The sequence below is a fragment of the Macaca mulatta genome, chromosome 2 (genome assembly GCF_049350105.2).
Source record: "Macaca mulatta isolate MMU2019108-1 chromosome 2, T2T-MMU8v2.0, whole genome shotgun sequence".
Taxonomy (NCBI): domain Eukaryota; kingdom Metazoa; phylum Chordata; class Mammalia; order Primates; family Cercopithecidae; genus Macaca; species Macaca mulatta.
Window position 1 is genome coordinate 42,239,404 of NC_133407.1, and position 282,110 is coordinate 42,521,513.

Consider the following 282,110-nt stretch of genomic DNA (forward strand, 5'->3'; position numbering starts at 1 on the left):
GCAAACATATTGTTGAAGGAAAATAAAAGGTACTTCTCAGGCTTTCGTCTGCAATAACTTAAAGAAAAGGACCCAGAAAAGAAAAAAAAAGAAAAAAAAAAAAACCCAAGGACCCAGCACTGTCTTGATTCTGTACAAATGTTCACCTCCTTCAAAGAGGCAAGAAGGCAAGTCCTGCCAGATCTGATTGTGCAGACCCGAAGGATCTGATCACCCGTCACTAAGGCTACTAATCAAATTTCCATCCAATATGCTCACGCAGGATTTCCTGATCAAACACTGAAGCCTGCCCCTCTGCACCCCCATTAGCTAACATGTTTTATATGCAGAGGGGTCATCAAAAGTGTAATTGCCTTAAAGAAACTTAATCCGCATTCTTGTCAACTCGAAGATAGCTAATAATGCTTGCTAGCTGATATTTTTCCAACATCAAGAGTGTACCAGAAATTAGGATCTTGTTCTTAATCTTCCTCACAGCAGATGTTGAAACCTAGGTGTACTGATATTGCTCACGGGCCAGGTAAAAGGATGAATTTTCTCTAAAATTTGCTGGCTTTTCTGGAAAATATGCTGCTGCCACGCAATGCTAGAAGACTGGAATAGGCCGTGGAGATCCAAGCCCAATGGTTTTTCCTAGTCAATGTAACATTATTTTGTCTTCCAAGTTCAAACTTTACCTGTGAATGCTTCTGAGGATATGGCATCCATTTTACATTTGAATACTTTTAATCAGCTAACATTATGGAGTGTCTGCGAAATAAGTTTGCTAGGTGCCTGGAAAGAAAGCACCTCACAAAATGAAAGTACAGCACGAGAAAGGGATTATGTGAGGCTTGATTTTAATGTTAGTCATTGTATTTAATAAAGGTAATTAAAAACATTGCATGCTTGATATTGGTATTATTATGTGGATATATTCTAAATACTGCGTGTGCCTAACATTTTATTATTTTGTCATGCTTCACAGCTTTTAATATGTCCATTTGGTCAGTTTATCAGGGATTTTTTTTTTTTCAAAAATTGAGATTTTTTTAAGCTCTTATTTCGAAAGGTGTTTCTCATATTTGAAGTATGTTTTCTGTTTCTATTTTCAAATAATCACTATGTGAGTATTTTATAATCATGCAGTGTTCCCTTTAAGGGGGAAAACTTCCTATATCCATGTACATACATGTACATGTGCCTGCCTGCACATGCGTGCCCACATATACACATACCCGCACAGACACATCAACAGTGCCTCGCTGGGACTTGTAGTTTGAATGAGAAATAACCCCAGTCAGGCTGGGACAAGTAGGTCAGGAAATTTAACCTGACTCTCCCAACCCCAGTCATCATTGGCAGGGTCTGAAAAGGCCAGCTGTGTCAGGACTCAAGGATCCTTGGTGTCTGAGTGGCAAAACTGATTTGAGGTCCTGTCTGTCCTGTCCTAACATTTGCCCTAGACTCCTCCAAGCGGCACTAACTATCCCAGGCTTTTGTGCACAGTGCCTCCACGTGTGTGATTACCCCTGACTCCACTCCTGAGTAAGGTCAGGGGTCATCTGCATGGACTTGTTCCACTACTTCGGCAGGACAAAGAAAATGTGTTCCTTGTGTTTACAGGGGAAGAACAGAGCCTGCCACGAGGGCCTGGAGAGGCCCGCATAAAACAGGCCCATATGACAAAAAGGTGAATGAATGGTATAAGTTGCAGCCATTTATGGCAGTCTAGGTATATGCCTGTGAGGGAAGTAGGATTCTCCCTTCTTTACAGATGAGACATTAGGTGGCCTGTCAACGCCATAAGGTTCTTCAGTGCCACCAAGGATTAAAAACCCAGCCCCATCCATCTCCAAAGCCTGTGTTCTGTCCACTGTTCCCTCCACCCTGCCCCCCTAGGAAAACACCATGCACTAGAATCCTTATGCAGGAAGCCCGTGCACACACAGTCATACATGGTACATGCTGCTTCCTACGGCTGCAATGACTGCATGGTCTGAAGTTGTGCAAACAGGAAAGGGAAACACCTATGAGAAAGAAGCACATTCCTCCTCTGTCCTGTATACCTCTGCATGGGACACTCTGTGAGGAAGTCCTCAGACATCATGGCATCAATTGCCCTGGGTGGCATGGTGGGGGTGGCTCAGGAAGAAGCTGTCCAAATTTGCATCACCATCTGCCTCCCAAACTACCCTAGGTACTAATTAGGTACCCTAGGTACAAACTAGGTACCCTAGTTACTAATTAAGTAAACATTAAATAATCAGTAAGCAGTTACAGTCTCAGTCAATTCAGTGTCCTTGCCGAGCAACTGTAACTCCAAGACAAATCTCGTATCTACCTCCCTGTCTTTGTAATAGATTTCTGCCCCCATCCTCCTCTATATAAATGTTGAAGCGGTGTCTAGATAGGCCATTTCAACGATCTGGTTTATTAATACGGTTACTCTGTATTTTGTCAGGCCCGAATGTAGGAGCTGGATACACAGAGGTGAACAAGACATGGTCCTAGACCCTAAAGGCATTTGAGGGAGGTTAAACCGATTAGGCCTACCTGCAGGTTGAAAGGTGGTCAAGATGCTCCCTGCATTTGAATTTTCAGCAAAGACGTGAGCCTGCACTGACCTACCATGAGAAAGCAACTCTTAGCTTGTTTTCATTAGAGAAGCGTATCTCTGTATTTATTCTTCAACATAATCAGGCCTTTGAATTGACTCATCTCAGGCTGGGTGGGGCAGAGGCAGAGAAGCAGTTCACTTCAGGTCAGTTTGGGCTGCTTGTAGAAAATGGGCTGGTACTTGATTGCACTGGATGAGCCATGTCTGATTTGAGAAATTACTCAGCAATCTGATATTTTGCTAGTTTGAAAAAAAATGTTCCCTACCAGCTGAATGCAAAACACATTTTATATGTTAATGAGTCATAAACTCAGAGAATATCCATGCTTGAAGAGTCCCTAAAGGTTATGGAGGCCAGCCTTCCCATTTGACAGATAGGGATACCGAGGCTCAGAGGGTAAAGGACTTGTCCAGAATTGAGGTGAAAATCACCAGGCAGCAAATTATGAGTATTTCTATTACTGGGGCATTTTCCAACATTTCCAAGTTTATTGCCACAAATAGAATGGTCTCAGTTACCCTGGGCAGCCACAGAACTTGACACAACTCAGGAAGTAGTTTTTATGTCAAGAGTTTCACATATTTTCCAACTTTGTTTTACCAAAACGCATCTGCTGTTCAGAAACATCCCCCGACTTCTAGGAGAAACATCTCAAAAGGACAATGAGAATATTTTCTATTTTTATAATGATGTCGAATCTTTTACCTTTGGGAGATTTGTATTTAAACCAACCCAGCTTGCCAACTTCCCTTAAAGAAAAAGTCATTAAATTTCCAATCGGAAATTTGAGCATAAATGAGATATTTCAAATGAAAACAGCAAGGAATTTGCAAAGGCATCTGATCCGGCATCATACTCCCAAATCTTCTTTAAATTAGCTCTATGTCAAAAGGCTACATGGAAAGACTTTTTCTTTTGTCTGATAAAGGAAAAATTGGAACAATATCACTTCACTTTAGGATCCAGGCTATCATTTGGTTTCATTCCAAGGAGACTTTTATTTTTTTATTTTTTTTAAACTTTGGTCTGTAACTGCACATGTGTATGACTTTAATCAGTTTCTCCCATAACTTTACTGCCATTTGAGCTATTCTCTACTCACTGACCTTCTTTCAAATTAGATGGGTGGATCTTGTCTATGATACGACATTTAGCTCCATTGGAAGAGAAATATCTTAGCTGAATGTATGTAACATTGCTTTGCTAGAAGAAAATAAAATTCTTCTGAAAAGGCAGCTGGAGAGCAAGATGAGTTCACTGCTCTGGTGCCTCCTGGGGCTGTTCCTTATCAAAGCATGTGATTCCATATCAAAAAAACGTGACCATGGAGAAACACTTAAAGACCCACGACTCCACTAGAATCTACTCCAGTTTCACCCATTGCTTCCTTCTGAGCTTTCAGGGACCAAGATAGTTCTTTACCAAGCCTTACGGCCTGAATGTGTTCTCAAAGGAAGTCCCCCCGAGTCACTGTGGCCCTACTAGCCTAATGCCATCTCTTATCCAAGATCAGCTTGACCCCTGGTCCATCCAGTGATCTGTATCTCTCCCTCAAGTCAGAGGGGGCAAAGGTCTTAGTGTCACAGGCTTCCTGGGAACCAAGACAGTCCAGGTTGCAGCCAAGTTCTTGGGCCGTGTCAGAAACTTGCTTCCTGAGTCTGGGCTTCATTACTTTCTCTACTTGTTCCATCGACAAACATTTACAAGCACCTACTCAGTGCCAGATCCACGTGAGGCACCCAGCCATGGGCTCTCATGGTTTGTTGGCAAACTCAAATATGGAGGAGATGCTCACAGAAATGAGGGCATTTCTACGTTCTTTAATTCTAGGAATTGCCCAGTGTCCTTTCTGGGGTCAGAAAGCCTTGCTTTTCCCATCACATCTGCCTCAGAAGCTCAGAACACCGTGTTTGGGATTTCTGAACTAGTTGAAAAGTAATGAGAGACTATTTCAAACACTAAGGACCCAAAGTTGTTGGTTAATTATAGGTACATTTTCTCAGAAAATCCTCCCTAACAAAAAGAGACTTAGTGGAAAGTGGGATCGGGGTGGGACCCAATCCAGACCTTTATGCTTCTTTCCTGTCAGGGTATCCATAATTCTGCTTCTTTTTCCCTCCCTCCCTTCTTTCCTTCCTTCCTACCTCCCTTCCCTCTGTCCTTTTCTCTCCCTTCCCCTTTTTCTTCCTCTTTCTTTCTTTTTCTTTTCTTTCCTTTTTCTTTCTTTTCTCTGTTGTGCTTCAGGAACAGAACAATCACCTCTGGAAGAGACAGACATAAACTGTTTTTCCAGAATAACTTTAAGTTTTCTTTCCAAACAGTATCAACCCGGGAAAACCGTGACACCTTGGATCTGGCTCCCAGCATCCTACCTAGTTCTTTCGGGACTTTCCCCTCTGCCCACATTGCCCTTCTTCCTGCTCTTCCTCCAGCCTGCGCTGTAGCAGCTCCCTCTTCTCTCCTCCCCCTCTGCCAGCTCCCTTGTGTCTCTAACCCACTCCCTTGGAAAACCTTACTTTCGTCAAGAGTTTGGGAACTTTTCTGCCTTCCTCCCAGAGGCATTTGGATTTTAAATAAAAACCAGGGAGGCAGTGTTCAGGCAAGCTCCTGGTATTTATTTTGGAGCTCTATGTGGGGATGAAACAGAATCTCTAGATTGCCTCTCCGCCTTCAGTCTCAGGAACGAGGGGACTATTTTCTTGGTACCTTACATTTTGTGGGGCATTGCCTTCCCTCCTAAACTCTAGACAGTGGACTCCCTGAGGGCAGTGACTGTGGTGTTCCTAGTTGTGTCCCAGCACCCAGCGCTGAGCATGTGCTCTGACAGGGCTCACTGGGAGGAAGAACGGATTTGTTCGCAGCGACAGCCTCCTCTCCAGGACTCACAGGCACCCACAGGAGGTTATGCCACAGCTGTTTCCTACTCCTCTCCTCTCCTGTCCTCTCCCACTTTCTGTTTTTCTTCACTTTGCTTTTCCAGTGACTAGTAAGCCAGTGAATGAGATCCTTAAGATTTTTAATTTTGGGAATTCTGAACAATTTTTCCGTGGCATAATTCATTTTCCAATATGGTTCATGTGTATTTGGGGAAAATAGGTATCGTTAAGTTTGTTAAGCATTAAGTTCTATTTATAGCTATTAGAGCATGATTGTTAATCAAGTATACCCCTACTTATTTTTTTCTACTTGATTTGTTGATTTCTGAGTGAGAAATGTTAACGTCTCCCATTTTGATCATAGCTTTGTCAATTTCTCCTTTTGGTTTCTGTTTTTGCTTTATGTATTTTTAAGCTGTGTTTTAGGTATGTAAAGATTAATGATTTTTATATGTTATAGATGTTCATTTATCAGTAGTAAACAAATGGGTTTGTCTCTTGAATTTTTTTCCTTCTTGGTCAAGCCTTCTCTGTGTTCCGACATTAATACTTTTGTACCTTTTTTCTTTATCATTTGCCTTATTTGTATTTTTTTCCTCGAGAAGTTTTTTTTTTTTTTTTAATAGAAGAGTACACAGATGTAATGAGCACAGATTCACACAACTGAGGACTGATTACTGTTGATCTTTTTCTCCCTCTTTCTCTTTTTATAAGAAATAAACAATCACAGATAGAGCTGCAGTTCTCTTAACCGACACTCTTTGTCTCCCCGAGACTTTCTTGAAGCATCCACTCTCATGAGTTTGGTGGGTGCCCTTCCTATCTATTAATCATGCTTTTACATACATGCATGCTGTTTCTAAATAGTACACATTAGGATTTTTGTGGTTTTAAATTTACATAGATGATGTCATACACTATATAGCATTCTGCACATTTCATTTTAAACTTACTCTGTTTAAAAAAAAAAAATTCAACCCTGTTGGTGTATGTAGATCTTGTTCTTTTTAACTGCTATGTAGAATTCTATCATAAAATTACACATTACATTTTATGTGTGTATTTAGTTACTGATATACGTTTATGTAGTTTCTTATTTGCCGTCTCACAAACAATGCTGCAGAGTACCTCCCTGAACAAGTCTAAGTATTTCTAGATGTTTCTCCAGACTGGCTGTACTGTTCCACATCCCTGATAGCATGTGGGAGCATTTCTCGGGCGTATATTAGTAAGTGGAGTCTCTGAATTATGGAATATGGATATATGTAGTTTTAGTGGATTCTGCCTAGTGTGGGGTACCCTTATACCCCACTCCTTAGCAACACAACAGTACCCCTCTCTCTACTTCCTTGTTTTGAGATCATCAATACTTTAAAATATTTGCCCACCTGACTGGCAAAAAACAAAATTTATTGTGTGTTGTTTTGATTTGCATTTCCATGGAACTGAGAGTGTTTATTGGCCTTGAAACTTTTCTCCTTTGGAGCAGGGTATGTTTGTGTGGGGAGAGTATCATTTTTCCATTACTTGGATGGCCTTCTATTTTTTTTAAACTAATCTGAGACTCCCTTGGCTTTTATAAGATTTTAATTTATTAAACAATTTTAGTTTCTGAAATATTTAAACTAATTCCTGCCACCTTATTTTAAGCTTTTGTTTATATTATTTTCTTATTGTTATTTTTGTGTTTCCCTTTCCTACTCTTTGTTATGTTGATCAAATTTACTTATTTCCATTTATATTCTGTGGTGCCTATAAATCTTTACTGTCAATATTTAAAGATATTATTCCATTCATGTTTATAATTAGCAACATATTTCTTTTGGATTTATTTGTCCATTGTCAGTCCATTATTTAGAGGTTTGTAGATGGAAAGAATTCTAAATTTTCAAATGTCTGAAAATGGCATTAATCCGTTTTCACATCTAAATGAGTGTTTGGCTGGGTATAGAACTTTATATTCAAAACCTATTTGAATTATTTTTAACCCTCAATAAATAACATTAACCTTGACAAACAATTGTTAATAAATAACATTAGCATTATTTCCCCATTGTTTTCTTGCATTTAATGTTGCTTGTAAGAAGTCTCCTGTTAACATCATTCTTATTCCTCTGTATTTTATCTATTTTTTTCCTCCTCTCTGGGAGTATCTAGGATTAAAGAGAATTCTTATTAAGACTATGAAATGTAAATACTTTACAATTTATTTTTTATTATTGTGTTCATTGATATTCATTTTCAGTTAACTTTGTGCTTGGTTTGGGAAACTTTAGGGTATTCAACTTTGAACAATTGTCTTCTTCTATTTCTTTGAACTTGTGGTACAGAGTTGAGTTTATCATTCACCTCAATTCAACACCTACTCACCATTGGTCTGTGTGTAACTTTTCTCATTTGATATTACCAGTTTTTGCCTCTCATATCATTAATCTGCACTTCCATCCCTCCTTCCCCCTCCCCACCCTGCAGTAGTACCCTTGCTAGTGCCTTTGGTATATATCCTTGCTTTACATGATATTTTTGTTTATGTACCTATTTTTCTTTTTCCCTTTTAGACCTCAGGTGCAGGGCATTGAGTTTACCAAGTTCACCAGTTCATGATCATTGCCCTTATTTGTCTATTCAGAGCCCTTCTCTTGTTTTATTTATTCTGTTTTGTTTCCTCACCTCCTCCAATGCCTTTACTTCCCATCCCTGAACATTTCTATATGTTCTTATAAAATGTACAGAGTTGTTTATATGTGAAGGTATTTTCCATTTACACACATGGCATTTTGCTGCAGAGCTTTGTTTCTTAGGCTTTTCACCGAGCACAGGTTTTCGAAGACCCACCCATGTTGCTCTGAACACACAGTCCGTGGGTATGGTACCAGCAGCCCATGCTTTATTTGCTGCATAGCACTCCATCCACTGGTGAAGGGACCTCGGTTGCCACTGTTCCTCGCTACCTCAAACGACACGATGATGAACATCTCACACATGTCCCCTGTGGACCTATGTGGGATTTTTCTGGAAATACATATCCAGGAGGGCAACTTCTGAATCGTGGGTATAGATTTTCTTCATTTAATTAAATACTGCCAGATTTATCCCCCAAATGTGTGTATCACTGTACATTCCTGTCACCAGGGAATGGAAGACTCTATATTCAAACTTTCTGTCAACATTACCAGTGTCTGATTTTCTACATTTTTTCCAGTCTACTAAGAACATAGAAATTTATTTTATTTTAATTTGCATTTCTCTAATCACTAAACACTGTAGCTGTTTCAGTTTTCTCTTTGTGATTACCTGTTCTTATCATTTTCCCATTCTTTTTTTTTTCTGTTTTGACTGTGTCTTTTTTGTGGTTATTGTTGATTTTTTTAGGAGATCCTTATAGAAATTAGACTCTTGTCAATTTAATACATTGCAAATATTTTCTTCCAACTGTCTGCCTATAATTTTGTCTATGACTTCTGTCAGTAAAGAAAAATATTTAAATTTTATTTAATCAAATCATCTTTTAAAATTAATTAACTTACTGCTTGTGATGTATAATTTGGGAATTTTATTTAAGGAGTCTTCCATCTGTAGGATACAGAGATTTATTATCTACAATCAGTTTTATTGTTTTACATTTTGCTGTGTAGCCTTTAATCTATCCAAATTCTGTCTTTATGCATTATATTAGATAAGGATCCAGTTTAAAGTTTTTTTCTGAAGTAAGCCATTTTTTCCAAGGCAGTTTTCTAAAGAGGTAATCTTTTCCACATTAATTTGTGATGCCACTTTATCTGTGTCAAGTTCTCATATATACAGGAGCAGGTCTCTGAGCTCTATCTTCTGTACCATTGTCCATTTGTGTGTCCTTGTGCCAGCAATAGACTGTTTTTATTGTTATGGCTTTGTAGTATGTCTTAATAGCTATTTGGGCAATTTCAAAATAGTTTAACTATTTATGGTTCTTTATTTTTCCACATATATGTCCATATAAATTTAAAAACTTAAAAAACCCCTCTTGGACTTTTCATTGTGATTACAAGGCATTTTAGGTTATTTGGGGGAGCATCAACATCCTTATACTATTAGATGTTCCCACTCAAAAGTATGGGACATCTGCTTATTCAAATCTTCTGTGCCCTTCAGTGGAGGTATTAGGTATTTTTTGTCAAGATAATTCTTAGATGACAGTTTTTTTTTTTTTTTTTTGAATCCTGAATGGCACCTTTTTTGTGTTACATTTTCTAATTATTTCTGGTTTAGAGAATACTGTTGAGTTTTGTAACTTGATATTGTGTGTCTTAGACAGGACAACAACATACCCTGGACTAGGTGGCTTCTAAACAACATTTATTTCTCACAGTTCTGGAGGTGGGAAGTCTCAGATCAGGGTGTCCATAGATTCAGTGGCTGGTGAGTGCCCGTGTCCTGGTTCATAGGTGATACCTTCTTGCTGTGTCTTCACATGGTAGAAGGTATGAGGGACCTCTTTTATAAGAGTGTTATTCCCATTCATAAGGTCTATGCCCTGATGACCTAATTACCTCCCAAAGGTCCTCCACCTTGCGTGCTGAAATTTCAATGTAAGAATTTTAGGGGAACATAAACACTTAGACCATAACATTATTTCTGATAACTTGCTAAACTCTCTTCTCATTTTAATATTTACTGATTCAGTTGAAAGGATAAGTCTTTGAAATATTTAGCAGTTGTGTGTTTGTGTGTATGGGTTTTAGATTTACATAAATGATGTGGTATAAACCTCCTTCTGTTCTATTCTTTTCTGTTTTAAACATAGTGTTTCTAAACAATATCTATGTTACCGCATGGATCTCAATATATGATTCCTTTTGTTATCTGCAGCATATGCCACTATGTTTTGTTTATCCATTTTCTTAGTGATTAAACCCTAGGTTGCCCCCACTCCCTGCTATGAGAATCATTGCCATGATAGGCATCCCTATATATGTTCCTTTATGGAGCCACACACCAATTTTTCCAGAGCAGTATCAGGAATGGAGTTGATGGGTCGCAGGATATATGCATGCTGAATTATATTATACTAATTGCTTCCAGATTGTTTTTCAGAATTACTGTGCCAGTCTACACACCCGTTGATGTTGAAACAGGGTTTCTTTCCCTGCATACGCTATCACCATCATTTGTTATTGTTCAACTTTATAATTTTTACTGCTCTAATGGCTGCAAAATTGTATCTTGCTAGATTTATTTTTTCTAATTACTAACTAGAAAAATCAGTATTCTAATTACTAATTATTATTCTTTTTTTAAAAATTTATTTATTATTATTGTACTTTAAGTTGTAGGGTACATGTGCATAACGTGCAGGTTTGTTACATATGTATACTTGTGCCATGTTGGTGTGCTGCACCCATCAACTCATCATTTACATCAGGTATAACTCCCAATGCAATCCCTCCCCACTCCCCACTCCCCATGACAGGCCCCTGTGTGTGATGTTCCCCTTCCTGAGTCCAAGTGATCTCATTGTTCAGTTCCCACCTATGAGTGAGAACATGCGGTGTTTGGTTTTCTGTTCTTGTGATAGATTGCTAAGAATGATGGTTTCCAGCTGCATCCATGTCCCTACAAAGGACACAAACTCATCCTTTTTGATGGCTGCATAGTATTCCATGGTGTATATGTGCCACATTTTCTTAATCCAATCTGTCACTGATGGACATTTGGGTTGATTCCAAGTCTTTGCTATTGTGAATAGTGCTGCAATAAACATACGAGTGCATGTGTCTTTATAGCAGCATAATTTATAATCCTTTGGGTATATACCCAGTAATGGGATGGCTGGGTCATATGGTACATCTAGTTCTAGATCCTTGAGGAATCGCCATACTGTTTTCCATAATGGTTGAACTAGTTTACAATCCCACCAACAGTGTAAAAGTGTTCCTATTTCTTCACATCCTCTCCAGCACCTGTTGTTTCCTGACTTTTTAATGATCGCCATTCTAACTGGTGTGAGATGGTATCTCATTGTGGTTTTGATTTGCATTTCTCTGATGGCCAGTGATGATGAGCATTTTTTCATGTGTCTGTTGGCTGTATGAATGTCTTCTTTTGAGAAATGTCTGTTCATATCCTTTGCCCACTTTTTGATGGGGTTGTTTGTTTTTTTCTTGTAAATTTGTTTGAGTTCTTTGTAGGTTCTGGATATTAGCCCTTTGTCAGATGAGTAGATTGCAAAAATTTTCTCCCATTCTGTAGGTTGCCTGTTCACTCTGATGGTAGTTTCTTTTGCTGTGCAGAAGCTCTTTAATTTAATGAGATCCCATTTGTCAATTTTGGCTTTTGCTACTAATTATTATTCTAATTAGAAAAACAATCTAGTTACCAATATGAAGAGTCTCTCCATAAACTTGTTACTCATTCAGGTTTCCCCCACTTGAACTGTCCTCCTTGATTTGCAAGAGCTCCTTTAGAATTCTGACATTAATTATTACACTATCTCCTCCCAATGTGCCACTGGCCTATTCACTTTGTCCCAGGTATTCTTTATTGTGCATGGCCAGTATAACTCCTAGGCATTTTGTTTTTCTGCTGCTACCATGAGTGGCATCTTGTTTTCTGTTATAGTTTGGGTGGTAGTGTTACAGAGAATAGTACTGACTTTTGGAAGTGAATCTTGTTTCTGACAGCTTTGCTAAATGTTCTTATCATTTCTATTGTTTATACAGTTTTGTTGTATTTTTCTATGTAGATAATCAAATTATCTGCAAACATGAGAGTTTTGATTATTCTCTTTCTATCTTTTACCTCCTATTTCATTTTCTTGTTCTATAGGGTAGGGCTGCTAGTATTAGGGTGAAAGTAGTTAAAACAGTGACAGTGGACATCTTTGATTGGTTGTTGATATTAAAGAGAAATGTCTGAAGATTTTCCATGGAGTGTGATGTTTACTCCATGTTTTAATCTATAGCCATGTTAACATAAGGAATTTCTGTCTCTTAGTTTTCTGAGAACTTTTATCACAAATAATTAGATTTTTAACATAAATAATTAGGCTATTTTTTTTTGCACCTAATGACACAATAATGTAATTTTCTCCATTGGTCCATGAATGTGTGGAATACATTAACTTTAAAATTGTATTGCAGTATAATGTATTCTTTTTAATACTCTTTTGGATTCAGATAACTATTTTTAAGGGTCTTATTTTCTTTCCTTATAAGATCCTTATCTGCCTTTGGAATCTCAAATACATAAGCTTCATAAAATGAGTTTGGACAGACTTTACTCTATTTTCTAGAACATCTTATATAACAAAGAGTTTAACAGTTTCTTAAGATTGTGTTGGCCTGTCTATAAAGCCATCTAAGCTTGAGGTTTTTCATGGTGTTTGAAGTGGGCAGTAGGAACAAAGTAGTCTTTAATTCCATAATTTCTATTTTTTAATGATTATTTTATTTCTAGTTAATCTTTTACCACATTTGGCACTATATACTCTTTCCAAAACTTTATCCATTGTTATCACATTGATTGTTCATAATTCTTTTTCATTCTGCATTTTGCTTAAAGTTTTCTCTTTTTTTCCTTTGTCAGTCTTGATGGATTTGTCCATTTTATTAGTGTTTTTAAAGAGCCAGTGTAATATTTTCTTTGTTTTATTTGAGTGTTCTCTATTTTGTTGTTTTCTGCTTTTATATTTTTTTAAAATCTTTCTTATTTTTCTTTTGGGGGATTTTTTTGCTGTTCTTCCAGTTTCTTAATTTGAATGCTTACTTTATGGTCTGATAAATGTATTTAAAAGCTATAAACTTTCTCTGAGTACTGCTTTAGCTATATACTATGGATTTTGACATATGGTACAATTCAGATATAAATATCTCATAATTTTTTTAAGCATAATGTTATTTTTTATTTCATTTTTTTGAGACAGGGACATGCTCTGTCGCCCAGGCTGGAGTGCAATGGTGCAATCACAGCTCACTGCAGCCTCGACCTCCCGGGCTCAAGCCATTCTCCCACCTCAGCCTCCCGAGTAGCTGGGACTGCAGGCACATGCCACAACACCTGACTAATTTTGTATTTTTGGAGAGACAGGGTTTCTCTCTGTTGCCCAGGCTGGTCTCGAACTCCAGGGCTCAAGCAATCCATCCACCTCAGCCTCCCAAAGTGCTGGTATGACAGGCATGAGCCACTGTGTCTGGCCTACCATAAATTTTAAACTTCAGTTTTGTTAGTATTTTTCTGATTGATATATTAATTTATGAAAAGGATGTGTCAAAATCTTCAACCAAAATTATTGACGTATATTTTTCTATAGTATATAATAATAAATTAATAATTTATATATTTTGAAGCTATATCTTTAGCTTTATGTGGGTTATGTAATCTTTGTGTCTTAAAGATGTGTTATTCATTTTACATAATTTTTTTCTCTGTATGAGGTTTTTTGCCTTAAAATTTTAATATAAGATAAAATGTATAATTTTAATATAAAATAATTTTAATATAGATTTTTAATATAAGATATATATTAAAATTACCACTCTCATTTTCTATTTACCTATAATATCTTCTTTAATTCCTTTATTTTCCAACATTCTATATCCTTCTGTTTGAGGTATTTTCTTCTGGGCAATACGTGATTTGATTTTTTAAAAATCCATTCTGAGAGGCTGGGTGCAGTGGTTCGTGCCTGTAATCCCAGCATTTTGGGATCCCCAGCCTCTGCGCCATGGACCGATACCAGTCTGTGACCTGTTAGGCACTGGGCTGCACAGCAGGAGGTGAGCGGCAGGTGAACAAGTGAAGCTTCATCTGTATTTACAGCCACTCCCCGTTGCTCATATCACTGCCTGAGCTCTGCCTCCTGTCAGATCAGCAGTGGCATTAGATTCTCATAGGAGCACAAATTCTATTGTGCTTTGCATGCGAGGGATCTAGGTTGTGCACTCCTCATGACAATCTAATGCCTGATGATCTGTCACTGCCTCCCATCACCCCCAGATGGGACTGTCTAGTTGAAAGAAAACAAGCGCAGGGCTCCCACTGATTCCACATTATGGTGAGTTGTATAATTATTTCATTATATGTTACAATGTAATAATAATAAAGTGTACAATAAATATAATGCACTTGAGTAATACTGAAACCCTCCCTGCCACTCTGGTCCATGAAAAAATTGTCTTCCATAAAACTGGTCCCTGGTGCCAAAAAGGTTGGGGACTGCTGTTTTAGCACATGAATTTACTTCTCAGCCTTTCTCTTTCTGGAATTCAGTACATTTAATTGAGTTTTTACATTTTGGCAATCGTTTGTTATTTTCAAGAACTTTGTCTTTTTTTAATGTCAGCTGTTTCTTGTTTCATAGATGTGGTATCCTTTATTATTTCCCTGAGGACATTACTATACCTTAAAAGTTGCTTTCAGAATGTCTCGTAACTCTGTTTTCTTACTTGTTGTTACTATTGATTGAGTTTGGTGCCTTTCTTTCATATATTGGTGATTCTTTGGTGTGTACCTTTCTGTGTTTTTGAGATTCCCTGTGTACCAATCTGGAGATGCTATTTTTCGCATGCTGATCAGCCTGCTTCTAGTAATTTATTTTATGGAGGGAGAGACTGGGATGAGGCTGGGAGAACAAAGGTATGTGAAATTGACATATACTATAAGCAGGAATATCGGGTCTCATCTTAGACTTCTCTGGTCTAAGCCTCTGGTGTATAGGCTGAGGTTTCTGCTGCCAGATGCTTGGGATCAGGAATGGGGCTAAGAGACCCACTTGCCTAAATGTTCCAGATGCCATGCCCCAAACAACCATGCCAATGGTCACTTATTTGTACTCCCTATTCCAGCCACCTTTTAGCTTGGAGCATCCCCAGAGTTGTGCCACATTTCACAGTGGTCCCCAGTTGAGGGTCTTTGACTGGTGTCTTTGACTGAATTCTATCAGCCAAAAATCTTGTTTTTGTTTTTTGTTTTGTTTTGTTTTTGACTTGGTCATTTGTGACAAGGCAGGCAGACACATATGTTCAGTGTGCCATCTTGATATAATCTCTATGGACTATTATTTTTAAAACAAATTTATTTTTAAAAATTATTTTTACTAAATATCAAGCAGAGAAAAATTGCACAGAAGAGCAACCTGATAACTAGTATCAAACAGCTGCAAATTGATCTACAAAACTTGAGGATCACAAAAGGTCACTTTTTGTGGAGTGAGGCTCCTTCTCCCTCCCCTGAGAAGAGCAGGAGCCTGGAACTCTGGAGGCCTCAGAAGCTCATGGGGGCAAAGCCTCTTGTCTGCAGCTGCCCAGACATATCTGGGCAGACCCACCAGATCTGTTCCAAGACAGCAGCTCTGCCAACTGTATCAACTCTGTCCCACCACAAGCTTGGCCTCGGGGACCTTCTCTGTGGCTGGTAAGGATATAACACAAAGCGTTCGAACTTTAGACAGCTCTGTGTGGTCACCCCATTTAGAGCCTTGTCATTTTTAGGGCTTTGTGCACCAGCGGGCATGGATCCTCCACCCATGGAACTCTGACCTCCCAGGCCCAGGATCTCTCTGCCCCCTCCTGCTCCCTGACCTCTTCTCTGCTTCTCTTTTTCCTCCTCTTGCTCTTCCCCTTTTTCCTTCTCTCTCCTCCTCCCTCCTTCTTCCTCCTCTTTCTCCTCCTTACCTCTTTCTCTTTCCCCCCTCCATTTCCTTCTCCTCCTCCAGCCCTGGCCTCCTCCTTACTCCTTGACTATCTCCATGGATGTAGATCTTTAAAAAGGAAACTCATTTGCAGTTGACTCCAGGCAACTTCTCTTTCTTCATTTTTCCTACTGTGAAACTCTAAAATCTCTAGGGAGTAGGAAGTCTAGAACTCAAAACCCTAAGGCCTGGCTACCTTGCCTATGAGAAACAAAGGCAGAACTCCCTTGGTCCCTTTGCTGCTACTCTCACTGCAGCCGAGGTAGAGATATGAACCCTTAGTTTCTCTTTCAGTTCTTTGCCATGCTACTGCTGTAATTGTTGCCTTGAGTGTGTACTTCTGACTGCCCAGTCCAACCTTCCCATTGGCACAAGGCTGTTCCCAGCTGGGCCCAGGCCTGCCCCTTTGTCCATTGCAGTCTGACCCTTGTCCAATCACTCAAGATAACGTCATTTTTAAAGGTAAACTGCATCTGCCCCTTCATTGAGCCTCTTTTGGGGCTCTGAGGGTCTGTCCTGGTCCTGGTGAATATGCAGGGCATGCTGGTTAGGGGGAAAGCAGGGGAAGAAGAGAAAAGAGGGAGCAGTCTGAGTGAAAGGGGCCCGCTTGGGGGCACCCCTCAGCCATGGGGCCTCTGTCCTTTCCTTGCAGGACTGACAGACCGCCCTGACAGCTTTCGAGATGCTTGAGGAAGGCCTCTCATGTGGGTAGAGGAGGCATGCCCTTGTTTAGTGAAGTTCAGGGCCTGAGGCTGTTGACCCACCTGATGCCTGAAAATCTAACCCGAGATACTCAGTCCTTTGGAGTAGGGCCTACCCTCTTAGATATGACTATCCTGAGAGGGGGACAGAGGAAGCTGTAAGTCCCCTTGAGGGGTAGAATATTATACTTCTGAGATTTCTACCAAGCTAGGGCACTGATGGGGTCTGCAGAGGTGAAATGAGCCAGGGCTATGGCTCTGCACTTCAGAGAGCTGAGGTGGTCAGACCTCTGGATCAGCAGTGAAGCCCTGACTATTCATCTCTATGAATAACTGCTGATGATCTTGGCTCTAGGGGTCTGTTCTGTGGCCACCCCTGCTGGGAAGCAAGCTCAGGATTCCATCTGACTCCAAGTCCTTGAACCTGTCTCAGCATAGACCATACTGTTGGTCCTTCCAGCTCACTCCACAGGGCACACAAGGACTCCTCAGGGGATTCAGGGGTGGTGGCTCTATTTACCATTTTGTGCCCCCCAAGCCTGATACAGGCCCTAGTCGCCAGTAGGTCAACAGCTGTTGGGGGCTAAAGGAACTCAGCTGTGCCCTGAGCCCTGGGCCATGGGAAATACAGAATAGAAGCCCAAAGTGTGGTCTTTGGAACCAGACAAGTGCCAGAGGGGGTGCCTTTTCACAGGTGTGGCCCTTTCAGAACGCCTGGCCTTCTTCCACTGGAGGCCAGCCCCGCCCCTCTTCTGGGGACAGCCCCGGCAGGGTCCATGGGAACGTGAGGCTCCTGGCTGTTGTTTGCCTCAGCTAATCTCAGGAATGCACTTGTTTTCCCTTTTGGTTTGGGAAGTCCTCAGCAGCTCCCCTTCATGTCGATAGTGCTGAGGGTAGAGGCCGTGGGAGCCAGAGGGCAATGATCCTGGCTTGCTCTGTTGCTGGCTTGCTTTTTTTCCAACTGTTTCTGTTACCTCCGGCCTCCATTTTAGCTTCTCCTTGAAGTTTCCAGCAACCCTGGAAAGAAACGTTCTGAATTTGAACACTTCAGCCAGTCTCCTCACAGTAGGGAGTACTTGGGCAAGTGTGATGATCTCTATTTTACAGATGAACCTAGAGCTCAGAGAGGCTAAGTTAGTGCTCATGGACACACAGCAAGTGAGAGCAGAGCTGGAGTAGAACCCAGCACCTCCCGCCGCCCACCCTGGCCCTCCACTCCGAGCTCCAACTCCAGGGCACTGATCTCACTTGGCAGCTATGGTCTGTTACTTGCCATCTCCTTCACTTGATTTCCTTGAGAGGAGTCCTGCAATACTCGTCTTTGTACTCCTAGGTGTGGCCCAGTGTCCAGAAACATGGAAGACACTCAGTGGATGTTTGTTCAAAGAATGAATGGCCTCTACTATGTGTCAGGAATTCTACTGGGTGATTTTTACACATGTAATCCTTGATCTTCACAACAACTCTGAGAGGTAGTTGTTGTCCCCATTTCATGAATGGAACCTCTAGGGTTCAGAGAAGTAAGTTGGCAAAGATCATGAACCTTTAAAAGGTCGAGATGAGATTCGGATCCAAGTGGTCAGACTCCAGGACTCATGCTGGCTCCCAATACAGATGAGATGATAAAAGATCTGAAAAGAAAGGACAGTGGGCAGAACTGCAGGGCCTTCCTTCTTGCTGATTTTGCAGTGATCTCTGACTGAGGGAGGTTACAAAGGTGACCTGAGCTCCCTAAACATGGAGACAATTCTCAGCGCCTCTCTGCACTCCCTCCAATCTCAAGCTCACAAACATATGTTTATTGAATGACTGAATGACCACCTCTGAAGTTGGCCATTCAGGCTATTCACTCTCAGAGCTGGTCTTTCTGGCTGCTCTTTCTTCACCGGCTTTGGAGCCTGTCATTCTCTGCCCAACCTTGAATGCTAGGATTCCTAAGGCATGTTTCCTAAACCTTGTCCTCATTACTACACCTCCTCTGAGTGATCTCATTTCTAGTGGTGGTCTCAGTTATCCCCTGTGTGTAGGTGGCTTCCAAACCCATATTTCTAGCTCAGACCTCCCCTGTGAGCTCCAGAACTTCATAGGTTTCCACCCAAATGTCCAACAGACATCTCACTTCAACACTTCAGAAAGCACTTGTGCCATTTTTCCCCCACCCCAGACATTGACTGGGACAGTCATTACTCAGCTGCCCAAGCTCCCAAGTCACGCGCATCCTCGACATTCCCTCATCCTCACTTTCCCACATTTAACTTATCCTTGGCTAATCACCAAGTTCTGGTGCTCTACAAATTTGGGCCATCCTGGTTTATCCTTTGAATTACTCAACAACTTCCCAACAGATTTCATACACTCCAGTCTCTTCCCCTAATTCCACTCCATCCATTCTACACAAAGCAGCCAGAAAAACCTTTTAAATCACATATCTGACCATATCACACCCTTGCTTAGAGATCTATGTTCAAGGAGAATATCCAAATGCTCACCATGACATCCAAGTCCCTCAGGATCTAGTCCCACTAGTTTCTTCAATCTCAACGTTCTTCCTGCTCACATGATAAACTCCCTGTCACTGAGCATTTGCTGCTCCTGAAGTTGTCATGGGCCTCTGGACATGCCATCCCCCGGGCTGGAGTTTTATTCCTTCACGTCTGCACCTGCCTAATTGTCATTAAACCATTGGGACCCCGCCTGGATGTTGTCCCTTCTTAGAAGTGATCCCTGATCCTGCAGGCTGAGCCAGGGTCCCGTTCTCTGGGCTCCTCTAGCCCCCTTGGATCCCTGTTTTAGAATAGCCTCCAGATGTGTTCTGTGAGGATAGGGAAGGCATCCAATACATCTTTGTCCCCAGTGCTTAGCCCAGGGTCGGGTGCAGGGAACCCCATGAATGTCCAAAAATTAGACATGAATCCTGAGTCATTGGAAGGAAAACATGGCTTCTTCCCTTTGTATCTTGGCTTTAGTTAGCTGGGTTTTCTGTCCTCCCAGCCCTAGTTCCCTGTCTCAGCTTGCTCTGGGACACGACCACCCTCCAGCCCCCATTCTCAGAAGCATCACCTCCAGTCTGCTAGCCCACTGTGGTAATCTCTTAAGGCCCTCCAGGACTATGTCAGGATGCAGAGGGGATTAGGACCCATGTGTCTCCCAGGGCCTCATTTCAAGGCCCTAGGAGAACGCTCCACACAGTTATTCCGCAGCCATTCCTGAAGCCTCAAATCCATTTCTCAGGGCATAAGAAATTTCACTAAAAAGTTAAAGATGAATATTAGATGTCAAATCCCTTGAAAAGAAAAAACATGTAGATTACTTCACATTACTAGGTATGAATGACCAGCGTAGTATACTTCCCTGGGAGCAAATGTGGACAGATGAGACAAGGCCCAGGAACAGGAATTCTCTGGTTGCATAAAAGAGGGTAAAAACCCATGAAAAAGGGAAGGGACACTGCCAGACTGCCTGGCCCACACCGTACAATGGAGCATTCAGTTCTTACCTGAAGGACCCAGTGGTGTGTGTGTGCATGCACGTGTGTTTCCTCGAGTACAACTCCTAGAAGCAGAAAAATTCTCTTAATGGTTCCATAACCTCAGCAAGGAGCTGGACACACAGTGGGTACCCAGTAAGTGCTTGCAGCTGGCTTGTTGCCCCAGAGCCTGGCCTGGCTGCTGTTCCTGCTGGGTGCACTCGTCAGCCACCTTCCCAGGGGATGTGGAAGTGATTGCAGTGGGAGTGAGGGATCCTTCCTGGATCGCCTTTCGGCTCTGATGAGCTCCTTTCCCATGAACTCACTGCCCTTCCGGCCACTGAACTAACATGATCTAATGGAGCAGCTCCCCAGGCGGCTGGGAGTAGCTGAGGGCGGGAGAGCCTGGAAGCGCCTCTAGGGTTCCAGCTCCTTTCTAGGATCAGAGCCCCTCTTGGGAACTGTGGATTCCCTAGAGATGGCCCAGAGCATCTTTTCTCAGTCCTACCCACCCCTTAGTGTCTTACATTCATTCAACGAATGTTTATATGTGTACCTGCCAAGCACTAGTCTGGGTGCTGGCAATGCAGTAGTAAACAGACGAAAATCTCTGTATTGAGCGTATATTCTAGTATCTCTTTTGGTGGTATGTGGTATTATAATACTGTGTGAGATAGTGATAAGTACTAAGAAAAAATGAAGGAAAGGAGATGTGAAATATTTAGTGGAGGAAATGTTGAAATTTTAGAGTATCCAGGGAAGGCCTCATTGAGAAGGTAATTTTTAAAATGTATTTATTTTTGTTGTGGTAAAATATACATAACATGAAATGTACATCTTAGCGATTTTTAAGTGTATAGTTCAATGGTAGGTACAATCACATTGTTGTGCATTCATCACCACCATCTCTCTCCTGCACTTTAAAGTCATCCTATACTGAACTTCTGTGTGCCTTAAGCAATAACTCCCCAGTTCCCTCTCACTTCAGCCCCTGGTAACCCCTGTTCTACCTTCTGTTTCTAAGAATTTGACTACTCTGTGCCTCTTTTTTTCTGAGACAGATTCTCGCTCTGTCACCCAGGCTGGAGTGCAGTGGCATGATCTTGGCTCACTGCAACCTCCGCCTCCCAGGTTCAAGCAATTCTCCTCCCTCAGCCTCCAGAGTAGCTGGGATTACAGGCACGTGCCACCATGCCCAGCTAATTTTTGTATTTTTAGTAGAGTCGGGGTTTCTCCATGTTGGCCAGGCTGGTCTTGACCTCCTGACCTCAGATGATCTACCTGCCTCGGCTCCCAAAATGCTGGGATTACAGGTGTGAGCCACTGCACCCGGCCACTCTGTGCCTCTTATTAGTGTAATGATACCCCACATATGTGCCTTATATAAAAACTGCTCATATGCTCCTCACACTACCTTATATAAGTAGAATCATACAAGATTTGTCCTGTTGTGTATGGCTTATTTTATATAACATAATGTTTTCCAGGTTCATCCTAATGTAGTGTGTGTCAGAATTTCATTCCTTTTGAAGGCTGAATAATATTCCAGTATATGTATATACTACTTTTGTTTTTCCGTTCATCTGACGAGGGATATCTGGGTTGTTTCCGCCCTTTGGTGACTATGGATAATGTTACTATGAGCACTGCTATATAAATAACTGTTTAGTCCCTGCCTTCAATTCTTTTGTGTATATACCCAGAAGTAGAATTGCTGGATCACATAGTAATTCACTGTTTAATTACTGGAAACTGCCATACTGTTTTCCACAGCAGCTGTACCACTTTACATTCCCAGCAAAAATGCACAATGGTTCCAACTTCTCCCACATCCTTGTCAGTACTTGTTTCCTGCTTTAAAAAAAAATAGTACTCATCCTAATGGGTGTGAAGTGGTATCTCATGGTGGTTTTGATTTACATTTTTCTAATGATTAGTGATGTTGCCTTTTCATATGCTTATTTCATATGCATATGCAATTTGTATATTATCTTTGGAGAAATGGCTAATTAAGTTCTTTGCCCATTTTTTATTTGGGTTATTTGCTTTTTGTTGTTGATTTTTAGGAGTTCTTTATATATTCTAGTATTGATCCCTTATCAGGTATATGATTTACAAATTTTTTTTCCTCATTCAATCAGTTGCCTTTTCACTGTGTTGATAGTGTGCTTTGATGCACAACAGTTTTTAATTTTGATGATGCCCAATCTATTTTGATGGTGTTGCCTATGCTTTTGGTATTATATCCAATAAATCATTGACAAGCTCAATGTCATGAAGTTTTTCTCCTATGTTTTAAGAGTTGTATAAGTTCAGATCTTACATTTAGGTCTTTGATCCATTTTGAGTTAATTTTCATATATGACATTAGTTAAGGTTCCAACTTCATTCTTTTGTATGTGTACATTTTTCTTTCCCCATATCATTTATTGGAAAGACTGTCCTTTCCCCAGTTAATAGTTTTGGCACCGTTGTTGAAAATCATATGAGGGAGAAGGTAATTTTTGAGTAGAGACCTGGAGGAAGTAAGGAAACTAGCTATGTGGATGTTGGGAGAAGAGCACCTGCCAGGGGAAATAGACAGTGCGGAGGCTCTTGAGGGCACATTAAGAGGGGTGGGTTTGGCTAGAGTGGATTGAATAAGGGGCAGAGGGGTAGGAGATGAGGTAAGAGAAGTGGGGGACATTGAGGAGGGCAAATCATGGAGGATGCTGTGGGTCACAGAGAGAACTTTGCTTTTACCCTGAGCAAAACTGGAAGCCATTGGGGGGCAGGGACATGTGGGCCCTCTGCCCACATGTCCATAAATAGGACATGATCCTATTTATGTTTCCACTCTGGCTCATATGTTGGGAATAGTCTTAGGGTCCCAGGACAAAAGCAGGAGACCAATGAGGGGGACACCCAGGTGGAATAAGATGGGAAACTGAGACACGGGGTGGAATGTAGTAAAAATCTGGACAATAGGATTAGATAACAGACCAAATGTCAGGTATGGGGAGGGAAGGGGAGGGAGGAAGAGAGAGAGGGGGGGAAGAGAGAAAGGGGAATAGGAGAAAGGGAGAAAGATAAAGGAAGACTGTGGCAGGCACAGGTTTTGGGGCAAATTTAGGACTTCAGTTTTGGATGGCTAAGTTTGAAGCACCCATCAGCCATCTAACTGGAGGTGTCATGTGAGAAATTGGAGCTGGGTCTGAAGTTCAGGAGAGAGGTCTTGGCTGGAGTCATGGAGGAGGCAAGAAGTTTCGTATGTTGCTATGTGACCTCAGGCCAATCTCTTTCCTTCTCTGGGCCTCAGTTTTTCTCTGGGCAAAATAAAGCAGCCGGATGACCTGCTCTCTGACTAGTGCCTTCCAGCTCTGCTGTTCCCTGGTTCTAACTGGAGAGGAAGAGAAGCAGCAGCTCTGGGATGCCCCATCTTCCACAGACCCTCTCCTCTTTCTAGATGATTTTTCTCTTAAGATCACCTCCCTCAACAGACTGCCCAGCTACCAAGACCCAGGGTTCGTATCTTGGAGAACACCTTAGGTAAGGAGCGTAGGCGGCCTCAACTCTAGCCATCCTCTCTCTGCCATCTGGGCTCCTTCAGAAAGATAATGTGGGAGCCACACAGTGAAGGCTTCTGGATGAGGAGAGGCTGGCTGTGTAGTGGAGTGATTTGGAGTGTGGGCTAAATCCCATCTTAAATTCTAACCACTCTTAGCTTCCAATCTTTGCCTGTGACCAAAGAGAATATAAAAGGGGAATTCTTTCCAAACCAGTATCTCTAAGTTTAATTTTATTTGTTCATCCCTGTAATAAAAGTAAATAACAGCTAACTGTTCTAGTGCCAAGTGTCTGGCCCACATTGGCTTAATTTACTCTCATAGAATATTGTGAGGTGTGTGTTCCTCCTCTTACTTTAGCATCCAGGACACCAAGGCTCAGAGAAGTTACTTAGCTTTCCTTAGGTCACACAGTAGGGAAGTGTTAAATTTGAGGTTGTTACAGAAATATATTCAGTCCAAAAGAATTTAATAAAAACACATGAGGAAGTTGAGGCTAAGTTGAAAATCAAGACAGGAACAAGAAATAAGGCTCTTGTAACATAAAGTCCTATACAGTTGCTCAGAGTAAGATGAATATTGACTCTGAGTTTCTTAGCAACGGAGGCAAAGAGGAATATATGATCAGGTATAGAAGTCATAATATCTACAATTTTAAAAACTAGCCAGGTTAGAAGAAACTTGAGTTACTGTTATTGGGACTGTGAGGACTGTTGGAAGGGACCAGTGTCATGAGGATGAGATGTGATGTGATATGATGGATGATGCCCCCAGGAGCAGGAGCAGGAGCATCCTCCCTCAACAGTGACAACAGGACCCTTTTTGAGGAGGCATCTCACCATGCTCTGTGGTATAGGCCAAAGCTCAGTTCAGCAAAAGCAACTACAGGAGGAATGAACAGGGTGGCCAGAGCCAGAGCCTGGGGAGCAGGCTGCTTGCACTGCAAAGGGGCTCCCTCATAAATTCAGGCACAGAGAGGAGCCCCTGCTGGGGATGCCAGAGATGCAAGCACTGCTGAAATGGGGGGCTGGGGGAGTCCTTTATTCTTATAACTCCCTGATGCCCCCCAACAGGCCAGCTCACCTCGCTTTAAGGGCAGAGCTGACATCATTCCCTGGGGACAGATATTGCCCTGGGAACCCTAAGCCGTGTCCCTCTGTTCAGTGCAGGGGCCGGGAACCCCAGATCAGCACTCCTTCAGCCCTGCCCCCTGGGGTATGGCCTCCAGGACATCTGTGCCTGTGACTGCCTGCCAGAAGCACCTTCTCTAGGAGAACCAGCAGGCCTAGGAGCACTTCACCAGAAAGCCCTGGGCTGGGAGACAGGCAGTGACTTTGTCCTTCTAAATCACAGAGGGACATACAGCCAGGTACCCTCTTGCAGAGTACTGCTGCATAAATACTTGTGGAAGGAAGGAAGGAAGGAAGGAAGGAAGGAAGGAAGGAAGGAAGGAAGGAAGGAAGGAAGGGAGGGAGGAAGGGAGGAAAGAAGGAAGGAAGGAAGAGAGGGAGGGAGGACGGGCGGAAGGAAGGAAGGAAAGAAGGAAGGAAGGTAGGAAGGAAGGAAGGAAGGGAGGGAGGGAGGGGAGAGGGAGGGAGGGAGTGGTAACTGTACAGAGTACTGTTGCATAAATACTTGTGGAAGGAAGGAAGAGGAGGGAAGGAAGGAAGCAAGCAAGCAAGCAAGCAAGCAAGCCATCAGAAGAGATTTCATATTTTGTCATGCTCTCTGGACCTTTCTCCCTGAAGTTGGGCTTCTAACCTTCCTCCTTCATGCTCACAGCTCAGAACGGGTGCACAGTCTTTGGGAAGGTGGTCCAGGGCCTTGAGAAGTGGAGTCTGTCCTCTAGCTTTGAGACAAGGCAGCCACACCTGTGGGGCTGTTTGGGAGTGGGGTGAGGGGTAGGAGGAGTAGATCTGTGGAGTCAGCAGGTCTAACATTGAATCTCACTCCATGTATTGGCTGAGAAGCAGTGGATATAAGATGCTACTTCTCTGGGCCTTTCTTTTACATAAAATGGAGGTAGCACTACCTACATCATGGGGGGATGTTGTGGGGATTAAATGAGGCACAGCCCCTGCCTGGCACAGCAGAGGCTCCATATAAGATTGTCCTTTTTAGGGGGAAAATAATCTCAAATTCTGGCTCAGCTATTGTAAGCTGTGTGACCTTGAGATGTCAGTTGACCTCTCTGAGCCTCAGTTTTCTCACCTGCAAAATGGGAATAATAATATTTGCCTTGCAGGACGGTTAGGAGGACTGAAAAAAAATAGCATATACAGCCTCTACCATAGTGCCTGGTACACACTAGATGCCCAGTAAGAGGTGGTTGTAGTCATTGTTATTACCAGGGACTAAAGAGTGTTCTGTGGAGTGGAGGTCCAGAGAAAAGACAGATAGTTGAGGGCCAGGGCAGTCACAAAGCACTTCCTGGAGGAGGTGGCTCTGGTGCTCAGTCAGATCAGGTTGGGGTTATGTGTGTCTCAAGGGAGACAGCTGTCCCTCCAGCGCAAGGCTAAGGTGAGCCAGAGTGGGAGGAAGAAGCACGTAAGGGAGCAGGGGGCTGACCTGAAAGGGAAGGGAGCATTTTGGGATCCTCAGAACAAAAGTCTCTCTGGCAGCTGTGGAAGATCATAGAGGATCCAGAGAGGCCAGTAGAGGGGAATAGGGGACCATTTGGGTGAGGCAAGCCTTGATCCCTTTCTATGTATGTCAAAACCCAGACTCAGGGAGGGTAAGTGGAATAACTTGCCCAAAGTGAATGAAGATCTTGATACTGGAATGCAGGTCTTCTGAGAGCTGGTGCACAGGGTGTTTACTTTCCTGAGTCTTTAGCACAAAGACAGAGGCAGGGACAATGCTTAGCTGACTGGTGAAGGCCTTTGGAACAGCGAGAAATATAAGGAAGGGGTGCAGAGCTCAGCCTGGGCTGTTTGGAAAATAACACAGACGAGGCTGAGTCTCTCTTGGGCTGTTACGGACATTAATAGCCACAGACAAGGGCCCTCACACATCACTAGGGAGAAGATTTCAAAGATCCTTAAAAAATCATTGGGAAACATTTAAAAAGGAAATTGCTCACAAAGCTGCCAGAGACACGCCAAATGTGCTGGCGTATAGCTCACCAGGCGATGCTTGTAATCTAATTGCCCATGAGCAAGAGTTTAAAACAATATTTATGATGTGGAAAAATAGCCCATGATTTGATTTGTACAGAAGAAACATGCCTAATGAGTAAATTAGATTTTGTTCTTGCTGGCTTGGGTCCTATGGGTGGAGCCTGGCCCTTTGGATGGGGCCGGGACTGCCCCTTAACTCCCTCTCCTCAGTACCCCCAGTGTGGTCTTGGTGACAGCCCTGTGCCCTGGTATGATGACCAAAGGCAAACCCCATCTCTCTCATGTCTGCACATGCCTGGAAACACGGCTGCCCTTTTTCTTGGGTCAACCAGTCCTTTAAGACCCACCTGCCCCTCCAGGAAGCCTTCCAAATTGCTCCAGCCCTCTCTTTTCATCTCCAGCAGCCCTGAGAGTCTGTGATACACAGTTCGGCTTCGATGAGACAAAGTTGTCTCTTAATTAGGCAATCACTCACTTGGATTGTTTTTGCTTGGTGCCATCTCCTGAAGGCACCTTGCGGTCTAGTCAATATTGATTGCTTTTGCCTGCCCATTCCCCTTCTTTTGGAAAGAGCACCCTGATTTTCCTTAGGGAAACCATGCTGGCCCCAGATCCATGTCATCTGGGCAGGGCTGACTATACACAGCCCTTGGCTCCCTGGGCTCGAACCCTAACCTAGCCAATCAGAGCACTGCTCCCCTCAGCCATAGTGATTGGTTCAGGGATTAGCATGTGCCCTGGCCGGGCGCAGTGGCTCACGTCTGTAATCCCAGCACTTTGGGAGGCTGAGGCGGGTGGATCATGAGGTCAAGAGATCGAGACCATCCTGGACAACATGGTGAAACCCCATCTCTACTAAAAATACAAAAATTAACTGGGTGTGGTGGTACACACGTGTAGTCCCAGCTACTCAGGAGGCTGAGGCAGGAGAATCGCTTGAACCCAGGAGGCGGAGGTTGCAGTGAGCCAAGATTGAGCCATTGCATTCACTGGCAAGAGAGTGAGACTCCATCTCAAAAAAAAAAAAAAAAAAAAAGAAAAGAAGAAAAGAAAAGAAGAGAAAAGCATGTGCCCCACACTGGGCCAATGAGAGGTCTCCTTGGGCAGTGGCAAGAAGAGGTATTCTTGTCTCTGGAGCTGCTGAACTGGGAGAATGAAAACCTGGAGCTTCAGGTGGCCATCTGGTCACTTGGTGCGAGGAGCTTGCCTGAAAAGTCAGTACCTGGGAAATAGAGCTGAGAAACAGAGAGAGAGTTGTAGGGCCACGGTCCAGCACTCAATCCAGCCGTGGAGGTCCGTGCACTCTTCATTCCAGTACCTTATCCCCTTTTGTTTGTTTCTTCCGGATTTTAGTCTTATACATTGGAACCTGTAGTTCTGACTTAGGCACAGGACTGGTGCCCAGGAGTGAGGAGCAGATGCTTCTAGAATTGAATGAAATTTACAGACTATCAAAAGTAAAAAAAAAAAAAAAAAAAAAAAAAAGCTGTGGACATAATTTGGGCATCTGGGACTGAAGCCAGTTTACCAGACTTTTCCTGAATGCCTACCCTGGGTTGACTCCTCCTCTAGGTGCTGGGGACGTAGAGAAGAACCAGAGCAGACCCAGCCCAAAGGAGCCCACAGTCTGGTAGGGTAGATAGAGGAGAAGCAGACTGACTGCAGCCGGGGACTGAGAGGAAGCAGCCATGCCGTGTGCTATGGAGCATCGCTGGGACCGGGGGGTTGAGAGCCCTTTTGGAGGGGCAGGCAGAGATCAGGAGGGTGGGCAGGGCTTCAGAGGGGAGATGACAAAGGCCCCCAGGGAAGAGTGACAGGGTGAATGGTGAAGTCTGCAGCAGTTCCAGGACTGTTGGGATAGTAGCATTGAGACCCCCAAATCCATTCCTTGGGGAAAGAGGCCCAGAGCTGCTGTTCAGCACCTGATAGAGGTCACTTGGCTGTTTATCGTTCTGCCCAACCCACAGCTGCCCCCTCACCTGGGAGATTAAACCAGAATAGTGCAGTGATTGTCTGAGGGTCTGCGTGGGTATTAGGGCCAGCTGGAAGGGATGGGGCTTTCTAGCCACACGGTGAGGCAGGGATTGTGGGTGTGGATTATGCAGACTCCTCTGCATAAGCCAGTTACAAAACACCATAATGTTTATTATCTAGGGCCTTCATGGCATCAACAATTTAATGACATTTGCTAGGTATTTCCTTGTCGCAGCCACTGTGCTGGGGTTTTATACCCAATCTTTTATGTACTCACTTCTTGACAGTGAATAACCTGCCTTGGATCTCACTTTTCAGATACTGCTTAGGAAAGCTTCAGGCCCTAAACCAAGCGACACCTGTGACACTTGGCATCTACTGAGGATTGGAAGGTCAGCCCAGCAGACCGTGCTGGAGGCTCCATTCTGCAGACTCACTAATGGGGTGACAAAAGCCACAGAGACCCAAGACACCTGCTTATCTCGTCCAGGTGAGGGTCTGCTGGGTAACTGTGGTGATGGCTTACTATGAAGTAAATTGAGCTGAACTCAGCTGACAGTCACCAACTGCCTACAATTTCCTGATCCTGCCTCCCTCTCCACTCACCTGTCAAAGAGAGAATAAGAAGCGGGCCCTAGGTGGAAATACAGACACATCCACCATCATTTCAATAGTATAGGATGCATGCAATGATGTACATATGCATCCATCCATGACAAGGTACAGAATAATGCATAGAAAAGATTAAGATTAATTCTGCCTCTGTAATCAGGAGATGCATACAGAGACCCACAGCCAAGCAGGGATTGGAGCTGGGAATAAGTAGCCTTCAAACAGCAAACTTGTTGCACAGTGAGATACAGTATCTGGGCTGACATTGAAGGTGACTCCCATATGTCATCCCCAGGGAGGTAGATACCATCACCCCATTTTATAGAGGAGGCAGTTGAGCTCAATATGCTTATAACTTACCGAGGCAAGAACAGCAGGATCAGGATTCAAACTGAGGCTAAGAAATGCCAAAGTTTGGACTATTTTCTCTATGGCTCGCTGCCTTTTGGGTGTCTGTGGCTTTTGTCACCTCAACAGTGAGTCTACAGAATGGAGCCTCTGGCATAGTCTGCTGGGCTGACCTTCCAATCCTCAGTAGATGCCGAGTGTCACGGGGCTGAGAGGGATGGCAGACACTCTCATACATCTCACCCCCAACTTTACAGGTAGGGAGGCTGAGTGGGGACAGAGCATAATTTCTGCCTCTCTGGCCTGACGCTCCACACTGTCCCACTTTTCTGATTGTGGGGATGGATGTCAGACTTCAAAGGCAGTAGTGCGCTGTCTCTCCAATCCCAAGCTCATGAGAAAGTGCCTAAATCCCAGAACAAAGGCTGTTCCAGACTCACATCACCTGCTCAGCACTTAGCTCGGGGCTTAATTAAAGGAAACAGAGCTTGGAGTGAGAGCGAGGAGTGAGTGAGAAAGTCGATAACACTAAAGACGCCGCCATTAATAAAGCCAGACTCACTCCTAATATCCCACTTGAATTCAAAACAGGACAAATAATTGGAAATCTGAGCAGGGTGAGTGGTGGGGCCAGTGGGATGGATGACAGAGGTCTGGCAGCTGTGGAAGACCTTCTGTGTGGGGTGACATGGCTGGCACAAAAGCTCCTGGAGTGAGTAACTCAGTCCTGGGGGCCAGAGTCCTCCTCTAGGCTGAGAGCCACAGGCTGAGGCCTGAATAGTTGCACTAGCTGATGCTTAATAGCTGGAAATGTGTCAGGCACTGTTCCTGGTGTTCTTGGTTGTTTACAGATATTATTTCATTTAGTCCTTAAAGATATATCTATATATAATCTCTACATAAATATCTATCCCTCTGACTGGGCGCGGGGGCTCACGCCTGTGATCCCAGCACTTTGGGAGGCCAAGGCAGGCAAATCACTTGAGGTCAGGAGTTCGAGACCAGCCTGGCCAACATGGTAAAACCCCATCTCTACTTAAAAATACTAACATTAGCCAGATGTGGTGGTGTGCATCTGTAGTCCCAGCTACTCAGGAGGCTGAGGCAGGAGAATTGCTTGAACCCAGGAGGTAGAGGTTGCAGTGTGCCAAGATCACACTACTGCACTCCAGCCTGGGCAACAGAGTGAGACTCCATCTCAAAAAAATCTATCTCTCACTCTCAGTTATATAGTATTACTGTCTCCATATTACAGGTGAGCAAACTGAAATACAGAGGGGTAATTTGTCCAGGATCCCTAGTTTGCAAATGGCTGCACTGGGATTATGAGTCTATGTCGTATGTCCTCAAAGTATATGTGCCTAACCATTAGACTATGCCTGCCTTGAGTGAGCTGGCCTCTCATCTCCATTTTACAGGGAGGAGGAAACAACCCCAGAAAGGCAAGATGACTTCCCTTTGGTCCTATGGCTAGTTAGCAGTGGAGCCAGGATTTGAACATACAACTTTTGGCTCAAAGTGCAATCCCTAAATCACTGTTGATTGTGCTTATTCTCAGAGGGGCCTCATAGAGTCTGGGCAGGTGTGCTCACAGGCAGTTATTATGACACTGGTTGATAGCTGATGAATGCTGCACACATCTCCACATAAGCATCCCCAGAGATGAGCGGGAACCCCACGTAGACCACTGAGTACCATTCAGTTATGTCCTCATGGCCATAACCCTGGCACAGTACCATATTCCTGCTCAACTCCTTCTTTTCCCCATCTTTATCCGGCCTCGTCTCCCACCTGTTCATCCCCACAGCTCTAAGGCTGGAGGTTGCTACACTGGGAGCTCTGTGCCATTCTGGACCCCGTAGGTTGGGTTGGGAATGCATTCTGCTTAGGGGCTTGGCTTCATGCTTGCAGGAGGCCGAATCCATACCTATTCAAGAGGCGGCATAGCAGAATGAAAAGGGCACAGATGTTGGGGTCAGACAGGCCTCAGTGTGACTCCTGATTTCTGAACCTCAGTTTCCCTATCAGTACAATGGGCCTACAGATCCAGAGAAAAGGTGGAAAGCCTGGCTCTATGGGGCCTACTAAAACCTGAGGCAGCCTGTCTCTGGAAAGGGAAGGAAGAGCAGAAGGAGGGCCTGCAGAGCACAGAGCACTGATTCTTCCCCCTAGTCCATTATGTGGAATGAGGAGTCCTTAGAACTGGAGGTGAGCATATTTAGGGTAAATGAGAGGTGGTGTGAGCACTGAGGAGGAGACGTAGGGCCTCACTGCTCTGAGCGTGCCGAAGCCTGGAGATGTCAGTTGATCCAGCAGACACAGGGCCAACAGGTCATGAGATGGTCAGGGCACAGCTTTATCTTTAGGGTCATTAACCTAGAGGACTCCAAAGCCAACCGTCTCCCGTAGAAGTAGCTTGGAGGGCCGCCCTCCCCTGTGATCCTGTCTCCTGGCTCCATTAGGCCTGGAAAAAGGCCCCATGCTCACATTCAGTCCTGGTCTGAAATGTTCTCGTCTCACCTGCTCGGAGATGCTGGCGCACTGCTTTGGCTTCTTTTGGTGGGTGAGGTGCAGAGAGGGTAAGAGAGTGAAGGGGCATAGTGAGGAGTGTGGACAGGGCACACTGGAAGGCTCTGAGATCACTGCCCTAGAGACATCTCCCCTGGTTTGACACTGACTCTAAGGACTTTGACCTCTGAATAGTCAGGTTATTCAGATATGTGTATAAATGGATCACTGGATAATTTGGTCCAGTTTAGCTTCCTAAAGCGTCACTTTAATTATGTCAAAGCTCTGCTCAACACTCTCATGGCTCCCTCTTGATCCCTTAGACTGGTATATTCAAGGTTCTCTACAGATTGATGCCCATCTCCTTTCTGAAAATATTTCTTTATTCCCTGTACATCCTCTAAATAAAACTCTTTTTCCCTTGTGCCTTTGTTTAGGTTGTTTCCCTGTCTGGAGTGCCTTTCCCTCTCCTCCCTTTCGGACTTTGCCAAATGCCTTTTCTGTGTCTATAGAGATATCACGTGGTTTGTGTTCCTTACTCTATTAATAGAGCGTATTACATGAATTGATTTTTCAGATGTTAAACCAATCTGGCCTTCCTGGGATAAATCCCACTTGATTATGGTATATAATCCTTTTTATATGTTGCTGGATTTAGTTTGCTAGTATTTTGTTGGGAATTTTTGCATTTATATTCATAAGAGATACTGATCTGTAGTTTTCTTTTCTGTGATGTTTTTGTCTGGTATTGGTATCAGGGTACTTTTGGCCTCAGAGAATGAGTTGGGAATTCCTCCCCCTTCTATTTTTAGAAGAGTTTGTGAAGTATTGGTATCATTATTTAAATGTTTGGTAGAATTCATAAGCATAGCCATCTGGACCTGGGCATTTCCTTGTGGGAAGTTTTAAAATTATGAATTCTCTTTTCTTGTTATAGGTCTATTTAAATTTTCCATTTCTTCTTGAGTTGGTTTTGGTAGTTTGTTTATGTTTTTCTAGGAATTTGTCCATTTCACCTAATTATCTAATTTGTAGCATATGGTTGTTCATAGTATTCCCTTATAATCCTTTTTGTTTCTGATTTTAGTTTTTGGGTCTTCTGTCTCCTTTATGTATTTGTTAGTTGGGCTAAAAGTTTGTCAGTTTTATTGATCTTTTCAAAGAATGGCATTTGGTTTTGTTGATTGTCTCTATCGTTTTTCTATTCTTTATTTCATTTATTGTTACTTAAGTCTTTATTTCCTTTCTTCTGCTTGCTTCATGTTTAGTTTTATCTTCTTTTTCTGGGGGAAAGTACTGGGAGAAACCCTAAAAGTTATGCAACACAGTATTAATATGTTTCTGGAGGTTGATTGAAGCCTCAAAGCTAAAAATACATTGCAAGTAAGATGCCAGCCACATCCCTACAGATTACTAAAAGGTAGCAGAAGTGGTCCAGTGACTACCAATCTCCATCCCCCACCTCCAGCCTCCATAAAAGTAAGTAGATAATTGGAAGGAATTAAAGAGTCTTTGTGCCCTTCCATCTCCTCTACCCCATGGAGGGTGGTGCTCCACCCAAACATGTTAAGAAGACTTCAAAAGTACTTTTTGAATTTGGGAGTGGGCCGTCCTAGGGAAGGATATTTGCTGAGCATCAGAAACCCATGGGCCGTCTTGCTACTCTAAGGGAAGTATGGTGAGAGTGATCATGGCGCACATCACCTGGAGTTTGGGTGTAGCTGTGAACATGGAGACCGCTGCCTGCTTCTTTCTGGGGACTCATGGGGCTTGCAGGAGTGGCCTGTGGCAGCAGGGAGAGGGACAAGGGCAGTGGCAGTGGAACAGCCTCGCGTGAGAGTTTCCTGTGGGTCATGTGGACACCATAGGAAGTGCTGCGGCTCAAGCTGTCATGACAGGACCTGCCTGCTGGGGAGAGGGAACCTGAGCAGCAAGAAGCCATGAGGAGGGCCACTTGTGGTAGTGCTGAGGAAAGGTTGCAGGAGTCAGCCAGAGAACTGTACAGTGTGGTGAGCAGGTCCCTGTAAGAGTCTACAGATACATACCCAGTGGGTGGGTGTGGTGGTCAGTGTTTGGATGCCTGAAGTTGTAGAGGGCAAACAGCAAGCCACGGATGTCCTAGAGAGTACTACAAATAGGGCTTTGCTTCTCCTTTCTCTAGTCTCCTTCCTACCCCCCAAATATACCCCCCAAGCCCCTACCCAGCTATGAAATGCCTGGAACTGGGGAGAGGAAAAATGAAAGTGACCATGCCTCCTACCCCACTTCCAGGTTCCTGAGTGAGGTGTCACGGGTGAACGTTGGGAGAGGGAAAGGGGTATTGAATTGGGAGAGAGATTGAAGTTTTAAATGGAATGTGATATGGTTTGGCTCTGTGTCGCCATCCAAATCTCATCTCGATTTGGATGTTGAGGGAGGTACCTGGTGGGAGGTGATTGGATTATGGGGGTGGTTTCCCCCATGCTGTTCTCGTGATAGTGAGTGAGTTCTCAGGAGATCTGATGGTTTAAAAGTGTGGCACTTCCCCTTTGCTCACTCTGTCTCTCTCCTGCTGCCTTGTGAAGAAGCTACCTGCTTCCTCTTCGCCTTCCATCAGGATTGTAAGTCTCCTGAGGCCTCCCCAGCCATGTGGAACTGTGAGTCAATTAAACCTCTTTCTTTTATAAATTACTCAGTCCCAGGTAGTATCTTTATAGCAGTGTGAAAATGGACTAATACAGGATGAGACTGGCTTTCTTAATACTTGAAAATGGGGTTTAATTCCTGGCTTTGGGGTCCACTGAAACCTTGTGAAGGTGAAGACAGGTTTGAGAGGATTTTTGAGGATGTCAGAGAGGGAAAAGCTGTGCCCTGTGGGTGCCCCTTTGAGCATACAGATAGGTTATATAACATAATCAGCAAGGATGCCTGTGAGCTCTGTGTGACAAAGAACAGCACACACGTGGAGGAGACTGGTTCCTGTCACACCCCATTTGCTGTGCTCTACTCCGCTGATTTGGAGATCCTTAGGACCAGCCTCCTTTTGCAGATGGGGCAGCCAAGGCCCAGAGAGGCCAAAGGGTTTGGCCAAGATTATATGATCAGCCTGTATGAAGGCTCCTGACCCCCTAAATGTCTGGAAATTAGGAAACAGTGACACTTTCTTGCTCATTCAACACAAAAAGCTGCAATCATAAAAGGACTCAACTTGGGGGGGAAATCAGGGAGAGGATGAAATGTGGACACTCATTTTCATCATCAGATGTTTCTCAGGGAAAATGACAGGTCTAGTCCAGACAGGGAAGTGGAAATGGCCTCTGCTAATGTCTGGAAGTTGCAGAAAATGCTTTAATTCTGTTCTCCCAGAAGTCAGACCCATCCATTTGAAACTGCCAGTCAACTTTCCAGCAAAGGAAAACACACACACACACACACATCTCTGCACAAATGGCTTTGATTAGGCTTAGCTGTAGGTTTAAGAAAATTTAATCATCTTAACCTGTTTAGTCTTTTTTCCTGATGAAAATCATCAGTCAGATTCCAGCATGAGCCAGTGAGAGCTGAGCTGCTGTCAGCACTGTTGTTTATGTTAATATGTTATAGGCATGAAATGGAGGAAAGTAGAATTATGAGTAAAAATCCTGAGTGAATTAGAAGAGTAGGGGTCTGTGGCAGGCCCCTGAGGCTGCCAGCAGGGGCCCTAAAAGGACTATTTATTTATGAGTCTCAAGATAGAAGCTCCTTCTACCTGTTAGAAGGCATGTTGAAAAACCCTATATTTCCTTCTGTGGTCAGAACTTGCCTTCTGCAGAACTGAAGGTCTAGAGCCCTATAGACACCATTTGCTAGCTGCATGATCTCAGACAAGTTAGTTCACCTCTCCAAATGTCAGTGTCCTCATCTGAGAAATGGGACTAACAGCTGTGTGGATCAGCTGGCATGCTGGGTGAAGGGACCAGCCCAGTGTCTGGTGCGTAGTGAATGCTCAGTCAAATGCCCATGGCATCAGTGTTACCCTTCCTACCTGATGTCATTCAGCTTCTTCATGGTGCTCTCTCCTAGTGCCCTAGACCCTGGGTGCTGACCCATGGATGACTGCCCCTGAATGTGAGGTAGTCTGCTGCTGACAGATTGAAAGGTTCTAAATCTGGAGTCTTGACCCACCTCTATTATGAGGACCTGGATGACTTTGGTGACATCAGTGCTTCCCTGGACCTTAGTTTCTGCCAAATGAGACCACTAGTTTTCCCCAGTATCCACCCTCGCCTTCCTCCTAGGAAAAAATCCCAACTGCTATTCAACTAGAGCTGCATTTCCCAGCTTCCTTGTAGCTAGGTGTGGCCATGTGACTATTTTTGGCCTTTAAGATTTGAAAAGAAATGTTATGTGGAACTTCTGAAAAGTCACCTCGAAAGGAAAAAGAGGAAACAAATGAATGTCTATCAACAAGTGAATGGATAAACATGGTCCATTCATACTATGGAATATTACTCAGCAAAGAAAAGGAAGAAACCACTGACACCATGCAACAATGTAGATATAACTCAGAAACATTATGCTGAGCAAAAGAATCCGGACACAGAAAAGTGCATTCTAAATAATTGCATTTACATCAAGTTCTAGAACAGGAAAATGAATCTGTAGTAATGGCAAAGGGGTCATTGATTGCAAAGGAGCATGGGAGAAACTTTCCAGGGAGCTGGAAATGTTCTGTATCTCCACTGAGGTGGTGATTACATGGATGTTTAAATTTGCCAAAACTCATCCAACTATGCATAACATATCTGCATTTTATTTTAGTTAAATTATACCTCAATAAATTTATTTTAATTAAAAAAATTTAATTGCTTTTTCTCTCTGGTGTGCAGCTGAGGAGCAAACAGCAGGCAAGGTGGGGCTGTGGGGCTGGGACAGCTTTTTCTCAGGGCCAGGATTATCTAACAGGCTGAGCCCGGGAAAGAACTGACTTTGTTCCTCACCTCCCCACTCCCTGTGCCTACTCCTTCTAGCTGTGGCATCCTCAAAACCCACTAATAGGGAGACATCAATGCCAAACTAGAGAGTGGGTCTCAGAGAGCTTTTATGCATGTTTTTGAGATGGAATTGCCTGACTCACATGAGGAGGGAATCTTTTCCTCACATCGTAGATCCCTTTCTCACAACGGAGAACTCAGGCCCATTGGTGCGTAGGGACTGGTCAAGTGGCAGGATCCCTTCCAGTGCCGTTGCTCCTATATCACCCTGAGCTTGGGTCATTGGCAGACCCCATAGGCCGAGGAGGAGGTAAGCAGGTTGCCTTAAGCCTGGAACTGGAGCTGCTGGCTCTTCTGAGTGCTCAGTGCTGTATGCCAATCACAGGCCACGTCAACATATTCCTGTGTGCAAGCTAAGGCGTGGAATGGGATGGGTCATGGGTGCACATAGGATGTGTGGCAGCAGTGATGGAGTGTACTGTTTCCCAGACCTCTAGATTGCAGAGTAGGGACACTCCATCAGGTAAAGCCAGGTGCAGAGAGGAAGCTCTTGGTATTGCTCTAACGACACACAAAAACACACATGCACAAGTACATATATGCACTCACATGCACATACACACACAGACCCACACATACTTCCAGCATGCATACACATGGATATCCACATCGAAGTACATAATACACTAATTGTCTATGAAGCCCTCAAATGCTTCTCACTCTTCTTTGCCTCTGAATCTTCACATGGGCTGCTGCCTCTACTGGTAGTGTACTTGCTTCCTTCCCTTCATCTGCACAAACATCGTCCGCAAGTTTATACTTAAACACCTCTTTTCCAGAGACTGTCACACCTGCCTGCTAGAGACCTCCCAGCCCCATGCAGTTCCTCCCTCAGCCCTCATTACACTCTTTTGTAATAACAGGTTTGGTATTTGTCTTCTCTGACAAACTCTGAGCTCCCTGAAGACAGGACCTGTCCAGTGTGGCCACCCTCTACCGCAGTACCCAGCATAGCACTCAGTAGGTGCTCAAACAATGCATATTAAATAGATGAATAAATATACACACTTACCCATCTGTGTCTGCTTCCCCCTACGTGATTGGGAGCTTCTTGAGAGTGGGACTTTGTCTCAGATGTCCTGGAGGAGATTCTCAAAAGTGCTTGTTGAATGAATGAATAAAAGACTGTCCACCCCAAATACACACACACGCACACACACACACACACACACACATTGAATGAAACAGGAACATTTCTATTCACCCAGACCTATGCGTAGTAAACTAAAGATGGCCACATCTTTCTAAGTGTTCCAATTGAGAGATATCTAGTCCTCTGTCCCTTGAATATGAACTGGCATTAGTGACTTAGAATGCAGCAGAAATGGTATCTTGGGCTTCCAAGCCTAAGTCATGAGAAATCTTCTTGCCTCTGCCTTGACATCTTGGAACGTTCACTCTTGGAACCCAACCATCATGCTGTGAAGAAGCCCCCAGCCAACAGCCTGAGATGAATTCCCAGCCGGCAGCTGACACCAGCTTTCCAGCCATGTAAATTATCTTGTAAGTGGATCTTCCAACTCCAAATGAGTTGCCTTAGCTGATGAGCAAAGATGAGCTACCCCCACCAAGCTCTATTTATTTTGCATATTCATAAATGAAATTAATGACAATTGTTGTTTTAAGCCACCACATTTTGGGTAGGTTGTTATTGCAGCACTATATAACTAGAACACCATCCATTCATGTTTGTGAGTGGGCCAGGGTTATTTGACAGGCCAAGCCCAGGAAAGGCCTGGGTTTGTTCCTCATCTTCCCACTGTCTCTGTCTATTGCTTCCAGCCCCTGGTATCCCCTAACCCCACTAACAGGGAGAAATGGACCCTAAACTAGAGAGTAGGTCTCAGAGAGCTTTTATGCACGTGTTACCTGAGGTCTCTCAAGCTGCGACTGAGAGTCTGCCCGGATTACATCCCTGAACCACCCCCCAAAGGGGAAGGAGCAGATAAGGCAGCTGTCCAGGCCCCTGAGTATGCCTGGTATAGGTAGGTGACCAGGATGAAAGAGAGGGCAATGCTCTATATGGGTGGGCAGGAGGTATCTGGGGGCACTGATTCCGTCTGGGTCAGAGCCTATGTGAGGGCCTTGTGTGCTCTCCTAGGATCTCACACAGAAATGTGCCTTAAGTATTTATCAGAGGCTGAGGTTAAGCTCTCTGTCCTGAGAACACTAGAATCCATTTTTCTTTCTGCATCCATCAATGACCCTATTTCCCCTGAAGCAGGAGGGAGGATGAGAAGTACTAGTAAGAGCCAGCGGAGAAGAATAAGCTGTGTAGGCTTCTAAAGAGCCATCTGGTGTGAGCTCAGTGTCTACCCTGCTGGCAGGTTTGGCCAGATCTAGTGTGTTAATGTGCACAGCTCCTGGTGGGTCTGCTAGGTGAGGGACTGAGATGCTTTTGGAACTCTGAGGGTGTGGCTGGGCAGCTAACAACCAGGCTAATGAACTCCTTGACCATTCTTACACATTGTGGGCTCTAGGGACCAAAGGAATGGCACTTAAGCAGTCTGGTCTGGGGACAGTTTGGAGAAAGCTCTTTCCTGGCTGAAAGGGCATCCTAGAATTTAAAATCAGAGAGTCACTCCATTCAATCAAACTATCAACCCCAGGATCCTTTCAGAATATAAATCTTGAAGGAAAAGAAAAAATTTTAAAGTTTCCTGATACACAGCATACTAAGGAATAGAGGTAAGTTGGTTTTGGTCATTAACACTTTAGCATTAATTAGTTTATATATATATTTTTTTTTCTAGTGAGGGAAAGGGAAGAGCAACAGTGAGAAACAAATACATTTAAGGATGGGGAAAATTACTGGAAGGGAGGATAGAAAAGGGAAAGTGGTATCTTAGAAAAATATTTACCATTAGTCTAAATTTGCTTGCATCTAGCTTTGAGGCAGGAAATACTTTATATTTTTGTCCAAAATCTCTGTGCAGGGACTTCCATTTCTGGAGCAATGGGGCCTTAAATACCCTGAACAGCTTTCCAAATGAAAACAATGATATATCAGCAAAATATTTTAAAAATTATAATACACGACTGAGTTGACAAGAAAGTATAGGGTCACAGAGACTGAAACTGCGTGGAGAGTGTAAACACAGGGTGATGGAGCACAGTGCCAGTTTTGTTCCAGGATCTGCCATTCCCTAGTGACTTTAAGCCTGCATATTGATGCTGAGCTGGAATGGGAGAAAACAGGTAAATACTGGGGCTCTGGGGCTGCCCAAGTGGGTTGTCTAATAAAAGACCTCTGCATAATGCTGGGGCCTCAATAGCTATACTTTCAATATAAAAATAACTAAGAAATAAGTCTGTTGCATAGAAGAGAGCAAGGACAGTTTGGCCCCATGTAGAAAAAAATTAATTCTCCTGAGAATACTTAACCAAAAGTTGATTCTCACATGGATATGTGATCCAAATTCATACGTTGTCAGAAATTCTTAAGCAGAAAATTTAATTCAACAGAATCCTAAGTTGGTGCTTCCCACAAGTGACTGGCAGAAACAAAAACAAATTATCTTTGCAAAATGGCACATTCAGCTCAGGCCTCAAAGATTTCCCACAGATGTAAAGTTCCAATGAGGATTTCAGTTCCAGTCAAGAATCATAAAATCACACCAGAAAATAAGGGACCGTGAGTGAGAACCAGCAGAAACAACAGACTGTAGAATCAGACCTACCAAAACTTCAGGTATTAAAATAATCAGACATGCAAGATAACTATGTGTTCTAAGAAATAAATGTTTAAAAATATGAACACAGTATAGGACACTTTTTAAAAATGCAGATTTGTTAAAAATACTAGAAGTACTAGGAAAATGTATATAACAATTAAAGAATTCAGCGAATGAATTTACAACAGATTAGACACAGCTGAAGAGAAAATTAATAAGCTGATAATTCTTAAGAAATTATCCAGTATGCAGGTCAGAGAGATAAAGATAAGAACAAGAAGAAAGTAAGGTTATGACATGAAGCATAGTGTGTGGAGGTCCTTGGAATTCCAGAAGGAGGTGTTTATAGAAGGAATGGTGAAGAGGCAGTATTCAAATAAATAATGGCTAACATTTTCCCAGAATTGTTAAAAGACACGAAAACTTGGATGTTAGAAGCATAACAAATCATAAAAAAGAAAAATGGGAATTAACAACCACATACATTTTGGTGAAACTGCATCAAAGACACATTACTTTTAAGTACATATAAATTTCATTACTCCTTGTATTATATACTTAAAGTATTCTTTTCTAAGTATGGTATATTTCACAATACATTTTTGTTAATGGCTATGAGTTCCTAAAGAAATGTGGCTAAAGTGAGGTGGCTGGAAGTTATCTCTGAATTCAGCTTTGGAGCTCTAGAAGCGGTGGGGTGGATGGGAAGAACTTAAATTTGAAATCAGGAAGGCCTAATTTTATGTGACATTTAGCAAGTTATTTTACCTCTCTTAATATATTTCCTTATTGATAAAATGAGAATCATATTCACTTTTTGGAGTGGCCGGGATATGGCATAAATTTTAAAGACTTCTTGGGCAGGGGAAACCCTAGTGATGCCTAGCCAAAGTCTATTTTCTCAAAGGGGACTGTGAGGCCTGCCACCCCTGCCCCATAGGAGGGCCTACATTCCCTGTTTTTCTTCTCTACCAGGCTAAATTGGACTTTCCCTGGAACTGATAAAGATTATGACCATGTACATAGCACCTTCTGGGGCCTGGGCACAGTGCTGAACATTGTATGTATATTTCCTCTCTTTTCCTTGCAAAAAAGAAGAGCTTTAACTGGAGACAGTGAAGGCCAGAGAGGTTAAGCCACTTCCCCCAAATCATACATCTACACATTGTACAAATCACTGATGTCTCTGAGCTTCAAACTTTTTATCTGATTACAGGGCTCAGAGGTCCCTGCACACCCCCAGAGTGAATGTAAGATCATGTGAGCTGGTGTGAAAATTCCAGCTCCTGACTAAATGAACCTTAGCTCTGTGTTGCCTACTTTTGAGTTTCTCATTCCCATGTTTCACAGCTCCAGCTGGCTTAGGTAAGAATCCAGCCCCTTCTTTCCTCCTATTCTAGGCCAGGCCATGACTTGGGAGATGCTGGGCTCCCAGAGGTGGCTCCGCTGTGTGCCCACCATAGGTAGCATCCTGGGTGGGGTATACTTCCCACTGCCCCCTTCCTGCCTGGCTCTGCCTTTTGCCACCCTGGAGGCCAATGACCACTCGTCCTGAGGCTCCAGGAAGCTGCCTCTGACCAATATGAAAATCTGCCCCTAGAAAGCTCCTGCTGTGGCAGCCTGGGAGCAGGCACTCCTGGACTCACACCTGTACCAGGGCTGGCACTGATGTCAGAAGCCCCAGGCTTCTGTTTCTGCATGGCACCTTGGTCTCTTGAGCCCTGTCCTTACATGGACACCCAAAATGCCCTTTTAGGGCTTCTCTTGTAGCCTTCTCCCTTGTTTACAGCTGTTTCCTAGGCTGGACTGGAAAGATGTACTTCTGGATGGACATGAAATGGGCTACTTTAAGACAATGGGTTTGTCTTTGCAAGCGATAGAAGGGATATGGTCGAGCACGGTGGTTCGTGCCTGTAATCCCAGCACTTTGGGAGGCTGAGATGGGCAGATCACGAGGTCCAGAGATCAAGACCATCCTGGCTAACACGGTGAAACCCTGTCTCTACTAAAAATACAAAAAATTTAGCCAGGCGTGGTGGTGGGCACCTGTAGTCCCAGCTACTCAGGAGACTGAGGCAGGAGAATGGTGTGAATGTGGGAGGCGGAGCTTGCAGTGAGCCGAGATTGCGCCACTGCACTCCAGTTGAGTGACAGAGCCAGACTCTGTCTCAAAAAAAAAAAAAAAAAAAAAAAAAAAAAAAAAAAAGAGATAGGAGAGATTTGGGGAGGTGAAAGGGAGTTGGCAGCTGATGAGGATTGGGCAGTTGGAAGAAAACATGGGAGATGGAAGGGAATGTGGGGGGTGGCAAGGAGCCACCTCTTCATAGCGGCTCCAATGGTGAACCATGGTGGTGGTGTGGGGGTATCTGACTTCTCCCAGGAGCCTGAGATCCTTCCATTTCCTGAAACTGGGGTCTACCTCTCATCACAATGATGCCTCCCCTGCCATGGGGCAGCCCTGCTGATGAAGAGTGCCCAGAGGCTTGACTGGGGTGAGCATGAGAAGCCACATGCTCCTGGGAATGAGTCCACCCAATTCATCTCTGTCAGTGGTACAAAGATAACAACAATAATAGTGACAGCAATGCTTGCCCTCCTCTGAGCAGTTACTCCAAGCAGGGTGCTATGCTGAGGGCCCCACAGTCCTGAGAGGGAAGTGTGGTTGGTATTCCCACCTAGAGTTGAGGACACTGAAGTTAAAAAGGGAAATAAAACCTATCCAAGGTCAACATAAGGAACTGAGTCAGAATTTGAGCTAAAAGCCCACACTTTTCATCATACCTCAATCCTACCTTCTTGGTAAGGGGGCTCGAGGACAGCTCTTCATCCAAGACTGCTTTAACTTTAAGAAAAATCAGACAGACATTCTTTAACGTTTAGGAGCAAAGAGTGATCTGTGTTGACTGTATAAAGCTTAGAGAATACCAGAGAGTAGGAAGGTCATAGAAACAACCCTGCCCCGCCACAGGGGAGCACAGCATGGCATAGCGCATGCTGGGCTGGGGGCTGAGCCCTGGCCAGGCTGGAGGAGAGGACTGTGGCTGCTCTCAGGACTTCTTAATGGGGACCCAGATCCACCAGCGTGAGCCATGAGAAAACGCACACATCAGACGGTCCAGGCACTCGGACCTAGTGTCGGAGCTTGGGCCTGTTGCTTTTGCTGCAGAGGAAGACCATTGGTTACAGTAAACTGGTGGTCAAGTAACACTTCCTGGAGAGAGGTGTGGTGGGGGTTGGTTGTCAGGCTAATGAGTAAGAAAGGGAAGAAATGTCTGGCAGAGACATCAAGAACCTCCTGGAACAGTGTAGGGGAGTGTCTGTGAATTTACTGGCCCCACTGGGTGAGGACGTAACTGAGAGAAGGGCAGGCAGATCTGGAGACATCCTCCAACAGGACAAGAGGGACGCCAAGTGACCATATGGACTTGGTGAGCAGAGAAGTGGAAATGTGCAGATGTGGCAACAGGGAGTCACAGTGTGGCCAGCGTCCAATGGTCAAAGGCCAGGTAAGGGACATCCGGGCTGACTACAGTACTGGGCAGAGGCAACTGGAGGGAGAGACAGGGGGTTCCTCCCTCTAATGCCTGGAACTTCCATCTCATAGGGGACAAAAAATGAAGAGCGAGGGAAGGAGTGCTAGACTGACCTAGGTTGACCAAGAATTGATTGAGAAAGAAAGAAAGAGGCTGGATCTCCTACAAAGTGGCCCAAGGGCTTCCAGCCATGAATGGACCCAGATTCAAGTGCAACGCTATGCTGGGAAATAAAGAAAGGCACAACTTTGTCTACTGAGGCCTTGTGTGAAAATACACACCATCCTCTGCAGCGTGTTTAGTTCCTCTTCTCCAAGGTAGGTCTCCTCCCCTTTTAAGCTGGAGAGCGAAAGCACAGCAGAGTGAAGTGGCTCACCCAAGACCACAACAAATGGCTGGCATCTGAGCTAACATCTCTCTGACTCCAAAATCCATATCCCCTTGGTCTTATTGTCTGAAGCCTACTGCCTGGGGATCCTGGGACAACATTTCAGCTGCATTCCCAGCAAACAGACCCGTGAGCCCAGAGAAGCACCCCAGCCATGCCTGAGATTTGATTCCCAGCCACTCAGCACCACCTCCTGTGGACAGAGCTGGAAAACTGGGCCACAGGAAGCAAGGCTGCATGGCTCTCCTTCCAATGTGGCATTGAGCACCGATTAAAAAGATAATCTGGAGGCTGCTCTAGGGCCAGGCACCATGCACAAAACACCAGAATGATTTGTCATCTGAAAAGCTGAAAACATCTTGATGGGTGGAGAAATCTTGATGAGTAGATCATGGAAGATTATGCAAATCCCTCTGCCTTTGGTGCAGACATTTCCAGCCAAAAGATACCACCTCCAGATGTGGTACCCTCTAAAAATAGCAGGTGGAGTCATCTCCCCTGGCTAATTGTTCTAAGTGATCCCTCAGTGCCATCTGGAAGTGGGTCTCCTCAGTGTACCCGGACATCGCCCGAATTATCTGTGCAACGGCGCCTCACTGCTGGCCCCACAACAGAGGCAGCAGCTGTCTCCGCTTATTACACCTCCCCGCCCCCTGCCATGGCCGGCCCTGACTCTGACTCTGCCTCTGACGCTGAGAATGCGCACTGCACACGCCCTGCCAGATGCCAAAGGAAGCCATTCTTCTGGAAGAAGATCCTGAAAGCCTCCTGGAGGCAAAGTTCTGGCAGAAAGAGGCAATTTCCCTCCCTGCAGGCAGAAGGAAGGCAGTTAGAGCGGGTAAGGATGGGGGATGCTTTCACTTTTCTTCACTGCTGGCAAAATATGGGCCAGGTCATGCCACTGGCAGATGCTGCTGCCTGTCAGTGTGCAGCATCCATTCCTAGATGGGTTTCTTGCCAGCACCTCTGGCAACCAGGACAGGAGAGGTGCAGGTGCCTGTTCTTCCCCTGGGCTGTGGGTGCCAGAGGGCAATGCCTACAGCAGGCAGGTCTAGAACAGCTCTCAGCTGTGTGCCTGGACCCAGCTAGTCTGAGATCTTCGCTAGAGCCTCTAACCACCTTGGCCTCTGAAGCAATGAACTGGTCTCCCTGCTCTGTTCACTGGTCAGTTCTGAGTAGCATGAGATGGCAGAATTCTCAGAGGTCACCTGGCTCATGAAGCAGTGCTAGGAGGGCATGTGAGTGCTTGGAAAGGTCCTCCCCAGAGGGAGAAGAACCAGGTTGAAGACTTTGTGCAGCATGGAGGAGAACAAGGAAGGGAAGAGAGGAGGTACTGCCTGATGTGTGGCCGGTTAGCCTTGTGCCAGCCCAGCCCTGCCTTGAGGAGATGATGTGGGGAGGGGCAGAATGTCTTCCAGGGAAGCAGGGGGTGCAGACTGCTAAGAAGATGCACAAGTCTCTCAGTGTACCAAGTTGTTGTCCCAATTGTGTCTGTAGGGATCTTTAATCAGAAATAACTTTATTGCAATTTCAGGAACTAGGGCTCAGAGAGGGAGAATGATGCAGACACTGCCACCCAGCAAGTGAAAGGAAGGACTGAACATGCACAGAAGGGCTTGAGACATTGAGCCCTGGCTGCTTTCACCCATCCCCTCAATTGCTGCCCCTCTTTTCTAATGGCCTGAGCCTCCAACTGGAGCCAAGCTGGGGCCACCCTGGCCAGGAGATGTGGCCTGCTGCGCCCCTGAGAAGGGCTGTCCCGGGCACACATTTGGAAGTGGAAAATGCCTCTGGAGCGGTCAGAGTGTTGGGAGGTCTCATCCCATTCTCCGTGTCAGGAACCTTCCCTCAGCAACAGCAGAGCAGCAGGGAACTCCTTAGTTCAGCATAACTCGGCAAGTATTCCTGAGCAGCATACTTGGGCCAGGCAGGGGAGACTGTCACAGCCAGAGCGGGCAGTGCTGTGGCAGGAGACTCCCTCTGCAGTTCTACTTTGTCTCTATGACTTCACACAGGTTGTTCCCTTGCCTAGAATGTCCTCCCCCAACTTTTTCTTCCTGGAAAACTTGTATTCAGCAAAACTCAGGTTAAATTTCACCTCTGCCAAGAAGGCTTTTTCAACTCTCCCTGCTGTGCTCTCAGAGTCCCCTCGTCAACACACACACACACACACACACACACACACACACACACACACACGATTTTCCTCTACCAGGACGTTATCTGCTTCTTGGCTAAACTGCAAACTCTTTGAAGTGAGTGATCATTTAACCAGCATGATGTTTGTCACATAGTAGATACTTCGTCAATGTTTGGGAGCCAAGGAGAGAATGCACAGTGAACAGCCACACTGTACTTCCCCACTGTGATCGGCACGGTCTTGAACTGTGGCATAAGGGCTTCCCTGTGATCCAAGGAGGTGCTTCCTGCTGGTGAAGGAGTTGGGCCCGGGGCTGCAGCCACCTGGGTGAGAAACCACTGGGAACCTGCTCTGTGCCAGGCCCTGCCTGGGCTTTGGGGGTGGGAGTAAGACATAGTCCCTGTCCTGAGGACCTGAAGTCTGGTGGAGTGGACAGGAGCTGGGTTGACACAGGACCTGCCAGGCAGAGGGTGCTGATTGTCATAGACAGCTCAGATGTCAGAGAAGCCTGAGGGGAGAGTGGTGGTGGCTATTGGGACCATTCTTCAGAGAGGATGGGGTGCAGGTAGAGTTTCAATAGGTTGGTGAAAGGGAAGGGGATTCCAAGTGGAGTGGGGAGCAAGGACAATGACAGAGAGGCAGGAGCCTGCAGAGCAGTTGAGGATCAGAGAAGTTGTATGGGGGCTCAGCTATGGCATCTCGGAGCTAGAGGAAGAGAAAGATGAGGGGTTAGCCTGGAACCTACAGCTGCCAGGGCTGGAGGGCCCCTTGCATCAAAGCCCTTCCCTGTGGAGGATAACTGGGTCCTCAAGACCAGGATGGCTGCCAGGAAACTAGGCCAGATTGGAGAGCTTTGAATGTACTGATCCAGAGTGCTTAAGCCTGACCCAGTGAGCAGCAGACGCCTTCACACAGGGTGGGGTGCAGGCTGGACCAGCATGAAGGCAGGATCTGTGGGGCCTCTGCCCTACCACGTGAGGTTTAGCAGGCCTCTGCCCCCTGCCTGTCTCCACACCTCTCCTGCCATTATGCCTTGATTCAGGCCTCGCTCCTTTGAGTAAAGACACTGCCTCCTCTTAGGATGCCCACACTCCCAGAAAGGGTAGCACATTAGGCCTCAGATACCCCAGCATGGGCCAGTGGAGCTGGACTGGAGAGACTCAAGCCAGCACGGGGGTACTTGGAGCCTGGGGAACTGGGGGATGGGGCCAGGCAGGAGGACACCAATGCCAGCATCACTCTAAGGGAAGCCTTGGGTGATCTCACAGCCTCGCCTGAGATGTGGGACAGTCTGACAGGCAGCTGGGCCAGCGGCTCCTCCCTCAGCCCACAGATGGATGGGACTTGGCCATAGCCCAGCACTGGCTTCTGTGAGTAATCAGACTGCATGACTTTTATTCCTGGATAGCCTCTGCCGCCGAAAAGGAATATGGTATGAACTTTATATACTGATGTGGAATATTCCCATGAAATATTAAATAAAAAAAGTGAGTTGGCCGGGCGCGATAGCTCACGTCTGTAATCCCAGCACTTTGGGAGGCTGAGGCGGGTGGGTCACGAGGTCAGGAGTTCGAGACCAGCCTGGCCAACATGGTGAAACCCCATCGCTAGTAAAAATACAAAAATTAGCTGGGTGTAGTGGCAGGCACCTGTAATCCCAGCTCCTTGGGAGGCTGAGGCAGGAGAATCGCTTAACCCAGGAGGCGGAGGTTGCAGTGAGCTGAGATTGTGCCACTGTACTCCAGCCCCGGCAACAGAGTGAGACTCTGTCTCAAAAAAAAAAAAAAAAAAAAAAAAAAAGTGAGTCACAACACAACATATATAGTATTGAACATTTCTTTAAAAATGAAAATCTGTCCAGTTGCTTTGACTCATGCCTGTAATCCCAGCACTTTGGGAGACCAAGGTGGAAGGACTGCTCGAAGCCAGGAGTTCAAGATCAGTCTGGGCAACAAAGTGAGACCACCGTCTCTACAAAAATTAATAATTAAAAAAAGTTAGATGGGTACAGTGGCATGTGCCTATAGTCTCAGCTACTCAGGAGGCTGAGGTAGGAGGATTGCTTGAGCCCAGGAGTCCAGAAGCTCAAGGCTGCAGTGAGCTATGATTGTGCCACTGCATTCCAGCCCTGTCAACAGAGTGAGACCTGCCTCTAAAACAAAACAAAACAAAAATCTAGTCTAGAAGTGCTTGTAGATGTGTGTGAGTGCATAGAAAAGCTCTGGATGGAGCCTTGGCCATTTTACAATAGTGGTTACCTCTGGGGAAGGGACTGGCATTGTCGAGGGGACATGCATGTTTTATTATGTATGCTTCTGCACTATGAAGTTTACATTAACTTAAAATAATGTTGATTAACACCCTGAGGACTAAAACATGCTCACCACACCCTCTTCAGGACCCCTGCTCTCACTCATATCTCAGCACATCTAGCTGGGGGTGCCTGTCCACATGAGCTGGGCCCCAAGTCCAGCTTCCTCACTCATCTGTTAGGACACACCTGGGCAGGGCCCCTCCCTGAACTCCACTTGCCTGACCGGAAAATGGGAGCAATGGTGATAACAACCTGTCCTCACCAGCTCATCTTGGACGTAGAGGTCAGGTACAGGCTTTGTGGATGACCAAAGATCCAAGTGCTTCTGTGTGGCTGCCAAAGACAGTGCAGGCACGACAGTCCTCCCCACAATGAGGACTCAGGCAGAGCAGGTGGCCCCTGAGGAGGAATCACAGCTGCTGCCCACAGGGACTGCTCTGTTGCTTCTCCACCGTGGCAGAGACTAATGGGGGCCCTGAGGCTTTGGGCTCAACCCAACTAATCCCTGCATGGCTGCTTTCTAACTGCGACACACTGGACCCCACACAGCCTCTCTCCTCTTTGTAAAAAGGAGAAATGAATGTCTACCTTGAAAGAGAACTCTAAGGGTTATACAAGGTACTACATGTGCACATGCGGAGCACACAGTAGCATGGATACACGGTATGCACACCTCCCTCCCCACTGATACCTGGGGGACAGCCCATTCCTCATAGTGTCTCCAGCAGCCCAGAGTCCACGGTGGCCTCCCCAGCATGCCCACCAGCCATCATCACCTATGCTGGGTTTTGGGGGTTCACCCTAGCATAGTGTTCTCCCACACTAGCCTCTGTCCCACTGCTCTGGTGTGGAATGGAACTCACAGACCTTCACCCCAGTCCTGTGCTCCCGAGGGGCACACCTATGGCATAAATGGGAGGAGTGCCCGCGGTACAGATGTGGCCATGGCAGTGCTGGGAACTGTGGATCTCACTCAGGAAGACATATGCAGACCTCACCCGAAGTTCCCAGCAGGGCAGGTAGTGGCACAGGCAGCTCTATGCAGTGTAGACAGCAGCACCTGTACTAGACAGCTGGGTCCCACCTGATTCCTGCTCTACTCCACCCAACAGTGTTGCCTTCAGAAGGTGCTTGTCAGTAAAGTCAAGTGTCTGTCCCAGCTCTGACCACATGTTGCTATTGAGACGAAATTCAAGGGATCAGGACAGAACAGATGCAATCCAAACTCGTGCAGTGGATGGAGGTGGGGTGGGGTGGGGCCAGACCCCTTTCTCAGGTTGCCTAACCGAAGGGTGCCTAGGTGGGCCCTGGTTGCAGGAGGGCTTCTGGTCTTCCTGTCTGTAGAGACAAGCTTCAGTTGCCTTTCCTTCTTGGCGCTCTGGACAGCTGAACCCCACTCCCCCTGCTGCCCTCCCCTTCCCCCTGCCCCCCCATTCCCCCTCACGGCCCATTTTCTGGCCGAATTGTTCCTTGGTTTATCTTTGACCTCCACTGCAGACCAGGCTCACTCTGACAAGGCTTTGAAGTCAAGTGCCTGTGTCTCCCACTCCAGGGTTGGGTCCAGCCCAGCTGGACTCAGGCTGGATGCAGGGCTGAGGTGGGGCCCCCCAGCATGCCGACTGTGGGGGTGGGGGAGGGATGGTGCAGGCAGAATACAGGCAGTCGTCGTGACCAAGAGGGAGTCAAATAGGGACAGGGTATGGACGCCGGGGTCTGGGATTCAGGGCCTTACCCCAGAGCTTGGTGGTGGAGATTTCTAGGGAACAACCATAAAAGGCTAACACAGGTAGATGTTGGGATCTACTGCCTAAGTGCCATGTCCTGACCTTTTCCAGTGGATCTCAAGCTTGAGCATGCATCAGAATTTTCTGCAGGGCCTGTTAAAACACACAATACTGGGGCTTGCCTAAGAGTTTCTGATACAGTAAGTAGGTCTGGGGTGGGCCTAGAATCTGCATTTGTAACGAGTTTCCAGGTGCTGCTGCTGCTGCTGAGCTGGGACCACACTCTGGAATCACTGCCTTAAGTACTTTGCCTTCCACTCCCTGTAGAACAGAAAGAGCAGACTGAATACACTAAAGGGAGTCAGGGTGTTTCGACATTCACTTCAGCAGGATTAACCAGAGGAGTTGTAACATTGCTTGAGCTTTTCTTGGGTCTCAATTAGATAACAGCACATTATCTTATTGAATCCTTACAAGGGCCTTGTAAAATAGGAATATCACACCCATTTTAGAGAAGGATAAACTGAGACTCACAGAGTCCAAGCACCCCGAGTCACCCACTGAGCAGTAGCAGAATTAGGATTTGAACCCAAGCAGCCTGGTCCCAGAGCCCATGTGCTAGAGCTACAATACCAGTCCCTCTGGACAGTCAGGTAAACACTGGTTGACCATGGGATCAGCTCAGAGCCTGGAGCAATCCCTGTGCGTGAAAGGCTCAGCGAGGGCCTGGGCATGATGTGGGCAGGGCTGCCTCTGTCCTGATGCTCCTAGCCCAGGCCAGGGCTCCTCTCTATCCCCCACTGCTGGGCCCTGCCAGGCAGAGGGCTGGATGTGCCCCAAGAGGAGAAGAAAACCCTGAGGAACAGGACTGAGCCCCCATGTTAGTTCAGTCCAATCTGATAGCATCAGAAGCACTAAGATGTTGGCTTGGCTCCATCTACTTTTTTTCTTTTAAAGCTGTTTCAGAATTTCCTTTGCCCATATTTTATTTTTCATTTGAAAGAACTCCTCCCTGCTCCTCCAATCCACCTGGCTATATAATTCCTGGACTGAACATATTCTTCCTGATGGGAGTATATGTGTGTGAACCTGTGGGTGCATTGGGGCCTGTGGATACATGGGGGTGCCTGTGTGTCTTTGCAGGCCTCTGTGGTGTGCAGAGTGCACACATGTGCCTGGGTGCATGCAGGCTCGGGTACACACACTTGGGGGTCTGAGTAGATGCTGCCTTGCTCCTGGATGGGCACTGACCCCTGACTTTGAATAGATGTGCTTCACAAGACCAGGCAGGGACTGCAGCTGCGTGGCTGCCAGAAGGCGGCCAGTTCTGGGGCTCAGAAAGGAGCCTGGAGCACCTTGACCCAGCAGAGGAGCACCTTACCCTCGGTGCTGCTGCCGGCCGGCCGGCCAGGACGGCTGCCTCTCCCAGTCTGTAATGCTGTGCTGTGGGTTGTGGGGGAGACAAGGTTGCCAAGCTGTTTATCAAACCCTTTGAAATGATCTGGGGCTGCTGGCCAGGCCAACAGAGGAAGCAGCACTTTATGGGCCTGACTCTGTGGTGACCTCACCACTCTGTCCTCTCTGCTCTTCTCCTGTGCCTCTCTGTCTTCCACTGTCCCATCCCCACGATGGAGTTGACTAAAAAAGGTGGTGCCCTACTCCTCATTCACTCACCTTATGGGGGAAGGAATAGCCCCCGGAGGGAGAGGGGGAGGAAGAGAGGGGTGGGAGGGCCTCTGCGTCCCTAGGCAGGTGTGGGCTGGAGTAGGAGGGAGGGAGGCAAGGACGGTCTGTCAAGGTCCTGGCTTTGCTCCACTCTGTGGTGACAGGGCAGCCCTGGTCTCCCTCCTAGCCCAAGAAAGATCCCCAGGGGAAGACAGAAGTGACAGAAAGCAAGAGGACATGGTTAGTACATCCCCTATGTCGGCCTATCCATTTATGCCCAGGGCCTAGCACTGCCTTTGGCATATGGCAGGCACTAAAAACTATTTGATAAATATTGTTGAATGAAGAAGGAAAGAGCTAGACGCTTAGGGGTAGAGGTTGTTGGAGAATAAGGAGATGAAGAAGATGAAGGCAGAGAAATGGCCAGAGGGGAAACTGGGAGCCCAGCATTTGCAGGCCCTGAGATGCTACCCAGGGAAGCTAGTGACGGGGAGGCGGAGAGGGAGAGAAGGGAGAAAAGAGAAAGCAACAGTGGGCAGTGAGCAAGAAAATGGAAGAGGGAGATTTGCCCTCAGGTCTGGAGGCCTGGATTCTTTGGTGGGGGTGAGCTGTGTGCTCAAAGGAGAAAACCAGGTTCCTCCCATGTAGCTTTAGAGAAGTGTATCAAGTCCAGTGGGGTTAGGGTGTGAGATTGGGACAGTGGCAGGCATCTGGACATGAAGGCCAGGCCTGCTCTGAGAAGAGAAGGGCTGTGCAGAGCAGGGTGCCTCATCATTACGTCACCTCATCATGTCACCACGTGTCTGCCATGGGGATCCTGCCTGTCCATTCGTACAGTGAGAGAAACAAGTTGAGGCTTTCAAGGAGGTTAGGGGAATAAGGGGAGGACACAGAGATGGTAAGGGACCCAGATGTGCCTGATGTCAGAGCCCAGGGGTTAGAAAGGGCAGGAAGCCTTCTTGGAAGAGGTGGAATTTGATCAGCTGAGATTTTAGTGACAGTAAATTGCATTACCTGGAAGCACCAGTTGGAGAGAATGAAGCCGCCTGTCTTTTCTTAGTCAAGAGAGACATCCTGTCTTGGGCTGCTACGGCTGCCAGCCTGCATTAAGCTGCCTTTGGGCCCCCTATGTGGAGCAGGAAAAATTAGAGCCAATCAATGCGATTTCAAGGCAGCAGCTCCTTCCCAGCAGCCCGTGGCCATGCCTGTTAACCAGCCCGCAGCCCCAACAGCCTGATACCACAAGCAAATGGCCCCTAATGGGGACCAGACCTCCTTTCGCCCTCCCACCTGCCTGCCTGTGTGTCTTTGTGCCTGCGTGCTGAGCTGAGATCATTGCTCCTGGGGCCCCTGTCCTGTCTAAGGGCCCAGGACCTACTGGGCTAGGCTAGGGGGTGGGGTGGGGGCAAAGTGGGGATAAGAGCCCTGCAAATGGCCCCCCTCCAGCAGGGAGCTGGACAGCTCCAGCCTGTAGGGTGGGCATGGCAGGGCTCAACTTGGCCCCAGGCAGCTGCAACCAGGTCATCTGACCGCTTTTACCCTATACCGCACTCTGCCCATTGGAAGATCTGGGTATTCTCTACCCACCCTTTGCCGAAGACAGCCTAGGGAGGCTGGATGCTGGGCCTGCTAGAGAGAATGTGCAGTGTGCGTTGCTCCTGACCAGGCCTTCCTCCTAAACTCCATTTTCCTGGCCTTGACTTGGGCCCTCATTGGCTCTCACCTGGGATTCTACTTTTAAGCCCTCTGCCTCCTGCCCCCCTCCACCCTGCTGCTGCCAGGAGGCTTTCTAAAATACATCTGATGGGGTTACTTCCCTGCTTCACCATCCCTGGTGGCTCCCGGCTGCCTTCAGGGTGAAGGGTAAAGTCCTGAGCTGAAAGGGTCACCCCTGGGCCCTGTCCTGCCCACTTCTTAGGCCTCTTCTCTTGAATGAGCCAGGATGAGAGTGAGGTGAATGAGGTGCCCACGCACCTTGGGTGCAGAATTTAAGGGGTCACCAAGAAACTCAGCAATCAAAATAAATAATGTTTTAGTGCAATCTTTTAAAAACCAAAATTAATGAAAAAAATCCATGATGAACAGAATATCAGAGTGCCGACGAAGATGTGGACTGACAAGACAAGATCAGAGAGAGAGAAGTAAGGTGAATCGTGTAAGTGTGGGGCAGATCCTGTCTTTATTTAGCCCTGCCAGCCTCACCCTTGTGCTGGCTCTGAGTCCAGATATGCCCAGTCATTCTCTGTCTTTCAGAGGGGCCCCAGGAGGTGCTTAGAATCCCCCCAGCACCCAGGCCTTTGTATGTGTCATCCCCTCTGCCTGGAATTCTCTCCTGTCTTCCTTCTTCTGTTCTTCGTTCCTCTAAAACTTGGGTCTGGAAGCCCCTCTCTCACTCCCTAAGTCGGGTTAGGAGCCCTTTTCTGTTTCTCCCCTGACTTCCCCCCTCCAACCCTAGCACTGAGTTCCAGGGCTGTGAGCACTAGCCTCTGAAGCCATGTGGTAAAATCCTGCAGAGCAGAATGGTGAGGCATTCATTTCTGCTTCCGTAAAGCCCATCATGGAGCCTGACACAGATTGTCTTCAATTACCTTTGATTGACCGAATGAATAAATGAATGGACAAATGAAAGAATAACATGACTGTGAGTCACATGCCATTTCAATGACTACTTCAAGGATCAAAATTAAATAAAACCCTTGAGGTTCCTCAGATCCAGATGGATCCACAGGCTACCAGCGTCATAGAATAAATGCTACAACATTTTGGTCCAACAAAAAAGATTCTAGCAGTCTCTGAAAATCTTGGCCATAGGATTTGATCTATACTTTTTTAAACCACTCTTTTTTCGTGATAAAGCCCTCAACTTGCTCTAAAAGACAATATAGGAAGGGAGAAACGATGCAGGCCAGTCCTCTCCAAATAAGGCAAAACCCAGCTTTATTTTTAGTAATGACTTTCCCAACTGCAAGAGGGCACAAGTCCATGATCCAGCATTACAGAAACCCACCAACTTCCAGAAAAGTTTCAACAACTCATAAAGATTCACATGTGCATGCAGACACAAAGTCCCAGTTTAGGGAAGAGGCCCCAAGACATAGTCTAAAGCCCCAGCTGAGGCCCCTTCTCCATGACAACTCTTCAGCCAGCCTGGACAATGCAACCCTTGAGCAACCCCAGCTTTGCTTAACTGGGACAACCCACCTGTCCTCATCCTCCTGGAGAAATTCAGTTTTGCATTTTCCTGATGTTTGATGGGCCTGACATCAGAGGATCCTCCAAAGTCATATTCCCTGGGAAATCTGACCAAACCATAAGAACAAAGAGACAATTGGCTAACTTTATGGAGACCACTGAGAGCTCAGTCCTCAGCAGACAAGCTGGAGGGAAAGAGACATTGGAATACTTCACTGTGATTGTCCATGCCGTCATTATCTTCATCTCTATAAACTGTGGCTGGTTCACTTTAACCCTGAGCAGGAGCTGCCTATGAAAGAGGATGGCTGGAGTCAGATGCCTGCACACTCTTCTGGTCAAGTCGGGAGCTCTCAGTGCCTGCTGACTCATCTGTAAAATGGGGATAATGTCAGGATGAGCTAATAACGCGGAAGCCAGAAAGGCTGATGCCACCTCTGTTTCCAATATGATTTTTATGGCCTCCAAGATGGTGTCCTTGTCATCTTTCTCTGCAACAGGCTCGTTTTTCTCCTCAAATTCCTCTGTGTTTGGCTAAGAACAATCTGTTTTTCCTACATTTGTCAAGTTGCTTGAAATTTCTAATGCCCATTCATGTTCTTTCCAAGGATTAGCAGAGCACCCCTCGCTTGTCTTTCATCACACTCCCTCTGCACATGGGGTAAAAATTACATTTGAGTGGAACCCTGGCTATCGATGCCTGTAAAATGGAGACTTTGGCGAGACTCACTTGCTGGGTCAGAGTGGGAAAGAGGCTGAAAAGCAGGCCTGAGCATCTTTAATGATGTGCAGAAAGAGAGGGGCCTCTGCCCCCACGGGCAGATGTACACAGCTGCTAACAGAGAAGCCCCTCATCCTGGACGACTAGTGCAGAGAAACGATCCCCTCGAATGCTTCCTAGTGGAGTTAAGAAATTTTCTGTTGATCGTGCCTTTGAACTAAGGTCATTTAAGTATACAACAGATGTTCCTCGGAGGGAAACAGACTTATAAAGTCAGGAACACAGAAGGGACCTAATGGTTTACTAGGGGTGGCGCATTAAGTTCATAGCAATTTAACTCCTTTCAATGTTAAACAAAACAATGACGCAATTTTATGCGCAATAAAAACCTGTCAAAACAATCATCCTGGGCAGTGGGGGTCCTTTCAGTCATTTTTCTTCTAAAGATAAACCAAGGGCACAAGTGACAGACGTTTCTGGCTTCTCTGTGTAGTTGGAGCAGTCAGTGTGGCAGCCTCAGCTGCTGCAGGCCGGGTCATCCAGGATGGTTGAAGCCTGAAGCCTGGGGGTAGAGGGAGTGGGCAGCTGTGAAATAAAAGGGCAGAAAATTCATGATCTGAGTGGCTTTCTGGCTGTGCTAGTTTTCCGTCGGTGGGATTAGTGGTCACCTGGGAAGGAGGATTGGGGGCGGCTGGGCAAGTCCACTGCTTAATAAGTCCCTCCACAGCCTGCTTCACATGTCAGACTCCACAACGAGGGCTTTGTGAGTCAAACCACAGGTATGTATTTAGTGTCTCCTATGTGTTGGGCACATCCATGGGGTTCAGCATTGCCTTCTCCAGGGTCCTTTGTGTAACTATGGCTTTCCATGAGAGGACTCCAGCAGCAAGTCAAAAGAATTTGAATTCAGGGGATCAGAGTCTAAATTTCAGCTCAGACATTTATTAGCTGTGTGACCTTGGACAAGTCACTTAACCTCTCTGAGCTTTGATTTTCTCCACGTATAAAATGGAGGTGGTAGTACTCACAACATGGGGTTGTTACCAGACTTGAGTAAAAGAATGGATGAACATCCCTAGCACAGTCCCTGGCACAGAGTAGATGTTTCCCTTCCCTTCCAAGGGAACGAACAAAGCAGCATCCCTGCCTTCGGGGAGCTTATAGTCTAGATGGGCAGACAAGCTCTGTGTGCATAAAAGGCAAGGGATTCTTCCGGGCCATGGAAAAGCACAAACACTTAGGTGCTGTAGAAGCTGAGTGGAAGGTGGCTGCTGGGACTGGGTGACCAGGGATGGATTCCTGGAGAAGAAGGCCTTGAGTTGGGTCTAATAGTCTTTGGGAAGGGAAAAGAGGGCATTCCAGTCAGGTGGAGCCCAGTGAGTAAAGGTACATTGGAATATTGAAGGCATGTTTGAGGCTGGCCGTGAGGCAGCCAGTCTTCTGAAGCACAGCTTTCGGTGGGTAACAGGTGGGAGTTAAGACTGGCTGGGCAAGTGGGATGCAGATTGTGAGGAGCCTCAGGTTCCAAGCTTAGCATTTTCTGGAGGCAGCAGGGGACCACTGCAGCTTTGAACTAAGAAGCACTAATAACATTTGCATTCCAAGAAGATTTGTCCAGTCCGTGAATGGGAAAAACCTGGCACACTCCGTGCTCCTGTGCTCATGGCAGACACGGTTAGTCAATCTCAGCCTGGAGGCCAGGAAACAGTTTGGAAGGTGTTGTAATATTCTGTTTGTAGGGTGAGGAAGGCGTACCCTGGATGAGTTTGTTCACTGTTAGTTGAGAGTATGTATGTCTCCCCTTTTTTGTTTTTGAGATGGAGTCTTGCTCTGTCGCCAGGCTGGAGTGCAGTCGCGTGATCTTGGCTCACTGCAAGCTCCGCCTCCCGGGTTCACGCCATTCTCCTGCCTCAGCCTCCCGAGTAGCTGGGACTACAGGCACCCAACACCATGCCTGGCTAATTTTTTGTATTTTTAGTAGAGACAGGGTTTCACTGTGTTAGCCAGGATGGTCTTGATCTCCTGACCTCGTGATCCGCCCGCCTCAGCCTCCCAAAGTGCTGGGATTACAGGTGTGAGCCACCACGCCCAGCCCGTATCTCTCCACTTTTGTGTTTAAGACGGATGAGGAGACAGGGCTTGCTGTGAATGTACAATGGTCTTCCATCTTTGGTGCCCCTAGGACCAGTGTTTTTGGGATTTGAGCCTCCTCAGCAGCTCCCCGGCTTCCCTATGTTTACTGTCCCAAGCAGTCTCTGATGTCCCCTATAGGATCCTGGATCAGAGTCTGACAGCTGCCGCTGTCCCTGGAGTCCAGCGCTGAGACCTGGCCCAGAGGGAGAGGGGCTGGGGCCTGGCAGGCCTGGCCACGTGGCCCCTAGGTCTGAGGTTCAGCAGCAAGCAGTGCATTGTGGCTTACCATCTGTGCCTGCTTTGGCAGTGATGCACATCTGAAATGTCTGACTGTTTGGGCAGGAGCTTGGCAAGCTGGGCCTCACTCTGGCAGAGGAGTGTAATTTTCCTGAAATGATAAACCATTTAAATTGGTCAGAACTTTCTGAAGTTACTGAGGTGCCAGAAATAGAAGGCAAGTATGCTTGCATTGTTGTAATTTCTTTCTTGATTTGCATTTAGAGCCAATTTTAATCCATGGAGATGGAGGCTTGATGTGACTACTAAAATTGGGCCAAGTCCTACCTCTGCAGGGCAGGGAGAAGTGGAGACCACTGCAGAGCACAGGCCACCCTTTCCATGACCAGGGCTCCTGGCCTCTGTGAGAGCCTGTCTCCATCCTCATCTGGCCCTGCCAGAAGGGTAGGACAGTTCCATTCCACCTGCTGGAGCAGCCTCTGGAGCAGCCTCTGGAGCAGCCTGGGGAGAAGGAGTGTTACTCTCACTCCTCCCTGCTAGGTGCTTGCACCGTGCTCCAGCAAGACTGACCACCTTATCCCACCTCATCCATGCCCCGAACCTTGCCAAGTCCTGCAGCCTTGTCTCCAAACAAGCCTTGAGTCCAGCCACTCCGTCCACCTCAGTGGTCACCATCATCTCTCATCTGGAGTCTCCTCCCTGGTCTCCCTCTCCTTCCACCTTTCCAGACAGCAGCCAAGGTGATCTGTTTAAAGAACAATCCTGGCTGAGCACGATAGCTCACGCCTGTGATCCCAGCACTTTGGGAGGCCGAGGTGGGTGGATCACTTGAGGTCACGAGTTCGAGACCAGGCAGGTCAACATGGCGAAACCCAGTCTCTACTAAAAATACAAAAGTTAGCCAGGCATGGTGGTGTGCACCTATAACCCCAGCTACTTGGGTGGCTGAGGCAGGAGAATCGCTTAAACCTGGGAGGCGGAGGTTGCAGTGAGCTGAGATCGTACCACTGCAGTCCAGCCTGGGCAACACGAGTGAGACTCCGTCTCAAAAAAACAAAACAAAACCAAACAAACAAAAAACAAAAAAGAGCAATCCTGTTAAAGCAGAAAGCAGAGACTGACTGATTTGGGGGTTGTTCTAGGTGCTTTGTGCACAACAGCCTTGTGAGGAGCATTATCACTTCCATCGTGCCCTTCAGATAGATAAGGAAACTGAGTTACAGAATGCCTCATAGCTCACTTGAGACTACACAGCTGTCAGCAGCAGCGCCTGGACCAGAACCCAGCTTGTCGAGGTCCAGAGTCTATGCAGCTTCAACTTAACCACTGTGTCGTACTGGCTGCATCAAAGTCATGTCCTTGTGTGCCAACTCTGTTCTCACTAATCTGTGGCTTCTCATTGCACTGATAACATCCAGCCCTGGCCAGGCCCTGCAGGATCTGCCCTGGTCCCACCTCTGATCTCTCTCAGGCCATTTCCCTCTACCCACTCTGCTCTGGTCAGAATGGACTGGGGTTGCAGAATGAAACACAGGATGCACAGTTAAATTTGAACTTCAGATAAGCAATGGGACTTTTTTGGTATAAATATATCCTGTGCAATATTTGGGACATAGTTATACTAAGGAAATATTCATTGTTTATCTGAAATCCACATTTAACTTTTGTTTGTGTGTATATGTGTGTGTGCATGCATGCATGTGTGCCACTGAATCTGGCAGCTCTGGCCTGGACTCATTCTGTTCCCCCAACTGCTGAATGCATGCCCACCTCACGGCCCTCACTGCACTTTTGCCTCTTCTGCAGTGCTCTTCTCCCACTATGCCTGGCTGGCTCCTTCTCCTTTGTGTTTTAGCTTAGGTGTCACCTCCTCAGGGAGGCCTTCCCTGAGCACTGATCTAAAGTCAGCTCCCTGCTATTCTGCCCCAGAGTATCCTCTTCTTTCCCCATGATTTGTGCTTACGTGTTTCACCTCCATCAAACTTGCTTCCCCCAGAAGGTTCAATGAGCTGTGCGTTCCCTCAGGGAAGGAGCCACATGTGCTTTGTTCATCACTGATGTGCAGTGCCAGCAAGGCCCCGGCCTATAGTACTTGTTATGTCAATACACATTTCTGCATTCACCTGTGCTGATCCATCTTTCTGGAAGCCCTCCATCTCCCCTCACCTCTTTTTCCACCTACTCTTTTAGTCCTTTCATTTTGTTTGATTCATTGTGGTTGATGAGCCAAGGTATGTCTAGGGTTAGGCTCAGAGAGTTCTCAGGAGCCCTCAAGAAGCTTGTGGTGAGGAAGACATGTTGGAGCAGTGAGCTCTGGTGCAGTGTGCCTAGAAAGTCTAGGAAGATGGCACAAGTGCCATGTCGTGGGGACACTGCCCTCCTAAAAGACTACTGAATGGACTGCCCTCAACTTCACCTCAGGAAAAATCTATTCCCCTGCCCCTGTCCTAGGAGAGCTTTGCACAGACCTTAGCCATAAGGAGTTCCTGTGGCTCCTCTGCCTCGTGACTCCCGAAGACAGAGGCTCTGCTGCTCCTTTGCACATCCCCAGCTCCTCCTCACGCAGCTTCAATCACAGTAGATTTGTTTATCCGTTAGAATGCTGTGGGATGCAAGTAACAGAATCCGTAACTCAAACTACCATGTCAATAAGGAAATGTCTTATCTCATACTACAGGAAGCCTAGAGGCAGGGTGGGCAGATCCAGCAGTTCAGCAATGGCGTCAGGGACCCGGGTCTCCTGTGTTGTCTTCAGCATGGATGCCACACTAAGGGCGGCTCCCCTGTGATCACCAGTGATCACACACGGTGATCACACACACTTGGGTCTGTGTTCCTGTCTGTTCTTGCCCAGCATAAATGAGAGAATAAATTTCCCCAATCCTGGCACAGGTATCCTTATCTTCAGTCTGATAGGGACAAGGATCCACTCTGGACCCTGGACATGTGCCAGGGAAACACCATGTTCCAATTAGCTTAGGGCAGAGTTTCTAAACTTTCTTAGTGACGGCACCCTTAGTGCCTTAGTATTTTTTCACAGCATCCTAGGCCAAAAGAAATACCCAATAGTTCGTTTGTTAAGTCATTAGGTACAAACAATTTAATAAGTATATCTTAACAATTTAGCAGCCATTTGAAAAATTAATGCACATGAAATGGAAAGAAAAGTAATATTTTTATATCACTCTTAATTGCCCACAATTATTTGTTAATGGGATGTGTGTGCCTGTCGGGCCTGCACAACTTCTCAAACCTGGGAATTAGACTGGCCCCACTATTCCTTTTTCTTATTTACGTAGATATTTGTGCAGTACTTATTTTTTATGACAGCAACCACTGAAAACCTGGTTTCACAAAGCTATGACATCATGAATGTTAATATTGTGAAGTACCTTGAACTAGTCTCATGATTCCAATGGATGTCACTGTGTTTCTTGAAAATTGAAAATATCACTTGGTGCTACTGTGAGCTCACTGCAGCACCTGGGGCGCCTTGGTGCACCATCTGGGAAGCATGGGTTTAGGATAATGATTGTGCCTCTAAGGAGCTAGGCGTGAGAGAGACCAATAGCTACATGAAACCAGGGTTCTGTTTGGAAAGAGAAAAAAAAGCAGTGGAGGCCAGGTAGGTCACAGGATCCACCAAAGTGGGTAAATGATTGTTGACTGGATGCTGAATTTCAAGGTCATCAAGAAAGGAAAAATACCTTTGAGCACTTGCTTTTTTGTGCTTCCCATTAAGAAACAGTGAGAGAGTTCACTGCAGAAATGTAATTCCTATTACATACAATCATTTCACCTCATTTCTACAGGATGGCCTTGTTCAACACATCAATAACTAGTTCAGATGTTCTTAACCTCTTTTGTCCCAGACCTCTGAGCCCCTCAGAGAGATGAGCTGTAGGAGACTTATGTTCACATGCTGACTTGACCCCTAGTTCACTTTATTATTTTAGACACATTTTCTGACTGCTCTCAACCTCAGTTTCTGGTTGAGATCCATAAAATGCCAGTCATCACTCCTACCCAGTCTCCTCCGGTGAGGATATCCTGTCCTGGAATTAGGGGTTTGCTGGTGAGCAAAACTGACTACAGCTCTAGGGGCAGAGCCACCAGCAGGCCTTGATGACCAGAGCCATGACCCTTTCCTCCTGAGGGCCTGTGCAGCCCCTGACTAACCCTGTACTAATCCTGGGAGATCCTGGCTTGGCTCAGTCACTGGCTGCCAGGCACGGAGCTGGCTCCTGACACGGAGGCACGTTTGTGATCATGGCTCTTTCTTTCCATCCTCATCCCAGAGAGAGGGTTCGGTCCTGATCTTCTCCAAACCCTCTACCACCTAGAGTATGCGTCTGGCTTCTGGCTCACCATCGCCCCCAGGAAATGTCTACAGGATGAGTCATCAAGGGCCTCCCGAGCCCCCAGGTCCAATTCCTCCTTGGCTACTGCTCGGGCTTATCAGAGTCAGTGTCCTTGTTCCCCAGCAAGCTGAGTTCAGACAATCTCTTTCCGGAGATTATGTTCCCAAGCCTCTGTGGCGGCCAGGCCTTTGATAACCACCTGGTGAAGCGGCCTTCAACTCTCCTCCCACGGAAGCATTGAGTTTCAGAGCCGCCCTGCCTGAGGGGTGCTGCACAGCCAGACCTCAGGTTAAATGAAAAGCAAGTGCCAGGAACTGCCTGGGTCACACAGAGATGGGGCAAGGCCACTGCCAGATAGCTTGGGCCACTGTGGGCTGCAAGCATTTTCTCTCTTCCCTGAGTCTGTTTACACCAACCTTAGAGACCCCCTTCAGCTGGGTTGGTGTTTATAATCGAAAGCAAGCACATGCTTTGGCATCAAGCCCTTTATGGAGTATTTACTCTGTGCCAGGCATTGTTTTTAAAAATTTTTAAATTTTTAATTACATTCAGTCCTCACCATCACTTGATAAATAATTTAATTTCCTTCATTCCCATTTTACATATTATAAGATTGAGGCTTAGGCCAGGTGAGTAACATGTTCATGATCATGCTGCTGGCAAGTGGCAAAGCTGGGGCTTGAACCAATGCGGCTTGACACCACAGCCTGGACCCTAACTCCTATACTACCAGACTGGGTCACAAGCTGGGGGGCATTAGTGGCACTCCAGTTCAAGCCTCCTGCTTGACCAATGAAGACTGTCATCAGCTCACTGGTGACGAATGTTCTGAAACCTGGTCTGCCTAGCTCCTGAGCCCAGAAATCTTTCCAAGGATGTTCAAAGTCTTTTATTATGTGGGGAAGGTGGCCTTTGGGGGTAGGCAGAAAGGAGACTGTTTGGTACTTGCAGATCCCTGAATTGATAGCAGTGGCAAGATAATTGGATTCAGAGCAACGAGGTTTGTGGTTGAGAGATCCTCTATCACAGGCACTAAGCACCATGTATTGAAATCTCTGTTTATCAAGTGTAAAATGGTCAGTCCTCCCAAAGGCGATTGGGCAACAGAGACCAAGAGCCCTAAAAAATGTTCCTATACTTTACTCAATAATGCCACTTCTAGGACTGTATCCCAAAGAAATATTTTGAAATGCAAGCAAAGTTTTTCATGTCATTACTTTTGCAATGCCACAAAACAAACAAACAAACAAAGCCTACACTAGAGGAATGCTTAGATTAACCCTGGCTCAGCCCAGTGAAGGAAGACTATGCAGCCTTTAAAAATGGCGTTTACAAACAGAATTTAATGAAATGAGAAAAAGCTTACTGAAAATGTCAAGCCATAGGTGGGATGGGAGGAGCTGAACATAGAACCACAGAACGATAAATACTTCAGGATCTCAGTTATGTAAAGAAAGTGAACCAGGTTGGGGAGGGGCAGGGGGAGACTGAAAGAAAAAATATCATCATTTTAATTGTCTCTCTCTGCAATTTTTGATGTTCGTAAAATTGTCTACAGATTTAGGTCTACTCGTGTAGTTGGAGAAGACAACCAACCAACCAGCCATAACAATACATAGAAGGGAAATGTTCCTGGTTGCTGTCTCTCCAGCCTGTGAGGGCAGGGGCAGCTCTCACAGGGCACCAGGGCGGGGAGGGCTCGGGGAATGTCAGGGGCACCCATGCACTGAACTGACCTAGAAAACTCCCTGCCTCAGAGTCATGGCATGGGGGCAGCTTTCCAGCTTGCCCTTACACCGGGGAGCTGTTTGCACGTGGAGTTGCTGTGGGCAACTTTTCTGGCTGGGGTGCTTCTCCACACAGCCAGCTGAGCTACTTTGCCTGTTGGTCTGGGAGAGCCTAGCCTCTCAAAGCCTCATTGTTGACCCTTGGAGGAAGAAGCAACTTCGCCGATAGAGGGACCCAGCTGGCCAAAACTTGATCCTTACCCCAGCTTCCCTTCGTTCCCTGTGTAAAGCAGAGCAAAGGCTTGTTGCCTGGGGAAGGCACTCACGTTTTGAGTACATAGGAAAAAACAGAGCCTCCAGACCAGAAGAGATCTGAGTTCAGGTCCAGGTTTGAGGTCCAGAGGGGTGACTGGAGGGTCAGGAGAAACCTTGACATCCAGGATGCTCTGCAGTGTCCAGACTGCTGGGCTTTAGTGGGCCCACCAAGTCCAGGCCACACCTCTCTTGGACACCCACCCATGTGGAGCTGAGCATCCAAATGGCTTGCATTCCAGGCAGGCCTCACCTGGCTTCTGGCATGCCTGGGATGCAAGTGGACGGAGCCTGCACTCAGGATGTTGTGGCCCCAGCTGCATCAGCACTAACAGTACCTCCTACTTATTAGTGCTTGTCCTGCGTGGTGGGCCCTGCCACGGAGCTACTCAGATCCACACAGAAGTCAGTAGCATGAACAGTTAGAACAGCTTGGGACCTGCCCCAGCCCTAGGCCTGCTGCCTTGGGGAATCGACAGTGAATGCACTGCGGGTCAGTGTCAGGGAAAGAGAAGTTGGTCTCCATGAATAGCCATAGAATGTTGAGGAAGATTCCTGCTTAAGCAAGCAAAGCAACTACTTCCACATGGCGTGGCTGACAATGAGGCTTCACCATGTGGAAGCCTGAGCTCACCATAGCCTCCCTCTGTTCCTTTGATTGCCTGTGCTCTGGTTCACTCCTGAAGCCCCTCAGACTCAGGGGCCGAGTTGTGTCTCCAGCCCCGGAGCTGTGCACATTGCATGCATACGGCCACCACCCCGGATGCCAATTCTTGACCGTAGTTGGTGACACACAGCACTTCCGCTCATTCTGGCAGTCCTTGTCTCTACTCTGGAGTCTGACTCACCCCACAGGAGCATTCTCGGGCTCACTTTGCTGGATATCATCAGGGCATCACACCCTCTCTCTCTGGTGGCTGGACTGGCTCAGCTAAACTATGCTTGGCATCTGTGTGTGGTCACGGGGAACAGTTATGAGGTTACTGTTGCTGGTTGTTTTGGTTTTGTGTTTTGTTTGTTACTGTTTCTTAATAATGCTTAGATCAGATAGAGATGTGGTTGTGTAAAAGAAAAAGAAGAAGAGGAAGAGGAGAAGAAGAAGGAGGAGGAGGAGGAGAAGGAGGAAGAGGAGGAGGAGGAGGAGAAGAAATAATAATAATAATTTTGGCTGTGAACGGCAAGAAATGTCACAGTGGTCTTTCAGTCTTTCCACTATTTTGAGCTACTGTTTGCTGAGTGCTTGCTGTGTATTCTGCTCCTTTCTCATTACATTTCCATGAATCCTCAAAATAACCCTATGAATTAGGTACCGTTTGATCATTCATGCATTTCAAAGCTCTTTACTGAGTTGTTCCTAAATGCCAGGCATTAGCATCACCCCCGTTCTAAGTTGCAGTGACTGAGGCTCAGGGAGCTTAGGTAACTTGCCAGGGATTCAAGGCAAGAGGTGGTGGGAGGTGAGGTTGGCCTGGTGGAGGTAGGTCCAGATCTGGGGAGGGGATCAGTGTATCAGGCCAAGGAGTTTGGGGATTTCGGCTGAGAATGAGACCCTCCAGAACATGACCTAGAACAAGTGGGGTGTGTGCATGTGTGTGTTGCGACTTGTTGGGAAAGGACCTGAGGCAGACAGAGGGCTCAGGTCTTCTGGAGATGAGCCTGGTTCTTTTTAAGGCTCCCCATACTTTCACTCAACAGAACAAACACAAAAGGAAGAGCTGAGAGCACTGGAGCCATTGAGGCTCTGAATTTGGAATCATCAGATTTGTTTTATTGGATTTGACTTTCTGAAGAAAACTACCTACAAAACTCAGTGTCTTAGTCATTTGGGCTGCTATAGCACAGTTCCAAGGACTGGGTGGCTTACAAAAAATAGGAGTTTATTTCTCACAGCTCTGGAGGCTGAAAGCCCAAGATCAGGGTGCGAGCATGGTCAGTTTCTGGCGAGGGCCCTCTTCCAGGTTGCAGAATGCTGCGCTCTCATTGTGTCCACACATGGGGGAAAGAGAGTGAGCCAGCTCTCTGGCCTCTTATTATAAAGGCACTAATCCCATTCATGAGGGCTCTACCCTCATGGCTTAATTATCTCCCAAGGCCCTACCTCCAAATACTATCACAGTGGGATTAGACTTCAGTATCGGAATTTGGGGGAGACAAATATTCAGTCTATAATACTCAGATTACTTTTTCTTCCCCCCAGAGCAGTCCAAAATGTCCTAAGTGGACACTTACTGTGTACTTGGGCCTCAGCTAGCTGCTCCAGGGAGGAGAGAAGGGGGCACAGGGGAGAGCAAGAGAAGAGAGAGAGAGAGAGAAAGTGAGTTAGAGAAGGAACAGGAACAGTTGTCTTCTCTGCATACAGGTAGTTGTAGTTCACGTGAGGTGATGAGAGCCACACCCATTTCCATGCTCTGTGGCTGGGGTGCTCACAGGTAACTCCATGGAGGAGGTGGCATCTTAAAAGAAGGGTAAGAACTGGACTGGTGGTGAGACGGAGGAAAGGACGTCACAGATAGAAGGCCCAACATGGCTAATGGAGGGGATAGCAGTTAAGTATGATTGTCAGGGGCAAGGCCTAGCTCCAGTGAAGCAGAGGAGGGAATGTGTCCTTGAAAGCTTTAACAAATCTGAGATGTTCCTGCTCAGGGGGAGAAGCAGAGCACCAGGCCTCATCTGGAGAGTGAAAACCACCTGTCTTGGATTTCTTTCCCTCCCCACTCCCACCTGGAGAATAATTCCTGAAATCCTTTCCTAGTAAAATGCCCATGCTCCTCTCTCCCAGTTATCTACGGAGTTTAAGACAAGAGGTGACATAGCGGGTAGGAGATTCGTCTCCAGATCAGAGACATCTGGGCTTTAGTCCTGGACTAGCCACTTGTCAGCACTGTGGTCTTGTGCATATTTTTAGACTCTCTAAATCTTATTTTTCTCAGCTGTTTAAAGGAAATAATGGTAGTTTCTCTTTCATCGCACTGTTGTAAGAATCAGGTGAGATGTAACCCTTATAGCTTCCAGTGTCTCAGTGGCTCAGACTTTGTATAAAGTCTCATTCAAAGAAGCTCAGTCCAAGCACCAAAAATAACTTAAAAAGTACTTCTTCAATCTTTGTTACTTCTCTTGCATAACCACCACAATGATTCTGAAAGATGCCTTCCTCCTCACCTCAGTTCTCCCATACCCTGTACCCACTCCAAAAAACCCTCACTCACTGAAGGGTTTTTCTGTTCTCTCCCCACTGATGAGCTGATTTGCATTTGAATATGGCAAGTGGAGGAAGCCTCTGAATGCTCATACATTAGTAGTTTTTGACCCGTTACAGAAATAGTGTCTCTAAAGCACTTAGCACAGAGTCTGGCTCTTTGTAAAGTCTCAATTCTGTTATTAATTAAAAAAACTGTGAAAGCAAATAATGGTTACTCAAAAACTAGAGCTCGGGGCCGGGCGCGGTGGCTCACGCCTGTGATCCTAGCACTTTGGGACTCCGAGGTGGGCGGATCACGAGGTCAGGAGATCGAGACCATCCTGGCTAACACGGTGAAACCCCGTCTCTACTAAAAATACGCAAAATTAGCCGGGCATGGTGGTGGGCGCCTGTGGTCCCAGCTACTCAGGAGGCTGAGGCAGGAGAATGGCGTGAACCTGGGAGGCAGAGCTTGAAGTGAACCGAGATGGCGCCACTGCACTCCAGCCTGGGCGACAGAGTGAGACTCTGTGTAAAAAAAAAAATATATATATATATATATGTATATATATATATACACACACACATATATATATATGATTAGAGCTTGAAAAATATTATCAGATAGTACAAGTAGTTCTTTTTCTCCTAAAAATATTAAATAGCTGAAGACAGTTATTTAAATCTTGAAAACCTTTAAAAGAAGCTTTCCCCTAATGTTTAATTTCTTAGATCTTCCTAGAACTGTGTCTGTGGATCAGCAAGGAAACTGCCTCTGGTTCTGCTCTGGTGGCCTCTCTAATTCTCGACATTATTGCCCTGTTTCTGAAAACCACAGTGAACACCCCGAAACTCTGGGGACAGTTCTGACAACTCTGGAACTAGGAGGGAGTTCATGGCCTCTTGGCTTCCAAAACAGAAAGAGGGGCTGTGACCTGGCGCTTGGGGTTATCAGAGTTAGTTGGATTCTGAACTGAGAAGAACTGGCTGAGGACAGAGGGGAGATGGATAGTGCAGAAAAAGGATCATTCATTCATTCATTCATTCACTCAACAGCCTTTGTTGAGCATCTATTGGTAACGGATTGTGACAGATTATGTTTTCCAAAGATAGCCATGCCCTATATTTATCTCACCCCGTCTGCCTTTCTTGCAGTGTGACAGACACTCCTTCCACCAAGGGAGACCTGCGTTTACTCCCCTTGAATCTGAATGGGTGTGTATGACTGCTTTGGTCAATAGAATATGGTAGAAGTGCTGTTATGTGACTTCTGAGTTTAGGTCATAAAAAGGATACAGATTCCAGTTGTTTCCCTCTCTCTCCCTTTCTCCCCACAACCCCACACTCTCTTTTGGGATGCTTGCTCTTGGAACCCAGATGCCATGTTGGGAGGAAGCTCAGGCCACATGGAGAGGCCCAGGCAGTCTTGCAGTCAATAGGCAGGATCAGCCACCACACACTGTGAATGATCCTTCAGATGGTTCCAGACCCTAGCTCAGGCCCAGACGCTGTGGACAAAGTGTCCCAGCTGTGCTAAATTCCTGAGCTCTGGAAACCTTGGAGGTAAAATATAACTATTGTTGATTTGAGTCACTAGGTTCTGGGATAATTTGCCAGGCAGCAATAAATAGCTGGCGCATAGGCTGTGTTGGGAGGCTGGGCCACAGGAAGAGCTGTCAGGATCTCTGGGGAGATCACTAAGTAAACAGACAGTGACTGTGTTGCTTGGTAAGGGCCATAGAGGGGAGCACAGAGAAAGTGTGTCTGATTCTCCCGGGGTAGTGGGGATGGGGGCTTAGAAGGTCTTCTTGGGAGAGGTGACATGGCAGCTTGGTCTGGAAGGGCCAGAGTTAGCCAGCTGAAAGGAAGGATGAAAAATGGGGAAGAGTGAAGGGAGGGGGCACTCCAGGGTGAAAACCTGGGCCAGGGGCCATGCTCCCGGGAAATGGCTGCTCAGAGAGTTACCTGGCTTCTCTAGGCGACAAATCTAAGAACTGACCATTGTATAGGGTCTCACAACTGGCCAAGCCCCTGCATCTACCCAGGACAAATGAAATCAAGATTGTGGCCTCAGAAATCCTGTTCCGGGCCAGGGCCTGGGTACTGGCAGGCTGTGAGGCGGTGGCCCACAGACAGCAGTGAGGAGTTAGCCCAGAGCACATCTGTCTCTCGGGCGGTAGCAGCCTCTGAAAGAAATGGAAACCAGCAGGGGAGGGGGCCAGGGGTGAGATGGGGGTCAGTAGCATGGCCAGTGCATTTGGCCAGCATGGGAAAATCCTGAAACAGCTTCCTACTCCAGGGGAAAGGTGTTTTTAATACAAATTATAGGAGTGTTGTTACCTGTAAGTTGGTGCTGACTTGCTAGGGAAGCAAGGCTGGCATTTGACTCCTTTAGATGTTCCCTGTGGCTGAGTCCCACTCTATGAACTGCCCTTCTCTGAACATAGCTTCTCCCTGGTGGCCTTGGGTTTTTGCCTGAGCCCCTTCTCACACCCGGAGTGCCCATCCTGCTATTTTTATCTAGTCCCTCACCTCCTCCAGGAAGCCCTCCAAGAACCCTCAGGCTCCTCAGGACTCCACAGCCTCCTCTGTAACAGCCCTGGCATAGGGTGGTCACATGACCTGTTTACCTGTGTGCCTCCCCAGCTGAATGGGGCCTTCCAGAAGGTGCAGGCAGTATCTTCCAGGGCCCAGCCCAAAGGAGGCCTTCTTTAAAACCTTGCTTTTGGGTGATGACCAGGATGGATGTTCCTTTGTCTCTGTCATGAGACCTGTGAGCACAGGAGGGACTCGTGTGCCCTCCACTCCCTCTTCAGGGCCTTCCGCACTGGAGCATTTGCTAAGCACTGGCTGAATGAATTAATGTGTCTCTGTGATCTTCAGTCCTGGGCCATGAATATTTCTGGGTCTGCTCACTGAGTACTTGCATGCAGATAGCACTCCAAAAGTGGTTGTTGGATTGAGTTGAATCAGATTCCAGGCTAAGGACAGTGGGATATTGGGGTGGGTGAGCTTGGTGTATCTGGGGGTATGTGTGTGTCTTTCAGTACTTCTGTGTGTGGGTTGTATCTAGATGTGTGTGTTTGTGTGCGTCTGTGACTGAGTGTCCATGTGCATCTCATCTTGGATGAGTCCATATGTGTCTTTTGTGATTGTGCATGACTGTGTGTGTTGCGTGTCTGTGTGGGGATGCTCCCTCTGAGCTAAGAGCAGGGGATGGAGACAGCCACCGCCCAGTCAGGAGCCAGCCAGCTGTGTCTCCAGGGAGTCTCTTGCCTGCCAGGTCCCAGGACAGCCAGCCTAGCCCAGCAAGACCCTGAGGCCTTTTTTGCAAGTTCCAAGCAGTGGCACAGACACAGCCCACAGTGCTGCCTGCCCACCAGCCCTCCTGCCTGGGTGGTGTGCATGTAGATGGGGCCAGCATCTCCCTGGCCTCCTTGCTGCTCAGTAAGGAATGGATTATAATTCCCAGGCAGGCTGCATCTGCAACCAACTTGAGGGAAATAATTGTTGAGTGAGTTGAAAGAAAAAAATTGTAGCAAGGAACTTCAATCCCGCCAGTCAACCGTGTCATTAAATTAGGTTAATCTAAATCCTCAGAGTCTAATTTAGCAGCCTCTGAAGCAAACCCTACATGGCTCTTTGGAGTTCCCATTGCAAAGTTCCCAATAGGGGTGCTATTCAAGGGACACAGTAGGCAGTAGCCTTGCCACCTGAGGACACACAGAGCTTGTGACAGATACCAGCTGCTCCTCAGGGACCTGGCTCTGCAGGAAAAGGCATGAGCTGAGAGGCAGGCCCCATCCTTGTGCTGCCCCTTCCTCTGTGTAAGTCCCCCAACCACTCCAGGCCTCATCTGCTCTTGTCCAGCTCACAGGGCCTATTACAAATGCCAGGTGGGCCAAAAGGAAAGGAAGAAAATTCCCTTGGATGGGAGAAGCTGGAATGGAGGTGAAGCCTGAATTCCTTCAAAGTTGCCTTAGTGTTGCTCCTCCAAGCTGGATCTTTTTAACGCCAACCAGTGGCTGAATTGAAGAAAGAATGAGAGATGAGTCTGTGCAAAAAGTCCCACTTTTGTAAGGACTGCTGTAAATCATGAATTTATGATTGTATTCCGACATTTACTGACTCATTAATTCAATCATTTCCCGCCTCCTTTATTCATTCTTTTATAGATCCCTCGGTCCCTCGTTCTCTCTTTGGTTTAGTCGTCCAATGGCCTCCCTCCCTCCTTCCCTCCTTCCCTCCCTCCCTCCCTCCCTCCCTCCTTCCTTCCTTCCTTCCTTCCTTCCTTCCTTCCTTCCTTCCTTCCTTCCTTCCTTCCTTCCTTCCTTCCTTCCTTCCTTCCCATGCTTCAGGGGAATTGCCTGGTACGTGTTCATCCCAGTGGCTGTGCAGAATGAAAAGCACTTCAAGTACCCTGCCCCTAGGACCAGTGCCCATGCTGTGGTCCCCCAGCTTGCTCCTCTCCCTCTCTCCTTGTGTCTTGCTCCCCACTGTTCCCTTACTGGAACACCATTTCCTCTCTGCTCCTCTCCCATAGGAGCACATGAGCTGATGGTCGGCTGGTGAGGAGGCCTTTGTCAGGGCACTTGGGAGGAAAGGTGCTGAACCGACCTGATAAATGAACCAGCAGGGATGTGTGGCCCGGCTCCCCCTCCCCCTTTGATCAAAAGCCTCTGAACCCCTGATGACATCCCATGGCATATTCCTCTATTAATCAGAAAAGCCTTGACAGATGTAAGCAATTTGTCTTCGGAGAGGACTGGAGCAGGGCTGCGGGGGGCAGAGAGGGGGTGAAGCAAGGAAGCCCAGCTCAGCCCATCAGGGTGGGGAAGATACTGAGGGTAAGTCTTGAAATGGGGCTGAATACATGCATACTAAGAAGGCAGGGAGCACGGTGGAGCCAGTCAGATCAGAAAGGGAAGTGCTTTCATTTCAAAGCATATTTCCTCCTTGATTGAGTAGCCCCTCCCAATACCACCACCAAACCACGATGCAGGAATGAGGCTGGGATCCAGGGGTTAATCCCACTCAGACTCCTTCAGGGCTCAGATGCTTAAAGCAACAGGGGCCTGGTGGATATGGTTCAGGTGTGGCTCTCATAATGCCACATGGCTGCTTCAGCTCTTGCCTGCCGATGACAGGGATGCTCAGCTTAAAAACACCACCAAACACCTAATGAACCTGCCATACAGCAGATCGGGAGCTGGGCATGGAAGATGCAGGAGAGAAGAAACGTCGGTTCTCCAAAACCCCTAGTCTAGACTATCTGGCAGATAAATTAACCAGGAAATGGGTTTTGATGTGAGGATAGTCATGGGAGGGAGCATACAATATACAGTGTGGAGTGGCCAGCCCAACAAGAGGGGTCCTTTCCCAGAGGAGGAGACACAAGCTGCATCTTGAAGAATGAGTAGATGTGCTCATATGAGAAAGGCCCCTCTTTACTTGTCCATTTGGAGAACTGCTACTCATCTGTCAAGATTCAGCTTGGGTCTCCTCCTGTTAGCCTGTCTTCCTCACTAATTCTGGAGGTCTGGGACTGTGACTCATCTCTCTGTCTCAGCCCAGGGCCCAACACAGAGTAGCCACGAATGTTTCCTAAAGCGAGTGAAATGGACTTGCAGGCAGTGGGAGTAGCATGGGCAAAGGCATGGAGGCATAATCGGCATGGGGCTTCGCAGAGAACTGCAGTCTGTGTGTGTCTGTGGGGCTGTGTCTAAATGATGTTTTGTATCAACAGGAAAACTGAAAACTGAATTAAATTTCTTCATTGTCATGGAAATATCTGGCCCCATACGAAGGCAGCCCACAGATCTGACTGCCACTGATTGCCCAGCTCCATGTGCATCTCATGGAGACTCAGGGAGGAGTATTATACAATCTTATTCTCATTATGCTTTTTTTTTTTTTTTTTAAAAAAAAGAGTGCTCCATGAATCTGATTAGATGCTTCAAACATAAATTTTAGAGACTAAAGCCACGGCCAATGTTTTGATCGTATGCCTCCTTCCCTTTCCAATAAACACCTAACACACTTTGCCAAGCTTTCTGTGGTCAGGATTTACAGATCTGTGACTCACCCAAGTGAGCCAGGGAACATGAAAAGATGTCACTGGGGAGAAATATGCAAGGAAGGATGGGAGAGGTCAGCGCCTCCACCACGCAGGACAGACTCCCACAGCTTTTCCTAATAAACAAGTTTCCAGGGCCCTTTGAATTCTTCTGGAGAGAAGAGGAACGTTAGCATTCACATTGAGGGGAGGAACATCACGGACAGTGACCACGTGGGCCCAGATCCTCAGAAAGGGGAGTTAAAAGCTCAGGCAGGAAACAGAACTGGGAGGCGGGCTGGCACTGGTGTTAGGGTTGCTGACAACTATCATCATTGAGTACCTGCTGTTTGCCAGACACTGTGCTAGGCCCATCCCATAAGGCAGGCTCAGAGAGGTGAATTGCTTTGTCTGAGGTCACATGGCCAGTATTGGGAAGCAGGGTTCAAAGCTGGGTTTGTTGGTTCCAAGCTCCTGTTCTAGATTCCACTGTGATTTGGGGCCATACTGGGTCCTTCATCAGGGCTCTGACCTGGGGTCTGGGCCTGAGCTTCCTTCTGGATTGATGCTTATTGTAACATACCTAAGATGCTCATAGATGCTGAGGGCCTCCAGCCAGTTCCAAATGAGTTTGGGGTAGGAGGATTTTTAATAGGATTGCTAGACTTAGCATTTTGCTCCAAATACCTTCCTGGCTGCAGGATAAAACCTCATGCAGCCTTGACCTCCCAGGTTCAAGCGATCCTCCCACCTCAGCCTCCCAAGTAGCTGAGACTACAGATGCTGAGACTACCAGCCACCATGCCTGGCTAATTTATGTATTTTTTATAGAGACAGGGTTTTGCCACATTGCCCAGGCTGGTCTTGAACTCCTGAGCTCAAGCCATCAACCCACCTCGGCCTCCCAAAATGCTGAGATTACAAGCATGAGCCACTGTGCCTGACCAAACATCACAGTCTTATACATCTGTAGTCAAATCAGGCTCATGTATCTCTTTTTTGGAAGGGAAATTTCTCCCAGAAGCTTAATGATGGCTGGTTCTTGTGCCCACTTTGCAGACCACCCTCTGGGCCCACCTTCTCTGAAATGAAGACATCTGTAATCATATAAGCAGGTTTCTATTAGCAGGGAGAAAGGTTGGGATGACATTGATCTGGAAACCAACAATGCCAATGGTTCAAGTGAGACCAAGCAAGGAAAGGGAGTCAGGGCAGGAAGCTTCACGTGACAAAAGCCGAGGAGACAACAAGGAATGTTCAGAGTGGGTCACTGCTGCGCTGCAGTGTGGAGGGTGGTGGTGGTGGTAGTGGGGGTGATGAGGGTGATGATGCTCGTGTGGTGATGGTAGTGGGGATGAAGCCACACATTCTGAAGCACTTACTGTGTCTCACCCTTTATCGTCACCAGGGATTCCACACTTAATCCTCCCAACAATTCTATTATTTTACTTACAAGGGAACTAAGGCTTGGTTCCCTACTCTGGCAGGTGCTGGGGCTGCAGTCTTTATTGCAACCCTGGCTGTTGGTGTTGGCTGCCAGGAACATTTCAAAGCAGCTGCTGTGCATAGAGTCTTCCTTTTATTTTTTATCACATATTTAACAAATATTTCATGAGACTCCTCTGTGAAGCTATTCTATATCCTAGCATTCTAGGATACTGGGGAGGACAAGATAGACAAGGTCCCTGCTCCCATGGAGCTACACTCTAATGGGAAGCATGAGGGATAATCAAGCAAGCAATTAATCAATGAATCAATACACAGGAAAAATATCAGCTCATGGTAAAGGTGAAGAAGGACACTGTGACAAGTTGGTGCCATCAGGAGTACTTGAGGAAACAGCTTCATTTTTACTGAACGGTCCAGGAAGGGCTCTCTGAAAAGGTGTCATTTGAGCTGCAACTTCTACAGTGAGATGGAGCAGCCATGTGAAGACTTGGGGGAAGGGAACTCCAGGCCCACAAACAGCAAGGAAGCAACCTCTGGGTGGTGGACAGCATTTGAAGAACAACAAAACAAAAAACCCCGCCCTGACTGGAGCCCAGGTGGGCAGGGACTGAAGTACACTGGAGAGGAGTCTGGAATTTCTTCTCAAGTGATATAAGACGCAATGGAGCATCTTCAGCAGGGAATGCATAATCTGAATTGTGCTTTTTAGAAGTGTATCCTGGTGCAGGGAACTGCCCCTTTCCATGGGGCTCACTGGCACACCTTGTTCCATGGGCATCGGTCCTGTCTCCAAGAACACTGCAAGTTCTTGGAGGTGAGAACTGAACTGAGCTTGCCCTCCCCTCGCATGTGAAGGGTGAAGGCCTGAAGCCATTGGCGGTGAGCCTGTAATGGAGATGATGAGTGTCATAAGTAAATATTGAAAGTTCCTGCTTCACTTGAGGGTCTTGAGAACAACCATCCCAGGTAGAAGGTGGAGCATGAAGGCATCTACTTCTTAGAAGTTCCTGGAGTCCACCATTTCACACAGCAAAGCAGACTCAGAAGAAGACATATTTTTTTCCCTTGGAGATGTTTCTCCAGGTTTGTGGGGGGTTCCTCTCCATCCAGCCTCTCACACAAGCTTGGGAGCAGCCCTGGGTCTCATTAGGAGGAGGCTGTCAGATGAGCTCAGCCTCTGGCGGGTCATTCCTCCAATGAGATCTGATAGGTAGCAGACGTGTGTGCTGGGGGTGACCTGGTGAGCAGTCACCCTTCTGCCCCCGTCTGCCAGCCAGGGGGCTTCCCTGCCCTTGCAAGGTGCTCCGCGGAACTTGGCGCTGAATATATGAAACACGAGGCCATTCCCCATAATCAGAGCTGACTTATGGGAAAATTAAACACAGAAGGACTTGCCGGCTTCAGGGAAGCTTCCTTCTCTGACTTCCTGGAGGCGTAGTCTGGCTGTGAGCACCTTCAGGGAGAACGGCTGACCCTGCTGTCAACCAGAGAGCTGTGACCCCAGGGTGGGAGTTGCATCTCGATGATATGTTTGTATCAATCGGAACAGGGGGACTAATAACAAAAGAAGAAAAAAAAAAGGGTGGAATCTTTTTGTTTGGAATGTTCCATCTACTCTGTAAGTCCTTGTGTCTGGATATCATTTATTTTTCAGAAGTACTGAGTTGAAATCTCATTAAGTTTTTCCAGGTGAGTCAGTTATAAATTATCTAACTCCTTCTGAAGCCATTAGAAAGAATGCAAGGTCTGCTTAAGGCAGTTTACAATAAAGAGCCAAGGTGGACCAGTTCAGAGGAGATATCAGAGTCAGAGCACAAGGAAACCTGGGAAAAGGTCTCCTTTCAACCAGGAGGTTGAACCTGGTGAAGGTGAGGCTGAGTCAGGCCGTGACTCAACTCCGCTGCCACCCGTTTGGATTGAAGACCAAGCCAGAGGTCCTCTCTTGCACTGCTTTTGCACACTAGGCTGCAGGATGGTACAGAGCCAGAGTTCTTCATACTCCCTAGTTTGTCCAGAGAGCCCTTTGAAGGCTGCTGTGGGCTCCCTTTACTTAAAAAGACCCTTTGTCATTAGGATTTAAAGCATATGCTTGGCCAAGGCTGTCAAAATGCATCACAGAGATGGTCCCAGACTAACGGCTGAGCACCCCCCTGCCCTGATCAAAGTGGAGAAGGCAGGCATCCCGCCACCCACGGATGCTGGAGCACAATGTGAGGAGAGCCAGCTGGGACTACAGGCCAACAGGCCCACAAGCCACAGGCCAGGGGGCCTGTCCACAAGCTGCTGAGCAGTGAGGCCCCTGGATGAACCCAGTGCCCAAGATGTCCATGATAGGATCAATGACTGCTCTTGTCCAAAGCCAGATCATAGCAGCTTGAGCCCTGCCAGGGAATGGGAGGCTGAGGCCGTAGCTGCAGGGCTAGATGGGGAGGGGCCATGGAGGAGGGGATGCAATTCCCTGCAGGGCTAGTGTGGGAAATTAAAAAGCACAGATGATGTTTATGCCCTAGAGGTGAGTGGAGGACCAAAGGAGACCCTGGAAGCCCCAGATCTGAAGCTGACTCTAATTGAAGCAGCTCTGTTGCTTCAGTACCAGCCATACACCTGGCACCATGCCAGGGCTGTCATGCCTGGACTCATCCAAGCCTCCTTACAAATTGCCGGGGGTGGGCATACTAATGTTAGCCTATAGGTTTGACAAATAATAAAACGAAACACAGAAAGAGTGAGAACTTTGCCCAATGTCCCACAGCTAGTTCACAGCAAAGTTAGGGTTTGAACCTACAGCTGTTTGGATACAAAGACAGTGCCCCTAATCCCTGGGTGTACCATTGCTCAGAGATCAGACCAGGTGCAGCCCCATCATAGGAGAGATAGTCACTAGGGGACCTGAAAGCTTGGGGTACAGGGCTCCCCAGTGGAAGGCTGGCTCAGAGGAGTTCCACGTGTGGATGTGGACCCGGGAATGCCGTTCAGCAGCTGCATATCCAGAGGAAGACTGAAAGGGGAGGAACGAGGCACACAGGTGGGAGTCTCCTGCTGCTGACCACCCAGGCTGGACCTGCCTGGGGAACGCTGGAGGGTTTGGCAGGGGCCAGGGAAAAGCAACTCACACTTCAATGCAACAGCTCCTCCCAACACCTTTTGAGACTGGGGTGTGGTCTTATTCTCTAGGAATCTGCGACTCAAGGAGGGACTCACTTTCCACTCAGTGGACTCACATTCCATTGAGGTGGAATGGTGGCCGGCTCATGGTCACCACAGTAGAGAAGCTAGTTGCAGAAGAAAACTGCAAATAAATCTTGGAATGTTCCATCTGGGACCTCAATGACTTTGTCCTGGAAAGGCTTTGGCCAAAAAAGAGGGTGCTGTGTCTGAGATGAGGAGAGAAGTGTGAATGTCCAGCTCCTTGGGCTCTGCTCTTCTTGTCCCCTGGCTGGAGCTCCTGACTCAGGCAGGCGGGGACATCACAAGACCCATGGATGCAGAGCCCAGAGCCAGAATCTCAGTTCACTCTGGTTGTCTTCCTGCCTTATCTGGGCTGAGATGGGGACCCAGCTCGGCAGCATGTACAGTGTCCCCCACATACCCCAGTGTCATAACTTCTCCAGCTCGGTTTCCTCAGCAGCCCTGGCTCCGTGCTTAGGATCCGTGGTGGGTCCCTGGTATTCACTGTGATGCTGTCTGCCCAGCCCTCTGCCCCTGCTCCAGTGCCCAACATACCAAACTTGTCAGCCTTCCCTCTGGGACTGGCACCTGCCCAGTGTGTCCTTCTGACCCCCAGCTGGGCACTGGCCTGAGAGCCATATGCTCCTGGGTTAAAAACTCTGCCACTTACTAGCTATACTCCCTGGGCAAATGACTTTATCTGTGGTGCTGGTTATTAAGCCATTGTCTCTCAGCTGCAAACCAGCGTCCCTCTGTGATGTTCTGGGATCCCAGGAATCACCAGTATGCCTTGCCAGAACTCCTCGTTAGGCTCTACCAAGAGGGGGCAGCAGAGGGAGCCTGCAACACCGGCTGGTGGAGAAGGGGTCTGCCCCTTCGCGTCTGTTTCCGGTTCTGTTGGCAACACCCCAGCAGTGGCCCTGCACCCCAGCAGCAGCTGCTGGTTCCAGCTGTCAGTTTCCTCCCCATTCCCAGAGCCTGTCCCACGGGGTCCTCTCAGAGACACCTCCTCAGAAATCTGGGCCTCAACCTTGCAGCCCCCTCCCAAGTGTCCACGTCTTTATAAGCCCATACTCTCACTCTTGTTCCCTCAGCCCTAGGGGTAATTACTGACCCTGAGGATCTTTTCGTGTGCTTATTTGCCATCCCTAGATTTTCTTCGAGGTGTCTGCTCGAATCACTTGCCTATTTTAAACAATTAGATTGCTTCCTTATTATCGACTTGTAAGAGGGCTTCATATATTCCTGCTGTTACCACCTCTGCGATGTCAGCATTCCCCTTTGCCTTTCTGCTCTGCAAGCCCTGGTTAACAGTGCCTATGTGAAATTCACTTTGTCGAAAAGACATTTTCTGTCTCCTGACAGACATACTAGTCTGTGCCTCATCCATCAAATGGGAACAGTGACTCCACCTCACAGGTGGCAGTAAGGACTCAGCCAGGAGATGCCTGTGAAGGGCATCATGGCCCAAGGCCTGGCACCGAGGTAGGACCTGGTTTGAGTGGCTGAAGACTCAGCAGCTTACGGGGTCCCTATCGTGAGCCCCCAGAGCTGCACCTTCGTGTTTGCTTTAGGCCGAGAGAAGAAGCAGAGCGCCTCTGTGGGCTCCTCTCAGCTGACACAGAGGCGGTTTTTCCAGCCAGCTTTTCTCCTTTGAGAACTCGTGCAATAAAAGGGAACGTGGGCAACCCTGGAGCGAGGCAGGGTGAGGAGAACTGGCCCTTCTTACATGGCCTAGTAGTCACATTTAAGAAGGGCCCTAATGATACTTTTTTTTTAAAGTCTGGTTTTCAAGTTTCACTGTTAAGAAACAAAAGGGCAGGCCATAAACTGGAAGGAATTAACTCAATATTAAGTATACACACAGCTTAAAAAAGGCAGAAGATTTGAACAAACACTTCACAAAAGAAGATATCTGAATGGGCAGCAGGCATATGAAAAGATGCTGAATGTCATTAGTCACAGAGAAACTCAAAGTAAACTACAATGAGATATCAACACCTCCTCTCCCACTAGAATGGCTAACATTAAAAAGACGGAAGATTCTGTGTTGATGAGGATGTGGGCAATCAGAACATACTTTGCTGGTGGGTTTCAAAAAATAAGAACATGTTAGAAAACAGATTAGCAGTTTCTTATCTAGTTAAACAGATGCTTATCATATGACCCAGCAATCTCCTTGCTGGATATTTACCTGAGAGAAATGAAAACATTTGTCTATATAAAGTCTCCTTTGCAAATATTCATAGAAGCTTTATTCATAACAGCAAAAACCTAAAAGTAGCCCAAATGTCCATCAGTAGGTGAAGGAATAAATAAATGGTGACATATTGGCACAATGGAATACTAACTCGGTGGTGAAATCAATAAACAACCTGTATACACGATAAATCTCAAAATCATGCAGAGTGAAAGAAATAAGACACAAAAGAGTACATGCTGGTTTATTCCATGTATACGAATCTCCAGAAAAGACAAATCCGATCTGTAATGACAGGAAGTGGCTCTGGCTGCTCAGAGGTAAGGCTGGGGTGGAGCACTGATGGGGAAGGGGATCAGGGTATCCAGAGTGCTGGGAGTGTTCTGTACATTGACTGTAGTGGGGGCTATATGGCTGTATATATTCCCCAAGGCTTATCAAAGGGTACATCTAACATGGATGTGTTTTATTGTGTGTCAGTTACACCTCGATAAAGTTGATTTTTAAAATGTCACTCAGACATGAAACAGTCATGTTCATAAGACTGACATACAAGGAAGGCATCCATCATTACAGAGAGCCTCCAAGTGGAGCCTCCTTTGAAGGAAACCCCCTTGAAACATGCCTGTGCTGAGCATTTTCTGTTTACACCCACTCTCCTGCCATCCTGTTGTATGTCCAAGAGTTTGACCAGAATGGACTGCATAAAGAGCCTCTTGTCCACTGTGTTCCTGTTAGATTAGATCAATGCAAGGTACCAGCAGGAGATCTAAGGGCAGGGGAAAAATGAGTGGGAGTATTTATTCCTCTAGCAGATCTTGCAGGGTTGTGGCAGGATGCTCATGTCCCTGGACTGAAGGTCACAGCTCCCTCCAGGCACCCCTGCCTGGACCACACTCCCGTTCCAGGTTCTGGTAACCCTTTTACCCTCCCACCCTTTCAGAATCTGTACTGTCCCTGAGGTGTCCCTATATCTCACTCATGAGGTCCAAGGTCATGCTATTTGAATAGTTGATTAAATGCCCTTCAAGTGATCCTAAATCAAATGTGCCATCTCTTGCCTGCTCGGCACCTGACTGATATGGGCACATAGTCTTTTTTTTTGGTGAAACAAAACAGAGCTGAGACCCTGGCAAGAGTATCAGGGTGCCTGTGGAGGTGGTGGAAGCAGAGCCGAGGGGCCCTGCCTTTCCTGTCGATGTGCAGGCTCTCACGCCAGTGCCTGTGTCCCAGGAAGCACGCTCCTCTTTCAGAGCCTTGGCCCAGGCCTGGACCGAAATTCCTTCCCTCGTTTCCCCAAAGGAGCTAATAATTTTTAAATCAGTTGGTACCAAGGGCTATTAGCAGGGATACGGGTAAAGGACACAAGAGGTCTGAACCATCAAAGTGACACTGAGCGAGGTGGAGAGCCCATGGTGGCGGCTGTCAACCATACTCCTCAGCATCCCACAGCGGCTGTGCTGCCTCTGACGGTGGCCAGTCATGGCTGCCACTTAGTAGCCACTACTATGCCCTGGATGCTCGTCTGGCCATTTTACCAACATCATTTTATCTCTTCCTCATGCCAACGCTATGCCATAGACATCAGTTTTTACACGCGACGAAGCTGAGGTTCAGCAAAATCAAGTAACTTGTCCAAGGTCACGCTGCTTCTAAGTGGCAAGCCAAGATTCAAACACAAGTTTGAGTTTGAATTCTAGTATATGTTGCTGCTGTCTTCCTTATTAATCTTGGAGTGAAAAAGCTCAGAGTTTGTTTGGGTGGTTCCCCCGTAAGTGGATGTGAAAGGGTGTAGTTCTTGGTACCACCAAAAATGCCTCACTGAAGCCCTGGACCCCCAGACCCTCCTGAGAGTGGTGGGGGGAGCGGCCAGCCAGGCCTTCTCTCCACCTGGCCCCCTGTGGCCTCTGCAGCACCCCACAGTAGAGCAGAACCCAGTGGACTCACCTCACTGGGCAGGGCACTCGTCCTTAGCCTTGGGAGCCCCTCTGTATGCCAGTTTCTTGGGTGATTGTTGTGGGCCAGTGTCAGGCTGCTCAGGCATCTGAAGTGCTTTGTGAGGGTGTCCCAGCAACAGCCCTGGTCCTGGGCTCCCCTTGCGGCCAGATGCTAAGACCCAGAAATCCCACTCCTAGGTATGTGTCCTAGGGAAACATCCACATGTGCACTGGGAGATCCGTACTTCATCTCATGGGCCTCCCTGTAGATCTTCCCAAACACCCAACTGCATTCTCTGTAATTATTCTAGGGTGCATGAAATCTTTATGTAGAACTTAAAGGATGCATTTTAAATGACACCACCCCCGCCATGTACATTGCCAGGATCTTAGAAACCCCATGTGAGCATCTTCGTTTTTCTCCTAGACCAGGATGTCTCAAGGTCAGCACTATGGCATGGTGGGAAGAATAATTCCTTAGCGTTGGGGGTGTGGGGTGGGGAGGGATGTCCTGTGCATTGTAGGATATTTAGCAGCATCCCTGGCCAATAGCATCCAGTACATGCCAGTAGCATGTTTACCCTGCTTCCCACCCCTCTTCAGGGTCATCACAATCCAATACACCCCTCCAGACACGGACAGATATCCTACAGACATTGACAAATCATCCCCAGTTGAGAACCTCTGTCCTAGAGAAACCACGAGATGGAAGTAAACCACCTTTCTGACTTGGTGCTAGTCCTAGTTTTCATTTCAAGATTTGTCATCTGTATGTGCACATCCCAAAGCAATATAGTTTTGTATGTTCTAAAACTTCATTAAAATGGAACCATGCAATATGTACCTTTTTGCATCTGGCCTCTTTTGCCAAAATTGTGCATGTGAGATTCATCCTTATTATTGCATGCAGCCACCTTGTGTTCATTTTCATTGCTGTATAGCATTCTATTGTGTGAATGTGCCACGGTTTAATCGTTCACATTCTATCCCTGCTGGCCCTCGGGGAGCTGTTTCCAGTTGGGGTTTCTATGAGTGTTGCTGCTGGGAGTGTTCCAGTACAGATCTCCCGGTGCACATGTGGATGTTTCTTTAGGACACATACCTAGGGGTGGGATTTCTGGGTCTTACAGAATGGATGTCTCCAGTGTTTTTTGGAGAAGTTGAACTAAATGGGCTTCCCACTGGCAGAATGTGATGTTCATACTGTACCACATCTGTACCACATTGTTGCCAACATTTGAGATGGCTGACTTTTACATTTTTGTCAATGATGCACGTTGCATCATTGTTTCCTTTTGTCTGCTCATGTTGGGGGCCAGTCCCCCATCCCATCCTATGTGTCCCAAGCCTGCCTCTGTCCATTCTCTTTCCACTGCACTGTGGCAGCATCATCTCCATCCCTCCCTCCAGCCGGGAGCCCCCACAATGGCAAGGATGTGTCCTTCCCCTGTGTGTGTCCCCTATGTCCTCCTCCAATCCTGGAAGAAGGCTGTGTGTTGGATGAATGAATGAATTATTTTGAGAGGTGGCCTGTGCATGGGTTGGTCTCTCTTTCTGACAAAAGGAAAATGCAGGCCAGCAGGGCTAAGGGATGGGCCCAGGGCTTTGGGGGAGGCAGGGCAGGGTCTCCTGCTTCTTAACCTCTGTCCTTCTCAGTGGGCCACTCAGCCCTGACTGCTCCTTGGGCTCAGAGAACAAAAGCAAAAGACCCCAGAGTCCTCATCCATCTCATGATTCTCCACCAACCTCCATCCCCAGATATACTTTGTCTTGAAAGCCACTTGGGGCCCCCAAATTGGGGCAGCAGAGAGCCAGCCCCATCTTGGACACTAGCTATGCTTCCATGAGGGGGCTGGATTTCTAGAAGGCCTCAGTTGGGTTGGGGAAGGAATGGGCTAATGGTGTGAGCTTGTCTATTTCTCTGCTACATTTTGGGACCAATTACATTGATAAATTCTGGTCATGAGAGAGCATATCCAGCAAGGTTTGAGGAGAGGAAGGCAGACGGGCACTGTATTACTCCATTTTCACGCTGCTGATAAAGACACACCCAAGACTGGGTAATTTGTAAGGAGAAAGAGGTTTGATGGAGACTCACAGTTCCACGTGGTTGGGGAGGCCTCACAATTATGGCAGAAGGCAAAAGGCACATCTTACATGGTGGCAGACAAGACAGAAAATGAGAGCCATGCTAAAGGGGAAGACCCTTATAAAACCATCAGATTTTGGGAGACTTATTCTCTACCATGAGAACAGTGTGGGAGAAACCGCCCCTATGATTCAATTATCTCCTACAATATGTGGGAATTATGGGAGCTACAATTCAAAATGAGATTTGGGTGGGGACAGAGCCAAACCATGTCAGGCACTGAGGAGGCAGCAGCTGGCCAGACCAGCAGCCTGGAATGGTGAGACCAGTGGAAACAGGTGCAAGGAGGCCACGGTGAGGGAGAGGTTTACCCTCCCAGGGAACATGGGTGCCTGCCAGCAGGCTGCCTGGCATGGTGGGGGCGGGTGAGCAGGTCGCCTGGTAGCTAGCAGGTGCACTCGGGGCCACTGTGTGCATGGCCATATTAGGTGCTTTACCAACATCATTTCATTTCCCTCTCAAGAAACCCTTTTGAGACAGGGCCAACATCATTCCATTGCACACAGGAGGCCTCTGAGCTCAAGGATGAGAAGCAGAGCACCCAGTCTGCCATGGAAGCTGGGGACCTCGGGAAGACTGTTAAATGGGCCCCCGGGCGTCCCACTGCACCACACTGCCCCTTGACAGCCACAGTCACAAGTCTAAGCCACATTGACAACAGTGGAAGTGGGGGTGCTCTGGACTGAATTGTGTCCCCCTGAAACTTGTATGTTGAAGCCCTTACACCCAATGTGGTTGTATCTGGAGATAGAGTCTTTAAGAGGTAATTAAGGTTAAGTGAGGTCATAAGGGATGGCTCTAATCTCATAGGACTGTGGCCTTGTAAGAACAGGAGGAGAGGGAGATCTCTGTTCCCTCCATGGGCACACATGGAGGAAAGGCCATATGAGGACATAGCAAGAAGGCAGCCCCTACAGGGAGGAAGAGGGCCTGCGCCGGAACCCGACCATGCTGGCACCCTGATCTCAGAATTCCAGCCTCTGGAACTAGAAGAAAATGAATTACTTTTTTAAGCCATGCAGTCTATGGTATTTTGTTAGGGCAGCCTAAGCTAAGACCAGAGAGGAGGCAGAGCAGAGAATGACTTCAGCATCCTCCAAGAACCCAAGTGGGTCTGTTGAGGACCCTGGGGATGGATAGTGGGACGGGGGAAATGAGAGCCAGAGAGGATCAGAGGTTGGAAGAGCTGGGGAGGCCTTTAGAAATGAAGAGATTCCACTGAAGTGGAGGAGAGATGGAAGGGCAGCAGGTGTCAGAGGGCTCAAAGTGAAAGGCCATTTTGTTTGCTGTGGTTACTGTTCACAATCTTTACGTAATGCCTCCCAACCTGTACCTTGAAAATGTTTACATTCTTGAAGCCCCTTCACCCAGTGGACTCCTTGTAGAGTCTCATGAAGGAGTAGGGTTGTCAGATAAAATACAGGATGCCCAGTTCAATTTGAATTTTAGATAAATATTGAATAATATTTTTAATATAAGTATGTTCCAAATATTGCATGGGATATACTGGTACTAAATGATTATTTGTTGATTATATGAAGTTCAAACATATCTGGGTGTCCTGTATTTTTATTTGGTAAATCTAGCAACCCGAAGGAGTTCCTAGATCTATTTGATTGGGGAAGTTGAGCAGCTCCCCCAAGGGTTCTGAGCTCGTGTAGGGCCTGGCTGGCACTGGGACACAGGCACCCTGGTTGCAAGCCCTGGCCCTTTCCACACAGCTGCCGCCTCTGAGAGCTAATTGCTGAACAGAGTTGCAACCTGACATTGGGGGCATGTGTCAAACCACAACAGAGCCTGTCTTCTCTTTCATCAGGCAGGGCCGGGGGAGCTGCTGGAGCCATCAGAGGGAGGGAAAACCCTCCACTCAATCCTCACTGAGAATTCCACCTCCTGCCCTCTAGGTTTGCTTTTGGCTTTGTTTCTCAGACTCACTTGGCTTTGGGGACTGAGGTTGTGCTTGTATGTAGTAAGAATTATACTGTATTTTTTCCACTGGGGGGAAAATACCACCTCCATTAAACGGTGCATTGCCCTTTTTGAAATCTATCTTTATCTAAATCTATCTTTACATCTATCATTAATCTTCATGGCAACCCTGTGAAATGCCTGTGTGTACTGTTATCCCCATATTGCATATGGAAAAACTGAAGCACAAAGCACTCCTGACACACATGGGAGTTGGCTTCTCAGCCTCTTTTCTGGCTCAAGGGTCTTGCCAGGCTACCACGGGGAGGGGGAAAAATCGCATAACATGAAATTGCTTTCAGATCTCAGAACATACATCTTGCCAAGCCAGAATCCAACAAACCGAGCCTCCCATTGCCCCAGATTCTGCCTTCTTCCTCTGCCTTCTCCCTGTAGGAAGAAGGATCGTAATGCACGGAAATAAACTTTCCTCCACAGAGGTAGTCCCCATGAGTACCTTTAGGCCAACTCAACTTCTCCAATTCTTGCCTTTCTCCTCCTTCTGCAGGCTTTCTGTTGCTGGGGTTCAGAGTTGATGTTCAAGGGATGTTTCAACCAAAGCTATCAAAAATGATGGGCACTGTAAAGGCTGGCATTTAGGAAACATTGTCAGCCACAGGCAGAGAATGGAAAGTGATTTCAGGTGCTTCCTTTACTTCCCAACAGAAGAGCCCACTGGCCAAGACCTCTGACCCACAACGAAAGCCTCCTGGCCAACAGTTCCAAGGACTGGTGATGAGGCTGCCGTGGAGGGGAAGCCAACCCTGCCACTCTGTGCAGGAGGAGCCCAGGCTGGCTGCAGCACATCTTCCTTCTTGTGTGTCTGGCGTGAGCACACCACATGGTCCTGTGGTTTTGCGTGGCTTTCCCTGGCCACCATGCATTTCATTTCGTGTGTGTGTGTGTGTGTGTGTGTGCTGGGGGTGGGGAGCTGCTGTGGTTCCATAACCCAGCTTCTTTCTGAGACAGCTCAGACAGGCCTGGGGCTGGGCTTCCTTCCTCGTGGGGAGGTGGGAGGCGAAGCCTGGAGACACCCTTCCTGTGTCAGGGCAGGTAGAGCATATGTGTGAACAGCACTGGATCAGCTGTCAAGGCAGTCTGCTGCGGCCAACTGGGCCTGTCCTCCAGAGACAGAAAGAACAAGTGGACCTCAACCCTCAAGCCCATTTCAACCATCAGGAGAAGTTGGAGGAGGAGCAGTGTTTCGAATCAAGTGTTTCACAATTAAGAGCAGGGTGAAGTGCACAGTGATTACAAGAGCCTCCTGGCTGGCTGCCCCTCTTCCATTCCCACCGCTGCTGGAGGGACCTGTCCAGGGGCTGCCCCTTCTTTGATGGAGATTGAGAATCCATAAATATTCCCTGAAGGCTGCAGAACTGGGTTCAGATTCAGTGTCCAGGCACTGAAGGCCCCCTCGGTCTGGCCCTATCTTCACCTTCCGGCCACTTGGGCCAGATCCCACTCACTGACACTTTCCAATCACTATGCTTGTGCGAGTCCCACTTGCTCTCACACCCTTAACCCTGACTACCTGGCTCAAGGCCGGTGTCTGCCTCCCACCCTGCCGTCATCTTTCTGGCACTTTCTGCCCACGACAGCCACTTTGTACATGTCCCAAGGCTGTCCAAAGGTGTTCTCTTTTTGTGATAACCGCATCTCACAGGTGCCTAGAGATTTCCAACAGACAAAGCACATCCACAAGACACATCATTTATTTCTCACTGCAACCCTACAAAGTAGGGATTACTGTCCCTACTCTGCAGATGAGCCTCAGAGAAGTTGCCGCAGTGACTCTGATTTTAAATTACTAGTTTGTGGAGGCTGAACTTGCCTTGCAGATTTGATGGGCTCGTGACGCAGGCTGTCTCCTCTACCACACCCTGAAAGATTCATGGCAAAGGCCTGTGGGCACAGGTGGGGCTACCAAGTGCCAGACTAGATGGGAGGGAAATGTGGCTCCCGCCCCGTTAGAAAAGTAAGTCTCCCCAAAGACATGGTTGTGGAGATGTATCACTAAATTTACAGCATTAGAAAGAGGGGTTTGCATGCCCAGATGTAGCCTTTGGCATTTAGGAACTAGACAGGGTCCTTGCAGCAAAGTCACCCTCTCTCCTAGAACAGGTGCTGTCGGCTCCCACATCCTCCTGTCCAGAGAGACCCTATGCCTCTGTGGCAGGAAGGAGAGAGGGTGGAGGGTCTGTCTGCAGCGTCAGCGGAGAAGGTAGCATGAGGCTGCATGAGAAGGAGAATGCATTCTGTCTCTGTGTGAGTCCGAGAGATGCCAAACAGGGAGCGGGGCTGCCCCAGCTCCACTGAGGGCCTGGCCGGGAAAGGCACCCTAAGGTTTAACCGCCTGGGTGGACGCCCTGCTCCAGCGTCTGGCTCCCCACGGCGGTCCCACAGCGCCACCTAGCGCCCACCGCCAGGAGAGCACGCGTCCCTCACTGCGCAGAGGAGGGCGCTGTCCAGGAACCCGCAGCACCTCCGAACTGGCCAGGTGCTCGCATGCCACCTCCAGTGCCTGCCGCTTGGCCCACACATGCCTTGTCCACGCTGTCCCTGCTCCTCACCTGCACCCAGGTGACCATCCCTGCCCTTCCTCTCAAGTGATTTTGGGGAACAAATGAAAAGGCCATAATGTAAAATGGTAAAGTGCTCTGCAAAGGCAGGACTGGGTACCACTCACTGAGAACCTTCTCTGCACCCCACGCTGCTAGACATTTCGTGAGGATTATCACTAAACCCCACGGCAACACCGAAAGGTGGGGATTATCAAGCCCATTTTACAGAAGAGAAGTTGAGTTTCAGAGAAGTGGAGTAAAACATACAAATTCACCCCGCTAGTACAAGACAGAGCCGGGATTCACATTAATTCCAAAGCCCGTGGGTTCGTGGCTCCCCTGGGAAGAACCATGGCTATTATCGTCATTGCATTCTTAGAGCTGCTGCTGCTGCTGCTGCAGTGGAAGAACACAGGCCCTTCCAACACACCGATGTGGGTTCAAACCACTTGCCGCTCAGCAGCTGCTTGGGCTTGGAGAGGCCATGCACCACCCCACAGCCCCACCTCGCACCTCCTTCCCAGAAGTGTCCTCCCCTCTTGCCACACCTCAATGATCTCTTCCTCTAGGGAGGCCTCCCCCACTGAGCACCCAGCTCTCGGGGTGAGGGGGCTCGTTGTCCCCTGGTCTCCTGCCGCCCTGCTAGGAGCTCCAAACTATCTGATGCCAGGCTGTCATGTTGTCCCCATCGTCACCCCCTCCTATGTCAGCATCACCTCCCCTCAGCTGTGCTGGGGCCTCCTCACAGTACACGGGCCCAACATGCGGCAGCACTCCACAGGCACTCTGCAGGGCAGTCTAGAAACATGCCCACACGTTCTTTCACACTTGTCCCTTCAAAAAGTGGAGTCTAATTCATCTCTCCTTGAATACTGGTCAGCCTTAGCAACTTGCTTCTACTGGATAAAGTGAGATGGGAGTGATGGTGTGTGATTTCCAAGACCAGGTGAGAACAGGTGATATGGCTTTGGACTGGCTCTCTATCTCCTAAGATGCTGACTCTTGGAATCCAGCCACCAGGATGTGAAGAAGTGCAGACCACACAGAGAAGCCATGTGTAGGTATTCTGCCTGACAGCCCCCACTCAGCTGATGAGATCTCAGCTGACAGCCAGCATCCACTGGCAAACATATGACAAATGAGCCTTTGGATAATCACAGGCACAGCCTTTGAGCTACTCCAGTTGGTACACGAGAGGGCAGAGATGAGCTGTCCCCACCAAGCCCTACCCAAATTTCAGATTCATGAGCAAAATAAATGCTGCCAAGTTTTGGAGAGTTGGTTACAGTGCAGTGGACAACCAGAACATTCTGCTAACTTGCACAATTGTGAGCAGTCACTAAGTACTGAGCACACACAAGGGTGAACTGTGGGCTCTGTCCGCCCCTCAGGTCCTTATCATTGCTGCTCTCCAATTCTTAGAAGGGCTGGTTCTTCTCATCCTTGCCTGGAGGCCTGGGCCCTGCTCTCCTAATCCTACTCATCATTATTAATTTATTTGTTCATTTATTCGATGGGGTTTTTTTTTTGTTTTTTGTTTTGTTTTGTTTTTTGAGACGGAGTCTTGCTGTGTCACCCAGGCTGGAGTGCAGTGGCATGATCTTGGCTCACTGCAACCTCTGCCTCCCAATTTCAAGCAATCCTCATGCCTCAGCCTCTCGAGTAGCTGGGATGACAGGCGCATGCCACCTTGCCCGGCTAATTTTTGTATTTTTAGTAGAAATGGGGTTTCACCATGTTAGCCAGGCTGGTCTCACACTCTTGACCTCAGGTAATCTGTCTGCCTTGGTCTCCCAAAGTGCTGGGATGACAGGCATGAGCCACTGCACCTGGCCCATTTATTCAATGGCTGTTTATTGAGCTTCTACTATGTGTCAAACACACCGATGTCTGCTGAAGGTATAGTGCTAAAGGCTCTGCCCTCATGGAGCCTTTAGTCAGGAAGGTAAAATAGATAATAACCAAGTAAACTAACAATTATTTAACTAAACTGTTCATAAGCACTCTAAATGCAGGGCTAGGATACTATGACAGCATGTAACAGGGGAACCTGCCTTAGTCTTGCCACTCACCTCTCTGCAGCCCGCCTCATCCTTTAGCTCACCCCAGCCATTCATTAGGAAATTCTCTACCATGGAGACCCTCCATCCTAGATATTCAGTGGCAGTTCCAATTTCTTGGAATTTCATGCTTTTTATAATTGCTTTATGATTTGTATTACTTTGTGAGTCCTCATCAACTATAGTTTTTAAACCAGAAGAAAAATATCCTTTGAAAATTCTAGGTCTAGAAAATGCATGGCCTGCAATCTTAAATTACTCCCTAATGGTATCATTGAGGTGTTTTTGTCCTGCCGACTTCATTCAGGAGGACTTCCACTTCCAAGCAAGATGGAGGAACAGGGACCAGACTTACCTGAAATAAGGAAACAAAATTGGCAAAATATATAAAACTGGTTTTTAAGATACTGGACAGTGGCTTGAAATGAAGGTCAGTGATTCCTGAAAGAGAGGATACAAAGAAGAGGATCCCTACCATTTTCATAACTTACTGCCTTGAGGGACTTTCCAGGCGACGGCACAGAGAGGGGAATCCAGGCAGAGCCTAGAAAACTCCCTGCATTCAGGAGATAACACTGAGTGCTCAGGGAGACCAAGGTGGCTAGGGTTTGCTAATCAGAGTACCAAACAGACAGAGAGCTACACACAGAGAGAGCTCAGGATCTGTAAAGGGTCCTCATCAATTACTCAGCAGAGTACTGATCAGAGCATGTGCATAAAGAAACTACCTGAGAGCTGTGGGTCAGGGAAGGCATCCAGGAGGATTAGGAAGAGTGGACAGTACACACACACAGAGTGCTGAAAATAGTGCCTGGTTCCACCAACAAGAATGGAACGACTCCTAAACTGTGGGGCATTGGGTAGAATCTTTGTAAAGGTCTTGCATCAGTAATGGGAAATAAATAGCTCTAAACGGAGCACTGCTCCAGACCCACCCAACAAATTGTAAAGGAATATCCAAAAAAACCCAAATGTTTCCAATTTGCTCAACTACACTCTGGACAAGAATATCTATAAGAATACCAAAAAAACGTAGCACCCAACAAAGTAAAATTCATAATGTGTGACATCCAAACAAAGATTAACAGGCACATAAAAGCAGAAAAAACATAATGCATCATGAGAATTAGTTAATGTAAACTAACCCAGAACTGACACACACATAGAATTAGCAGGGAAGAACATTAAAAGTGATTATAACTGTATTCCATTTCTTTTAAAAGTTAAGCATAAACCTAGAACTTACAAAAAATGCCTAAATCAAAACTTCTAGAGATGGACACTACAATCTCTGAGATAAAAACACACTGGGTGGGATTAACATCAGATGAGACATAGAAGAAAAGATTAATGAATTTGAAACCACAGCAATAGAAACCATTCAGAATGAAACACGCATAGACACGGAAGAAGAAAAGATTAATGAATTTGAAACCACACAAATAGAAATGGTTCAGAATGAAACATGCATAGAGAAAATAATTTTTTTGACAAAGTGGAAAGAGCATCAGTAAGCTGTGGGACAACTTCAGGTAGCCTAACATATATGTAATTGAGTCCCCAAAGGACATCACGAGATGGGAAAGTGAACCCAAATTTTTTGAAGAAATAGTGGACAAAAATTTTACAAATTTGATGAAAACTATACATCTACTGATTCAAGAAGTTCAATAAATCTCAAGCACAAGAAACATGAAGAAAACTGCAGAAAGGCACATCATAATCAAATTATTCAAAGCCAATTATAATAAGAAAAATCTTAAAATCTGACAGAGGGAAAATAATAGACACATCACATATAGAGAAACAAAAGGATGACAACAGATTTCTCGTCCGAAATCATGCAAGAAAGAAGACATTGGAGCCACGTAGTCTTATGATTCAGCAATTGCACTCCTAAGTATTTACCTGAATAAGTTGAAAATGTATGTCTGCACAGAAACCTGCACATGAATGTTTATAGCAGGTTTATTCATAATTGCTAAAAATCAAAAGCAACCAAGATTTTTTTAGTAGGTGAATAAACAAACTGTGATACATCTAGATAATGGAATACGATTCAGCAATTTATAAAATGAGCTATCTAGTCACAAAAAATATGGAGAAACCTTAAATGCATATTTACTAAGTGAAAAAGGGCAGTCTGAAAAGGCTACCTACTATGTGATTTCAACCATAGGACATTCTGGAAAAAGCAAAACTTTAGAGACAGTGATAAGATCAGTGGTTGCGAGAGGTTGAAGGGGAGGAAAAACAGGATGAAGAGGTGAAGCACGGGGGATTTTTGGCCAGTAGAACTATTCTGAATGATACTTCAGTGGTGGATATTTAACATCATGCATTTATCAAAGCTCTAGAACTGTACAACACAAAGAATGAACACTAATGCAAACTATGGACATTGACTTAGAATACTGTACTAATATTGGTTTATCAATGCTAACAAATGCACCACACTAATGCAAGATGTTAATAATAGGGGAAACTATGTGTGTCTGTTGGGGGAAGAGGCTGTATATGGGAACTCTCTGTACTTTTTCTCAATTTTTCTGTAAATCTAAGTCTTCTCTAAAAGAATATACTAAAATAAAAATATTGGCTTTTTAAACAAGATATAATAAAAAGATAATTGTTTAAACAAGAATAGTAACTGCATTACAGGCTTTATAATATATGTAAAAGTAAAATATATGATAAATAGAATGAAGGCTAGGAGGGAAAACCAGAAGTATACTGTTGTAAGTTCTTACCTGTGAAGTGTTATACTATCACATGAAAGCAGACTGTGTAAGAAATAGTTACTGTAAATCCTAAAACAACGTCTAGAATGAAAATATGATAACACAATAAAGGATATAAAATGGAATTTTAAAAATTCAACTAATTTGGAAGAAAACAGAAAAAGAGGAAAAATAAAGCAATGAGAGTTTGGGCAAATAAAAACCAAATAATAAGATGATAGTGAAAAGCCTTCGCACAAAGTAAACTTTAGACCTAAATGGCTTCACTGGTGAATTCTACCAAATATTTAAGAAAGAAATAATATTAATTCTACACAACTGTTCCCCCAAATTAAAGAGGATGAAAGACTTTCTGATTTAGCCTGTGGCTAATATTACTCCAATACCAAAGCCAGACAAAAATAGTGAAGAAAAGATAACTGCAGACTAGTATCTTTTATGAATGTAGAGTAAAAATTCTAAAAATATTTCATCAAATTAATCCAATAATATATAAAGAAGTATATATGTCCTTCTCAAGTGGAGTTCATCCCAGGGATATAGTTGGATTAACCTACAGAAACCCCACGAAGGATAAAAGTAACACCCCATGCTTATCTTAAAAGATGCTGAAAAGGCATTTGATAAAACCCAACATCATTCCTGATTAAAAAAAAAAAACTCTCAACAAACTAGAAGTAAAAGGGAATTTCTGCAACCTGACAAAGGACAAAAACCTACAGCTGAAAAACCCACAGACGACATACTTAACCTAAAAACCAAATGCTCTTACTCTAAGATCAGGAACCAGACAAGGATGTCTGCTCTCATCACTGCTATTTAACATTCTCCCGGAGGTTCTAGTCAGTGTAACCAGGTCCTGCACCAGCCCTCCCAAGAAAAGAAAAAGAAAAAGAGGAAAACCTTTCCAGATTGAAAAGAAGAATAAGTTGTCTTTATTCACAGACAACATGTAAAACATCTGATATAATCTACTCACAATGAACCATGGATTTAAATGTAAAATATGAAACTATGAACTATGAAGGTTCTACAAGCCTCTAGAAAAAAAACATAGGAACCACTTTTTGTGACTTTAGGTTAAGCAAACGATGATCCATAAAAGAGCATGTTGATAAATTGGACTTCATCAAAATAAAAAACTTACCTTTAAAAGATATCGTTAAGAAAATACAAAGGTAAGCCACCAATGGGAGACAAATGTTCAAAAACATATTTTACTATTGGACTTGTATCCAGAATATACATATGTATATTCTGATATTTAAGAATTCATGAAATTAAAAAATAGAAAATCAAACAACTAGATTTCTAAAGTAGGCAAAAGATTTGAATAGATGAATCGATAAATGAATGGAAAATTAGCACATGAAAAGATGCTCCACATCAATAGTCATTAGACCAATGAAATTAAAAACCACAGTGAGATACCACAACACATATATTAGAAGGCTAACATTAAGAAGAATGACTATTTTAAGTGTTGATGAAGATGCTGAGGAAACAATACTCTCATATAATATGTTGATGGAGATGTAAAATGGTACAACTACTTTAGAAAAATGTGGGAGTTTCTTAAAAAGTTAAACACAGTCAACTATTCATTCCTAGATATTTACCCAAGAGAAATGAAAACATATGTGCAAAGACGTGTACACAAGTGTTTACAGGAGTTTTATTTGTCATAACCAAAGACTGGGAAAAACCCAAAAGCCCCTCGACAGATGAAAGGATCACAAGTTGTGGTCCATAAACCACAATAGATATTACTCAGCAGTAGAAAGGAACCAACTGCTGATACACATGACACCATGAGTGAATCTTAAAATAATTACGTTAGCTGGAAAAAGCCAGACAAAAGAGAATACAAACTTGTGGTGCCTTCATATGAAACTCTAGAAAATGCAAACTATCCATAGTGAAAGAGGGCAGTGGCCTCCAGGGGAGAGAGTTATTTGGGAAGAGCAGGAGGAAGGGATTACCTACCAAGTAGTACGAGGAAACTTTTGGGGTGATGGATATTTTCATTATCTTGACTGTGGTTACGGTTATATGGCAGACACATATGTCAAAACTTATCAAATTATGTGCTTTCAGTGTGTGAAGTTTGTTGTATGCCAATTATACCTGGATAAACCTATTTATTTATGTATTTATTTATATAAAAAAACAAAACTCCACTGGGAAATTGTTGAGGTTAGGGATATGTGTATTCTCTTTCCATATTTTCCACAGGGTGTGTCTCAGGTCTGAGTGTGCGGAAGGTGGCCAACAAATGTTTGATTACTTTCATCCCTACAGAATTACCAGCATAGAAGGAAACTCACTGAGCAAGGATGTTTACTGGTACAATTCAGCTGATGGGGAAATTGTGATTTGCTGAAGTAGCAAAAGTCACAAGGGGTGAGGGGACTTTGTTTGATCGTTCATTTCTCTGGACTGCTAGATCAAGTCAGTTCATTTCAACCTGGAACGTTTGCATCCCTGGACAGTTTCTAAAGGAGAGTGAATGCCACCCAGCATTCCTAAGGAATAAGATGAGATGGAACAAGAATGATCATGAGGAGGATGAGGATGAGAATGATGAAGATGATGATGATAGTAATAGTGATAATACTGTTTACCACTTGATGGCCACTGACTGTGTGCCAGAGCACCATCTGCTTCCTGTCTGTTCACCCTCACCCCAGGCCTATGTGGAAGTTGTTATCATCCCATCTTAAAGAGGAGGAACTAGTAGGTGGTGAGTAAAATGGGCTCATATAGCTAATAAGTTGCAGAGCTAGTATTTGAACCTATATCTGTCTGATTCCAAAGCCTGTGCTCCTATCATTAAGTGTATCCCATTCCCAAGCCATTATACACATGTGAACACATGTATTTCCACCTAAACACCCATGTAAGGCCACACACACACAGACACACACATGCTCAACCACACATATACAAATGTACCTGCACACACATGGGTACACATACACACATGCACCTATTTGAACACACACATTTGCATGCATACAAAAATGGCCACACACATACACAAATGCATACACATGTGTCCCTTGATCACACACACCTATGCACATACACACTTGCATGACACATACCGCTGAGCACCCACAAATGTGGTTGCCCATATACACAGGCACACACTTAGGGCATCCTAAGAACATACATTTTCCCTTTCTGGCTCTGGCTTTCCGCAAACAGCCATCACTGCATCCCTCTGCCAGCCTCTCCCAGCCCAGGCCCCAGGAATCGTCAAAACACTGAAGTCCTAAGTCTCAAATGAAATTATGCCCGGGCCCCTGATCTGGGGGCTGCATGCAAGTCAGGGCAATCAGATACATCACATTTTCCCATGAAAGGAATTTCTGATGGGTTTATTAACCTTTGAAAATACCAATTCTTAGTCCGAGGGACTTCCCGAGTCCAGATCAAATTGAAAAATAACCTAGTGACAGACCACCCGGTTCTGAGCTGATGGGAATTACTTTCAACCCAGGCCAGCATGTCCTTTAGATGAAATGTTCCACATACCAAGCCTGACAGCAGCCAGCTCTTGGGAGCAGGGGAGCCAAGTGCCATCTATTACAGAACATATCCACGATCACTGTGTCATGGGGCCATTGCTCTGGGCCCAAGTCCCTGTGGGGGCAGCTGGAGTGGCAGGAAGCAGCCAGCGTCAGTGCCTTTGACATTTAGATCCCTGTGCTATAGGACAGAGGGTCTGCCTGTCATCACAGAGTGATGTAGCCTTGGCCCCTGGCAATCATTTCCTGTTTCAAGTGTTCAGTTTGGTGTAGGATTGTAGCACAATGGATGCTATCAGAAGAAAAAGGACAGAGTGTCACGTGGAAAATTGTTGATAAACTGATAACTCCAGGGTTAGAGGAACTGACTCATCCGCCCCCACTGTCTCGTGGTGGAGGACAGTCTCCCTCCTTCTCTCTTTTGGGCCACATTCTGGCTCAGAAGTCAAACTATGTAATTTCTGGAACTGTCGGTGTTTTTCTTCACCCCATAGAACACATGTGGAACAGAGCTTTTCTATCATAAGAGCTGCCAGGTACCTCAGAGTTCAGCCTTGTCACTGTGTGGAATAAATTGGGTGGTCATGCACAAGACCCTTAACTTCAGAGCCTCAGTTTATGCATATAAAAGATGGGAATATCAGTGCCTACCCTGTCTGTCTCACCCATTTGCCATGAAGACCAACAGGGCTGATGAGAAGACAGTGCACTCTGAGTGAGAGGGAAGGGGCTTGGGCCATCACATCTTCAACCATTCCCACCATCGTTCAAGGAGTTTTTGCTCAGACACACCCTCACACAGGCTTCCAGGAATGTCTTCAAATGTTTCCCCTCTTTCTCTGGAATTATCTCCTCTTCTGCACTGCTACTGACTGTCCCACTGCTCAGTGGGCTGCATCCCAGCCATATGCCCAGCCCCGGCAGATACTTCAAACTGCTCATTCCTGTGGTTCCCAACACAACCGTACCTCTTCTCGACCAATGATTTTGCTTTCCAATGCTCAGAAAAAGAGGGACAGAGAGGCAGGAAGGCTCTCTGATTCTCTCCCCCAAACATATCCACTCTAACCATCCTTAACTCCTGGCCTCCTGGTGCAAAGGCTCCTTGCATCTACTACCAATGCCTCCACTTAGAATCTTCCTCCCCTGAAGCTTCCTCAGGGATCCACAACATCACTTGTCCCTTCTCATTACTGGACCTTTGCTTTTTTCCTTGCTACCAGTCCCTTCTCAGCACACACAAAGGGGAATTTTGGCCATGGAATTTGTGTCTCTGTGGGAACATGTAAGAGGTTTGGACTTTAAATAGGGGGCAGAAGAATAAAAACTCTGGGTGAAGACAAAAGTGGGGTGGATGTGGACCTTTCAGGAGGCCTCAAGGATAGAGAATTGAAGACTATATAGAAGTCACATGAGTGTGGTTGCTGGAGACTGCAGGGGTTCTTGCATTGTCCAGACTGTCACCTTTCTTCCTTGGGCTCTGTTCTTCCTCTCTCCATTCCTCTCCTTGACTTTTATGCCCAAATCCCATCTTGAATTCTAAAAGCTCGGGATAAAATCAATGTCTTTTAAAAAACACAAGTCCAGACCCTGTTAAATCACTGAGAGTGGGATAAGGCACTCCCCACTGAGGCATCACTATGCTTTTGTTTTACAAATAATAGAAAACCATCCTTGCTCCACAGAGCTGTTGAAGATATGACCTAATGAATCCTAACAGTAGCTGCAGCCAGATAGCCTTGGGACTGTCAATCAGACGGTCAACCCTCCCCAACCCCCAGTGGTGAACAGGATCCCACCCAGGCCAATCAGCCTCTCTCACCAGGAACTTAGATTGGATGGAAGGCAGAGAGTTGGAACCAAGCCATTAGGACAGCAACCTCCTGGAGAGATCTCTTGAGTTCCTGCCTCTGGGGTTCTTGGAGCTGCCATCTTTCAAGTCCTTCTTGAGGCTTGGCTGTTGAGCTTTTTCTTAAATTCTGTGAGATATTCAGTATCCTTCCGATTACTTCCATTTCAGTTTTACTCAGGAAAGATTTGTTTCTTGCAACCAAAGTACCTCTGAATACCATCCTCAGAAAGTAACTGACTTGGGCACTGTGGCTCATGCCTGTAATTCCAGCACTTTGGCAGGCTGAGGTGGGCAGATCACTTGAGCCCAGGAGTTCAAGACCAGCCTGGACAACACAGAAATTAGCTGGGCATGGTGGTGTGCACCTGTAGTCTTAGCTACTTGGGAGGCTAAGGTGGGAGGATTGCTTGAGTCCAGGAGGCAGAGGTTGCAGTTAGCTGAGATCATGCTAATGCACTCCAGCCATGGTGACAAAGTAAGAAAGACTCTGTCTCAGAAGAAAAAAAAAAAGGAAAAGAAAAAAACAAAGTAACTGACTTGCTACCACACAACCTTCTCACACCATCTTTATGAAACACCGGACATCAGATCCTGAAAGTACTTTATTCTCAAAGTCTACAAAATAAGTATTGTCATTATGCCCGTTTTGCAGGTGAGGTACTGAGGCTCTGAAAAATGTGGCCATCTGTCCAAGGTTATAGCTTAAACCAGGAATCTTGGTTCCTCCATGTCAGTAAAACTCACTGTACCCCAAGTAAAAGACGTCATTGAAAGGAAAGTGGGAGGCTCTCTGGCCAACACAGCACCTTTCTCCATCTCTCTCCACACATATTCTCCCATCTCTGCTTCTGAGGATCTGCTCCATTTTCCTGCCTTCCTCTGAAGAGTGTCTTTTCCCTGCTCATTCATCAGTAGGCACATTGCTGAAAAGGGCTGCTTCAGCCCAAATCCTAAATACTTAGTTATTTACTTCAAGCTTCCACCATCAACGAGTCTATGTCTCGTAGCTTGAATTACTAAGAAAAAAACTGCTTGGTGCCTGGTCATCTGGGGTAGGCTGAAGAATGTCCTCCTACTTCCTCCCAAGTATACCTGCACTCTAATCCGTGGAACTTGTGGATGTTACCTTATATGGAAACATGGTCTTTGCAGATGTGATTAAGTTAAAGATTTTAAAATGGAGATTATCTTGGATTATCAGGGTGGGCCTTACATGCAATCACATACAGCCTTATAAGAAGAAAACAAAGGACGATTTGGCACAAATAGAAGAAGAGAAGCTGATGTGAAGATGGAGGCAGAGATTGAAATGATGCAGCCACAGGCAAAGGAATGCTTACAGTCATCAGAAATTGGAAGAGACAAGGGGCAGATTCTTCCCCAGAGATAGACTCTAAAGGGAGCAGAGCTCCCTTAATCTCAGCCCAGTAATACTGATTTCAGATTTCTCATGCAGAATTGTGAGAGAATACATTTCTGTTATTTTAAACCATAATATTTATGGTAGTTTGTTACAGCAGTCACAGGAAACTAATGCTAATACAGCAGCCAATGGATTCATTCATACTGCACTAAGTGTCCAATCAGCTGTGTCCAGGAGGATGTTTACAGGAAAAACATAGCCACTGAGGCCTGCTCTCTCAGCTATGGGAAGAAAGTAGCGGGTTGATTTTCAGAGAAAAGGCATGGGCTGGGAGACACCTGCATTCATCCTACCACTAGTCTCTGACACCTGCTATCATGTGTAAGCATTGGGATGTGCAGGGCAGCAGACTTGCCTAAATAGGCACCAAACCTAGTGCTCTCCCTTCCCCTCCCAAATAGGAAATGAGTTCATAAACAGCATGGTTAATGTTAATGCTGACTTGCAGGAAAATAGGTGAGGCTGGAAGGTGAGTCTATTCATTCAGCTAATTCAAACAAGAGTTTACTAACACCCTGTTTTGCCAGGCCTTGGGATAAGTGCTTAGCACAGGCACCAATCTGTAGCCTAGAGAAAGATAAGACCTGCACATCCTGGATAGTTGGAAAAAATATAAAGAATCATTTAATCATTCATTTATTCAACAAAAGTTTACTGTGCACATAGATGTACTAGGCTAGGTGATATTGCAATAAAATATGTAGAGTCACTGTCTTCATGGGGTGAGAAAAAGAAATAAGCAGATAAATAGCAAAATAACAGATTGTAAAACGGGCTATAAAGGAAAGGAGTAAGTAATGAGACAGAGAATCAGGTGTATGAATTGGCAGTGGCAAGTGGTGGTGGTGGTAATCGGGGCTTGGAATCAGAAGTTAGATTTAGGGTGCGTGTGAGCAGTGTGGATGGAGAAATTTAAAAAATAGTTGGATTTAAACCTGAGGATGGGGGAGAAGTTTTGAGCAGGAAGTGGAATACATAAATTATTTATTTATTTGAGACAGAGCCTCACTCTGTCACCCAGGCTAGAGTGTTTGTTTGTTTGTTTATTTGAGATGGAGTCTTTCTTTGTCACCTGGGCTGGAGTGTAATGGCATGATCTTGGCTCACTGCAACCTTTGTCTCCTGGGTTCAAGCGATTCTCCTGCCTCAGCCTCCCGAGTAGCTGGGATTACAGGCACCCACCAGCATGCCTGGCTAATTTTTGTATTTTTAGTAGAGACGCGGTTTCACCACGTTGGCCAGGCTGATCTCGAACTCCTGACCTCAGGTGATCCTCCCGCCTTGGCCTCCCAAACTGCTGGGATTACAGGCATGAGCCACCGCGCCTGGCCAGAAATTTGTTACTTAGAACGGTGGAAACGGGTAGGAAAAAGAGCATATAGGGAAAAAGGTGTAAGTTTTAACTTTATGCATAGGGAAGGACATAAAACACCATCTGCTTGTGAATAAGTGGTTTAGAAGAAACAATCTACAAGGGCCCGGAAGACTTCCGGCCCTCTCCGCCTTTAACTAGACTACATTTCCCAGAATGCTGCAAGAACCGGGCGTGACTCGGAAATCCCTCCCAGCCACCTCCGGCGCAAGTGGCCGCTGATAATCATGGCGCCCCTCAGAACCACTGTGTCGCTGTGGAACCTCCTGAGGGGTTCTCCAGGCATGAAAAGGGTCTGTTTCCGGGCTCGAATCCAGCCCTGGCACGGTGGCCTGCTCCAACCGCTACCTTGCTCTTTCGAGGTGGGGCTGCCACGCTGCCGGTTCAGCTCCGAGGCCGGTAAGTGACCTTCCGGACTTTCGCTGGGGCGTTCTTCTGGGAGACGTAGATCCTGTTTCTGGCAGGCGAAAACCACGCGGTAGCCTCTGCGACACGTGTCGTAGCGCTTCCTCAGATTCGGCTGTCTTCCTTCTGTACCTGTGGAGTTTGTCCTCACCTGCATACCTGTTCATTCGTTCACTCACTCAGCTACAGTGCCTGAGTTCCGCTCCTTGCAGAGTACTCTGCTAAGCCCCGTGGGATATGGCAAACTAAGACTGACACAGACCTTTCCCTATGGGAACTCATGTCCATGGGGAATTGGCAGTGCAGTGTGACCCAGGCTGTGATAGGGGACGCACACAGGAGAGGCACTCAAACTAGGTTGGAAGGTCAGGGAAGGGTTCCTGGCAAATATGACCAAAGCGAGTGCTGGTTAGCCATGCTAAGGAGAAAGCAAGAAGCTTCTCAAGCATAAGAGACAATAGCAGATGTCCAGAAATGAGACTGAGCACAGATATTTGGGAACCCATTTTGGAGGTAGGATTGATAAGGCTTGATTAAGGCTTTGGATATGAGTTTAAAGGGACAAATTAGGATTGTTTCTTAAGTTTTTGACTGGAATAGAGGTTTGTCCCATTTACACCAAGATGGAGAAGATTAATTGTTGGAACCGTTATTTTGGGGCGGGGGGTACTGCAGGAGTAGATGAGATCAGGAGATGGGAAAGGAGGCAGAATTAAACCTATTTGGGACACATTAAATTTGAGGTGACTTTGAGAGTCATCTGTTCAGTATGGAGTTAGATATAAAGTGAGGAACATCGGAGTAAAAATGGTAACTAAAGCTGAGCGAATGGGTGAGACTGAGGAGAGAGTAGTGTTGAGCACCTGCTGTGTGCTGGATACCCTAAGGAACTCTGGGTGCCAGAGATGAGTATTACACAAGGTTCTGGTCTTCATAGAGCACATCACTTAGTGAGAGACATAGTGTAAGTAAGCAGACCATCTTAACATGTTTTCTAAATGATGTTGGAAGCCATTCGTGAATTTTAAGCTTGGGAGTAATCTTGATTACATTTTAAAGAGATTACTCTGGTTGCTCTGTGGAGAATGATCTGTAGTGGGGCCAGAATGGAGAAAGGGAGGCTGATGCAAGAGATGAGGATGGCCTTGACTAGAGTAGTAGCAGTGGGAAATGGAGGATTAAAATGAGATTTATGAAGGCAAACAATCAGTATATTCTCTGCCAGTGTTTTTGTTTTGTTTTGTTTTGTTTTTTTGTAAAATGGGGATAATCGTAGTGTTACCTCGTGGGTTGTTGTGAGTATTAAATGGGCTGAATGTGTAAAGTACTTAGTTCAGTCAGTATTGGCATGTAGTAAATAGCTAATAAATGGTAGCTCTTATAATTACTGTTATTATTACTACAGCTATTTGATTACTATTGTTATTACTATTGCTATTGGCTAGATCTGGAGGATCAGGGAGAATTTAGGAATGACTAAGATTTCTGGCCTGTATGACCTACTGGATGATGCTGAAATAGGGAACAGTAGAAAATGCAGGTTTGAGACAAGGGAAAGTTGATGGGTTCTGACTTGGCAGCATTCAAGTACATGAGAGAGCTTGGGTAATTGGATGGAAGGTGATCTTTGCTGGAGATTCAGATTTTAGAGTTTCTGGCATATAAAGGTAATTGAAGTCATGGGAGGATAGGAGAAATCATCGAGTAGGAATCTGAGAAGGGAGAAAAGGACATCGTTCAGAATCTGTAGGGATACCAACATTTGTAGGACTGGGAGAGGAAGAGGTGACTAGGAACAAATGACTTTTTCTTTCTTTTTTGTTAATGGAAATGGAAGTAGAAGTTAGGCAAAGCAGCAGGCAAACTGCATGAGGCAGAGCTAAGATTTGATTCTCTGCTTATGTCAAAGGCTCTTCCATAATACCACACGGCCTCTTCAGTATCATGTCCAGTGAACCAAGTCTCTCTTTCCTAGCTGCAGTCTCTTAGCCTAGACTTTACCTCCCTTTTTTCTCTACCATGATTAGGCTCTTTGGACGCTTTCTTTGACCCTGTCACGCCCATCCCTAGTTCAGGCTATGCTGAGTTTCTTCCTCTGCAATCATCCAAGCCCCATACTTCTCCTGTATACCATACCTCTCACATTATGTCTCCCCACACCTCCCACTTACACCGAGGAGCACTATGATAAATTGGAAACCATCTAGGATCCAGAACCAGACAAACCTTGGTTTAAATTTTGACTCTATCACTTAATAGCTAGTTGTCTTTTGGTAGGCTTCAGCATCCTCATTTATGAAATTGGGTTTATCAGTACGTATTTTGTGAGTGGTTATAAGCATTCCTGAAAATGTATGTTATATCTGCCATATAGGAGACAACTCTGTAAGTGGCAGCAACCATTACAGTTATTACATTAATTACTTTATTCCTGTTACTTCCTCTAATAGCCTGTCCTTTTCGCAGAGACTGAGTCTATCTCCTTATCGTAATGAAAGATCAGTAAATCTTAAATGAAGAAATGAATGAATGCATCTCATAGGTATTAGCATTTTGCAGTGCCAAGGTAGACATTGTGCTAATGCTTTTTATTGTTAACTTACTTTTCTATTTAGAAGTCTTGTTAGCTTGTTGTTTTTGTCAGCTTCTTATTTACTAAAGTCCATTTTAGCAGAATCTGGTAGCCCAGAGACCAAGAAACCTACATTTATGGATGAGGAAGTTCAAAGCATACTCACAAAAATGACAGGCTTGAACTTGCAGAAGACTTTTAAACCAGCTGTACAAGAACTGAAGCCACCAACCTATAAGCTAATGACTCAGGCACAGTTGGAAGAGGTACGTGAATGCAGGAATATTGTTAGAATACCTTTCTTTAAGGGGTTAAACAACATTTCTAGAGGCCCCTCCAGATGCTTATAGCTATTCTTCCATAGGCACTAGTGAAAGGTAGTACCAGGCATAGGACTGAGAAAAGAAATGTGAGTAGTCAGCCAGAGAGGGGCAGGGAACATGGCTGGAATTGAGCAGACTAGGGCGTATGGATCAGGTCTGGGTATTCAGAGAGTATCCTCTGTCCTCTCAAGCCAGCCTGAGCACCCTTCCTTTGTCCTGCTTGCTCCAGCTTCCTTCCTGGAGAAACATCTACTGTGATCTGCCTTGGAGCTGAAGCTTTGGGGATACTGTGAGATCCTACATGGAAACAGGATGTTTTCCAGGCACCAGTGTCCTCCTCAGTACCATGGGTACTGCTTTGTGGAAAACACTTTGATGTATGAATACGTAAAGCATTAATACTCATCTTTCTGATTCAAAAGTAATTTATAGTCAGCAAAATATATATCTCTCTCTCCAGTAGTAGATTACATGAAGAGTAAAAGTCCCCCTTTTCACCTCCTAGAGGTAACCGCTGTTAACAGTATGGAATGAAGCAGTGTAGTCAGTGGTTAAGAGAATGGGCTTTGAAGTTGGGTTGTCTAGGTTCAAATACCAGTGCTGCAATTTCCTAGCAATTTACTTAACATCTGTGTGCCTCTGGTTTTTCTTATGTAAAATGTAGATGATAACAATTGCACCTAACTCATAAGGTAATTGAGGCCATTAAATGAGCCAAATACATTGAGACTATTTGAACAATATCTGGCCATAGTAAGCACCCAAAAACTGCATTCTTTTATTCTGTTTCGAGCAGCTTTTGTAGCCTGGCTTTGCTCAAAGCATTCCTTTGTGGTTTTGATAATGGTTGAGCCTATAGCTGGTGGTCTCAGCCACATCGCAGAGGCAAAGGCCAGGGCTCACAAGTCCAGGTTTGGTGTTTTACTCACTGATTTGTGGCTACAGCTTCTTTTCTTTGAAGTTTTTTGCATTTTTTATTAGTATCTGCTTTTGTCAGATGATCCTTCTGTTATGTAACCTTGTGGCTTTCCTTAATAAATATTTTCTTTCATTAGGCTACAAGACAGGCAGTTGAGGCAGCTAAAGTACGATTAAAAATGCCACCGGTTCTGGAAGAGCGAGTACCAATAAATGATGTGTTAGCTGAAGATACGATTTTGGAAGGAACAGAAACAACCAAATATGTGTTTACTGATATATCATATAGCATACCACACCGGGTGAGTATATGTCTACTTGCAAAATGATCTTTGTTTGAAATACCATGTGGAGAAGGGCTTGAGAGATGATGTGACCTGGCTGTCTCTGATGTGTCCAAACCAGATTTCCTCTGACTGGGTGAGACCCTTCTGGAAGACACACTATAAGAGGCATGAGAAATGCAGACCAGCCCCATGTTATGATGCTACCATTTCTCAGCAGATAATAGGCACAATATTTTCCAGATTCCAGATGTGCTGAGGCAGAACAAGGGGTACACAGATACAGACAGAAACCCATCCCAAACCACAAATGGATAAAAATCTATAAGGCAGTGGAATCTGGAGACTCTTTTTGCCTAAGTTAGATGGATTTCTTTAGCTGAAGCTTTTTGAGAAGATAGAATGTTTCTGTCCTATAAATTCCTTGATGATGCCAAGAAACTCAATCATCCTAAAGGATTTTCACTTTCCAGAATTTTCAGTAAGAATGACAGATGTTTCTCAGATAATTTTCAGGCGTCACCACTTCTTCTGTTGTGATTGTTATTCTCTGGCTCCTCTTTCCTTGATTGCAAATTTAAAAGAACACTCTGGCATTTTAGAAATATATCAGTTTTGTATTTGAGCCTTTGCAAGTAAAGAATAAAAAGAGAGTAGTTTACAGTTCAGCCCACAGAATGCATTAGAACACTATAGAAGGCTGAGTTTGGGAGAAGGTCCACTCCATATTAATCTTTTATTATACATGATTATGGTTAGAAAATGATTTGAGCTGTGTTCAACACCAGCCATCTGTATACTTGACATAATGAACATGAGTCACAGAGTTCCAATTTTAATTACAGTTTTTGCTTTGTGATGCTTTAATATATGTTTGCAGTGCTCTGAAGGCTGGTTGGGAAGCATTTTGTAACTTGAAAGGGAGAAAGGAACTTGGAATTCAGGTTTCTCAAATTTCAAATTACCAAAATCCTTCTGAGGAAAAATTGTATTACGTTGGCATGTGCTTTTTTTTCCTGATTGACTGTTGATGAAAGTTTTAATTATGTTATCTTGAGAACATATTTAGAGACTCCTACACCTCTGAAAAGTTGAGAGTCAGTATGGTTTGGTTAATTTATACATTAATCAGGTGTGTATCAATTAGCAGTGTGCGAAGCTCCATATATGCCACTCTGGGTATTGCAAAAAATTATAATACACATTTCCTGCCCTTTTCCAGTTATATTATAATATCTGAGGGGTGCCAAAAATCTTGCCCAGCATAAATTTCCAGTTGAATGGTATAAAAAGTAGGTAGAATTTAGAGGAGGAAGTGATCCCATGGCCTGGGACTTGGCAGTTGGAAGAGCGAAGTGACCAGACAGGTGGACCAGACAGCCTCTCAGACATGTTTACGTCTCATGCCAATATGAGAAATCATAGAAGTGTAGAAATAAGACTCCCCATTCTTGGGTTTTTTCCTTTTATCCCAAGGACTTTAAACATAGATCATAAAGTAGTAAAATCTGTTTAGTTGAGATTTTGGGATAGAGAAATGAAAGTTTGGAAAGGTCATAGCACTTCTTTCCTCTAAAATGCATATAGATGAATCTCAGCTTAGCTTTTTTTGTATCGAACTCACGTTAGCACTATAGTTGGTACTTACTGAATACTTTCATTTTAGATTTCTGATTGTCAGATGCACAGCAGTGATTAGTGAAGGAAGTATCAAACCTTGCCAAGTCTTTGAGGTTTAAAATTATCATTGAACTCATATGCATGATTGCATTTTATATTGTTGATTGCAAATTATTCTTATAATGGCCTTAGTGGGACACAGGAACTAAAAATAAGTCCTCACAAACGCATCCTTGATTATGTTTTTCTATTTTAGGAGCGTTTTATTGTCGTTAGAGAACCAAGTGGCACACTACGCAAAGCCTCTTGGGAAGAACGGGACCGGATGATACAAATTTATTTCCCAAAAGAAGGTCGTAAAGTTTTGACACCAATAATTTTCAAGGAAGAAAATCTTAGGGTAAGGTGACTTAGGTTTTATATTTTAGAGCCAGTGGCGGCGATTTATTTGTAGAACCAGTTGGCTTTGTGCCTTGATCCAGATAAACATTTCTAATGGTAACTTGACTTCTTTGTTTTTTTTTTTTTGAGACGGAGTTTCGCTCCTTTCGCCCAGGCTGCAGTGCAGTGGCGGGATCTCAGCTCACTGCAACCTCTGCCTTCCAGTCTCAAGCGATTCTCCTGCCTCAGCCTCCCGAGTAGCTGGGATTGCAGGTGCCCGCCACCACATCCGGCTAATTTTTCTATTTTTAGTAGAGACGGGGTTTCACCATGTTGGCCAGGCTGGTCTCGAACTCCTGACCTCATGGTTCGCCCCCCCCCCCCCCCCCCCGCTCCGCCTCCCAAAGTGCTGGGATTACAGGTGTGGGCCACCACACCCGGCTGACTTCTTTCTTAATAGAATCCTCCTTCCCACCTAAGATGGGTTGTACTAGGGTTCTCTCCTAATTGGCTTAGCTGGAATTTGAATCTAGGTGTGACAATTACAAAGCCTGTGTTATTTCTTTATGCTTCTTCATGAGCACGGAGTGGCCAGTATGTGGGTGGGCAGGCCTGTCATGGCATCAGAACAGGTGCTGAACTTCAGTGTTCTCATGTGATGCTAACTCTGCTGTGTGGTTTTTAGACTATGTATAGTCGGGACAGGCATGTTGATGTCCTCAATCTCTGCTTTGCCCAGTTTGAGCCAGATTCCACTGAGTATATCAAGGTGAGTATATTTTAGTTTCTAAAATGTAGGCTTAAGTATGGTTATGAGTCTGATTTTTAATCTAGCTCAACGAATTTGGTTATAAGTTTTGATACAGGGGAAAGGGAAGAGAAATACCTGAAAATCTGTTGAGTACAGATGTGTGCCAGATATATATTTTATCATCACAACCACCCTTGATTAAAGATGAAGGAATTTAAGCTTGTAGAGTTAAGTAGCTTGCTGAAAGTTGCATAGCTACTAAGTGGTAGGGTAGTTTGATAACCCAAGTTTGATGACAAAGTCTATTCTCTTAAAAAGTTTACCATATAGGAATCAAATTATTTACTAAACTTTTGCCAAAGTACAGTGTGTTTGTCTTACAGCTCAGTAAGTATTCATTAGTACCTTCTATATGTAAGGTATTGTTTTGGGCGTATAGGTGATGCCACGAACTAGGATAGGGTATGCTGTGCCAAAGCCAGCAGTCCAGATATGGCTGCGGGGAAAGGTGCTAGTACGTATACAGATAATTATCTCCTCAGGCCTAAAATGGTAGACATTAAAAGATTACAAATTCTTTGAAGAAAGACTTCATAGGGGTGTTAAGGAGGGTTCTAGAAGTGTAGGAAATGTTGTGGCATGTATATGTAGGGGAGTGATTCAAGATTAAGCTAGGAAGGTGGATGCAGCCACATCATAGGTGACCTCAGATGCTAGGCTGAGGAATCTGGAATTCAGTCAGCAGACCTTTGAAAGCCTTTTGAACAGAGGAATGCCCCCATTAGAACCTTCATTTAAGAAGATCAATCTGGAAGGAGGACTGAAGGACTTTTAGTAAGATGGAATGGGCTAGCTGGTAGAAAAGGGTAGTTGATGGGAGGGATAGGGGAAAGGGAGAGTAGTGAAAAGATATTCTTGATTAATTTTCTCCAATAGTGACCAAGAAGTGGGTGCTACATTATTTCCAGTGGTCTCTATATGCATAATTGGTGCTTAATAAATTACAGTTGGCCTGCCAAAAAGTAATTAATATGGCTATGTTTGGTATCTTGCTCCAGGCTGCCACATACTTCTACAGTAGAGAAGGCACAGACTTGCTGTCATTTAGACAAATTCTTCTCTTTTTTATTTTTTTAAAGACAGGGTCTTATTCCATGGCCTACCATGCCCAACTAATTTTTTAAAACATTTTCCTAGAGATGAGGACTGCTCAAGCAGTCCTCCCACCTCAGCCTCCCAAAGTGTTGGGATTACAGGCATGAGACACCGTGCCTGGCCAAAATTCTTTCTTAGTAGAATCCTCCTTCTCCCCTAAGGTGGGTTGTACTAGGAATGGTTTAAATTATACCTATTGGTTAATGATATGGAGGCAACTGTAAGTAGACGTGGTTTTACTTGCTTGGGCAGCACTCATGCTAATCAGTGTACGTTGAATAATGCTGCATACATCTTTTTATGTTCATGTTTCTGAAAAGTTGCATTTTATGTGGATAGGTTCATCACAAGACCTATGAAGATATAGATAAACACGGAAAATATGACCTTTTACGTTCAACAAGATACTTTGGTGGAATGGTGTGGTATTTTGTAAATAATAAAAAGATTGATGGTTTGCTGATTGACCAGATTCAGAGAGATTTGTAAGTATGATCTTAGTAAGTGAAAGAATCATTCTTATTGCCCTAAGAGTTCATCTGTATTTAAGCTATGGTATTTTCCAATGATAACAGTGTACTGTCTAGTGCTTGCTAACCTCAGCTTATGGAGTTTTTCTTTTAGTATAATAACCTAGCTCTCCTAGTTTTTGCTTTTATATAAACAGTGCTAGACTCTTGAAAGAGTAAGTGGCTTTGGATCTGTACTGTAAACCCTCAATAATAACTTATCCTGAGGTCACCAATGCTTCTAGGTTGGTGAACTTGCCAGATTCTGAAAGGAGGATTAAATAGGAAATGTAAAGAAGTAGAAATAAGCTCTGTGGTTATTTTCTGGTAGAACTATTTCTAGGGCTTTTCAGTAAACACCATCCTTTAACTTATGAAAATACTTTTGATACCCTTGCTTTTACAAGATTTTTAAGGCATCAAAAAAGCTGCTTTTCAGAGTAGCGTGAAACAAAAAAATATCTGTTGTATTTTAGCATGAAGCTGGTGTGCTCCCAGGCTTCTAGCTGGAAATAATAATACAACTTGTAATAAAACTGAAGAGAAAATAGTTTTTGAGCATCTTTCTATCAGTTGATTTAGGAAGGCCAAAATGACAAGGAAGTAGCATGGCTGTAGTAAGAAAATCAACTTTCTACAAAAAGCCCTTGCTGGACTCAAAAGTCTGAACTACAAGACAGTTTTGAGATTACTGCCACCTTCAGACTGTTAGTTTTTGACTCCCAGAGTATCCTAACATGTAATACAAACCATATACACAAAGGTAAGGCATGTAGAACTGAAAGTTCCACAGAACTTATCTTCAGAATAAAATACAGCCCATACTTGGAAAAAGGGCAGCATGTCTCATAGAAACAACATTCCTAATGATGATGATTTCCAGGCCAGCCCATTTCACCAGCATATGTAGTGCAATATAATCAGAGGGCAGAAATACACCTTCATACCCCGTAACTGGGGCTGTGGTGATGGGGACGCTCAAGTGACTTGCCTTCATGTGCATTATCTCCTGTGAATGAATTTTGCACTTATAAAGTTTCTTGAGTTTAATCATTCTGAAGTTGTTTTATTATTAAAACAGTATGTTCTTATAAAAAATTAGAGCGATACAGAAATGTTTGAAAATTAAAGTTCTTTATTGGGGTGTATTAATAAATATTATAGTGTTACTCATCACATGTAAGCTTTACATCTGAAGCAATTCATGCTTACTGGGAGGGAAGTTTGGGTACTTAGCTTTTCCTGCTATTCCTAGGTAAAGGCCCTCCTGTGGTCATTCTGAACAGATCAGTGAGCTTACTGCAAATCCCAGGCTGGACAGTAGAGGGTGCATATCCTCACTGAATGAAGCTCAGGCAAGAATTAGGATTCTGCACACATTTATTCCAGACTCAAGTCCCACTGTTAGTTTTTATATTGAGATTCTTTTAAAATCTTTTTGAAATATAATTTATTTGCTCTTGAAGTATGGGTGGGGTGTTAAGCTAAATTTAAATTGTTCTGTGAGGCACAGGCATTATATTTCAGCATGAACCTAATGAAGCCCTGAACATACCAACAGGTAGCAATCCAGTTAAGCTGTTTATAAGGCCACACGCCTAAGCTCCAAAGGGAATTTTAATTTTTTACTGGGGAGACATTTCATTGCTACATTTAGTAGACTTTGTTAGATTATACAAGCACAATAGATTTGTAATGAATATTTTTTATTCCCCCCCCCCCCCAAAAAGCTTTACTATACCAACAGCTGTTTTCCCAAGAGATGGCCTTTAGGGTACATGAGCCTCAGGATAAGCCCAGAGCATTTCTGTAAGGCTTCCAAGGCTTGAGGAATTCTATACTTACTCCCACTGTCACCCTGCCCTTCATCCCCCAGCTCAGGTAAAGGGAACACAGGGAAGGCTGAAGAGTGCTAGCTGCGGAAGCACTGAATTAGGGTGTCCTCAGCCCTCCATTCCCAACTGGAAGCCAGTAGTTCACTTAGTGTATATAGCAGAGCCTCAAGAGCACAAGCATTTTGCATGTTATTTTTATATGCCCTCCAGTGATGAAATGGCAAATGGTGGGAAAGTGTCAGCAGTGTGAGAAGATAGTGATTGTTTGGTTTTGCTAGGAAAGTTTTAATGTTGATAAAAATTGTTTATACATTTCTGAGAAGTACAAACCAGAAGAACTGAATTCTTGTTCTGGCTTTTTCCTAGGTAGTTGTGTGATGCTGAAGTTAGATTACTGATGTAGAACCCGATTTTCCTTTTTGTCTGATGTGTGTGTATGATTTCAAATTTGCTTCACTAGGATGCTAGTTATTTTACTAATCCGTTCCTGTGAATAGTCTGGTGGCCTGAAAGTCTTTCCTTGGAACCTTAGGGGGGCTCTTGTAGAGGCATTTGTCTCTGTTAGCAGATGTCACTTAGAGGCAAGTGACTTTGAGCTCCCTGTGACCACCACCCTCCTGCTTATGTGGGATGAAGCTGTATTTCTGTCCTCTGAGTTGGGTTAGACTATTACATGCTGGTGAAGTGAGCTGGCGTGGAAATTATCTACCATTAGGAATGTTGTTTCTGTGAGAAATGATGCTCTTTTCCCAAAAAGGATATAGCCACATTTGGAATATATTCACTTTCATAAATTGGACACTTCCTGCAATGACTCCTGCCCTACCTGCCTCACGGAGTTGGTGTGAGGCCTAAATTAGTCAATTTTCCTGAAAATGCTTTTGAAACTGTAAAAGTGAAGGTCCTTCCCCAATACCCCCAGCCTGAGGAAAGTCTGAAATGTAGTTTGAAGTTGGCACACACTTTTACAGGACTGTGAATCAAATGAAGAAAACCCTTAGATAACATTAAACCCTTTCGTTCTCAGAATCGATGATGCAACCAGCTTGGTCCAGCTGTATCACATACTCCATCCAGACGGCCAGTCGGCTCAAGAGGCCAAGGATCAGGCTGCTGAGGGAATAAATTTAATCAAGGTAAAGTTTTTTTTTTCCATATTGGTGGTTTTGTGGTAGTAATTGAGTTGGGAAAAATTCAGAATTGGGTCATAATTAATGGTAACTAAACAGATTTGTGAATATGGGACATCTGTGGTCTTGAAAACATCAGTATGATTTGTCCCCCTATTTCTTCAGCCTGGACAACAGAAACAGGGGAGGAGGGGGTTAGAGTGCAGTAAAGTAGGTTTAGTGATGTGGCTAGCAGCTGGAGTCCAGAGAAGTTCCGACAGTGCAGGGAGCAGCCCCCTTGTTCTTTGGAGCATTGGAAGGGCTGAGCTGCATCTGAGGTGTTCAAGTCACCAGCACGACAGGGTAGAGGACTAAGTAGCACATGTCCCCCAGAGCAGCTTCCTGTCTTTGTGTGGTCACATCACATCGGGGGAAATGGGCATGTGTCAAGAAGTGGAGAGTGTGATGCTTGTATATCACCAAGCCTTAGCTGTTCTTCATTTTGGAGCTGCACACCTCTCAAAACCATGGGCTTATATACATTTATCTGTAAATGCTGAGAGTTGAGATGATTTTTTCAGGAAGGGAAGGGGAGGAGATTGTATAATTTCATCTCTTCTAATACCCAGAATATACGTGGTTTTGTGGAACTGGCTTCTATCCTGGTAATACTGTTTGCATGCTGCAAAACAGTTGTAAGTTTTACTAAGGAAACAATGACCTGTGATGACATCCTAGGAAGAGTAGAGAGAAACCACAGTACTGATTTTCTTTATGAACCTGATAAAGCACAATGTTTTTGGAGAAAATATTCTTTAAAGTGAAAAATCAGTTTGGTAACTTTTAGCCTCCAGATTTCTCTCTAACCTAATGGTTTTTGATCTAGCAGGAAGTATTAATATTAATACAATGTCAGGGTCTTACTTGGATACTTCTGGTGTTTAGAATTAGTATTGCTTGAAATGTGTTGGATATTGTTTTTCTGTCCATGTGTGTTTATTAGTGTATAATCGGGAAAAATTGTGAAATTTGAAAGACCTTTTTAAGTAGGACTCTTTGCTACTACAGAAATGCTAATGATGTCTCAAAATTGAAAAAGTTTATAAATAGCATATGTCCTATTGTTTTAAAACTTTACTTTTTAATTTAAACAGGTCTTTGCAAAAACAGAAGCACAGAAGGGAGCCTATATAGAACTAACACTGCAAACTTACCAAGAAGCACTCAGTCGCCATTCTGCAGCTTCCTAAAAATATTTTAAAAATACATTTATTTTACTAAATACTGACTACATTTCTCTGTTAATATTGAGCTAAACGTTAAAAAATGGCCAGATTAAAAGGTATCAATTTGTAGTTCTCCCTACAAAGCAAAAATTACTACCCTACTCACTTTCCTAGGCTACAAGGATATTTGAGTGCCCGGTTATGAATTTTTTGAATCATGTTAGATGAGTGTACAGTTAAAAAGTTGTTTTTTTGTGTGTGTTACCAAATAGGGTAGATGGTAATTTGGACAGACCCCAGCTTAATGAGGTCAGAGGAACAGAGGTTTCACAGCCTGACTCCAGAAATGGGTAGCTGCTAGATAAAATTGGGGCAAGACTTGTGGAATGATGCAATGAGGTCAAGAAAAAGGGTTTAGAGAATTACAGCATGGATATTCAGCTCTAAGAAAAATGTGATTGACAGCATTTGAAAATGCAGATTTAGTTATGCAAATAAAAGAGAGTGGGGCTGATCCCTAGGCAAGGTGTAGTTGCGGCTCAGCCTTCTAAAACTAGAAGCCTATTTTCATTACTGAGAAAGGAAACAAAAGTATCTTCCATTAATTCAAAAGGTTTTATGAGATACGGTCTAATAGTATGAAAAAAATCAAAGCCCATGTCTGTTTTAGTTAACAAGGAAAACACAGTGATTTAAATGCTGCACATAAACTCTTCTTAAGATGATGTGGGCATTATGCTCCCAGTGGTCCACAGTATTTACATATAAAAATGTAAGAAATGTCTCACAGTCCAAAGCACTGTGGTCAGGGTAGCAATCAATACCTATATATAATAATGATCTGTTTAGTCAGGTAAATGGAAAGCATTACAGTCAGTCATCCAAAATATCTTCATCCAGATTGATATCTGTTGTGTCAATATCTTCTAATTCCAAATTATCCAAATCTACTTCTAGTTCGAGTAAACTCTGCAAACAAAAGAGGGTAATTAAGTTTTACAGTACTGTTAAAGGAAAGTTATCCGTGGGTTCATGATCCAAAGTGGGAACTAAAATTTTCTTAATAGTCAAGAAAAGCATCTTCTCATTTCAAAGCCCCTGCTCTGAAACTTGATTCTGTCACTTAAACCACAGAGGCCTATGTATTCTCCAAATATTGATGGGGAGGAGGATGGGGTAGAGGGAGGTTTGAGTATGATGTCTGACCTACCTTTTCTTCTTTGTTGGCTGTGTGGGAGGCCACAATAACTGGAGTAGGAGAAGCAGGTTTCCCATCAAGTTCCTGAAACCCCAAGTGAAGATATATGTGAAGACAAGGGAATTTACTCAGGAATTTAAAGTTTTCCCCCAAGAGAAGGATGATCAGAATTAGGAAGTGGGAGATGATGTTTAAAAGTGAACCATCTCAGCCAAATTTATCACATGAAGTCCTCTGCTGACCTGTTGAGCTGTAGATCTTGAGGGCTGAAAGCCTTTTGCCTCTTCCATGACATTTCTCTCTTCATTTGGCTATCGGAGAATAAAGCAATGATGAAATGAGATATTTTGAAATCATAATTTATCTATGAACTTGGCCTAAATCCCAGATATCAGCTCTTAATTTTAAAAAAAGTATTTACTGCAGTTCAAAATCTGAAGTCATGAATGTACTTCCACCCTGTAGTTACAATAAATGAAGCTTGACATCCTGGCCACTCACCGTGACAAGTGGGTACTGTTTGGCTGGCCACAGATCAGCATGTGTTTCCTTCACCCATTCTTCCACAACAAAGGCTTCTTTTAATCCAGGGAATAGGTTTTCATACTCTGTTGGATCAGCAAGGGATTCTGCTGCTTTCTGATTGACTTTTGAGAGATTCTCTCTCCAGAGTTTCACTACCCTATTATAGACATCATGGAACCGAACAGAGACTAAGTAAGTCTGCTCTCTTTTTATTGGAAACATTTCTTCCTAAAATTAAAAGTCTGTACCTTGAAACCTGACTGGGTAAGTAAGTTCGGGCCAGGAAGGCAGCTTCTGGCAGCCGTCCAGTTCTAATCAAGAGCTCTAGGCAGGCATCAACCCTAAACATTAAAAAGGAAAGTTACTGTTACCAAGAATAAACACTATAATAATGGCACTTAACATAAAGAAAGGAAATTTAGTGTTGCAAAGCCAAAAATCTCCCCAATTTTCACGCATACATCTATGTCACGTGTCTTTTAATGGTTGTTACATAACACACTCCAAGGGTATGAGGGATAAGACAGCTTTCCTGACTACTTTGAATCTACTTAATTTTAATAATTCCTAAGAACCTAAAGGGGCTTTTCAAGAGGAGTTAAGGCAGGTTAGATTAGCAAATATTAAAGGCATAAGGATATATGCCAGCAGAAATTCAGTTCCACAAGACAAATATGTAGGGTAGTGTCTCCAACACGGGAAGGGCCAGACAAGCCAGTGGTGCCCAGCAGAATACCAAAGTCTTATTTTTTCTATTTTAATTTCATTTTTTTTCTGTGCAAGTTTTATGAAGTAGACAATGTGTTTCAGAATTCAGAACTTTTTGGATTTTCGAAAGGTGATACTGTATGTATACTATGTATTACCTCACATCCTCAGCATGAAAAAGCCACAAACAGTACTTATGCAGGAATGTTAAATGCAATAAAAATGTACCAAGTTGGTATAAAAGCAACTAAAAATAGGAAAACAGAGTTCAGCTCAGGTCTTGCCATCAAAACAGTTATAAAAAACTGTTTTCAGAATATTTTTGGATTTTTGAATTATGGATAAGGAATAGTGGGGTCTATTCTTACAGGCATATAAATTCATAAATACATTCACATACATACAATGGGGTGCACATTCAAAGTTCCATGGCGAAGTATGGGATTGTAAACAAATAATCAGTATGTAGGGGAAGGTTAAAGAATATTTTCAGGCCAGGTGCGGTGGCTCACACCTATAATCCCAGCACTTTGGGAGGACAAGGCAGGCAGATCACCTGAGGTCAGGAGTTTGAGACCAGCCTGCTTAACATGGTGAGACCCCGTCTCTATTAAAAATCCAAGCCGGGTGTGGTGGCACATGCTTGTAATCCCAGCTACTTGGGAGGCTGAGGCAGGAGAAGGGCTTGAACCAGGGAGACAAAGGCTGCAATTAGCCGAGATCATGCCACTGCACTCCAGCCTGGGCAACAGAGTGAGACTCCATCTCAAAAAAAAAAAAAAAAAAAGAAAAGAATACTTTTGTGTTTTATTTCATAATACTGCCAACTAATGTCCAAATAATTTGGTTTATGCTAACTCAGACTTAAAAATACGAGACATCTTCATGCTTTATAGTGTGCTCAAATCTAAAAGTAGCTGGCATACTTATCCCCTTTTGTTCTTGCCATAAATGGATCAAAATTATCCAATTTGGGTAAAATCACCTGCCCTTCAGGTACCTACTACAGCAGCTCAATAGCCTGCTGCAATCATAAAATAAAATGCTTCCACCATTAACTGGCAGGACTGTTGAGAAAGGTGTTTAACGTTTCTCCCACTTGAGCCTCCCTGAACAGCTCATTTAGCTCAAACATTTAGATCAGATGTGCTAAACGCATCTCTTGCTGAAGGTGAGTGCCACCAAGGCAGCACTGTCCTGCTCTGACTGCCCGGTCTATTCAACACCATTTAGCCATTCATCAGTTCTCTCTAGGGCTCATTCTTCACATGCCTCTCCAAAAACCATCCTTGGTGTAGAATTAATTAATCTTTTAAATTAATACTCACTTGCCCTGTAAAAAGTAGCTCATGAATGCCACATTATTTTTGCCATCTCTCTCCGCACCCTCTGCTAGCTTGTTCACCATATTAGCATTTCCAGAGGCAGTGGCCAAAAGCAGCAGGCCCCCATAATCCTGTGCATGGTGCAGGCACTCCTGGGCTAGGCCAAACTGACATTTACTAATGGCAAGTTCAGCAAGTTGTTTCCACTTCTGTTCTGACTGTAAGAAAAGAGTTTCCAAGTTAAAATATCTTTAGAAATAAGCATTTACATTTCCAACATTATTCTGTTAACTGTGTGGACAATGGAAGATACTTATATAGAGAGAGAGCTGTGCTTAAGTTGGCTCTATCAAAATAAGAATGGCTAAAATGTACAATTCAGGAAACGGAAATTATTCACATATACAAAATGAATTTAAATCAGTTTTAATGATGTGTGAATAATTATAATCAACCCATTATATTTTATCTTATAATTACACAGGAAAAGTAAAACCATCTCACTGGAGTTTTAAGGTAATTAGACTGCAATTATTTTAACAGGTGATTTAATACTGCTTTTTTGAAAGCATACAGAACTGTTTATGTCTTTAAATATTTCACAATAATATTATGTCTCACTTGTAGCTTTTCAAAACTCAAAATGCTGCATGTTTAGATGATCTTAACATAGCTAAAATTTATTTTGCACATCCAAAATTAATTTACCAATAAATGCTAGTCTTAAACCACAATTGGGAGCCTCAATATACAAAGATCTATAAAAATATCATTACAAAAATGGTATTAACATTTCTCCCACTTGAGCCTCCCTGAACAGCTCATTTAGCTCAAACATTTAGACCAGATGTGCTAAGAGCATCTGCTGCTCAAGGTGAGTGCCACCAAGGCAGCACTGTCCTTCTCTGACTGCCTGCTCTATTCAATACCAAAAGACAAACGGGTTGGGCTGTCTTTCAAAACCCTTTTCAAAACCAACGTATTTTTAGCTAGTTTCAGACTCTGGCAAATGACTGCTATGTCTGTACTCTTAGGCTTTCCAGACTAGTTTACATACTGTTTTACATCTTACCTTGCAAAATATATCTCACTTAAGATATGAAAACAATTTTTCTTAAACAGAGTGCTAAGAATATCTCCAATGTAATCAATTTATGCAAAGTTTAACATAATACATCTTTTAAAAATATCAGAGACAATAACTTCACCAAAATGAGCCACTAATTTGCATTTGGGAAAACTTTAATAACAAAACATTATACCAAACACATAGAAGTACCTACTGACTTTTCCATCAGTTATGAAAAATCATGAATTAGTACATACCTCTGCTTCCACTGCTAACTGGTATGCAATTTTTAACTCTCCAAGTTGAAGAGCAAGCTCAAAACGATGCTCAGGATCTGTGGATACTGTAAGAGCTTGCTGCTTGAAGCCCTAAACAGATTTTTAAAAATTACATACATATGTCATTTATGCATACAAAAATGTATATATGTTTTATATATATACACACACACATACACAGTGTACACACATTCACAGAGAAAATCATTTCTCTCTCAAACTAGAAACCCCACTATTTAATGAGAAGATGGAATAATTAAGGAGCCATTAAAGTAACTGGTAAGAACAAACCTGGCAGATAAAATAGTCAGTGACAGAATTCTTACTGTTTATTAGGATAATGGAAGCTTGCTAATGCTAAACTCAAGTAACTAGTAAAACTGGAAATGTAAATATAAACAGATATGTCAAAAAGAAAGGAATTTTGCAAAGTTGGGACTGAACAAGAATCATTTCAAAAGAAGAAAACTAGCCGCAGCAGTGTAAACTTAGCTGTTGGTAATCTACTCAACTAGGATGGGAAGTAGAGATCATCTAGTCCAATCCCTCATTTTGCACATAAGACTATTAGCAGTAAATGGGCAAAGAAAAGGGAGTCAAATATAAAACCTTCCAACTTTCTATCATCTGTAGGTCATAGCAAACATTGTGTATTCAGGTGCAGTCACCAATCAGGTGTCATTACCTATTCCTTTATTGTTGGTCTCAAGTCCAGTTTATCAGCAAGTATCCAAAAGACAGGAAGTCTAAAATTTCCTTCCCATACTCCATTAAGGCATTAAGAACAAGCTTTTAAACCAGGGGTCTCCCAACCAACCGGTCTGTGGCCTGTTAGGAATCGGGCCGCATAGCAGGGGGTAAGCAGTGGGTGGGTGAGTGAACGAGCATTACCACCTAAACTCTGCCTCCTGTCAGATCTGTGATGGCATTAGATTCTCATAGGAGCGTAAACCCTGTTGTGAAGTGTGCATGTGGTAGGTCTATTCCATGCTCCTTATGAGACTCTAATGCCTGGTGATCTGAGATGGAACAGTTTGATCCTGAAATGCACCCCCTCCTGTCTGTGGAAAAATTGTCTGTCTGCCACGAAACCGGTCCCTGGTGCCAAAAAGGTTGGGGACCACTGTTGTAAATCAACTATTGTAATTATTAAATTAGCCTCTCCTTCAAGACAAACAGTACTGATGGGGTCATTTTTCGCTCTAGGGACGTAATGTGTTAGACTGAAAACTCGGATAGTTTACCTCTTCACCAGACTAAGAGGGAATGCTCAGTTACGGGAGAGTCAAGATTGAGAAGCTGGACAGCTTTAGGGTTCTGTCTGGCTATATCTTCAGGGTGGCTTTATCATCAAGTTTGAAATGTTTTAACTTAGCTTATGCAGGCTGCCACCCCGCCCCCATCCATCCATGAATACGATGTAAATAAGGCATTCTAAATAACCGGAGTTACTTTTCTTCACTAGCATTGATATAGATAACATAAAACCCAAAAGTGGAGGATGGAAGATCTCTGGAACTAGTCAGATACAGCCAAGGGCAAAACAGATGAAATAAGGCAGACTAAATATATATAATTTTGTTTTCTGCTAATTCCCTACTACTAATAAAATCACACTAAATGGATTTTTTTTTTTAAGGCACGAACTCCCAACACACAGAAAGGGAGAGGAAACTAACAAAAGTTTGGAAGCTGGAAAGCTGGTGGAGGAATATAAACATTCTGTTAAAACAGCAGAGAAAACAAATCCTAAATCAGGAGTGAGAACAGCATAGAAACAATGTGATTTACACCCAATATGTCTCATGAATGGTAGTGCTAAAAACAAACAAATTGCCCTAAAAGCATTTAGAAACTCTAGATCTGCTCCCCTCTCCCACCTCTTGACAAAGAAGACAGGTTTATTCTTTGGAGAGGGCAAACTAAAGAGTCTCCAGACTAGGAGATTCCCAGCGTACTTGGAGGAAGAAGTACGGAGTATCAAAGGAAAACAGGAGATTATGAAAATGGATACAGAGACTCAATGAAATATTAAATACTGAGACTCTAAGGTATCTTCTCTTGAGACCCCAGAATGATGGTGATTGGGGAGCTTTTCACTAAAATCTACTGAGCCCACGGGAAAAGACTTCAAAATACTAAAATGTCAACTCCATGAAGGCTACATGTCAGCAGAAACAGTGCCTAGTACATTGTTAAATTCGTTACATAAATGGAAAGTCATCAAAAATTCATTAGCTAAAGATACTGACATTGAGACTCCCTAATCAAATGGGCCAACCACACCAGATACTGTGAAGTCCAAACCCAATATGCCCCACCCACAAATTCAGACCTTCTGATCATCTGTTTCTTGTACCTTCACTCTTAAGTGAGGGCCCAAGGACATCAGATACTTGAGGAAAATCGCTAACAGGAAAGATGGAGATCAAAATGAAGCAATAAAAGGAACTTGAAGGAAGCATACCATATGGGGGAAGAGAAAACTTCAAAATCTAAAAACAAAAATATTCGTATCTGTAGAAGGATAAGAGAAACTTTTATCTATAAACAATAAGATTTTAAAAGAGAATAGGAAAATCAGTGCAGGACATACAACATTAACCATTCCAGAAAGACAGAATACAGAAAACAAAGGAAGGAAATCACCATAGAATGATTCATGAAAATCTTTCAGAAATGTAGGACATAAGTTTCCCATTAAAAAAGCTCATCTAATAACTGGCAGGATTAATGAAAATTGATTCCTACCAAGGCCTACCATGATTATAACATTTCAGTACAACAGAGACGACATTCAGAAAGTTTCCACAGAGAAAAACCAGGTCATGTACTAAGAATGAGGAATAAAAACAGCTTTAGACTTAAACAATAACTACAAGGCAATGGAACAATGCCTTCAAAATTCTGAGAGAAAATTACCTCCAACAATTCTATACCAGTTAAATGGTCGAATATGTTTTAGGGTAGAACAATGGCACTTTCAGATATTCAAAGTCACAAAACAATTTATCTCCCATTAACAACCCTTTTCTCAGGAAACTGCTGAAGGGCGTGCTCTCCCAAAATGAGGGAGCAAAGCAGGAAAGGAGATAGGGGTATAAGAAACAATGGATCCAACAGGACAGAAGCAAAGGAAGCCCCAACATGATAGTGAAGGGAAATGCATGATGAGAGCAGGAAAACCAGTGCAGTCTGAAGGAGACTAAGCAAACTGAAAGGAGATCTTCGGGAACTCTGGAGAACCAGCAAAGTCCAGGTAGAACTAATCACAGGTACACAGAAAATTAAGCAAAGGGGGAAAAGAGACAATTATAGACTCCAGGGAAAACAAACAATTGCAGGAAAGGAAAGCTAGATAATATGCTACATGGTTAACCTGTGCGCAGTGATTGCACAGCCATAATAATGTAAACGTTTGAGTAGTGATCAATCAAAATTAGAACTGTTCTGAGAGATGAAGGATAGGAAAGTGGCGTGTATGTGGTAGACGCAGGGGAATGAAAGAAGGCGAAATCCTCATCTTCTACAGAGGGGGAAGTCACAAGAAATGCCTAAAGCTAAGAATGAAGAAACTGCTATACTGCATGAAGATACAGAAATAAATACCAAAAGAATTAGATAAAATAAAGTACCTCTAGGGAGCAGGAAGCAAAAAGGAGGGAGGGCTGCTTTTTTCTTAAACTTTGCAAAACTTATTTTATGCTTTGCACATATGTGATTTTGCTTAAAAAACACTACATAAGAAAAAGTCAGGTCATGGTACATTTTATATTATATGTATTTTAATCACAATTTTTTTAAAAAGCAGATGGGGTAAAGAGAAAAATGTAGTGTAGAATTGAAAATATCAGGAGACTGGAAAAGAGGCACAGAAGAGGAAGACTGGTATGTTCTTCCATTTGTTTGTGTCCTCTTTTATTTCACTGAGCAGTGGTTTGTAGTTCTCCTTGAAGAGGTCCTTTACATCCCTTGTAAGTTGGATTCCTAGGTATTTTATTCTCTTTGAAGCAATTGTGAATGGAAGTTCATTCATGATTCAGCTCTCTGTTTGTCTGTTACTGGTGTATAAGAATGCTTGTGATTTTTGCACATTAATTTTGTATCCTGAGACTTTGCTGAAGTTGCTTATCAGCTTAAGGAGATTTTGGGCTGAGACAATGGGGTTTTCTAAATATACAATCATGTCATCTGCAAAGAGGGACAATTTGACTTCTTCTTTTCCTAACTGAATACCCTAATCAATATCGTGAAAATGGCCATACTGCCCAAGGTAATTTATAGATTCAATGCCATCCCCATCAAGCTACCAATGACTTTCTTCACAGAATTGGAAAAAACTGCTTTAAAGTTCATATGGAACCAAAAAAGAGCCCGCATCTCCAAGACAATCCTAAGTCAAAAGAACAAAGCTGGAGGCATCATGCTACCTGACTTCAAACTATACTACAAGGCTACAGTAAGCAAAACAGCATGGTACTGGTACCAAAACAGAGATATAGACCAATGGAACAGAACAGAGTCCTCAGAAATAATACCACACATCTACAGCCATCTGATCTTTGACAAACCTGAGAGAAACAAGAAATGGGGAAAGGATTCCCTATTTAATAAATGGTGCTGGGAAAATTGGCTAGCCATAAGTAGAAAGCTGAAACTGGATCCTTTCCTTACTCCTTATACGAAAATTAATTCAAGATGGATTAGAGACTTAAATGTTAGACCTAATACCATAAAAACCCTAGAGGAAAACCTAGGTAATACCATTCAGGACATAGGCATGGGCAAAGACTTCATGTCTAAAACACCAAAAGCAACGGCAGCAAAAGCCAAAATTGACAAATGGGATCTCATTAAACTAAAGAGCTTCTGCACAGCAAAAGAAACTACCATCAGAGTGAACAGGCAACCTACAGAATGGGAGAAAATTTTTGCAATCTACTCATCTGACAAAGGGCTAATATCCAGAACCTACAAAGAACTCAAACAAATTTACAAGAAAAAAACAAACAACCCCATCAAAAAGTGGGCAAAGGATATGAACAGACATTTCTCAAAAGAAGACATTCATACAGCCAACAGACACATGAAAAAATGCTCATCATCACTGGCCATCAGAGAAATGCAAATCAAAACCACAATGAGATACCATCTCACACCAGTTAGAATGGCGATCATTAAAAAGTCAGGAAACAACAGGTGCTGGAGAGGATGTGGAGAAATAGGAACACTTTTACACTGTTGGTGGGACTGTAAACTAGTTCAACCATTATGGAAAACAGTATGGCGATTCCTCAAGGATCTAGAACTAGATGTACCATATGACCCAGCCATCCCATTACTGGGTATATACCCAAAGGATTATAAATCATGCTGCTATAAAGACACATGCACACATCTGTTTATTGCGGCACTATTCACAATAGCAAAGACTTGGAATCAACCCAAATGTCCATCAGTGACAGACTGGATTAAGAAAATGTGGCACATATACACCATGGAATACTATGCAGCCATCAAAAAGGATGAGTTTGTGTCCTTTGTAGGGACATGGATGCAGCTGGAAACCATCATTCTTAGCAAACTATCACAAGAACAGAAAACCAAACACCGCATGTTCTCACTCATAGGTGGGAACTGAACAATGAGATCACCTGGACTCAGGAAGGGGAACATCACACACCGGGGCCTATCATGGGGAGGGGGGAAGGGGGAGGGGGGAGGGATTGCATTGGGAGTTATACCTGATGTAAATGACGAGTTGATGGGTGCTGATGAGTTGATGGGTGCAGCACACCAACATGGCACAAGTATACATAGGTAACAAACCTGCACGTTATGCACATGTACCCTAGAACTTAAAGTATAATAATAATAATAATAATAATAATAATAAAAAAAAGAGAAAGACTGATAAATCACCTCTAACATTTAAAGGGGGCACTGAGAAAGCAGAAGGAAGCGTGTAAGAAGGGTGCATCATATGCTGTAACAAGTGCCTTAAACTCACAGGAGAAATTCTATTGCCACAGAAATCAGTTGGCAATTAAGAAATAAAGTTTTTCAACTCCATACTAATTTGCTTTCAAATTGCTAGTTTTAAAAAACAAAAAGAAAACACAAAACAAAACCTCTTACCTGTTTTTCCAAAAAGTGTGCAACTCTGGTCCTCTGTTCTTTTGGAATGGTAGGAAGGACCTTATCAGCCATGCTAAAGTCCCTCCGCATGACGGCTGTCTGGTATTCCAGGACTGAAACCAGCAGGGAATAGCTAACGATGTTCAATTCTTTATCCCCTAGATAAAGCCTGTTGTCTTTAGGAATGTAGCCTAGGAGATACATCGTCCTATAAAAGACACAGAAACCAAGTTAGAAATTCAAATCTGCAATTACACAAACACACGCCCCGCCAACCTGCCTCTTGCTCAAAACCTTCCCGTCTGATTGATACATTTTTGGTTAACAATAGGCAACCTACTAAAACTATTCCACTGAAAAATCAGCCTATCAAGCCAACAACAGATTTTGCTAAAATTTAGGACAAATGCGAAATGATACGCAGGTACCTGTCCAAGTGGGCAATGGTGACTATTTCTCCTCCAACATAATAATTTAATCTGTTCACAGAACTTGTGTAAATGAAGCAATCGCCTACCCAAAGCCCCGTTTTCACAATTTCCTGAATCTCACCAAGAACCTGCAGAAAGAAAATAAAGACTATTACTTTATCCAACATCAGAAATCTCTCAATAAAAAGCTGAATATATTTGAGGGTGATATGGTAGAATAAGGAGTGCAAAGTAAAATCCTTCCTATTTCCAGAAAGAAAAATTTTCCTTGGAATTTTTTTTGAGATGGAGTCTCTGTTAACCAGGCTAGAGTACAGTGGTGTAACCTCTGCTCACTGCCAACCTCCGCCTCCCGGATTCAAGTGATTCTCCTGCCTCAGCCTCCCAAGTAGCTGGGATTACAGGTGCCTGCCACCATGCCTGGCTAATTTTTATGTTTTTCGCAGAGACGGGGTTTCACCATGCCAAGTTAAGGTCAGGTCTTAAGCTCCTGACCTCAAGTGATCTGCCCACCTTGGCCTCCCAAAGTGCTGGGATTATAGGTGTGAGCCACTGCAACTGGCTGGAATTTCTTTCCTCATTTAAGAACAGATTCCTACTCAATATAACCCTTAGGCTCAAAACAGAAAAAAAAAAAAAAAGAACAGATTCCTAGATTAGTATTTGTAATGTGAAATCTCATTGTTGGGCCAAAACCATGATATAAAAGAACACTGATCTAAACTTAGACCCTTCATAACTTGAAAATGAAATATTAAGTATTTCACAAAATCTAGGATATTTGCATAATGAATGATTTACCATTTGGGAGCTCATTTAAATCACTGACTAAATAGTCTTAGGACCAAAACGACTACAATTTCTTTACTGAAAGATATCAAAGTAAGTCTAAAGAATTCCTAAAATCAAAGCACAAATTTCTTTTAAACGTATTTTCAAAGTTTGATCTATGAGTCAAGATTTTAATTTTCACATTTCACCAGAAATCCTTAAATGCTGTCTCCTCAAACCTAATTTATAACGAAATGTTAAAATCAGTAAAGTCTGTTGTAAGAATATAAATCATTTAAATACAAAGCTAAAAGCGATGTGCTGATCCAATTACCTCAAAGGCATCTTCAATGCCATCTTCAGTAACTCCCTCATGTGTTTCCTGTGCAGCCAAGACTTTTTCTGACAGATACTTAAGGATAAAAAATGATTCCTCAGTAGCAATACAGACTAGCTCTCCAGAGTCAGACCAGAAAATCTGCAACACAACAAAATCATAGACAACTGATTTGGATTTCTGAGTGGATATGACAAACTGCACATACTTGATTTCTTACAACATTTATCTTCTTATATCAAGATAATAAGTATTCACTTAACAATTTTATGTGGCATTATTTGGGAGGGTGGCCAGGGCAGGGCTATGCTATTTAGCCTAGCAATAGAAAGTCCAAAGTGAGACAGGAAAGGAGAGCTGTCAGTAAACACTGAATGTGCTACATAGAGGACCAGTAGCCTGTTCCCTATTGCTCTAGAACAGTGTTTATCACTTTTTCTTTTTTTTTCATTTTCACCCACCCTCCCTAGAAGTCTTTCTGGACATTTTTCTAATCACCTCCCCCAATGAAATGTTAATACCACAGATATACATATATAATGCATACACATATGTACAGCTATGCTTTATTCATAAAGAGTAAGCCCCCCCAAGCCAATTTTTACACCCATTGAGAATGCACACTCTAGAACCAGACCCCAGAAAAGATGGTTTGTTTCCACAGATAATCTCCTGATAGTGAAAACTGTCAAAGCAGCGGGCAGTTCTAAAGGTAAACACTTTGTCACTGGAGATGGTCACCTCAAGTTCAAGCAGCTATCATCAAAACATATGAAAAGGTTTTCTGAACTACGTGGAAGAAGGCATTTCTAAGTCAAGAATTCTCTGACTTCTTGTTGTCAAAGCATGCTTTTTTCCTCTGTCAAAATGGCACTGCCACTTACCTCCAATTGCTCAGAAAATCAGGATTGTCGTACCCCAATGAGGCCGTAGACAATGTGTATTTTAAAAAGTTATTTAAATTCTAAGTGCTGTTTTATATTTTAAATGGCTTTTGATAATGGAAGAGGGACAGCAGGGTACAAGACACTTCTTGGCCTTAGGGACCCAGAACTCATCACAAAAATAAATATTCCAAAAACAACAACAGGGGAAACTCACATGTTTGGGCTGAATTTCAATTCTTCGTATGAGTTCTGTATTGTCCCAGTCATAGAAAGCTAAGCCATTTACAGATCTGACTCCCAATAAGAAGCCGCCATAGATACCTAAAGGGAACATAAAAAGAGTTTTGCTTAGGCATTTTGGAGCCATTACAAAGAATTTAAAAATGTAATACGTAGACCACACTCACTTTCTGCTCCAAAATCTGGTTTAAATGATTTTTTTTCCTTAAAGTTCTTAAATATCTTTACAACACTGTTGCTCTCTCTTATTGCATACCTGGGAGAAAAAAGGGAAGGCAAACATAACATGTTATATACTACATCATAATTCCACCAAATGTTGGAAATATCTTCAAATATTTTTCAGTAATTATGCAAAAATATAAAATAAATATTTGAAGATTCTCTGATGTACGTTTTCCTAAGACATCAGAGAACTCCTTACAGTTGGACAAATGATGAAATGGTTTTTTACTGTATATGACATGAATTACTAGGGCTTACAAACCACTTTAGTAAATAAAAATGACCCAAATGTCTGTAATAGGTGAATGCTTAAACAAATTATAGTATATTCATATAATGGAATAATACTCTGCAAATAAACCAATTACTGATCCAGGCAAGAATATGGATGAATCTCAAAAAACATTATACTGAACAAAAGATGCTAGACACAAGAGTACATACCATATGATTCCATTTATATGAAACTCTAAAGACAACTCTAATCTATATAGAGACAAGAGGCTCTCATCAGTATTTTCTTGGGCCTGGGGAATGGGTGGGTAGGGGGTGTGGACAGACTGTTAATGGAGACAAGGGGATTTTGGGGGATGATAGAAATGTTCTATAATTTGATTGTGTTACTGGTTACAGATTACATACGTTTGCCCAAATCTACTGACAAGAACAATAGTCCTCCCTTATCCACGGGGGATACGTTCTAAGCCCCAGTGGATGCCTGAAACCTCAGATAGTACTGAATCCTATATACACTATGTTTTTTCCTAAATGTAAGGTGGATAGCATATACAATGTGGATAGATATGCTAGGCAAAGGGATGATTCACATCCCAGGTGGCATGGCTCAAGATTCCATCATGCAACTCAGAACACTGGGCAATTTAAAACTTATGAGTTGTTTATTTCTGGACTTTTCCACTTAATATTTTTGGAACACAGTTGACTGTGGGTAACTAAAACTGCAGGAAGGGAAACCACAGATGGGGGGACTGCTGTACAACTAAATGATACATTCTGTCTTCTGTAAATCATACCTCAATAAAGGTGATTTAAATAATAAAAACTGTGACAAATGGCTCATTAGTCAGCAATGATCAGCAACAACAGATTATATTCAGGCCTCTGCCTTGAAAAAAGTGGCTGTGGCTATCACTGGATATTTGAGATTGTGTGAGGAAGTGATGTGATGAGGGCTTTGCTCAGGACAGGAAAGATGCTGAGCAAGGCCTTGGCTGGATAAAGCTGAAAAAAGGGAACTATCAAAATAGAGGAAGAGGTATGCTGAGAGAGGGCAATTCATCAACTATAATTTTGCCTAAGATAACACAGTACCTTTGAATACACAGAACTATATGTATATAAGTGTATTTAGGAAATTTATGAAAAGATCAGAACAATTCCATACCTCTCAATAAATCTTACTGTTGTCAACATTTAAAAAAATGTATCTTATTATGCAGTGCTGAGCTTAAGTTACCCCACTATTGGGGGCAAGATGCAACATAAAATGTGAGGCAAACAAAACTAAAAAAAACTGTGAAGATGTAATTCACTTGTGTGGTCTGAAAACACTAAACCTCTAATGTTTATTACATGCATTAAACAGGAATGAAAAAGGAACCAGAGCCAATGACTAGTAAAAAAGTCAGAGTTAAATGATCTTTCCTGCTTTTAATGAGAACATTTTATGAACATTCTGAATTCAGACAGAAATTTGTTAAGAATGGGCAGCGGGTACTATCACAGAAAATAAGTTTTAAAAAAGATTTCACAAATTTCTCATCAAAATGATCAAATCACAACATCATCCCCAAGTAGCTCACAAAGGCCAGTAGCACCAGGACACTACATTATAGGGAGGGCACGCCAAGGCCTGCCAAAGCAGACATGAGGGTCTACTGTGCCTTAAGCCCATAAAGCACCAGGTCCTGCCATGGGCTCCACCAAAGAAATGGGTGCTGGGTCCCCAGTTAAATGGGATTATTTTATCAGTTTGAGTGAGCCAGCTCAACACAGAACAAAGAAAGGACAAAGACAGCTCACGCTATACAGTTGCCTCTGACTCTAACGGACAGCTCTGGTGAGAACTGTTTTTTAACACGGAGAAGCGCAGCCCACATCAAGCCTTGAGAGTCCTCAAGCAGCACACAACACATCTGCAATCACGGCAAGCTGGCTATCACGCAGCCAAAACTTACTCTGAAGAATCGTGGGCCCATGCAAACTCCTGAGCAGATCCAAAGCTCTTGTTTCTCAATGCCATTGCTGTGTAGATGATATACTCCCCATCACCACACACCACCACAAACCTAGAAATCACAGAAGCCAGGGAGGGAAGTACAAAGGACCAAAGACATGTAGAAGTTAAGAAACAATAATTCTTGTTATGGTAAAAGAATTCTAATAACAAATGTTAAAAAAATTCTAGCCAACAAATTAAAAAGGAAATTATGAATATAGCATTACTGCTGAAATGTTATTGGAATGGCCTTCTCATAAAGGCAACTGGAGACAGGAAGGTGAGAATGGCTGGAGATGCAAAGGAGGAGGATTCCAATTATTCAACCAGTATTTGTTGAGCACCAAGATGCATAGCACTTTGCTCATGACATTTATACCACAGGAAGGCACTGTATTATTACAAAGACTATCTTCATTTTAAAGCTGATCACTCAAATGAATAAAAATATCTCACTCCAGTTTTTAAAGACTATTAATCAAAATACAGAGGATATTTTAACATTTAAATACTGAGAAAAAGAGAATGCTGCATAGTCAACTAAAATTTTCCCAATGGACATAAAACAACTATCTTTAAAGTTATTTATAACACTTTAAAGGCTGGTATCAAAAGACTGGCAAAGGCAAAACTTGTGGCCAAGAATGTTCTATGATATTAAGGGAAATGCGCATAATGCATTCTTAACCTTCATAAGACAATTACGTTACAAATAATTATGGATACAATTTATTGAACTAGGTAGCATACTTGGTTTATATCCTTTGTCTTTTTCAATATTCAGCATAACATTATAAGATGCCCAGACCTGCTGTAAAATATTTTTAAAGCTCCACAGATTTAGACTTCACTGTGCTAGAAACTCCTCTCTCACAAGATGTTTGGTGACTTATAAATCTTAAGGGAGAAATTAAACTGACAGTTCAAATTACAAATAAGAAACAGAATTATTACCAATCCCAAAACTTTTTCAAAAGATATCTCAGAGTCAAGTTTTCTTCTTAAGAGCAGTGAGTCAGCAAGCATTTAGAGAGGGTACCTCCTAAGTCTCAGCATAAGACATACTCCTTGCCCTCAAAGGAGCACATAAGAACACAAACTCAATGCATGTGAAATAACAGTAAACAGTACTATTTAACTATTCAGAATTGTGTGGTATAGAACAAGGCCAGAGGGGAAACATGCTCCATCTTTTGTGCCAACTTTATCAAGTGGCATGGCTGCCTGCAGCTGTATTGAGGACTATGAGGCCAGAGCAAAAGCACACTGAGGAATGATTAGAGATGCCAACCAAGAGTAGACTGTGGATCTGCAAACCTGTTCTAACATACACAGAAGCTGAGAGACAAATTTTGATGATGGCTTACCGCCCATTAGGATTGTGCTGAATAGTCTGAGGGTATATTTCACAACTGCCCATATCCTTTACTGCCAGTGGCAATCTTTCTCCATCTTTAATTTCAGCATCTCCCATTGCTTTTAGGTTGGCCTGCTGGACTTCTGAATGCTTGGCCCAAATTATCTTTCCATTGGCATCCATGGACATGGCAGGTTCCTCCCGACCAAGCTGAAAGAAAGACAAATAACTTTCAACAATGAAAAGGAAAATAAATAAAACCACAACAAAATAGATTATTTTTTCACCTAACAGAGAGCTCCATTTCCTTTCTTCCACTTTAAATCTTCATTGCTTAATGTCTAGTGCTTAATGAAAGAAGTGCCAGTTTTACAAAACTGGTGACTTGGAAGATGACGGTACTAAAATACAAAGAAAATGGTTTTGCCTATGTCCACCTACTGAGAGGGATAGTATAATTACCTTAACAATGATGCTCCCTTCATCATAGCCCAAAGCGACATTGTTTGACCCTCTTAGACTGGCCACGCACCATACTCTCTCCATTCCATAATTCAGTGTGCTCTCAAGCCGGTAGGTGCTTGAATGCCAAATACGTACTGTTCCTAAAACGAACAATGTAAATATTCCCTTTTGATACAAACATCCGATGATAAACTGTCAGGTGAAAGAGAGCCATAGAAGTCTTTCTATTAAAATAGATAACACTTCGTGGCAGCTTAATGACCAATTTTTTGATCTACTGTCTTTAAATGATTTTTAAAAGCAACATAAACATAACAGATAACGTATAAGAAACAAAAACTAAGAATTATGATTTTAAACATGAAATAATAACAGGATTTCCTGGGTAGAGTGTTTCCTCTGTGCCAGATGCTGTCTATGCATGATTTCTTCTCACTATAATCCTATGAAGCAGATATATGTGTTTCCATTTCATAATCTGCCCAAACCACACATTCATAACATAACAGAGCCTGATTTTGAATCCAGGTTTGTTTGACTCCAAAGCACATGCTTTTTCAGTTTTTCTTCAGGACATCTGATGGTCCTCTTAAGTGACAGAATCAAAATACATGAGAATGATGATGATGATGATGATGATGATGATGAAACTAATGCCCCTTTACTCTTTTATAGCTTAAGTCTGGTACTTTACTAAAAATATCAAAATCCTTGGAAACCTCCAATTATAATGCAGAGACATTACTTGCTTTAAATGCCCACTAAGTAGTAGTTACCAGCACAGGAATAAACATACCCTTCTAACTTACCATCTTCTGAACCTGTGATAATGATTGGCAACTCAGGATGAAAGCTGGCACAAGACACATTTTGGGCATGTCCTTCCAGTGTCTGTACACATGTTTTATTCTGTAATTAAGACATAGAAAACATTTTTTATTAGTGAAAAACATGTAACCAGTCCACCCTTAATTTTCTCAATGTACACATACATTATAAATGATAGTAGTCATGACAATCTAAATAATATCCAATACAGAAGTTTTTGAAATAGGATGATCTTGTTGTATATATGAATATTTTATCTAATTACTTTGTGAAATAAATGTAAATGTAACTATCATATTTAAAGAAGCGGAAAAAACCCAAGAAGGCTTTTGTATGAATATTATTTTCCCAAATTCTCGGGGTAATAGATTTACCCCTTAAAACCCACACTTACTATCACTGGCTAAGTAGACAGTACTGCTTTAGCCTTTAATATTTTTATTCTGGATTTAAGTACAAATGTGAAAATGTTTCAAGGTGAAACAGACTTTCTAGGCCTCATTTTATTAATTGCTTATAGGAACTTTTGATGTAGAAAACAAAAATATCTAAATATAAGAAAATCTTAGAGATAGGAAGCATGTTAACAAGAGTTCATAACTAGGTTTACAAGAGTACTATTTGGCAAAATGGTATTTGTTGATCTGCTAGCTGACAAAAATGAATAGAAGTCTATCAATGAAGATTATGGAGGATAATTCAACATTAAAATGTTAAAATTTCTAAATGCAATTACAAAATGAAATATGAACATGTTGGTATTTTATTTTTAAAATCTTGATATGTATGCATTGTTTTCATTTTTATGGAGACTTCTGGGAACACAGTTTAGGTGCAAATACTGATACCTTAAGTTATTATGCTGGGAACAGATTTCAACAACCCAAGTCTTAACTGTCCTATAAGAAATAGTAAGAAACATATCTAACATATGGAAGTAAGGTTATGAAAAGCTGTACCTGATAATCCCATATTTTAACAAGACGGTCATCTGCACCTGAAATGAGGTATGGTTTGTCCCCACCACTGTAGTAATCAATACAATTCACGCCCTTCTCATGTCCTTCCAAAGTGAAGTTTGGTGACGAAGAGCCCAACTGCCATACCTGCAGAGAGAAACAGCATCTGCCAGTCAATATGGGGCCTTGCTTTTCAAAAGGCAAATCTACCACATTTCTGACACAATATGTAAAATGCCAAAGCCCAGGAGAGAAGAGCTATGAAATTTTATTTTTTATACTGTTTGGTTTTTGTTATTTCTCATTTTACTTGAATTCTCAGGAGCCAAAATCACTATGGCGTTCTTTAAAAGAAGTGCCAATTTTCAGGCTTTATCTCTAGAGATTATAATTCAGTCAATCCACAGTGAAGCCCAGGAATCTAGATGTTTAAGACTTTGAAAAACACCACTTTAAGGGTATGAAATTATTTTATTATAGATTTAATATACACCTCATGAAACTGGATTTAGTAAGATATATTAAAAGTGGCTAGGTGTGGTGGCTCACACCTGTAATCCCAGCACTTTAGGAGGCTGAGGTGGAAGGATCACTTGAGCCCAGGAGCTCAAGACCAATCTGGGCAACACAGCAAGACCTTGCCTCTACAAAAAAGGAAAAAGTAAAAAGTTAGCCGGGTGTGAAGGCACATGCATGTAGTCCTAACAACTCAGGAGGCTGAGGCAGGAGGATCGCTTTAGCCCAGAAGTTTGAGGTTACAGTAAGCTGTGATCATGACACTGCACTCCAGCCTAGGCAACACAGACCATAACTCAAAAATATATAAATAAATAAAAATGAAGATATATTTAAAGGAGAAAATTACTGCCTAATTAAAAATTTAAAATGTAGAAAATTGTTAAAAATTACCACAGCACAGAATTAAGCTTTATCTTTACAAATATTTACTGAGTGCCTACCATATGGGAGGCCCTGTGGGGAGTATAAATATGTGTAACAAATGTTTATCAATTACTGTATAAAATAAACTTTACTGGAACTGAAGATAAGACAATTCTTGCTCTCAAGATAAACCTAATTTAGTAAAACAAAAGTTTACAACTAATTTCAAAGTTAATCTATGTCAAAAGCAAGGAAAATCCAAAGGCAAAATAACTAAGGTCAAAACCCTAAGATATTCAGACACATAACATTTTACATAAAGGAAAACTAGTAACAGTGTTTTATATAGGTGAAAGCAAGCGTGTAAGCAAAAGTTAATTTATTTTAATTCAATGCATATGGAAATATTTTATTTTATTTATTTATTTATTTATTTTTAGATGGAGTCTCGCTCTGTCGCCCAGGCTGGAGTGCAGGGGCGTGATCTTGGCTCACTGCAAGCTCCGCCTCCCAGGTTCAAGGCATTTTCCTGCCGCAGCCTCCTGAGTAGCTGGGACTACAGGCGCCCACCACCACGACCAACTAATTTTTTGAATTTTAGTAGAGACAGGGTTTCACCATGTTAGCCAGGATGGTCTTGATCTCCTGACCTTGTGATCAGCCCGTCTTGGCCTCCCAAAGTGCTGGGATTACAGGCGTGAGCCACCACGCCCAGCATGGAAATATTTTAAATATTATGATTTAAAAAGGGAGCATGATTGCCCTCACTGCAACATGTATTAAGCACCTAGATCAGGTAAGGCACTTTGCTGTTTGCTACTGAATGTTTGGGGAAAGGGAGTGACACATAGTTTCTACCCCCAAAATTCAGTATTTCAGGGGATAAAGATTTTCAAAAACATGTAATTAAAATTCATTCTGAGAAAGGCTGAAACAGAGGCAAAAAGCAATGGAAGAAATGGGATAAGCATAACTGGCTCTGCCTAGAGATGAAGTGGATGTCTGACAAGAGCTTCTCAAGAGTAAATATTTGTGCTAAGCCTTAAAAGCTGAGTAGTTCTCCGGAGGAAAAAAATATCAAAACAGGAAAATAAAGAGAAGTGCAGGCAGATGGAAAAGTTCAATGAAGTAAGGTTTTGTGAACATTCATGGCCTCTAGAGGATGGTGAGTAGACCAGGGTTTTAGGAGATGTCGCATAATATTAGCCCAGGCTAGTCTTGGAAATCCTTGTATTCCACACTAAGGCATTTGGACTTTATCCTTAGATCAGGAACTGACAAGATGCAATCTATGTTTCAGGAAGATAACAGACAGCAATGTGGTGAAATGGAGTAAGAAAGACAGAATAGAGGCATATGGAATTTAAATGTAAAATAGATGAACGATGAGCAGAAGTCAACAATGAATACTGAAAGGAGAGGAAAGTAGTATCCTAGAAAGGATACTGGCATTTTTCTTATTCTGGGTTTCCAAAGGCTAAAAAATTTTTATAACATGCTGCTTCCACACAGAAAAACACTCCTCATTAAGAGCACTGAGTTGCCACAATATTTTTCAAAACAGAACATGTCCTTTGGATTAAAATGAGAAATCCTATTTTTACTTCAAAATAGACTTTTGAAAAAAACTTTTAAGATGGATCAATTTCTGGCCAGTCAATAGTAAAACACCTAAGGCAAGTATAGTTCACTAATAATGATAACTGACACAAACTGTGGACACCCTACCTTGATAGTCCTGTCCAAAGAGGCACTGGCAAACTGATTGTTATCTTTGGGGTTGATCACAATCTGCATAACATAATGGGTGTGTCCTTCAAACACTTGTGAGCAAGACCATTTTTTATCCCAGTCCCAGAGCTTAATAAGCATGTCATCTAGGCCAAAAGAAAGTCTCAAGTTAGTTGTGATTTCTATTTTTTCACTTCATAAGTAAGACACAGTCTTTAGGGGAAGCAAACCTAACATAAACCACATAATCCATGACTTACAGAAATAGAATCAAAACCAAATAGCGTTTTCAAAATGCTTATTTATCTTAAAAATAAATTTAACTCTCTACAGAAAAGTGGAGATAAAATAAATAAAATAGATTAGAAATAGCAAATATAAAAATTTTGTGAAAAAACTTAAAAATTCAGTGAGCATTAAAGAATGAGCAAAGAGTCATACAAGTTTGATTAGAATCTAAGCGTGACTGAATACTGATAGCAATGACTATGTAGAGAACAAGCATTTGCCCTCACAAGACTGGTTTTTAAAAAGTTTTAAATTACTTCTCAATTTTTAATTTAAACACATTTCAAAGAGCTATTACCAATTCAGTGCTACCTCTTTTGCCAGTCCTCCAAGAGGTCTACTATTTATACACAATACCAAGGAGCAAACTAGTTTGAATATGAAGATTGAACTGACTAGGCTCTATGGCAATCTGCCAAAAACTCACTCATCAACATGTAAATGACCTTTCTGTTCAGCAGATGTTTAAACATCTAGACTTGTAGGTCTTCTCTGACAGGAATTGGAGCAATCATTACACAGATCCTAAGTACAGTTGATACTTCATTAAAGTACAAACACAAGCAGCATCAATAGCACAGTAATGGATCTAAACAGTTTAAAGGCTGCTTGGAATTAGAATTCTATTTGTAACAGCAGTTAAAGAATAGCATGTCTCAGTGAATGAAAATGAATTACCCAAAGAGACGCACATGACCAAAATAGGTCATCTCTTACCACTGCTAGTTAGAATGAAAGGCTGGGTTGGATGAACAGCAATACAGCGAATGTAGTCTGAGTGTGCTTCAAACATATGAACTCTCTCCAGAGTATTGTAATTGAACACTCTAATCTGCATGTCATCCTAGAAACAGAAATTTTAAAACCATCATCCCTATTATCAAGTAAATTATACAAAAAAACTGCATCACAGGCTCAAGGAATGAAGTCTATGCTTCAAAACAGTGCTGTAACTAACAAAACAAACCAGGAATCGAAATCCTGCAACTAACTTACATAATCATTCACCAATTCAGAAAACGGGAATAGAGATTCATATTAATTACTTACTGCTCCTGTCACAACCCAATTCTTCCTTGCAACAAACTTTGCAGCTCGAACAGGAAGATCACATACTTCAAATGTCTTCACCAGTGTCTTTAAAATGTAAAAAGAATACACAAATTGAGCTGTAAGAAAATAACCAAAAAATCTACTCTGTTATATTTCAAACATCCAATTTTTAAGATCACTTCTCATTTTAATATATTTTCAGGCTAAAATATAAAAGGTCAACACTAAAATTTTTTAAAAAGACAAATTATCTTTTAGTAGATTCAAAATTAAAACACTTTTTAAAAGACAAGAGAAAGCAAATGTCCACAAGATGGTATTCCAGATCCTCTGTGCTCCAGCCCTTCCCTCCCTTTTCTAGCCTCACCTTTGGCTACTCCCAGCCTTACCTCTGCTCTTGTTCTCTCTGCCTTGAAAATCCACCCATGGAAACTTGTACTTCCCTTTCATAATGTAGCACCTCATAATTATGTTTGTGCAAATCTTTCCTGCCAAGCTCTCCAAAGGCAGGAATATTTTTCACACTGTATAGGCAGAAGCTAGAACAGTGGCTGGCACACTAAATTAGTGTGTAATAAGTATTTGTTGAATGAATTAGCTCTTAGTTTTTCTTTTTTTCTTTTTTTTTGAGACAGTCTCACTCTGTCACCCAGGCTGAAGTGCAATACAGTGGCACAATCTTGGCTCACTGCAACCATCGCCTCCCAGGTTCAAGTGATTCTTATGCTTCAGTTACCCAAGTAGCTGGGATTACAGGTATGCGCCACCATGCCAAGCAAATTTTTGTATTTTTCGTACAGACAGGGTTTCACCATGTTGGCCAGGGTGGTTTCGACCTCCTGGCCTCAAGTGATCCACCTGTCTCAGCCTCCCAAGTGCTGGGGTTACAGGCGTGAGCCACCACACCTAGTCAGTTTTTTTGAAATTGAAACCCATAAAAGTGACTCATGAATAAGGTACAATTCTTTTGCATGCTTTAGCAATATGATTCCATACAAATGTTATTATTTATTTATTTTTTTAAATGAAAACACAGTGACCTGTATTTTCCTCTGAGCTACTCAGAATGGAATTATACACACAGGATAAAGGTAGAAAACTAGAAGACCCTCCTAGAAAAAGCAGAGATAATGGTATACCTCTATGTTCTCCTTCTTTGATGCCTGTTCTTAAAAGTCTGAAAGCCAAACTATCATTTTCAAATCCTTTTTTGTATCAGAGAGCAAAAAAGAAATAACTAAGAAACCAATATAATCTTACTGCTTGATTAACCATGTGCACTAAAAAAGTAATAGGGACCGGTTCATAAGAACTGTCCCACTCTGATTTTTCAAGCCAGAGTTCAAAGATTCTTTAGACAAAGGCTGAATGAGTAGGCACTTCAACTCCAACCTGCAGAATCACTACCAGCTGACTAAAATACAGACACTGAGAGTAGACAGAACATGCAATCTGTAATGCAGCAGAAAAATCCACAAAAGCTCATGAGGAGCCAACAAACTCAGGGATCTAAGCAGTAAAAATAAAGCAGCTGCAGAGCAAATAGCCAAGGCTCAGTGCCATGTTAGGGGCTATGACTGATGCAAATGAAGAGTAAGAAAAGCTACACATGTGATACATACAAATGTTCAATGTAGATTAGGAAAGTATAACTAATGACTAATACTTATATGGTACTTAGGTTTCATATACAATTTTATCTAATTTTATCTTTTTGACAATCCTGTGACATAGGGAAGGCAATAATATCATCTTTACTTTAGATAAATAAAGAGGGTCAGCATAGTTAAAAGGCTAACCTATATAATTTAATCAGCAAGTTGGCTTCAAATCCTAAAATACTATGTTTTTTAAACCACTGCATGTACCACCTCAAAGAATATATAGTATCTCCTTATTTGAAATTCAAGTGCATTTAAAACCCTTTTTACTTCCAAAAACCTTTTTGGCTCTCTCAAGAATTTGCTCTCAACACAGGAGTGGTAAATACTGTTGGTGATATAAACACAGGGAAAAAACAGGGAGAACCAAAGACAGATCAATCATTCAACAAAGACTTACTATCTACTAGGAGCCTGACAGTGTATCAGGTAGTGCCTCATGCACTGGACCAACAGTGGGAAATAAGATGAGGGTAATCGTCCTCATAGAACCTCCATTCTTGGAGGAAAGAAGGAAATTAAACACGAAATTACCAATGAGATGAATTATGAAAGGGGAAGCAGATGGTCCTGTCATAGGGCAGAAAAAGGTACAGAAGAAAAAAAGGAGGCAAAGCGGAAATGCAGATAAAGCAAAGATATATTACAATAAAGCCTAGAGAAAGATAAGAAAAGTACGCCTGGGCTTTAGAATATAAGATGATCAAGTGACAGAGCTGAGAGATAGGTAAATGTAGTTGATAAGAGGGAATCCCTAGGAATAATCAGAGAGAGAGGACACCAACATATCTGTTAAACATAAAATCAGAAATACTTTAAACATCTCAAGAACTAAACAAAAAGGAAAAAAAAGCAGTTATTTGCATCAAAGCAAAAAGAATTCACAAGATAAAGATCTGAAGTTGTAGAGAACACAAATACTGAACTAGTGATAAGTGAAATGCATATTATTAATTCATTGAACAAATAATTATTGAGCACTTACTATGTGCCAGGTAATGTTACAGGCACTGAGATACAGCAGAAAACAAAATGTTAATTTGCATAAAATGTCACTGATGGACTATGGTATGGTTTGGATTTGTATCCCCACCCAAATCTCATGTTGAATTGGAGGAAGGCCCTGGTGGGAGGTGATTGGATTATGGGGGTGGATTGGAGGTGATTGAAGGTGGGGATGGATTTCCCCCTTGATGTTCTCGTGATAGTGACTTCTCATGAGATCTGATGGTTTAAAAGTGTGTGGCACTTCCCACTTCGCTCTCTCTCTCCTGCCATCATGTGAAGAAGGTGCTTGCTTCCCCTTCACCTGCTGCCAAGATTTTAAGTTTCCTGAGGCCTCCCAGTCATGCTTCCTGTTAAGCCTGTGGAACTGTGAGTCAATTAAGCCTCTTTCCTTCATAAATTACCCAGTCTCAGGTAGTTCTTTACAGCAGTGTGAGAACAGACTAATACAGGGTAAAAGTTTAGTGTACAGTCATTTCTGTTTCATTACAGTGAGTATAAAAGTGTAAAGTTGTTTTTAGGTTTACTTCTGGCTTTGGTTCCTTGATCCTATTCTGCCATTTTAAATTCCTCAAATGTGAATCTCACCTGGATTTCAAGAACTTAACTTTGGACATTAAGGATAATTACTATATAAGTAGACACAACTGTATGGCATAGTGCTAACTATAAGCTTTGTACTCTTAAATACAGTCTAGGAAGACTAGAAAATATGAGATAAACTAATTTGAAGGATATGTTATTTACTCAGGTGAAAGAGGAGTCAAGCATTTAGGCAGAGAATCTGTAAGATGCATGTATAACCAAAAGCTGACTATAAATATTTCCCTGATATAATCTATATAGCTGAGTGAAAGATTTATCTGCATATCATTACATTGGGCATTTGGGAGAAAAATAAATTTAAAAATATCATTCTTAAGATAGAATATTCACTGAATGGAAAATTAACAATTAAATACTTTAGCGAGTGATCCTATAATACCATCAGTTTTCTCAATTTCAAAAAAGAGCTAATACTACCTAAGTCAGAGTTGTCATATTTAAATATTATATATAACATACCCAGGACAGTTTCTCCTACAAACTATCCCCTCATAAATGTTAGTTCCTTCATATTTAAAATACTTCGTACCAACTTGAGAAAGCGGTTTACATATAGCTTCTGGATTCTGTTACAGTATTTCTTCTCTTTCATTATAAACACAGTCTAACATAGTATTTTATTTCTAATAAAGTCCTGAAAAATTCCTACCTGTGTTTCATGATTCCAAACACATACACTGCCATTGTAAAGACTTGCCAACATCCATGGCTCTGTAGGATGCAAATCCACACTCTTAACTCGATCAGATCTAGCAGTTAGCTTTCTTTTGATATCAAGTCGCAAAGGCTAAAAAGAAACATTAAAAAAATTAAATTGCTAAGCCAAATAAAATATGTTTGAGATCTTAACTAAATACAGTGCATGAATAGGGCTACAAAACAATTCAGTTACAACTTTGCTAAGCTTTTAACACAGTTTCAAGTCTAAGCACCTATTTCTTCACTCACACATGCAAAAAGATCAGAATATTTAACATTATAAGATTTACAGCAGTGGTCTTCAAACTTTTTGCTCTAAGGATTCTCCTTACAAATTTTGAGGACCCCAAAGAGCTTTTGTTTATGCGAGTTTTATCTATTGGCATGTTACCATGTTAAAAATTAAACCCGAGACAACTTTAAAATATTTATATATTAATTCATTTTCAAATAACAAAAATAAATCCAGTGCATGTTAACTAAAATAACGTTTTTATGAAAAATATGTTTTCAAAAAAATTTGGTGAGAAGAGTGGCAATATTTTACATTTTTGCAAAACTCTTTACAATCTGACTTAACAGAAGACAGATGGTTTCTCACTATCTGCTTCTGCCTTCAATATGCTGTGATATGTTCTTTTGGTTAATGTATACAAAATAATGCCTGGTCTCACAGACACATAGCTGGAAAGTGAGGGAGTATCTTAATAGTTTTTTCAAGTAATATGATGTTATTCTTCAAAATTCGAGAAGTGGTAATTTCTTAAAGGTTACTTGAAAGGTAAAATCTGAAACTGTATCAATCAGCTGTTTACACTTCGTTACATTAAAATCCACTGGCTTAGTCCATACTTTGAATGGATCTTTCTCTCATGCATGCTTTTCTAACATTAAGCATTGGTCATTTGGGAAATGCTGGTTCACTGAATTATGCACATCTTCTAGATGCTAACAACATCATTATACTATAAAAAAAATTACATTCACTAATTTCACCACCTACTTCAACTGATAAGCCTTTAAGCACTGGAAATCCATCAAGTTCAGTGAGTTTTTCAAAATTCAAACTTTCACTTGAAAGCTCTAATTTTATCATTGGCAACAAATACTGTCAGGGACCAGCCAACCTCTTTCAGGTTTTTGAAAAATGTCTACCAAATATTCAAATCTGAACAAGCAGAGTTTCTCATTGTTTCAAGTAAAGCTCGGCTCACAATTTAAAAACGGTGCAAATGTTTCCCCTTGAGACAACCACCATACTTCAGTATGCAGTAGAACTGCTTTATGCATCCTCCCCATTTCACCACACAGAATTTAAAAGACGCATACTCAAGTGTGGAGAGGTAATAAAATTTTTACTGTTTCATCAATGACATTCTTAAGTGAAACTGGCTTTTTAAAAAACTGTGTAACAATGAAGAATATACTAACAGTACAATTTGGTGTCACTTCACTAGCAGTTTTACCTTCCATTAGTTTTACACCATCAGTGCAAATATCGACATTGTGAAAGGTGCCAATAGTGTTTCACTGTTAAGAAAATACTTTTAATTTGTGGACCTCCTAAAAGAGTATTAGGGACTCTTAAGGAATCAAAGACCACATTTTGAGAACCTCTAGTTCACAGAATTATCTTTTTTTTTTTTTGAGTCTCGCTCTGTTGCCCATGCTGGAGTGCAGTGGCGCCGATCTCAGCTCACTGAAACCTCTGCCTCCTGGGTTCAAGCAACTCTTCTGCCTCAGCCTCCCGAATAGCTGGGACTACAGGTGCATAATTTTTTGTATTTTTAGTAGAGATGGGGTTTCACTGTGTTAGCCAGGATGGTCTCAATCTCCTGACCTCATGGTCCGCCTGCCTTGCCCTCCCAAAGTGCTGGGATTACAGGCATAAGCCACCACACCCGGTCAATGAATTTTAAATATTCACAAATCAAAATTTTGTGCCCAGGTCAATAGTGTCATATCAGGAAATATTCTGAAGAAGTGTTATTCATGAGTTCCCAGTAACCGTAAAGCATAATATTGAGTTCTTCGGAGAAAAGTGGTAGATTTATCTTGGCAAAAATACTTGTAAATGCTAGGTAATGTAATGTGTGATCAATAAGGGTTATATCCCTGTGCATGATGGTCTTTGGTGTCAAATGGGAATGTTTCAAATATTTTAATGGATTTAAATTACAGAAACAATGAAAACTGGAACAATTTAAAACAAAAATTAAAACATTCTCTCAAATCAGAAATATGAATAGTTTATAATAGCATTTTCAAGCCAAATTCTTCCTTTGAATTACAGAACAGACAATTATTTGAACAACTATTTTCTCCATTCTCCAAAAAATGTCATTCTAGGAGAAAAGTTAATTCATTATATACAATGATATTTTAGGGCAGTGGGCTTAATTCTCTCTAGGCGGCATGCTGAGAAAAGATAATTTAAAATATATTTCCCCTTTAGGCCGGGAGCGGTGGCTCAAGCCTGTAATCCCAGCACTTTGGGAGGCCGAGACAGGCGGATCACGAGGTCAGGAGATCGAGACCATCCTGGCTAACACGGTGAAACCCCGTCTCTACTAAAAAAAAAAATACAAAAAACTAGCCGGGCGAGGTGGTGGGCGCCTGTAGTCCCGGCTACTCGGGAGGCTGAGGCAGGAGAATGGCGTAAACCCGGGAAGTGGAGCTTGCAGTGAGCTGAGATCCGGCCACTGCACTCCAGCCTGGGCGACAGAGCGAGACTCCGTCTCAAAAAAAAAAAAAAAAAATATATATATATATATATATATATATTTCCCCTTTAACAGGTCTTAAACACAACCTAAAAGCTCATTTGGCAAGTTGAGTTACTGTCAAATCTTTATTGCTGTGATCTTCTATGATGATCATGAATGGGACAGAAATTTAAGGTTACCTTTGAATATAAAAAGAAGATCTAGCAGAGATAATTTCCTGAGACAACACCTCACAACGCTTTTACTCATCTTTTTGGGGTTATCAAATTTGGGTCATTGACTACTTCAAGTCTTGTTCTATCCACACCTCCTTCACTTTCAGCAACAACCTTTACCACTTACTTTAAAATATCAGAGTTCTCTGGCTCTTCTCTTCAATTTCCTCAAAAATGTTTTCACTGTCATCAGTCCCTTCCTCTCTCCAATTTTCTACTTTTTTTTTTTTTTTTTTTTTTTTGGTGAGACAGAGTCTTGCTCTGTCACCCAGGCTGGAGGGCAGTGGCGCGATCTTGGCTCACTGCAACCTCTGCCTCCTGGGTTCAAGCAATTCTCCTGCCTCAGCCTCCAGAGTAGCTGAGACTACAGGTGTCTGCCACCATGTCCAGCTAATTTTTGTATTTTTAGAGACGGGGTTTCACCATATTGGCCAGGCTGGTCTCCAACTCCTCTCCTGACCTTGTGATCCACCCACCTCGATCTCCCAGCCCCAATTTTCTACTTTCAAATAATCACCATCTTCACATTCCCTGCTAGTTCAGAAAAGCAAGGCTTTTTACTTCATCCATTTCTGAGTTCTGCCCCATAAATTACTATTGTAAATTTTAACTTCCCTTTAAATCTCTATGGAGTCAACAGGTATGAAGTGTCTATTATGTACCAGGCAGGAACCATGGTGAGGGTTTTCATATAAGCCAGCATATCTCACAATTTTTCTCCAGTAATGAGGAAATTGGACACTTATAAATTGTGAACATTTTACTTTAAAATATTTTAAGTTATTGATTATTGAGTAAAAGTGACGCTCCATCAGTTGGGCCAGGGAACTCTGAGCAACCCCAGTAAACCTCTACATACTCCCAAAGCACAAATCTCAGTTTAAAAAAGAAGAGGCAGCCAAGCGTGGTGGCTCATCCCTGTAATCCCAGCACTTTGGGAGGCCGAGGCAGGCAGATCACCTGAGGTCAGGAGTTTGAGACCAGCCTAGCCAACATGGTGAAACCCTGTCTCTACTAAAAATACAAAAAAAAAAAAAAAAAAAAAAGGAAAAAGAAAAAAAATTAGCCAGACGTGGTGGCCCACCTGCATTCCCAGCTAATCGGGAGGCTGAGGCTGGAGAATCGCTTGAACCTGGGAGGTGGAGGTTGCAGTGAGCCAAGACTGCACCACTGCACTCCAGCCTGGGCGATAGAGTGAGATTCTGTCTCAAAAAAAGAAAAAAAAGAAAAAATATAGAACAGGCAAGGGTTCTTGTGATAATATTTCTCCCAACAGTTAAGTGACTATCTTGAATAAGACAATGTACTAGGTACTTTGGGACAAAGAAGATTAGGATGCTCACACTGTATCCTCAACTCTAAATGTTTCCCTCCATCTTCCAAAAGCTGGATGCATTCAGGACTCAGCTTAAATGCCACTGCCACCAGTAAGACCTTTCTAGTTACCCCAGCCTGAAGCATTCTTTCCTAGGGAATCCTACAGGATTTCATTTTAACTGTTCATGGTACACTTGTGTACACACCTTTTCTTGCTTTCTAGAGTAGATCCTCCTTAAAGCCAGGGTCATTGCTTATACATGTCTATCTCCAGACCACCTTATATATTTGAGTATGGGGGTTTAAAGACAGATACCATAACATAAAACTAGAGTGTCATGATGGATTTAAATTTCAGTTCCACCACTCATTTCAGATGTGCAATAGTGGGCAAATTTACTTAAGCTCTTTCAAGTTTGACTTATGTAAAACAGGAATATTATTATTATCTACCTCTTAGTGCTGTAAGAATTAAATTCAGAGTTAACCAGTTAAAGCAGTGCCTGACCTACAGTAACCACTTCACAAACATATAACCCTATCTCTCAGCTGCTGTGAGAATTAGGCAACTATGTTTAGCGAAGTGCATGGCACATAGTAAATACTCTATGGTAAATGTACAAATGAATAAATTCACATTTTATATTTTCCACAAAGGATTTAAAATATATTAAAGAACGAAGGCAATATTTCATTATATAAATACACTGGTAAATGTAAAGATGGCAAAAGAAAATGAAATTAGGCAGATCCAAGAGCCTTTTTCAAAAACGTCCATTACTGCAACCACAGCAGACCCAAACTAGAGCAGGTAGTTAGTAATATGAAGTGCTGTAATTAAGAGGCTTGAGGTTTGTTCAGTTCAGGGACTGTAACCCGGGTGCCCAAGAAAGTCCACGGATGGTGCTAGCTTCAGCAGCACATACACTAAAATTGGAAGGATACAGAGAGAAGATTAGCGTGGCCCCTGCGCAAGGATGAGACGCAAATCCATGAAGGGTTCCATATTTTTTATAAAACAAAATTAAAAAAAAAAAAAAGTCCATGGAATGAGGGGGGCGGGGTCTGTGAATGAGTGCACTAAATTTTATGCAAAAATATTTGTTTCTCTGTGCATTTTCTCTGGGAGTATTCCTAAATTTTTCCTCTGTTTCTAGTTCCAACTTTGCCACAATTAACCTTGTAGAAACATAATTTAAAAAAATGTTTTAAACTGAAGATGAGGGACTTAATCCCTAGCGTCTTCAAGCTCCAAAATGTTTGATTCTGTGCTTCATAACAAGTTTTTCTTAAAGGCAGAAAAACATTTAAATGTAAAATATTTTCTTTTTTTTTTTTTTGAGACGGAGTCTCGCTCTGTCCCAGGCTAGAGGGCAGTGGTGCGATCTCGGCTCACTGCAACCTCCGCCTCCCGGGTTCAAGCGAATCTCCTGCCTCAGCCTCCCGAGTAGCTGGGACTACAGGCGTGTGCCACCAAGCCCGGATAATTTTTTTTTTTTTTTTTGTATTTTCAATAGAGACGGAAGGTATTCTTACACTATTGTTTTCTTTCATTATTATAACACTCTTGTGCAAACTATTCTAGGGCATTTTTTTAGGGTTATGGTGATAATAACAGAGTGCTCTAACAATTACTATTCTTACCAGTCACTGTATTTGCAAATGCATGAAAGCACACCAGCCAGCGTTATAAACAGCAACCCCTTCCTCCCAACCCTTCTCCCCTTAGATACCTAAGAGCTGAGATACCAAAGCATTTGAAATTCCATTTTTGACTCCATATACATTTGTTTTTGGCTTCTCTGCTTGTTTACAGCTTGTAGCCAGCACTCACTATCCCAGAATAAGCCCAACAGGAGTGCAGATTAACTACCACCGTTTTAAAAGGAAACTTTAGTTTTACCAAAAGCCTCCTACGGAGTTCAACATATTCGGCCTCTGTGTTTCCCTACACCACCGACCCGGCTGCAGACTGCAGGAGCTCCGGCAAGCGCCACAAGCGCCAGAGGAGACAGAACCCCTCATTAGCAGGCGTTGCCTCCCCAAACCATCCCAGTCCCCTGGGCCCCACCGCCTTCTCCCTTCCTGGAATCAAACTGGACCAAGACCCCGTAAGGCCGGAGGCGGCTGCCGCAGCGGTAGCCCAGACCACTGCTTACCGCGGCCCTCAGTCCAGAAGCTCCAGGAGTCGGCCGTAACCTATGGGACCCCGCTCCCTTCTACGGTGTCTGGACCTACCATGGCTGTGTCGGTTCGATCCCTGGCACCTCGTTTGTTACCGGCTACGCAGGCCCTGAGAGAAAGCCACCGAACCTCTGACCGTCAGACTGACTGACGTGGAACTTCCGGGAGCCGATTCTCGCGATAGTCAGACGCCAGGGCCGAAGCGCCTGCGCAAACGGCGCGCAGACCCATCCTTTCCCAAGCCCCGCCCCAGTTTCCTAGGCAACGTGGCCTTCCAGACCGCTGGTAATGGACCTGAGGCCGCCGGGAAGGAGGGGTGTGGCGTAGACCACTGGGGGCCGTGTCCTGGTGCTGCTGAGCTTGGGCTCCGACCAAAAGATAGAGATTGAAACGATGAGGAAAACGAAGGGCCTAATCCCCGCTGGACGCTAACTGCAGGGCAAGCTCCCCGGTGCTGGACTTGTGTTTCAGAGGCCGAGAACCGCTATCGGGCTTCCTCGGACTCTGGCCCTGAGGGCGGGGAACGGCGACGGAGAAGGCGTAACGAGACTCTTAAGTCCAGTGTGTTCTGGGGGCTTGGTGCGAGGCCCAGAGAGTTCTCTGCAGGCCCTGCCCCGGGCACTGATTAAAGCTGAGAAGAGACGCGCTGGGCTGCGGGCTGAGCTCCAGGCTTCTGAAGTCAGAGGGAGGGCTGAGAGCTTCCACTTCTGGAGCTCCCCGGGAGACGGCAACTACCCAACCGTGTGTGTGTGTTTGTGTGTGTATGTCTTTTGTTGAGCATCGGCTGGCTGTGCTATTCATTCAACAAATATTTATCGATCTTCAGCAGTGTGCCAGACATACTTTCCTCTCAAATCTGCACATCAAACCTGAATTATCTCGGTTTAATGATGAGGAAACTCGGGCTCAAAGAAGTTAAGTGTTCTAGCCAAGACTGCATAGTAAGTGGTAGATAAAACCTCAGAGTTGAGCTGGGTGCGGTGGCTTACGCCTGTAAACCCAGCACTTTGGGAGGCCAAAACGGGTGGATCACCTGAGGTCAGGAGTTCGAGACCAGCCTGCCAACATAGTGAAACCCCGTCTCTACTAAAAATACAAAATTAGCCAGGCGTGGTGGCAGGCGCCTGTAATCCAAGCTGTTCCAGTGGCTGAGACAGGAGAATCGCTTAGAACCCAGGAGGTGGAGGCTGCAGTGAGCTGAGGTCGAGCCCCTGCACTCCAGCCTGGGCAACAGAGCAAGACTTTGTCTCAAAACAAAAAACCTCAAAGTTTGTGCTCTTTCTACCACATAAAAATATCTGTTCATTAATGTGGCTAAATTCTAAGGGCTTATGCCATAGGGGTTACACTACACAATAAAGTTCGAGGACATTTGCCTATCACACGCACTTCACGTTCACTCTATTTCCTTTTTTTTTTTTTTAAGAAAACATGTGGACCGTATAAAACGTGCCCTCTGGTTACACGTACAAGCGTGTATCTTTAATTTGAGAGAAATCTTAAAAGTCTTTTCAGACCTCCAGATTTTCAGAAAGGCAAAAAGAAAAATTGTATGTATGTGTGTGTGTGTAGATGATAATCAGAGGGAGATGATTTTGCACGAAATTATTTGGCTTTAATAGGAGCCTTGAGCTAATGTGACTGTCTTCATAGGCCTCAGTTTTCATCATCTTAAAAAAAAATCCAGCTGCCTGGTTTCTAAAGATCTTTCCATTTTTTTCTTTTTTTATGTTTCTGTGGCATTCAGTAGTGGAAAAAAGAGTCTGGAACTGGAGTTTAGTGCCAGCAGTGTGATCTTATGTAAATCGAGACTAATAATTCTAATAATTGCATACTTTGCTTACTCTGTGGAGTGACTGAGGATCTGGAGTTGAAAAAATAACTATACCTAATTTGCTTGGATAATGGAGCTTTCAATATTTCTAATTCCTGGATACTCTTGCACTCGAGAGAGTATTTTTGGATTTGGCACAGTACTAAGTAATACAAAATAAAATGATGTATCTCTATTGTCAAGGGGCTCAGCTGGGAATACTTAAATCTTTGTATATCACTGGGCACCTAAGCGTCTACCTAGCTGGTGTTGTGGGCTTGAACCCCCCAGTGTCATTCTTACTTGGACTATATCTTTTCTCATTTTTTCCACTGCAGTTAGCCAAAATTAAGTCCTGCAATTGTAGACTGTAAATTCACTCTTTTAACCGTTACATACTGAATGTGTACTATATACAAAGCACTATACTAGGTGCTGCCTTAAGATGTTACCCATAGAATTTGGTGCTGGATTTTGGTTGAAATACATTTTAAAGAAATAAAATTCTCGAATAGGAACTAATACATAACATTAAGTATGCGTGTGTATTTCACTATATGTTCGACTGTGGGTTTAAATTAAAATCTTTTGTTTACTCAGTTTGGAGGAGACTGGAAGGTTAGGAAAAATAGCCGTTGGGAAGAAAAGAAATATAGACAAGCTTAGCAGATTGGTAAAGGGTTTCCCAAGAGGTTGACTGCAATTGATTAACAGATCTTAAAGTCTTACCTGGTCAATTTCTATTATGGCTGTTTCAGCCCTGCCTTTTTGTGGCAGCTGGGAGAATTCCAAGTGGGAATTCAGGTTGCAGTGCCTCTGTAAGTACCCTATATACACCCTTCCCTTCCCACCCTACTCCTACCTCTTCATAAGAAGTTGAGGAAATGAAAATAATTCCTTGAGAGTCAGGGTTTTTTGTTTATTATTTTAGCTTATTTGTATTTATTTATTTACCTTGAGATGGAGTCTCACACTTTCACCCAGGCTGGAGTGCAGTGGCGCCATCTCGGCTAACTGCAAACTCCACCTCCCGGGTTCAAGCGATTCCCCTGCCTCAGTCTCCCCAGTAGCTGGGACTACAGGTGCATGCCACCACGCCCGGCTTATTTTTGTAATTTTAGAAGAGATGGGATTTCGCCATGTTGGCTAGGCTGGTCTCGAACTCCTGACCCCAGGTGATCTGCCTGCCTCGGCCTCCCAAAGTGCTGGGATTACAGGCGTGAGCCGTGACATCCAGCCTTGTTTATAATTTTTAAATATACACATGTCATCACTTAGCTAAGTAAGTACTAGCATGAATAAGAACCTAGTTTCTCCCTTCAAAGGGGCTACAGTGTATAAGCAGGAAAGGTTATTTATGCACAAATTACTGAAGACCAGGCAGAATATGAGTACCCTCTGAGAGAAGTGCCAATAAAATACTCTGAAGATGAAATATCCAGTTGGGGAGAGAAGTTTCATAAAGCAGGTAGAATCTGAGGTGGACTTTGAGGTGAAGAGTATACAGGATGTTTGAGAACCAAAAAAGGTCCAATTTGTTTGGAGAATGGTATTCACTTAGAAGAACAGTGAGGCAGAAGGTTGAAGAGGAAGATTGGAGCTAGAACCTGAAGCTTTTTAAATCAGGAGGAATTGAGCTTTGAGTCAAGCAGTTGGGACTTATTGGGCCAGAAAGGAAACCTGTTTATATCTGTACTCTAGATGATTTATCTTTTGTTGATGTGTATGACCCATTAAAAGAAGTTGAAACAGACTGTACAAGTTTGGTGGAAGTGAGTATGGAAATAACAGTAATAATGAAAAACTTTTATTAAATGCCCACTATGTACCTACCTGCCGTTGGAATATGTACTTTGCGTACTGCAATTCATAAAGTAATACTAAAAGATAGGCATTATTTTCTCCAATTTATAGATGAAAAACTGAGGCCTAAATTGGTTAAGTAGTATACCTCATGCCACATTGCTCATGAATGACAGACCTGAGATGTGAACGTAAGTCATATTTAATGATATTAACACCTTTTTTACTGGATTGTAATTTCTCCTTTTTTCCCTGAGAAGCTAGAATCAACTGGATACACAAATGGGTTTGTTGAATTGAGGGAGTAGGAGGCATCCTATTGCTGATGTTTTTAATCTAATGAACCCAGAAGAATATCTTTAATCAGAGGAAGACGTGGAGCCAGTGAATGATAGTGGAGCCGATGAAGGAACAATCAGAAAGAAAGAAAGAAAGAAAGAAAGAAAGGAGGGAGGGAGGGAGGGAGGGGAGGGAGGGGGGAGGGAGGAGGGAGGGGGGAGGGGGGAGGGGGGAGGGAGGGAGGGAAGGAAGGAAGGAAGGAAGGAAGGAAGGAAGGAAGGAAAGGAAGGAAGGAAGGAAGGAAGGAAGGAAGGAAGGAAGGAAGGAAGGAAAAGCAAAGTGGAGTCAGTGCGGGAACAATCAGAATAAGAGACCCAGAATAACTGTATGTCACAGAAGGAAAAGAAAGGGAAAATGTAACTGAGTGACTAGCATCTTGATAGCTTCAGAGAATTTAAGGAGGCTTAGTATTTGCAAAAACTATTGCCAATGAAATAAATGATTATGAGGACACTAGTAGCCTTCAAAAAAGTTGAGTAATGCTAGGGGAGGCAAGTTTACAAAGGGTTTAGAAATTATTGGATGATAAAAAAAAACTGGAGGCCATGAGTATAAACTATTTTACCAAGAGATTAGTGAAGAAAGCCAAATGTTGATGTGAGACGTGTCTCACTGTAAGTGGATTGACTGTTCCTGCATTTAGGGCGTGCTTGATTTCATTATGATGGGGCTCCAAATGGATGCAGACCACTAAATGGACCTTTGCGGTGTGAGTAGGAACTAGCCAGGTAAATGGCAAGAGAGTATATCTAGAGCATTTGACTTTTCCAGAGACCTAAGAATAGTTTAGCATGCCTGGGCCAGACAGTAAGAAGGGGGAGGATTGAGAAATGGTACTAGAAAGATAAATGAGATTCAGATTCTGAAGATTCATGATAGCCAGTTAAAGGAGTCTGGACTTTATCCTGTAGGCTCTGGGGAACCATTTAAGAATGTAAAGTAGGGTCATCTTCATGCTCCATTACTGATATATCATCACATGTCAGTTACTTTTCCTATTAGAGGAAATGTTAAGATTATCAGCTGGATTTCTGTATAAGGTGAATGAAAGCAAAAGTTTGACCACATAGTCAAATAGCAGCCAGCAGCAGACTAAATTGAGTTGGAGAACCACTGAACTGTCTTCCAAGAAAAATGGAGTGTGTGGTTGCCCAACACTTAGAGGCAAATGTTGGACTGATTGCAAAAGCATTGGCCAATCACAACGTGCTGTACACTTCATGTGACTACCTTCTAAACATTTTAAATTTGTTAAATTTACTCCATGGGAGTTTGATGTAGGATTCCAGATGCAGAGGATGTTAACTTTTGTTTACCTAAAAGTGTAAAAATCCAGATTATTAGTAATGTGTTTGACTTACGTGTAATTTTACCTTAAAAAAATTACATTAACCTTATGTTTTTCTAATGAACATTTTTAGAGGAGTCAAAGTTTAAAGTGAGCTTTGCATGAAACAAAGGAGGTGATTTCATAGATGGGAATTGCTAGACATTGTAAATACAGCAGTAGACTTTGGGGAGTTTGTCAGTTAGTGACCCTCAAAGTGTTCCACCTGTGGATTCATTCTGTACCCCACTCTTCACTCAGGAGTACAGACCCCATGGTAAGTCATGACCGGAGGGCTCTGGGTACTTCTTTGCCCCAGGGTTGTCAAGTGAAGTGAATCTCTGGGTCTTAGTTTTATTACCTACAAAATAATGGACAGCATTAGTTCCAAAATCTCTTCCTGTTGTAAGCTTTTTTATGCTTTTGAGTCTGTGATTCTACGTTCTTGTCAAACGAAGTGGATGAGGGGAGTGGCTGCAGGATGTTTTAATGGGTATTTGTCTTTACTTAATTCATGTGCCAGTGTGGTAGTGTTTCCCACATGTTTCATAGCATGCGTTGTTCTTTTTCTCTGGAAGCCACCTTCCATCAGCAAATTTTTGTTGAAATTTCATTATGCTTGGAACAATGCTCTACAAACCTGAGGCTCCTGGGGCTCAGGACAGGGAGCCTGGTAGGCGTGAGGGGACAAGGAATAGAGGCCCGAGTGTGCCTGGTATGTACAGGTCCCAGGTGAACATTCTCTCAACCAATGTTTAACTTTCTTTCTAGGAAAAAGGTTTCACAAAGTTTTATATAAGCAAGTAGATAGGTTTAGAGTAATTACGTTTCCTTAAGAATTATGTCCTTGGAAATGACAGTGCTGAATATAAATAAATGAATAATAATGATGAATAGCCTGAATATCTGGCATATAGCAGTTATCTTTAAATTAATTGAAAAAAATTTAATGTAAAAGTGAAATATCTGGAGTGACAAGGCACTGCACAGTGCAATTTTCATCAAATTGCTTTATTCCTCTTTCTTCTAAAGAATTTGTCAGTTCAAGTTGATCTCAGGGCATTACTGAATTTAAATTCAAATGTACGCCAGTCCCAAGGTTTAAAAATGAATTCACTGGGCTTCGAACTCATGATATGCTTTTGTATCTGAAGATGATAATCCAAAACATATTGAGTGGCACTACGACAGGACTTTTCGTTTGATGTCAAAGCAACTTCACATTGATAGTGTTTGACATATTCACTAAAATCCAAATAAAGCTATTGTCTCTAGGAAAAAGAAATTGTTTCTTTAGCTAAATATAGCCATACTTTGGTACATCTGATACTGACAATGAGTGTAGATATGACTTTATCCTAAAAGGGTTTATATATAAAGTTTAACATTCACTTTATATACATATATATAGATGAACAGATATAAATAAAGTCAATATCTGAAAGAAGTAGATTACAAGTGATTTTATTTGTATTTTCTATTTTTCTATTATAAATATATACTGTGTAATAAAGAAAAATTTATTTATTTATTTATTTATTTATTTATTTATTTATTGAGATGGAGTCTCGCTCTGTCACCCAGGCTGGAGTGCAGTGGTGCGATCTTGGCTCACTGCAACCTCTGCCTCCCAGGTTCAAGCAATTCTCCTGCCTCAGCCTCCCGAGTAGCTGGGACTACAGGCGTGTGCCACTATGCCCGGCTAATTTTTTAAATATTTTTAGTAGAGATGGGGTTTCACCATATTGGCCAGGCTGCTCTCGAACTCCTGACCTTGTGATCCGCCCACCTCAGCCTCCCAAAGTGCTGAGATTACAGGCGTGAACCACCATGCCCAGCCAGAAACAGAGTTATTTTAAGCAAACATAAAGTGTTCGAAAGGAGCTTGCCATTTTGAAGAAAGTTTATTTTAAATCTGACCACAGCAAAGAAATACCTCTTATTTTCTGCATAAATCTAGATGCTTATTTTATAAAGCCTACTAGGGTGAAACGAAATGATACAGTCATATTCAGGAATGAACAGTCCACCAAAAGAGAATATGCAATTTCTGTCTCAGTGTTTCAAGGGAACTCAGAACTAGGTTCTGAGAAAAAAATGGATTTTATGGTAAGGGATATTCCTGGTAGAAGTAGACAAGAAAGCAGCATTATTGGAAGGTTTAAAGTTGAAAGGGGAATCACAAGGCAGATGATGCGGGAGCAGAAGGTTGAGAGCTGTTAAGGATCCTGGTGGAAGGGCTGTAAACAGGGCTCATTATTCAGTTAGTATGTACTAGTATTACCAATATATGTATTAAAATAAGGAAATACTTGTTGCTAAATAGCCTCTGACTTGAATATCTTCATTATCCTAGCTGATCAGGTTCCTCCCATGGGGCTTTTCCACAATCCAGCCACTAAAGTGTTTAACAATTTATACCACAGGGGGCCCCCAGGAACTTGATCCTGTGCAGCAGTCAGGATCTGGACTTACATTAGGTGTCTTTTCTGATTGATGTGTACTGGTACTTAGCATTATTAAATATTTTGAATGTCAACCCTGCCGGTAAGGGATAAGGGATAAGGAACTGGTCCTTGATGTACCAAATGATGAGGAGTGAAGAGGAGAAAGCAGGTATTTTCCACCAACAAGCTATATTCACAGCAGGGAAAATTTTAAGGTAGGGCTGGGTGGTCTCTGTCAGCCACTTCCCACCTCTCAGGTACCCTCTCACCCCTTTTCACCAACTCTGTGTGCCATAGCAGGGCCTTGTTCTACAACTTTCTCAAACATGGTTCTGATTAACTTATGACCTCATCCATTACTGTTAAAATGTAAGCAGCGTTGATTTTTCAAGCCTCTCCCAGAGTGTCTGGAACTTTATAGGGGATCACAGACTAAGAACGGGACCAAATTTGTTCTTGAATGACACTCTTTGTTGTTGTTGTAAATTCTAGGTTAGCACTAATTTTCTTTGACCACATTAAACCTGTATCAGTCTACCCTTTTCTGACATGCTGTTAAGCAGCCTATTGTTAGTTACTCCTTTGAAGAGAATTTTCTCTTTGACTGTTTTAAGATTTTCTCTTTATCTTAGGTTTCTGCACTTTCATAACCAGTTGTCTAAGCATGAGTTTCTTTTCTGCATGGAATTGACTGAGTCTTAAATCTGTGAATTGGTGTCTTATCAGTTACAAAAATTTCTCAAGCTCTACCCTGTTCGCTTACCCACTGCTTCCTGGCATGCCAATGTTGGAACTTTGTATTATGTTCTCCTATCTTCTCCACATCTTCTATATGTGGTTATTTTTTTCCTCTCAGTACTGTATTCTATACATGATCTTCTGACCGCACCTCCTCAACCGACCCTCCAGTTCATTATTTCTCTGTTATACAGGTATTGGCAATATGTTGCAAATATGATCGTTGAATTTTTATTTCAGTTACTATGTTTTTGTTTCTAGTTTCATTTCTTTTCAGACATGATATGTGACTTTTTATAGTCTACTATGGTTAATTTCAAGGTTGCCATTCATTTCTATAAATGTCGTAAGCATAATTGTTTTTTAACCTAGGTCTAATAGCTGAAGCCTGTGTGGATCTATTCCTTCTCTCTGTTGTTTTGCTGGTTCGTATTCCCGTGGTTATTGGTTATCTTTGACTAGGTAACTGGCAATTGTCCTCAATTTATTTGGGGGGATACTCTGAAACCTAGTTTGGGTGTATCCTCCTCTAGAAAGGCTTTATTTTGTTTTTGCCAGGCACGTGGGGATAACAGTTGAGATCTTCTCACAGCACATGCATGGCTTAAAGTCTGGCTCACCCAGGCTAAGTGTACCCATGGTACAAAGTCATAAGAATTTGGTCCATGGCCACAGCTTCTCAAGGACATTTTGTTCCTTTTTTTTCTTCTTCTTCTTTGCTTAGTACCAAGGCAGGTTTTCCTGCAATCCTCTCAGGTTGAGGGGTAAGAGAGGCAAATTTATGTCTGTGTATTAATTTGCATGTGTATTAATTTTGGAAGAGTACCCAATAAGACCCTCAAGTTTCTGGGGGCCCCAGGTCTTGATTAGTATCCGTGTGGCCAGTAGTGACTACAGCAGTATTGACAGATACCTCTAAGGGTTTTGAACATTCAGTAGTCTTCTTATTATTTTGGTATCAGGGTTTTATTCAAATGTTTACCTGGAAGTTCTTAATTGTGTTTTCAAATATTTGATTATTTTAAGGTAGTGGTGTTTGTTTAAATATATGTTATCAGTATTTTGTTGTTGTTTTCAGCAAGAGTATTGATTTGAATAACCTAGCCTGCTATTACTAGAAACCAGAAGCCTCTGAGGGAGTTTATAATTGAGTCCTAATAAAAGCATTTTAAAGATGAAGGACAATAACAGCAATAAGTTATTCTGATTTAGAGCAGATGAAAGAGGTCAAGGCTTAGTCGGCAAGGAGCTGCATGATGGAATAATAGCTACATTTTAAAAGGAAGTGAGACAGAGGCCTTCCCAGTGCCCTGAAAATGGAACTCATCTTTGGGTGATGTGGCTGGATAAAATTCTGACATATTTGGCAAGAACTTTTTTCATGTTTCTTCGTATTCTTATTTTCTCCCAGCATCTCGTGGCCTTGGCTCCCTAACAGCTTCTGTTCAATCACCTGTCCCAAGTTCTGCCTTCATTCTCTCTCTCACTGCTCCCTCTCTCACCTGGATAAGAAAATGAGTTAATGGTTCATAGCAGTCACCGGTATTCCCTGGTTAGAGCAGAATCTTCTTCCAACGGGAGAAGTGTACATATGCATGTTTTTTTCCATACGCTTTCTGGGTATACTTGCCGCCTCGGGAGATTGAGGAAAATTTCATGGAGAAGGAGACACTTAAGAATAGGCCAGAATCAAACGAGATATCTCATTTGAGAGAAATTAGACATATCTCGATAGAAGACATACACATAGCTAACAGGTATACGAAAAAATGCAAAGATACAGAGAATATTTGAAAATGCAAAAAAAAAAAAAAAAAAGACAACAAATGCAAAAATACAGAGAACGGGAAACTCATATATTGTTGGTGGGAATGTACATTATGAAAAACAGTATGGAGGTTGCCAAAAAAAAATAAAAAACTAAAAACAGAGCTACCACGTGATCCAGCAATCCCACTACTGGGTATATATTCAAAGGAAAGGAGATCAGTATGTCAAGGAGACATCTGCACTCCATGTTTATTGCAGCGTTATTTATAATGGCCAAGATGTGGAATCAACCTAACTGTTCATCAACAGATGAATAGATAAAGAAAACGTGGTAATATACACAATGAAATACTAATCAGCCGTAAGAAAGAAGAAAATTCTATCATTCGTGGCACCATGGGTGAATTTGGAGGACATTATGTAAAGTGAAATAAGCCAGGCAGAGAAAGACAAATACTACGTGTTCTCACTCATATGTAGAAGCTAAAAATGTTTATCTAAAAAATGTAGACAGGAGAATGGAAGTTACTGGAGACTAGGAAAGATGAGGTAGCGGGAGATAGCCAGAGGTTGGTTAATGGATACAAAATTACAGTTAGATAGGAGGAATAAATTATAGTGTTCTATAGCACTGTAAGGTGATCATAATTAACAACATTTACTGTGTATTTTCAAATAGCTAAAAGAGCAGATTTTGAATTCTCCCAATACAAAGAAATGATAGATGTTTGAGGTGATGGATATGCTAATTACTCTGATTTGGTAATTACACATTGTATCCATGTATTGAAATATCACACTATACCTCATAAATATGTACACTTATTAAATGTTAATTAAAAATAATAAAAGTAAAAAAAAGGGCCAGATTTCAGAAGGCAGAGATAATAATAGCAGTTGGCCATATTTCAGAGTTTGGTGCTTTTCATTCAGCAACCCTGAAAGTATTCCCATTTTATTTTTTTTTCTTTTCAATTTTTGTGGGTTCTTTGTGGGTGTATATATTTGTGAGATACATCTGATGTTTTGATATAGGCATGCAATATATAATAATCACATCATGAGCCAGGCGTGGTGGTTCACTCCTGTAATCCCAGCACTTTGGGAGGCTGAGGCGGGCAGATCACGAGGTCAGGAGATTGAGACCAGCCTGGCCAACAGGGTGAAACCCCATCTCTACTAAAAATACAAAAAAAAAAAAAAAAATAGCCAGGCATAGTGCACATGCCTGTAGTCCCAGCTACTCGGGAGGCTGAGGCAGGAGAATCGCTTGAACCCGGGAGACAGAGGTTGCAGTGCGCAGAGATTGCACAACTGCACTCCAGCCTGGGCGACAGAGCGAGGCTCCATCTCAAAAAAAAAAAAAAAAAAAAAAAAAATCACATAATGAAGAATGAGTGTGCATCCCCTCAAGAATTTATCCTTGTGTTACAAACAATCCGATTATACGCTTTAGTTATTTTCAAATGTACAATTAAAATTTTTAAACTTTTATCTTAGGTTCAGAGGCACATGTGAAGGGTTGTTATATAGGTAAACTCATGTAATGGGGGTTTATTGTATAGATTATTTCATCATTCAGATATTAATCTTAGTTCCCAGTGGTTATTTTTTCTGCTCCTCTCCCTCCTCCCACTCTTCACCCTCAAGTAGACCTCAGTGTCTTTCGTTACCTTCTTTGCATTCATGGGTTCTCATCATTTAGCTCTCACTTATAAGTGAGACCATGTGGTATTTGGTTTTCTGTTCCTGCATGAGTTTGCTAAGGATAATAGCCTCCAGCTACATCCATGTTCCCACAAAAGACACAATTTTGTTCTTTTTTTATGGCTGCATAGTATTCCATGGTGTATATGTACATAGTACATAGTATTCCATAGTGTGTGTGTACCACATTTTTTTAAATGCAATCTGTCATTGATGGGCATTTAGGTTGTTTCCATGTCTTTGCTATTGTTAATAGTGCTGCAATAAACATTCATGTGCATGTGTCTTTATGGTAGAATGATTTATATTCCTCTGGGTATATTATATACCTAGTAATGGGATTGCTGGGTTGAATGATTGTTCTGTTTTTAGCTTTTTGAGGAACCACCATACTGCTTTCCACAATGGTTGAACTAACTTACACTCCCACCAACAGTTTATGAGTATTCCCTTTATTCTACAACCTCTCCATCATCTGTTATTTTTTGACTTTTTAATAATGGCCATTCTGACTGGTGTGAGATGGCATCTCATTGTGGTTTTGATTTGCATTTCTCTAATGATCAGTGATGTTGAGCTTTTTTTCATATGTTTCTTGGTTGCATGGATGTCTTCTTTTGAGAAGTGTCTGTGTCCTTTGCCCACTTTTTCATGGTTTTTTTTTTTTCTTGTAAATTTGTTTAAGTTCCTAGTAGATTCTGGATATTAGACCTTTGTCAGATGGATAAATAGCAAAAATTTTCTCCCACTCTGTAGGTTGCCTGTTTGCTCTGTACCAATACCATGCTGTTTTGGTTACTGTAGCACTGTAGTGTACTTTGAAGTCAAGTAACAGGATGCCTCCAGGTTTGTTCTTTTTGCTTAGTATTGCCTCGGCTATTGGGCTCTTATTTTGTTCCATATAAATTTTAAAATAGTTTTTTCTAGTCCTGTGAGGAATGTTGTTGGTAGTTTGATAGGATTAACATTGAATCTGTAAATAGCTTTGGGCGGTATGGCCATTTTAATGATATTGATTCTTTCTATCCATGAGCATGGGATTATTTTCCCCATTTGTTTGTGTCTTCTTTGATTTCTTTGAGCAGTGTTTTGTAATTTTCATGGTAAAGATCTTTTACCTCCCTGGTTAGCTATATTCCTAGGTATGTTTTCTTTCTGTGGCAATTGTGAATGGGATTGCCTTCCTGATTTGATTCTTGGCTTGGCTGTTGTTGGTGTATAGGCATACTACTTATTTTTGTTTTTGTTTGTTGATTTTTTTCTATTTTAAATTATTTAACAGGTGGTTTTTTATTACATGGATAAGTTCTTTAATGGTAATTTCTGAGATTTTTGGTGCACCTGTCACATGAACAGTGTACACTGTACTGAATGTGTAGTCTTTTATCACTTACCCTGCTCCCCACCTTCCCTCCAAGTCCCCAAAGTCCATTATATTATTATTATTCTTTTGCATCCTCATAGCTTAGCTCCCACTTATAAGTGAGAATATATAATGTTTGGTTTTCCATTCCTGAGTTACTTCACTTAGAATAGTGGTATCCAACTCCAACCAGGTTGCTGCAAATGCCATTATTTTATTCCTTTTATGGCTGAGTAGTATTCCATGGTGCATATACATCTTTATCTACTCGTTGGTCGATGGGCATTTAGGCTGGTTCCATATTTTTGCCATTGTGAATTGTGCTGCTATAAACACGTGCACAAGTGTCTTTTTCATATAATGACTTCTTTTCCTCTGGGTAGATACCCAGGAGTAGTGGGATTGCTGAATCAAATGGTGGTTCTACTATTAATTCTTTAAGGAATCTCAATACTGATTTTCATAGTGGTTGTACTAGTCTACATTCCCACCAACAGTGTAAAAGTATTCCCTTTTTACCACATCCACACCAACATCTATTTTTTTTATTTTTTAATTATGACCATTCTTGCAGGAGTAAGATGGTATCTCACTGTGGTTTTAATTTGCATTTCTCTGATAATTAGTGATACTGAGCATTTTTTTCATATGTTTGTTGGCCATTTGTATATCTTCTTTTGAGAATTGTCTATTCATGTCCTTTGGCCACTTTTTGATGAAATTATTTGCTTTTTTTCTTGCTGATTTATTAGCGTTCCTTGTAGATTCTGGATATTACTTCTTTGTCGGATACATAGTTTGCAAAGATTTTCTCCCATTCTGTTGGTTGTCTGTTTACTCTGATGATTATTTATTTTGCAGCACAGAAGCTTTTTAGTTTAATTATGTCCCATCTATTTATTTTTGTTTTTGTTGCATTTGCTTTTGGATTCTGGGTCATGAGCTTTTTGCCTAAGCCAACCTCTATAAGAATTTTACCAGTGTTATCTTCTGGAATTTTTATGGTTTCTGGTCTCAGATTTAAGTCTTTGATCCATCTTGAGTTGATTTTTGTATAAGGTAAGAGATGAAGATCCCATTTCATTCTTCTACATGTGGCTTGCCAATTATCCCAGCACCACTTGTTGAATAGGGTGTCCTTTCCCCGCTTTATGTTTTTGTTGACTTTGTCAAAGATCAGTTGGCTGTAAGTATTTGGCTTTTTTTCTGGGTTCTCTTTTCTGTTTCATTAGTCTACATGCCTATTTTTATAGCAGTTCCATGCTGTTTTGGTAATGATAGCCTAGTAGTATAGTTTGAAGTTGGGTAATGTGATGCCTTCAGATTTGTTCCTTTTGCTTATTCTTGCTTTGGCTATGTGGGCTCTTTTTTGGTTCCATATGAATTTTAGGATTGCTTTTGTTAGTTGTGTGAAGAATGATGTTGGTACTTCGATGGGAATTGCACTGAACCTGTAAATTGCTTTTGGCAGCATGGTCATTTTCACAATATTGATTCTAGCCATCCATGAGCATGGGATGTGTTTACATTTGTTTGTGTCATTGATGATTTCTTTCAGCAGTGTTTTGTAATCTTCCTTGTAGAGATCTTTTACCTCCTTGGTTAGGTATATTCCTAAGTATTTTATTTTATTTTTTGCAGCTTTTGTGAAAAGGATAGAGATCCTGATTTGTTTCTCAGCTTGGTCATTGTTGGTGTATAGCAGTGCTACTGATTTGTGTACGTTGATTTTTCATTCTTGAAACTACTGAATTCATTTATCAGACCTAGGAGCTTTTTAGATGAGTCTTTAGGGTTTTCCATCTATACAATCATATCATCAGCAAAAAGTGGCAGTTTGACTTCATCTTTACCAATTTGGATGCCCTGTATTTCTTCTTCTTGTCTGATTGCTCTGGCTAGGACTTCCAGTACTATGTTGAATAGAAGTGGTGAAAGTCGGGGGCGTTCCAAGATGGCCAAATAGGAACAGCTCTGATCTGCAGCTCCCAGTGTGATCAATGCAGAAGAGGGGTGTTTTCTGCATTTCCAGCTGAGGTACCTGGTTCATCTCATTGGGACTGGTTGGACAGTGGGTGTAGCCCACGGAGGATGAGCTGAAGCAGGGCAGGGCATCGCCTCACCCGGGAAGTGCAAGGGGTCAGGGGATTCCCCTTTCCTAGCCAAGGGAAGTGTGACAGACTACCTGGAAAAACGGGCCACTCCCGCCCAATTATTGTGCTTTTCCCAAGGTCTTGGCAACCAGCAGGCAAGGTGATTCTCTCCCATGCCTGGCTCAGTGACTCCCACACCCACGGAGCTTTGCTCACTGCTAGCGCAGCAGTCTGAAATCGATCTGCAAGATGGCAGCCTGGTTGGGGGAGGGGCATCCACTATTGCTGAGGCTAGAGTAGGTAGACAAAGCAGCTGGGAAGCTCGAGCTGGGTAGAGCCCACCACAGCTCAACAAGGCCTACTGCCTCTAGACTTCGCCTCTGTGGGCAGGGCATAGCTGAACAAAAGGCAGCAGACAACTTCTGCAGACTTAAACTTCCCAGTCTGATGGCTCTGAAGAGAGCAGTGGTTCTCCCAGCATGCATTTGAACTCTGAGAATGGATAGACTGCCTCCTCAAGTGGGTCCCTGACCCCCGTGTAGCCTAACTGGGAGACATCCCTCAGTAGGGGCCGACAGACACCTCATATAAGTGGCTACTCCTCTGGGATGAGGCTTCCAGAGGAAGGATCAGGCAGCAATATTTGCTATTCTGCAATATTTGCTGTTCTGCAGCCTCCACTGGTGATACCCAGGCAAACAGGGTCTGGAGTGGAAGTCCAGCAAACTGCAACAGACCTGCAGCTGAGGGACTTGACTGTTAGAAGGAAAACTAACAAACAGAAAGGAATAGCATCAACATCAACAAAAAGGCCATCTACACCAAAACCCCATCTGTAGGTCACCAACATCAAAGACCAAAGGTAGATAAAACCACAAAGATGGGGAGAAACCAGAGCAGAAAAGCTGAAAATTCTAAAAATCAGAGCACCTCTTCTCCTCCAAAGGATAGCAGCTCCTTGCCAGCAACAGGACAAAGCTGGACGCAGAATGACTTTGATGAGTTGACAGAAGTAGGCTTCAGAAGGACAGTAATAACAAACTTCTCAAAGCTAAAGGAGGATGTTTGAAATCGCAAGGGAACCAAAAACCTTGAAAAAAGATTAGACGAATGGCTAGCTAGAATAAACAGTGTAGAGAAGACCTTGAATGACCCGATGGAGCTGAAAACCATGGCACAAGAACTTTGTGATGCATGCACAAGCTTCAATAGCCGATTTGATCAAGTGGAAGAAAGACTATTAGTGATTGAAGATCAAATTAATGAAATAAAGTGAGAAGAGAAGTTTAGAGAAAAAAGTAAAAAGAAATCAACAAAGCCTCCAAGAAATAGGAACTATGTGAAAAGACCAAATCTACATTTGATTGGTGTACCTGAAAGTGATGGGGAGAATGGAACCAAGTTGGAAAACACTCTTCGGGATATCTAGGAGAACTTCCCCAACATAGCAAGGCAGGTCAACATTCAAATTCAGGAAATACAGAGAACACCACAAAGATACTCCTCGAGAAGAGCAACCCTGAGACACATAATTGTCAGATTCACCAAAGTTGAAATGAAGGAAAAAGTGTTAAGGGCAGCCAGAGAGAAAGGTCAAGTTATCCACAAAGGGAAGCCCATCAGACTAACAGCAGATCGCTCAACAGAAACCCTACAAGCCAGAAGAGAGTGGGAGCCAATATTCAATATTCTTAAAGAATTTTCAACCCAGAATTTCATATCCAGCCAAACTAAGCTTCATAAGTGAAGGAGAAATAAAATCCTTTACAGACAAGCAAATGCTAAGAGATTTTGTCACCACAATGCCTGCCTTACAAGAGCTCCTGAAGGAAGCACTAAACATGGAAAGAAACAATTGGTACCAGCCACTGCAAAAACAGGCTGAATTGTAAAGACCATCGATGCTATGAAGAAACTGCATCAATTAATGGGCAAAATAACCAGCGAACATCATAATGACAGGATCAAATTCACACATAACAATATTAACTTTAAATGTAAATGGGCTAAATGCTCCAATTAAAAGACACAGACTGGCAAATTGGATAAAGAGTCAAGACCCATCAGTGTACTGTATTCAGGAGACCCATGTCACGTGCAAAGATGCACATAGGCTCAAAATAAAGGGATGGAGGAAGAGCTACCATGCAAATGGAAAGCGGAAAAAAGAAAAAAAAAAAAGGCAGGGGTTGCAATGCTAGTCTCTGGTAAAACAGACTTTAAACCAACAGAGATCAAAAGAGACAAAGAAGGCCATTACGTAATGGTAAAGGGATCAATTCAACAAGAAGAGCTAACTATCCTAAATATATATGCACCCAATACAGGAGCACCCAGATTCATAAAGCAAGTCCTTAGAGATCTACAAAGAGACTTATACTTCCACACAATAATAATGGGAGACTTTAACACCCCACTGTCAATATTAGACAGATCAACAAGACAGAAGGTTAACAAGGATATCCAGGACCTGAACTCAACTGTGCAACAAGCAGACCTAATAGACATCTACAGAACTCTCCACCCCAAATCAACAGAATATACATTCTTCTCAGCACCACATTGCACTTATTCTAAAATTGACCACATAATTGGAAGTAAAGCACTCCTTAGCAAATGTAAAAGAACAGAAATCACAACAAACTATCAGACCACAGTGCGATCAAATTAGAACTCAGGATTAAGAAACTCACTTGAAATCGCACAACTACATGGAAACTGAACAACCTGCTCCTGAATGACTACTGGGTAAATAACAAAATGAAGGCAGAAATAAAGATGTTCTTTGAAACCAAGGAGAACAAAGACCCCACGTACCAGAATCTCTGGGACACATTTAAAGCAGTGTGTAGAGGGAAATTTATAGCACTAAATCCCACAAGAGAAAGCAGGAAAGATCTAAAATCGACACCCTAACATCACATTTAAAAGAACTAGAGAAGCAAGAGCAAACAAATTCAAAAGCTAGCAGAAGGCAAGAAATAACTAAGATCAGAGCAGAACTGAAAGAGAAAGAGACACAAAAAACTCCTCAAAAAATCAATGAATCTAGGAGCTGGTTTTTTGAAAAGATCAACAAAATTGATAGATGGCTAGCCAGACTAATAAAGAATAAAAGGAGAATCAAATAGATGCAATAAAAATTGATAAAGGGGATATCACCACCGACCCCACAGAAATACAAACTACCATCAGAGAATACTATAAATACCTCTATACAAATAAACTAGAAAATCCAGAAGAGATGGATAAATTCCTGAACACATACACCCTCCCAAAACTAAACCAGGAAGAAGTTGAATCCCTGAATAGACCAGTAACAGGGTCTAAAATTGAGGCAATAATTAATAGCCTACCAACCAAAAAAAGTCCAGGACCAGATGGATTCACAGCCAAATTCTACCAGAGGTACAAAGAGGAGCTGGTACCATTCCTTCTGAAACTATTCCAATCAATAGAAAAAGAGGGAATCCTCCCTAACTCATTTTATGAGGCCAACATCATCCTGATACCAAAGCCTGGCAGAGACATAACAAAAAAAGAGAATTTTAGACCAATATCCCTGATGAACATCGATGTGAAAATCCTCAATAAAATACTGGCAAACCGAATCCAGCAGCACATCAAAAATCTTATCCACCACGATCAAGTCAGCTTCATCCCTGGGATGCAAGGCTGGTTCAACATACGCAAATCAATAAACATAATCCATCACATAAACAGAACCAATGACAAAAAACTACACGATTATCTCAATAGATGCAGAAACGGCCTTCAACAGCCATTCATGCTAAAAACTCTTAATAAACTAGGTATTGATGGAACGTATCTCAAAATAATAAGAGCTGTTTATGACAAACCCACAGCCAATATCATACTGAATGGGCAAAAACTGGAAGCATTCCCTTTGAAAACTGGCACAAGACAGGGATGCCATCTCTTACCACTCCTATTCAATATAGTGTTGGAAGTTCTGGCTACGGCAATCAGGCAAGAGAAAGAAATAAAGGGTGTTCAATTAGGAAATGAAGAAGTCAAATTGTTCCTGTTTGCAGATGACCTGATTGCATATGTAGAAAACCCCATTGTCTCAGCCCAAAATCTCCTTAAGCTGATAAGCAACTTCAGCAAAGTCTCAGGGTACAAAATCAATGTGCAGAAACAACAAGAATTCCTATACACCAATAACAGACAAACAGCCAAATAATGAGTGAATTCCCATTCACAATTACTACAAAGAGAATAAAATACCTAGGCATCCACTTTAAAAGGGACGTGAAGGACCTCTTCAAGGAGAACTACAAACCACTCCTCAATGAAATAAAAGAGGACACAAACAAATGGAAGAATATTTCATGCTCATGGATGGAAGAATCAATATTGTGAAAATGGCCATATTGCCCAAAGCAATTTATATATTCAATGCCATCCCCATCAAGCTACCAATGACTTTCTTCACAGAATTGGAAAAAACTACTTTAAAGTTCATATGGAACCAAAAAAGAACCCGCATTGCCAAGACAATCCTAAGCCAAAAGAACAAAGCTGGAGGCATCACGCTACCTGACTTCAAACTATACTTCAAGGCTACAGTAACCAAAACAGCATGGTACTGGTACTAAAACAGAGATACAGACCAATGGAACAGAACAGAGGCCTCAGAAATAACACCACGCATGTACAACCATCTGATTTTTGACAAACATGAAAAAACAAGAAATGGGGAAAGGATTCCCTATTTAATAAATTGTACTAGGAAAACTGGCTAGCCGTATGTAGAAAGCTGAAACTAGATCCTTTCCTTACACCTTATACAAAAATTAATTCAAGATGGATTAAAGACTTAGATGTTAGACCTAAAACCATAAAACCCTAGAAGAAAACCTAGGCAATACCATTCAGAACATAGGCATGGGCAAGGACTTCATGACTCAAACATCAAAGGCAATGGCAACAAAAGCCAAAATAAGCAAATGGGATCTGATTAAACTAAACAGCTTCTGCAAGGCAAAGGAAGCTACCATCAGAGTGAACAGGCAACCTACAGAATGGGAGAAAAATTTTGCAATCTACCCATCTGACAAAGGGCTAATATCCAGAATCTACAAAGAACTCAAACAGATTTACAAGAAAAAAACAACCCCATCAAAAATGGGCAAAGGATATGAACAGACACTTCTCAAAAGAAGACATCTGTGCATCCAACAGACACATGAAAAAATGCTCATCATCACTGGTCATCAGAGTAATGCAAATCAAAACCACAATGAGATACCATCTCACACCAGTTAGAATGGTGATCATTAAAAAGTCAGGAAACAACGGATGCTGGAGAGGATATAGATAAATAGGAATGCCTTTACACTGTTGGTGGGAATGTAAATTAGTTCAACTATTGTGGAAGACAGTGTGGTGATTTCTCAAGGATCTAGAACTAGAATTACCATTTGACCCAGCCATCCCATTACTGGGTATATACCCAAAGGATTATAAATCATGCTACTATAAAGACACATGCATACGTGTGTTTTTTGCAGCACTATTCACAATAGCAAAGACTTGGAACCAACGCAAATGTCCATCAATGATAGACTGGATTAAGAAAATGTGGCACATATACACCATGGAATACTATGCAGCCATAAAAAAGGATGAGTTCATGTCCTTTGCAGGGACATGGATGAAGCTGGAAACCATCATTCTCTGCAAACTATCACAAGGACAAAAAACCAAACACTGCATGTTCTCACTCATAGGTGGAAATTGAACAATGAGAACACTTGGACATGGGGTGGGGAACATCACACACTGGGGCCTGTCATGGGGTAGGGGACTGGGGCAGGATAGCATTAAGAGAAATACCTAAAGTAAATGATGAGTTGATGGGTGCAGCAAACCAACATGGCACATGTATACATATGTAACAAACCTGCACGTTGTGCACATGTACCCTAGAACTTAAAGTATAACAAAAAAAAAAAAAAAAAGAGAAGAAGAAGTGGTGAAAGTGGGCATCCTTATCTTGTTCCCATTCTCAGGGGGAAGATTTCAACTTTTCCCTATTCAGCATAATGTTGGCTATGGGTTTGTCATAGATGGCTTTTGTTACCTTCAGGTGTATCCCTTCTATGCCAATTTTGCTGAGGGTTTTAATCATAAGGATGCTGGATTTTGTCAAATGCTTTTTCTGCATCTATTGAGATGATCATATGATTTTTATTTTAAATTTTGTTTATGTGATGTATCACATTTATTGACTTGTGTATGTTAAGCCATCCCTGATTCCCTGATATGAAACCCACTTGATCATGGTATATTATTTTTTTGATATGCTGTTGGATTTTGTTGACTAGTATCTTCTTGAGGATTTTTGCATCTATGTTTATCCAGGATATTAGTCTGTAGTTTTCCTGTTATGTCATTTCTTGGTTTTAGAATTAGCATAATACTGGCTTCACAGAATGATTTAGGGAGAATTTCCTCTTTCTTTATCTTTTGGAATAGTTTCAGTAAGATTGGTATCAATTCTTTGAATGTCTGATAAAATTCAGCTGTGAATCCATCTGGTCCTGGACTTTTTTTGTTGGCAACTTTTTTTTTTCCTTATTACCATTCCAATTTGTTTACTTGTTATTGGTCTGTTCAGAGTTTCTATTTCTTCCTGATTTAATCTAGGATGACTGTGTATTTCCAGGAATTTATTTATCGCTTCTAGATTTTCTAGTTTGTGTGAGTAAAGGTGTTCATAGCAGACTTGAATAATCTCTTGTATTTCTGTGTAATCAGTTGTAATATCTCCCATTTCATTTCTAATTGAGCTTGTTTGGATCTTCTCTCTTCTTTTCTTCATTAGTCTCACTAATGGTCTATCAATTTTGTTTATCTTTTCAAAGAACCAGCTTATTGTTTCGTTTATCTTTTGTATTTTTTTTTTTTTTTTGTCAATTTCATTTAGTCCTGCTCTGGTCTTGGTTATTTCTTTTCTTCTGCTGGGTTTGGGTTTGGGTTGTTCTTGTTTCTCTAGTTCCTTGAGGTGTGACCCTGGAGTGTCTATTTGTGCTCTTTCAGACTTTTTGATGTAGGCATTTGATGCTGTGAACTTTCCTGTTAGCACTGCTTTTACTGTATTCCAGAGGTTTTGATAATTCATGTCACTATTTATCATTCAGCTCAAATAACTTATTAATTTCCATCTTGATTTCATTGTTGAACTAAAGATTATTCAAGAGCAGATTATTTAACTTCCATGTATTTGTATAGTTTTGAGGGTTGCTTTTGAAGTTTTCCAATTTTATTCCACTGTGGTCTAAGAGAATACTTGATATAATTTTGATTTTCTTAAATTTATTCAGATTTGTTTTGTGACCTATCTATCACATGGCTTATCTTGGAGAATGTTCTAATGTTCTATGTGCTGAGGAAAAGAGTGTATATTCTGCACTTATTAGGTAGAATGTTCTGTAAATATGTTTTAAGTCCATTTGTTCTAGGGTATAGATTAAGTCCATTGTTTCTGTGTTGACTTTCTGTCTTGACGACCTGTCTAGTGCTGTCAGTGGATTATTGAAGGCCTCTGCTGTTACTGTGTTGCCATCTATCTCATTTCTTAGGTCTAGTAGTAATTGTTTTATAAATTTGGGAGCTCCAGTGTTAGGTGCTTATATATTTGGGATTGTGATATTTTTCTGTTGGACTAGTCCTTTTATCATTATATAATGTCCTTCTTTGTCTCTTTTATAACCATTGTTGCTTTAAAGTCTCTTTTGTCTGATACAGGAATAGTTACTCCTGCTTGCTTTTGGTTTCCATTTTGGTTTCCATTTGTGGAATATCTTTTCCCACCCCTTTACCTTAAGTTTATGTGAGTCCTTATGAGTTAGGTGAGTCTCTTGAAGGCAGCGGATACTTAGTGAATTTTTATCCATTCTGGCATTCTGCATCTTTTAAGTGAAGCATTTAGGCCACTTACATTCAATATTGGTACTGAGATGTGAGGTACTGTTCTATTCATCATGTTAGTTGTTGCCTTAATACTCTGTTTTTTTTTTTTTTTTTTTTTTTTTTTTTTTTTTTTTACCTATTATTGTTTTATAGGCCCTGTGAGAGTTATACTTTAAGGAGGTTCTATTTTGGTGTATTTCAAGGTCTTGTTTCAAGATTTTGAACTCCTTTTAGCACTTCTTATAGTGCTGGCTTAGTAGTGGTGAATTCTCTCAGCCTTTGTTTGTCTGGAAAAGATTTTATCTCTCCTTCATTTATGAAGCTTAGTTTGCTGGATTCAAAACTCTTGGCTGACAATTATTTTGTTTCAGGAGGCTAAAAATGGGACTTCAGTCCCTTCTGGCTTGTAAGGTTTCTGCTGAGAAGTCTGCTGTTAATCTTATTGGTTTTTCTCTATAGGTTATCCAATGCTTTTGTCTCACAACTCTTAAGAGTCTTTCCTTCATCTTGATTTTAGATAACCTGATGACTATGTGCCTAGGTCATGATCTTTTTGTGATGAATTTCCCAGATGTTCTTTCAGCTTATTGTATTTGGATTTCTATATCTCTAGCAAGGTCAGGGAATTTTTCTTCAATTATTCCTTCCAATAAGTTTTCCAAACTTTTAGATTTCTCTTTTTCCTCAGGAATGCTGATCATTCTTAGGTTTGCTTCTTTAATGTAATCCCAAACTTCTTGGAAACTTTGTTCATTTTTAAAAATTCTTCTTTCTGTGTCTGTCTGATTGAGTTAATTCAAAATCCTGGTCTTTGAGCTCTAAAGTCCTTTCTTCTACTTGTTCTAGTCTACTGTTGACACTTTCCAGTGCAGTGTTTCATTTCCAGAAGTTGTGAATGTTTTTTCTTTATGATATGTGTTTATCTGGAGAAGTTTTCATCCATACCCTGTATTTGTTAAAAATCTCTTTAAGTTGGCTTTCACTTTTCTGTGCTATCTCCTTGAGTAGCTTAATAATCAGTCTTCTGAATTCTTTATCTGGCAATTCAGAGATTACTTCTTGGTTTGGATCCATTGCTGGGGAGCTAGTGTGACCTTTTGGGAAAGTCATAGAACCCTGTTTTGTCATATTACCAAATTACTTTTCTGGTTCCTTCTCATTTGGGTAGACGATTTCAGTGGAGAGGTCTGAAACTCAAGCCTGCTGTTCAGATTCTCTTGTCCCACAGAGTGATTCCTTGATGTGGTGCTTTTCCTGTTCCCCTAGGGATGGGGCTTCCTGAGATCTGGACTACAGTGATTGTTATTGCTCTTCTGGGTCTAGCCACCCAATAGGGTTACCAGGCACTGGGCTGGTGCTGGGGGATGTCTGCAAAGAGTCCTGTGATGTGATTGATCTGTCTTCAGGTCTCCCAGCTGTGGATACAAGTACCTGCTCTGGTAGAGGTGGCAGAAAACTGAAGTTGACTCTGGTTGTAGATATGTTTAGTGTACTGGATTTTTTGAATGTTGGTTATGCTAGCAATGAAGTTGTTAGGTGGGCACACTCAGGACCTCTGGTTAGCCAGGACGTTGCAGGCAGTGGAATTAGGTATTGTATTCTCCTGCCTAGAGTCATGGTTATTCTGTCATGAGTTGCTGTAATGGCCTAAGTTGGTTGGCCTCCAACCAGGAGGTGGTGCTTTCAAGAGAGTTCCAGCTGTAGTAGCAGTAGAGTTCCCTAAACTTTCCCTAAGATGGCCAGGGTAAGTATTTTGGTTTCTCAGGTGGTGGGCGGGGCCCTAAAGTTCCCAAGAGTTTCTATGTTTTGTGTTTGGCTACCAGGGTAGGTGGGGAAATACCCTCAGTTGGGGGCAGAATTAGGTGAGTCTGGGCTGAAACTCTTCTTGGGTGGAACTTGTTATATCCCCTGTAGGGGTTGTGGGGTGTTTCTCAGGCCAATGGGGTTATGTTCCAGAGGGACTCTTTGTCACTTCTGCTGTGTCATAATAGTTTGCCTGGGAAGTGGGGGATGGTTGGTAACAAAAGGTCTCTCTCAGCTCCCATGCAGTTGGCAGGGCTGGTGTTGCTCCCATGGTGCCTCGCTCAGACCTTGCCCCAGGCTGTGAACTACCCCACAGAGAAAGAAGGCACGGCCTTTGGACCTTACCTCTCCCCATGTGCCCACCCTGTTGCCAACTCCTGTGCTCCTACACTTGTACCTGCAGCAGCTCCCACTCATCCCCCAGACTCCACTTGAGAAAATTTGTGCCCAGTTGAAACCACTACTAGTTTCAGTTGGGAGCTTCCTTTGCACTGTGACCTCTCCTTAATACCACTGGCTGCCTTCCCAAGGGCCCATATGAGTTGTACTCAGGGACGGCTTCCCTGGGCTCAAGCTAGTGGGAGTGCCTTCAAGGCACTTCCTGCTGCTACTTCTATTTTTATATTTTGTGCAGCTCCCTAAATCAATTTCATTTCTAGGTAAGGTTAAATCCTTCTCCTGGGATCTGTATTTTCAGATTCCCCAGTGGGGATATGTGTTTGGAGGCAGGTTTGCCCCCCTCTACACTTTGAACACTCACAGTTTTTTGCCTGTTTCATGGAATTTGCAGGGGTGTCCCAGTTCTTTCAAAGGATCTATGAATTATTTTGGTTTTCCTGGTATGTTTCTGCAGTGATTCTTGGAGCAAAAGATTACAGTGTGAGTCTCCACATACTGTTCTGTCTGTCTGTGTGGGAATTGCACATTAGCCCTGTTTCCTATCTACCATTTCCTCCACATCTCCCAAAGGCTAGTAATTTTTGCACATTGATTTTGTAACCTGAAACTGCTGAAATTATTATTACTTCTTTTCTTCTACTAATTTTGGGTCTGGTTTTTTCTTGCTTTTCTAATTTTTTAAGATGTGTCATTAGATTGTTTCTTTGATGTTTTTCCTCTTTTTTGGTGTAGACACTTATAAACTTCCATCTTAGGACTCCTTTTTCTGTATTCCATAGGTTTTGATATGTTGTGTTTCCATTATAATTTGTTTCAACCCATTTTTCAATTTCCTTAATTCCTTCATTGACCCACTGGTTATTCAGGAGCATACTATTTAATTACCATATATTTGTGTAGTTTCATAAATTCCTGTAGCTATTGATTTCTAGGTTTATTTATTCTATTGTGGTCAGAGAAGATGCTTGATATTGTTTCATTTGTTTCTTGAATGTTTTAAGACTTGTTTTGTGACCAAACATGTGATATATCCTTGAGAATGATCTACGTGCTGAGGAAAAGAGAGTGCATTCTGCATCTCTTAGATATAATTTTCTGTAAATATCTATTAGATCCATGTGGTGTATAGTGCATATTAAGACTGATGTTTCTTTATTGATTTTATGCCTGGAAGTTTGTCCAATGCTGAAAGTGGGATGTTCGAGTCTCCACTTTATTATTGTATTGGGTCCTATCTCTCTCTTTAGCTCTAATAATATTTGCTTTATATATCTGGATGCTACAGTGCTGGGTACATGTATATTGTTATATTCTTTTGCTGAATTGGCCTCTTTATCATTATACAGTGATCTTCTTTGTCTCTTCTTACACTTTTTGTCTTGAAATCTATTTTGTGTGATATTAATATAGCTACTGCTCTATTTACTTCTGCTCTTCTGTTCTTCTTTGGTTTTCATTAGCATGGCATATCTTTTTCCATCCTTTCATTTTCAGTCTGTGTATGTATTTATAGGTGAATTGTGTTTCTTGTAGGCAACAGATAAGTGGTTCTTGTTTTTTCATTCATTCAGCCACTTTATGTCTTCTAATTGGAGAGTATAGTCCATTTACATTTATTATTGATGAGTAAGGACTTACTCCTGTCATTTTGTAATTTGTTTTCCAGTTGTTTTGTGGTCTTCTTGTTTTTTTTCCTTCCTATCTTCCTTTGGTGATTTTCTCTGGCAATATAATTTACTTCCTTGCTTTTTATTTTTTTATGTATTTGGTATATGTTTCTTGGTTTGAGGTTACAATGAGACTTGCAACTACTATCTTATAAACCATTATTTTGAGCTGATACCAACTTAACACTATTTGCCATAAACAAACAAGCAAAAAAGAAACTAATAAAAATCATATGCCTTAACTTTATCCCTCCACTTTTTAACTTTTTGTTGTTGCTGTTTATATCTTATTGTACTGTCATTGTCTTGAAAAGTTGTTGTAGTTGTTATTTTTGATTGGTTCATCATTTAGCCTTTCTACTTAGGATAAGAGTAGTTTATGTACCACAGTTAAACAGTGTTATAATATTCTGTGTTTTTCTATGTACTTAATATTACCAGTGAGTTTTGTACCTTCAGGTAATTACTTATTGCTCATTAACATCCTCTTCTTTCTGAAGTACTCCCTTTAGCATTTCTTGTAAGTCAGATCTGGCATTGATGAAATCCTTCAGCTTTTGTTTGTCCAAGAAAGTCTTTATTTCCCCTTCATGTCTGAAAAGTTTTTCATCAGATATATTATTCTAGGGCAAAAGTTAATTTCCTTCAGCCCTTTAAGTATGTCATGCCACTGTCTCCTGGCCTGTAAGGTTTCCACTGAGAAGTCTGCTGCTAAATGTATGGGAGCTCCATTGTGTGATATTTATTTTGTTTCTCTTGCTGCTATTAAGATCCTTTCTTTATCCTTGATCCTTGGGAGTTTGATTATTAAACAACTTGAGGTAGTCTTCTTTGGGTTAAATCTGCTTGATGTTCTATAACCTTCTTGTACTTGTATATTAATATCTTTCTCTAGGTTTGGGAAGTTCAGTTATCCCTCTGAATAAACTTTCTACCCCTATCTCTTTCTCTACCTTCTCTTTAAGACAAATAACTCATAGATTTGTCCTTTTGAGGCTATTTATTAGGTCCTGCAGGCATGTTTCATTGTTTTTTATTTTTATTTTTTTTTGTCTCCTCTGATGGTGTATTTTCAAATAGTTTGTCTTTAAGTTCACTAATTTTTTTCTTCTGCCTGATTCATTCTGCTATTAAAGGACTCTGATGCATTGTTCAGTGTGCCAATTGCACTTTTCAGCTCCAGAATTTCTGCTTGATTCTTTTTATTTCAATCTGTTTGTGAAATCCAGCTGATAGAATTCTGAATTCCATCTCTGTATTATCTTGAAGTTGAGTTTCCTCAACACAGCTATTTTGAATTTTCTGTCTAAAAGGTAACATATTTATGTTTCTCCAGGATTGCTCCCTGGTGCCTTATTTAGTTCATTTGGTGAGGTCATGTTTTCCTGGATTATCTTTATACTTGTAGATGTCTAGGCATTGAGGAGTTAGGTATTTATTATAGTTTTAACTGTCTGGGCTTCTTTGTACCTGTACTTGTTGAGAAGATTTTTCAGACATTTGAAAGGACTTGGGTGTTGAGATCTAAGCTGTATCTGTTTTAGGGGGCACCCCATGCTCAGTAACTCTATGATTCTTGAAGACTCATAGAGGTACCACCTTGATGGTCTTGGACAAGATCTGGGAGAATTCTCTGTATTACCAGGCAGAGACTCTTGTTCTCTTGACTTACTTTTTCCCAAACACACAGTGTCTCTCTCTTTCAGTTCTGAGCCACCTAAAGCTGGGTGTGGAGTGACACATGCACCCCTGCAGCCACCACCACTATGACTCGCTGGGTCAGACCTGAAGCCAGCACAGTACTGGGTCTCACCCAAGGCCTGCTGAACCACTCCCTGGCTATTGCCTTTGTTCGCTCAAGGACTTGTGGCTTTACAATCAGCAGGTGGCAAAGTCAGCCAGGCTTGTGTCCAGGTTGGTGAATTCCCCCAGGCCCCAGATGGGTCTAGAGGTGCCATCTGGGGTCAGAGACTAGAGTCAAAATCCTTAGAAGTCTACCTGGTGTTTTTTGTATTGTGGCTGAGCTGGCCATCAAGCTACAAGACGGCAGTCCTTCCCACTCTTCCCTCCTCTTTACAAAGGCAGAAAAGCTTCATCCTGTAGCTACCACCATTACAGGCCATGGGGAGTTCTACCAGACCGCGTCTGATGTTCCCTTAAGGCCCAAGGGCTCTTCAGTCAGCTTGTGGTGAATGCTGTCTTACCTGGGACCCACCCTTCACAGCAATGGACTCCCTTCTGGCCCAGGGTGGGTCCAGAAATGCCATCCAAGAGTTAAGTCTTTGAATTGGGGACCCTAAGAGCCCACTTGGTGCTCTACTCCCCTGTGGTCAAGCTGGTACCAGAAGCCAGCAAGTTTCAGAGGCTCACCCAAGGCCCTCAACATAGTACCTGGGCATCACTGCTGGTTATTGAAGACCCAAAGGCTCTTCAGTTAGCATGTGATCAATGCTGCCAGGACTGGGTTCTTCCCTTCAAGGCAGCAGATTCTTTTCTGCCCCAGGGTCTTTCTGGAAATGTCATTTAGGAACTAGGGCTTGGAACAGGGGCCTCATGACTCTGACCAGTGCCTTATTCTGCTGTGGTATCAAAGATACGAGACACAATCCCCTCCACTCTTCCTTCTCCTCTCCTCAAGTCAAAGGAAGGGCTGTGTTTTGGAGCCATGAGTTGTGTAGCCCAGAGTTAGGGGAGGGGTGATGCCAGCACTTTCTTGGCTACCCCTGCTGGTGTCTCAGTAGTCACATGCCCCCCAGTCCACCGTCTCTGGGCCCGGTTCAGCACTACCACTCACCTATGAGTTCAGTTCTTACAGCCTAGACAGCCTTTCAAATTTACTTAGAGACCCAGAGCCCTTTAGCCCATGGTGGCAATTGACCTCTGGGGATTAGTGATTCCCCTCTGGCTGGGGCTAGTCCAAATGCTTCCTCTATGGGTGGATGTAAGCTGAGTTTGGTCTGGTTTTTCTTTCTGGTCTAACAGACAGCACTGAGTTCATCAACGCCTCACACTTGCTGTGTTCTCACTCTCCCCAGCACCCAGAAATACTCTCCACACCATGCTGCAGTGCTGCGGATGAGGGAAGGGTGGTGTTGGGGCTTCAAGACTGTTTTTTCTACCTCTTCAGTGCCTCTTTCAGTGATATGAAGTTAAAACCAGGTACTATGAGTGCTCACCTGATTTGTGGTTCTTATGGAGGTGCTTTGCTTGTATATATAGTTGTTAACTTGGTTTCCTTGGAGGTGGGACAATAGGTGGAGGCTTGTATTCTGCCTTTTTGCCCCTCATTTTATGATGAGAAATATGGTGGTCACAAAGGTTAAATAATTTGCCCAAGGCCACAATATCTGGTAGAGCTGGGCTTTAAACCCAGATGGGTGTTGTAAAGTTACAGCTCTACCTCCTATAAGGATAATGTTAAGCTAAGTAGGCTCCTAAAATACTCATTAAATAAACATTCTGCAAAAGTTAGTTCTCTTCCCTTCTTTCTATGTTGTGTCTCCTGTAACATCTTGGTCAGAAGTGAATGTCTGAAAAAAAGGGTCAAAAAAAAGTTGACTAGAAGATGGGGTGGAGGTGTAGAGGGCAGGGAACTGGTACAAATCACTGGAGCCCGGAAGTCTGGAAAAGGACCCAGTGCAACTCCCATGCAAAGATTTTTAGCCTGTCTTCTACTGCTAAGGACTTGAAAATAAGGTCTTCACAGGACCCAAACCTACTCATGGTAACCCTGTCTATAAATATTGATTGATTTCCAGAAAACACTAATTTTTTTTTAGGATGTATGTATGTATGTATGTGTGTATGTATATGTATGTATATGGAATATAATAAATAGTATCATGTATAGTATTATATATTTAGAAATTTTGACATCATATAGGAGTGGCCCTTTATTTTTTTAAACTCATTTACAATGGATTTGTTGTTCTGGCTGCCCAGTATACCCTTCCTGTATGGAGAATTCCCCATACCCTGGCACCTTGTGCTTAAGTGTGGTCGTGTGGTCTCAGTACAACCTGATAGGTTGTTGTAGTAGCACCTTACAGGTATTCCTGCCAGAACTGAATCTTGAGAGGCTGGTCAGCTGGTGATAATTTGCAGCAGAGTGGTAGCATAGAGAGCATGTCCAGGGCAGTGAAATGCAACAGCAGCAGTGGAGAAGATTTAGAGGCAGGGATACTTATAGTGCTTGTAGTGCCTATGATGCTGTGCTGAGCAAACATGTCCTGTGGTACGATCATGGCTCTGCCTTGTTCCCCAGCTAATATACTTTTGATACATACCTTTTAGGCTTAAGTTTCCCAGAGTCGGTGTCTGTTGTTTTTAATGCCGCAAATATCACATTGATTTTAGCAGTTGTCAAAGCAAGGTTGGGATATCAAATAGCCATTCCAGATTGGACTTGGGTTTGGATATCATTTATGAAAATAATGCTCTTTGCTCTCTAGATATATGGGCAGGAAGAAAACAGTCAGAATCAATCATCAAACCAGTTCTGACTGCTGGCTCTGTATGGCTGTTGGTTTCTTGGTTTATTTCTTATTTTATCTAAAGCCAGGTCACGCTATCCAGGTGGAATGTTCATAAAAACCAAAGACTTTAGTGTGAACATTTTCTTTAAGGTCAACGTAATTTACAGTCTGTCTAGAGAAGCTTTTAGAGATGTAGAATGTGACTGTAATCCACAATGCACTCTCATTACCCTTCCCTCCTATTAGAAATTGATTTTGGCACAGTTCCTTCAGGTGGAAAGTGACTCTGTCAGCAATTGCTGTTTCTCTTTTCACACATTGGGGTTCCCCCCTCAAAAGTATTAAAGTCTCTTTAGTGTTCCTTTAGGAGAGGTTAAATACAGTTATCACCAACATTTGCAGTTTCATATCTGCCTGCTATTTCTACTGTGCTTTGTTTCGTAGGCAATTAGCAATCATGTGGAGTGGAAGATCTTTTCCTAAAATTACCTGAGCTTGGCTACCTTGTGTGCTGGGTAACCCTGAAGGAAAACGCTGCCAGCAAGGCACTTAGCCCTGGCTGTGGCTGACAGCATGTGTCTTCCTCTCTCCCTACCACTGTGGATCTCCTTGTTCCTTTAAGAACAGCTAACACTAACAGGGCCACCAAACTATTTATGACACCTTGCAGCTTGACACTCAACAGGTCCAGAGAACACGGCCTTCTTCCATAGATAAGTTGTAGCTGACAAAGATGGTGGTCAGCTTATCTTTGTATGTGGCCAATGGAGTTCCTGTAACCTTAGGGTATTGGGTAGTGCTCTTAATAGTGCCCACGGTGCTCACTTTTTTTTTTTTGAAACAGAGTTTCTCTCTTCTTGCCCAGGCTGCAGTGCAGTGGTACAATCTCAGCTCACTGCAACCTGTGCCTCCCAGGTTCAAGCGATTCTCTCACCTCAGCCTCCCAAGTAGCTGGGATTACAGGCGCCTGCCACCACACCCAGCTAATTTTTGCATTTTTAGTAGAGACAAGGTCTCACCATGTTGGTCAGGTTGGTCTCGAACTCCTGACCTCAGGTGATCTGCCCACCTCAGCCTCCCCAAAGTGCTGGCATTATAGGTGTAAGCCACCGCGCCTGGCCAGTGCTTACTTCTTAATACAATGCTTTTTAACCTGTTTAAATTCATGCCCTTTTGTTTAAATGTAAAAATTCTGCCCCCTATATTAAACACTACATCTTTCACATAATTGCAGACATCAAGTAGATATTAAGTTTAATTTTCTTTATACATATTATTCATTTTTAAAGTTTTCAAATATGAAAGCATATTGACTATGCCCTTGAAAAATGCAGTAGGCTCCCCAGAGATTTGGGGCAACCTGACTAGGAAGGAGGCTCCTTATTAATAGTTACAGATTATGGCAAAACTGAAGAGGGGAGGATCCAACAGCCATTCTGAACCTTCTCCTCATTGCCATCCGCTTGAAACATTCACTAGCTCTTCCATATTTGCTTGCAGTGAGGGATGGCCATGTGACATCATTGTTGTAGTAGTGAGATGCAAGTAGAAGTCTGCTGGTGAGGGGTTCTGGGAAACCTTTGCTTACATAATAAAAAGGACAGACTTAGCTGGTTTCATCTCTTCATGCTTTCTTGACATACAGAAGTTTGCCACCTTCAGCAACCTCAGTCTTTCAGTGTAAAATGTTAATAACACCTAACTCATATATTGCTGCAAAGGATATAAAGATAATGTATTTGAGATAAGGGTATCTTTTAAAAATATTAACCTAATTTTTTGGCACCTGGTATTTCCACATACCGTTTGTGCTCTCATTCCCCTCCCCCTCTCCTTTTATTTAGGGTGCTATTCTATAATTATTATCCCAGGGACAAGATGTATTGGTGAAAACAGATACACAAGGAGTCCCTTCTAGTCTAGTGGGGGTAGGGAAAGAAAGGACACGGCTGGGCGTGGTGGCTCACGGCTGTAATCCGAGCACTTTGGGAGGCTGAGGCAGGTGGATCACGAGGTCAGGGTATCGAGACCATCCTGGCTAACACAGTGAAACCCCCTCCCTACTAAAAATACAAAAAATTAGCCAGGTGTGGTGGTGGGCACCTGTAGTCCCAGCTACTCGGGAGGCTGAGGCAGGAGAATGGCATGAACTGGGAGGCAGAGCTTGCAGTGAGCTGACATCATGCCACTGCACTCCAGCCCACAGAGTGAGACTCCGTCTCAAAAGAAAAAAAAAAAAAAAAAGAAAGGACTCAGGACATAGACTCAAGAACTCCTAATGATTCAAGATGTTTTCAAATTTGTAAAATCAGTTTTTTACTTTCAGTTTTTTACTTTTCCAGGAACATGGAGTAGACATATTTCCCCCTATTTCTCTCCCTAAGTGTAAAAGACCATAAGAGACCATCTAGGGACTTCAGAACCCAAATAATGACACAATGGTGAGTTCCCTCGGTTTTCTTTTCTGCACTGTATTTCCCAGACTTGGAGCTGAAGGAGTCAGCAACATAGAAACACCAATAGGCACAAACAAAAGTAGCCCAAATGAAAGCCTCTTCCCATTAACCAGTGGACCAGGAAAAGGCAGCCTAGCAAGGCAGAAAACTTTTAGATGATAACTGTAATAACTTTTGTACTCCAGCCAAGCACCATAGGAAAAAAATGCTGCTCCACCCCTCTTATGCCAACAAAGACCAAGTTATGAGCTTAAATGTCCACCCTCACCCAGCTGTGATGAACTGTCCCAACCCTCCTACTGGGATGGTGCCAGAGAAGGCCAAGTAGAGAGTTGGGACCTTAATCCCCACTGGGTGATAAGGAGACCCACCCCTCCACAGTGTCAGTGGAGACCATGTGGGAAGCCTGGACTTCTTCCCTTAACTATCAGTAATGAGGTGTTCCTCCACCATCCTAGGGGGTAGTATTAGAGAAGGCCTAGCAGTAAGAAAGCCGCTCCCCCAGCCACCCCCATGGCATCAGCAGAGGCCATGTGGGGAATAGTAATGAGGTACTCCTACTCCTCCCAGCTAGGGAAGTCTCAGTAGAGAGGACTTGTGGGAAGCTGGAACTTCTAATCCCACCTAGCAGTGGCAAAGAATCCCCTATCCTGTCAAGTGTCCATGGAGGATGAGTGGGGAACCTACTCGTGGCAGTAATGAGATGCCCTTCCACCCCTTACCACCTTGCTGGAGCAGTGTGTCAGAAGAAGTCAGCTGAAACAGAAGGTTCAGAGAAGATAAAGATCGTTTCATCGAAATGATCAGGTTTCTATTGAAAATCACCTGTCACATCAAGAACCAGGAAGATTTAAAACTGAATGAAAAAGACAGTCAATAGATGTCAATACCATGATGCCAGAAATTTTAGCATTATATGACAAAGATTTTATAACAGCCATCATAAAAGTGTTTCAACAAGCCATTAATGAACATACTTGAAACAAAAGTTAAAAGTCTTAGAAAAGTAAAAAGCAAGTATCAGCAAAGAAATGAAAGATATAAAGAAGAACCAAATGGAAATTTTAGAAGTGAAAAATACAATAATGACACAAGATATGCTTTTCCCCTATGATCAGGAACGAGGCAAAGATCTCCACTCTCATCACTCTTACTCAGCATAGTGATAGGCATTTTAACCCAAGCAAAAATGCAAGAAAAGGAAATAAAAAGCATACATATTAGAGAGGAGAAATAAAGCTGTCCCTGTTTGCAAATGACATAGTAGTCTATACAGCAAATCCCAAGTAATCTACATAAAAACTGTAATAAGTGAGTTTAGCTGACTTGTAGGATACAAGATGAACATACGAAAATCAATTTATTGCTATGTACTAGCAATGAACATGTGGCTACTGAAAAATTGCAAAATAGTACAAAGTTTTAATATATTCTTCACCTATACAATCCCAATTGTTAACATCTTGTGTAAACACAGAACAAGGATCAGAACTGGGAAATTAACATTGGTACAACACAATTAACCAAGGCTGGAGTGCAGTCGCATGATCTTGGCTCACTGCAACCTCCACCTCCAGGTTCAAGTGATTCTCCTCTCTCAGCCTCCCGAGTAGCTGGGGCTACGGGCATGTGCCATCACGCCTGGCTAATTTTTGTGTATTTAGTATAGACGGGGTTTTGCCATGTTGGCCAGGCTGGTCTCAAACTCCTGATCTCAGGTGATCTGCCTGCCTCGGTCTCCCAAACTGTTGGGATTACAGGCATGAGCCACCACTCCTGGCCTCCACTAATGTATTTTTTTTTTGTTGTTTTTGTTGTTCCAGGATCCCACTCAACATACCACATTGTATTTGGTTGTCATTTCTCCCTGTTCTCTGACAGTTTCCAGTTGTTCCTCAGTGTTGACACCTCCAAAGATCAGTTATTTTATTGTATGTTCCTTATTATTACCCTGCCCAGGGCATTCTCCTGATTGGACTGAACTCTTGCACGAAGAAACCATCTGAAAGCTTCCAACTTCTGAAATTCTGAAAGAATTCCTAAGGAAAGAAGGGATGGGGAAGGAAAGTACAGCTACTGCTGGTCCTGCAGAGGAGTCTTCTGCTTTTGAATTTTTAGATGTATCCCTGGGGAAAAGACCAGAAAAACACCAAATAGATTTGTGGAGCCCAACAGCTAAAGGTACATGTGCCCTTTTTCTGCACAAAGGCCCAGGAGGGCTGAAATTACCCAGAGAGGGATGGAGTTGGCTGTGAGGGGTGTTTGAGGGAGTAGAGAAGGCACCATAGGTGGCACGGCAGGGCATGGCAGAGTAATTTTTGTGTGCCAGGGAATGGGCGCAGAAGCCACTAAGAAAGCTTGTGAGCTGGGAACAAGGAGCATCTCCACAATGGGCTCCCTGACAGATAGGTCAGGGGATCTCTCAGCCAGTGTGGACAAGAAACATCAAGGACATTACATAAGCTCCCCCTCATTCCACCCCAGAATCTAGATGTGATCAAGAGGACAGAGAGATACTCCAAATTTGCTTCCCACCTACCAGAATATGGAATCTGTTCTGTATTAACCAATAAATAAAGTATGTTGCTCATGATCTTGAGCTATCATCTGGGATTCATACCCCCTAATAAATGCCAGTGAATATTATGAATAAAGGTGTATGTGCACAGGAGTGTGTGCATGAGTATGAGTGTGTATGTTTGTTCCAAGCAGAGATAGCAGCATTTTACAAGGTCTGGAGATAAAGTGAGAATGTGCATGTGGAGAATGAGAAACCATTCATGGGGAAGTACACCAATGGTTGTTTTGTCAGATTGGGTTCCCATTGATACTGTGTTTTTTCTATTACACAGTGATATATGTGGAAGGCACCAAATCATGATGCTAGGAAAAACATCTTGATATGTAATGCCATGCCCACCATCTAGGTAACGGTACTACATGTCTTTGGTCCTTCCGCATGTGCCAGAGGGTGTGCTGCCATTAACCATGAAAGGAACCCTTCAGCATGTTTATGAGTGTGGATGAGAGGTATTGCCCCTTTCTCCTCCAGATGGTGAGCAGGTTGAAATGACAGCTCAGCCACTCCACCACCAATAAAACTTCCTGACACTCTGTAGTCCTTTATGGACTATGACTCAGTTCAAATTTCTAGACGTATGGAATGTAGAATTTTAGGCCAAAGAGGTTCTGAGTGGGGCCAATTGCCTAAATGTACAGATGGTGAGATTGAGGTGTAAAGAGGCAAGGATGCCTTGCCTAAATGTCCTCAGCAGGCCTGTGACTGAGTCTCTGGGGCTCCAGGCCCCCAGCCCAGTGTTTCTGGCTACTTCGCCATGTTTCATGGCTCTCTGGAGTAGCCTCCTTTCAGGAAAGCACTACCTGCCCCTTCGGCTCACTCAACCTTCAAAACCCAGTTCAAATACCCGCTGAATTGACCTTCCCCATGATAATTCTTATTAATTTGGCAATTAAATAAGTGTTGTCTAATGCCCTACCTTCTAAGGTTATTCTGTCACTTTAAATATATATATATATTTTTTGCTGTCAAGTCTTTTTTTTCCAAAAAAGACTTAAATTTTAAAGTCTTTATTATCTTATCCAATAAAACTATTAAATTTTTGAGGATAAGCATCATAATTTGTGCATGTGTGTGTGTGTGTGTTCCCTCAAAAGTACCAAGCACAGTGTCTTGTACTAGTAGGTACCTCTAGTAGGTAAATAATAAATATTATTTGATTTGATACTGCTAGCACAAGTTCACAGCCATGTAAAATGAGATGCAAAGGCAGTATAAGGTTAATAACATGGACTCAGGAATCATCAGGCCTGGTTTTGACAAGTTGTGTGACTTTGGAAAAGTTGCTTAAGTTCTGAGCCTCAGTTTTCTCATCAGTAATGTGGGTTAATGACACTAATCTCTTACAGCATTGACAAGAGGATCACGTGGGATTATATATATACATTTGTATGTACATATAGCTATCTGTATATTACTAGACAGTTATTATTATAATAGTAATATAGTAATAATTACTGTATTATATATTATAATAACTATGACTATGTATAGTAATATATAGATATAGCATATGAAACACACACATATATATGGCCACAGCTATAATCCTTCAGTTGACGGCAGCTATTACTAACGTCATGAGTTGGAAATCAGGCCAATTAACTCCATTCATTGAGTTCTATGGGCTCAAACTAAATCTTCAACAAATATAGTCATCTCAACACCTCACAGAAGGGTTAGAGAGTCCAGGCAAAATCATGTGGGTAGGCACCCATGCAAATTCTCACCCGCTGTTATCCCACCATACTCCCACACTCATAAAACAGTAGCATATATATAACCCAGGGGCCATGTACCATGGTGATGTGTATTTGATACACAAAAATTATGTGAATTATGCATGTGTGTACCTATGTGTATGTGCACACATTTGCAGGGTAGTACTCTCCAAAAACAAAAACAAAACAAAACCCTCCCACCCCAGCCAACTCAAACAAGTAGTCCTCTTGCCCAATAGTTGTTAGCCACATTCGCTCCTTGCATAAATAAAACCACTAGGAGGCGCCTTAATCCTTCTCTTTAGCAGCCTTTCTGCTCGTTAACACCAGGGAGTCAGATCTAAAAGTCCTTAAGTGAATCTTTCTTTCTCAACCCACTGCAGAGTGTGCAAATCATTTCCTCAGCTGATTCAGATGTATTATGATGTGCTGGGAAACCTGAGCATTCTCTCACCCTGTGGAGATTAATTACCTTGAAATATTCATTGGATTAAATGTATTTAAACATGTACTGTTTAAAGCTCAGTGCTGCAAAATGTCATCCGCAAGATATATATTACGGGCATTAAATAATTAACTTTAGTGTGTGAGAGGAGACAGGGGGAGGGAGAGGAAGAGTGAAGGTGGGGGGGGGGAGAGAGAGAGAGAGAGAGATGCTTATTTAGCGCTAGGCCAGTGGTGAGACTGAGAGCAACCAAATCTAAAGCTTTCCATAAATCAGCTAAATCCTGGCTTCACCTGTTACTAGAACTATGTGACCTTGGGCAAAATACTTCACCTCTCTAAGCCTCCTCTGTAAAATGAGAATGACGGTATCTCAGAAGCATGAATTTTAGATACTAATACAGGGAAAGCACTGGGTATCTTGTCTAAGACATAGCAGCATTCACACAAAGCAAGACTCAGCCCCCTTCCCCTCCCCTCCCCCCTCCCCTCCCCTACTCCTTCCTCTTCCTCTTCTTCTTCTTCTTCTTTCTTTTTTGCTCCTTTAGACCTAGATATGAGGGCTTGATCTTGGCTCTGCCATTTTCCTTCCTTCTCTGTGCCAAAGTAGTGTCGCTCAGCTCTGGGAACAGCAGCAGAGCATGTGTGTGAGGCGCACTGTCTCTAGAGACAAATTGCCCAGGCCCATGGCGAGACTCCAGCATGTACCAGCTGTGTGACCCTCAGTGCCTCAGCTCCTTTATCTGCAAAAAGGGATAATAACAGTACCTTGCCTCACAGGGCTGCTGCAAGGGTCTAAGGAGTCACTACACACATAAATTCGTGAGAACAGTACCTGCCACATAACCAGTGCTTTCCAGGGGTTAGCTATTGTTATTATTTTGGGTTCAATTCAGATTTCATGTGTATTCAACTCCTCAAGCTGTATTTCTCCCAGTGCCCCATCCTACTTGTCTCAATGTCACACTTACTTCTTGAATCTTTCAGCAGCCCCTGTGCAGGCCTGCCTTCTCCAAACAGCATCTGCTGTATGCTCTAAGCCTTAGCCTCCCCTCTTTCATTTACCCAAATTTACCTCTTCTTAGGATCCTGGTTTATGGCCTCTGTAGGAATTGAAGCAAAGCAACTCATCTTAACGTCATACTAAGAGACTACAGCTGAATATAAGCTCTAGGTGGGCAGAGGTGTTGTCTGTCTTATCCACTACCTATTCCTAGTACCTAGCAGGTCCCTGAACATAGAAAGTGCTCAATAAATACGTTACGTGGCTCTTTGGACTTTCAGAAACACAAAATATTTGTTGAAACTAATGAATTACCTGAGGTCAGGAGTTTGAGACCAGCCTAGCCAACATAATGAAACCCTGTCTCTCCTAAAAATACAAAAATTAGCTGGGTGTGGTGGCAGATGCTTGTAATCCTAGCTACTCAGGAGGCTGAGGCAGGAGAATTGCTTGAACCTGGGAGGCAGAGGTTGCAGTTAGCCGAGATTGCGCCATTGCACTCCAGTCTGGGAGGCAGTGCGAGACTCTGTCTCCAAAAAAAAAAAAAGAAAAGAAAGAAAGTAATGTGACTTGAATGGTGGGATTTCAGGCATCTTGACAGGCTGCTGAGGAAAATGTTGAAGGTAGGGGACTGTCATCTGTGTCCTTCAGACCACAGTGGCTAGGAGACTTTCAACTTTACTTACACATGCAGCTATCTTTTTTTTTTAACTTTTTCTTTTGAAACAAATTTTGACTTACAGAAAAGTTGCAAAAAATGTACAGTGAGTACTCATATGTGCATTGCCTGGCTTCCCTAAGTGTTAAAGGAACATCTTAAATAACCATAGTATGGTGATCAAAATCATGAAATTAACATGGGTGCTATTAGTGATGTTATTATGAATGTTGTTAATTACTATTAAGCAACAGGCCTAATGTGATTTTCACCAGTTCTTTCACTGATTGGATCTCACACCGCATTCAGTTGCCATGTCTCCTTGGTCTCCTCCAATCTGTGACATTTCCTCAGTCTTTCCAGTCTTTGCTTGTCTTTTGTGACCTTGCCACTTTTAAAGAGGGCAAGTCAGTTATATTGCAGAATAACTGTCAATGGGAGTTTGCTTGATGTTTTCTCACTATTGAGTTGAGGTTATGCATTTTTGGCAGGCATACAACAGTGATATGACCTTCTCAGCCTATGGATCAGGGAGTACATGATGTCAATAAGTCTTATTATTGGTGATAATTAACCTTGATCATTTGGTGAAGGCAATATCTGCTGGCTTTCTTCACTGTAAAATTACCATTTTTCTTTTCATAATTAGTGAGTATCTTGAAGGACATATTTGGGACTATGCAACTATTTTGTTTCTCCTCAAAGTTTCTCATACTAATTTGAGCATCTATTGGTAGATTTTGCCTGTAATAATTATTACTGTGGTGTTTACCTAATGGTGACTTTTAAAAATATTTTCCCATTTCATCTACATTTATTAATTGGAATTCTTCTGTAAGTAAGAACTATCCCTTCTTCCCAATTTATTTTTGGAATTTTTATTTTTATATCAGTAAGGAATCATGGATATTTATTTTATGAATTATAATGCAATACTTTGCTTGTTTACTTATTTCTCAGTTCGTTCCGGTTTTGACCAATTGGGTTGCCTTCAAGTTGACTGTTGTGTTCTTTCATGTGCTCCTATCCTTTTTTGAGCCCTTCCCTAAGGCTGTATTTGCTAACCATGTACATCACCTGGACATGTCCCCCATTACGCATGGTGGGTTGGTGGGGAAGTCCAAGGAGGCAGACAACTGGTAGGCAGCAGTTGGGTCTCCTGAATGCTTGTCCTGCTCTCTGCCAAGGCATCATTCTGCCTCTCCACACATCACAACTTTTATTTACCATGAAATTCACATAATTCCTCGCCACTCTGCTTCCCTGGGCTCAGCCGGTCACTGAAAGGCTAGGAGGCTAGGAAACAACGAGACACATCCAGAATGTGGACTATTTACAAGAAAATTGCCCTGTACTGTTTAAAAAGTCAATGTCATAAAAACATAAAACAAAAGTGGTGAGGATGTTGTCAATTAAAAGAGGCTAAAGAGACATACCAACATCAATCTCTTGCGGTTGCTATGGGCTGAATGGTGTCCCTCCACAAAATTCATGTTTAAGTCCTAATCCCCAATAGCTCAGAGTGTGAGCTTCTTTGGAAACAGAGTCGTTGCAAATGTTATTAGTTAAGATGAGGTCGCAATGAGGTAGGGTGGACCCCTAATCTACTATGACTGGTGTCCTTATACAGACTGACAAAGTGTCGATCTCTGATGGGATCCTGCTTTTTTCCAAAAAGTCATTTTAGAGACAATCGAGGATATTTGAATTTAAACTGGATATTATACACTGGAAATTATTAATTTTCTTAAGTATTACTTTACTATTATTATTAGTGGTATTTAATAACAAGTAGTATTATTAAAGTATTTAGTATTACTAAAGCATTTAAGTATTACCCTTTCTTAGGTACTACCATTCTGTAGGAGAATATCCTTGTTTTTAGGAGGTACATGTTTAAGTGTTTAGTGGTGAAGTGTACTGATGTCTGCAACTTATTCTCAAATAATTCTGAAAAATGTGTAGTCTACTGAGTACAGTAAATGTGGCAAAATGTTAACAGTTATTAAATCTAGATGTATGATATAAGTGTTCCTCTTTCAGCATTCTGTATCTTTGAAATTTTTTAAAATGAAAAGCCTGAGGAAAAATTACTTCTATAATCTTATTTTATATCCTCCATTTATTGAGGAAAACCTCCCTTCTTTTATTTCCGTAAAAATGACAAAGGCCAGTTCCATCCAACTGAAATGGTCACACAACCAGGAGTTCAGGAACTCACAGGAACAGTATAATGGGTATTAAGCCTGGGTCTGTGGAAGATGGTCAGGTACGGACAGTAGAGCTCCAGCCCCTGCATAGCTGGGCTCAAGTCCCAGCTTCTTTGCTTTTTCCTCATTTAGTGGTCTTGGGCAAGGCACTTAAAACTTCTGGGCCTAGTTTCCTCAACTGTAAAATAAGGATAGTAATATGTTATTTTTTGTGAGAATCATATGTTACATTTGTACATGTTATATAATATTTATGTGTGTAACACCAACATGTAAAGCAGTAAGCCGACCACAAGCAGTAGTTGTTGTGTTAAGTACCAAGTGCCATCTTGGGAGCCCCTGCAGGCAATTCAGCCCTACTGGAGAATGCAGACCTCAAGGAAGCAGAGTTGGGGATCTTGCAGGGTAGGTGGGGGTGGGCTCTGTCTCCAAAAATGGTAAGATAATTTTAGCAAATGAGATTGTACATACAATCAGCGTACCCTCATAATTTTGGGTTAAGAGAATTAATGTATTAACTGTGACCATTTAAAGTATGTCACAATATTTAAAAATTCTGTTTTGGCATAACTTACTTTGTTTTTAAAGAGTATGAGGAGCCTCAAAAAATAGAAGGGTTGGTAATTGGAGATCTTTATGCAAAAGTATAAAACTTGATCTTTTTGTCACACAACATATAAAAATTAAATAGATCATAGACCTAAATGTAAGAGCCAACTGTAAAGCTTACAGAAGAAAAGATAGGAAAAAGTCTTAGTGATCTTGGGTTAGACAAAGATTTCTTCAATAGGATACAAAAAGGATGAATTATAAAATAAAATATTTATTAAATTGGATTTCATCAAAGTACAGTGTCTTCAAAAGTCATCATTAAGAAAATAAGAAGGCAAGCTCTAGACTGGTAGAAAATGTTTGCAAAACATACGTCCAACAAAGAACTTATATCTAGAATATATGAGAGAATTCTTACAACTCAGTAATAAGAAGGCAACCCAAATTAAAAAATGGGTAAAAGGTTTGAACAGACACTTCATTAAAGAACATATTCAGATGGCAAATACATACATAAAAAATTGCTCAACATCATTAGTTAGAACCACAATGAAGGCCAGGTGCAGTGATTCACGCCTGTAATCCCAGCACTTTGGGAAGCCAAGGTGGGCAGATCACCTGAGGTCAGGAGTTTGAGAACAACCTGGCAAACATGGTGAAACCCTGTCTACTACAAACACAAAAATTAGCCAGGTGTGGTGGCACACACCTGTAGTCCCAGCTACTCGGGAGGCTGAGGCAGGAGAATTGCTTCAACCTGGGAGGCAGAGGTTGCAGTGAGCTGAGATCACGCCACTGCACTCCAGCCTGGGCGACAGAGAGAGACTCTATCTCAAAAAAAAAAAAAAAACTAAACAAAACAAAAAACAAAACAACAACAACAACAAAAACCCCACAATGAAACATCACCACATATTCATTAGATGACTAAAATTTAAAAGACAAGACCAAGTGTTGACAAAGATGTGGAGCAGCTGGAACTTTCATACACTGTTGGCAGGAATGCAAAATAGTAAGGCCACTTTGGTAAACAGTGTGGCCGTTTCTTATAAAGTTAAGCATATACTTAATGTAATTTTTAGCAATTCCACTTCTAAGTACTTACTCAAGAGAAGTGAAAATATATGTCCACAGAGACCTGGATGGGAATGTTTATAGAAGCTTTATTCATAATAACCAAAAACTTTGAGGCAACACAAATGCCCATCAGCTGGTGAATGGACAAACTATACTATGTCTGTACAATGCAATGCTACTCAGTTAAAAAAAAAAAAGGAGTGAACAAAATCATGGAGGACTATCGAAAACATTATGGTAAGTGAAAGAAGGCAGACACGAAAGTCTACATATTACATACTTCTACCTATACAACATTCTGACTACTTTAAATAAGGGGGTTCTGAGAAAAACAATCTAGTGGTGATATAGAGGTGGCCTGACTTGCAGAGATTTCCAAGGTGGGGTACCTGGTAGGAGGTTGGTTTGGTTATCCTGGCTTGACTTTATCAGGGGTAGGGTTGGGATTTGATTAGAGAAGGAGGTATGAACATAAGAGAATTGTACAGAGACCTGGCTTTTCATTCTGGCTTTGTTGGGTATAAACTATGTATTATTGGGCAAATTACTTCACCTCTATGAGCTTCAATTTTCTCATTAGTAAAATAAGGGTAAAAATCTGGTCCTGAGGAGAGTGAGAGGTAAGCTGAGCTTACAGTACTGACAAGTGACTAAAGCTGAGCTTTCAGCTCCCAGAACTAAAGTAGAACTCTGTGTAGATTAATTTCCTTCTCAGTTGGTTTCTTCACCTTGACCCTCATTGACATGTGTCTTGCTCCTCCCCTCTACCTCACTTCTTTAGGAAATGTAGGCACAAACCTAAGCTGGGTCAGATGTGTCCCCTAGCCAACTTCTTCCCAGCACCAGTCCTCAGTGGGGTCTTTCTTTGGCATACTTTAGCCGTAACCATTTCATGCTTGGGCAAGTTAACTTCCTTTCCTTGGAGTCTTCTTTAAAGTGAAGAGCTTGGGTCAGAGTATTGCTATGGGTACCAATTTCAGCTCGTTCATTCAAGGACTCCCACCCAGAAATGACAAATCAGCAGAGTTCAACAAGCAGTTGCATATGAAAGTTTGTGGGAGGAGGAAGATCCTCTAAGACCCTTGGGCCTGGGTCTATGGTCCATTCCTCAGTGGAAAGAGGGCCTTAGGGAAGAGTGTATTGGGAGGAGAAAGATGATGAAGTCAAGGTGTTTTCTGTTCCCCCTACCTCCCTGCACAACCCCCTACCCAATAAAGTTTTGTGTGGTGGGTGGGGGCACTGTCCTTTCTTGAAGGAAAATCATTTCTCAGGGTCTGGTGCCCGAATGTTCTTAGCCAGAGGTGCCAATCTCTGCTCTCCCCTGGCACATCAGGTTTATCAATAGCTTCCAATGAATAGTGACCTGTTGCCATATCCCAGCTTCTTCAAGGAATAATGTCTTATGATTTCTGTCAGGCTCAAATGCCAGAGCAATGAAAACAACAACAACAACAACAAGAAGTAACTTCTCAGCTGCCTTCTTGGAGGAGTTGCACAATTGGGGTTGTTTTGCTGAGTGAGGAATCCAGCATGGACTTGCCTTCCTTGTCTGTATTCCTTGTGATGATTAAGATATTTCACATGAGAATAAACTGCCCATTCAGGGAGTGGTTCAGATCCTGGGACTCACCAGACACTGACAGGGTCTGCTTCCCTGGATTTCTTCCTGTCTTCCCTCTGGCCTCCAGGAGGCAATGCCTTGTCTCTGCAGTGGAAAATGAGGTGCCAGCCCTGACTTGTATGGCAGCGAGAGGCAAAGCACGATCAGCAGGCATAGGGCGTGGCTGGCAGCATGGGCCAGCAGCACCCACAGCGTTGGGGAGGAAATGGCAGAGCACCACTGTCAGCCCCATAGCTTCCTCCTCCAAGGCAGATTCTTCCAGCAGGAGACTGAGTTGCCCCAGGGGAAAGAGCCAGCAAACAGCCACTCGCTTCCCAGGCTGAGGGTGATTGATTTCAGGCAGAGATGCCCTTTTTCTTCAAGCTGTGGCACACAGTAATTTCCCAGTTGTCCTGCTGCATCAACCTGAGTTCTAGCTAGTATTTTGTCTCTGTATTTTGTCTCTGATGGGAAAATATTTTGTAAAAAGACCAGTAGTCACACAGGCCTGGGACTGGATCATGGTTCTTTCCCTTAGATGAGTAACTTAGCTCTTGTGCCTCAGTTTCCCCATCTATAGGAGATTGGTAAACCCACCTCAAGGAGTCAGTGTGACAAGTGACTAAAGGAATGCAGAACATTCAGTGCAGTGTATGTAAGTGGCGGATACACCATAATGATGATGATTTTTACAGTTGTTTTTAAGACCCTGCACACAGACAAGGATCTCATATCCCAGGCTGTTTTGGCTACACAAAAGTTTATTTTAGTATCACAGAAGTTCTCAAAGTGTAGTATGCTGACCAGCAGTATCTGGGAACTGGTTAGAAATGGAAATTCTCAGGCTTCACCTTGGATCTCCTAAATCAGAAACTCTATAGGTGAGGCTCAGTAATCTGTTTCAATAAGCCCCCCAGGTGAGGCCGATGCACACTCGAGTTAGAAAACAACTGTGCTTTTTCTGTTGTTGCAAATTCAAGCTAAGAAAATTTAAAATGGTATCGCATAATATGTTAATTGGTCTCACTTCACGTACTAAATTCGAAATAATGCCAATCATTATGATTTGTATCATTTTAAAGCTGATGGGCTGAATGAATTTTGAACGATATTTATACTTTACCTACTTAGTAGTGTCTTTTTAGTTGATATCACTTAGAATGCTTTTGGTCACAGATAACAGAAGATTCTGACTCAAATTGGCTTAACTTTACCTACTTAGTAGTGTCTTTTTAGTTGATATCACTTAGAATGCTTTTGGTCACAGATAACAGAAGATTCTGACTCAAATTGGCTTAAGAAATAGGAAAACATATTAGTTAACATGATAGGAATTCCACAGGTGGGGGCATCTGGAAAACATTATCAGGGGGACTTGGCTGCTCTGTGATTCTCTCTGTTCTATGTGCATCTCTGTGTTGGTTTATCCTGAGGATAGGGACCTTATGGCTGTAGCAGTTCTAGATATCACACCCAGACTTGACAGTGCTTCGAGAAAGAAGCCTATTCGTGTGACTCTTTAGGACCCAGGAAGCCTTTCCTATGAGATTCTGGAAGACTTCCACTCAAATCTCATTGGTTATCCCTAAATTACATGCCCACTTCTAAACCAGTGACTAGCAAGAAGGGAAGAACATAACTGGTTTATGTCAATCTCTTGTGGTTGCTATGGGTTGGATTGTTTTCTTCCACAAAATTCATATTGCAGGTCCTAACCCGCAGTAGCTCAGAATGTGAGCTTCATCAGAAATAGACTAATTGCAGTTGTTATTAGTTAAGATGAGGTCATAATGAGGTAGGGTGGACCCCTAATCTACTGTGACTGGTGTCATTATACAGAGGGCAAATTCAGAGACTCACTCAGGGAGAACAGGGAACATGAAGGCAGAGTTTGGGGTGATGCAGCAGAAGCCAAGGAATGACAAATCCCGGAAAGTAGCATGGAACAGATTTTCCCTCGCAGTCCTTAGAAGGAACCAATCCTGCCAACACCTTTATCTTGGACTTCTGTCTTCTAGAACTGTGAGACCATACAGTGCTATTGTTTAAGCCACCCACTTTGTGGTACTTTGTTATGACAACCCTAGCAAATTAATACTAGAGGGAAGAATTAGATGTTGGGGAATCCATCACCATGACCACTGCACCTGCCATTAGGTAGTGAATGTTGAATTAATATCTCTACTACAATGTATGTCTAAAATGTGAGAAAAGCAGCATCATGAAATAAAAGGTGCCCAGGCTTTGGAATCCAAAGATCTGGGTTTAAGCTATGCCCCTGGCTAGCTATGTGACTTTGAACCCTTTAACTGTGAAGTCCACCACTGAGCTATGAGATGGGATATCAATGATCAATTATTAACATAAAAGATTTCAAAGACATTTCTCTCCCTCAGTCCACCAATGAGAATACCCACCAATTTTCCACCTGCTTCAATTCTATCCCTACCTCAATTCCTCTCTACCCTGCCCCACACCAGGCAAGTTTGAAGTTGTTTCTGCAGAACTAATTGAGTAGAGAAGGACAAGAGAGTAGAAAAGAAAGAAGAAAGAGAGGAAGAACTTAGCCTCTAGGGAAGGAAGTCAGTCTGTAGAATAAAGATTTAAGAGAAGGAAGGGAGGAGATGAGGGGAGAAAATGTTGAGATGGCTGGGAGTAGAGAGAATTTTGAGGGCCTTTAGCTAGTGAAAGGCATCAGTGAGAGTGGGGTATACGAGATTTAGGAAGAAGAGAAAATAGATTTTCAAGGAGATTTGTTCGGGGTTATGGATTAGATCTCCCTATTACATTTTCAAAAAACTCCAATACATAGTGGAGTTTCTGAGCTTTGGATAGAGAATGAAGTTAGATTGCACATTTGCCCTTCAGGAGTACTTAATTAAAGAATTTAAACAATAAAAAAAAATTAAACCAGCTCCTGTCCTCTAGCCCCACCCCCACCCTCACCCCTCACCCCAGCAGCTGCCAGTCAAGGAAAGGGGTACAACTTCATGCTATGAAGTTCAAAAAGTGGTGATCGAATAATAAAATGAAGTCTAGCTTGACTTACCATGACCCGTAAAAGTTTCCAGTAAGCTATTCTGATGGAAGAAGTTAAGTGAAAAAACTTCTGAGAATTCACATGACTATATCCTAATCTGGAGACAAAGGAACTGAGGTAAGACTGCCAGCTTAGATACAGGATATGTAGTCAAATTTGAATTTCAGATAAACAATGAGTAAGTATTTAGGGGATGCCTTATGCAACATTTGGGACATACCTATACTAAAATTTTTTTTGTCTTTCTGAAATTCAAATGTAACTGGGAGTCCTGGGATGAAGATGATGATAATATTGATGATGATGGCTAAATCTGGCAACAGTAGGTAATGAACAGGCATTCTGTAGAAAATTAAAAAACAAAACAAAACAAAAAGCCTTAAATAAAAGCCCTTAACTATCCTAGAAAGGCCTCAGTAGGTATAGGTCTCACCGGTCCTCAGGTTCTTTTCTTGAGTGGAGGAACCCTTATAAGCCTCGGGGGAGCTGCCTGTGGACTTTATTAAAATCCCAGTAGAGAGAGAGGCAAAGTCCTTCAGGCTTCATGTCACTTGCAAATGAGTTCTTCTCCTCCCTACTGCACCCTGAGGCTACAAAAAATTGGATAGACTTGAATTACCCCAGCCTCTAGAACTTGGAGAAGACAAACAGGCTTCAGGAACAGTAGGATGGAGTCCATAAAGAAAGTTTTTTCAGAGCCACCTACATTATAATGAGCAAAATAAAAAGGTATATATCACAAATATGAAAGCAAGCAATATGTAGAAGGTAAGGAATAGATGAAGAACTCCCCCAAGGAATAGGAGAAAATCTCCTCTGGCCATTTTGAGGCAGCTGGTTTTTGTCCCGGTTTTTTTTTTTTTTTTTTTTTTTGAGACGGAGTCTCACTCTGTCGCCCAGGCTGGAGTGCAGTCAGTGGCCGGATCTTATGACAATGAAAGAAAAAGAAAAGAAAGAAAAGGTCTTAGATTTTTGGTTAACTCACTGCTTTTGGGAATTAATGGTTAGGGAGATAATCAAGATATACAAGAAACAAACAGACAAAAACCATCTATTTTTAAGGATGTTTGTTCTACTGTTGTTTGTAATAGTTAGTAAAAATAGTGTAAACAGTCAGGGATTGGTTGGTAATTTAAAAAGTGGAATACCACACGGTGTTGAAAAAAGAAGGAATTATACCTGCACTTTCTAATTCTGAGTGAGAATAATTAGGTTATGGAACAGCAGGAAAGGGAAGGCCCTCCTGAGGCTCTTCTGCACACCTATGATCACATGCTTATGTTCAGAAAAGTGCCCAACGGCGTGTCTGCCAAGATGTTACCAATGTTCTAATTTTTTGCCATTCTCTGCACTTCTCTGTATTGCATTGAAGTTTATCTTTTACATCAAATATGTATCACTTTTACTTAAAACAACAAAAATGCTTTGCCCTCTCTAAAAAAAAAGCAAAAAGCTTGTCTATCTGCCTTCCTTGAGCCAAGAGGCTTTTGAGGTACCTGAAGCACTGTGGGATGAGGAAGACCCAGAAGAAAGGAGACTGGGTTATGTTTGCTTCTTAGTGAGTGGCCAAACACTTTGCCTGTCCTTAGGACAGTTCTTCAGCCACGAGCCCTGAGGTCGTCTTAGGAACAGCTGCTTGGCCTGAAGTGACCTATGGCCAGCTGGGAAGGCAGCCGATGGGACACTGGAGCTGTGGCAGTTGAAATGTTTTGAAAACCAGAATGGGGCCCTGAGAGTCAGCACCCAGCAGCTTATTGACCAGGCAGCCTTGGGGAATTGTCTCTCGTCCCTAGCCTTGATTCCCTTGTCCATAAAATGAAGTTAATGGAACATACATTATAGGGCCATGGTAGGGATCAGATAAAATAATATACGTTAAAGATAATAAATGTCAGTTCCCTACTCAAAGTTTTTCCATTGTGCTGTTAAAATTGGACTTTTATTTTATTGATGATTGGACCTTGGGTTGAGGGCAAATGTATTTGGAAATATTTGTGGCAGGATGAATGTCTTCTATGCCTCCCAGCCTGTACCTACACACCTAACCTTCAGCACACTTCGGGATTTCACTACTTCTGGGAGGTTTAGGATTTTATTGTTCGTTTCCAGAACTTGCTTTTCCATGTGCATTATCTTGTTTGATACGTGAGAAATAAGAGTATTTTACTGTAATTTCTATGAACAGAACATGATTAAACAGTTGTCAGAAAATCAGAACAAAAGAGAAGGCTTTGCACTCAAAAGGCTCGCAATCAGCAAGAAAAGGTCAGAATGGTGTCTGTCATCTGAGATGGAGGGGGGTTTCCATTACCCCCTCCCAGTGACAGACTGTTGGTTACCAGCTTTTCATCTCTGGATTTCAGCACAATTAAACAGCAGACTGAGTCTGCTGCCCCAGGCTGAAACACAAGTTGAGCACATGTGGTTACTTCTAGTTTTTTCAGAGCAGCAATTTGCATTTAAAATAAGATGAGTTAACTAGTCCTCCATGCTCTTTTCGGAGGGACAGTCTGTCCTGAGTATGGTGGATACCTTCTCTCTAAAGTCAGTTTAACATAGGAACCCAGCAAAACCGAATTGCTCACCAGATTACAGTTTCAGAAGCAATGTTTACAACAAAAAATATTTTGTGGCAACTAGTATACCAAAGCAGTGAATTCAAAACCTGCGTTCCAGTTCAGGCACCAAGCATGGATGCCACAGAATCCAGGATTAAATCAGAACAAATAAACAGGCAGTTTTGTCTCAGATGACAACACGTGTGCTTTTCACAGAGTTAATGTTGAAAAAAAGATGGCTATACAATAAACCCTAGACATATGCTTAGCCTGGGGCTTCAGAATTCAAAAACATAGGCAGAGCCGTGCCATAACTTTCCTAAGTCAGAGTCTCCTGATCAGGCAGATTTCCCTCTGTTGGAGTAGGTGTGTGAGAGTACAGGTTTGACGTCTTGAGAGTCACAAGCATCCTCTGTATGAGAGGAGGGGAATGAACAAGGGCCTGTGTCTTGGGTTGAACAAAATTAGGTAGTGATGACGCTGGTGAATCAATAGCCACAAAACTGTCCAGCATTGAGGCCAAACTCTTCATGATTTTGGTCATCGGTAACCATGGCATTAGTAACATAGCCCATCGTGAGTGTGACTGTGTGTATGTGTGTGTGTGCTTGCGTGTATACACATTCAGTGGAATGAGAACAGAAATAAGACATTTTGAACAATTACCCAATTAGCTGTCCTACAATTACGGGAATGTGACATTCAGTTAAAAATGCAAGGATCATTTTACGTTAAATTGTTCATTTTGAAAGCATCCTCCTGGCTCAGTCGCCATGCCAACTGGTTTGTAAAGTGGTGCCCATTGCTTCTGAGAGGCAGGACACAATAGTATCCCTCATACCATGCCTGAGCCAGCTTTCTTATTTAGCAGAGTTGAAAGTAGGGAGGGAAACGGTTGTGGTTGGGAGCTGGGGGCTCAGCCAGATTCCCCTTTCAGTGATTTCTCAGGCGTGAGGATGGCCTGCCTTGGCCGCTGCATCTGAGGAAATATTGCAGGGGAGAGGCAGGGCAGGGCTGGGAGACCACCTGAGCAGGATGTCATTGTGCAGTCCGTTAGAGGTCTCTTTTTACGGCAGAGTGATGGATGGCAAAAAATGAAAGACAAGTGAATAGGAGCAAAACGGCAGGTTCCAGAAAGTCAGCAGCATCACTGATTGGGGTCCAGCTGGATGCTCACCAATAATTCCTCCTGGCATCCAGAAAGCCACGATGGGGGCAGAACCTAAAAACCGTTCGCCCTCTTCTTTGTTTTCAAGTGCCTCTTCTCATGGTCTGACCTGCTCACCCACCCAGAGCCCATCTCCAGGGCATATAAGAACCTCAGTTTTCTTTGGCATCATTCCCTCCTGGCCTCATGCCCACACATTGCCCACCCATAAAGAGAACACAAGCCTGAATATAGTGGAGCCCACTATTCCCACATGTATCATTTTCACATCCTGGAGCTCAGAAAAAAGGAGCTGAGTAGAATCAGGATTTCAAAGGACACTGGGCCTCTGCTTCTGACTTGGGGGCAGCTCAGATCTCAGAGCCTGGAGAGGGCTCTGCATCCTGTGAATGCTTAACAAACGAAAGCTTACCTGACATGGAATTCCTGAGAAAGCCTCATTAGTCAACGCTCTTCCCTCCTGCACTGTGAAATGTGGTGCTAGTAACAGTCCTATTAACAGTAGGACATTAACCAGCACTTGCATAAAGCAAGGGGGGCTTTCCGATCTGTGTTTATTGCAGGCTCTGCTGCTCCACAGCTGGGAAATGTGGACAGGTTCTTGGGTGTTCTGAGCATCAGAGAGCTGCTGATGTAAAATGGGAATAAAAACGGTACCTACCCCACTGAGTTATTGTGAGGACTAAATGAGCAAATGCATGGGAGGGGTCTAGCTCTGTGCCTGACACACAGTAAGTACTCAAAAATGGTTACCTTTATTACTATATATGTACTTTCAAAACATGACTCGGTGTCAAAGCTGAGACTCCTAGAGAGGATCCATAGCCCCTCAGCCCTGCACACAGATCCTGGGTCCTGGATACTAAGACATAGGCCAGATGGGATACGATTCAACCTCCACATGACCACCAGTGGGGGCTTTCTCAAAAGGGAGCTTGGAATTCGGGCAATAGATATGACACCCAAAGGAGCGGGGGAAGGTCTGGGGACTAGGGTTGGACAAACAGTGTTGAGGTTCCAGCTCCGCTGTTAGCCACCTGGACCAGGGAAAATCAAATTAACCTTTTTGTGCCTTGGTTTCCTCATCAGTCATTGAGATTTTGATACTACCTTTCCATCCTGGTTCTTAGAAAGATTATATAAGATAACAAATATGAAAGTGCCATAACAAGTGACAGACACTTCATAAATGTAAGATGGTCCTTTTAGTTACCCTGAACCCAGTGCAGTGCTTCATAATGTCTCCCGGTTTGGAAAACATGCGAACCCGAGAGAGGGCAGCATGGCTTTCAGTGTGGTGGCTATTTTCCTTAGACCTCATTGTCATTGAAAAGAGATCAGGAAGGCAAGAGAGGAAAATCTGAATTTGAGTCCCAGCCTCCCCCATCACTAAGTAATCTTAGCAAGTCTCTTCTCTGGCTTCTCACAGAGAGGAGTAGGGTCAGAGGACCACTGAGGCTTTCATGGCTTTAGTTCTGTGACTTTTATTGAACTCCTTATCCCTCTAGCCAGAGATAACCAGGTTCCCCTCATAGTCCTGACTTAAAACATTTTTTAAAAAAGCTTTATTGAGGTATAATTGGCAGACGATAAACTGAGGACTCCCACTTCTGGCCAAGGTGGAGTATCAGGGGCGAGAGTCTTGACCCTGTAGGTCTTCCAGGGCCTCATGTTTTAGAGAAAATGGAGCTGCTTCCTGGCTGATGCCTTTACAGCCCCCAGAACCTCATCCTGATTAGGGAAAGCAGCACTGTTTTTTCTAATTATCCTGACATTTCTGACAAGGCCATTGTTCTTTAATCCTAAAAAGATTTGAAATCATTCTAATCCGGCTGGGCTCATGTCACACGACACTGGCTTCCGGGGTTTCCATGAGCTAGAAATGCATTAACATTCCCCAAAGGTCACAATGGGGCTAAGAAAGGGCCTCCAGGTCTGTGATATGGGAGAGAAAGAACTTTGAGAGAGTGATCTTTAAAAAATTGTAACAAAATATTTGGAACCCTGACTCTTTTTGCAAAGAAGCAGGTTTTGTCCAGCTCTTCTAGGCTCCCTGAAAGTCACTACGACCCAGGGGGAGTGGAATGAGCCAAACAGTGGCAACACCCAAAGCCCTTCGAGGCGGAAATCTCGTAGACAGCTGCAACTGTCCGGAAGTCTCTTAAGATGAGGTAAGATTAATCCTATTCTTGGATTATAAGGCCAGAAAAAAAAAAAAAAGACTTTTTAACTAATGTATTCCAGGAAGTCATCAGCCATGTGATCAATCACTCTGTATCCACTGAAAATAATGTTATCATAGAATAAACAACAACCCAGGAAAAGTCTCCACAATACCAGCTTCTCATTCTCTGCAATAGTGACATTTGGGGCTGTCCTGCATGTTGTAGGATGTTTAGCAGCATCCCTGGCCTTTACCTACTAGATGCCAGTAGCACCCCACCCCCAGTTTTGAAAACTGAAAATGTCTCCAGACATTGCTGAATGTCCTCTGGAGGGCAAAATGGTCCCTGGTTGAGAACCACTGCACAAGAGCAATATGGTCCCATTTTGGTTTGAAACAAGAGAGTGATGATAGACTATTGTTTTAGCCACAATTTATTGGGTGACTGTTACATGCCAGGCACTGTGTAGAGCATGTTACAAATAGAATTATCATTCCTCTGTGGCTAGTGGATTACAGGGAACTCTTTTATTTTAATGAGAAATACATAAACTGTTGACTTTGGGTCTTCCAATTTCTCCAGTTAATTTGCAGGTTCTCCCTCTGCCTGCCACCCCACCCAGCAAGGAGGAGAGGAACTGCTGAGTAGGGAAGAGATGAGTCTTGGCCCTGTCACTTCTTAGGGGTGTGGTTTTGTACTACCTGCTCACCATGTTTGAACTTTACTCTTCTTGTTTATAAAATGAGGACAATGACACCTGCAAGACTGTGAGGTTTAAAAACAAAATCTGTGTTGAGAGGTTAACTTGCCTCTTTTACTTTCCAATGATTTCCTCAATGCCTGGCCACTGGGGCTGGTTCATACTAGATGATCAATAAAGGCTCCTTGAATGAGTAGGTGGATGAAAGAAATGTCTGGCATCTATCACAGGCGCTGGCACTGACACGTGCTTGATAAATGGGCTGGCTAACTGTGAGTGTTGCTGACGGGCAAAGGACAGAGACACCAGGAAGGAGAACAGGACACAAGGGCTGCCTCAGCCCTTGGGGAGTTTCTGACCTGGGAGGATGGGAACAGCAATTAACAATAGTTACAGATCATTAAATAATTGCAAGTGTGAGGCACACTGTAAAGAGGAGGCTCAGAGTCCCTGTGTGCTCACACTCATACCTGGCCACAGATAGGTGACACCCCCGGCTCGCTTAGGCCAGGGGGTCTGCAACGAGGCCAAGGACCTGGGCTCTTGAGAAGTTTTAAGTCTGAAAACATTGCTTTTTAAGCTTAAAACAATGAACCTTAATAAAAGTAACCACTTCCATTGAGCTTTGAAACACTTAATAGGAGTTAAAAGTAATTAGGCTAATAAAATAGTCTTTTGTTCCAATTCAATAAGTGCTTTCTCTTATTAACTTCATTGTCCTTTAAGATTTGGATTAAGGTTTGTCTGCATTTGGAAAAGGTCACATTCGCCCAAAGACTGATGGGTGATAACAGTAAGGCAGCCCCTTGCACAGGAAGAGGCCAGCAAGAGCCTGGGCTCCATGAAACTGCATTTCAACTCCAACCCTGATGTCCTGCCTGTCTCCTGGGCATTTTTATCTTACACTGCTAAGCATCAGTCTCGTTTGTACAGTGAGACTCATATCACTGTGTAAGGCTGTATTGAGGATTCAGAGAGATCATGTATGCCTGTAAAGTACCTGGCATGCCTCCGGGTACAAGGAGGGAGGTGTTAGCTGTGATGGCCCCTTCCCTTCTTCCCTTTACTTCAGAGGTGACCTTTCCAAATCACATTTAGTCCTTAAACCTCAGGTCAGGCGATAGTGCTGATGGGAAACCTTACCACTCAGGTTCAGCTGCAAGCCACTCCTCTGGGCTCCTACAGCCTCCCGCATGCTCCCTCTCATGCATCCTTGTGATGGGCTGACCAGGAGCTTCCTGAGGACAGGGGTTGGGGCCACTTGCCTGTGTGCTTCTCCATGCCCGTTTGCTGTCAGATGCCTTCCTCTCCCTTCCGCTTTCTGCTCTGCACTGCCCGGAACTACATTTTCCGGGATCCCCAGGCAGTGGCAGGCTTCTGGCTAGTTTCTACCAAGGGGAGCACTGATGGGAGATGAAAAAGTGGGAATAAAGGAGAAGCCAGGATGCTCCTCTGTCTCTTCTTCCCTCTTCTCTTTCAGGGGTTTTTGGTAGTGGCTGTGTCTCCCTGATAGCTCCTCTGTATGATCCAGCCCTGCCTGGCAGCCCTGGCTTCTGGGTTCTGAAAACACCACGTTCCTCCTTGTGTCCCTCTGTCTAGTAATTGGCAGCTTTCTGATGTTGTTAAGTTCTGACTTGCTTCACCATCTCCTATTTGGCTCCTCAGCTTTCCATCTTCTGTGTAACCTGTTCCCTGTACTAAATTCCTCTGTGTGAAATGCCCAGCATGGTTTCTGTTTCTGTGGTGGGACTCAGACACATACATTCTGTGTTCCTAACCTCTGACACAGCACCTGACCCATGATAGGATCTTAGGAAGCTCTTTTTTGGCTGAGTATATTTCCCATTGTAATATTCCCCAAAGGTGGGATTTTGTTCGTCTTTTACAGGCTTTCTTCTGGCCCTCCCTTGCTTTCTGTAGCTTCAGCAAGCCAGAAGCATGAGGAGCAATTACAGTGAGCACCAGCCCCAGAAAAGTAGTGATCAAATGTTTAAAGTTCTTGAAAATTCTGTCTAGTTCATTTCTATTTCATTTTCTTAAGCCCCAGATTCTAATTGTATCTGTCTACACAACAAGTGTAATCAGGGAGCCAAAATTAAATTTCCCCAATCCCTGCCCTTCTAACCAATCACAAATCATGAATGAAAAGAGCAGGTTTAAGTGGAAGACTCAGCTCCAGGAGGCCAGTCCTTCTGTCAGCTCTGTTAGGCTCTGCACAGAGGTGGGACCTACCTCTCCCCACCACTCCACTCCAGGAAGGGAAAATGCAAACAAGTGACTTTCGATGACCACCTGTCTGCAGTGGCATTGGTCTCAAAGGAGACCTAAAGTGAATGCTAATTTCAGAAAAATAAAGTTTGGGGATATGGTTTGGATGTTTGTCCCCACCACCCCCACCCCACCAATTTCATGTTGAAGCGTGATTCCCAATGTTGGATGTAGGGTCTGGTGGGAGGTGATTGGATCATGGGGATGGATTCATTATGAATGGTTTAGTGCCATCCCCTTGGTGATAAGTGAGTTCTCACTTGGTTATTTTTGTGAGATCTGGTTGTTTAAAAGAGCCCAGAACCTCTCCCTGACTCTTTCTTGCTCCCCTTCTCACCATGTGACATCACTGGCTCCCCCTTTGCCTTGTGCAATGATTATAAGCTGCCTGAGGCCCTTACTGGAGGCAGATGCTGGAGCCATACTTGTACAGCCTGCAGAACTGTGAGTCAATTAAACCTCTTTTCTTTATAAATTGCCCAGTCTCAGGTACTTATAGCAATGCAAAAACCGTCTAACACACTTGGTTTCAAATGATTGGGAAGAAATGGAATTAGAGGTCTCTGAAGATGCCAGGAGTCTGGAGATTGCTGGGGGAAGGATTGCCCTGTCCCTGCCCGGGGTTGCCTCCTGTGTGGAGGGCCTTAGTGCTCTGGAGACAGAACCCCTGGGTTCAGATTCTGCCTCTGCTACTTACCAAATATGGGACTTTGGCTGAGTATTTCACCTGGTCTGAATGGGCACCTACATCCTAGTCCTGGAAAGAGCTCAAATAAGGACAGAGGAGGTACTTAACAAAGGATTACTCCTACAACCTGGATCTATGCCTTGCCTTGAAGACCAGTTGAGGGCCCAGAATGAGCCTCCTGTGGGTGCACTAGCTCTGCTTTAATTGCCTAGTTGTTCTAAAATGAATCTTCCTGTGCTTTGGAGCAGAAAACAACAGAGGCTACAGAAAGCCCCTGGGGTGTGTCTCAGTTGCTATTGCTCTGACTGTGGTCTGTGAACCCTGGGTAGTCAAGACATAGCTCCCATCTGCTCCTCTTTTCAGTCCTTGCTGGTGAGGAGCAGGTGTTCTTGCCAAGCTTCTCTTCTCTCTCTCCCCTCTTCTTACTTGTTCCAGTCTTTCTCCCTCCTCTTCCCTCTCCTCTTCTTTCTTCTCCCTTTGCCTTATCCTCTTTCCTGCTTTCCTCTTTCCCATTCTTTCCTCCTCCTCTGCTCTTTTCTCCTTTCTCTTTCTCTCTTCTCTCCCTTCCTCCTCCCTCTATCGTTCCTCTACCTTCCTCTTCACTTCCCTTTCCTCCTACCCTTTCACCTCCTTTCCCATCTTCTCTCCTCCTCTACCCCTTCATCCCTTCCTCTTCACCTCTCCCCTGTTTCCTTTCCTCTCCCCACAACATTCTCTCTTCTCCTCCTTCCTCCTTTCTCTTCTCCCTCATTCTCCCCTCCCATCCCTTCTCTTGCTCCCCTTATCCCTTGTGACATCATCATCTCCCAGCCTTAAAACTGGCAGTCACTGCTTCATCAGCTCTGGCCCCAGCCAAAACCTTCCTCCCTTTTCAGCCAGCAGCAGCAGCTGGACTCCTGAAGGGGGTAACAATTAGCCATTGGAGGGTGGCAGTGGTTGAGGGAGACAGAGCATGCTGACCTTTGCAGTCATTGCTCTGTCACCTCATGTACAACAGGCCTAACCCAACACGTGATTTTCCCTTTGGCATCCCCCTCTCCCTCTACCACTGCTGAGCTGTGTTGTGTGTATTTGTCCTCCCCCGTCCCCACACCCACAACCATCTTTATGCCCTCATCTCCTTTGTGAGATTTGTGTAGCCCTGCCTAGTGTGGCAGCTCCTTAAAGCACCTCTCTTATTCTTCCCTTCCTTCCTGTGACCACTCCCTATCCCTAATATGGGACCTTCACTGCTTCTCTCCTGAAATACTTGATCCTGGGTTCCTCTCCCCACCTTCATCTGTCCTGTCAACAATGACTGCAGTGCATTCCTGGTTCATGTCCTCCTAGGGACGAAAAGGAGTGACATCTTTCCTCCCCACCACACTCCAAGAACAAAAGATAGGTTAACAAGAGAAAAGCATAACACATTTATTTAATCAAACTTTTATGTGATATGGGAGACTTCAAAAATGTAGACCCCAAGACCCAGGGGAAACTTTGTATGCTTAGGTTTGATGATGAAGAGCAGATAGCCATGTACTCTTTTTGTATTGGACAAAAAGGGTATAATCCAGTAGTAATAGACTGAATGGGAAAACCCAGCAAGGCCTGTCTACTCAGGTTCTTCTTGGCCTCTCTTTTGTAGCATTTCTTCCTTCTGGGTATGATGCAGGACCCCTCTGGAATGAGGGTCTTATGATCTAATATCAGATAAGGGTAGGTCAGAGAATTTCTTTATGGCCACCTTCTAGACAGAAAGGAGGAGATGAGAGTTGTATTTCCAGGGTTCATGGCTTGGTTTGCGGGAGAGGGGTTCCAGTTTTTATGACCCACCTAGGGGACAAGGAATTATGTTTCTGTGACTTTCTTTGAGGGAGAAATGAAGGGTGAGAGTTAGGAAGCAGGAAGTCAAAGAGACCACGGTTCTGAGGTTGATTCTGAGGTCTTCCAATATCCTTTAGTTCAAAGTACTCAGCACACCAAAGTGCCATACTTTGGGGTATCATTTTCTGAGCCGCAGAATCCCAGACACATCACTCTCCTGAGAAGATCCGGCTCTCATGGTGCACCGACTGAGGCCAAACAAGTGTTCATGACCTACCTGAGCCTGAGAGAACAGCCCCCCAGATCCTGGTCCTCCTGCCTTCCACCATGGGCAAGAACCCCCACCCCACCTCTCCCCAACCCTCCTTGCCTTTTTCTGCCTCGTGCCTTTGCTTGTGCTGGTTCCTTCTCCGCCTGCTCCCATCACCCTGTTCCCATCACCCACTGCCATTATCCAGGGCCTAAACATCTCCCCCATTATGAAGCTGCTCTAGAGAGGGTGACGTCGCTTCTCTTACAGGACTCATTGGACACAGTCAGGGGCCCTAATACTGCATCAGCAGAAAGATGTGTGCGTGGTTCACATGACCTTTGACCACTGACTCTACTCACCAGTGGAGGTGGACTTGGGCTTTTGCTTAAGTATGTGGGTGTGCATATGTGGGTAAATATGTTTAAAATGATCATGCTTTGGATGAATGAGGCAGGATTTACCAGTGTACTTGCTAACACCTGCAGAGGGCTCGCCTGGGGAGCTTGAAACAGTACAGATTCCAGACCCCTGTCCCTGACCTCAGAACCAGATTAGAGGAGCAGGGGAGGGGGCAGGAATTTGTGTTTTTATTAAGTCCTTCTGTTTGATCTTCACCTTTGGAAATGACTACAGTAAGTGATCTCAGTCTTAAAACTCTTAGAAAGCAAAGAATTTTCATGAAGGAAATCATCATGTCATCATATATGTATTAATATTGATAAATATATGGGATTGGGGAGGAGAATCTGTGTATAGGGAGAGAATTGACTATTGTTTCAGGCACTGTACCACAGGGTCTTATTCAATCCTTATGACTCCCTATGTAGCAGGTTCTATAATGCTCACTTTACAGATGAGAAAGGGGAGGCTCAGAGAGGGGAAGTAACTGCTGCATAGTCACACAGCTGGAGAATGACAAGGTCCATGTTCAAACCAAGGGCTGATGCCAAAGTCCAAGCTTGAGCCACCCTGCAATGCTGCCCATTTGTGAGCCTGGATTTTTTTGTTTGTTTGTTTTAACTTTCAAGGACAGGTTTTCTTTAACTTTCAAGAACAGGCGCCACTGGTTAAGAGCTAACCCCAATGTCTCTCATGATACTCCCTGGAGGTGGGGTTTTGAGGTTCCAAGAGTGCTTCCCACTGGCCTGCCCTGTCCTCAGTATAAGCCCCAGATGGGTCTTAAAAGTTAATCTTTTCTACTCTACTCCCGACTAGGCTTGTTGGTGCTGGAGTAAAGCATTCCTGCCATGGTTTGGTTCTCAAACAGGCTGAGGGACCAGAAATATGAGAGAGGCAACTTGACTTATCCTATCCACAGTGAGTGCTGGAATGAAAAGAAGGCTCTGGCCCAAAACAGATGCCCAGGCTTTTCAATGGGCGCTAAAACTCTACTACTTTGAGTTCAGATGCATCTTCTTTGAAAAAGAATTATCAGTAGAATGAATACAGCCACTACGAGTCTTTCATACTATATGTAAACTAATTCATTCAGTTACTTTTCATTTGTGGAAAAAATGTACTGAGACTATCCCACTTGGAAAATGAGAGTTTTAAAGTATATTGTTGCCATGTATAATTGAAAAAGTGGCGTGCACATGTTGGGAATGAGTTCATTACTTCCAAAGCACCCCGTGGATGTGGAACTCTTCTGGGTGAAGGAGATTCCACGGTTTCAGACTGGATGTCTTTGCTGGAGGACTTGTCAGAGCTTTAAAAATGCTAATTCTCATTATGAATTTCTAGGAAGGGGATATAGTTCTCCAAATGTATTTGACCATAAACCTTTTCATGGAATCTTAGGGACTAATATCTCCTAGAATACACTTTGCAAAACCCAGGATCAAAAATCATTAATAAATACTAACCCCTTACCTGCACGGAATACTTTACAGTGAGTCCCCAGTGGGCTTCAGACACAACCTCATTCAATAGGGTTTTCTTGAGGGACAGATGAGAGGTCATTTGAACGTGTGGTGAGCAAGGGCAAGCCTGGCAGGAGTGATAGGAGTGGGGATGGACTCTTGGGGAAGCTCTAGGAAGGTGGGGACAAAGGGTCCACTTCATCGGTACCTCTACTTGGTTCCCTGTCTGCCCCAGGAGAGGGGGTCTGCACTTCCTCAGGAAGCTCCCCTTTCTCCCCAGCACCTCTCACTGACTTGACCAAAAAGGCCACGCATGTGAGAGAACTCCGCCTCCTCTGTTCTCCCAGCCAACATGAGGCTCCAGCCAGGCACTCTTCTGGCTTTCTTGCTGCAGGAACATGGCGTGGTTGTTTGGGAGCACAGCTTGCCAGGAGGCCCATGGCATGATGGCTTGATCAAAGGGCTTGAGCCAAGACTGGCCCTGGGCCACATGGCTGGATTGCAGCCTTTCTATCCCTTCCCCTAATCCCATTTAGGATATTCAGAATCAATGAAAAGATCTGATCGTTCAAATCATACCAAAGTGTGCTAACACCATGTGCTACCCTTCTGGGGATAAACCTGCCTTACAAAGGGAATGCTTGCCTCATGGTGGGACAGAACGATGAAGGATATGCCTTTTACCTGCAGGACCCCATGAACTTAGGACCCCGTGAATGATCCACCACAAATCCGTCTGCATTAACCACTCTGTTCTTCCAGGTGCGCTATTACATCTGTGTACCCAGCAGCAAAATACAATTCTGCTCAGAATAATGAACGTAATGTTCTGAAGGCACCACAAGGTTGTGGAAGTATTGACCTATCTATTTAACATCTGCTCACCAGGACCTCTGAGACTGTGGAGGGGGTAACTCAGCAGAAGGACCAGGGCTAACAGGGACTGAATCCTTACCACATACCAGGGCCCTTTGCAAGCACATTGCATGTTTTAAATTGCTTAATCCTCACAGTGGCCCAGTGGAGGAGATGATAGTTTTATCTCTTCTCCATATCATGGTAGAGGAAAATGAGGACAGAGAGGCTAAATGACAGGCCCATGGTCACCCAGCTAAGAAGTGAAGGGGCAGGACTTGAACTCAGGCCTCCTGGCCCCAGAGCTGGTGGCACCTGGCATGTGGCAGTAGTTGAGCTACACTGAGCCTGAGTAGACGTGTGGTTAGTGACCCCCTCTGTAGCACAGGGCTGATGGACAGAGGGCTGGCTTGGGCCAAGAGCAGCTGGCACTGCAGATCTGTTGCAATAACTCTGCCCAGGCTGCTCAGGGCAAGGTGCAGACTGGGAGGCATATGTATCCTAAAATAGAACTTTGGAGAAATAATGTGCTATCCAAAGGAATGAGTCTCAAACGAGGATGTTCAAGAATCAGTAGCAGATGCTGTGTTGGCCACAGAATGTTTCTAGGTAAAATACCCTCCTCCCCACCCGCCATGTCCCCCACAAACCAACAAACAAGCTAAGAAAAAAGAAACAAAATAAAATAAACTAAAACAAATTAATAAACATGCAAAAACCACACAGACAGTCATCTCTTCTGTCTGTGGGTAAAACTGACGCTCTAGAAATAAATGGAGATCGATATAAAGGGTTTCAAAATATGGTAGTAATTTTTGTTTTTCCATTTAATGCTAGGTTTTAAAGGAGGAGAATATGTCTATCACTGTTACATACGCATTCTCTTTAAAACCCATCCAGATGCCTTAATGGGGCTCTGTCAAGAGTGGGAAGGTCTCCATAGCTGCTTCTCAAAGCCAATAGACACTCAGTGTGGGCAGTGGGTAGCTCGTGCTTGGCAGGCCTCCCGCGTTGCTATCACTTCTTTTTGAACACTTGACGGCACACCTGGTTGCCACAGGTCAGCTCCTGCAACGTCAGAAAGTGGGTGAGGAGCTAACAAGCCAGGCCTTTCTTCTGCCCAGCTCTCAGCCCCCTTGGTATCTGGGGGTGGGAGGTTGGAATAAAGAGGACACTTAGGCTTTCTGGGCAAAGTGCATCTCACAGACCCAATCAGCGGACATGCCCTGCAGGTAGCAGTAATTTGATTTTGACCCTTGAATGGAGCTTGAACAACTATAGAAATGAAAAATGCAAAGAAATGACCCTCTTGGGCAGGATTTCTCCTACTCCCATGATTAAAGTAACATGGCCTAATTTATAAAAGGCAGCGAAGCCATGAGGAAGGAAAGGACCTAGTGTGGAGAAGTGTTTGGAAGGTAAGGGCCTGAAAAGATGCTGGCCGGTGAGCTGCCCCCCTAACCTGGCTTTCTGGCCTCTGGTGATTAGAATAGTGGCGTGTGGTGGCACAGGTACCCGCAGGGTGTGAGGCACAGAAGGGCTTTCCCAGGCTTGCCTGTGCAGCCGACAAGGTCCTGTTTTTCATCCAGATAGAGGGAGCCCCAGGCCTTATTTGACCCTCACTCATCCTCGACGGAGGAGGGAAAAACATGAGTGTGGGAAGGACCACCACGATCATTGCAGTTGACTATGAATTCATTGTCTAAGCCACAGGGACCACTGGGGATTGTATTACAATTAGAAAAATCCATCATCCAAACCAGTGCAGGTAGGGAAAGCCATCAGTGGAAAACACGATGAATGCCTCCCATATATCATCAGCTGACATTGCCTTCAAAATAAAGATCTCAGGTGAAGCAAGGCTGGCTGTGAAGGGCGCCGTGGCTACCTGAATACTGACATTGGAGCCAGGTACCTGCCTGATTCCAAAGTGAGTGAATTAATGAATGAAGAGCCATTCACTGAATGGGCCATTCATTTACAAATGAGCGAAAAAGGATGAAGGAGTGAAAGATTTTTCGCCATTTGAATGCTGAACCCAAAAAGTGCCTTGAAGATTGAAGAATGAAAAATTAAGCTGTCTCAACAGGTATAAGATATTTAAGGATATCAGTTATTGTTCCTACTGCTCTGTTCTAGTACCAAATTAACCTAAAATATTTTGGAGTCAGGAGGACATATCTTATGGAGAGAGGTCAATGCCTGTGGCAGTTCCCAGGCAGAGTGGGTCCCGCCTCTTCCCTACCCCACTCCCTCTCCCAGGCTCCCATCATTATGAGAAAGCCCTGTCCCACCCTCCTCCAGGGCATCTAAATTCTGTGGCTCACATTTCTCCCCAGCTGGTCTTTAGCAGGTTCCCTGTATTTCTCCTTGGATCTCTGCTTCCTAACTCAGCATTCTGAACTTTCTTTTGAATTGCAGCTGTTCACAGAAACAGCCATATAGATTTCTTCCTGGAGTCCCCTGAGCCAGATGGGAATGGCTTCCTGACTATATGACCACATGCATTTGGCTGGAGCTCGGGGTAGGAGTGCAGGGCCATTTTTCTTGTCAAAGCGCCTGGCTAGGTGACCACAGTAGTGTGTGTAAGCACAATGGAGAGGAGCTGAGCAGACCCCAGTACTTACCAGGTACAGCTTGTCCCCCTCAATCCACTGCTTCCAGCCACGGTTCTCCTTCTCCCCCTTTTGCACACACACAAGGACATCACCTTCCCAGGTGACCAGTGACTGTAAAGACAGATTCCCAGGCAAATCAAACATAAGGTCTTGAGGGACTGAACACATCTAAACCTGTAGCTGCAATTCCTGCAGCCATTTCAGGGTCCTGCTTGCTCAAAGGGCAGAACCCTCAGCCTCAGGGAGCCAAGATCTTTCCAATGTCATTTTTCACATACACCCTCCATTCCAGCCAAGCCAGCTTATCTTGGCTTGCTCCGTTTTCTTTTAAGGAATTCAACTCTTCCATTTTTCCTTATGGTAAAGATAGCATTTCAAATCAGTGGGAAGAAGATGATAAATTTCACTATATAATGATGTAAAATTTCTGGAAGGGGAAAATACCTTAAAGTCAACAGAGAAACAAAAAACTGAGGGAAAATGATAACATATCAGATTTGATTTCCTTATATATATAAAGGGCTCCTGTAAATCAATAAGAAAAATGTCATTAACTTAATCGTTCATGCTAACAAAGAACAGGAACCAATAGCTTACCAGGGGGAAAGAGCCCTAGCACATGGCTTCTAAACATAAGAAAAAGATATTCAGCCTCACACATTATAAAGGCAAATGCAAATGAAGACTTTGTTTTTCAGATACAATTCGTCATATGGTCAAAGATCAAAGAGTTTGATAATACACTAAATTGGAGGGATAGTAGAGAAGCAGGCACTCTCTCTTACAGCACATGGGGATATAAATTGGTGTAAATCTCTTTGGAGGGCAATTTTATATCACCTTTCAATATATAAAATTGCATATACTTTTTGATCTGGAAATTCTACTTCTGGGAATTTTCCTTCAGGAATCACACTGTGAGAACTGCCCACTGTAGGACAGCAATAAAGGCAGGGGAGCTCCCTAAATAATCAGGGGGTTGCCCAGATGGCTCCAGTACTGCTTTCTTATCCAGAACCAGATGGGTGGACCTTCTCCTGGTTCTTGGGTTCCTCCCAGCAGCAATGCCAACTGGTTAATAGCACAGGGGCAGCAGCAGACCGTGTGCTGAACAGCCAGGCCACAGTGGCCAGCAGGTTGGAGAAGCCGCAGGCCTGCTGAATCACAAGAGTGCTCAAACCCCTGTGTACATATTTACAAACTATTTACCCTTCAAATTTCTCCTCCTTCTGTTCCCCACTTTTACCCCTCCTAATACCTGCTATAATCTGTACTACCCCTAGGTGGTCCTACAGGGCCGACCACTTCTGTGCCCAAATTAGGCATGCCCTTCCTAAAATGATTACATCATTCCCATCTGAAGAATGGTTCTGTGTCTGTGCTGTTCTTCAGGATAACCCTGATGCTAGCTGATTTTCTTCCAAGTATGTGCAAACTACATTATGCCTCTCTGAACAATATTATGCTAAGGACCAGATGTTTACTGTTCTTGGTATCTTGTAAACCCAGTTGGTGATAAACTGACCTGTGTTTTTTTCCCCAGTGTCCTTGTACATTTGGGCCTGTTTTTTTTGTGCAAATGTGTTTTCTACAGATTGTTAAATCTACCTATTTCTAAAATAATATTTGACCTTGACCATATTATATACTTTATGTACAATTTTATTCCTCCTCATTTTACTCCCCAGTGCATCACAGCATTGTTTGTTACAGCAAACGACTAGAAGCTTCGTAAATTCTGTCAGTGGGTGGCTAGTTAAATATGGTATGGTTCATCCCTGCTATGCAGTCATTGAAAGAATATAGCCGTAGTGTATGGTTTAAGTCGAAAAAGCAAGGAGCAGAGTCAAATGCATAAAGCAGGGAGGGGGGAGTATGTATGCATGCATGTGTTTGTACATGTTTCCTGCAAGGAAGTAAAAGAAACCCTTAATAGTGATTGTCCCTGAGGAGAGAACTGAGTGGCTGGGGGTTAGGAAAGAAAGAAAATTTTACTTTTTACTTTTTGATTTTTTTCAACCATCTGCATATATTCATATTCTCAAAGCTAATTTGAAAATAAAATTCTACATGTTTTCTAAAGGATAAAAAGGTCTCCTCCTCCTTTAGGACCATCCTAAGCCTCACATCTTTAAAGGTCTTGGAGAAGCTCACTTCATAGGTTGCCTTCCTTGCTCTTCTGCGAATAAGATGTTGTCTGGAATAATAATTTGCTTTTTCTTATGACGAGCCTTGGACTCTGAGTTTTCCTCTAAACAGATGAGAAAGGACTCATGTCTTCAATTTGGGCAAGGACGGTGTCGTCTGTCCTCCTCACTCTCAGATTGCCTCACACATGATAGACATCAAATACATGTTGGTTGAATTGATGCCTGTCTCCCCCAGTAGACAGTAAGCTCCATGAAAGAAGATGCTGTATCTGCTGTTCATTTCTGTAACACCAGCCTCAGCACAGTGACCAGCATTGTTGAATGAATCTCTGTTTGTTGAAACATAATGTTGAAGTAAATCCATTTGCCTCCTTGCCTTAGTTTCTATGGTCCTACCAGAGTGCACACACGTCCATCAATATGGACACTGTATGGTCATTGTTCATTTAGTTGTCTGCCTTCCCAAGGAGGCTTGCAATTCCTGAAAGCAGGAGAGGGCGTCTGATTCATCATTTTATCACTAGCTACTGACTTAGCCCTGGCATGTAGAAGGGGCTTAGCAAATTTTGTGGAAGGAAGGAAGAAGGAAGGAGAAAAATGTTAGTGCATGGGGCTTGTCCTAATATTTTATTTTAATAACTCATATTGGACAGCAAGATTAAAAGTTGTTCTGACCCTAAAGTAAATTGGTTACCAATAAATTATGGTAATACTTACAATATTATAGCCTTATTCCTATAGAAAAATAATAAGAAGCAGAAAGAAGAGAATAGTTAAATGAACAAAAATTTCTCAATTTAATTTGCTTTTAGTTGGTGCCCTTCTTCCCTGCATCAAAAAAGATTTTAAAAAGGGGCTCAATTGCCTTAAAAGATCCTCAGGTTGAGGAAATGGATACAAGCGAGGAAAGCCCTTGGTTCTCAGCTAAGGGATAAAGAAGGGGTACATTCCAAGGGCAGATAGCTGTACACAGAATTAAAGAAGAAACCTGGGCTCCCACCATGCTTTCCACTATCACAGTTTCCAAAGCTAACATTGCTTAAAACAGCCCTTTATGATAAATTAGATACAGGCACTGTATCAATGTTAAACTTATAGAAGCTGATAAGTATATTGCAGTTTTACGAGAGAATATCTTAATTCTTAGGAAATACATACTGAACTATTTAGGGCTAAGGCATCTGATTGTTCAGAAAAAAATATTTGTATATTAGAGAGAAAGCATGTGCAAATGATAAAGCAAAGGGGCAAAATGTAATGTGGTAACTCTTGGTAAAGGGTATACAGGTGTTCTTTGTTATATTCTTGTAACTTTTCTGTAAGTTTGAATTACTCGCCAACACTTTTTTTTTTTTAAAGGAAAATGACAGCTCTTTAAGAGCATTGAAGGACAGTATTCACATGCTCAACCCTTCTCAGTGCACTTTACCTCACTTAAGAGTTCTTTGGTTTGCCTCCAGGGCCCCTCCTCTGGCAGCCCCTGTCTGCCACTCCTCTTCTGGGGGCTCCCATCTTCTTCTGCCATCAGAATGGCATTATTGGCTCTAACCGCCATTGTCTATCCCTGCTTTTCCCTGACCTTACCATCTGCCCCAATTTCAATTACTTATTTCATTATTGAGATATAATTCACAAAATATAAAATTCACCCTTTTAAGATACACAATTAAGTAGCTTTTATTCCGCAACGTTGCATAACCATCACTGTATCTAAATCCAGGTGATTTTCTTCCTGCCCCAAAAGGAACCCCTATGTATTAGCAGTCACCGTTCATTTCCTCTATCCCCTGTCTCTGGGCAACCACTTTCTCTCTCTATGAATTTGCCTATTCTAGATGTCTCATATACATCACACAATACATGGCCTTTTGTGTGGGGCTTCTCTCGCTTAGCACATTTTCCAGGTTCATCCAGGTTGTAGCATGAGTCTGTCCTTCATCCTTTCTCATGGCTGCATATACTCCACATTCCATTCCATGGCTATCAATTACTTATTTTAAATTTAATTTTATTTTGGGGTAGCTTGTGTAGTTTTGAAAGGGGCTGTAACTTCTCTTAGAAATCAGCCAGGATAGGAAGTTGGGAATACATGGAACACACAGGAAGGAAAGAGGGGGGTCCCTGACTCCTCAGAGGAGAACTGACTCTGTGATCAATGTGGTTTCATTGCTTCTGCCCTGGGCTGGCATAGAACTGGGCACTACAGGGCACAACATCTACCTCTCCTCCACACTGCCGAGTGGGGAGATTCCAGAGGGCTTGTAAGGGTGACCACGTAGCTGAGATGTGGAGCCCTGGAAAACAATAGCATGAGGAGTAGCACACACACTCTCACACTCACACACGTGTGTAGGTGTTCACTCAGGCATGCCACCAAGTGTGGGCAACAGAAATTAATCAGACAGGCCAGGCATGGGGGCTCACGCCTGTAACCCCAGCACTCTGGAAGGCCGAGGCAGGTGGATCACTTGAGGTCAGGAGTTCGTGACAAGCCTGACCAACATGGCGAAACCCCATCTCTAATATATATATATATAAAATTAGCCAGACATGGTGGCGCACACCTGTAATCCTAGCAACTTGGGAGGCTGAGGCAGGAGAATTGCTTGAACCTGGGAGGTGGAGGTTGAGGTGAGCTGAGATTGCGCCACTGCACTCCAGCCTGGCAAAAAGAGTGAAACTCTTGTCAAAAAAAAAAAAAAAAAGAAAGAAAGAAAGAAAGAAATTAATCAGAGAGGCTGGGCGCGGTGGCTCATGCCTGTAGTCCCAGCACTCTGGGAGGCCAAGGCGGATGGATCACAAGGTCAGGAATTGGAGACCATCCTGGCTAACACAGTGAAACCCCGTCGCTACTAAAAAAATACAAAAAATTAGCCAGGCATAGTGGCGGGTGCCTGTAGTCCCAGCTACTTGGGAGGCTGAGGCAGGAGAATGGCATGAACCTGGGAGGCTGAACTTGCAGTGAGCCAAGATTGCACCACTGCACTCCAGCACTCTAGCCTGGGCGACAGAGTGAGACTCCGTCTCAAAAAAAAAAAAAAAAAAAAAAAATCAATCTGAGAAAGAGATTTGCCCACTCTCTAGCATCCCCTTCCAGCTGAAGGGTTCCAGTGAAGTTACAGGGAGTAGGTAGTTCCTTGGGCATCTGCTCTGCATGGTGATTCTCACAGGAATGACCCATTGTTGGAGGCTGGACAAACTGTCCTGGGTACTTCTCACTCCCTACCAAGGGTGTGTGAGAGTGTCTGTGTGTGTGTGTGTGTGTGTTTGTGTGTGTGTGTGTGCATTCACTCTGGTTTTCTAGTGAAGGCAAAGAGGAGGCAAGCTGTGGGAAAGAGGATTCTCTCTCTCTGCAGGGCTAACTGCTGATTCTGGAGAGGGGAGAAAATGGAACATGGAGAGGCAGAAGAAAGGTAGGAGTAGTGTTAACATGTGGAATCCATTAAGGGCTGGAAGGGTGATTTATTTTAGGAAGAGCAAGTTCTCTACCATCAAAGGTGACAAAGGATCAACTCAGAGAGGACAGGCCTGCTTTTCAAGAGCCCACACCCAAAGCAGAAAGGTGAAGGAAAATGAAACATTTTGCACTGATTGGGTTGGAATAGCAGAGTGATGCAGAAAATTCTGAGATCAATTTTCCTGGCAATTCTGGTGTCTGATGAATTGGCTTCTCAGTCAGATGGTTCACAGGTTCAGAAAAGGCTTGTTGATCCATTATCCACTCAGGGAGGGGTTCCATAAGTGGACATTCCAGGGCCCAGAATCTTAAGTTCTCATGCAAGAGTGCTCTGATGGAAAAATTTCCATCATGCTTTACTTTTCTTTAGCAAAGAACACTAAATAGAATTCAACCTTGACTTGATGGCTGCGACTATCAATACTACAGGACAACTTGACTGAGAAATCAAGTGTGTCTAGCTCTCTTGGCCTTTAAATTGTCACCAAATAATAATAGCAGCTTTTCCTCCCCATCCCAGGAGAGGAATCAGAGCTTGTGCCCATTGCTTTGGGGGAGAGTTGAGACCTCTGACTTTGCAGGAGCTCCTGGAAGCACAGTGTGAGAGTCTCGGGGTGGTGGCCTGATCCTGGGAAGGTCAGGACTCATGGAGAGCGGGGCAGGGCAGGGCAGAGGGTGTTGCTTGCTTTGTTGTGGCACTTGAAGAGCTGGCTCTTTGCCGGGGGTGGGAAGGCGACAGTACGGATACCTTGGGTCAGAGTACTCAGCTCTGTCCTCCCTCAGTTTGGGAGATAGGACAGAAGTTCCAGTGGCTGAACTGGCACAGAGGGAGAGGATGCTTTGAATATTCAAACTGCCCACCCTTGTATAAAATGCATGGGCATAGACAGTGAACAGCCAATTGCAACCATGATAAATGACAAGCCAGGAACCTTCCCAAATCTCTTGGACTGTGTATCCCCGGGGTTCGTTATGATGGGAAGGTTGGGTGGAATCCTTAAATACAACTGAGATTGGATTTCTCCTATTCCTGTTTGGTGGGGACTGACCAGGTGTAATTTGATTTGGAAAATCAAAAACAGGCACACTGAGCATGAATGTGAGCAGGAGGGCTGGTTACTGGGTTGGGATACCACACAGTGATGCTGGGGAGAGCTGGTGTTCCCCTTGCCTTCCCAGCATCTCTCCACTTCTTCCTGCTGCCTCTGCCTTATTTGCAAACAGCTCCTGTGGTCAAGGGACTGCCTCTTCTGCAAACTTGAGTTGTTTCTCCCTGCTTTCAGGGTCCCACCTATATTCAATAGTTCAAACAGCGAAAGTCCGGCCTTCTGATACCTGGAGAGTTGCCTAGATTATCCCTTGTCGGTTAAGGCAATGCTAGGACAGAGCCACACACTTGCCAGAGGCTTCTCTAAGTTATTAGGGTTGGATAAATCTTGACTTCACTTAACCTACTGATTTTTTTTGTTTGTTTAATTTGGATCATTCTTTTCTAAAAAAATGAAATCAGCTGGGATAATCTATAATTGAGATGTTTTATTTATTTTATATTTGCTCTTTCTCAGCAGAATCATAAAAATTTGAGATATTTTATATAAAAACATCTGATTTCTTTATGTCTCCTAAAAAAAAATCTGGCACCTCCAGGCTTCGCTTCTCCACGGCAGCGCTTGACTGGCACTGGGCAGGGCTGCCACCTTTCCATGTGCCCTGGCTCCCAGAGGGCACAGGTGCTGTCCCTCCCTGTGATGTTCCACCTTGCCCTCTTCCCTCTGCCTGCCAGGCCCATGGCTGTATATGACTCATAGGCCCTGGCCCTCGATCCTGGAGAGGTTGAGCTCTTAACCTCTCCTAGGCGTGCCTTTTCCTACTAAACTTTCAATAATTTTTCATTGCCAGCATGATTAAGGCCATCCTGGTCCTCCTTTCCTGATTTTTCCCAGGTTGTTTCTAACATTTTTTTGTCACCATGATACCAAATAGCCAGCCCCTGCACAGAATGTGTGAGTGAAAAACACTAGCCCCAGACAGTACCTTAACATGCCGGTTATCCAGGCCCTTTGTGTACTCGTCAAACTCTACTCCAACAGTGAAATCCACATCATAGTTGCGGAATGTGCTAGTGGTTTTTGTCTTGAAGTTATCACCATCTTGATCAATAACCTTCGTCTGAGTGAGATGTACTGCAATCTTGCGGGTGGCAAAATCAATATCTGTTGGCAAAGGGAATTGTGGAGGTTATGATGTGCTCAGCCAGACTCATTCATTTCTTTAACAAGACCAGACATTCAAGAGTAGAGACACAGATTGTGTATAGGCCACCTGTCTTTGCTTAAGTGGGAAACAAGCATCTTACTTGTGGCCAAGTTGGGCAGTTGCCGGGAAACCTAGGAGTCTCCTGGCACCTCCTCAGGATCCCTGATGGGAGGGAGATGTAGCACGCAAGACTCACCCCTAAGCTGCAGCTCCCCAACACACACACACACACACACACACACACACACACACACCCCACACACACACATGCATACACACATCACAGCACCTCTATTCTATCTGACCCGTTGGGCATCCTCCTAAGAGTTTGCTGAACAAAAAGATCTGAAGATTTAAAAGAAAAAAGACTTTGGAAATCACCAGTTTTGATCATGGTTAAAGATGAAACTTAGGAAATTTTTGTTAATGTCCACAGTGGGGAGGGATAGTTACAAACTTCCATTTTAACAGCAGACTGTTTTGCCTCAGTTCTTAGCCACCAGTAAAGGTTTGTTTTTTGTTTTTTATTTTGTTTTGTTTTTTCAAGATATGGTCTCACTCTGTCATCCAGGCTGGAGTGCAGTGTCATGATTTTGGCTAACTGCAACCTTGACCTCCTGGGCTCAGGTGATCCTCCCATTTCAGCCTCCCAAGTAGCTGGGACAACAGGTGCACACCACCATACCCAGCTAATTTGGTAATTTTTGTAGAGATGGGGTTTCACCATTTGCCCAGGCTGGTCTCAAACTCCTGAGCTCAAGCGATCCATGTGCCTTGGTCTCCCAAAGTGCTGGGATTACAGGTGTGAGCCACAATGCCTGGCCCCCAATGTAGTTTTAAACATATTCTGGACAATAAATACTCGTTCAGAGATTTCTTCTTCCTCCTCCTCCTCCTCTTCCTCTTCCTCCTCCTCCTCTTCTTCTTCCTCTTCTTCTCCTTCTCCTTCTCCTCCTCCTCCTCCTCCTCCTCCTCCTCCTCCTCTTTCTTCTTTCTTCTTCTTCTTTCTTGAGATGGAGTCTGGCTCTGTCACCCAGGCTGGACTGCAGTGCCACGATCTCTGCTCACTGCAAGCTCTGCCTCCAAGGTTCACTCCATTCTCCTGCCTCAGCCTCCTAAGTAGCTGGGACTACAGGTGCCCATCACCACACCCGGCTAATTTTTTGTATTTTTAATAGACACGGGGTTTCACCATTTTAGGCAGGATGGTTTCGATCTCCTGACCTCGTGATCTGCCCATCTCGGCCTCCCAAAGTGCTGGGATTACAGACGTGAGCCACCACACCTGTTTGTTGTTTTTAATGGATAGGTTGATAATTGTTTACATTTTTATTATGAAAATGTTGAAACAAACCAAAGGAGTGTTGAATGTCCTAACCGTTGCACATTATAACAAGAAGCTAACCCCTAGTTAAGCATAAAATGTGGCTCAACTACCGCCATGCCAAAAAGTTGTTGGCCTGTGGAGTAGATCTAGAAAGAGAGGATAGTTCTGAAAATACTTGAATTTCTTCCCTTGTTATGAAATCATCTCTCTTGGTCTTTAGTCGGATATCTGATTCCCATTATGCCTGTAAATTCTCCAGATATCTTTAGATGCCAATTTAAATATTTAATATTTTTTCAGAAAATCCACTGAGAAGGTTTTAAAAAACACTAGGATTTATTCTATTAAAACCCAAGGATAATAATGACCTCAAGAATAAGAACAGTTCAAATTTCTCAAGTGCTATTTCTCTGAGAACTGCAGTGCCATCTTTATGATATGTAAGTGATGACATTTCATGTTGTGCACTGTCTGGTGCAGGACAAACACTATATTGTGACCATGAGAGAGAGAGAGCAGCAGGTAGTTCAGGAAGTTCCTGTCAGTTTGGAGACTGACAACTCTGCTACCCTTCCCATGGTGGCCAAGCATCACTTCCTCACTCTCTCCCCATTTCCTTTCTGACCCATTTCCTTTAAAACTCCTTCTTTGCGTCTGGACCTGGTGGCTCATGCCTGTAATCTCAGCACTTTGGGAGGCCTAGGTGGGTGGATCACCTGGGGTCAGGAGTTCAAGACCAGCCTGGCCAACATGGTGAAACCCTGTCTCTACAAAAATACAAAAATTAGCTGAGCATGATGGAGGGTGCCTATAATCCCAGCTACTCAGGAGGCTGAGGTGGGAGAATCACTTGAATCCGGGAGGCGGAGGTTGCAGTGAGCCAAGATTGTGCCATTGTACTCCTCGCAACAGAGCAAGATTCCATCTCAAAAAAAAAATCCTTCTTTACTCACTATTACTCCCCTTCTCCCCAAAATCAAGGAGAGGCCAAATTGGCCACTTGAACCTCACTTTGGGTCAGCAATTTGAATCCACAACAGAATCACAGCTGCATAAGGAAGGGCCCTGGGTATTCCTTTAGCAAACCTGACTTGTATAAAGTCAGATTTGAGCCTGATGGAATAATTTTAAGTAATATTAGCTAGCTGGAAGGTAAAAGGATTATATGCCTGTATCCTAAGTTGAAAAGAGAAGTAAGTTCAACTTGGCATGAACTACTGCACAAATGCCAGTGCCTTGCTCACCTCTCATTCTCTACTATTTGTTGAGTACCTTCCATGTCTAGGAACTCACCAGTGGGTCCCAAAGCTAGTTCCCTTTCTGGATCACCTGAGATAATGTAAAATTGCAGATTTCTGGGTCTTATCCCAGACCTAGAATCTCTGGGTGTTAGAGCTCAGTGATTTCAGATTTTGAACTTTGTCCATAGGAGGCTGTTTGGAAAAAGACTTCTATGGTTTAAAAATTTTGAAAGGTACTGTTTAAGTGCCTACTTGTCAGGTCAGAGATGATGAAGTAAGACCTAGAGAGGCTAGTTTACTTTTCTAAACATACATGGCTGAAGCAGCAATCACAGTGGCTTGGTAATTGGATAGATGTATAGAGAGATTGAGTTGGAAGGAAGAAACAGTGGTTCTGAGCTTGGACGATCAAGGTGAGAGCCAGGGAATAAAAGAGTGAACTAGTTTTATGGGCAAACATAGGGAACTGAATTTTAGGTAAGGTGAATCTGAGAGCCATGCTGTGTGGACTCTTGGTAATATTTGAGATGGCAATTAAGACCCTCTTTGTGTCTAGGGATGGTGTCCCTTTGTGTCTAGGGACAGTGTCTAGGGATGGTGGCTCAGGGTGTAACCTCCCTTGGGAAACCTTTCTCACTTTATTCTTCAAACAAACCCACAAGGTAAGTTTTATTTTATTTTCATTTTGCCAGTGCAGAAAAACTGCCTCAGAGAAGTTGTGTCACTTTCCCTGGATTATGTGGTGAGGAAGCAGTTGAGATGGTACTTGAACTTAGGACGATCTGTCTCTAGGGCTAGTGCTCTGCTCCCCAAGCTCTGGGGTAACACAGTTAGACCATCCCCATGTGTGCAATTTCCGTGGCTGCCCAAGATACTAGTAATTTCTGACTCTGTTAAATTTTCTCTGGAGACACAGGGACTGTGGGATTCAGTTGGATAAGCCCTCCCTGTTTCAGGCAGTTTGTTTTCCAAAGCCCTTGCATACTGTCCCCAACCAAACGACAATTGTTTTCTAGGCCCAGGGCTGTATAATAAGTGAGAGCTGAAGCAATCACACTCCAGCTGGGTATATCATCTGGTAGCTCATTTAACTTCACCTCTGTGGCTTATGGAATTGTACGTGAGCGCGTCCCAGCTACACAGCCTGCGAGGCTTGGGGTGCGGGCTGAGACGAATGGTCTCTCAGCTGCCTTTGGTTCTGTGAATTCCTCTAGTCTTCTTGGCCAGCATTCCCAGAGCCCCTACTTCCCCATTGTATTCGCCGTGGGGTACAGCTCCATCAGATGTTTAGTGGTCAAAAAAATGGGCTCATAAGCAAATAAGTTTGGGACATGAGGAATTAAAACCAAGACAAGCTGGTTTCTGCCCTATAGAATTTCATAGATTCTTTAACATAGGAAAGGTACTTTATAGCTCCAAGTTGGAGGGAGGGTACAGGATGCAGCTTTTCAAAGTCTTGGGCGGCCACGGAGCCCCTCTGTGGAGGAACATGCAGTCGGCCAGGTGTCCCACACACCTTACTCTGGAAAGGCTCACCAAACCCTTTCTGACACATTTATCTCAGCCACCTTGGCCTTGCAATCATGAAAATACCTGTTTAATTTTTCTCTCTTCAAGGTAACTGCTGACCTGTTTAGGTGGGACCAAGTGGTCAAGTATTTCCGACTTAAAAAATGAACCCTTTCTTAAAATTGCTACAAGCCACTGAAGAGCATCCTCCTTGTTCTAGTGAGTACAAGCACATGCTTGTGGTGTGCAGAGGAGCTGGCAAGAGGCTGGCATGTCACACTCCAGCTCATATTTCTCTCCTTCTGCCCCAAGTGTGTCCAGCTTCAGTCTCATCACTGGACATTTGGTTCCAGATCTAAAGCAGCAGAGGGCAGTGGCCATATGTGGAGCTATTATTAACTGCATCATCTTGTGAGGATCAAATTTGATGGTATTTGTAAGAGCTTTGCCCAGTGGCTGGCAGCCTGTAATCATGGCTCTGTAAATGGAGGCTGCCCTCATCATAATAGCATTATGAAGCCCCTGATCTCACAGGCCAATTTCCTTAGAGTCCTTTGTGTTTTCCCATATACCCCTTGAACAGTTGCGCTCTGAATCCTCACTCTCGTCCCAGCTTTCCAAATCTCATAAGGCCCAGCCCCAGCTTTGCCTCCTCCTACTCTTTCTTGCCTCCTTCCTTACCTGCTATCCAGGCCAAACAGTTTTACTGCTCCCCTCTACCTGCCAACTGTATTTAGCATTTCCTCCTGCATTTTTCATGGAGTTGGTTATTCTTTCTGGCAGTCTCACCTCTATGAGGACAAGGACAATGCCATCTTCTTGCTCTGTGTTCCCCACCCCACCACACCATAGAGTCTTGAGCTGGGCACATAGTAGGTACTCAAGAAATACTATGGATTAGTTAATGGAGGCAGTAAGGGCCAGGACAGTGATTATCAAAGTGAGGTTCCTGGGCTGGCAGCAGCATTAGCACCTGGGAACCTGTTAGAAATGCAGGTTCTGTGCCATGGCACTCCAGCCTGGGTGACAGAGCAAGACCCTGTCTCTAAATAAATAAATATAAATAAAAATAAAAGAAATGCAAAATCTGGGGCCCACGCTAGACCTCTTAAATAGGAGCTCTGTTGGCCAGACTCTGCTTGTCCTTACAAGTCTTCCAAGTGATCATGTGCATGCTAAAGTTGAGATCTGTGGTATAAACGAGTAAGGGTAAGGGGCAGATGCAGGTACAATCCTATCTCTTATTTCCCAGCTAGCTGTGTGACCTTGGAGAAATCACTTTTCCTTTGCAGGAAAATGAGGAAAAGAATGCTCACTTCAAAGGACTATTTATAGTGTAGATTCAGTAAAAATAATGGTAAAATGCTTTACATAGTACCAAGTAGTTTGTCAGTATTCAGTGCACACATTGCCATCCACTCTTGGCCTTACTGTTTGGGTCAAGTAGGGACCAAGTCAGCATTCAGTCCAGAGTGAAAGTTTTGCTCATATTTATGCATCTCCATAGCTGTCTGCACTCCTTGTTTTGCAAGGGACTTGGACTCTGCAGGAAAAGTGGGAATGGTGGCTGATACACTCCATTCCTGTCATAAGGGGGTCTGTCCTATAGGCATTTAATCTAGCCTGGCGACACTTTTCTCTGTGTGGATCAGTTTCCTCACTCTATAGTCTGGTGATGGGTAGAACCAACTTCAGCTCCTTCTCCAGCCCTTTGTGCTAAGGTCTGAGCTGTGCTAAACCATACTTCTGGAACAATAGTTAGGAGATGGGGAAAGAAAAACCATAGATCATCTGTTAACCAGATGAAACACAGGGGAAGGCTCTAGGTAAAACCACTAAGGAATAATTGAAAATCTACAGAGAAATTTAGAACTGAAGTGTTCCTCTGAGAGCAAGTCTATTTCCACTCAATGGATGTGGAAACTGAGGCCCTGAGAATTTAAGTGGTGGGCTCAGAGCTACCCAGTTAGGATAGCATTCCTGACGATTTCTTTACAAACACATTCTGTTGTCATTTACAACTAACGCCCCCCTCCCCAATAAAAAGTATTGCTTGTCCCTTGTCATTTACAACTAACGCCCCCCTCCCCAATAAAAAGTATTGCTTGTCCCTTGTCATTTACAACTAACGCCCCCCTCCCCAATAAAAAGTATTGCTTGTCCCTGGTTGCATAGAAAGGTAGATCACAGCTAAAAATATCTATTGCCGACAGAACTGGTTTGTCCTGGAAACACCATCCCTAGTCAATCTTTCTGACCACTGCCGGGGGAATCTTATTTGAAGACTATGCAAATGGAATTAAGCATCACTTCTCTTCTGGACTGAAAAATGGCTTGGCCTCTTTGCCACCATTCAGTGTTTGCACAACCCAGTAAATCATGTCGCCTCTGCTCTGCCCCAGGGAAGTTAGCCAAATGTTCTGTTGGCGGACTCCTGATATTTCTAATCAAAAGGGTTTAACTGTGGTTGTAGAACACACACACACACACACACAGACACACACACAGACACACACACAGACAGATTATAAAAACACTTCCTCTTCGTACTTTGCAGAGAAAATTATTTTCCTGGTATGGTATTTTAACACCAGGGTTATCAAGCATGTTTTATCTCCTTTTCTGGATTAAGGGTATCTCTGAGTCTGATTTATAGCCAGGTGAAATGAATTTCTATCTCAGAAGGAAAGGTCCAAAGGCAAGCTATTTCTGAATAATATATATGGCTTTTAGCTGCTGCAGAAGGAAAAAAACAACACTGACGTGACTTTATTAAAGCATCCTTTTCATAACTGCATTTTGAACAATACAAGCCATAAAGGTGAAATATGAGTATGCTACTCAACATTAAAATGCTGTGTAATGCTCTTGTGAAAAAAGCTAAAGTTGCAGGCGAAAAGGGCAGGTGCTCTTTGTAAATTAAAGAGCAGAGAGGTACAAGTATTCATCATATGAAATCTGAGAACCATTCAAAGTGCAGCTTTGATGGGCTTCAAACCTGGACTCCTTAATTCTCAAATCATTGGCACTCTTAGGCAATTGTGAGAAGCAGAGTGTAAGAACAATTTTCTCCTTTTTTCCACGCCACTTCCTGCTCCAGAGAACACATTTAGAAAGGAATTAGATGAGATCCCTGCCTGCTTCCTCCTCTCACTTCCTTCTAGGCACTGGGGGCAAGCTGGAGACCCTGGTGTGCCTCCCTGCTCCTTATGCACAGTTTCTCCTCTCCATTCTTAGTCTACTGCATACTTACTGGGATGGACATTAGGGTGGAGGTGATGCCAACACATGCAAGGGGAGACCTGTACAAAGGGATAACACCTATCATTACCTAGGCTTTCTCCATCCCTCAGCATTTCCCCTTTGAAAGTCCTACTAGGTACCATATGGTTCAAGTAGAGACTTTGGCAAGGTGTATACCTTCATTGACTTGTGAGCACCATCAGGAATCCAGATTTTATGAAACAAATTCTTCATTGGAGCATCAGACATCTATTATCTATCTATCTATCTATCTATCAATCAATCAATCAATCAATCAATCATCTACCTACCTACTCATTTTCACCCAGGGACTCTGAGTGATTCTCTTGCAATGTTTCTGAGGGTCCTGCCTATTTACTTTGGATGCCTTCATTTGGACATACCTTGTTCACAGTGAAGCTCTTTCTTCCCTACCTCCATGTTTCATACCTGCACCAAGAACAGTGTTGAAAAAAGGGCTGTGGGTGTTAGAAGCAGATAGCCTGGGCTCCTGTCTTAGGCTCCATCATTTCTTAACCACACGTGGCCATGGACGAGTCTCTCCACTTCTCTGGATTCCTCACCCCATAAAATGGAAAGCATTTCTTCTGTATTTACCTCTGACTGTATCCTGAGCTCTATATCCCATATCAAAGTGCCAATTTTAATACTCCATTTGAATGTGTAACAGATATCTGAAACCAAAATATGCAAACCAGAATTCTTAATGCATGCTCCCCCACCACCCCAGCCTGGTCCCTCCCCACCAAAACTCACTCCTCCTGGTGACTTCCCCATTTCGGGTAATGGGATTGTCATCTGCCCAGTTATTCAGGCCTAAGTCTGGGACCCAAATTCATTTCTATCATTTCCTCTCACTTCATATTCATCTGCAAACCCTGTGAGCTTTATCTCCAAAATATAAGCTGAATCCGTCCTCTTTTCTCCAGCTCCACAGGCACTGCTGTAGCCCAAGCCACGGTCATTTCCTGCCTGGACAACATTGCAGCCTCCTAATGGGTCTCTCGGCTTCTCTGCTTGCAATCTTGCCCTCCTATGATTCATTTTCCATGCTGTGGCCATAGTGATCCTTAAAGAATACAAAGAGGATCAATTTTTCTTCCCAGCAGAAGGCTGGTGTGTACTTTGCCTTCTGCCTACTTTTCTACTCTCACTCCCCCACCGTACCCACAACCCTTCTGGCTCACACACTTCCAACTCCCAACGCACCAGCTTTCTCAAACCCTTGGGCCCAAGTGATTCTCCCCCCTCAGCCTCCTGAGTAGTTAGGACCACAGGCACGTGCTTCCACGCCTGGCTAATTTTTTTATGTTCTATTTTTTGTAGAGACAGAAGTCTCACTATGTTGCCTAGGCTCATCATGAACTCCTGGCCTCATGTCACCCTCTTGCCTTGGCCTTCGAAAGTGTTGGGATTACAGGCGTGAGCCATCACACCTGGCTTCGTGTTCTTGAGTACACCCAAAACCTTCACACTTGCTGTTCCCTGTGTTCAGAATAACACTTGTCAGCATTCAAACCCGGGCTCCACTGTCACCCCTTCAAGCCTTCCCTGACCACCAACCACACTCCACTCCATTATTCTTTTAATTTTCCTCCCAGCACTCACCACTACCCAAAATAACCTTAAACTATTTGTTTACTTTCTGTCTCCTCACTAGTATGTAAACTCCATGTCGGCCGGAAACTTGTCTCCTCATTTCCCACTACACCGCCAGTGCCTAGAGCGCTTCCTGATGTGTCATAGGTGCTCGATACATTTGTTGAAAACTGAATTCACTAAAATGAAGAAAGGTATTTAAAGCTCTAGTGTGATGCATATCATGGTATGAGAATAATTTGTGCATGTGCTCACCCGTCATGCTAGATTGCAGGCTCTTAAATGGTCAGGATGAGATTTTGCACATGGCACATACTCCAGAAATATTTTCTGGCAGAAACCACCTAGATGGGAGCTGTCTGACTTCAGCCTCTCAGGGCTTTCCCTTCCTGGTGGAGCTTTCAGAGACCCACTAGAACTGATTGTGATAGCCACGGCACTTTTAAGTCTGTGCATGTCAATTTAAAGGAAAAGGATGTTCTTCATAGAAGACAATCCTCATCTGCATTTGTGAATTAAGAAAATAATGGGTTTTCCCCAAATAGTTACAATTTATGGCATAAAAATTTCCTAAAAGATGTATCAATTTAACATTATCCAGTTTTTGGACACATGCTTCCCCATCTTCACTGGTTAAAGTTATGTGATGGTTTTTCATTTTCTAGGCTGACTCCTCCCTGACTCTTGCTCCTCTAGTCACCAAATCCAGCCTATTTCCTGCTCTGGACATCTCCCTGTTCACCCTTTCTGGGTGCTGCTCTCAACACCTTCCCAGGGTCATTGTAACAACCTCTTGAGTTCTCCGACAGTCTGCTGGTCTATTCACTCTGTCTCTGTTAGAGTGAGAATTGATAGCATCTCTCTCCTCTGCATACAATTTCTTCCTAGACCTCTCCTTGTAAGGTGAAGTTCATGTGTAGCACACTGACTTAAAGAGCCTGTTGCTTTTCCAGACTCTTCTTTGGCCTCCTCCTTGAACTTCACCCTCTGGTAATACAACGCCTTCTGGTGTCCCAGGCCCGTGCCTGTGCACATGCCCATTGGGGCTATGCTTGACTCCATCTCCACATGGATAACTCCTGCTCTTCTTTCAAAACCCCACCAAAAAGTACTCAGGAAGCCTTCACTGACTCCATGTACTGTGGCTCCTTTCACCACCATGCACACACTTCTTGTAACTATTGTTCTTTTGATTCCATAGCCCCTTTGAGCCCAAGGCATAGAATCTCAACTGGCCCATCTGTGGCAGATTATATTTTCTTAAATGGCTGCAATAACACCTCTCATCCTACATGCTGTTCTTACAATGCAATCTTGACATTCATCCCACTGAGAGGTGGGGTCTATGTCCTTTTTCTTTGAATGCAGGCAGGCTTGTACCACTTCAACCAATAGAATATGGTAGAAGTGGTACCTGGTAGCTTCTGAAGCTGGGTCATAAAAGGCCATGCAGCTTGTATCTCTTCTCTTTGGACACAGCCTGCATGCTGTGAAGAAACCCAGGTCACTTGGGGAGACCACATGTAGATGTTGAAGCCAAGTTAAGGTCTCATCTGTCAGCCAGCACCAACTGCCAGACGTGCATATGAGTGAGGAAGCCTGAGATGGCTCCAGTCCCAGGTGCTGTCCAATTGCAACCAAATGAGAGCCTTTGAGCAGGAACCATCGGGATGAACCCAGTCAGCCCCCAGAACCATGAGAAATAATAATTAAATGACTGTGGTTGTTTCAAACCACTACATTTTGGGGGTGATTCATCAAACAGTAATAAAAAACAGGAATACCATTTGTGCATGGCTGTAACGTGACTGCTTGAGAACAGATTCCAGGGTTGGTTCTGCTTCAGATGGCACAGTCCCTGGCATCCAAGGCACCTTCTAAAGCTTTGATAGAGAAGTTGAATGATTCCCACCTGGGCAGAGTTAACGAACTCTCTCCCAGTATTCTTTCACATTACGGAGACCTCGTTATGTCTGTCCTCCTTGGTCTCCCCTTTAAAATGAAGACCACCCCTCCCACTCCTTCATCCCCTGATCTGACCTGAAGGAGGACTGACTTCAGGACGTGACAAATTCCTCAGGGCAAAGGAGTTCACCAGCTGGTTTCCCCACTGTCAAGAAAGAGTCTGGGGTGAGAAACACCAGGTGCCTAAGAAGGCAGGAGAGGAAGTACCACTGACCTTTGGCTCACTCACCTTTTGAACTCTTAATGACATCATTTGTGGCAAAACCAAAGGTTGCCATGGTGTGTTACTTTGCTGAGGCTGGTGGCTGAGTCATGTTGGGAGGCCAGTGTGTAGAGTGAGTCACTGGGTTAGTGACAAAGCCAGTTTACTGCCCAACCCCACGTCTCAGTAGAGTTGCTCTTTCCTTACTGAACCAACAACTAGGCCCACAGAAAAAGCAAACTCTCTAGTGCTAGGGGTTAAAGTATTAGAAATCAATGATTCTTAGACAGGGAATGGGCATCATCCTTAACAATAGTCACACATCTGGGGATGTCTACACATACTCTTCCCAAATGCTAAGGGTCTCACTGCTCAAAAGGGTAAGGAAGGCAAGCTTCGTTGACATCTCAGTGTTGGGAAAGCAACCTGCCTCATGTCCTGGGTGTGGAGGAAACTGTTGAGATCTGTTGGGCTGCTTTTAGCAGGTTAGATTGAAGGGGCAGCTCTACCTCACCTGCTTCTAGCTGAGCCACCTGAGACCTGTCTTCAGTCACTGCCATGACTGCCCCACCCGTGTTCCCATGGCAGGTTGAGAAGGACAAGGGATCCCACCTCAATACGTATGGTATTAATCTTAACCAGTGGAGTGTCAGCCTAATACTCTACACTGCAGAGATCATGGGACAAAGAGATCAAACGACTTGCTCATTAGAGTGAAATCAACGTAATGTGATGTTAAATTGGAAGTTTTGGCTAAAGCTTTAAGAGACAATAGATATTTCATACCAAGTAGAATTACAAAGTCCAATCTGAAACCTCAATGATGAAGACATTCAAATATCACATTCACAACTTGTGAGCCCCTCACTCACATTCAAGGTGTAAGTTGGTGTGAAAAGAGTTCAGAGGAAGTTGTTAGAGGTGTTGTTAGAGGCAGGATTTCTTGGAGAGAGGTGATGGTGTACTCTGCATCCTCCCAACCCCCAGGAGGAGAAAGGGAGTGGTAGGAATGTTTGCTTCTCACCTTAAGCCTAGAGAGGTGGGCTTTAGGGGTCCACTCTGCAGAGCCATAAACTAAACAGAGCCTAGCTTTTAAATCTAAGTCATCATAGGACTTTTCATTATTTAAGCATAAGCAGCAAAAGACACAAGGTTTCTTTCTAATTATATTACTTGACTCTGGCTTATTCAGCATACTCTTGAAACCTTGAAACTTCCAAATAACCCTTGTTAAAGTACTTTTAATTGCTCAAAACGACAACTACATCCAATATCATCTGGAGGGACAGGAAAGGCTGGGGCTATTATCTCTATTTGCCAGATGAGGAAACCGAGGTTCCAAAAGGTTAAAAAAACTAGTTCAAGGTCCCAGAGCAAGCCCTGGACTCTCGTCCCAGCTATGTTGACCCTTCTGCTTTGGTTTCCCCATCTGTATAATCTTGTTCAGAATTCTAGTTCCAAGCTATGCTCCAATCCATTTACCCATGTGTAGAATCAGAATCCCATTTCTATTGGCCACTCCTGGTACTAAAAAACACAGGTGCAACAGAGTTGAGGCTGGGGCTCTGGTAGGAGGATTTTTGCCTCTTTCTTCCTCCCACCAACTATGTTGATGTAAAAATCCTGCTAACCAGAATGAAAAGGAAAGCTATTCAGTGTTAGAAACCAGTGTAAAGAACATGAAGAGGCCAGGCACGGTGGCTCATGTCTGTAATCCCAGCACTTTGGGAGACCAAGGCTGGCGGATCACGAGGTCAGGAGATCGAGACCATCCTGGCTAACACGGTGAAACCCTGTCTCTATTAAAAATACAAAAAATTAGCCAGGCGTGGTGGTGGGCGCCTGTAGTCCCAGCTACTCGGGAGGCTGAAGCAGGAGAATGGCGTGAACCCGGAAGGCGGAGCTTGCAGTGAGCTGAGATCGTGCCACTGTACTCCAGCCTGGGTGACAGAGTGAGACTCCATCTCCAAAATAAATAAATGAAAAACAAACAAACAAACAAACAAACAAAAAGAGAACATGAAGAAAGAGCTTAGTTCCACAAATATGAAACATATCACAGCTTTCCTTGTTCACTGACATGGTGGACATTTTCAAGCTAGAAGTTTACCACACCAAAAAACTCATGATTTCCACTCTTGGAGAGACCTCCCACTGTCATATCCAAGTTATTATTGTGCCTCTAACTCCACCCACTGCCATTTCTCTCATTCTACATGTGGAGGACGTTCTAGCGAAGTAACCCCATATGTGGAGAACTTTAAAGCTAGAAGAGGTGATAAAGAGGCTGCTGAGGGATGGAATAAGGACAGGCAGCCAAAGCCCCTTGCTCAGCACCTGGAGCACAGGAGCCACCCAGCAACTGTGAGCTCCCCTCTGGGGACCCACTCACTCTAGTTCCAGGCAGAACCTGTAGGCTGGGCAGGGCTATGTGTTTTCTGCCAGTTCCACAGGGAACCCACCCTGTGGTGAACTCAGGGCACGCACCAATTGGTAGCTCTTGGCCTGGAACCCAGTTCAGAAGTTATATAAGCAGTGGGTTGTTTGTGCTATCTGACAAAAGCCTCTCTTGCCTTCCATGAGCTTGATTTTCCCTAGGTTGAGAGATTTGCTAGCTATTTCTTTTCTGCTTCCCCATTACAAAACTGATAAAAGAACAATGCAGGGGTCATTGGTGGATAATATCAGGTCCAAGTGGTTATCAAAGAGATGGTAGTCACAAGGCAGGGGAGCAACTGGGTTATCCTCTCAAGTTTGGCTTTACTCCGTGTGTGTGTATCCTCCTGACATACACATTCAGTGTATGTTTTCTGTGGGCCAGGCACTGTGCTAAGGCATCCTAGACATAATCTCATTTATCATTATTCCCAGTTTCCAGATGAGAAAACTGAGTCTCAGAGAATTTCTATGATCTGCCTAATATTGCACAGCTGTACATGAGGCATGAGGATTTGCACACAGGTCTGTTGAACTCCATAGCAGCACTGTCTGGAGGGCCAGACCACAGTACTCCCAACAACAGCTTCCTTCCCCATCCCCAGTCTCCTCCTTACCCAGAGCCTTCATGTAGCCCTCAAAGTTTTCATTACTCTCCATCTCCCAGGTTCCATTCTGGTCCCTTGTCATGGTGGTGTCCTCTGGTTCAGTGAGGGTGTGTGGTGGATGGCAAGGAGCAGGCTGCAGGGAGAATGTGTTGGAAGGAGCTGCTTTTATAGCCTAGTGGACCAGGTTTATGACTCTGAAGGTAACAGGTTCAAAGGGCAGAAGCACAACTCAAAAGAACTTTCCTTTGCAAAGTTCAGCGAGACTATAGGCAACCCAGGAACAAAGTCCTGGTATGGCCAGGCGTGGGTGTCCCAGTGACCTGCACCATAAGCAGGGCCCTAGAGCAGCTCATTTTTGGCTGGCTGGGCCCCCATGGGCCCCTTGTCCCACACAGAACATTTCATCCAGTACTGGAAGAAAACAAACATTCAGGGTCTACCCCGCTTGTACTATGGGTCACCAATACCCAGGCCTCAAGCCTGAAGTCTATCAGCCATGAATCCAGCACTCGTAGCAAGGCTGGTGAAACTGAAAAGACAGAATTCACACCCATGGAGCTCTACTCTACTCTGTTCCAGGGAGCTTTCATACTTCATTTTGTTTCAGCTTACAAGAGCTCTGTGAGTTATGTTTAAGCATCCTTATTTCACAGATGAGAAAGGATCATGGAGGTTAAATCACATGTCTAATCACAACTTGTAAGTGGTTGAGCCAGGATTCAAACTCAGATGTGTCGGGCTCCAAATCCTTTTCTTCAACAGTGTGCTAGGTCAGCTTTGAAAGAGGTTTGGAGCCTGACTTGAGAGCCCAATTCTCTCTTGCTTCCCTGTGGAAGCAAGGTGCCCTGTGGACTTCCAAACAGCAGGGTGAGACATGAGAAAAGTGTTTTCAGGGAACATGATTCTGCTAAAAGCAAGCTGAGCCTGGAGGGAGGCCAGATGGAGGCAGAGGGTCAGTGGGATTTTGCTTTAAGACCCAAGGGGAAAGCTGAGAATCACCTGGATCAAAGTAGGGGCATAGCTGGACAAGGACCCTTGGTTCAGGAATGTTCTCCAAATGGCTGTCCCAATGGAAATGGGTTAGTTTATTGCTCTGACACTCTATTCCAAGATGTGGTGTCTGAGAAGTGACTGGGAAGAGTGGAGGTGTGGGCTGAGATGGACATACCATGAATTCCCAAAGTGAGACCTATTTTGATGATGACACTGCGGTTCTCATATATGTATCCTTGTGCTGTGAAATCTAAGTAAATGGCTCTGTGTGTGGTATGAGGGATATAAAACAGCACATTTATCTTTCAGTAAATATACTGGAGTTAGGAAGACAGAGTGAAAAATGGCCCAGCTGTTGTCAAAAGGCCAATGGGGAAAGGTAAGGGGTGAGAAAGAAATAACTACCACAAATGGAAAATGAATGGAGGGAGGAAGGAGAAGACAGATAAGAAACCTTGGAGATTCATCCTGTGAGGTCCAGCCAGAAGCTGCTGTAGACTGAGCACTCAGCCTCATGGGCTGGAGAAGTAGATATTCCCTCCCAGGCTCAAATTTCAGGGCCTCCACTGTCCCTCCTGTTGGCAACTGAGTAGCCCATAGGCCTCACCTGTAAGAATGTGTAATGAGAAGCTGGCCTGGTAGGGGAAGGGGTTGGGGGCAAGACAGGAGTTGCTAATGGCACTAAGCCAGGGGTTTGGGGTTTCACGGGCATTGAGGGAGGAGGAATTAGTTTTGGTGTAAGATGCAAATTTGAAACTGAGATGCCTGTATAAAGCCAAGCACTTGAAGGGCTACTCCCTCACTGAGGGTGTAAATTAGTCAAAATCTGCAGCGACAGACAAGAAAAAAGTTTGTCTATTTGGCATGGGATCTACATAGGTTAAAAAAAAGTTCTGTTCTGCTCTGACTTTGGTTTGGGGTTTGAATTTATCCTTTCTGCTAACTAAAATATTAAAATAATAAATGTCATTGCTTGTTAACACTTTAAGGCTGCCAGGAAGAAGTAAATGTAAAAGTTGTGTAGAGGAACACACCTTCAAAACCAGATCAACCAGAATTCTGTGTGATAAAGCCATGCCAAATATGAGCTCATAATCCACAATTGTAACACACACTGACAAACCCACACAAACTGATGCTCTTTGTAACCCACCAAGAGCATCATCAGAAGAAACATGCAGTGAAATTAGATTTCCAGGAGTTTCAGTTAATAAAGTCAAATACAGACTATAAAATAATTATGTTTAAAATGAATAAAGAAAATTAAAAAGCACTGAAAACATGAAAAAGGAATAAAATAATGTTTTTAAAACATTAAAAATTAAAAAAGAATCATTATTAAAAATATGATCACTAAAATTAAAAAGGTAATAGATGGATTAAACAGTTGATTAAACACAGCTTAAGAAAGAATTAGTGAAATAGAAGATGCAGTCAAGGAGATTACCCAGAATATATGTAACACAGAACACACTGTGATGCAAATTTAGATAAAAATAAAATTCTAAAATTTCCCAGAGAGAACAAAGGCCACCATACAGATTACATAAAAAAGAACAATGTAATAATGAGATCGATATTAGGCTTTTCAACAACTCTGATGGAATATGAAAAGGGAGCAATATCTTGTAATAATGAGGGAAAACACATTTGAATAAAATACTAAGCCCAGTCAACTATCATTCAAGCATGAGTTTCAGATATACTCTTACCATATAACCTTAGTTTCAGATATACTCTCGTACTTGAATGATATAAAAAAGTTTCAGGGCCGGGCGCGGTGGCTCAAGCCTGTGATCTCAGCACTTTGGGAGGCCGAGACGGGCGGATCACGAGGTCGGGAGATCGAGATCATCCTGGCTAACACGGTGAAACTCCGTCTCTACTAAAAAAATACAAAAAACTAGCCGGGCGAGGTGGCGGGCGCCTGTAGTCCCAGCTACTCGGGAGGCTGAGGCAGGAGAATGGCGTGAACCCGGGAGGCGGAGCTTGCAGTGAGCTGAGATCCGGCCACTGCACTCCAGCCTGGGCGACAGAGCGAGACTCCGTCTCAAAAAAAAAAAAAAAAGTTTCAGATATAATAGCCACAATATGCAAACAACCCAGACTTCCATCAACGAGTTGATGGATAAATAAATTGTGGTATATTCACACAATGAAATACTACTTGACGGTAAAAAGGAGCACTCTCCTGATATACACAACAACAGAGATGAATCTCATAGACATTATGCTGAGAGAAAGAAGCTTGACACAAAAGATCATATACTATATAATTTCATTTACATGAAACTCTGGAAAAGAACAAGCCTAATCTACAGTGATAGACAATAGATCAGTGTTTGTGGGTCTAGGGAGAGCAGGTAAAGGTAAAACTCAAATCTACCCCTTGATCTGTGCTTTCTTATTGTATGCAAATTATACCTTAATAAAAAAGGTGTAATTATGTTGATTGTTTATATAAAAGCAATTTAGTACAAACTCAAACTAAAATCCTGTATTATACATACATGAATGATGTGAAGTAAACTTGTACTAAGGAGACTGTAATTGCTGATTGACTATACGTTTGTGATAAATATTAGTTTGTTTTTTTTTTTTTTAAATAAAGACTAACCCTTATAGAGCAGAGGTTCTCAACCTCTAACAAGCATTAGAATCATCTGGAGGCTTATTAGAACACAGATTGCTGGGCTCCACCTCTAGAATTTCTGACTTAATGGGTTTAGGTTAGGGTCCAAGAATTTACATTTTTAAATAAGGTCCTGGGTGCCGCTGCTGCTGCTTGAGGACTACAATTGAGAACTACTCTTTTAGAATAAGAGAAATCAAAGAGGAAATAAATAGAGAGGGAAAATAAAATCCTAAGGTTTGGAGTCAGCCACACCAAGTTTTAAATCTAGGTTTCAGTGCTTCCTAGCTGGGGGTCACTAACATTTCTGAGTCTTGGATTCATTCTCTGAGAATCAGGGTCATCGTAAGAATTAAACTACACCAAAAAACCAAAAAGCTCTTAACAGAGTCCTGGCACATAGTATGTATTTGTTTCAAGATAGTAACTAGATACGGGGGCAACAGATCAAACTCCTAGTAAATGTGTGACTTGTCCTAGGCCCTCAACAAAACACAGCTTCAGCATATTCTTCTGTTTCATATCTATGCATGTGTAGGAACTGGGGGTGGTATTGAGGGAAAAAGCGAGGGATAGTGGATGAGAAAAAGCAATTGCTACTCAATAACTCAGCCACTATTGTCCCCTACACCTTCCATTTAAGGAACACCACAATCTTAAAATTGGTAGCAGAGCCCAATTTCAAAAGTTCTGTCCTAGGGCTCCCAACTCTGTCCACCACACTCACAAATCACATACCTGGACGTTGCATTTTCTCAGTTGCCTGGGTGACTCCATTTCTGAATTTATTTACCTAAGTACTTGTGGAATTCTTCAGGTAACTTTTAAGACTGAGGAAAATGATCAACTATAACCAAACTTTCCAGGATAGAAGAAGCTTTCTGGAGACTACATGAAAAAGTGCAGAGGTAGATCTCCCTAGAAGCTTGGTTCTGAGATAAATCAGTCAGCTAAGAGTGAGCACAGCAAGGACTCTCAGGAATTTACCTGCTGTCCTCGGGAGCATCTGACTACAGCAGCTGGGCTCCTGGGCTGGCTTCCTACAGCCAAGCAGTCTCTCCCTGGCCCAGGCCCAGGCCCACCCAGGCTTGCCAAGCTCTGTCCTGCTTTCTTCTTCCTCTTGACGTAAGAAGGCATTCCCTCAGCAGGCAAAGGGCCATTGGCTGGATGTTTGCTCAGCTAAAACACAGGTTTCCATTCCTGGGCAATGCCCCATGACTTGCCCATCTAGCTTAATTGAAGGTTCTCAGTATGAGAACTAGATGCTCCATTAAATTTGTCCTCACATGGAGGCCCCAGGGGAAAGTATGTCTTGGAGTTCCCTCAGTCACTAGGTAGGGCTGGGTCTAGTCTTAATTTTTCATGTAAATTGTGCCCCTTCTTAAGAAGGCAGAACAGGAGAGCAGGGGGATCACAAATCCTCATCCCTCCCAGGGCCATAAGGACTCAAATTGTTCTGGTCCAAGAAGGGGCCCTTCGCAATCCCCTTGTCCTCTCCAACCTTCCCCCGCCCTCTTACAACAGTTGAGAATAGATAGTAAGCTGGGAGTGGTCAATCCAAACCACCTCTTCCCAAGGGAGCTGTTCCTGCCTCTCTACCAAGGATCCCTGGACTGCCCTTGGCAATCCCACGCAGTGGAACTTGAGATTCCCTGACTTTTCTTTCCACTAAACCTAAGGAATGTCTGACATTTTCATTTGACATATTATGGAAATCTTTGCAAATCATTTCATATGATCTACTTCATTCTTGTTTATTTATCTATTCATGTTTCATTGCATTTTAAAACAGGTATTAATGTAATAACATTCACATGATTGGAAATTCAAGCAATATTAGATACACAATGAAAAGTCTGGTTCACTTATGTTCATTTCCCACCACTGCTACTGTGAAACAGGAAACCATTTGTATTAATTTCTTGCATATCTTTCCAGAGTCGCTTTATAAAATGAAATATAAAGATTTATTTTCCCTCTTGTCTTTTTAACCAAAAAGTAGAATACAACAAACTTGAATCCTCATTTTTTTTTTTTACTTACTAGTATCTTTTAAAAAAATAATTATTTTTAATTTTTATGGGTACATAGTTTTTTTATGGGTACATAATTTTTATGGGTACATACAGGAGGTATTCTGATATTGGCATACAATGCATAATAATCACATCAGGGTAAATGGGGGTATTATCACCTCAAGAATTTATCCTTTATGTTACAAACACTCCAGTTATATATTCTTTTGGTTATTTTTAAATGTACTATAAACTATTGTTGACTTTAATCACCCTGTTGTGCTTTCAGAAAATACTCAATTTTATGTATTCTTTTTTGTACCCTTTAGCCATCCCCACTCCCCCTTCCCTCTACCCTTCCCAGGCTCTGTAATGATCATTCTATAATACTTTCCATCTCCATGAGTCCAATTGTCTTAATTTCTAGCTCCCACAAATGAATGAGAACATGTAAAGCTTGTCTTTCTGTGCCTGGCTTATTTCACTTAACATGATGTCCTCCAGTTCCATTCATGTTGTTGCAAATGACAGGATCTTGATCTCTCTATGGCTGAATAGTACTCCATGGTGTATATGTACCATATTTATCCATTCGTCTGTTGGTGGGCACTTGGGTTGATTCCAAAGCTCAGCTGTTGTGGCTAGTGCTGCAATAAACATGAAAGTGCAAGTGTCTCTTTGATATACTGATTTCCTTTCTTTTGGTTATATACCTAGCAGTAGGATTGCTGGATTGTATAGTAGCTCTATTTTTAGCTTTATGAGGAAACTCTATACTGTTCTCCATAGTGATTGTGCAAATTTACATTCCTACTAACAGTGTATCAACGTCCCCTTTTCTCCACATCCTCACCAGCCTATTGCCTGTCTTTTGGATAAAGCCATTTTAACTGGGGTGAGACGCTATCTCGTTGTAGTTTTGATTAGCATTTCTCTGATGGTCAATGATGTTGAGCACCTTTGCACATACCTGTTTGTCATTTGTATAACTTCTTTTGGGAAATATCTATTCAAATCTTTTGCCCATTTTAAAATCAGATTATCAGTTTTTTTTCCTATTGAATTGTTTGAGCTCCTTAAATATTCTGGTTATTAATCATTTGTCAGATAGATAGTTTGCAAATATTTTCTTTCATTCTATGGGTTGTCTCTTCACTTTGTTGACTGTTTTCTTTGCTATGCAGAAGCTTTTTAACTTGATATGATCTTATTTGCCCATTTTTGCTTTTGTTGCCTGTGTTTGTGGAGTATTACTCAAGAAATCTTTGCCCAGGCCAATGTCTTGAAGATTTTCCCCTAAGTTTTCTTATAGTGGTTTCATAGTTTGAGGTCTTAGATTTAAGTCTTTAATCCATTTTATTTGATTTTTGTATATGGTGAGAGATGAGTCTAGTTTCATTCTTCTGCACATGCATATCCAGTTTCTACAGTGCCATTTATTGAAGAGACTGTCTTTTCTCCAGGGTGTGTTCTTGGTCCTTTTGCTGAAAATGAGTTCAATGTAGATGTATGGATTTGTTTCTGGGTTCTCTATTCTGCTTCATTGGCCTATGTGTCTGTTTTTATGCCAGTACCATGCTATTTTGGTTACTAGAGCTCTGTAGTATAATTTGAAGGGAGGTAATATGATTCCTCCAGTTTTGTTCTTTCTGCTCAGGATGATTTTGGCTATTCTGGGTCTTTTGTGGTTTCATTTAAATTTTCCAATTTTTTTTGTGTGTGAAGAATGTCATTAGTATTTTGAAGGTCAGTAGTATTTTGTGAAGAATGTCAATAGTTTATAGTACATTTGGAATTGCATTGAATCTGTAGATTACTTTAGGTATTATAGCATGGACATTTTAACTATATTGATTATTCCTATTCATGAACATGGAATATTTTTCCATTTTTTGGTGTTCTCTTCCGTTTCTTGCATCAGTGCTTTATAGTTTTTATTGTAGAGATCTTTTACTTCTTTGGTAAGGTTTATTAAGGTATTGGTTCTTCTTTAAATGTTTGGTAGAATTCAGCAGTGAAGCCATCAGGTCCTAGGCATTTTTTTTGCTGAGAGACTTTTTATTATGGCTTCAGTCATATGATTGATTTGCGTATGTTATTTGGTTAGTTATTTTATAGCTGTGTAAATGGGATTCCTTTTTTGATTTCTTTTCCAGGTTGTTTGCCATTGGCATATATGAATACTATTGATTTTTGTATGTTGATTTTGTATCCTGGAACTTTACTGAATTTGTTTATTAGTTCTAATCGATTTTTTTTGTGGAGTCTTTAGATTTTCCCAAATATAAGAAAATACCATCTGCAAACAAGGATAATTTGTCTTTTTCCTTTCTAATTTAGATGCCCTGTAATAAATTTATTTCTCTTGCCTCATTGCTCTATCTAGGACTTCTAGTACTATGTTGAATAACAGTGGTGACAGTGGGCATCCTTATCTTGATCCAGATCTTAGAGGAAAAGCTTTCAGTTTTTCCCCATTCAGTATGATATTAGCTGAGGGTCTGTTGTGTATGGCTTTATTGTGTTGAGGTATGTTCCTTATATACCAAGTTTTTTGAGGTTTATCTTTTTTATCATGAAAAGATGTTGAACTTTATCAAATGCTTTTTCAGAATCAACTGAAATGATCATATGGTTTTTGTCCTTCATTCTGTTATATGACATATCATATTGATTGATTTGCATGTGTTGAACCATCTCTTGCATCGCTGGTATAAATCCCACTTGGTCATGAAAAATGATCATTTTAATATGTTGTTGAATTTGGTTTGCTAGCAACTCATTGAGAATTTTTGCATCAGTGTTTATCGAGACATTGACCTGTAGTTTTCTTTTTATGATGGGTCTTTTTTTGGTTTTGTTATCAGGATAATACTGGCTGCAAAGAATGGGTTTGGAAGTATTCCTTCCTCCTTTATTTTTTGGAGTAGTTTGAGTGGAATTGGTATTGGTTCTTCTTTAAATGTTTGGTAGAATTTGGCAGTGAAGCCATCAGGTCCTAGACATTTTTTTGCTGATAGACTTTTTATTATGGCTTCAGTCTTGTTACTTGTTACTGGTATATTCAGGTTTTGAATTTCTTTGTGGTTCAATCTTTATAGGTTGTGCGTGTCCAGGAATTTATCCATTTCCTCTAGGTTTTCTAATTTATTGGCATATAGTTGCTCATAGTAGTTTCTAATGATGCTTTGAATTTCGGTGGTATCAGTTGTAATGTCTCCTTTTTCATTTCTGATTTTATTTGTATCTTTTTTTCTTAGTCTGTATAAAGATTTGTTAATTTTATTTATCTTTTCAAAAAACAACTTTTTATTTCATTGATCTTTTGTATTTTTTTCATTTCATTCATTTATTTCTTTTTTTTCTTATAAGAGATAGATTACTTTTAATGTTATAGCATCAAGAGAAGAGTCCCAATTTGAATGCCATTGGAGTAGGAAGAAAAATATACTGAATGTATAGCAGGGGCTCAACAAATAAGTTAGTTATTTGGTAAGCAACTTTAAAAGAGCAATTTTGGAAAAGGCTAAAAATTAATTCCTGAAATACATCTCTTTAAAAAATAAGCTCTATATTTTTCTATATAAAGTTTTTTTAATTGTGGGGAAATTTATAAAATATGCAATTAACCATTTTAAAGTACAATATGGTGATATTTACTGTATTTGTAATATTGTATAAACACCAGCTCTAATTTGAAAGCTTTTTTATCACTTCACAAAACAGCCATACATAGTCACTTCCCATTCCTCCCTCTCCCCATCCTCTGGTAACCTCCAATCTGCTTTCATTTCTATGGATTTACCTATTCTGGATCATAAAGCAAACCATACAATGTATGTCTTTTTATGTCGAGCTTCTTTTGCTTAGCATAATGTTTTCAAGGTTCATTCAAGTTGCAGCATGTATCAGTACTTAATTCCTTTTTATAGCTGAATAATATTCCATTGTATCTATATAACACAGTTTGTTTTCCATTCATTTGTTGATGAACATTGGGTTTCTACCTTTGTCTCCTATAAACCATGCTGCTATAAACATTCAATTGCAAGTTTTTGTGGGCCTATGTTTTGATATCTCTTGGTTATATACCTAGCAGTGGAATTGCTGATATATAAATAATTCTGTATTTAACTTTTTAAGGAACTTCTAAATGTTTCCAAGTGACTACACCTTTTTACATTTCCACTAGCAATGTATGAAGACTCTTATTTCTTCAGTTCACTAACACTTGCATCTTTTCTGTTCTATTTTTTCAAAAATATATAATTTCAATATATTTTGGAACACAAGTGGTTTTTGTTTACATAGATGGATTGTATAGTGAAGTCTGAGACTTTACTGCACCCATCACCTGAGTAGTGTACATTGTACCTAACATGTAGTTTCTTATCCTTCACCCCACTCCCACCCTCCCCATTTCTGAGTCTCTAAAGTTCATTATACCACTCTATGCCTTTGCATACCTATAGCTTAGCTCCCACTTATAGGTGAGAACACACCATATTTGGTTTTCCATTCCTGAGTTACTTTGCTTAGAATAATGACCTTCAGCTCCATCCAAGTTGCTGCAAAAGAGAGCTTTCATTCTTTTTAAGGCTGAGTAGTATTCCTTGGTGTTATATATATACCACATTTTCTTTATCGACTCATTGGTTGATGGGCAGTTGGGTTGGTTCTATATCTTTGCAATCGTGAATTGTACTGTGATAAAAATATGTGCATAGGTATCTTTTGGATATGATGACATCTTTTCCTTTGGGCAAATACCCAGTAGTGGGATTGCTGGATCTATTAATGGATTACTTTTAGTTCTTTAAGAAATCCCCATACTGTTTTCCATAGAGGTTGTACTAATTTATATTCCCACCAGCAGTGCATAAGCATTCCCTTTTCATCATATCCATGCCAACACGTATTGCTTTTTTTGACTTTTTAATAATGGCTATTTTGGCTGGAGTAAGGTGATATCTCACTGTGGTTTTAATTTGCATTCCCCTGATGACTAGTGATGTTGAGCATTTTTTCATATGTTTGTTGGCCATTTGTGTATCTTCTTTTGAGAAATGTCTATTCATGTCATTTGCTCATTTTTGATGGGATTACTTGTGTTCTTGTGTTTTGTTTTTTTTTCTTGCTGCTTTGTTAGAGTTCCTTGTAGATTATGGCTATTCCTTTCTGGATGCATAGCTTGCAAATATTTTCTCCTATTCTGTGGGTTGTCTGTTTACTCTGGTAATTATTTCTTTTGCTGTGCAGAAGCTTTTTTAGTTTAATCTGGTCTCATTTATTTATTTTTGTTTTTGTTGCATTTACTTTTGCGGTCTTAGTAATAAATTATTTGCCTAGGCCAATGTCCAGAAGAGTTTTCTCTAAGTTTTATTCTAGAATGTTTATGGTTTCAGGTATTTTATTTAAGTCTTTGATCCATCTTGATTTGATTTTTGTATATAGTGAGAGATAGGCATCCAGTTTCATTCTCCTACATGTGACTATCCAGTGTTCCCAGCACCATTTATTGAATAGGGTGTCATTTCCTCAATTTATGTTTTTGTATGCTTTGTTGAATATCAGTTGGTTGTAAATACTAAGTTTTACTTCTGGGTTCTCTATTCTGTTTCACTGGTATATATTATCTATTTTTATATCAGAACCATGCTGTTTGATTAGTATAATCTTGTAGTATCATTTGAACTTAGGTAATGTGATGGTTCCTGTTTGATCTTTTTCCTTAGGATTGTTTTAATTATTTGGGCTCTTATTTGGTTCTATATGAATTTTAGGATTTTTTTTTCTAATTCTGTGAAAAATAATGTTGGTATTTTGATAGGAATTCCTTTGAATCTGTAGATTGCTTTGGGCAGTATGGTCATTTTCATGATATTAACTCTTCCAATTCATGAGCGTTAGATGTGTTTCCATTTGTTTGTGTCATATCTATGATTTCTTTCAGCAGTTTTGTAATTCTCCTTGTAGAGATCTCTCACCTATTTGGTTAAGTATATTCCTAGGTATTTTATTTTAATTTTTGCAGCTATTATAAAAGGGATTGAGTTCTTGATTTGATTTTCAGTTTGGTTGTTGTCGGTGTATAGCTGTACTACTTATTTTTATACATTGATTTTGTAATCTGAGACTTTACTGAATTCATTCATCAAATCTAGGAGTCTTTTGGAGGAGTCTTTAGGGTTTTCCAGGTATATGATTATATCATTGGCAAACAGAGATAGCTTAACTTCCCCTTCCAATTTGGATGCCTTTTATTTCATTTTCTTGCCTGATTACTCTGGCTAGGGACTTTCTCATTCATTTATTTCTGCTCTGATCTTTATTATTTCTCTTCTTCTACTAATTTTAGAGTTGATTTGCTCTTGCTTTTCTAGTTCTTTAAAATGTATCATTTGTTGTTTATTTGAAGTTTTTCCTACTTTTTTGATATAGGTGCTTTTTGCTATAAGTTTTCCTCTTAGTACTGCTTTTGCTGTATCCCATAGGTTTTGGTGTACTGTGTTTCCATTTTCTTTTGTTTCAAGTTTTTTTTTATTCCTCTTTTAATTTCTTCATTGACCCACTGGTCATTCAGGAGCATATTCTTTAATTTCCATGTATTTGTAGAGTTTCCAGAGCTCCTCTTGCTATTGATTTCTAGTTTTATTCCATTGTGGTGAGAGAAGATACTTGATATGACTTCAATTTTTTTGAGTTTCTAAATACTTGTTTTGTGACCTAACATATGATCAATCCTTGAGAACAATCCATGTGCTGAGGAGAAGAATGTGTATTCTGCAGCTGTTGTATGAAATGTTATATAAATATCTATTAGGTTCGTTTGGTGCATAGTGCAGGTTAAGCCTGATGCTTCTGTGTTGACTTTTTCTGTCTGAATGATCTGTCCAATGCTGAAGGTAGGGTGTTGAAGTCTCCAGCTACTATTGTATTGGAATGTATTTCTCTTTAGCTCTAGTAATATTTGCTTTATGCATCTATATGCTACGATGTTGGGTGCATACATATTTAAAATTATTATGTCTTCTTGCTGAATTGACTTATTTATCATTATATAATAAACCTTCTTTGTCTCTTTTTATAGTTTTTGTCTTGAGATCTATCCTGTTTGATATAAATATAGCTACTCCCGATTTTTTGGTTTTCATTTCCCATGGAATATCTTTTTCCATTTCTTTATTTTCAGTCTATCTGTGTCTTTATAGATGAAGTATGTTTGTTGCAGGAAACAGATCATAAAATCTTGTTTTTTAATCTATTCAGCCACTCTGTCTTTTGATTGAAGAGTTTAGTCCATTTGCATTCAGTGTTATTATTGATAAGTAAAGACTTACTCCTGTCATTTTGTTATTTGTTTTCTGGTTGTTTTGTAGTCTTCCTTTCTCCCCTCCTCCCTATCTTCCTTTTTGTGCAAGTAATTTTCTATGATCATATGTTTTTATTTCTTGGGTATCTGCTGTAGGTTTTTTATTTGAGGCTACTATGAAGCTTGCAAATAACATCTTATAACCCATCATTTTAAACTGATGACAACTCTGATTGTAAAAACAAGCAAACAAAAAACTAATAAAAATGATTAACTTCATTCCACCTGCTTTTTAACTTTTTGTTGCTTCTATTTATATCTTAGTACACTATGTCTTAGAAAGTTGTTGTAGTTATTATTTTTGATTGGTTCATATTTGTTTTTCTACTTAAGATATGAGTACTTTACATACCACAATTACGGTGTTATAATATCTTATAGTTGTCTGTGTATTTACCATTAACAGTGAGTTTTGTATACCTTCAGATGATTTCTTATTGCTTGTTAATGTCATTTTATTTCAGATTGAAGAACTCTCTTTGGTATTTTTTTTTAACATCAAATCTGATGTTAATAAAACCCCTCAGCTTTTGTTCATCTGGGAAAGTCTTTATGTCTCTTTCTTGTTTGAAGAATATTTTTGTTGGGTATGCTACTTTGAAATAAAAGGGTTTTTTTCAGCTCTGTAAATTTATGATGACACTCTCTCCTAGCTTATAAACTTTCCACTGAAAAGTCTACTGACAGATGTACTAGAACACCATTGTATGGTATTTGTTTCTTTCCTCTGCTTTTAGGATCCCCCCTTTATCCTTCATCTTTGGGAGTTTGATTATTAAATATCTTGATGTAGTCTTATTTGGGTTAAATCTGCTTGGCATCCTATAACTTTCTTGTACTTTCATATTGATATCTTTTTCTAGGTTCGGAAAGTATTCATTTTTATCTTTTGAATAAATTTTCTACCATTATCCCTCTCTCTCTACCTCTTCTTTAAGGCCAATTACTCTTAGATTTGCTATTTGGGCACTATTTTATAGATCTTGTAGGTGTACTTTATTCTTTTTATTCTTTTTTTCTTTTGTCTTCCCTGCCTCTGTATTTTCAAATAGCCTGTCTTCAAGCACGCTAAGTATTTCTTCTGCCTGATCAATTCTGCTGTTGAGAGATTCTGAGGCATTCTTCAGCTTGTCAGTTAAATATTTCAGCTCTAGAATCTCTGCTTGACTTTAAAAAAATTGCTTCATTCTCTTACTAAGTTTATCTGATAGAATTTTCAATTCCTTATGTTATATTGAATTTTGCTTAGCTTTTTCAAAAGAGAGGTTTCGAATTCTCTGTCTGAAAAGTCACTTGTCTCTGTCACTCTGAAATTTGTTGCTGGTGCCTTATTCAGTTTATTTGGTGAGATCATATTTTCCTGGGTGGTCTTGTTGTTTGTGGATGTTTATCAATGTCTGGGCATTGAAGAGTTAGGTATTTATTATAATCTTCAAAGTCTGGGCTTGTTTGCACCTGTCCTTCTTGGAAAAGTTTTCCAAGTGTTCAAAGAGAATTGAGTATTGTGCTCTAAGTCTTTGGTCACTGCAGCCATAACTGCATTAGGAGGCATGCTAAGCCCCGTAATGCTGTGGTTCTTACAGACTTGTAGAAATACTGCCTTGGTGGCCTTAAGTAAGATCTGAGAGAATTTTTTGGATTACCAGCCAGAGCCTCTTGTTCTCTTCCCTCACTCTCCCTCAAACAAACAAACAAATGAAGTCTCTCTTTCTCTCTCTCTCTGCTGAGCTGCCTGGAGCTGGGGGAGGAGTGACACAAGCACTCCAAAGACCACCACCACAGAGCTTGTGTTGGGTCATTACGGAAGCCAGCATAGTACTGGGTCTTGTCTAAGGCCTGTGGTGACTGTTGCCTGGCTACCTGATGTTTATTCAAGGTCCACGAGCTCTTTAGTCACCAGGCGTTGGTGAATCCTGCCAGGCCTGAGCTCTTTCCCTTCAGGGCAGTGGGTTCCCTTCTGACCCAGGGTAGGCCTGCAAATGCCATCCAGGGGCTAGTAGGGTCTGGAATTGGGAACTTTAGAAATCTACTTGGTGCTTTATTTTACTGTGGCTGAGCTGGTATCCAAGTTGTAAGACAAAGTTCTTTTTACTCTTCCCTCTTTTTACCTCAAGCAGGATTCCCTTCCTGTGCCACCACAGCTGAGAATGTGCTAGGTCACACCTGAAGCCAGCATGGCACTGGGTCTCATGCAAGGCTTGTGGCAACTACTGCCTGGCTGCTGCTAATGTTTATTTAAGGACCAAGGGCTCTTTATTTAGCAGGTGATGAATTCTGGGTCCTTCCCTTCAGGAGAGGAGGTTACTTTCTGGCCCGGGGTGGATCTAGAAATGTTACCTGGAAACTAGGTCCTAGAATGGAGGCTTCAGAACTCTGCCCTGGTACCCTGTCAGACTGTAGCTGAGCAGGTATCCAATTTACAAGACAAATGTCCTCCTTACTCTCCCCTCTTCTGTCCTTAAGCAAAAGGAGTTTCTGCTGGAGCTGCAAGCTGTGCTGCCTGGAGGTGGGTGAGGAGTCATTCAAGCACTCCCTTGGCTGTCCCAGCTGGTGTCTCACTGGGTTGCATGCACTGCAAATCCACTGACTCCAAGCCCAGCCCAGCATCAGGACTTACCCAGGAATGGTAGTCCTTGTGTCTGAGACTGCCTTTTTAAGTTTATTTAGGATCCCAGAGCACTTTAGCCTACAGTGGTGGGGCTAGCTGGCACTTAGTTTCCAACTGCTGGAATGGATTATTTCCTTCTGGCTAGGGCTGGTCCAAATGCTCCTCCATGGGAACCTGCTGAATTCTGCCCTGTGTTGCTTTTGGCTGTGACAGGGCAGCACTGAGTTCCAATACAAAGGTTCACTATCAGTTCACTCTTCCTCCTCCAAGCACACGGACTCTCTCAGGACCACAAGGTGCTGCTGGAGAATGGGGGATGAGTGGCGTAGACAACTCAAGACCATCTTTTCTACCTTCTTGAGTGCCTCTTTCCTACCTTCTTGAGTGCCTCTTTCCTTGTAGGACACTGAAATTAGGTACTGTGATCACTCACCTGATTTTTGGTTCTTATGAAGGTGCTTTCTTGTGTGGATAGTTGTTCAATTTTGGTGTTCCTGCAGTAGGGACAATCAGTGGAGGGTTCTGTTTAACTATCTTGGGCCACCTCCTCCAATCTCGTTCTACTTAATATATCTTGGCAAACTTTCCATATCAGCACAGAGAAAGCTTCTTCATTCTGACTGCTGTGTAGTATCCCACTGCTTGAAGGGACCAGGATTAATTTAGTCACCCAATTCATAGGCATAGGTTATTTGGGTTGCTTTCTATTACTTATAATCACAAACGGTGCTATTCTGTTATATCTCGAACATATATTTTTGTGCACATTATAGAAAATGTCAGAGTGGTTTTCATGTAGGTTGTTCCAGGGTATGAGAGCTCTTACTATGTCACATGCTTGGCAACCCTGAGATTATCAATATGATTTAAATCTGTCTGCTAGTCAGATAGGTTTGTAAGAATGCACTTTGTTGTTTTAATGTGAATTTCTTTGATTATAAGTACAATTAAGAATATTTCCAAATATTTGTGAACCATTTTTCTTTTTTTGTGAGCTGCCTTTTCTTGTCCTTTGTTCATTTTAAATTGGGTTGTTTTAGCCTCTTTTAAATTGATTTCTAAAACTTGTTATATATTAATGATATGATTTAGGTTTGTGTCACCACTCAAATCTCATATCGAATTGTAATCCCCAGTGTTGGAGGAGGGGTCTGGTGGGAGGTGATTGGATCATGGGGGCAGATTTCCTCCTTGCTGTTCTCACGATAGTGATTGATTTCTCATGAGATCTGGTTGTTTAAAAGTGTGTAGCTAAGAATGATGGTTTCCAGCTGCATCCATGTCCCTACAAAGGACACAAATTCATCCTTTTTTATGGCTGCATAGTATTCCATGGTGTATATGTGCTACATTTTCTTAATCCAGTCTGTCATTGATGGACATTTGGGTTGATTCCAAGTCTTTGCTATTGTGAATAGTGCCACAATAAACATATGTATGCATGTGTCTTTATAGCAGCATGATTTATAATCCTTTGGGTATATACCCAGTAATGGGATGGCTGGGTCATATGGTACATCTAGTTCTAGATCCTTGAGGAATCGCCATACTGTTTTCCATAATGGTTGAACTAGTTTACAATCCTGCCAACAGTGTAAAAGTGTTCCTATTTCTCCACATCCTCTCCAGCACCTGTTGTTTCCTGACTTTTTAATGATCGCCATTCTAACTGGTGTGAGATGGTATCTCATTATGGTTTTGATTTGCATTTCTCTGATGACCAGTGATGATGAGCATTTTTTCATGTGTCTGTTGGCTGTATGAATGTCTTCTTTTGAGAAATGTCTGTTCATATCCTTTGCCCACTTTTTGATGGGGTTGTTTGTTTTTTTCTCGTAAATTTGTTTGAGTTCTTTGTAGGTTCTGGATATTAGCCCTTTGTCAGATGAGTAGATTGCAAAAATTTTCTCCCATTCTGTAGGTTGCCTGTTCACTCTGATGGTAGTTTCTTTTGCTGTGCAGAAGCTCTTTAGTTTAATTAGATCCCATTTGTCAATTTTGGCTTTTGCTGCCGTTGCTTTTGGTGTTTTAGACATGAAGTCTTTGCATCATTCTTAGCAAACTATCACAAGAACAGAAAACCAAACACCGCGTGTTCTCACTCATAGGTGGGAACTGAACAATGAGATCACTTGGACTCGGGAAGGGGAACATCACACACCGCGGCCTATCATGGGGAGGGGGGAGGGGGGAGGGATTGCATTGGGAGTTATACCTGATGTAAATGACGAGTTGATGGGTGCTGATGAGTTGATGGGTGCAGCACAGTAACATGGCACAAGTATACATATGTAACAAACCTGCACGTTATGCACATGTACCCTAGAACTTAAAGTATAATAATAATTAAAAAAAAAAGTGTGTAGCACCTCCCCCTTTGCTCTCTTCCTCCTTCTCTGGCCATGTAAGATGTGCCTTCTTCCCCTTTGCCTTCTGCCATGATTGTAAGTCTCCTGAGGCCTCCCCAGCCATGCTTCCTGTACAGTCTGTAGAACTGTGAGCCAATTAAACCTCTTTTATTTATAAAGTGTCCAGTCTCAGGTAGTTCTTTATATAGCAATATGAGAATGGACTAATACAATTAAGGAAATTCATCTTATTGTATAACTGTTAGAAATATTTCCGTCAGGGTCTCAGTCACAGCCGCCAGCCCACACACTCTGCTCTCCCACCACTCCACCACCCCCCTCCTCTGCCAGTCACAATGGAAGAAGAAATCGCCGTGCTCTTCATTGACAATGGCTCCTACATGTGAAAAACTGGATTTGCTGGGGCGATGCTTCCTGAGCCATGTTCCCCTCCATTGTTGGGTGCCCCTGGCACCATGGTGTGATGGTGGGCATGGGCCAGAAGGATTCCTATGTGGGTGATGAGGCCCAGACTAAGCACGGCATCCTGACCCGAAGTACCCCATCAAACATGACATCATCACCAATGGGGTGGGACAACATGGAGAAGATCTGGCACCACACCTTCTACAACAAGTTGCATGTGGCCCCGGAGGAGTACCTGGTGCTGCTGACCAAGGCCCCCCCAAACCCCAAGGCCAACTGAGAGAAGATGACTAAGATCACGTTTGAGATCTTCAACACCCTGGCCACGTACATGGCCATCCAGGCTGTGCTGTCCCTTTACGCCTCTGGGCACACCAGTGGCATTGCCATGGACTCTGGAGAGGGGTCACCCACATGGTACCCATCTATGAGGGCTACGCCCTCCCCCACACCATCCTGCATCTGGACCTGGCTGGCTGGGACCTGACTGATTACCTCATGAAGATCCTCACCAAGTGCACCTACAGTTTCACTACCATGGCTGAGCAGGAGATGAAGCGTGACATCAAGAAGAAGCTGTGCAATGTCTCCCTGGACTTTGAGCACAAGATGGCCACTGCCGCATCCTCCTCCTCCCTGGAGAAGAGCTACGAGGTGCCTGATGGCCAAGTCATCACCATTGGCAACGAGTGGTTCTCGTATCTGGAGGTGCTGTTTCAGCTTTCCTGGGCGTGGAATCTTGCGGCATCCACGAGACCACCTTCAACTCCATCATGAAATATGACGTGGACATCTGCAAAGACCTGTATGCCAAAATGGTGCTGTCCAGTGGCACCACCATGTATCTGGGCATTGCCACCAGGATGCAGAAGGAGATCACTGCCCTGGCACCCAGGACTATGAAGATCAAGATCATCACGCCCCCCAGGGTGCAAGTACTTAGTGTGGATCAGTAGCTCCATCCTGGCCTCACTGTCCACCTTCCAGCAGATATGGATTAGCAAGCAGGAGTAGGATGAGTTGGACCCCTCCATTGTCCACCACAAATGCTTCTAAATGGACTGCAAGTAGATGTGTAGCATTTGCTGCATGGGTTAATTCAGAAGTATAAATTTGCCCTTGGCAAATGCGTACACCTCATGCTAGCCTCACAAAACTGGAATAGCCTTCACAAAGAAATTGTCCTTGAAACTTGTATCTGATATCAGCACTGGATTGTAGAACTTGCTGATTTTTTTTGACCTTGTATTCAAGTTAACTGTTCCCCTTGGTATTTGTTTAATACTCTGTACATCTCTTTCATTTCAACCCTTAGTACATACATGTGGTTTGGTGACTTCATGGCTAAGAATGTGCTTGTGGAAGACAAGTCTGTAGCTTGGTGAGTCTGCATGGCCAGCAGTCTCCGATCTGTGCAGGGTATTAATGTGTCAGGGCTGAGTGTTTTGGGATTTCTCTAGAGGCTCGCATGGGCTTCTGAACCAATTGTTTCTGTCCTGCTGGTCTGTCAGGGTTGGAACAGTCTAAGCCATAGGACCCAGTTTCCTTCTTAGCTGATGTTTTCCTGCCAGAACACCATGGACTGTTGCTTGCCTTGAGTTGGAAGTAGTTTGCATTTACACCTGTACATGTATTTATCCTTTTAATTTATGTAAGGTTTTTTTTTTTGTATGCAATTCTGGATTCTTTAAAGAGATGACAACAAATGTTAGTTTTCTACTGTTATGTGAGAACATCAGGCCTCAGCAAAACGTCATTGTGTAAGTAGAAATAAAAGTGCTGCTGTTAAAAAAAAAGGAAAAAAGAAAAAAAATGAAATATTTCCCTCAGTTTCCTGTTTGCTTTTTAGCTTTCTGTATTATACTTTAAAAATATTTTTATTTTTCCCCAAACAATGCATACAGTTATTATAAAAGTCAAAGTATATAAGGCTTATAATAAAGTAGAAGTCCTTCATTGCACTTCTACTCACTGAGTTCATGCTTTCCAGAAACAACTGTTTTCGCTTCTCTTAGCTATTTCTCTGGCATTTATCTACAACTTCTAAATAATATGCTTATATTACTTTTCTTTATTATATCAATTTTAGATGTTTTCTATTGACTTCTGTCAATGCATGTTGAAGATTTATCTCTTTTATAATAGTTCCTCCTTCCTCTCCCATATATATACTTATGCCTTCTATTGGCTCTGTATATGTACTATTTAATTTTTGGGTTGGTCAACATTCAGTGTTTATATTATTTTGACTATTTAAATGTTATTTGTAGTTGAGCTGAATAATTTACTGTGATTAGATTTCCATTCCTGTCAACTCTTTGTTTTTCTTGGAGTTAACAATAGCCTCAGGTTTTTATTTGCTTGAAACTGGTAGATTGGTAGTTTTAGTAGGCCCAAAATAGTTGAATATTTTCAATTTTATATGTTTCAACTTAATACACCTCTTTGACTAGAATCAAGCACATTGAATAAGACTTTTTTTTTCTTTTGAAGATATCATCCTGGAGCCCTTCATCCTCTTACACTAGTCCTTCTATTTAGGTTGTATCTCAACTCAAGGAGGCTGTGCTATGCTTGGTGTTTTCGACTACAGAAGTCCACTGGAATGATTTCCTAGAAAGTAAATCTGTAGTTTTGATACAGTTAAGCAGGCCTAGTCAATTTTTTTGATGGGACAGAGGTAAAAATCTGGAATTTTATTTTATTTATGTATTTATGTCTTTATGTATTTATTTATTTAAGACAGAGTCTTGCTCTGTGCTTAGGCTGGAGTGCAGTGGCACGATCTCAGCTCACTGCAACCTCTGCCTCCCAGGTTCAAGCGAATTTTGTGTCTCAGCCTCCTGAGTAGCTGAGATTACAGGCATGCACTACCATGCCTGGCTAATTTTTGTATTTTTAGTAGATGTGGGGTTTTGCCATGTTTGCCAGGCTGGGCTTGAACTCCTGGCCTCAAGCAGTCCACCTGCCTTGGCTTCCCAACGTGCTGGGATTTACAGGTGAATACTGTGCTTGGCCTTTGTTTCTTTTATAAATATTTTATTGACTCTCCTGCTTTTAGTCTTAATCCCTGCCTTCTGGGGCATTTGGTGCTTCTAACTTCTGAGCCCCTCAGGGGTTCTGTGAGGAAACTGGATTGCTTCTCATTGCCATAATCCTTTTTGACACTTGCATTTCCATTTACTTACTCTACTCAGTCAGTTACTACTCATCCAACCACTTTTCCAAGTTTTCCCATCACTTATTTTCTGTTTCTTCTTTTTCACTTTATTTCATTTTGTGGATTTATGTCATCTGTATTCTTTTGTGAATAGCTCTGAAACATTTTTCAGTGGGTAAAAAAAATATTAGTGAGTGTTCTGTCTAGCTCATTCATTCAGGTTCTCTCTGCCTCTGGCTGTCTTTGAGTAAGCTATTCCCCAACTCTGCTTGTGGAACTGAGCATAGTGTACATATTTTCAGTCTATAGGTATTTTATTTAAATCCTGACCACAATGCAAAGAAATTTTCTCCAGTAGGGAATGTAAATCTCTTCAAGTCAAATTCTCATTTGAATCAGTTGTAACATCTTACTGGTCCCCTCATTAATTAATTAATTAATGAGTTAATTAAAAACATTTGCCAAGTATTCATTTTATATTTATATGAGAGTTATGACTATACCTTGGAAAAAAATATCTTTTAACAATTTTGAAGTTCCTGCTGAGATGCACAATAAGTTCTCCTGCTCAGAGCCAAGTTTTCCTATCACTTATCTGCTGCTTCTTGGTTGTTTTTTTTTTTCACTTTCTTTGCTTTTGTGGATTTATACCACCTTTATTTTTGTGCCCACAGAAGTATACTTTATAAGCAGCCTATGTCAAGACACATTTTTTCTTGGCTCCTTAAGGTGAATCCCAAGTGGCAATAGAACTTTAACTTTGCCAGCTCTATATTCTCAGGAATTTTTTTCCTATCAGTTAATTTTGTTTTCGTTTTTGTTTTTGATTCTTTTATAGCCAGTAGGTTATACTTCATTGGTGACAGCAATGACTGGGAGTTTGGCCTTATGATCTGGCTATTTGGTGATCTGTGTAGATAGACGATAGATACCTATTCTTTGTTGGGTAAGAGATGACAGAGAATCTGGTTTGTTAGTCTTTTTAATTTGTTTTCTGTTTGTTTAAATGTTTGTCTATTTTGAAACAAATCAATTAGAAATTGCATGGCCACTAGGAAAGAGAATATCTCTTTTGATATCTGGATTAGTGAGGGTTTTTAAATTTGCTTTTTGTTTTTAAATTTCTGTGTCTCTTGTGTTACTTGACCTGTGGCTAAAATTGTAGAATTGAAGCTATGAGCTCTCTGTCTGTAATTTGGAAAGGCATTTACCTCTCAATGTGTGTATATATTTTCCTGTTTCTGGAGGGTGTAAATAAATAAGATTACAAAGTCTTTTAAATTAAAGGATATTTGTTCTGATTGGTTAATAGAATAAATAAATGCCTATATAAAATCCCTAAAATATAAGCAATTAGATTTCTAATACTTTAATGTGCTATAAAAATGCACTACAATTGGTTCTTCCTGAAGCTAACTCAGAAACCTTTTAAGAATCTGAATTCACATAATTAAGCAAATATTTGGCAAATGATTAGTTTACCAATGTGAGTTTAATAAAAACAGCTTTGTCTTTTCTGACATATCACTATTAAGTATAATATAAACAAACAGCTTATTTTACCTGGGTATGTTCTTCTTAATATTTTTTAACTGATCAAATAAGCTAACATTACTTTTACGTAATGTTTAAAATTGTGAAAAATGTAAGTTTATGTCCAAGTGAAGTGAATCCTTATTCTGATACACTTTTTATTTCAACAGTAATTGTGTTTTATAATATGTCATGTTGAAGATAATTTCTAAGATCTCTAGGTAACTTAAGCCTTAAATTGATATTAAATAAATTAATATGTAATCAATAGATATCTAATTACTTTCTAAGTAGGATAGAACACTGACACATATATTATTAAGAATAATTTTACTTATTTGTGTATATTACAGAAGCTGTAACAATGAGTCATGTTAATAAATGTGCTCACTTTTGCCACACAGGGATGCATGTAACTACAAAAAGTTGTATTATGAATTTTGTTAATCTGTTTAAATGCTTTGAGATGACAGAAAGATGTTAATTATCTACTTTCTTGTCTTTTCTGTGACATAGAAGTTAATTACTTCAGTTAAAAGTTATAATTAATATGAGTGGTTACAATTGTACTGGGAACAATAGTGACAGAAAAATGCAACTGAGAATATGCTTTTGTTTTTTCATAAGCAGAAATTCTTGGAATTTTTGTTCTTCAGATGACTTCACACTTATTGAGGACTTCAGAGAGCTTTTGTATATGTGATTACAACTATTTGTATTTACTATATTAAAAATCAAAACTGAGAAATATTTAAAATCTCCATTTATTCATTTATTTAAAGATGGCAATGATGAATGTATAGCATGTAATCATAAATAAGAGCTTCATACGAGCTTCATACTATGATAAAATTAGTTTTAAAATTGTAGACCCCCTGATATCTGCGTTAGAATAAAAGTGTCACCAGAGTATGAAAGAGCGTCATAACAGCTAAAACTTCAAAGTGAAAGCTTAATATTTAAGCTACTAAATGTGTTAAAACTTATACAAAATTCGCTCTGTCTTGATGGGCTTGGTTGCTTGATTTACTGATTGTCTTTACCTACAATGTGAATGGTTATTCTTTCTATGGTAACCAACCTTCCTGATTTGCCTAGAACCATAGGGTTTCCTGGATGTGAAATTTTTGGCGCTAAAACCAACACAGTCCTAGAGAAACCAGGATAGTTGGTTGCCCTATTTACTTTCTGTGTCATCCACCTAGAAAGCAAAGATTCTGTGACTCACCTGAATAACTGTACATTCTGTATGTTAACTTTATGCTCTTATCTATGAAAAAGTAGAAAAAGGAGAAGAAGAAGAAGAAGAAAAAAAAGAGGAGGGGGAGGCCGAGGAGTGGGGGTGTGCAGGGGTGAAGAAGGAGGAAGAGGAAGAGGAAAAAATTAAGAAAAAATGTTCCTTATTTATGAAAGTAAGGTTTTTCTTTCATGTAGGGTTCTTTACAACCATGTTACCTTGTATATTCATTTTTAAATGTCTTATTTGTCAGTTTAATTTAATAGGAAACCAAGTACTATTTCTCAGGCACTCATGAACCTATCTTAAGTGTCCAAATCTTTGACAGCTCTTTTGATTTTTGCCTTCCAAAAATCAGATCTGAAATATAGACGAAAATAAAATAAAACTTGCAGGACATCTTTTATACCTAAAACAGTTTTTGAGATTTCCCAGAGGATTCCTAGAAAATCAAAAAGATTTGTTCTTTTACCTTATAAAAAGAGATACTGGAAATGATTAGCTTTTGTGGGTTGCATGGGTTGTCACATCAGAAGATCCGTCCTGTGTTCTCTAGATTAAATTTGCATAGGTCAGATGCTATTAATATAAATATTTTAGAAACTTTATGCCTTATGAGGTATTCATCAATGCCTTGCTTTCTGTATATGTTTCAGTTTTAAGGAAAACACCGATCAAAAGTCTTATAAAGTAGTTCTGTTGAATTTTCCTATATCTGAGTCTTAGTAGTGTTTTACCTGATAATATTGAGCAATAGTGTATTTCGATTGTTGTTTAAAATGTTAGTTGGCCACAGCCTTTTTTCATTTTTAAAAAAGCTTGAATCAAATAATTTTAGGCCAGTGGTTCTCAATGCACAGATATACTCACAAAGTTTTATAGAAATAGAGAAGTCTGAGCCCTACTCCAGACTTACTGAATCTCTTTTCTTAATATTCTTGGTATGCTATTTACATGCTAAATCTAAGGATTATTATATGTTGTAGCTCAAGAATTTTTCCTCTATAAAATATACTCATCTAATTTTATGAAGTGGATATGACATTCACTAATTTCTTAAAAAGTAGACTTAATTATTACCCTAGGAGATATTCGTTTACATTTTTTCAAGTGAATGGCTTTATTATCTTTGTTTTGCATGCCACCAACCAACCAACCAACTTTCCTTGTCAGTTGCATTATTCTTGCATTATTTTTATTATACATTCTCATCAGTCTTTTTACACTTGAAAACTAATCAAATAACTCTAGCTCTGTCATTCATGAGTGGTTTTTGTTACTCTAATGCTTGTTGAAGTTTGTCCTATTAGCTACAGGCTGGGGTTGGTGTCCTCAACAAAGAAGGACAGGCTCAGAGTCTTCATGGAAAAAGTTACTTCAAATACTTACCCTTCAAAGCATTGATTCATAGGTAGAGGTATCTGAGTTGGAAACACTTAAGCAACTTTCAGATCATATCAGTATATTGAGTGAGGATTTCTAGAACTCTTTTTAGTTGAGGAACAGATGGCCTCATGAGACTACTATCTATGTATGCATTTGCATCATCTATAGATATTGATAGTTTTTTCTTCTTATTTCCAGTTTTTATACTTTTATTGTTTTTGATTGTCTAAATACAATGGCTAAACCTTCCAAAAAAGTAGTTAATAATACTGATGATAGTGGACATTTTTGTTTGCTTCTTCTTTTTTTTTTTTTTTTGAGATGGAGTCTTGCTCTGTCACCCAGACTGGTGTGCATTGGTGCCGTCTTGGCTCACTGCAAACTCCACCTCCCGAGTTCAAGCAATTCTTCTGCCTCAGCCCCACAAGTAGCTGGAATTATAGTTGTGAGCCACCACGCCTGGCTAAATTTTGTATTTTTAGTAGAGATAGGGTTTCGCCATATTGGCCAGGCTGGTCTTGAACTGCTGACCTCAGGTGATCCGCCTACCTCGGCTTCCCAAAGTGCTGGGATTACAGGTGTGAGCCACTGCGCCCAGCCAGTTTTTCCTTCATTTTAGTGGAAATACTTTTAATAGTGTTTTTATGATAAGACTGATTTGCTAGTTTTTAGTCTAATGTATCTTGTTAAGAAGTCAGCCATCCATATCTATTTTACTCAGCATTCATTTTTAAGTTAGTATCAATAATAGATGTTCAGCATTATGTGATTTTTCTCCTTTAACATATTAATATAATAAATCATATTGAATCTTCCTTACATTCTAGGAATTAACACCGTTGTTTATGGCATATTTTTTAATGTGCTTCCTGATTATATTTGGTTATATTTATTTAGACTATTTACATGTATATTTACAAATAAGGCTAATATATCATTTAATATATCTGTTTAGGGTGTGAATACTGTACTGGTTTGTAAAATAAATTTGGAAGCTTTTCTTTTTCCTCCCTCTGTCTTAGATTGTTTTACATAAGAGGTGGTTAGGGTTGGAAGTGAATACTTAAAACTGTCATTATTTGAGGTGGTATAATCATTTACCTAGGAAAAGTCACAATCAACACCCAATCTATTAGAACTGATAAGATAATTCTGAAAGTTTGCCAGATATAAGAGCAACCTACCAAAATCAATAGCATTGCCCTATGCAAGCCGTAACTTACTAGAAAATATAATAAAAGAGGAAGAAATTATTCACAAGGGCAAGAAACCTACAAAGAGTCTAGGAATTAATAGAAGCAAAAACACACAAGATCTCTAAGGAGAAATCTTACAACTGCCCATTAAAAGACACAGAAGATGATTGAATAAAAGGAGAGGCAGTCTATACCTTTGGATTGGATAACTTAACATTGCAAAGATTTATATTGCCCACAGATTCATCTATAAACTCAATGTACTCCCAAATGAAATTCCATGTAGATGTTTTTGGGAATACGATAAATTCACTCTAAAATTTATACGGAAGAATAAAAGTCCATGTATAGCTAAGTGTTTATAAAGAACAATGAAGGATGGGGATTTATCTTACCAGATATTAAGATATACTACAAAGCCAAAGTAATAAATACACAATGATATTGACACAAGTTCAGATAAACAGACCAGTGGCACAGAATAGAGAGCTCAGAGACAGACCACTGTGTATGTGGGGAGTTAGTGTACAGTGAAAGTGCCACTACGATTCAGTGGGAGAGCGACAGAGAGTGAGCAAACTGGTTCATTAGACAGAGAGAAATAAGACCAGATATCTTGCCAACACCGCATACAAAGGTGCATTCTATGTGAATTAAAGACCTAACTGTGAATGGTAAAACTACAACATTTTAAGAAGATGTAGGAGACTATTTGTACCTAAGAAGGAAAGACTTCTTAAACAAAACTTCAGAAGCACAAACTATCAAGCAAAAAATTATATTTATTACATATAAATTAAGGGTTTCTGAAAAAAAAAGAAAAATTTCTAACATTCCAAAAATAATAGTAAAGAAATGTCTAACATTCTAAAAGAAAATTAAGGATTTCTGTTCAACAAAGGATACTACTGACAAGGCTGATTTATAACAGAATGAGAGAAAACAGTTGCAATATCCAAACCAACAAATGAATAATAATATCTAGTACAAGCGCAGAAGGTAAAACTCAAAATTCTAACAAATATGTGAAATGGTATGCAAACTGATTAGGAGTCAGGGAAATGTGAATTAGACAATAATGGAGTATCACTTTATAGTTGTTAAACCAGCCAAAGCTAGAAGGTGGATAATTCCAAGTGTGGTGGAGATACACAGGACAGAGGGATATGGGAGCTTGAGGATGTGTAGATGGTACAGCCACCTCAAACATAGTCTGGCCCTATTCAGTCAAACACATTGTCTATGCATTCCCTAGACCCTTCCACTTCTGGAGTACATGTCTCGAGGCAGTTCTTACATAGATCAATGAGTGGCCTGTATAGGGACATTGTAGGAACTTGTGTATCCCTTACTGGAATAGTGAAGAGGTAAAATGTGGTAGATGTACATCATGAAATATTATATAACTATTAGAAGCAATTAATTAAATGTGTACAGAGCAACATGAATGAACCTCCCTCCCAAATGAATGGAGCAAAAGAAAATGTAGGAAACACAATAAGATATATAACACAATCTCATTGACATAAGTTAAAAATATAGTACCACAGAACAATGCACATCTTGTAAAAATATGCTAACACTAAAGTGGAGAGAATGACAGAACAAAGACAAAAAGGAACAAAGTTATTCACACACACACGAAACCTTGAAAGAAAAAAATGCAGTAGTATCATTTGCCCCTTGAAGATTTAATTAAAAATTGCCTATGAAACCATCCAGGCATGGTGCTTCTGTGAGAAAGGATACATCCTTGATAACTTTCTTGATTTCATCTAAGGCAATTAGTCTCTTTAGATTTTCTGTCTATTCTAAGACCAGCTTTAGTGTTTCTTATTTTACTTGAAAATTTTCCATTTCTTGAGGAAATAATTGTATTTACTTTTTTTTCCTCTGTATCAGTGGCTATTTCCCCATTCCATTTTTAGTTTTATGTATTTATGATTTCTTTTTTTTCTTAGTTTGGTTATTAGGTAGTAGTGTCTTTGTTTCTAAATATCCAACTCTTAGATTTGTTTTATTTTTGTTTTCAATGTCATTAATTTCTGCTTGCTGCTTTAGTAATATATTTCTCCTATTGTCCTTATGCTTATTTTCTTATTCTTTTTCTAATTTTTAAATTCTTTCTTTCTTTATTTTTTTTTTTGAGACAGAGTCTCACTCTGTCACCTAGCCTTGGGTGCAGTAGTACTATCTCGGCTCATATGCAACCTCTGCCTCACAGGCCTGAGCAATCCTCCTATCTCAGTCTCCATGTAGCTGGGACAACAGGTGCATGCCATCATGCCCAGCTAACTTCTGTATTTTCTTGTAGAGATGGGGTTCTGCCATGTTGCCCACACTGGTCTGGAACTCCCAAGTTCAAGTAATCGGTCTGCCTCCACCTCCCAAAGTGTTGAGATTACAGCCATGAGCCACTGTGTCCGGCCTCTAATTTTTAAATTCTTATATCAATTATTTGTATACTTTCTTTGTTGAGTAGTATTGAGTATTTAAGGGTATAAATATTTCCTCCAGCTCCTGTTTTAACCATACCCCTTAGGACTTTATATGCAGCATAATTTTAAGAAACCTTTTATTTAAAAATAATTTTAGACTCACAAGAAGTTGTGAAAATAGTTCAGAGAGGTCCCTGTATGTACCAGCTAGCTTCCCTGAATGGTGACATCTTATATAGATATAGAGCATGACCAAAACCAGAAAATTGATTGGTGTAATTAATACTATTAACTAGATTACAGATCTTACTCCTAGTTTGCCAGGTTTTTTTTTGCATGCCTTCATTTTTGTATGTCTTTCAGTACAATTTTATGATGTTTAGTCTCATGTATAGATTCGTATAACCACCACCATGATCATGATACAGAGATGTTCTGTCCCCACAAAAGAATGCTCTTGTGCTGTACCTTTACTGCCCCTTATAGTCATACCCTTTCTTCCCTTCCTAGCCCCTGGCAACCACTGATGTGTCCTTCATCTTTATAATTTTATAATGTCATCTACATAATGTCATGGAAATGGAATCATATAGTATGTAACTTTTGAGATTGGCTTTTTTCACTTTTCCATTATGCCCTAAAACCCATTCAAATTGTTGTTAAGAATCAATAGTTTGCTCCTTTTTTATCACTAATATTCCACTGATGGATGTAACACAGTTTTTTTTTTTCAACCTTTCACCTATTAGAGGTTATTTGGATTGTCTTTAGTTTTTGGCTGTCACAAGTAAAATGGCTATCAATATTCATGCACAGGTTTTTGTGTGAACATAACATTTTATTTCTCTGGGAAAAATATCCAGGCGTGTGATTGCTGGATTGTATGGTAAGTGTATGTTTAATTTTTAAGTAACTGATGACTCATTTCTAGAGTTGTGCTTCTATTTTATATTTTCACCAGCAATGTATGAGTGATCCATTACCTCTGCATTTTTGCTAGCATTTAGTATTTTTTAAAAAACTTCACTAAAATAATTATTTTCTTCTTTGTAACTTTATCCACATGATCATATTTTCTACAGTGAAAATGTATGTTTTATTTTCATTTTCCGTGGTTTTGCATTTATTGATTTATTTAAATGTTAGTTTTGGGGGTACATGTGCAGGTTTGTTACATGGGTATAAAATGTGATGCTGAGTTTGGGCTTCTATTGATTCCATTATTCAAATAGTGAACATAGTACACGAGACGAGTTTTTCAACACTTGTCCCTCTCACTTTCTCCCCACTTCTGGAGTCCCCAGTGTTTATTGTTGCCATCTTTGTGTCCATGTGTACCCAATACTTATAAGTGAGAACATGCAATGTTTGGTGTTTTGTTTCTGCATTAATTCACTTAGGCTAATGGCCTCTAGCTGTATCCATGCTGCTGCAAAGGACATTACTACATTCCTTTTTATTGGCTGCATAGTATTTCATGGTGTATATGTATCACATTTCCTGTAACCCCAATCCACCACTGATGGGCATCTCGGTTGATTCCATTCCTTTGCTATCGTGAATAATACTACAATAAACATACAAGTGCTGGTGTCTTTTTAGCAGAATGATTTATTTTCTTTTGGGTAAATACCCAGTAATGGGATTGCTGGGTCAGATAGCAATTCCAATTTTAGTTCTTGGAGACGTCTCTAAACTGCTTTCCATAGGGACTAAATTGGTTTACATTCCCACCAACAGTGTATCAGTGTTCTCTTTTCTCCACAACCTTACCAACATCTGTTATTTTTTGACTTTTTAATAGTGACTATTATGACTGGTGTGAGATGATATCTCATTGTTATTTTAGCTTGTATCTCTAGGATGATTAGTGTAGTTAAGCATTTTTTCATATGTTTATTGACTACTTGTATGTCTTCTTTTGAGAAGTAGCTGATCATGTCCTTTGCCTACTTTTTAATGGGATTATTTGACTTTTTCTCGTTGATTTCTTCAAGTTTTCTATGATTCTTTGTCAGATGCACAGTTTGCAAATATTTTTTTCCCATTCTGTAGGTTGTGTGTTTTCTCTGTTGATTGTTTTGTTTTGTTTTGCTGTGCAGAAGCTCTTTAGTTTAATTAGGTCCCAATTGTCAGTTTTTGTTTTTGTTGCATTTGCTTTTGAAAATTCAGTCATAAATTATTTGCCTGGACCAATGTCCAGAAGTGTATTTCTACATTTTATTGTCAAATTTTTATAGTTTGGAGTCTTACATTTAAATCTTTAATCCATCTTGTGTTAATTTTTGTATATAATTAGAGATACAGATACAGTTTCATTCTTCTGCATATGGTTAGCCAGTTTTCACAGCACCATTTATTAAATAGCGTGTCCTTTCCCCATTGTTTATTTTTGTTGACTTTGTCAAAGATCAGTGGGTTGTAGGTGTGCAGCTTTATTTCAGGGTTCTGTATTCTGTTCCATTGGTTTATGTATCTATTTTTGCACTAGTACCAGCTAGCATTTAGTATTACCAGTATTTAAAATTTTTGCCATTCTAACAAGTATTCAGTGGTATGTCACTGTGGTTTTAATGTGGATTTTCTTAATGTCTAATGGTGTTAAACATCTTTTAATGTGTTTGTTTACTATCTTTTTTTCTTCACTGGTAGAATGTCCACTCAAGTCTTTTGCCCATTTTCTTACTGGATTTTTTTTTTATTTAACTGGTGAGTTTAGAGAGTTCCATATTGTTTTAGATATGAGTCCTTTGTCAAATATGTAATTTGCAAATATTTTTCCCACGTAGTTTTAATATTATCACCAATTTCTAACCATTTTGCTATTTAAGTTTTGATTTACAGTTTAATTCAAAGGTTTTTAAGGGAGTAAGTAGAACACAAAAAGAATAAAATTTATTAATGATATAATGTTAGCCAGCAGTGGTTATCTAGGGCAAAGGGAAAGGCATCTTGCTTAGGTAGGATTTTAGCTGAGTCTTGAAGAATAGGTAGGGCTTGGGGGGAAAAAATCTGTGGTTGATTACAACAACCTTGAGGGTTTATTAATCAGGGGTTATAAAATGATGAGAGTCCCAAAGTGCAAAAGAGCAGAGATTTTCTGAAGACATATTCAAGCATTATCTTCATGCCCCAGATTAGGTGACGCAATGCCCACCTCATCTGAAGAACAGCACCCTCTCAGAGGTGGCCTCTTTTGTGGGCCAAAGGTCCCCGCCTATGGCTGCGTGGCAGGAAGATTTCTTAACACGGTCTGGAGGTCTTCATAGAGGGGCCATAAACGTAAGCATGGTCAAGGTTGGGCTGATAAACACAGTGTGTGAAGTTCAGGCTATTAATTAACTTATTGAACAGTTTTGTACCCAGTAACTGAGAGAACTCAGGGATGGGCAGAGAGGGAGAGGTGAACAGCATGAGACTAGGTCCTGCCTGGCTAGAGAAAGTCTAATGGAGGCCCTGTGGTCATCAAATGGGTCAGTAAGAAAGAGTTCCTCGATATGCAACCTGACTTGGCCCCTATCTGCCAAGATTTCAGCAGAACCAAACCAACTGAAATTGAGTAAACTTAGTTAGAAAAGAGTGACTCAAGAAGGGCTTCTTGGAGGAAGCACTTTTTGAGCAAGTTCATAAGAATTGTTAGAAAGGGAAGGATCAGGCATTTTTCAGGAGAAAATGGGAAGGAAAATAATGTCGTGCAGGAGACATCACATTCACTTCAGGAGACAAGCCTAGCTCAAACAGAAAGAGAGTGTTCAGATGTTCAGAAAAGGGACTTCAGGGGGCTTTAAACACCAAAATGAGCAGATGCTACATGACAGGAATTAAGGTGCTACTGTGGGCACTGGAAGTTCCCTGAAACTCTCTCCCCTGCCACTTGTCACAGTGTCTGAGACATCACAGAAGGTCTAAGAGCACTTTTTTGGATTAAGGCCTTGATCCCTTCAGGTTCTTCTTTTAGAAGCAGAAACATATTTCTTCCCTCTGGTAATGCCCCCACAAAATGCACCAGCCTACAGTACTACACCTGGGGTTGCGTATCTGTGCTTCCCAGAAATATCCCCTCTTAGCTTTGGAAGTATTTAGCCCCTTTGCAGGCAGTCTTTCTAGATTCCTGCATCTCACACTGCCCTATAGATGCCAGCAAGCTCCTGGAGCACTGGCCCTCTGGAGTACTTATTCGGTCCCTTGTCCTGATGTGACATTTCTTGAGTGAATGGCCAGTCATGGTTTCAGCTCTGAGCCAGTGGTCAACACACATTTACCGAGGAATAAAAGACTTCAGGGAGATACCTCAATCCCCCAAGGCCATTTTGAAATTGTTATCTGATATTGAATTGGAAAAAACTACTTTAAAGTTCATATGGAACCAAAAAAGAGCCCGCATTGCCAAGTCAATCCTAAGCCAAAAGAACAAAGCTGGAGACATCATGCTACCTGACTTCAAAGTATACTACAAGGCTACAGTAACCAAAACAGCATGGTACTGGTACCAAAACAGAGATATAGGCCAATGGAACAGAACAGAGCCCTTGGAAATAATACCACACATCTACAACCCTCTGATCTTTGACAAACCTGACAAAAACAAGAAATGGGGAAAGGATTCCCTATTCAATAAATGGTGCTGGGAAAACTGGCTAGCCATATGTAGAAAGCTGAAACTGGATCCCTTCCTTACACCTTATACAAAAATTAATTCGAGATGGATTAAAGACTTAAATGCTAGACCTAAAACCATAAAAACCCTAGGAGAAAACCTAGGCAATACCATTCAGGACATAGGCATGGGCAAGGACTTCATGACTAAAACACCAAAAGCAATGGCAACAAAAACCAAAATTGACAAATGGGATCTAATTAAACTAAAGAGCTTCTGCACAGCAAAAGAAACTACCATCAGAGTGAACAGGCACCCTACAGAATGGGAAAACATTTTTGCAATCTACTCATCTGACAAAGGACTCATATCCAGAATCTACAAAGAACTCAAACAAATTTACAAGAAAAAAAAAACAAACAACCCCATCAAAAAGTGGGCAAAGGATATGAACAGACACTTCTCAAAAGAAGACATTTATGTAGCCAACAGACACATGAAAAAATGCTCATCATCACCGGCCATCAGAAAAATGCAAATCAAAACCACAATCAGATACCATCTCACACCAGTTAGAATGACGATCATTAAAAAGTCAGGAAACAACAGGTGCTGGAGAGGATGTGGAGAAATAGGAACACTTTTACACTGTTGGTGAGACTGTAAACTAGTTCAACCATTGTGGAAGACAGTGTGGCGATTTCTCAAGGATCTAGAACTAGAAATACCATTTGACCCAGCCATCCCATTACTGGGTATGTACCCAAAGGATTATAAATCATGCTGCTATAAAGACACATGCACACATATGTTTATTGTGGCACTATTCACAATAGCAAAGACTTGGAACCAACCCAAATGATCAATGATAGACTGGATTAAGAAAATGTGGCACATATACACCATGGAATACTATGCAGTCATAAAAATGGATGAGTTCATGTCCTTTGTAGGGACATAGATGAAGTTGGAAACCATTATTCTTAGCAAACTATCTCAAGGACAAAAAACCAAACACTGCATGTTCTCACTCATAGGTGGGAATTGAACAATGAGAACACTTGTACACAGGAAGGGGAACATCACACACTGGGGCCTGTTGTGGGGTGGGGGAGGGGGGAGGGGGGAGGGATAGCATTAGGAGATACACCTAATGTAAATGACAAGTTAATGGGTGCAGCACACCAACATGGCACATGTGTACATATGTAACAAACCTGCACATTGTGCACATGTACTCTAGAACTTAAAGTACAATTAAAAAAAAAGAAATTGTTATTTGATATTGCTCCCATTTATTTATTTTATTTCATTGGGTTTATTGCTATTGTTGTAGTTGTTCTTGTTCTTGTTTGTCTTGATGTTTTTGTTTCGTGGCTTATAACAACAGAAATTTATTCTCTCAGTTCAGGAGGCCAGAAGTAAAAAAAAATCCAGATGTTGGCAGGGTTGGTTCCTTCTGCAGGTTCTAAGGGGAGAATCTGTTCAGTGCCCCCTCCTGTCTTCTAGTGGTTGCCAGCAATCCTTGACATTCTTTGTCTTGTAAACACATCACTACAGTTTTTGCCTCCATATTCAAATTGCCTCCTTCTCTGTGTGTGTCTCTATCTCTTATGAAGAGAGTCATTGGATTTAGGGCCCACCATAATCCAGTATGATCTCATCTCAGTCTCTACCTTAATCACATTTCCACTGAGTTAATTAAGTATTTAAGTTGATAGAAGAACTGGCATCTTATTCTATCCTTTAGTTTTGGACTCCTTAGGATTCAGAACAAGTTGAGGTTTGTTAGCTCTTTCCCCCACCTGCTACAGGGTCCCCTTTTTGTAGCTTCTTGGCACCCAGACTGTGCAATGTGGCCTCATGAGAAGGGAAGAGTCTTTGGCATCACAAAGACCCAGGTGCCAATCCCAGTGCTGCCTCTTAGTTCTGCCTATAAAACCCTGCAGAGTGGAAAGAAAGTCTTGCTGTGAACTGGTATGCCAGACACATGGGGTTCAGAAGACAGGGCACAGCAGTCCTTCCTCGTTCCAGAAACCAACCTGATTGTGTATTTGAGAGTTTCTTTCTCAGTTATTGATTGCTTTGTAATAAATTACCCCAAGACTTAGTAGTTTGAAATAACACAAACATTTATTATTTCACAGTCCTCCGGGTCCAGAATTTAAGAGTAGCTTAGCTGGGCTGGAGAATCTTCTCTTAATGGTGGCTCACAGGCTGTGGGTGAGAAGTCTCACTTGCTCTCCACATGTGCCTTTCCACAGGGCTGCTCGAATGTCCTCATGACCTAGTGGCTGGCTTCCTTCAGAGCAAGTGGTCCAGAAGAGAGAGCAAGGAGAAAGCTGTATCTTTTGTGACCTAGCCTTGCAAGTCACGCACCATTACTTCTGCTGCCAACCCACATTCGAGTGGAAGGAAATTAGTCTGCACCGTTTGAAGTAGTTGTGTCAAAGAATTTGCCAAAATATTTTAAAACCACCTCAGCTCCCTTCTCCACTAGATCTCCATCCTTCTCCACTGTCTTTATCTACTTAGTCTTATTATCACTCTGCTCCCCTCACCTCCTAGCTCCCACCCCCAGGGTCTAGGATCTGTTAGAATGGTGTGTTTGTGGTAGTGGGGTGGTGGGTGCCAGATTAGATCTTAGAAGTCCTAGGCAGCACTGGAGGGGCTTTAGGTCCTTCTAGTTTTAAAACTTAAGTACATTTAAGTTTTAAAACTTAAGGGTGTGGTGACTCATGTCTGTAATCCCAGCACTTTGGGAGGCCAAGGTGGGTGGATCACCTGAGGTCAGGAGTTTGAGACCAGCCTGACCAACGTGGTGAAACCCCATCTCTACCAAAAATACAAAAATACAGAAAAAAAAAAAATTAGCTGAGTGTAGTGGTGCGGGCCTATAATCTCAGCTACTTGGGAGGCTGAGGCAGGAGAATTGCTTGAACCAGAGAGACAGAGGTTGCAGTGAACTGAGATCGTGCCATTGCACTCCAGCCTGGGCAACAAGAATGAAACTCTGTATCAAAAACAAACAAACAAACTTAAATGTCTACAGGAAAACTCTCCGGTTAACATTGAGACTACCTCCTGTTGTATAACCTCAATACTCACTAAAATCTCTTATTCTGTAGTTCAAATAAAAGATGAATGAGGAAAGAAAAAAATGGGTTAGGAAGAAAGAATACCTTATTTTGACATATATATGTGTATACTTTTAACCAATTTTATTAACTTCCCAGAGATTCAATTTATTTATGAAGAAGATGGGGATAATAATATTTGTCTCACAAGACTGTTATGTTAGGACTACTTTAGTTGCAAATAATAGAACCCCAACTCATACTAGTTAAGGGTTGGGGTGGCTTATTGACTCATAAGTAAAAAGTACAGGGTTAGGAATGATTTCAGGAAGGACTGGCTCCTGCTGCTTAAATAAGGAAGCACCTCTTCATCTCTGGGGCCCTGCTGTCCTCCATATTGGCTTCAGGAATAGAGGTGAAACAAGCAAATTGGCAGTGGTCCTCTACACTCATGGTGAAGACCAAAGGATATAAAGGAAATAAACTGCCCTGCACTTTTGATGGAAATTTTTTTTTTTCTAGATTCTTCTGCTTTCCCATCTCTCTCTCTCTCTCTCTCTCTCTCTCTCTCTCTCACACACACACACTCTCACTCTCTGTGATCATTTAATAAGTCCTTTGGATTCTCCCTTAGCATTGCTGCTTGAAAACACCCCTCCTCTCCATTCCACTGCCTTGATGTGGCCTCCTACTGCCACTCCTGGACTACTGGGGCACCTGAACCTGAATCTGGCTCCAGATGATCCATCATTCCCACACACCTCTGAACGGCCCCTTGGCCACAGAGGTCTATGTGGATGGTTTATGCCAGAGAAAGCTGGCTGCAGATGAGTGGTAGAGCAAGCTAGCTGAGATGGAGTGGAGATGCATGGTAGCCATGGTGCTGGCAGTTTCCCAGTGCAGCCCTAGAAACCAGAGCATCTGTGAGCTGAGGGAGACCAGATGGCCAGAGTGCACTGCAGCTTCTCAGCTTCCACTCACAAGCAGCTTCACCCTCCATCTTCCCTCCCAGGAGAAGTGACTGCTTTCTGTGCTTTGATCTACAGTGGAAAGTGCCTGGCTAACCCTGCCAACCAGCTCTGCAAGGGGATTCACAGTGAAGCCAGATGGAGTTTGATTTTGTTCAGGCTTATTTATTTTAAATTTTATTTATTTTAATTTGCTTTTAAAAAAGTTTTTAATCATGAAATATTTCAAACATCTATAGAAGCAGCCAAGATAGTTGAATGAATTCCATATACCCATCACCCAGCTTCAAAATTTATCCACTAGTGGCAAGTCTCATTTCAACTCCATTCCTGCTATTATTCTTCTCCTCAGTTATCTTGAAACAAATCCCAGACATTATGCCCTTTTACCCATAAATATTTTAGCATATATTTCTAAAAGATAAGAACTTTTAACATACATGACCTTAATGCCATTGTCACACCTAAAAATTTAGCAGTCCAGTATTTTTGGTAATATCAAATATCCAATCAGTTTACAAATTTTCCTAATTATCTTTATAATGTTTATTTATTTATTTATTTATTTACAGTTTATTTGTTCAAATTAGCCTTCACATACAGGCCATATAGTACAATGGATTGATATGTCTCCTGAGTATCTTGTAGTCTGTGGGTTCCTTCTCCATTTCTTTTTTGTTCCTTGCAATTTATTTCGAGAAGAAACCAAACTATTTCTTCTGTAGAATTTCTCTTAGTCTACATTTTACTGATTGCATCCCTATAATGTCCTTTAATTTGTCCCTCTATCCCTGCATTTTCTGTAAATTCGTAGCTAGATCCAAAGACTTGATCAGGTTCAGAGTTGACCTCTTGGCAGACCACGTCATAGGTGCTGTTTTGTAGGAGGCACAAGCACCTCCTGGTTGCCTATTTTATGACATCACTGCCTTGATTCATTTATTCATTAGGAGCTATTAACTTTTCTTAATTATAAAGAGAATATATTCTCATTTTAAAATGACTTAAATCATATAACGTGATATAAAATGAAAAGTAAAAGTCAAGTGTCATGTTTTTCCTCCTGGCCCTCTAAGTTCCACACTTTAGAGCTAACCATGTTTATAAGTGATCATGTATTCGCAGTAATTTAAAAACTTGGGTCGGGCTCGGTTGTTCACTTCTGTAATCCCAGCACTTTGGGAGGCTGAGGTGGGCAGGTCACTATGCCAGGAGTTCAAGACCAGCCTGGCCAATATGGTAAAACACTGTCTCTACTAAAAATACAAAAATTAGCCAGGTGTGGTTGTAGGCACCTCTAGTTCTAGCTACTTCAGAGCCTGAGGCACCAGAATCACTTGAACCTGGGAGGCGGAGATTGCAGTGAGCCAAGATTGCACCATTGCACTCCAGCCTGGGTGACAGAGCGAGACTCTATCTCAAAAAAAAAAAAAAAAAAAAAAATTATATAATTACTTCAAGAAGGTGAGAGGGTATATATGGCAGAGATATGCTAAGTGTAGCCTCCCCACCCCACAAACTCACATAATTATGTATAAAACAAAGCTATTATATGCATAAGACTCATACAATAAAAAGTATAAGTGTATATTATATAATATTATATTCATATAAACATTATAGAAAAAAATTGCCATACAAGACAACCATCTTGGGAAATCTCAAGAGGTATGTGATAATTACCAAATGAGTGGCTATTTTAGAAAATATTTTTGTAGTTGAAAGTAACAAAATTCCACTGGCTTAAGCCTGAAAGAGAATTGTGATATGAAGCTACAGGAATAAATCTTAAGGTCTTCCAGTGGGAAGTGTCACTTGGCCTGACAAAAGATTATTGTGTCCACAATCTAAAAAGCCACCAGGAACATGGAAAGTGCCATCTCAGGCTTCTCTCTGCATATTTGCTTTATTTTTCTCTCTGCAGACCAGCCTTCTCTGCCTTGGTATATACAGGTCAACAGAACACTCCTTTCCCCTCCTACGCCACCAAAACTCAGGCTCTGGATCCTCAATTTGAGCAACAACAGAGGCTCACCAGCATCTCTGAGTCCTGATTCCAGATTTCCAGGGGAGATCTGTTTGGCTGCCATGAGTCAGGTGTCTACTAACCTGGTCCAATCAGCTATGGCTGTGGGCCAGGTTGGAAAGAACAGACATGACAGCAGCTTCCTCTCCTGCCTGGCACTATGGGTATAAGGGGCTGGTCTCAGGAAAGAGGAGAGGGCTATGAGATAGGCAGATACCCATCAAAAGGTATGGCAGTCAGTGTGCTTTATTGCAAACAGAACCCACTCTAGCTCAAGTGGAAAAGGAATTACGGAATTTTAGGTTTCCCACAAATCTCTAGGATCAAGCCTAAAGGCTATGCATCAGGGAGCCATATACAATCTACACTGCAGTACTACTCCGTGTCCGCCGCCAGCATAGATAATGCCCATGACACTGGACAGCAGGAACCAGAAGCTCCACCACTGGTGCCATCCCAAAGCCATTCCTCTGCTGCCACCATTTCCAAAGGATCAAATCCACATAATTCACCTTCCTCGCATGGCTCTCTTTCCAAACCTTGTCACTGGGGTGCATCTAATTAGGGGAACCTCGGCCTTATGCCTGAAGCGTGGTTGCAAGATCAGCTGAAAAAGTGAGTTCTGGAAGGAAATTCCCCAAACATGGGAGAGAGTTGTTCACAAGGTGGTGGGCAGCCACAAACAGGACTGATGACTACTGGAGGTGTCTAAGATGGTAAGACTGAGTTAAACTTTAGGATCTCAAACAGGGCCTCCAATGGGGAACACAGTGTTGAAGGCAGGGACTATTTGGACCAGACATCACATTCATCAAAGACTTTGCGACCTTTGATATTATCTCCAAATGAAATTACACACAAAGGTTGAAGAGAGACAGCGATGGGACAGAATGAAGTTGTTCTCTGCCTGTAAGCTGTGCACCATGATTGGACCAGACTGCCCCAGATGCACTATGAATTCATACATTTTTAAAGTCCCATACTTATCTTGGAACTAGCACCACCTAATTATGTTACATTGTATTTGATTTGTTATATGTAATCACTTAAAATAATCTGCAACTTTTGTCATTCTGATCTAGTATTTCTTTATTGGGGGCACCTGTTTCAGAAAGTAGACGTAGCCAGGATCACCTTTGAGAGGCTCAGCGCTCAAACAAGGGGGATCTTGTGGGCTGTTGGTGGTTGGAGGGAGGAGGACCCCTAACTTGTCTCTGAAGTACTGGTAGAATTTATTTTGATAATTGGAGGGGGGATAGGAAATGTCGTTGTTAAATGTCCCTCTCAGAGTGAATCAAATATATATATGTGTGTGTGTGTGTGTGTGTGTATATATATGCGTGTGTGTGTGTGTATATATATATATGTATATTTAAACAAAGGAACAACCATCCCTATCTTTGTCCCAACTTCCTTGGAGAGGGAAGTCTATTCCCATGAAGTGGATGATTAGCAAGCCCCTGCTACATAAGTTGACTCGCTCCTGTAGGTCCTCAGCTCAGAGTGGGATGTGGGGCCAGGCTGAGGAAGAGGAGAAGCCCCTGGGGACTCAGGGTTGCGAGAGACCCAGATCTGCAGGTGGGGGTAAGGTGGCATGGGAAATTCTCCTGGCAGTGTTGGCATGGATAGGTAACAGCTAGGAGAGTTACACAGGTGTAATTGCAGTGCTGAGCTGTTTAATTTGCTCCTGAAAGGAACAATAGTCGTGACCTAGTTAATTGAGACAGAGGTTATACATTCGGGCTTCCAGAGAGGCCCTTGGGGTTTAATTTGTCATGTTTTTCTTGTGGGAAGATTTTGGAGGTTGCCCAGGGAATATTTTAGGAGACTTGGGAGTTTAGGGTCCGAAGTCTGTCCTCCCACCAGCTCTGTGATTTCGGGTCATGGTATCTGCGCATCAGAAGCTCCAGTGTCCTGACTAATATCTCGCGTGTGTGTGTAGAGAGGGGCGGCAGAGAACCTGCAGCTGGGTTTGCATCCCCGGGAGGTAAAAAAAGGCCCTGTCCTAGCCCCTCTCCTTGCTACCGAGGTAGTGTCTGGGGGCTTCCCGCCCTAGCCAGGCTACCCACTGATCTCCCTCCATTAAAATTTCTGTTAAATGTTTCCCTGGCTCTCCCTGGGTTTCAGTTTCTATCCATGCCCTGTGGGCAAAAGTCATGTGGATTCCACCCCTGAGATGCCTCTCAGGCCCATTAAAACAAAACAAAACAAGCAAACAAACAAAAAACCCACATGTAAATTGGCTTGTTATATGCCAGACACTGTTCAAATCTCTTTGCAAATAAAATATATCTACTCTAAGTTGCTTACATGTATTAGATCCATTTAATCCTCACAAAACATCTATGAGGAGTAGTTAACCTCAATTTACAGATGAATAAACTGAGGCACAGAGAGTTTGCACGACTTGCCTTAACTTTACAGAACTAGGAAGCGGCAGAGCTGGGATTTTAATGCAGGCCCTGTGCCTCCGGAGCTTGGACACTCAACCACTTCACGCTCTGCCTTTCCTAATTGAGGGCCTGCTATTGCACTGGGCTCAGCTTCAGTGCATTCTGCCGGAGTTACTTCACATGACAGTCCTATTTTTTAAAAACTTGACGTTATATAATGTACATATATTAACAAAGATTCAGAGGCCGGGCGCGGTGGCTTCTGCCTGTAATCCTCGCATTTTGGGAGGCCGAGGCAGGCAGATCACTTCAGGCCAGGAATCTGAGACCAGCCTGGTCAACACAGCAAAACCCGTCTCTACAAAAAAATACAAAAATTAGCCGTGCATGGTGGCACACGCCTGTAATCCCAGCTACTGGGGAGGCTAAGGGGGGAAAATCGCTTGAACCTGGGAGGCGGGGGTTGCGGTGAGCCAAGATCACCACTGCACTCCAGCCTGGGCATCACAGCGAGACTCTGTCTCAAAATAAATAAATAAAAAATAAAGACTCAGAGTATGTTTTGAAATACGGTAACTTTCAGTTCAAAAATGTCAAAAATCCTGTACTTTTCAAGGTGGCAGGCCCAGGGAATTGTCAGATATGGTTAACTCTACTTCTCCAGCCTAGAGGTACCAGGTAAGCTGATAAATACACACCCTCCATCCTTTGTCAGTCCTCGTGGGCATCACAGCCACGCGTTGGAAATTCACAGAGTGATTTCTTTATTAATGCCCGGTTATGTTATCAGGTGCTATTAGAATTGAAAATCTTTTTTTATACCCTATAACAATGGCATCCAAGTGCTGGTTAAACGGTGGAACTTGCAGTAGTGTTCCAAAACTGAAGTGAATATCAGTAGCTTTGGACCAGAGGTGAGAGGTGCTAATACGCCACCAAGAAGCCTGAACAACCCCCGTGATGCAGGCTGCTGCCAACTTAGGAGCAAGCCCTCTGCAAATTTTGGATAGTGCTGAGAAAACGAAAAGCAGCATTAAAGCCAAAAGCCTGTTTCTGTAGTTATAGATTTATGTAAAATAGGAAACAATCCTCTCACT

The 282,110-nt window shown here is 42.5% G+C and overlaps 3 protein-coding genes, 1 long non-coding RNA gene, 1 other non-coding gene and 1 pseudogene across 7 annotated transcripts; 4 read left to right on the top strand and 2 right to left on the bottom strand.

Moving 5' to 3' along the window:
• Positions 1 to 103,411: 103,411 nt before the first annotated feature.
• MRPS22 (mitochondrial ribosomal protein S22) lies at positions 103,412 to 117,972 on the top strand. 2 transcript variants are annotated; one of them, XM_015132013.3, is made up of 8 exons: positions 103,412 to 103,593; positions 106,271 to 106,437; positions 107,550 to 107,714; positions 109,573 to 109,716; positions 110,383 to 110,466; positions 111,943 to 112,088; positions 114,975 to 115,083; positions 116,211 to 117,972. In XM_015132013.3, exons 1-8 carry the CDS (start codon positions 103,422 to 103,424, stop codon positions 116,304 to 116,306), a joined length of 1,083 nt encoding a protein of 360 aa, XP_014987499.1. In that variant the 5' UTR covers positions 103,412 to 103,421; the 3' UTR covers positions 116,307 to 117,972. The 2 variants fall into 2 exon arrangements, with proteins under 2 accessions (XP_014987499.1, XP_014987500.1); XM_015132014.3 differs by having other exon boundaries at positions 106,274 to 106,437; positions 116,211 to 116,338.
• COPB2 (COPI coat complex subunit beta 2) lies at positions 116,879 to 150,792 on the bottom strand. Its single transcript, XM_015132012.3, has 22 exons — positions 150,684 to 150,792; positions 144,138 to 144,275; positions 140,214 to 140,300; positions 139,881 to 140,007; positions 138,873 to 139,021; positions 136,263 to 136,409; positions 135,285 to 135,384; positions 134,473 to 134,615; positions 134,021 to 134,220; positions 132,613 to 132,723; positions 130,357 to 130,445; positions 130,164 to 130,270; positions 129,060 to 129,203; positions 127,952 to 128,082; positions 127,524 to 127,731; positions 121,365 to 121,475; positions 120,042 to 120,256; positions 118,254 to 118,346; positions 117,982 to 118,162; positions 117,723 to 117,791; positions 117,493 to 117,564; positions 116,879 to 117,251 (listed from the first exon to the last, which is right to left on the bottom strand). The coding sequence occupies exons 1-22, from the start codon at positions 150,684 to 150,686 to the stop codon at positions 117,156 to 117,158; spliced, it is 2,721 nt and encodes a 906-aa protein (XP_014987498.1). The 5' UTR covers positions 150,687 to 150,792; the 3' UTR covers positions 116,879 to 117,155.
• On the top strand, positions 149,349 to 149,457 carry LOC114676485 (U6 spliceosomal RNA). The gene has a single exon (XR_003727557.1). It is a non-coding gene; the product is annotated as a U6 spliceosomal RNA (small nuclear RNA).
• A 137-nt stretch (positions 150,793 to 150,929) lies between the features above and the next one.
• On the top strand, positions 150,930 to 206,437 carry LOC144339029 (uncharacterized). The gene is made up of 4 exons (XR_013413584.1): positions 150,930 to 151,068; positions 180,875 to 180,998; positions 184,657 to 184,755; positions 206,127 to 206,437. It is a non-coding gene; the product is annotated as an uncharacterized LOC144339029 (long non-coding RNA).
• An 8,325-nt stretch (positions 206,438 to 214,762) lies between these two features.
• RBP2 (retinol binding protein 2) lies at positions 214,763 to 243,252 on the bottom strand. 2 transcript variants are annotated; one of them, NM_001194599.2, is given in 6 exon segments: positions 214,763 to 215,044; positions 216,604 to 216,705; positions 224,236 to 224,414; positions 238,618 to 238,741; positions 243,027 to 243,121; positions 243,221 to 243,252. In NM_001194599.2, coding segments are annotated over 4 exon segments (405 nt in total). In that variant the 5' UTR covers positions 238,691 to 238,741; positions 243,027 to 243,121; positions 243,221 to 243,252; the 3' UTR covers positions 214,763 to 214,993.
• Positions 243,253 to 256,932: 13,680 nt separating this feature from the next.
• On the top strand, positions 256,933 to 258,058 carry LOC717610 (actin, cytoplasmic 2-like; annotated as a pseudogene).
• Positions 258,059 to 282,110: the final 24,052 nt, after the last annotated feature.

Bases quoted from the DNA above. Each gene is read 5' to 3' on its own strand.
- MRPS22 (XM_015132013.3), top strand. From the start codon at position 103,422: ATGGCGCCCCTCAGAACCACTGTGTCGCTGTGGAACCTCCTGAGGGGT. The intron at 110,467-111,942 runs GTGAGTATATTT...TTATGTGGATAG, and splicing joins ATTCCACTGAGTATATCAAG to GTTCATCACAAGACCTATGA. The intron at 112,089-114,974 runs GTAAGTATGATC...TTTCGTTCTCAG, and splicing joins GACCAGATTCAGAGAGATTT to AATCGATGATGCAACCAGCT.
- COPB2 (XM_015132012.3), bottom strand. The intron at 140,301-144,137 runs GTAGGAATTTTT...TACATTTTAAAG, and splicing joins TTTGGAATCATGAAACACAG to ACACTGGTGAAGACATTTGA. The intron at 134,616-135,284 runs GTAAGTTAGAAG...TGTTCGTTTTAG, and splicing joins TATCACAGGTTCAGAAGATG to GAACAGTACGTATTTGGCAT.
- RBP2 (XM_028843394.2), bottom strand. From the start codon at position 238,690: ATGACAAGGGACCAGAATGGAACCTGGGAGATGGAGAGTAATGAAAAC. The intron at 216,706-224,235 runs GTACTGTCTGGG...CTGTCTTTACAG, and splicing joins TGGATAACCGGCATGTTAAG to TCACTGGTCACCTGGGAAGG. The intron at 215,045-216,603 runs GTAAGTACTGGG...CTGACGTTGCAG, and splicing joins AGGGGGACAAGCTGTACCTG to GAGCTGACCTGTGGCAACCA.